The 258,237-nt window shown below is 63.4% G+C and overlaps 28 protein-coding genes across 49 annotated transcripts; 12 read left to right on the forward strand and 16 right to left on the reverse strand.

The window, feature by feature from the left end:
- The first annotated feature begins 9,957 nt into the window (after nucleotides 1-9,957).
- On the forward strand, nucleotides 9,958-11,683 carry ANKRD34C (ankyrin repeat domain 34C). The gene has a single exon (XM_075100867.1). It carries the CDS (start codon nucleotides 10,003-10,005, stop codon nucleotides 11,590-11,592), a length of 1,590 nt encoding a protein of 529 aa, XP_074956968.1. The 5' UTR covers nucleotides 9,958-10,002; the 3' UTR covers nucleotides 11,593-11,683.
- Nucleotides 11,684-14,214: 2,531 nt separating this feature from the next.
- TMED3 (transmembrane p24 trafficking protein 3) lies at nucleotides 14,215-17,100 on the forward strand. Its single transcript, XM_075100868.1, has 3 exons — nucleotides 14,215-14,419; nucleotides 14,925-15,173; nucleotides 15,752-17,100. The coding sequence occupies exons 1-3, from the start codon at nucleotides 14,249-14,251 to the stop codon at nucleotides 15,986-15,988; spliced, it is 657 nt and encodes a 218-aa protein (XP_074956969.1). The 5' UTR covers nucleotides 14,215-14,248; the 3' UTR covers nucleotides 15,989-17,100.
- Nucleotides 17,101-18,363: 1,263 nt separating this feature from the next.
- Nucleotides 18,364-20,939, reverse strand: LOC142060587 (gonadotropin-releasing hormone receptor-like). Its single transcript, XM_075100959.1, has 4 exons — nucleotides 20,892-20,939; nucleotides 19,894-20,478; nucleotides 19,256-19,460; nucleotides 18,364-19,063 (listed from the first exon to the last, which is right to left on the reverse strand). Exons 1-4 carry the CDS (start codon nucleotides 20,937-20,939, stop codon nucleotides 18,609-18,611), a joined length of 1,293 nt encoding a protein of 430 aa, XP_074957060.1. The 3' UTR covers nucleotides 18,364-18,608.
- Nucleotides 20,940-22,762: 1,823 nt separating this feature from the next.
- Nucleotides 22,763-24,090, reverse strand: LOC142059548 (uncharacterized). Its single transcript, XM_075098356.1, has 3 exons — nucleotides 23,914-24,090; nucleotides 23,257-23,877; nucleotides 22,763-22,825 (listed from the first exon to the last, which is right to left on the reverse strand). Exons 1-3 carry the CDS (start codon nucleotides 24,088-24,090, stop codon nucleotides 22,763-22,765), a joined length of 861 nt encoding a protein of 286 aa, XP_074954457.1.
- A 3,456-nt stretch (nucleotides 24,091-27,546) lies between these two features.
- Nucleotides 27,547-29,773, forward strand: LOC142060588 (uncharacterized). The gene is made up of 2 exons (XM_075100960.1): nucleotides 27,547-28,437; nucleotides 29,747-29,773. The coding sequence occupies exons 1-2, from the start codon at nucleotides 27,547-27,549 to the stop codon at nucleotides 29,771-29,773; spliced, it is 918 nt and encodes a 305-aa protein (XP_074957061.1).
- On the reverse strand, nucleotides 29,577-35,715 carry ANPEP (alanyl aminopeptidase, membrane). Its single transcript, XM_075100869.1, is given in 21 exon segments — nucleotides 29,577-30,166; nucleotides 30,417-30,498; nucleotides 30,690-30,830; nucleotides 30,905-31,072; nucleotides 31,164-31,274; nucleotides 31,454-31,545; nucleotides 31,710-31,857; nucleotides 31,976-32,031; nucleotides 32,144-32,215; nucleotides 32,217-32,278; nucleotides 32,445-32,521; nucleotides 32,611-32,783; nucleotides 32,988-33,053; nucleotides 33,178-33,243; nucleotides 33,356-33,499; nucleotides 33,638-33,751; nucleotides 33,826-33,980; nucleotides 34,095-34,221; nucleotides 34,305-34,441; nucleotides 34,528-34,673; nucleotides 34,931-35,715. Coding segments are annotated over 21 exon segments (2,934 nt in total). The 5' UTR covers nucleotides 35,572-35,715; the 3' UTR covers nucleotides 29,577-30,010.
- Nucleotides 35,716-40,561: 4,846 nt separating this feature from the next.
- Nucleotides 40,562-48,606, reverse strand: AP3S2 (adaptor related protein complex 3 subunit sigma 2). The gene is made up of 6 exons (XM_075100870.1): nucleotides 48,127-48,606; nucleotides 47,736-47,827; nucleotides 47,509-47,620; nucleotides 45,862-45,933; nucleotides 42,092-42,199; nucleotides 40,562-41,479 (listed from the first exon to the last, which is right to left on the reverse strand). The coding sequence occupies exons 1-6, from the start codon at nucleotides 48,193-48,195 to the stop codon at nucleotides 41,351-41,353; spliced, it is 582 nt and encodes a 193-aa protein (XP_074956971.1). The 5' UTR covers nucleotides 48,196-48,606; the 3' UTR covers nucleotides 40,562-41,350.
- Nucleotides 48,607-52,855: 4,249 nt separating this feature from the next.
- On the forward strand, nucleotides 52,856-87,841 carry ZNF710 (zinc finger protein 710). Of its 4 annotated transcripts, XM_075100879.1 has the most exons (6): nucleotides 53,047-53,214; nucleotides 80,795-81,986; nucleotides 82,083-82,250; nucleotides 83,369-83,560; nucleotides 84,065-84,239; nucleotides 85,361-87,841. In XM_075100879.1, exons 1-6 carry the CDS (start codon nucleotides 53,090-53,092, stop codon nucleotides 85,531-85,533), a joined length of 2,025 nt encoding a protein of 674 aa, XP_074956980.1. In that variant the 5' UTR covers nucleotides 53,047-53,089; the 3' UTR covers nucleotides 85,534-87,841. The 4 variants fall into 4 exon arrangements, with proteins under 4 accessions (XP_074956981.1, XP_074956980.1, XP_074956979.1 ...); XM_075100880.1 differs by lacking the exon at nucleotides 53,047-53,214 and adding an exon at nucleotides 52,856-52,938 and having other exon boundaries at nucleotides 80,795-82,250; XM_075100878.1 differs by having other exon boundaries at nucleotides 53,048-53,214; nucleotides 80,795-82,250.
- IDH2 (isocitrate dehydrogenase (NADP(+)) 2) lies at nucleotides 87,826-92,413 on the reverse strand. The gene is made up of 11 exons (XM_075100883.1): nucleotides 92,256-92,413; nucleotides 90,898-90,989; nucleotides 90,369-90,534; nucleotides 89,754-89,914; nucleotides 89,521-89,664; nucleotides 89,261-89,397; nucleotides 88,948-89,099; nucleotides 88,742-88,854; nucleotides 88,553-88,650; nucleotides 88,300-88,392; nucleotides 87,826-88,037 (listed from the first exon to the last, which is right to left on the reverse strand). The coding sequence occupies exons 1-11, from the start codon at nucleotides 92,344-92,346 to the stop codon at nucleotides 87,950-87,952; spliced, it is 1,335 nt and encodes a 444-aa protein (XP_074956984.1). The 5' UTR covers nucleotides 92,347-92,413; the 3' UTR covers nucleotides 87,826-87,949.
- A 3,223-nt stretch (nucleotides 92,414-95,636) lies between these two features.
- On the forward strand, nucleotides 95,637-108,663 carry SEMA4B (semaphorin 4B). 4 transcript variants are annotated; one of them, XM_075100889.1, is made up of 15 exons: nucleotides 95,637-95,804; nucleotides 100,534-100,692; nucleotides 103,399-103,559; nucleotides 103,890-103,952; nucleotides 104,063-104,161; nucleotides 104,307-104,418; nucleotides 104,573-104,689; nucleotides 104,806-104,963; nucleotides 105,440-105,621; nucleotides 105,786-105,936; nucleotides 106,077-106,287; nucleotides 106,374-106,489; nucleotides 106,678-106,841; nucleotides 106,936-107,030; nucleotides 107,199-108,663. In XM_075100889.1, exons 2-15 carry the CDS (start codon nucleotides 100,590-100,592, stop codon nucleotides 107,972-107,974), a joined length of 2,508 nt encoding a protein of 835 aa, XP_074956990.1. In that variant the 5' UTR covers nucleotides 95,637-95,804; nucleotides 100,534-100,589; the 3' UTR covers nucleotides 107,975-108,663. The 4 variants fall into 4 exon arrangements, with proteins under 4 accessions (XP_074956990.1, XP_074956987.1, XP_074956988.1 ...); XM_075100886.1 differs by lacking the exon at nucleotides 95,637-95,804 and adding an exon at nucleotides 96,261-96,451; XM_075100887.1 differs by lacking the exon at nucleotides 95,637-95,804 and adding an exon at nucleotides 98,986-99,064.
- Nucleotides 108,664-110,149: 1,486 nt separating this feature from the next.
- On the reverse strand, nucleotides 110,150-113,261 carry CIB1 (calcium and integrin binding 1). The gene is made up of 7 exons (XM_075100901.1): nucleotides 113,122-113,261; nucleotides 113,008-113,042; nucleotides 112,365-112,467; nucleotides 111,801-111,954; nucleotides 111,388-111,506; nucleotides 111,218-111,306; nucleotides 110,150-110,933 (listed from the first exon to the last, which is right to left on the reverse strand). The coding sequence occupies exons 1-7, from the start codon at nucleotides 113,170-113,172 to the stop codon at nucleotides 110,912-110,914; spliced, it is 573 nt and encodes a 190-aa protein (XP_074957002.1). The 5' UTR covers nucleotides 113,173-113,261; the 3' UTR covers nucleotides 110,150-110,911.
- Nucleotides 113,262-113,305: 44 nt separating this feature from the next.
- Nucleotides 113,306-114,646, forward strand: GDPGP1 (GDP-D-glucose phosphorylase 1). The gene has a single exon (XM_075100899.1). It carries the CDS (start codon nucleotides 113,411-113,413, stop codon nucleotides 114,503-114,505), a length of 1,095 nt encoding a protein of 364 aa, XP_074957000.1. The 5' UTR covers nucleotides 113,306-113,410; the 3' UTR covers nucleotides 114,506-114,646.
- A 1,887-nt stretch (nucleotides 114,647-116,533) lies between these two features.
- On the forward strand, nucleotides 116,534-127,877 carry TTLL13 (tubulin tyrosine ligase like 13). Its single transcript, XM_075100891.1, has 14 exons — nucleotides 116,534-116,655; nucleotides 117,202-117,332; nucleotides 119,039-119,195; nucleotides 119,477-119,620; nucleotides 120,736-120,821; nucleotides 120,963-121,188; nucleotides 121,708-121,892; nucleotides 122,819-123,007; nucleotides 123,469-123,652; nucleotides 123,976-124,173; nucleotides 125,829-126,198; nucleotides 126,657-126,854; nucleotides 127,422-127,523; nucleotides 127,608-127,877. The coding sequence occupies exons 1-13, from the start codon at nucleotides 116,635-116,637 to the stop codon at nucleotides 127,496-127,498; spliced, it is 2,166 nt and encodes a 721-aa protein (XP_074956992.1). The 5' UTR covers nucleotides 116,534-116,634; the 3' UTR covers nucleotides 127,499-127,523; nucleotides 127,608-127,877.
- Nucleotides 127,787-129,542, forward strand: HDDC3 (HD domain containing 3). Its single transcript, XM_075100902.1, has 4 exons — nucleotides 127,787-128,023; nucleotides 128,569-128,624; nucleotides 128,707-128,947; nucleotides 129,334-129,542. Exons 1-4 carry the CDS (start codon nucleotides 127,912-127,914, stop codon nucleotides 129,462-129,464), a joined length of 540 nt encoding a protein of 179 aa, XP_074957003.1. The 5' UTR covers nucleotides 127,787-127,911; the 3' UTR covers nucleotides 129,465-129,542.
- Nucleotides 129,543-129,568: 26 nt separating this feature from the next.
- Nucleotides 129,569-137,469, forward strand: VPS33B (VPS33B late endosome and lysosome associated). Of its 2 annotated transcripts, none has more exons than XM_075100898.1 (23): nucleotides 129,569-129,772; nucleotides 129,968-130,048; nucleotides 130,125-130,186; nucleotides 130,467-130,516; nucleotides 130,865-130,932; nucleotides 131,139-131,184; nucleotides 131,546-131,640; nucleotides 132,071-132,175; nucleotides 132,666-132,762; nucleotides 132,982-133,059; nucleotides 133,360-133,433; nucleotides 133,855-133,941; nucleotides 134,027-134,117; nucleotides 134,358-134,432; nucleotides 134,754-134,818; nucleotides 134,919-134,973; nucleotides 135,060-135,106; nucleotides 135,394-135,526; nucleotides 135,841-135,914; nucleotides 136,485-136,586; nucleotides 136,790-136,865; nucleotides 136,937-137,053; nucleotides 137,307-137,469. In XM_075100898.1, exons 1-23 carry the CDS (start codon nucleotides 129,677-129,679, stop codon nucleotides 137,384-137,386), a joined length of 1,854 nt encoding a protein of 617 aa, XP_074956999.1. In that variant the 5' UTR covers nucleotides 129,569-129,676; the 3' UTR covers nucleotides 137,387-137,469. The 2 variants fall into 2 exon arrangements, with proteins under 2 accessions (XP_074956999.1, XP_074956997.1); XM_075100896.1 differs by having other exon boundaries at nucleotides 129,603-129,772; nucleotides 130,125-130,201.
- Nucleotides 137,470-138,015: 546 nt separating this feature from the next.
- PRC1 (protein regulator of cytokinesis 1) lies at nucleotides 138,016-145,660 on the forward strand. 4 transcript variants are annotated; one of them, XM_075100892.1, is made up of 14 exons: nucleotides 138,016-138,105; nucleotides 138,241-138,373; nucleotides 138,730-138,852; nucleotides 139,222-139,455; nucleotides 139,538-139,708; nucleotides 139,967-140,116; nucleotides 140,383-140,530; nucleotides 140,680-140,816; nucleotides 141,107-141,202; nucleotides 141,364-141,510; nucleotides 141,903-142,013; nucleotides 142,309-142,419; nucleotides 142,846-143,031; nucleotides 144,422-145,660. In XM_075100892.1, exons 1-14 carry the CDS (start codon nucleotides 138,095-138,097, stop codon nucleotides 144,497-144,499), a joined length of 1,836 nt encoding a protein of 611 aa, XP_074956993.1. In that variant the 5' UTR covers nucleotides 138,016-138,094; the 3' UTR covers nucleotides 144,500-145,660. The 4 variants fall into 4 exon arrangements, with proteins under 4 accessions (XP_074956993.1, XP_074956995.1, XP_074956994.1 ...); XM_075100894.1 differs by having other exon boundaries at nucleotides 142,846-142,954; XM_075100893.1 differs by having other exon boundaries at nucleotides 141,903-142,004.
- A 145-nt stretch (nucleotides 145,661-145,805) lies between these two features.
- On the reverse strand, nucleotides 145,806-153,229 carry RCCD1 (RCC1 domain containing 1). Its single transcript, XM_075100900.1, has 7 exons — nucleotides 152,962-153,229; nucleotides 151,942-152,296; nucleotides 147,275-147,396; nucleotides 146,921-147,025; nucleotides 146,650-146,802; nucleotides 146,465-146,494; nucleotides 145,806-146,189 (listed from the first exon to the last, which is right to left on the reverse strand). The coding sequence occupies exons 1-7, from the start codon at nucleotides 153,116-153,118 to the stop codon at nucleotides 146,047-146,049; spliced, it is 1,065 nt and encodes a 354-aa protein (XP_074957001.1). The 5' UTR covers nucleotides 153,119-153,229; the 3' UTR covers nucleotides 145,806-146,046.
- On the reverse strand, nucleotides 153,200-160,548 carry UNC45A (unc-45 myosin chaperone A). Its single transcript, XM_075100890.1, has 20 exons — nucleotides 160,470-160,548; nucleotides 160,019-160,177; nucleotides 159,356-159,392; nucleotides 159,076-159,251; nucleotides 158,876-158,968; nucleotides 158,434-158,601; nucleotides 157,994-158,162; nucleotides 157,559-157,729; nucleotides 157,257-157,428; nucleotides 156,754-157,054; nucleotides 156,485-156,579; nucleotides 156,271-156,412; nucleotides 155,939-156,079; nucleotides 155,625-155,752; nucleotides 155,339-155,405; nucleotides 155,036-155,149; nucleotides 154,411-154,526; nucleotides 154,191-154,308; nucleotides 153,955-154,110; nucleotides 153,200-153,748 (listed from the first exon to the last, which is right to left on the reverse strand). The coding sequence occupies exons 1-20, from the start codon at nucleotides 160,479-160,481 to the stop codon at nucleotides 153,488-153,490; spliced, it is 2,796 nt and encodes a 931-aa protein (XP_074956991.1). The 5' UTR covers nucleotides 160,482-160,548; the 3' UTR covers nucleotides 153,200-153,487.
- A 206-nt stretch (nucleotides 160,549-160,754) lies between these two features.
- Nucleotides 160,755-162,187, reverse strand: LOC142060589 (protein shisa-like-1a). Its single transcript, XM_075100962.1, has 3 exons — nucleotides 162,121-162,187; nucleotides 161,215-161,458; nucleotides 160,755-161,013 (listed from the first exon to the last, which is right to left on the reverse strand). The coding sequence occupies exons 1-3, from the start codon at nucleotides 162,185-162,187 to the stop codon at nucleotides 160,755-160,757; spliced, it is 570 nt and encodes a 189-aa protein (XP_074957063.1).
- Nucleotides 162,188-163,821: 1,634 nt separating this feature from the next.
- Nucleotides 163,822-173,689, reverse strand: MAN2A2 (mannosidase alpha class 2A member 2). Of its 2 annotated transcripts, none has more exons than XM_075100903.1 (23): nucleotides 173,576-173,689; nucleotides 172,829-172,983; nucleotides 172,382-172,636; nucleotides 172,086-172,230; nucleotides 171,793-171,964; nucleotides 170,889-171,016; nucleotides 170,562-170,735; nucleotides 170,044-170,230; nucleotides 169,785-169,962; nucleotides 169,402-169,604; nucleotides 168,879-169,061; nucleotides 168,572-168,686; nucleotides 168,292-168,359; nucleotides 167,949-168,114; nucleotides 167,442-167,678; nucleotides 167,213-167,335; nucleotides 167,000-167,114; nucleotides 166,780-166,913; nucleotides 166,524-166,665; nucleotides 166,151-166,284; nucleotides 165,201-165,389; nucleotides 164,974-165,084; nucleotides 163,822-164,525 (listed from the first exon to the last, which is right to left on the reverse strand). In XM_075100903.1, the coding sequence occupies exons 2-23, from the start codon at nucleotides 172,958-172,960 to the stop codon at nucleotides 164,373-164,375; spliced, it is 3,444 nt and encodes a 1,147-aa protein (XP_074957004.1). In that variant the 5' UTR covers nucleotides 172,961-172,983; nucleotides 173,576-173,689; the 3' UTR covers nucleotides 163,822-164,372. The 2 variants fall into 2 exon arrangements, with proteins under 2 accessions (XP_074957004.1, XP_074957005.1); XM_075100904.1 differs by lacking the exon at nucleotides 173,576-173,689 and adding an exon at nucleotides 173,154-173,243.
- Nucleotides 173,690-174,036: 347 nt separating this feature from the next.
- FES (FES proto-oncogene, tyrosine kinase) lies at nucleotides 174,037-180,866 on the reverse strand. Of its 9 annotated transcripts, none has more exons than XM_075100913.1 (19): nucleotides 180,734-180,866; nucleotides 179,675-179,839; nucleotides 179,404-179,577; nucleotides 179,233-179,329; nucleotides 178,582-178,765; nucleotides 178,115-178,252; nucleotides 177,884-178,003; nucleotides 177,679-177,801; nucleotides 177,423-177,609; nucleotides 177,266-177,343; nucleotides 176,803-177,012; nucleotides 176,337-176,459; nucleotides 176,021-176,074; nucleotides 175,761-175,879; nucleotides 175,454-175,548; nucleotides 175,226-175,349; nucleotides 174,934-175,091; nucleotides 174,598-174,720; nucleotides 174,037-174,431 (listed from the first exon to the last, which is right to left on the reverse strand). In XM_075100913.1, exons 1-19 carry the CDS (start codon nucleotides 180,854-180,856, stop codon nucleotides 174,289-174,291), a joined length of 2,538 nt encoding a protein of 845 aa, XP_074957014.1. In that variant the 5' UTR covers nucleotides 180,857-180,866; the 3' UTR covers nucleotides 174,037-174,288. The 9 variants fall into 9 exon arrangements, 8 of the variants coding, with proteins under 8 accessions (XP_074957014.1, XP_074957012.1, XP_074957011.1 ...); XM_075100911.1 differs by having other exon boundaries at nucleotides 174,039-174,431; nucleotides 177,426-177,609; nucleotides 179,675-179,926; nucleotides 180,730-180,866; XM_075100910.1 differs by having other exon boundaries at nucleotides 174,039-174,431; nucleotides 179,675-179,926; nucleotides 180,730-180,866.
- A 3,256-nt stretch (nucleotides 180,867-184,122) lies between these two features.
- FURIN (furin, paired basic amino acid cleaving enzyme) lies at nucleotides 184,123-201,567 on the reverse strand. Of its 2 annotated transcripts, none has more exons than XM_075100914.1 (16): nucleotides 201,252-201,567; nucleotides 198,572-198,939; nucleotides 193,048-193,146; nucleotides 192,194-192,289; nucleotides 191,484-191,612; nucleotides 191,147-191,223; nucleotides 190,691-190,779; nucleotides 190,276-190,448; nucleotides 189,060-189,272; nucleotides 188,647-188,747; nucleotides 188,410-188,513; nucleotides 188,122-188,239; nucleotides 186,912-187,091; nucleotides 186,684-186,808; nucleotides 186,112-186,228; nucleotides 184,123-186,033 (listed from the first exon to the last, which is right to left on the reverse strand). In XM_075100914.1, exons 2-16 carry the CDS (start codon nucleotides 198,749-198,751, stop codon nucleotides 185,465-185,467), a joined length of 2,370 nt encoding a protein of 789 aa, XP_074957015.1. In that variant the 5' UTR covers nucleotides 198,752-198,939; nucleotides 201,252-201,567; the 3' UTR covers nucleotides 184,123-185,464. The 2 variants fall into 2 exon arrangements, with proteins under 2 accessions (XP_074957015.1, XP_074957016.1); XM_075100915.1 differs by lacking the exon at nucleotides 201,252-201,567 and adding an exon at nucleotides 200,351-200,525.
- Nucleotides 201,568-212,615: 11,048 nt separating this feature from the next.
- MFAP1 (microfibril associated protein 1) lies at nucleotides 212,616-217,227 on the forward strand. The gene is made up of 9 exons (XM_075100916.1): nucleotides 212,616-212,797; nucleotides 212,893-213,112; nucleotides 213,798-213,927; nucleotides 214,235-214,422; nucleotides 214,858-214,966; nucleotides 215,043-215,203; nucleotides 215,471-215,630; nucleotides 216,259-216,348; nucleotides 216,508-217,227. The coding sequence occupies exons 1-9, from the start codon at nucleotides 212,719-212,721 to the stop codon at nucleotides 216,688-216,690; spliced, it is 1,320 nt and encodes a 439-aa protein (XP_074957017.1). The 5' UTR covers nucleotides 212,616-212,718; the 3' UTR covers nucleotides 216,691-217,227.
- Nucleotides 217,228-217,588: 361 nt separating this feature from the next.
- On the reverse strand, nucleotides 217,589-218,643 carry HYPK (huntingtin interacting protein K). The gene is made up of 4 exons (XM_075100917.1): nucleotides 218,414-218,643; nucleotides 218,200-218,255; nucleotides 217,939-217,990; nucleotides 217,589-217,776 (listed from the first exon to the last, which is right to left on the reverse strand). The coding sequence occupies exons 1-4, from the start codon at nucleotides 218,597-218,599 to the stop codon at nucleotides 217,681-217,683; spliced, it is 390 nt and encodes a 129-aa protein (XP_074957018.1). The 5' UTR covers nucleotides 218,600-218,643; the 3' UTR covers nucleotides 217,589-217,680.
- A 1,543-nt stretch (nucleotides 218,644-220,186) lies between these two features.
- Nucleotides 220,187-225,683, forward strand: SERINC4 (serine incorporator 4). The gene is made up of 12 exons (XM_075098357.1): nucleotides 220,187-221,547; nucleotides 221,666-221,812; nucleotides 222,184-222,362; nucleotides 222,463-222,542; nucleotides 222,626-222,719; nucleotides 222,783-222,994; nucleotides 223,305-223,400; nucleotides 223,476-223,602; nucleotides 223,916-223,988; nucleotides 224,292-224,343; nucleotides 224,454-224,610; nucleotides 225,094-225,683. The coding sequence occupies exons 1-12, from the start codon at nucleotides 221,497-221,499 to the stop codon at nucleotides 225,308-225,310; spliced, it is 1,485 nt and encodes a 494-aa protein (XP_074954458.1). The 5' UTR covers nucleotides 220,187-221,496; the 3' UTR covers nucleotides 225,311-225,683.
- Nucleotides 225,684-230,969: 5,286 nt separating this feature from the next.
- SERF2 (small EDRK-rich factor 2) lies at nucleotides 230,970-231,677 on the reverse strand. 2 transcript variants are annotated; one of them, XM_075100921.1, is made up of 3 exons: nucleotides 231,595-231,677; nucleotides 231,301-231,409; nucleotides 230,970-231,191 (listed from the first exon to the last, which is right to left on the reverse strand). In XM_075100921.1, exons 1-3 carry the CDS (start codon nucleotides 231,599-231,601, stop codon nucleotides 231,128-231,130), a joined length of 180 nt encoding a protein of 59 aa, XP_074957022.1. In that variant the 5' UTR covers nucleotides 231,602-231,677; the 3' UTR covers nucleotides 230,970-231,127. The 2 variants fall into 2 exon arrangements, with proteins under 2 accessions (XP_074957022.1, XP_074957023.1); XM_075100922.1 differs by lacking the exon at nucleotides 231,595-231,677 and adding an exon at nucleotides 231,491-231,534 and having other exon boundaries at nucleotides 231,301-231,408.
- Nucleotides 231,678-231,790: 113 nt separating this feature from the next.
- Nucleotides 231,791-233,908, reverse strand: LOC142060567 (peptidyl-prolyl cis-trans isomerase FKBP8-like). Its single transcript, XM_075100920.1, is given in 8 exon segments — nucleotides 231,791-232,114; nucleotides 232,236-232,339; nucleotides 232,557-232,634; nucleotides 232,707-232,879; nucleotides 232,952-233,169; nucleotides 233,261-233,355; nucleotides 233,358-233,599; nucleotides 233,674-233,908. Coding segments are annotated over 8 exon segments (1,182 nt in total). The 3' UTR covers nucleotides 231,791-232,077.
- A 4,605-nt stretch (nucleotides 233,909-238,513) lies between these two features.
- On the reverse strand, nucleotides 238,514-247,003 carry PDIA3 (protein disulfide isomerase family A member 3). The gene is made up of 13 exons (XM_075100923.1): nucleotides 246,740-247,003; nucleotides 246,523-246,601; nucleotides 245,459-245,576; nucleotides 244,909-245,016; nucleotides 243,847-243,976; nucleotides 243,255-243,371; nucleotides 242,987-243,112; nucleotides 242,254-242,436; nucleotides 241,605-241,713; nucleotides 240,599-240,727; nucleotides 239,814-239,893; nucleotides 239,222-239,279; nucleotides 238,514-238,926 (listed from the first exon to the last, which is right to left on the reverse strand). Exons 1-13 carry the CDS (start codon nucleotides 246,898-246,900, stop codon nucleotides 238,807-238,809), a joined length of 1,518 nt encoding a protein of 505 aa, XP_074957024.1. The 5' UTR covers nucleotides 246,901-247,003; the 3' UTR covers nucleotides 238,514-238,806.
- Between the last annotated feature and the right edge of the window lie 11,234 nt (nucleotides 247,004-258,237).

A 258,237-nucleotide genomic window follows, 5' to 3' on the forward strand; every position in this document is an offset into this window, starting at 1 on the left:
GAGGATTTCCATGTGTGGTCCCCATCTCTGCAGCAGGGAGTGATGCCGTGAAGCTGCCAGCCCCCCGCTGGGCTGTCCTCACGGCACGTGGAGGAGGCCACCAATGCCCTGAGGTCCCCGAGTCTTGGAGCGATCCCTTGCAGAGGATGCTGCACCCAGTTGCCCAGCCCTGGCCCCACTGAGCATCGCTCCCGCTGCAGCACGGAGCTGAGCCGCTGATGGGATGGTCACAGCCCCAGAACATGCAGCAGCACGTGGCAGGGCCTGAGCCTTTCCTGTGTCCCCCATCCCTGGGGAGCAGCCCACAGAGGGTCCCCAAGGCACGGGGAAGCAGCAGAGCAGAACCCTGCCTGAGGACAGCCCTGCCTCTGTCACTACAGCAGTACTGCGGGGATGGCAGCAAAGCCCCAGTGCTCCTGTGACACACCACACACACACACACACCCCCCAAATCACTGGGCATGACAAATGGCCCCCCGGACCTGCCCCAAACCTGGGGTGAGCCTAGGTGGGCTTTGGCGCAGCTGGAGATCCCCGTCTGTGACAGAGTTGAGCACCTAAACCGCCCCCGAGGACCCACAGGCTGGGCCCAAAAATCAATGCCCCCCAAGGGCCTCCGGTGGGATTTAGGCTTCGGTGTTCACCTGATGCTGGAGCTCTGAAAGCCTCCAGCCTCTGCACGGCTGGGCGGCAAACGTCATCGCCCAGAGCCCAGAGGGGTCCGAGCTGCAGCCCCTGCCTGGGGTACGCAGCTGAGAGCTGGGGCACAGCTGTCTGCAGAACCAGGGCAGCCCCAGGCACGGGGAGGGGGACACAAGGCGCAGCCACCCGTGAGGCCCACGGTGGCGATGCAGCTGCAGAGCTGCCGATCGAACACGGGACGGCAGCAGCAACAGCGCACGTGTGCTCCGCGCACAGCTGGCTCAGCACAGCAAATCCTTCACGCGTGTTCACCTACGAGACCCCGTAGCGCGCAAACGCCATCACCGTGCCTTCGGCCAGGAGCCAGGACTAGGAGAGCCTGGGCGCTGTGGGGCCGAGGGGACAGGCAACGGGTTGGTGCAGGAGCAGCCTGGGGCTCTGCACCATCAGGCTCCCGGACCGGGGCAGGAGGCACGGCCTGAGCCCCACAGCTCCCTCTTCCCCTCAGCTGCTGGTGCCTTGGAGCAGCCCTGGCATGGGCAGCAGCTCCCAGCAGCACAGTGAACCCCTGCTCCCCCAAGCTCCACATCCCAGGAGCTCTCCCTGACAGCTCCGAAATGCTCCGGCACTATTTTTACCCCGTGGTTGCTATAGAGACATCAGACCCACTCACCATGATGCAGCCTCTTTCGGAAGCGCTGCATCACCGGCTGCCTCCTGCCTCCAACAACGCAGGGGGCAGGAGACCACTATTTTGGGCAGAGCCCCACCACAGCTGGCAATAACCCAGCCCTGCAGGACAGCCTGGCCTGGGAAGACCAAAGGGTCCAGTAGAGAGAGGGAGGTGTGGATGGGGGGAGGACAGGAGCATTTCAGAGCCCCAGGAGCCTGACCCTGCAGCCCATCATCCTGCCCTCCCCATCCAGCCCTGCTGCTCTCTATGCCCTGGGCTGGACAGGCTTCGACCTGGGCTGCTCTTAAAAGCAAGAAAGGGAATGCTGAGGTTGTCTGACACAGGGTACGTCAGAAAGGGTTTGGGGCCCAGGAGGTCACAGAGCTGGAAATGAAAGGGCACACGTGCGCAATTCATCCCTTCTGCCAGGCTGTGTCTGGCCCTGCAATACCCACAACATCCAGACCAGAAATAAAGGGGAAGCAGCTTTCTGAAGATGCAAGAAGGGCTCAGTTACAGCTGTGCTGGAGACGTGGGGCTGCGGGTCCCCCTGTCACCCCCTCCAGCCCTGGAGAGCTTTGCCAGCTGCCCCTGCCCTGCCGAGGGGTGATGCCGCAGGACGCGGGAGCAAGCAGCCGCCAGCTCCACCACTCCTGGTGCCCCCCGGCCAAGGGCGAGCTGCTGCCTTCCCCCAGCCTGGGCGAGGTGCACCAGTGTCCTAGTGACATCCCTGTGCCGGGGCTGAACTTCCCAGTGGCTCCCTGGCACCACAGCCAGCCCAACTCTCTGGCCAAAGCCAGGGACAGGAGAGGACATGGCTATACATAGCACGGGCACAGCACTGCCTGGCCACACAAGGCATTAGGGGCCAGGCTGTCACTAGCAGAAGCCATCACAGATATCAGCTAATTAATCTCCATTACACCACGGGAAGCTGCTAGTTGCTTTCTTAATTTTTCCAGCAGAAGAAATCAGGGTCAAAATTAAAGCAGATACAAACTTGCACCACGCTTAGGCCCTGCTCAGGTCTGCGGGGAGATCGTCCAGATGCTGCGGGAATGGCCAGTGCCCTCACCTGTGAAAACCCCTGCGAGGAACACAGCTGGACCTGAACGCATGGATGTGGCACTGCAGGGACCTGCTGGCCCGGAGGCTGCAACCCCTGGGGAGCGCAGGCAGGGCTGAGGGCCCAACCCTGAACTTTATAAGCCCATCATCAGTCCTAAGGACTAACATGCACCTGCGGCATCCTCCTGGAGCAGCGGAGCATGGGACAAGCCCACCGCGAGGCCGAAGCACAGACTGCTGCGAGTTATGAGCATGCTGAAGGGCTAGGACCCCCCCAAGCCCAGGGCAGCCCCAGCCCCTGTGCCCTGGGTGCAGGGCAGCAGCAGCATTCCCGGCAGAGCTGGTGGTCCCCTCCAAAATGCCAGCGCTGAAAGCCCCCCATCACCTGCACTCATCCCTCTGGGGAAGCATGTTTATAAAAAGAGGCTGTGCGTGGATGAGCTGGCAGAAATAGCTGCGCGCAGCCCTCTCCGCACGGTGTAAGAGATCATCACCAGCTGTTCTGCAAAACACCCAAAATAGAACCAGCGCCAGCACCACGCGGCCCCCGGGGAGACGGTCCCCATTTAGAGAAGGCAGCCAGAGCTGCGAGGCTGTGCTCACGTCCCACCTGCGCCTGTGGCCCCCCGCTGCCGGGGCAGCCGCTGCTCCCAGGGGAGTCTCAAGGCAGCGGTGCTTTGGGAGAAGCGCCTTCCCCAGGAGACAGAGCAGGCTCTGACAAGCCACGGGCTGATTTGCTGCAGCTCCTCCTGGGGCTTTAGGAGTGCACAGAGCCATGAATGCCCCTTGCCATCCTGTCCCCGAGCCAGCGCCCACAGCCTCAGCCTCCCGAAGCATCGCTACAGCCCCTGCTTGAATGCCCCTGGGGATCAGAGCTTGCACCACACACAAACCAGACAGGCCCATTACGGTCCCAGCATGCAGCTGAAAGCAGCTCCCCCCTCCTCTGGGCTGGGCCAGGCTAATTACGACTTTAGAAAGCTGTAATAAACAGATGAGAGCTGCCCAACAGCTTGCCTGTGGCGAGGGATTGCTGGAGCAGCCCAGTGCAGCACTCAACATCTCTGCAATTCTCTTTGGTGTCACAGTTTATCACCCCTGCCTCTCCCTGCCCAGAAGGAAGGCTCCTCCTCCGGAGCCCCTCTGCCAGGGTAAGGGTTCGGGGTACCAGTATCTCCCCTGCTGCTGCCCCACACACGCCGGCAGCACCTCCAGGTCAGTGCCCAGCCTCCGCAGCCTGCCAGAGCTGTTCGGACAGATCCAAGCAGGGCCCAGAGCATGTGCGGGGTGGCACCCCAGGCACCCACAAAACCACCTCCCTCTCAGCCTTGCCCTGAACTGGCTGGGTCTGGACAGCATCTGGGCACTGCTGCAGCACTGAGGATCGAAGCGAGGGCTCAGGGGCCTTCACCAGAGCTGCAGCTTCTCCTCCCGCAGCCGTCTCTGCTGGCCCCGTTGCCATGGCATCCTCAGGGATGGCACAGATGCTGGCGAGGAAGATGAGGAGGATGAAGGTAGGTGGACACACTGGCTCTGCATAGCCAGGACAGGGCCAGGGCAGATCCACAGGCTACCCTGCAGCAGGCAGGGGCCATTCCCCTCCCAGAAAGTCCCAGCTCCCCAGGATAACTGGCAGCAAAGGAGAGCCCTTTGCTTGCTGGCCTTACCAGCAGCAGGAAGCCGCACGAGGTGCTGAGCTGGTCTTGACAGCACAGGCATTGCCCTGCCCAGGGCTCCGCTGCTGCCCTCCCTGTCCCTCAGCACGTGGCTGGGAGCGCTTCTGGTAAGTCTGCGGCTCTTAGACAGACATCGGAAGAAATCAGCACCAGCAGACACTTGGCACTGGGTTATAACCAGTAAATGAGCTGAGGGCTGCTGCCCCCAGGTCTGCCCCTGCCTCCCACGCTCTCCTGTCTGATCAGTTTTTTGGTGGTCTCACACCATACTGTTTGCATCTGTGCTAGCAGAGCCACAGCGATGCTGGTCCCACAGTGGAGGTGACGTAGAAATGCTCAGTCCAGAAGGACAGCAGCGGCTAAAGCTGAGATGACACAGATGACACTTCCCAGGCATCTCTGCACATCCCCTGGGTTCAGCCAAGCCCCCCTTCATGTTCACTGCTCCTAGTGAGCCAAGGAAGGAACAGGGATATTCAGCCCAAATCTCCTATTTACCCCATCACCCAATTAAACAAAATCTCCCATTTCTAGGTACATCTCATATTCACAGCAACTGAACTTCATGCTCAGAGCCTGGCAAGCTGGCACTGGGCATGCAGTGCCCAGAGCCGTGGTACCCGGGCAGGGAGCAGGACCGGAGCCTGGTGGGTCATGCAGGAGAGCTGCCTGCACCTCCCTGCCCCAGACCCCAGTGAATCATCAGGGAGTAAACCGCAGCCCAAGGAGCAGCGCAGACATTACTCAGCAAATCATTATGAATAACTAATCGCTCTGAAAAAAAATGCAACCTGTGATCATGTGTGAATAGGAAGGGGGGGGCCTATCTCCATTAATCACTCATTATGAATTATTCAACAAAAAAGGAAGCAGAAGGCGAACACAGCAACCATTTGTGTAGAAAAAGGGTTGGTTATCATCAGCCCCCTCCGCAGTCACCCGAGCCATGGTCCCAGCAGCGCAGCCCTGGCAGGGCTCTCCCCAGCTGGCACAAGGGCAGCCCACATCCAGCCCTGCCTCTGGAGCAAACAGCAGGCAGCCCTGCCATGGCAGTTCCTCTTTGGACAGGCAGCCGATGGGGAGATAGAGCCGGCGTCACCGTGCTCACCCCTCCCTGCTGGGAGCAGAGCTGGGGCATCTCTGGCCCCACAGACACCTGGTGAGTTTGGGCTGGTGGAGCAGGAAAGCAAACTCTCAGGTCTGAACATCTGCAAGGAAGGGTTATTCCTTCTGCCCAGCCAGGACCAGCCCCGGCAGCCCCGCAGCCACCTCGGCAGCGCGTGGGACAGCCCGGCGCTGCGGCAGGGAGCCAGCCTGGGCTCCGGCACAGGGACGATAACTAACAGGAACTGCAAAGTCAGCAGAGGAGGAAGGGTCTCTTGCAGGTGGGGCTCGTGTTGGCTCCCTGTCTCTTGTTGCCGACACTCTCCTAAGTGAGAGGAGAGCTACCAGGAGGGGTCATTAGAGCCTGGAGAAGGTTGTGTGACTCACAGCATCTCAGCAGCCCCCCGCTTCCAGCTACGGCCATCCCTGTGCAGCAGCTCACGCTGCACGCTGGGAACAAGCAACCCACTCATTTTGAAACAGCCCTGCCAAACCTTTCAATGAAGCTGCTGGCAGACCTCCCGGCCTCCAGGACAGAGCCAGCCCAGGCGCTGCAGGGAGAGCCCACAGATGGGAGATGTGGCCCCTCCAGCCCAGGCCCCTGAGCATGGCCAGCCCACCGAGGGGCTGGCTTCGACCCGCTTGGGGTCATTTCTGTCACCTCCGCCTGAACCGAGGCTGCAGCTTTTGTCCCTGATGACCCAACACAAGTCCCAAGGCAAAGGCAGGGCAGCGTGGATAGACTGCATTTTGGTATGGCACAAATTATTTAGAAATTTTCAACCATTTATCTAATCCCACGTTACAAAATATGTTTGGTGAGAAGCCACAGGTAGTGCCGTGAGGCAGGAGCACCAGCTCCACTCCAGAAGTACCTCCGGGGGGCACGAGTGGCCCTGAACACATGACTGTCTAGTCCAGGGACCCACTCCTGACATCTCTGGTGCCCCAGGACCTTCCCTCTTCCCCACTGCTCCCTCCCTCATTGTGGCTGTCCCTTTCATCCCTTGGCTCCCCAGGCCCCGGGGAGGGTGAACCCCCCACCCAGACCGGCCACAAGCACACCCACTTCACGCTGGGTTGGCTTTCTCTGGTGCTGGAGAACAAACCCCCCCATGCTCCCAGTTAGAGCCTGTGCTCATCCTGCCAAGGCAACTTGTCTGGTTCTAAATTTGTTTTTCAAGTAGAGCTTTTCTACAAATAATCTGGTGTGCGTGCGCACATTTGAAAGTGAATGGACGAACGCATACATTTTCAGAGTTTATATGGCAAATTTAGCAAGCTATTGAGAAGTCTCTGCCTTACTGGAGTTAGCAAAGAAGCTGCCGTAAGGTTTTCCTAAATGCTCACTAATGTAGTAATACCTACTTAATTTCTCTGCTAGCTCTGATTATTATTGTTATTATCATCTTTTACCAAAGAAGATTGCAATTTTAGATTATATTTTAGTAATCACAAGAGAAATTTCCCCTAATGTTAATCTAATCTAAGAGAGTGCTATGATAAATACCGTTACAGGCAGTGGTAGTCTGCTAAACGACAGAGCTGTGTGTAACATTGTGTTTATCGTGCATATATGACCATTTCCCCACCTTCCACCCAGTTACCTGTTTCTGCTGGGACTGCTCCTAAAGAGCCAATCTTCTCAGCAGCCTCAGAGTGAAATTGGCTGGGAACTGCAGAAAAGCAGTTTGCTGCCCAAATGAGAGATTTGGGGACTGGAGAGGTCTGCCCAGGGGCAGCAGAGGAGCGCTGGTCCCGGTAACTTCCCAATGACACCGAGGGGGGATCTGTGCCCTGGAGAGGCTCACGTAGGGATGTTGGCTTCCCCCTGCACGGCACAGAGCGCTCTGGTGCCAGAGATGTGCACTCGGGCCACAGGGTCATTAACATTGGAGGGGACCTCAGGGGGGCTCTAGTCCGACCCCCTGCTCCAAGCAGGGTCAGCTGTGGGCTCAGACCAGTTTGCTCACAGCTGGGTCCCACTGGGTCTGGAAACTCACCCCGACAGACAGCACGGCCTCCGTGGAGAGACCACGCCAGTGCTGGATGGTCCTCGCAGCGACGCCTGGGCGGCTAACACCCACGGGGCACAGGGCACCGTGCGGCACGGGCACACCAGCAGCTCACACGTACTGGCACACGACTGCCCTCAGTGCCTGGGCACACACGGGCACCAGGGAACACGCGTGGCACAGCTCCCCACCCCGCATGTGAGCACACAGGCCCACGGGCACCCCCTGCAGGCCCCCCGCACGTGGGCACACACGCAAATACACATGTGCAAGGACATATGGACATGGACACGCACATGGGATGCAGCCCCAAAGGGACACGCACCCACGGCACCCCCACACAGGGACACACCTCACACACGCCCGGGGATACACGCCCCCCCTGCACACGCAATCACACCCAGCCCTCCCCCACAGACACCCACGCACCTCCCACTCCCGCACACATGCACATACCCCACGCTGACGGCCCGGTGCGCACGCGGACGCGCGCCCACACCCCCCCGCCGCTTCCCGCACCCACCCGGGGACGGACGGCCCGGCCCCCCACCCCCCCGCGGGGGCCGGGCAGCAGCGGGCAGGGCCGGGGCCGCAGTACCGGTACCGAGCACTGGCGGCTGGGCACCGGCACCGAGTACGGTGGGCGCCCCCCCGCCCCAGCAGCACCGGGAGAGGGGCCGGCAGCAGCGAGACCCGGGCGGCCCCGGGGTGGGGGGGCGCCGGTCCCGGGCCCCCCGGTGTCCCTGCCCTCCCCCGCCCGCCCCGCGGCCGAGCGTTCCCCGGACCCCGCGACCCCCGGCGAGCAGCGGGACGGGACGAGGCTGCGGCCACGCTGGGACCCCCGGCGGCACCGGGACCGCGACCAGCGAGGAGATGGAGGTGAGACCCCCAAGGGGAGCAACTTTAAAACCAGCCGAGGGGAAGGGGCGTGGGCAGCTCGGGGCTCCGGGGAGGGGGCTGGGGGCCGTGCCCCGGGTGCGAGCACTCGTCCCGGAGGCGCAGGATCCCCGCGTCCTCCGGCACGGGCTGGTGGGGAAGGGCAGAGCAGCCTGCGCGCAGCACGGGGGAGGCTTTCGGAGAGACCTGGCGAGCACAGGGTGCCCGGGGCCCTGGGGGCAGCCGGGCGGGCTCGGGCGGGCTCCTCGCAGGTGGGGATGCTCCGGGAAAGGGCTGGGCATGGCCTGAGGAGGGGAGAGTGCTGCGTACAGCTGGAGAGGCAGCAAAGGGCAATGAAAGCGTGCAGCAGGACCCCCGGACCCACTGGCTGAAGGTCTGTTTCTGTGCCTCTGTGATGTTTCCATGGTGCTGGGCATCCGCTGGTCCCTCCAGCACAGCTCTGAGCTGCTGCCTCTGCCTTGTGCGCAGAGCCCACCAGGTCCCCAAGCTGTGGGAACGGCTGTTATTCCCCAGGGACGCAGGCAGGAGGGCCACGAGGCACTCGGGTTGCATCTCATGGCTGCGGAGTGATGTGCAGGAGCCTTACCTGGCTGAACTCCCTGTAACCAGCCCATGCCAGGGAAGCACTTGCCAGCAGAGATGAAGCCTGTTGATCCTCCTGAGCCAGTCCTGCTGCAGAGATTGCTGTGAGTGGAAGCCTCTCTTACAGCGCTCTCCTGCACAAGGGACTCACACCACCTTTAAGCAGCACAGGGTTACAGACAGCACGACCGCAGCTGTTTCACATTTCCTTCAGCAGTGAGGAAGCAAAGACCATGGCCCCAGCCCAAGAAGCCGTGGGAGATGCTCACGCTGTCTCCAGTGGGCTCTGCGTCACAGCCCAAGACCTAGAAGACACAGCAGAAACTGTCTCTGCATCAGGACCGCTCTGATTTCTCTGGCACTTGGGGCAATCAGCTGCATCCAGGCAGATGCCAGCACGGCCGCAGGGGGAGCGGAGCTGGAAGAGAGCAAGGCAAGATAAACTGAGGTGTATTGCCATGGAACAGCAAGGGCAGAGTTGTTCCACAAAGGAAGATGAGCCGTGAGCTGAGGGTGACCACCGCACAGGCTGGGAGCAAGACCTCATCAGCAGGGCAGGACAAGTCAGCCACAGATCCCATCAACAGCGACCATCAGGCCGAGGCAAGGGGGCAAGCCGGCCCCCAGGCCAACAAGGGAAACCCACTGCAGGTCTGGTCTGACAGAGGTGGCTGGAGCCTCAGGCACCTTCACAGCTCAGCCCAGGACCAGTTGTCTGGGCGAGCATTTACATAGAGCCCCCGCCCAGCAGCGGAGGGAGGGTGAGGGTCCCAGGTGAGGCTCGTCAGGGCAGTTAAGGGCAACTGGTGCACTGAGGGCGCCTGCAGCCAAGTCCTCTGGCATGTCTAGAACAGAGGAAGGATAGAGGCTCCATGGCCAATAGAGAGAAATACAGTGCATCCTAAAGATGAGATTACTGGGCTGGGGGGCAATGCCATAAAGTAAATGCATGGTACAGCTGTGAGAGGGCAGGGCTGAGGCATCCCCCAGATGGCAAAGACTAGCTCTTTCTCCCCAGGAGATCTCTGAGGAGAGCAAGCCTTTCCTCCGTCTGCCGCTCACCTGCCTTGCACCCCGGGCACCCTCACGACCCTGTGTGCATGAGGCTGTGGTGCTGCATGCGGGCAGGGGGTGGCTTTGGGGGGCTCCTAGTGCCACAGGGTGGGGTGGACATGGTCGGAGGGGCAGTGGGGTGTGGAGCGGTGCCAAGAGCATGACACACTCAGGAGGGCAGGGTAGAGGTGAGGGCCAGGGCTGAGGAGCAAGCCTCACCTCTCCTTCATGGTTCCTTCCACAGCTGCCAGCCGATGCTCTCTTTGCCCACCAGTAAGCAGCGACCGGTGCCATGGATGAGGTGACGGAGCTGGAGGTAGGGGGGAACTCTCTCCTGAAGGCAGTGTGGCTCGGCCGGCTCCGGCTGACCCGGCTGCTGCTGGAAGGGGGGGCTTACATCAACGAGAGCAACGAGAAAGGGGAGACTGCCCTGATGGTGGCCTGCATCACCAAGCACGTCGACCAGCAGAGCATTAACAAGGCCAAGATGGTGAAGTACCTGCTGGACAACAGAGCTGACCCCAACATCCAGGACAAGTCTGGGAAAACAGCCCTCATGCACGCCTGCATCCGCGGCGCCGGGGGGGATGTGGTGTCCCTGCTGCTGGAGAACGGGGCAGACCCCAGCCTGGAGGATCACTCAGGAGCGTCAGCTCTGGTCCACGCCATCAACGCCGATGACAAGGATGTGCTCCAGCACCTCCTGAACGCTTGCAAAGCCAAAGGGAAGGAGGTGATCATCATTACCATGGACAAATCGGCCTCTGGCACCAAGACCGCCAAGCAGTACCTGAACATTCCCCCCACGCTGGAGTTCAAGGAGAGGGCCCTCCCCGAGGCGTGCACAGCACCCTCCAGCACCCACCTGAAAACTCCTGTCTCAGCACCTTCCTCCACTGAGAAGGAGAGCTGCATCTTCAGCCCGCACCCGTCGCACCCTGGGGACACCCCTTCTGCCAGGGCTGCCGACGAGCCCCCCTCCCCGGGCCAGAGAGCCGGTGTGTCCAGGAGAGCCCGCCTGCCCCAGCTAAAGCGGCTGCGGTCAGAGCCATGGGGTCTGGTCGCACCCTCGGTGCTGGCAGCCTCCGCACACCGCGACGACACGCGGGTCTGCGCAGACGATGAGGTGATCATGGGCATCAGCGACCTCTCGCTCTCCAGAAAGGTTCCCCTCACCCGGAGCGGCAGCAGCAAGAGCAAGGACCCCTCTCTCTTCCCCCCTGTAGAGGAGCAAGCTCTGAGGACGCCGCCAGCCCCAGGGCCGCTGGCGAGGAAAACAGCGTATGAGAAGAGCCAGGCCACCCACCAGCGCCTGCCCCGAAGGAGCACGGTCCCCGAAGAGCCGGAGAGCGTCGGCTCTGCTGCCACCGTCTCGGCCACGGCGATGGATGCGCTGCACTGGCGGAGGCTGGATGCTGAGCACTACGACTGCGATGCTCAGCTCTCCGGCGTCCCCAGCCTGGCCGAGAAGCTGCCATCGGAGAGGAGGAAGCTCAGTGGGTCCCACCTGGCCTTGCTGGTCGGCTCGCGGGAGTCCCTGGACAGCATCGCCAGCACATCGCCCGGGACCGTCCGGCGCCGACCCCGCGGTTTGCTGGAGAGGCGAGGGTCGGGGACCCTGCTGCTGGACCACATCTCCCACACGAGGCCGGGACATCTGCCCCCATTGAACATGAACCCCAACCCCCTGATCCCCGACATCGGCTCCAACAGCAAAACCTGCTCCTCGCTTGCTGCTGGATTGAAGTCCCTGGTGCCCATCGCTCCCAGCTCACCCAGGCGGGCCGACTTGAGAGGCAAAAGGAAGCTTCTCCGGAGACACTCCATGCAAGCGGAGCAGATGCGGCAGCTCTCCGATTTCGAGGAAATAGTGGCCCAGTAGCCGTGTCACCATTTCTTTCCCAGAAAGGTTACCAAATCAGTGCTCTCCCTGCAGAAACATGACGGCTCCTGCACCAAGCCGACAGCCAGCTCCAGGGAAGCGCTGGCAGCCTTGGGGGTCAGACCTGTGCCCAGGGGCTCAGTCAGGAGGTTCCTGCTCCCACTTGCAGAGCTGTAAGGAGAGCCCGGGCATCCAGCCCAAGCAGCTGAACTCTTCATTCACTTCTGGACTTTTCCCCGGGAGCAACTACCCGAGGGATCTGATCCCAGACCACTTGAGATGGTCAGGCTCTGCACAAAGGCTCCTGCCTGCAGGGCACTCATTCCTTGTTATTTACAATCATTTTTCTTCCATCCCGCTCATTCTGACACAGAAACCTGTCTGGAGCCCCACACCAGGGAACCATGGGACTGGTGTGTTTGTGAAGTGCCTAGCAGGAATGAAAGGAGCTTAATGCTGTTGGAAGAGCAGAAATACCCCTCCCTAGCAATTGAATGTATTGGTACCCTCTCTGTGCTGGAGAGGGAGACAATTCTCCACCTCAGAGATTTCCAAGCACTTTGAAACTCCAGAGGCTGAGCTAACCCTGTTACTGCTGCAACCCAGTGCCTTCAGTGGGCCTGGATGGGGAGTGGGTTTGTCTCTGTCTCTGAAGCAACCAAGCTTCAGGAACATTTCCCACCACACTGAGCAACTCCAAGCACTGAATTCCTGGGCAGGGAGCGCTCCCAGCTTGTCTGCGTGGGAAGCTTCTGCCAGCGATGGGGGAGCAAGGATGCCAGGTTGCCAAGGATGGCACACAGTGAGCGTCAGGGGTTCGTCCCAGCAGGGGAGAGCTGCAGGCACAGCACTGCAGGCAGGACCCTCTCTCCCACTGACCCTGCAGCAACAGTCCTTCGGGGCCGAAGCAGAGGTGAGCGAGGGCAGGTGGCTGCCTGCGGGCCGGAGGAGGGGGCAGCTGCAGGGTGGCTCTGCACCCATGGTGTTGGTGTCTGCACAGCACCGTCCTGATGCCGTGTGACTCTGAGCCAGAAGATGCCTCTGCATGGCTGGGGGTGGGGGTGTGACTGCGACTCCTTCCCGGTGCACAGGGCCCCGGGTGCCCAGCCCTGCAGACAGGACCATGCATCTCCCCACCGCGGGACCGGGCCTGCACCAGCAGCACGTGGCAGCTTTGCAGCATCGGGGCAGCAAGACCATGCACCGCCAGCCCCCTCCCACCCCTACCCGCATGGCCCCAGCCGCAGCCAGGCCCCTCACCCTGCGTGCAGTCGGCGCCACGGGCTGGATGTGTGCCGTAGCTGCCATCAGTCTCAGCCAAACCCACCCCACGGAGCCGGCTGCGAAGAGGAAACAGCCCACGGCCCCGCACCGCTGAGTCGGCGAGCGTTTCGGACCCGCAGCCTACCCCAAACGAACACTGTGCCACTCGTATGAGGCCAAGCAAGAACAACTCCCGTGGGTTTATTCAGTGAAGCCTCCGGTGTCTGGACACCCGCGGCACAGGCAGCGTCGCTTTGACAAGCAAGCGCAGCAGGCTCACCCCGCCAGGGCTGGTGTCGGATTCTGGCCTTCCCTCAACCAGCCCAGCACATGCTTCCATCCGTCCGTCCGTCCCTCCCAAACGGCTGGCGACGAGCTGCTTCCTTGCCCCGGTCATTAGCCGTCCTTCTCCAGGCTATTGCAAATCTTTGCATGGTTCCTGCACAAAGCAGCATCATGGTTTGGTTTTAAGTGCACAGGAATGCTCTCTGAAAATGCATTTTAGTTTTAAATATGCTATTTAGAGAAAGGTGGGGTTATATTTTTACAGCCTTAAAGTTTATACTTTCTGTAGGTCAAGTGTCTTATAGATTGAATTTCAGGCACCGTTTCCCTATAACAGTGACATTTGTCTTATAGAGTGTGGAATTTTAAATCCTGTAGTTCACCTTTTCCATTTGTTTCTAACATACTCTGATAGCTTGCATTTGTCTTTTTTTTAAGCAACATTTGACGCCGTTAGCTTGTGACGGGAGATCAGGTGCCTGCGGAACGTGGGTCACCTGTTAGGAGCGACCTAACGGCTGCTCTGGGAACAAAAGCGGCGCTTCTCTGCCGCAATATTTTAATGCATTTATTTAAATGAGCGCGTGTGCGTGCAGGTGCAAGCAGGCAGGGGCTGGGGGTGATGTCATGTAACAGGAGAGACTTTTTTATATGACTAATAAATAGCTCAGGGTTGGCCGAGGACCCACCGTGCGGGGTCCTGCGGCATGGCCGCCCTCCGCTACAGCTGCCGGGGGGTGCCAGGGGATGCTCGGTGGTACCCGGGGGTGCCCGGCCCCGGGGCGGGGGGAGGCGCTGTGGCCCGGGGGTGCCGGAGGGTGCTCGGGGGTGCCTGGGGGTGCCCAGCTCCAGAGCCGGGGGAGGCGCTGCAGCCAGGGGGGGCTCGGGGTTCTCGGGAGTGCTCTGGGGCGCCCGGCCCCAGAGCGGGGGGAGGCTCCGCAGCCCGGGAGTGCTCAGGGGTGGTTGGGGGTGCCCGGCCCCGGGGCGGGGGGAGGTGCCGCAGCTCGGGGGCCGCGCCCGGGGCCGCCCCCAGCGGAAGCGCCGCCGGTGCCGGTGCCGGGCGGGCGCCACGTCAGGCGGGGCGGGGTTGGAGCGGGGCCGGAGCGGGATGCGGGCCGGGATGCGGGCCGGGGTGCGGGCCGGGGTGCGGGCGCTGGCGGTGCTGCTGTGCGTGCTGCGGGCCGGCGGCACCGAGCTGACCTTCGAGCTGCCCGACAGCGACAAGCAGTGCTTCCACCAGGAGCTGGAGCGCGGCCTCAAGTTCACGCTGGACTACCAGGTACTGCCCTGCCCGCACCCCTGCCCCTGCCCGTGCCCCTCGCCCGCTGCCCGCGCCCCCGGCCCCGCGGCCGTAGCACCCCGCCCGCGCCTTGCCCGAGCCCCGCAGGGCTGCAGCTGCACCCCTCCTGTGCACCCCCCAGCTCCCCTCCGTGCCCCACCAGAGACGTTCCCGGCCCCGGGCCAGTGCCCGGCAGTGCCCACCTCAGGGCCGGCACTGGGATGTGCCCACAGCAGCCACGGGACCCCCGACCCAGCCGTCAGGGCTGTGCCCCTGTCCAGGCACCCCGCCTGAGCTCTGGGCACCCCACCTGAGCTGCAGGCACTGCGGGGCACTGCACCCCCAGCCTGGGTCCCCGTCCCGTGGTAGGCAGCCATGGGCATGGTGCCCGCTCGCCGAGGGCATGGCCGAACCCGCAGGCATGGGGCCAGGCAGAGCTGCTCCCTCTGGGGCCAGAGGCTCTTGCATGTGGCTCGGCAGGTGCTGCCTGTGTCTCCTTGCGCAGGTGATCAGTGGGGGACACTACGATGTGGACTGCTACGTGGAGGACCCCAACGGCAGGACGATCTACAAGGAGACCAAGAAGCAGTATGACAGCTTCCCACACCGCACCGAAGTCAAGGGCGTCTACACCTTCTGCTTCAGCAACGAGTTCTCCACCTTCTCCCACAAAACCGTCTACTTCGACTTCCAGGTGGGCAACGAGCCACCAATCCTGCCCGACATGAGCAACCGCGTCACTGCCCTGACACAGGTGAGTCACTGCACGCTGCCACGGGAGGAAGGTCCTGCCGCAGTTCCCGCTTGCGGCCAAACGGCCCATGGGACGGCAGTTGGGGGCTCATCCACCTTCCCCTCCGCCAAATGCAGAAGTGCCAACCGCCAGCCAACCACCCCGCCATGTGCAGGCCACATCCTCCTCCCAGCGGCGTGGGCAGAGAGGGACGGGGAGGGCTGCTCTGGGTCTGAACCTCCCGCGGCCTGAGCGCCCCGTTTCCATCCTGCACAAGGGAAGTGCAGCAAAGCTTTTCCATCCCTTGGCGTGAGCCCATAAGGATGGCTTCAGTGGGTCCTGCAGACCACTGCCCTTGGCCCCCAGCACCTCGGCAGGTCTCTTGGTTGTGCCCCGGCGCTCACAGCAGGCTCTCTCCACCAGCCGGTCTCCAGCATTGCCCCTTTGAGCAGAACCACTCTGGGGTTGGGGCTGGCAGAGACCCAGCAGCACAGGGGACCGCTGTCTTGCTGTCAGGTGTCCCAGCACCATCCCCAGCCCCCAGCACCGGGCCCAAGCTGTGCTGCGTCAGGAGCAATGGAGCTCACTTGTCTCCCCAGATGGAGTCTGCCTGCGTCACCATCCACGAGGCTCTGAACACCGTGATCGACTCCCAGACTCACTACCGCCTGCGGGAAGCGCAGGACCGGAGCAGAGCCGAAGACCTCAATGGCCGGGTCTCGTACTGGTCGGTTGGGGAAACCCTCATCCTCTTCGTGGTCAGCATTGGGCAAGTGATGCTGCTCAAAAGCTTCTTCACCGAGAAGAGACCCGGCAGCGGCGGGGCCAGCACCTAAAGCCGCAGCCCGTTCTGTGCCCGAACTGCGGGGAGGAGCGGGCTGGCAGTGTTCTCCTGGGTTACGCTTTACCTCTGGTTTTCACAATGGGCGGTCGTGGGGAGATGGCTGGTGGGGAGCAGGGGGCGATGTGACGCTGATGAACCAGGTGGAAAATGGTCACCCAAGCACAGGCATCCCCCGGCCAATCCCTCCAGCATCACCTCCCGCTTTGCCTTCACCTGCCCCACGGCCCCATCCCCTTGCCCAGCCAGTCTGTCCTCGCCCTCCAGCTTCGCTGCAGCAGCAGGTGGGTGTGCTGGGGTTTGGCATCAACGCTTTGGCCCCTTGTCTGACGCCTGGTGCACCTTCACAGCCCTGTGTGACTGCAAGGTGGCAGCACGGCATCCAGCAAGGCCACACGTTGCCTGTGCACACCCAGCAGGCAGGGAGCTCTGCCCAGGCCAGCGAGGGGACAGGGCAGCGCTGACCCACCCAGCACCCACCTCCTGAGCGCTCCTGCACCGAGCCAAGTGCTGCTAGCCCAGAGGAGAGCTGCCCTGTGGGTTGGGGCTCTCTGCCTGCGGGCAGAGGAGGGGTGAGCACAGCTACCCTTTTTTGCCCAGGGCAGGCAGGGTGTCCCCCCACAGCTGGGCCAAAGCTGGCAGCAGCATCACAGCAGCTGCTGGCTCAAAAACAGGGGCAAGCAGCTTTTTGCTTGGTGATGTCCTATGCTTTGCAAGCCCCTATCCTCACAGTGAAGCATCTCCCAGGCTCTTCTCCGCTGCAGGAGCAAGTGGCATGCCCCGTTCAGGATGGCATTTTCATACTTCACGAGTCCATGGCTGGGGCTGTGCCCAGTAGACAGCAGGGGAGAGGGCACAGCTCTGCCCCACCCGTGCCGAGGAAGTCCCATCCCCGCCCCAGCAGCAGCGAGGACACCCCCAACCCTGGGGCTGCGGCCCCATTCCCTGTAGCCCCACAATGCAGAGACCCTCATGAGAGCCCTTGGGAGAGCAGCATGCCAGCCACTGCCGCCAGCCCTTGAGCAGGCGCAGGATCGCTCCTCCGGAGCTGGAGCAGCACCACTGGTGTTTTACTTTGCCACTTCCTAATAAATCCCTGCGACTGTGGCTCGCACTGCCGTTATTGGGCACCGCTCCCGGGATGGACGGCCAGGTACGGCCACTGCCGACCTGTCTGGCCCTGCCTGCAACAGCCCCTGCCTGTTCCTGCCTCAGCGGGCACTCAACCCCCCAGCGCTCTGCAGGCAGGCTCGGCACCCACCAGGGTGATGCCAGCCTCCCCCCGGCCTTCAGCAGGCCCCTGTCCAAGAGCTGTTTTGGTGCAGCTGGTTACTGCAGCCCTCACGTGCTGCCCGCTGCGCACCGGCTGAGCGTGCTCCCGGCACGGGACCAGATGCCACAGCCAGGGAGACCCCCGCAGCAGGAGCGGCTCTCCCAGCCGTGCCCCCGCTGGCATGGCCAGCTTATTCACAAGGCTGCACCGTCAGCGGGGGCTTCCCCAGGGCTATGAGCAAATCCCTAGGTCTGGGTCCCGCCTGGCAGTGGGGACCAAAGGGGACGAGGGAGCCCAGTAACCCACCACAGCAAAGCGGGGAGCCCTGAGCAGATGCTGTCTGGAGTCGGCCTCTTGCTTCAGTCCTGGCTCCAGCAAGCCCCAGCTCTGCTGGTAACCCTTCCCCGAGGCCGGAGGGACGCCAGGGCGGTTCCCATGAGCCATCCCTCACCGACAGCATTGCTCCCTGTGCGCGGGGAGGGCTCAGACCGGCTTCTCCGGGGGGCAGGGGTGAAGTGAAGGGCCCAGGCACTCATAGCCCCTGCTCGAGGCCCGGGGCTGCAGCCCCCTCCCCACCCTCTCCCGGCCCCACCGGCTGTGCCGGCTCCCGTGGCAGCGCTGGCCTTGGGGCAGTTGCCGCGCAGCTGGGAGCAGCCAGGGCCCCGTGCCTCGCAACGACCTTCATCAGGAGCCAAGAGCTCCTGTTTTGAGCAGAGCTGCCAGCAGGTGCAAGGCTGCTGCAGGCAGCGCAGTGCCCTGGGACTGCTCCCAGCTCAGCTCTGCCAGCAGGGACCAGCCCTGCACCCCACCGGGGCCAGGAGCTGCACGGGGACAAACAGCCCCAGCAGCCACTGCAGAGAGGGCAGCACCCAGCCCTGCCCAATGTGCGAAGCCCTCGGAGCTGCCACTCTCTGGGGGCCCTGGGACCACCCCACAGCAGGGACAGGAGCAGCCAGGACCGGCTCTGGACCAACCACCCCCGGGGCCAGAGGGGCTCCCACACAGCCCGTCCCCAGCAGCACTGGCTTTGGGGACCTCAGCCCCGGACCAGCTCATGGCTGGGGACAGAGGCAGCACAGGAGATGGCTGCGGGACTCTTTATTGCTGTGCTGGGCTCTGCTCCAGCAGCTGTGCAGAGCTTGGCAGGTGCAGAGAGGGGAGAGGGGACCGGGAGGCACCCATGCCAGCCCCGCAGCCTGCAGAGATGCTTTGGGGCACAGGAAAAGAGCATCAACGGCCCCATCCTGCCCTTGCCATCCTGCCAGCAGTCCGCTCCTGCCCACAGCCTCAGTGCCTGCTGAGCACCCTGGGGTGCCCCCATGGGCGTGGGGCCATGCGTGGCTCACAGGGAGCTGCTCTGGCAGGAGCTGGCCCCATCAGGCAGCCCCAGGCTGGTGGGCATCCCCCACCCCTGCACCCCCGGGTCACCCCGCTTGGGCGGCAGGGAGGAGGCTGAGCAGCGGAAGGAGCCGGTGGCCGGGGAGGGTGGCTGGGTCTGGGGGCTGTGCCCACAGGGGCAGCCCCAGCCCCTCCGGAAGGGGATGGTGAAGAGCCCATAGGTGATGGGGTCCAGGCATGCGTTGAAGAGGCCAAAGATGAAAAGGATGTGGCTGAGGGCCGGCGAGACCCTCTTCTCCATGGCCCGTGGGCAGAACCAGTACCACAGCCCCAGCAGGTAGTAGGGGGTCCAGCAGAGGATGAAGGAGGAGACAATGACCAGGCTCATCTTCAGCATGCGCAGCCGTGCCCGCGGGATGTTGTTCCTGGAGCACCGCAGCGACACATCCTGGGAGGAGACTGGGGGGGGGAGCACGGCCCGTGAACGGGGGACACTTAGCAGCCTGGCTGGGACAGGGACCTCCCCTGAGGGAGGGCTGGGGGGGTCCCTGCACAAGCCCAGCCAGGGCCCCGCACCGCTCCCTCCCTCCCAGGGTCCCCACAAAGCCCCCCTGGTGCAGGGACATGGCAGCCCGCTGCCCGGGCACTCACAGAGGCTGGAGCCCATGCGCCGGGAGATCTCCAGGAGGATGCGTGCATAGCAGCAGACCATGATGAGCAGCGGCAGCAGGAAGAGGCAGGCGAAGCCGAGCATGTTGTAGAGGAGCTCGTGCCAGGGCTGGGGGAAGCTGCCCCGCGTGGTGCACTGGGTGAAGTTGTGCGGGGGGCGTAGGGTGACCGTGCGGAACACAAAGAGCTGGAGACAGAGCAGAGGTGGGATTGCGGCCCCCTCCCCTGGGCCGCAGGGTGACAGGGGCTCTGTGCCTCCCTAAGGCAGGGCACCAGGGTCCCGAGCCAGGGAGCACTGGAGCCATAGGATCAGACCCTGCCCGCAGGTGTGGGACTCGCAGTCGCCCCTGTGCCAGCTCCACTCCCTACTCCTGGGGGGCCGGGGCACACAGCGGGGAGGGGGGCAGAGCTGGGCAGAGGGGGCATGCTGACACAGCCCCTTCTTCGCTGCCTGGCTCGGCTGCCTCTCATCCAAGCCCTCTCCATCCCCATCCCGCAGGGCTCGTGGCATCTCCAGCCCTGTGAGCAACCCCAGCTGGGCACCGTGGGAGCCAGCACAGGGGCTGGGCAGGTGTCTGCCGCAGGGCATGGGGCCAGAGAGGAGCCCTGGGGACGGGTACCTGCGGCACCGAGAGCCCTGCGCTGAGGAGCCAGGCGACGTAGAGCATGATGCGGTTCCTCCTCCGGGCACGGGCGATGGCCAGCGGGCGCAGGATGGCGTCCTGCCGGTCCAGGCTGATGACGACGGTGACGAAGGCGGAGGCGTACATGGCCAGCAGCCGGAGGTACATGAGGAGGCGGCAGGCCAGGTCGCCGGCCCGCCACTGCAGCGTGATGTTCCAGACGGCGTCCAGCGGCATCACCACCACTGTCACCAGCAGGTCGGCGGCGGCCAGGTGCAGCAGCAGCAGGCGGATGTGGGAGCGCCGGCCGCCCTGCCGGCCCCCCGCCGCCCGCAGCACCGCCAGGTTGCAGCCGGCGGAGAGGGCGAAGAGGGTGAAGGTGACGGCCACGCGGGCCTGGGCAGCGGGGGAGAAGGTGGGCAGCCGCAGGGGCTCCTCGCCGCCCTCGGCCTGGGGGGTCCAGCCACAGCCCCACTCGGGGGGCGGCAGGCTGCTGGGGGGCTCCGTGCTGGCATTCCCCACTGCAGGGTCTGGGTCCAGCCAGCCCCTTCCTGCCACAACAGGCAGACAGGCAGCGGCAGCCTGCCCACAGGGGGCCCTGGGGTGGGGGCTCCGGGGGGCACAGGGCATGCTCAGCATAGGAGGTCTGGTCCCCTGGAGCCCTGCTCCCTGCCCAGGGCCACGGTGCCTGCACCACAACCCCTACCCCACCTCACTGCGTTTCCTTCTTCAGCCGCTGTCTGCATCCCCAGTGCTCCCCCAGGACTCCCAGAGATCCCCCACACCCCATAGCGCTACGGGGGTCCTTGGCACCAAGCAGGGCAGAAGGAGACAGTCTCAGCTGATCCCAACCCACTACCCACCCCAGGCCTTTCCTGCTGCACCTCCATCCCCCACCCCAAAGCATCCCTCATGGTCCTGCACAGGCACAGAGACCCTCCCATCCCAATGTTGGAGCCCCCCAGGGCACCAAGCGCCCTGCTGCTCCCACCCACCTCACCTCCAGCCAGGGCGTCCTGCCCAGCACCACCCAGCCGGGCCATGTCAGGGCCGCTCCTCACACGCTGCTGGGTCTCCGCACCGAGGGCTCCTGCATCCACACCGTGCCCAGCAGCAGCGAGGGGCCAGGGAAAGAGGGGGAGCAGGGCAGGTACCGCTGGTGCCTGCAGCCTCCTCCGCGCCTGCTGCTGGGCCACACTCAGGATGGGATGCCCTTGGTAGCTCAGGTTGCGCCTTGACGTAGCCAGCCCGCTTGGAACGGCTTGGTCCTTCGCCCCGCGCCACCCACACACACACAGACGCGTAAGTGTGCGCAGTGCTCACACACAGGCTCAAATGCACATTCCTGTCGGTGCACACACAGGTGCACGTATGCATACACGTGTGCACACACTGCTTTGCCCTGAGATCCGAGTTCCTCTGCCCACCACCCGCAGGCAGGCAGCTCTGTCCCCCTCTGCCCACTCCAGCTGCACCGGCTCATCCCAAATCCCATCCTAATGGCGAGGGGCTGGCGTGGCCCCTGCTCGGCACCTTGTGCCCGCCTGGGTCAGCCCTGGCCCAGGGCATGGCAGTAGGTGCCCAAGGCAGCAGGGCCAGGGAGCTGGGCAAGGAGCTGGGCAGCGGGAGGTGCCCTGCAGCTGTGGAAGGGAGTCCCCAGCACGGGTGGGCGCTGCAGCCTGCCCTCCCCAGGGCTGGGACTGCTGCTGCCAGGGCCGGACATCAGGGTGCACAAAGCCTCCTCACTTTGGGGTGCATCATTTGGGGGGGTCCAGAGACCCTCAGGGCACTTCTCCCAGACCTGTCTCTTCCAGCTGCTCCCCCAGACCATGGCTGTCCCCATGGCCAGAGCATGTCCCCAAGTCCCTTGAGCCCTGGCTGGGGGGAGCTGCGGCCCGGGGGAGGGCAGGGGGGCTGCTTTGCATCTCAAAGGCTTCACCCCCCTGGCAGAGGGAATTAACATTATTAGCAAGTCATTTCACAGATAAGTGGGGCTCATTAGCCCTGCAGACCCCCTGCCCTAGAGCCCCCGGAGTGGGCGGAGAAGGGTCCCTGGCGCATTAGCACCTGGCTGTCAGGCCCCACAAGGGTCCCTGTAATGGACTCTCCAGACCCCGGCTGGCCACAGGCCCCCGCACCCCACAGGGAGCCGCCAAGGGGGCTGGGGGGCAGAGGGGCCCTATCTGCAGCCCCCCCGCACTCCCCTTGTCCTGCAGGGTCTCCAGCCCATGGGGTCATCCCCAGCCCTACACCTGAGCCCTTCCCCTGCAAATACCCACATTTAACCCAGCACTGTGGGGGCTCTCACAGGTTCCAGTGCGGGGGGCAGGTGATGTTGAGCTCACACAGAGCCCCAGGGATAGATTCAGAGGGTGCTGGTGAACCCCCACCCCTCCCCGGCTGGGGCACAGGCCCTGGGACAGGAGGTGTTTCTCCCAGTACCTCCCTGCAATTGTTTTCCCAGATGCTGTCCAGCCGCCCTGCAGCTGCGCCCTGCAGCCCAGCAAAGCAGCACCGGATCCGTGCCGGAGCCCCTGCCCACGCCAGATGCCCACGGCCAGCCCTGCTGCAGAGCGGGAGTTTCACCAGCTCAGCAACCTCTCCTGGTCCCAAACCCAACCCGGAGACAATGTGGTGGCCCAGGTGACACACAGAGGGGCACAAGGGTTTATTTATGTACAGTCGCAGCCACCCCAGCACATCCCGCACGGCACCAGGCTCACACAAGAGGCAGCTTGTCCCCCCCCACCTCCCAGCTGTCCAAGGGGGGACACGCATCCCCCGAGCCGCAGGCATCCAGGTGGTGCGTTGTGGGGCCGCGTGGCGTCGGGTGCTCCAGCACCAGGGAGCTGGGGGCTCGTCTGGGTCAGTCCTGGGGCTGCGGTGGGAGCAGAGCCTCCAAGAGAGAGAGCAGGTCTGCAGAGAGCTCCTGGGGGGAGCAGAGGGTGGGTGAGATGGTGGCTGGCCAGGGCAGGGGTCCAGGGCAGGGCTGGGGTCTCAGGGCATGCAGGAATAGGGGCTGACAGAGCCCACCCGCCAGGAGTGCTCCTGGTCAGGGACAAGCAGGACCACAGCCTCAGGTCTGTCCCAGCTGATGGGACCCCGGCAAACACCAGGGAGGGTGGCACCAGGGGGATCGGAGCAGGGTGAGGGATGCACACGCACCCGCTGCAGGGGGGGGACACGACACCTCTCCATTCCCAACCCCAGACAAGTGTGTTGTTACCCCCAAAACCAGTCCCCACACTGCCCCAAGCCAAGGGGGCTCTGAGCGCACTGGGGGAGGTAAGTCCTGCCCCATACCAGCCCCATGCATGCTGAGGCCACCTGGGCTCACCCAACCCCTGCCAGCGCACATACCTGGGTGACTGTCCCTGCATCCACGAACTCCGGCAGCATCAGCCCCGCGTCCGGGAGGGGGTCGCCAGCGAGGTCCGGGGGGGCCCCTGTCTCTGTGCAGTGAGGAGGGGACAGCCAGGAGGACACATTGGAGGCGACAGCCCCGTGCAGCTCCGGGGGATGCCCTGTTGCAGGGGTGTAGGGGGGCGACCCCCAGGCCCCCGTCCCCATGCCAGGAACCCCATGCAGCTCCAGGGGGGTCCCCACCATGGGAGGTGACCCCCAGCCAACAGTGCCAGGGGGTGAGGCATCCTGCTGGGCTGGGGCTGGTGGGTGCAGGCAGGGGTCCGGGCTCTGGCAGCACCCCAGGCCCTGGGGGCAGAGGGGGCAGTGCCGGGGGGACGCCCCTCGCCGCCGGGCCAGCGCCTCCTCGCTGAGCCCCAGCAGGGCTGAGAGGTGGGCGATGTAGCGGATGGCGAGGCGCAGGGTCTCGATCTTGGTGAGGCTCTGGCCCGCGGGGGCCAGCGCGGGTGGCAGGTAGTGCCGTAGCCGCAGCAGTGCCTGCGCCAGCCGCCGCATCCGCAGCTTCTCCCGCTCGCTGGCGCTCTGCCGCGGGCCCCCCGGCCCCGGGCCCCGGACCCCCTTCCTGCCCCCAGGGCCACCCCGCAGGCGGGGGGCGGCAGGACCACGGCAGGGTCCCCGGGCAGCGGCGGGAGACGAGAGGCCGCAGGAGTCGGGCGAAGGTGCGGGTGAGCTGCTGCTGTAGCCCTCGGGGTCCGGGGGTCCACGGCAGCCCCAGTCCTGCAGGAGGGCCGTGCTGGGGAGCGGGAGGCCGGGGGCTGCTGAGTGAGCCATGGCTGTGGGGCCGTGTGCTGGTGTCCCCCGGCCGCCCCGGCTTTATGCGGGGCCAGAGGTGTGAAGTGGCACCTTCGTGGCCAGCATCAGCAGCACTTCAAAGGCTGGGGGGGCCGAGGGCAGCCAGCTTTGAACACGCGGGTGACAAATTTTACCCCAGTGGTGTGAGGCTGCTCTGTGCTGCCCACCCCCCCGGCACCCCTCACCTCCCCACACCATCCTCAGGATGGGGCTTGGGCCCCTTGCAGGGGCTGCAGTGGGGACTGTAATGGGTCTGCAGTGGGGTCTGCGACAAGTCTGGCAGTGGTGTTGTGTGGCAGGGGCCTTCACTGGGGTCTGCAGCGGGTCTGCAGCAGGGGCTGCAGTGGGGGTCTGCTGTGGGGGTCTGCAGCGGGGACTGCAGTGGGGGTCTGCAGTGGGGGACTGCAGCAGGGGACTGCACCAGGGTCTGCAATGGGGGTCTGCTGTGGGGTGCGAGCTGCGGCAGTGCCAGCTCTGGGTGCCCACATCACCCGCCACGCAGCGTGGCCCCAGCCGGGCATCCCCGCTGCCCAGCGTGGCTCTGCGGGACACCGACCCCCGCGCCCGGTGCCGGGGGGGCCCGGCCCGGCCCACCCTCCCGCGGCAGCTCCCCTGCAGACCCCGCTAATGGCGTTTCACACGCTGCCCCTAATGAGGCCGGCCGCCCGCTGGGCCCCGGCGCGGAGCCGCGGCCGCCCCCGGGGCCGGTGGGTGCCGCCGAGGGGCGGCCGGGCGCGGTGACCCGGCGGGGGGCGCGGGCGGGGCGGGGCGGGGCTGGGAGGGGCCCCCCCGCCGCGTTCCCAGGCCCCGCAGGTGTCGGTGCCGGCGGGTGCGAAGGTTTCCAGGGAAACCCGGCCCCGCCGCGGGAAGGAAAATCCATCAGGGAGCGAGCGGGGGGGCCGGGGCACCGGCAGCCCCCCGGCACCGGCGCGGCCCCGCGGTGCCTCGGCGTGCAGACCCCCACTGGCAATGTGCACAGCCCCGGGGGTGCGGAGGTGGGCGCGGGACCCCCGTACCGGGTGTGCACAGGACACCCCCCACCCCGCCCAGCACGAGGTGCCAGCCACAGAGCTGGGCACAGGGCACAGGGCACAGGGCCAGCTGTGGGGCGCAGAGCCAGGCATGGGGCACAGTGCCCGCGGTGGGGTGCAGGGCCAGCCCCTCCCCAGGGAAGCACTGGTGACACCACAGGTCAGCCAGCACCTCATTCCTCACGGGCTCATGTTTCCCTGGGGACACGTGAAGCTTGGGCAGTTTTCCTTGGCAATGCCAGAACATGGAGGTGATTAGATAAGTCCTGCTTAACACCCACCACCAGCCGAATACTCCTGCCATCCTCGCTGCACTTGCTGGAGCCAGGCACACTGCTCAGCCCCATGACAGCCCCGGGTGCCCCAGCCCCGAGGGGACCCTGGGCAGGGGCATCGCCAGCATTTCAAAGCTCCGTTGTGCGGGTGTCACAGGGCCCTGGGCATCCAGCTGCTCAGACCCCCATCCACCCCGAGGCATCACCCCCGCAGCCAGGCCCCTGGCCAAGCCCTGCACACTGCCTGCCAGGCACAATGAGGATATCAGCATCTAAATTGGCTGTTATCTCCCCGCAGATACTGCAGACATGGCACAAAAATGTCAGAGTTCATTGCTATTAATACCCTGTGCCCTCCCGCTGGAGGAGGTGCTGTGACGCTGCCCTGCCCAAGGTCCAAGGGCAACGGTACCAACCGGGACCCGCAGCACATCTCTGGGTGCGCAGATGCCTGACACCATCCCAGAGCCTGCCTGTGGGGCTGGGAGCTACAGCAGGGGTCCAGCAGCAGCCTGGCCCCAGGAGCAGGGAAGGGGACTCTGCAGGGTGCTCTGCACCCGATGGCACAGCCTGGGGCACAGCCCCTTCCCCACATGCCCCTCAGCACTGCCCTCGCCCCACTCCCCCCCCATTCCCAGGCCCCCTCCTGGGTCTCATTAGCTGATGAGCTCCTGGGTAATGAGTTTTGCGGCCCTGCTGGGCAACCGCTTCCCACCTCGCTCTGTGTTTAGACAAGTGCTAGAGCATGCCTGGGCCGTGACAGTGCTGGCCATGGGGTCAGAGCCCCCCCGGGGGAGAGCCCACAGCCCCTCACTCCTCAGGGCAGATGGAGTCCCCCCACACCACTCCTGGCCACATTGATGGAAGGTGGGCACAGGGCCGTGGCGTGGATGTGGCAAGGGCACAGGGAGAGTTGCAGGGCCTCCTGATGGTGCTGCCAGCCAAAGCTGGCCGAAGCCCCCCAGATTGTCATGGCCCGGCTCGGGCTCATGCCCCCAGGAGCAGACAGCCCTCCCACTGAGGGGATCCCACTGGGCACTGCTGGGGGACCTCTCCAGGACACCTTGCTGCCCACCTCAGACCCGCCATCCCTGCTCCGGCACCTCCCGGGGGTCAGATGTCTCCATGGCTCCCAGCCCTGGCTGTGCACTCTTGTACCTCCAGCCAGGACAGGGACAGCTGGCAGGGATGGTGCCCGGAGGCTGTGCCCAGCCCAGGGGAGACAGGGCAAACAGACCTCTGCAGCCAGGAGCACTGCCCACCCCTGCTCCTGCTGTGTCCCCCAGCCCAGGCACGCAGGCAGGGTCCCCTGTCCTGGAGCCTCCTGAAGGGCTTAGCACCCCAGCACGGTGCTGCCTTCGGGACCCCAACCCTGGCTCTGGGGTTTGCATCAGCTGGACAAGCAGCACAGGGAGCCTCAGCTCCATGCAGGGCTGCACAGCCAGGTGAGTCCCCACAAACACACAGGCTGTGCCTCAAACTTCTCTAGAGCATGTCCGGAGCTCAGAGAGCCAGGGCTGCATCCCACAGGGTCCGGGAGACCGAAGCAGCACAGCCAGGTGAAGGGACATCACCCGGGAATGGAGCACACTGGTCCCACCACCAGTGCACTGGCCTGGCTGCCACATCCTGCATCCCCCTGCCCCTCAAGGCGGTTGGTTGGAGCTGGGAGCACTCCCAGGACCCCCGGCCCTCGGGCTGGGAACGGTGCAGAGGGCAGGGAGGTGTGGGAACACTGTTGGGTGTCAGGGGTGGCTGCTCAGGGTCCCAGCACTGGAAGGTCAAGTCCCTGCTGCCCCCCGCAGCGCAGCCAGCCTGGCAGAGCTGCCGTGCGGGGTGGTGCGGGCTCTGGCAGGGCTGGTCGGCGCGTTAGCATCTCTCACGGCCGTGTGAATTGGTCCCTGCACACTTCCCAGCACCGGGCAGCAGCAATTAAGGGCCGGAGGAGTCAGAACTGACACCTCTGCAAATGGGCCCAGCATTCCCAGGCTCCCAGCCGGCCCCAGCCCGGCTCTGTAGGTTTTGACACCTCCAGGCGGTCACAAAGGTGTCACCTCGCACCCCAGCCTCGCATAAAGCCGGGGCTGCCCTGGCACCCCCAGATGTGGGCAGCAGAGCGGACCCCAGCCATGGCCAGACCCACAGCCCCACTCCTGCCCCGGGGCTTCCAGCCCCTGGCGGGCCATGACCTGCTCCAGGACCGGGCTGGGGCCCTCGCCAAGGGCACCTCCCCGACGACATCTGCGAATCCCCCCGGCACATCCCCGTGTCCCCCACGGGGCCGGCGACCAGGGGCCGGGTGGCGGCAGGGCAGTGGGGGCGAGCAGGGGCGGTGCGGGGGGCCGGGGGGCCCGCGGCAGAGCGCCAGCGAGCGGGAGAAGCTGCGGATGCGGCGGCTGGCGCAGGCACTGCTGCGGCTACGGCACTACCTGCCACCCGCGCTGGCCCCCGCGGGCCAGAGCCTCACCAAGATCGAGACCCTGCGCCTCGCCATCCGCTACATCGCCCACCTCTCAGCCCTGCTGGGGCTCAGCGAGGAGGCGCTGGCCCGGCGGCGAGGGGCGTCCCCCCGGCACTGCCCCCTCTGCCCCCAGGGCCTGGGGTGCTGCCAGAGCCCGGACCCCTGCCTGCACCCACCAGCCCCAGCCCAGCAGGATGCCTCACCCCCTGGCACTGTTGGCTGGGGGTCACCTCCCATGGTGGGGACCCCCCTGGAGCTGCATGGGGTTCCTGGCATGGGGACGGGGGCCTGGGGGTCGCCCCCCTACACCCCTGCAACAGGGCATCCCCCGGAGCTGCACAGGACCCCTGACACCATCTCAGGGTCCTGGTCATCACCACCGTGCAGCCTCGGGATGGTGACCCCACTGGAGCCCCCCCAGAGGTGTGCCACAGCCACAGGCACTGGGATGCCTTCCTCCAGCTTCTTGGAGCCTACAGTCCCCCCACAGCCTCCTGGGGCAGGAGTGACGGACACAGGACACCCTGGGACCCCCACGCATGGCTCCCAGCTGTGCCAGGTAGGCAAAGCCCGCCCCCAGCCCAGCCCCTGCTCTTGCACCCACCATCCTGAAGGGCAGCGGGGCTGGGGAAGAGCCCAAGGACAGGCGAGAAGGGGACAGGGGGTGGATGGTCCTTGGCGGCGTGCGGGTAGAACTGGACCAGCAAAGCCACCTGCACGCCATGGCTGGGGTGTCTGCATGGGCTGGGGTGCACAGGGTGCGGGGTGTGGGGCATGGTACCACTCCACGGCCGCTCACCTGACATGGCTCTTTCTGCACAGCTTGGTAGCCCACCAGACCCAGCCCAGCTTGTCTCCTCGGCCCCACGTGCATCCCCTGTCCCACCCAGCTGTGCCCCAGCATGGCACTGGGGGTGGTGGAGCTGATCGCACCCCCCAGCCGGAGGGGCAGCGTGGGGGACGGCGGCGTGGCCATACCACAGAGCTGCGTGGGACAGACACCAGGAAAGGGCTCCTCATTAAAGCTGCCGTGCACCGCTGCACCCTGTCTCGTTACTGCAGGACCCTGCTCACTGTGCCCCCGGCCTGGGGCACCCCAGGGGCAGGCACCCCCACAGCCAGGAGCTGCCTCTGGGCCGGGGGCTCAGTGCCCCCTCCCAGCGCAGCCCACAGAGATGTCCCCGGCGCTGGGGTGATGGAGGGACCCACCACCCGGGGGCTTCCCCAACCCCGCTGACCACTGGCAGGGCACCTCCCACTCACCCATCCCTGTGCTCAAACCATCCAGCTCCATCCCTTCAGGGACCTGGGGAGCCCACGGGGGACAGTCCCCGAGAGGCCAGCTGCCACAGCTGCCTCCCGCCCAGACCCCGCAGCGCCCGCCCCGGAGGGGTCTGTGCGGAGGCACCGCGGCCCCGGAGGGAGTGGGCACGCCAGCCCCCTGCCACAGGGTGCGGGCCCAGCAGGAGAGCTCGCACGCAGCCGTCAGACAGAGGGGCTGGGGGGCTGGCGTCGGCAAAGCCCCCAGAGCCACTTAGCACCAGGCTCCTAACCGCCCAGGGGTGCTCTGCATCCCTGGCCCCCACCCCCTGCCCACCGCGGGGTCACAGGCACTTCCTGCCCGGGCCCCGGCGCAGCCCCCCAGGCCGGCCCCGCGCCCCGTGCCCCCCAGCCGCCAGGGCCACCAGTGAAAGCTGACGTGCAACCCAACGTGCGTGTTTTTTATTTACACCTCGCAGGCCTTGCATGAGCCTGCAGAGCCGAGTGCCGCCCCAGGCCGCCAAGGGCAGCGGGGCCCCCCCACCAGCCCAAAGCCCCCCGGTCCCCCCTCTGCTGCTCATCATACAGGTGCCAGGCCCTGTCCGCAGGCAGCGGACCCTGCCCCTTATGAGTAGCGAAGGACCCTGCCGGTCCAGCCTGGGGTGGGACACGGGGGCCGCTGGGAGGGAGCGCTTGGGGCTGGGGGCTGGAGAGGATGGAGTGAGCAGAGCTGGGGAGTGGGTGAGGGTCCGGCCCGGCCACAGGGCGGTTAGGCTCTGGGAGCTTCGGGCTCGGTCCCCGCAGCCCATCCCGCGCCAGCTGGCCGTGCGGCCGGGCCAGGAGCAGGGTGCGCAGCATCCAGGGCTGCGCGGTTAGCTGGAGGTCTCGCGCTGGAACCAGTCCAGCACCGCCTGCTTGTTCTCCTTCACCCATTCGATGTTGGCTTTAGTCCTCTCCAGTGCCTGCTCCAGCGCCCGTGTCCCCGACCCGAAGCCGATGTCCTGGTTGTCTGCCTTGAACTGCTCCAGCTGCCAGGGAGAAGCGGGGCTGGAGCCGCGGTTGGGTACCCCAACAGCACCCTGACAGCCCCCAGTGGCACCCCAGCATCCTGGGATAGGGACCGAAGCTGCCCAGACCCCTGGGCACACGAGGGGCAGGGGCAGGAGCTGGCAAAGGGCGGGTGCAAGGCGCCGGCAGTGCAGAGCCATGCCCCTGCTCCTGCGGGGGCTGGGGTCCTTGGTGCCTGGTCCCACGGACCTTGCCAGGGTCCAGCCTCACCTGATGCAGTTCAAACTCCGTGGAAAACCGCTGCGTCACTGCTAAAATCAGCCGGGAGAAGGAGAAAGAGCCGCCCCCATACCTGGGAAGGCAGAGGGACAGCTGAGCTGGGGGTCCCAGGCAGAGCAGCACGGGGGACCAAGGCTGCCCCGACCCCACACAGCCAGGGAAAGGGATGGTGCCACCCCCCGGCAAGGGGCACAGGCAGACAGGGGATGCTGCCTGCCCCAGCCAGCTCCCACAGCCCCCCGTGGACCCCTGCGTGGTGCTCACTGGGTGAAGAGCATCCTCCAGTTGCCGCGGATGAAGTCCCAGGCCAAGGGCTGCCCCACCACGTTGCTGGCGATGCTGTTGATGGTGGCAGTGGCATCCTGCTTCCGGATCTTGCTGGGGTCGAGGGTGTACTGCAGATACCTGTGGGGGGATGCTGCTGGGTGAGGGGCCGGCAGGGGCAGAGCCACGGTGCCCACCCGGGACCCCACACCCACCGGTTGAGGATCCAGGGATGGGGGCTGCAGGAGAGGGCTGTGCGGAGCCTGTCAGCCTCGGACACGACAGTGGCCTCTTTGAACCTCTGCCAGATGAATTCCCAGGCCTTCTGCCCACCCGTGGCCACAATGCTGCAGTAGATGGAGGAGCGCAGGTTCGGGGGGATCCTGTGGGAGAGAAGATCCATCTCAGCTGGGAGCCCCTTGTCGTGCCCAGCCCGGCCGCCTGCCATGGCACCAGGGCACCCTGGGGACTCACGGGTTCTCTGTGGCATTTTTCTGCCACTGGATGAAGTAGTGGGTGGCCAGGTCCTGGCACTCAGTGATGCCGTAAGAGCAGGCTGTGCTGATGGCATTGATCTCATTGTACCTGGGGAGAGAGGGGCCGCGTGGGGCTGGGGACCAGCATGCAGCAGCCGGGCACCGACAGGCTGCTGCCGGGCTGCAAGTGGGGCCATGCCTTCTCCCCGGCACGCGCTGGCTTGACTGTCCCAGTGCAGTCAGGGAGACCCCAGGGGTCCAGCCCAGCCCTGGAGCCACAGCACTCACTGGTCCATCAGGCCACTGGGGATGCTGGTCCAGTTATCGGTGATGATCTTGTAGTGGTTGAAGAGGGGCATCACCTGTTTCTGTATGTATTTCTGGGGGGCAGGAGGATAGTCAGTGCCCGGCAGCACCGGCATGAGCCCCCCACCCAGCTCTGGGTGCAGACCCAGCCCCTCGCCCCCATTCCCCCGGCGCAGGGCTCTGCCAAGTGGTGGGACCCACTGCGGGGCCGGGGCTGAGCGGCGGTGGCACTGCTCACCGACATCACCCCGAAGACCTCGCTGCGGTCAAACATCAGCTGGAAGTAATGGAGGTTGTTGAGTGCCGCCTCCCAGGGCATGTATGCCGTCTCATTGCTCAGGAACTTCGTGGTCCTCAAGGCCAAGGTCACATCGATGTGCTTGGCCCTGCGAGGGGTGAGGGCAGCGTCAGCTCCCCGACCCGCAGCTGCAGCCCACTTCCAGGGCGCTCACCATGCCATTCCCCCTCGCCGTGGCAGACCCCTGGGGCAGCCGCACCGCTCACCTGGCCAGGTTAAAGGCATCATCGATGATCTGGGCACGGTTGATCATGGGGATGACCTGGGAGAGGGCAGAGTCAGCGTCTCAGGGCAGCCCTGAGTGGGGTGCGTGGGGCGCATGAGGTGGGCGCCCACCCACAGCCTATGCCCCGGTCCCAGCTGGCCCCTTGTACCTCGTGGTTTATGGAGAGCTGCTGAAGGAGCTGGTCCCAGTTCTCCTGATTGTAGTTGACACGGAAGTACCCCGGTGACGTTCAGGTTCAGCAGGAGCCAGCTGGACTTGTTCACCTTGAACTGGTCGTAGATTTCTGGCAGGGGAAGAGGAGGGTCTGCTGGAGCCACCCCCCTGCCCACAATGGGGGCCAGGCTCAGGCGCCCCCCACCAGTGCCCTCCTGGGGGACCCCGACCTCCACCAGGGCAGGGGAGGTGGCAGCAAGACCCCCCACTCCCAGCCTGGGTAGGGCGCGCCATACCTGAGCTTTTGGTCAGCCAGTACCTGTCCCCAGTAGCTTCCTGCGTCATCCAGGTGATGGGAACGATCCAGGTGTAGCTGTGTGGGGACAGGCAGGCAGTGGGACCATGCCTCGCCCCTCCGGCCCCCTGGCCCCCACGCCGCCAACAGCACCCCACCCCACTCACTTGAAGACGGAGGGTCTCTCCACGGCAGAGGCGTTGCCCAGCAGGAAGTGCTCCTGGCTGACGCTGCCGGTGAGGGTGTTGACAGTCACCACGGGGAAGCCCATCTGCAGCGTCCAGTGGTCCATAATGTCACTGATGTTGCTGGGCAGCAAGATATTGTTGTTCGTGACAGCCTGCAGGGAGGACAGCGCCGTGGGTCACCGGTGCCAGGGCATCCGGGTGGGGTGCGGGGCTCGGGCGGTGCTGCACCTCTCACCCAGCCCACAGCAGCTGTGTGGCCGGGACCCCCTTCCACCAGCAGCCCCCCAGACCCGGGACAGGGGCGGGGAAGGGGCTGGGTCAGGGGGAGCAGCCAGGAGCAGCCAGCCCCCTCCTACCTCTTGCAAATGAATCCAGAGGTCCAAGGCGACAGTGTTGTTGTAGGCAAAGGTGTGGAGGTACGACTGCAGGAGAGCACCGGGAAAGTCAGGTGGGCATGGGCAGGTCCAGGGTGCAGGACACCCACAGAGCACCCAGGGAGGCCCCTGCCATGGGGCTCAGTGCCCCCCAGCACTGGCAGAGCCTCACCTGCAGTCCCTCCTTGAACACGTCCTCGGTGAGGAAGTCGGAGAGCATCCGCAGCACCGATGCTCCCTGTGGATACAGTGGGTGAGAGACCTCGGGTGCACAGGGCACCCTGCAGCCCACCCCACCACCCCAGGACCCCCGTGCCCAGTCCCCGTGCACCCGGGACTCACAGACCCACCTTGCTGTAGGCAATGTTGTCAAAGACCTCGCTGATCTGGGCTGGGGTATTGATCTCGTCCTCGCGGAAGGAAAGCGGGTGGGAGGTGGCCAGGGCATCCGTCGCCATCACCACGTACATCTCGTTCAGCACCATCAGGTCTTTCTGCAGGAGTGAGTGCCAGCACCCACCTCAGCCCTGCTTGCACCCTCCTGGCAGCAGGGGCAGCCCCCGGGGGTGCAGGGGTGGAGGGGGTGCCTGCACTCCCTGCCTGCACCCCCTGCCCGCTGGCCCAGCACTCACAATGTTCCAGGAGGGCTCCACTGCATCGGCACCCAGGTACTCCACATAAGAGGCGAAGCCCTCGTTCAACCACAGGTCGTTCCACCACCGCAGCGTCACCAGGTTCCCGAACCACTGCAGAGGGGGCACAGTGCCCTGTCAGCTGGGCCCAGCCAGCCAGCGGGGCGGGCGGGGGGCCCGGTGGGTACCTGGTGGGCCAATTCGTGGGCTATGACGGTCACCACCCGCTCCTTGTTGCCGATGGAGGAGCTGGCATTGTCAAAGAGCAGCGAGTTCTCCCGGTAAGTCACCAGACCCCAGTTCTCCATCGCACCCGCGTTGAAGTCAGGGAGGCCAACCTGGTCTGGGGGATGGAGGGGTCCTGTTGGCACACCACTGCCAGGGTGCCAGACTACCCGCCCACCCCCCATGCAGCTGGTGGCTCCTCCCGGGGACCTGGCCACCCCACGGCACCCACCAGACTTGGGCAGCGGGTACGATGTGTTGTAGTGCCCCTCAAAGAATTTGAGGATGGGGCCAGTCACTTGGAGCGCGTAGTTGCCCTGGCCCTCGGCGATGGCCTTGGGGCGGCCCCAGATGCGGATCTGCAGGGGAGAGACGTAGGGCTCAGCCACTGCCCGGACTCAGACCCCTGGGTGGGCAGGGGATGCCCCCATCTCCAGCCTACCAGCACATCTCCCGAGTCGTTTTGCACGTGGTCGAACTGGCTGACGATGAAGGCCAGCAGGTAGGTGGACATTTTGGGGGTGGTGTGGAACTTGGTGACATTCCAGCTTGTCCCATTTAAATCGTGCTGCCAGGTGCCTGTGGGGAATGGAAGGAGGGGGGGTCACCCTGCAGCCCTGCCGGGCCCCCAGACCCCCTGCCAGGGCTTCCCCCACCCCACTCACTCTTGACAGGCATGTTGGAAAGGGCCTCGTGGTCAGACGGGTGGATCAGTGTCACTGTGAATTTGGCTTTCATGGCTGGCTCGTCAAAGCAGGGGAAGGCTTTCCGTGCATCAGCTGCCTGCATCTGCGTGGTGGCCACCACCTTCCTGCAAGCAACGCCCATCAGCCCCCGGGGGCCTCTGCAGCAGCCGCACGCCCCAGGTCCCTCCACTCACCCCGTGCCCTGCCCGCCCCCCAGGCGCCTCCTTGCTGAGGGGACGTGCAGACACCGGAGGACACAGAGGCTCCCCCACACCCGTCCTGCTGTCCCAGTGAGAGAGGAGCCCCAAAGCCGGCCCATGACCTCCGCTGTCCCCAGGCCAGCCCCACACCACCCCCTCTTGGCCCTTTGCCCTCCACCTACTTTTCACCAAACTCATCCACATATTCGCTGCGGTAGAAGCCAGCCAGGTCGTCAGCCAGCTCCCCCGTGAAGATGGTGAAGAGCTGGTAGCGCTGGCCCTGCTGCAGCATACCGTTCAGCTGCACCACCAGGTACTGGGTGGAGGGCACCAGCCAGGTCTTGGAGATGGATGGTGCGCTGGAGCCGCTCACCGCCTGCAGAGAGGCGTGGAAGGTCCCCTGCATGGTGTATTCCAGCTTGTTGCTGTGGATGAGGATGAGATCGGTGGCTTCCAGGCAGACGAAGACCACAGTGCTGTTGCCCTTGAAGATGTACGTGTTGTTGACGACCGCCTTCAGGAAGGGCTGCAGGGTCACCTCGTAGGACTCTGGCATCAGTGTTGTCGGCAGCCTCCACTGGTCCCAGGGCTCGTTCGAGGCAGCAGTGGTGCTGGGCGTGGTGGTGGTGGAGCTGGTGGTCGTGGTGGCGGTCATGGAGGGGGCAGCAGTCGTGGTGGTAGTGGCAGTGGTGCCAGTATCCATCACCTTGTTCTTCTCCTGGTCATACACCACTGAGAGTGCGATGATGGTGGCCACAGCCCCCAGGCCCAGCACGATGCCCACGATGCCCACGGTCTTGCTGATGAAGAAGCCGGCCGCCATGGTGGGGCTGCGGGAGCGGTGCTCGTGGAGCTGCCCAGCTGGCACAGCTTTTAGCCTCTCGCTCCCACAAGGTTTATCAGTCCAAGTTAATGGGTGAAATATTAAACGACCATGAGGCTCAGGGCGGTGACAGCCCCGAGGATGATCTTTTCACCTGCCTGTCTCTCAGGCTTGCTGGAGCACTAACACCCAGCACCGCTGCAGCGGGGGTTCAAACTGGCAACTCAGGATCGCACCATCAGGGGTGGGCAGCGTGGAAGTGGCAGGGGCTGCGGCCCAGGCCTTCTGGGGTATCTCCTGAGCTCCTGCCTGGCACTGCAAGAGGGGCAGAGTGGGTGGTCACAGCCTGCAGCCATGTCCCCACCTTGCCAAGAATACCTGAGCCCAGCCTCTGGCTCAGTGTCGCCCTGTCTGTCCTTGAGTGATGGGGCCTGTGCCGCCACCGGGGGGTCCCGGCCGCCCGTCTGCCTGCAAGGGAGCTGCTGCTGGGGCTGAAGGCATGGCGGGTGGGGGCCGGCACCTGCACCCTGGCAAGGGCACACCTCACCGGGCTGCCCACACACCAGGGGAAAAGCAGGAGGGTGCACACTGCTGCCCTGGGGAGGCCACAGCGGCATGGCACGGCTGGGGAGGAACCCACTCTACCTGCAGCCCTCCCAAAGTCCAGGGTTTCATCGCCTGTCTCGCACCGTGAGGTCAAACTCCAGGCCCTGCGGACCCAGCCCAAGCACCCCGAGCTGGACCTGCCAGCTGCGGGGTACCCAGCAGCCTGCGCACACCACGGGCAGGGGGTCTCAACCGCCCGACACGCAGCTCAGAGACAGCGGGTCCTGTGGGCATGGCCTCGGCTGCGCCCTACGGCGCAGGTCCCAAGCAAACACGCCAGGGCTCAGGGAGCACATGCTTCTTCATGGGGGCTCTGCCCTGGCAGGGGAGAGCAGCCTGAGCCCCCCAGGCCATGCGGGTTGGCCCCGAGAGCTCTGCCAGAGGCCTCCCCAGGGTTGGGGTGGCAAATCGGGTACAGCAGAAAGCCGCGGAGCGAAGTCCCCATGCAGGGCAGGGTGCGGAGGGGAGGCACTGCATATTGCCCTGGGAATAGAAACTCCTTTTCCCGAGATCTGATCTCCCCGGGGGGGTGACATGGGCAGGTCCTGCCGGGAGCCACAGCTCCAGGGCAAGGGGCACACCTGGCAGAAGGCTGAGTGGTGCCCTCAGGGAGCCATGCCCTGTCCTCGACAGCACCCAGCTGCACCCGCTGGCGTCACCGCGCCTGGCAGAGCAGCCCCAGAATGCTGCGGCGTCCCCGGGCATTCCCTGCATCGCGGAGCTTGGCCGTAGCCACGGCCTGGCCGGCCACCGCTGCGTGCGGGGCTCCAGCACAGGCACACTGTGCCCCAGTCCCTGCCCTCGCTTCGGCCAAAGGCACACAGGGTTTGGGGAATCATGGCTGGGACAGCTCCCCCGGCACTGGGGGCCGCAGCTAGCCAGGAGGGTACTGGGCACCCCGCACGCCCCCCGTACACCCCCCATCCTGCACAGACGGGCATGCCGCACCCCTGCCCGGCGCTGGCTTTCCCCACACAGACCCTGTTGGACACGGCATGCAGGCACTCACCCCGGCTCGCCCCTGCGCTGGCCCCCTCACACACTTTCCCCCATTAACACCAGCCAGCCCCCACGCCCCTCCCTGAGCCCCCTCCCCAGGCTGCCTGCACCACCCCACGCCACATGGTCCCTATCTCCCCCAGCCCCAGCACATGCAGGCTTCTGCTCCCCCCACTGCAAAGCCCCTTCCTCCATGGAGCCCTTGCAGACGGCGCACACACATGTCCCACGTCCCACACGCAGGCACCCGGGGCACAGATTTTGGGCGTCACCCATATGGACTTCCTTGAGGCTCTGGCCCCGCACACCCCATAACCTCACATGCGCACACACCCCAGAGCCCTCCATAACCTCATGCACCCCCAGAGACACCCCCAATGCCTCCCCCCAATCACATACGGGCTCTATAATCCACACACACATGAAGTCTGCAGCCCCAAACATGCAAGCCCACAGCCCCACCGCCTGCCCCACACCCTACACCCCCGTGCCAGGCCCTGCATGCACCCACACAGCCCCTTTCCCCACTCGGCCCAAGCCAACGATCCCCCAGGGTGGGGACCCGCAGGACCCCCTGGCCCGGGGTCTGCCTCCCCACGCAGGTCTGGGCAGCGGCATCGCCCCCCACTCACCCTCCTGCGCTCAGCCGCGGGGAGCGAGAGGCAGCGGGGGTCCCGCCTGCCCCAGCCCCATCGAGGCACCCAGGACTGCGCCCTGCCTGCGCCCGGCTCTCGGGGGTCTCAGCTCTGCTAGCTCAGGCGCCAGCGGGAGGAAAGTTTCCTCCTAAAGCTCCAAGGGAAGTAACCTGAACCTCCTCGCCCCCTTAACCCCATGGCTGCTGGCTGGCCCGGGGCTGGGGGGCGGCCAGGGCAGCGGGGGGCATGGGGTACAGGCTCCTGCACACCCGGCCCAGGGACAGGGCGAGGGGGTCTTTGCTGGGTAAAGCCACCTCCGGCTCCGGACAGAGCAGGAGCCCCTTGGCTGCAGCCCCCCTCCCCGCAGCACCCGGAGCACCCAGGCACACCAGGAATGGTGTGCCTGGTTGGGGGTGCCCCTCACTCAGCCCCCCCAGCCCAGCACCCTGTGCCCCAGCCCCACCTGGCACTCCCTGCGCCAGCAGCCGTGGGTTCAGAGATGTCCCAGTTCCCGTGGGCAACCCGTGGGCTGCAGCTGGGGCACAGACAGGTTTGGCAGGGTGCAGTGCCCAGAGGCAGCCTGCCCCCGCGGCCTCCCGGCTCGGGGAGTGACCCAGCGCAGCCTGGGCACCGGGCCGGGACTCAGGCTCACCCACTGCTTGGCAGGGTGAGGCTAAACTCTTGCTACTGCGTGGCAGGTACCTGCGGAGGGGCTGAGCTGGGGCCAGGCTCCACCGCCTGCTCCCCTCCACCTCACTGCTGGGGAGGGGGGCCTGGAGCTGGGGGACACGCTCCGGCAAGCAAACCCCGGCTGAGCTCAGCAAAATCCAGCGCCCATCGGCGCCAAAGCGCAGCCTGGCTGGGGACGGGCAACGGGGCCACCGGGACCCAGCCGCACCTCCCGTCTCCAGACCACGCCGGCAGCTCGGACAGGAGAGCACTGAGCCCCCGGGCAGCCCCGGCCCTTCACTCCCTGCACATGCTTCGACCCCCCAGACCGGCTGGGGGTGCGGGAGGGGTCTGGTGACCCGGCCACAGGCCCTTAGGGCACACAGGGTCATTGCCAGCGCTGGGCGCCTCACAGCCCAGCACAGGGCAGGAATGCTGCTGCCTGCAGCAGGAGCCAGGTCTCACCTTCAGCGCAGCCTTCTCCCTCTGCTCTGCCAGGTCACTCGGGGCTCCTGTCCCAGGGCAGGACCCCGGGGTCCCTGGGCAGCCAGCAGGCCAGCCCCGAGGAGCCAGGGCTTGCCGGGCTGCCTCTGCCCTGGCCAGGCTGGCACTGCTTCCGCACAACCCCGTGGCTGCCGGGGTCAGGGCTGCAGCTCTCCTGGGTGGGGAAATGGGGGTCCAAGGGTTTGGCCTGGCTCATCCTGGGATGAACCACCCCACCGTCTCTGCCCTCTTCCGCAAGGGCAAGGGGAAAGGGAACAGCCAGCAGCAGCGGGACTCACCCTGCCCCAGCGTGGTCCTCGGTCCTCAGCCTCCTGCAGACCGCCGGGGCCAAGGCTCTGGCAGCGTGTGGGGAGGGGCAGTGAGGCCAAATCTGCTACCGGAGGTGTCTGTGCACAAACATCTCCTCACTGCAGAGGAACTGCACATGGCTGGACGCATCCTGCACCAGGGACTGACGTACCACAGTGCATGGCTGGACACACGCATGTCCCATTACAGCTGGGGCCACCTGCCCCAGCCCGACCCACCCAGGCACCCCCATGTTCCTGGAGCAGAGCGGGACGCAGGCTCCCCACCAAGCTCCTCACCGTGGGGCAAGCTGGAGTTTTCCCCTCCAACTGTCCCAGCGCCTGCTGGACAGCATGTCGCAGCCCCAGGACACAGGCCGGAGCCCTGCTCACCTGCTCCCTCCACCGCGCTGCTCCGGCGGCCGACAGACAGGAATCATGGAATGGTAAGGAGGAACGCTGGCGGAGAAGAGGAAGAAGCAGGTCGCCCAGCTCCTTGACCTCCGCTAGCCGCTGGCAGTGGCTCATGGCCAGCTGGGGAAGGGTTAAGCTACAGGGAGGGGAGACGGCAGGAAAATTCCTTCCAGGGAGAGTCCCAGTTTCCCTGCCAGGGGAAGTGGAGGCAGAGCCCAAGGAGTGCAGCTGGCTCCAGAGGGGAAGAGGAAGAAGGGGCCCTGAGCCAGCCCCGAGGCTGGTGGCCAGATGGAGCTGTGGCAGAGCCAGGGGCGCAGGGCACCCGGCTTGAGGAGCCCTGCTGCTCAGGGAGCTCACTGCCTGGCCTGTCCCCCGCAGCCATGCTCACCCAGAGCCCCAGGACCAGCCCTGCTCCCCCAAGGCCTCAGGCAGGCACTAGCCCCAGCCCCACAGCCTCCACACGCCCTGCCGAGCTGTATGGGGCTCACAGCTGCTCCGAGAGCGGACCAGGGATGCTCTGCAGCAGAGAGAAGGCAGGAAAGCTGGCAGGAGGGCAGCAAGCACTGGCAGGTTGCAGGCTGGAGACCCTGCCTTCCAATGGCCCCACCATGGAGGCCATCACAGTCCCCCCTGCCTGCTCCAAGAGCAGCCAGAGATCCTGCCCCAGAGCTCACGCTGCAGCAACCCAGCCCTCCCCCGCGGAGGGTCCAGGGCCCCACTTCCCACCATCATGCAGCATCCCAGGCACCAGCCAAGAGCTGAGAGCCCCCCAGGGCCACAGCCACCCCCCGAGAGCAGCACAGAGGTCCCCAGCCCCCCAACCCCCTCCTGGTGCTCCCCCAGGGCCAGGCCAGCAGCACCCACAGCAGACGCAGATGCAGATTCACTCGGTGGTTTATTAGGACACAAGGACATGCTCCAGGAGGCCCCAGTCTGGCCAGGTCCCGACCCTGCAGGCCAGCTGCTCTTCCCGGCCGTGGCTTTCCACACAGGCTTGCCCAGCCCAGGCAGAGGCAGCAGGCAGCTCCCTTCCCTCTCGCTGCCGGTGTCTCCCGGTCCGGCAGGTACCAGCCACACCGGACCCAGCTCCAGAGCTCGCAGCAGCTCCGCCGAGCAACCCCGACTGGGCTGGTACCAATCCCAGGCTGGGGTGCCAGACCCAGCGAGCAGAACCAGGGCGGGCAGGGGGATGTCGGGCAGGGGACAGCCCAGTCCAGGGAGGGTGGAGGAGACGACAACCTACAGCTCCTCCAGGAGCCATCAGCTACAGGTGCATTTTTACAACCCAGAATCCCAAGAAGTGCTGGGAGAGGCAGGACGCAGCTCTTCTCCTCACAGCGAGGAGAGGGGCTGTGCATCCACAGGGAGGGAGGAGGAAGGGGAAGAAAGGCCACCCTTGTTGTTGGAAGACCAGAGAGCAGAACGAAGCCCAGGTCCAAGGCGGTTACAGGTGGACAGCACCACCGCGTTCTCACTGAGCCCCATCACTGCTCCCTACCCTCTGCCAGCCAGCCCAGGCGCGCCGGCAGCACACCGGGCCCACCGTGTGCCGCACGGGCAGAGACCCAGAAGGGGCAGGGGGAACCCAGCGGAGCGCAGCTCCTCTCCCCAGCCGGGCCAGGCCACGGGCCGCGTGCGCGGGCAGCCCTCCCCGCCGCGGGATGCTCACATGAACTGCGACAGGCTGGGCACTTTGATGTTGATGTCTCCGATGTTGATGTTGCGAGGGATCTCTGGCAGGTTGATGTTCTTCACAGCCGAGACCGCGCGGGAAGGAGCAGCTGAGAGGCCTCCCTGCCGGCGGGAGGGACCAGTGACCACCGGCCCCTCGCCCCTGCAGCCCCCCTTCGAGGGGCTCCAAGCTGCTCCTGGCTCAGCCCCATGCTTTGCCGCAGGAGCATCCCCAAACTGAGCCCTGCCTCACGCTGCCCTGTCTCCCCTGAGCCCCAGGGCCTGGCCACATCCCCCCCACGCACGGCTCAGCACAGGCGCAGATGGGGAGCAGCCCCCGCACCCGCCTCCCAGCCCGCTGACCGACCTGGTGCTATTAATAGCACAGGATCGGGAGCAGCAGGGGCAGCGCGGTGCTTCCCTGTGACCCGAGCACAGCTGCACCTTTACAATGACAGAGAAAACAGGGGCAATAAACTTTTAACTCCCTCAGATTGATGTACTTTGCGATGGGAACAGCTATTTCCATGCTCGGGCTGCTCCCTGTGCTCCTGAACAGCACGGAGCACAGCTGGGGAGGGATGCCCCCAGCCCTCTCCCCGAAAACTCAGGCAGGCAGAGACTGGGGATCCTGGGGATTCCCCATATGCGCCAGGTCCAGACCCCACAGGCTGCCCCCCCTCGCAGCCTGGAGAACACCAGCCTCCCGCAGGGCAGAGCAGCATCGCCACTCACCTCCGCCTTCTCCAGCTTGCTCTGGGCCTCCACCTGCGCCACGATCTCGTTCATGTTGGTCTCCAGCACCATGCCACCTATCACCACCTCCTGCAAGATGTGGTGAACCTGCAAGGGAAGGGAAAGGAAGGCTGCAAACCCAGTCCAGCTCACAGACCGTGCAGGAGCAGCAGCGGCCACAGTGCCTGCAGGCTGGTGTGGAAATGCATCGGAGGCTGGCATTTCCCCGACAGCCACAAATCCAGCCTCGTCCTCCCCTCGGCCCACACAGCCTCAGCAGCCAGCTGCCCGAGAGCAAGAAGGTGGCCGTGGTCCTCAGCACAGGGAGGGTCCGGCACCCCCTTTTACTGCTTGTACCTCTGCTCTAGAGGATACCTACCACAGAGGCCAGAGCAAACGTTGCCCACCGGACCACCAGGCACAGGGCAGCCCCCAGAGAGGCCAGCTCCGACCCAGCCCGCTGGCACACCCTGGCTGCACCATCTCCGACACCTCATCTGAAGTTCAATCCCTCCCTGGGCCAGGACCCAGGTCACAGCCAGGAACAGCTCACGGCTGAGGTAGCGTGCAGGAGAGGAACCCACAGAGCAGCAGGGACCCCAGGGCCTCCCGGAGCCACCAGGCAGGACACTTCTTCCCAGGACCAGCTCCTTCTACTCAGAAAGCCAGCCCAGAGCCCAACTTTGCTTTCTCTTAGGAAAGATAGGACCATGACACACACATAGAAAAAGCATAAAACTGCTAAGAGAGTCCGCTCCCTTCCCCAGAATCCACCTGGGTCCAGGGATGAAACAGAGCAGTCTCAAGGCAGTGAGCTGCTGCCTCTGGCCAGCCCCTGCCAGGGAGAGCCAGCGATACCCTGCAGCCACGGCAGGAGAAAGGGCCCATCGTGGGCAGCAGCTGGGCCCTGCCAGGCAGCTGCGACGCACCTTCGGAGCCCCACACAGCCCAGCATTCCTTGCTAACTCAGCAGCTCCCAACAATCACTCAGCACAGATAATGAATTTATGGTTACTTAGATGAAATAGGCTATTATTGAAAGATGGTTAAGTCATTATATTGTTTTATGGCTTCACAAGGGCAGGTTCCATGCACGAACGCTGCGTGACAAATACTGCCAGGGCAACGCCTTGAAAACTAAAGCAAGCTAGAGAACTTGCTAGAAGGGGGAAACCCAGCTTTGTGCAGATGGTAACCCTGAAGCCCCGCAGGGCTCCCCACGGGTCCCACCCTGCTCCGACAGCACCAGGAGCAGCAAGGTGTGCGGGATCAGCGCTGCACAGGGCGAGCCATGGGCTATACACCACCTTCCAGGGACACCCGCAGCACAGGAGCCGCTGTCCCGCAGCACAGCATCAGCTCAGCCCAGCCCTGGCAACCACCGCACCGGACGGTGCTAGCAGCTCCCCGCAACAGGAGAGCATCTGGGCTGCAGGAAACGTTGCTCCTTCAAGATCTGGCTTCAGCCCAAGTTGGACCAAAACCAACACGGCAAAATCCCAAGCAAGCTTTGTTTTCCAAACGAAAACACAGCACTTCCTGAACAAACCATGTCCTCCCTGGAACCTCGCAGCTGCTTAGCAAAACTCACGTTCTCCTCCAAGGTAGAAAACATAACCAGGGGCTGGGCAACAGCCTCCTCTGCCCTCCCCACGGCTTTGTGGCTCCAGCCTCCCCTTGCAAAAGCGGGATCCCTGCAGCTCCGAGGTTGCTGCTTCTAAAGCTGACAGCCTAGAAGCCCTGGTGTCACTGGTGCCTGAGAACCACGGACCCAACAGCCCCATCCAGCTGCCTGCTGCAAGAGCAGGGACGCGAAACCCGCAGCAGCTCTCATTCCATGGAGCCTGTGCTGCATGCAGAGTGTAAGGTGTATCTTAAGGCAATAACAGAAAAATCACAGGACCCAGACAAGGCTGCCCAAATCCAAACCAGAGCCTGCTGGGTTGGGGATGTTCACAGCCAAAGTCTCTGCTCGACAAATCAGCGCTTTTCTGTTGACATTGGCCTCATTTCTCCTCTTCTAGTCGGGAACTCACAAACTCTGCAATCCATCTGCCAGAGCAGAGGGAAGCGCTGTGTCCTGCATAGCTCCTGACAAACTGAAGCCCCGAAGGCAGGGCTCCGTGGGAGCGCTGGGGCAGCGTCGCAGCCGCAGAAAACCTTGCCCAGGCATCCAGGGGGCAAGACGTGGGGGACAGCAGAGCACACCTGCGTATTCCCAGCACCCATAACGCCGCCCGTCTGTAACCAGGCTCTTGGAAGCATGGGCACTCAGCACAAACACATCTGAGAAATAAATACATGCCAAATATAGAAAGAGAGATGAGAGGACCAACCGATAGCGGCCAAGGACTGAAGCCAAGGCTGGGAAGCAGCGGGAGCACAGGATAGGAAGTAAACAAGCCTGGCCAGTAAGAGAGCCTCAGGGTGACCGAGGCCAGGGCACCCCCTATCAGAAACCCTTCTGAGTCCTGCCTCCTTCGAACCCTTCGCTTGGCAGGAGTTGAGAGGCATGGCAGTCTCCACTACTGCTGGCAAAACAGACAAGCAACAGGGTAATCTCTTCTGCCTGTGGGCTGCGGATTGAGTGTAAAGCTGCCGGGTCTTGGTCACACCACAAAACAAGTAACTGAGAGCGCATCCTCCCCCTGATGTGGCCAGAGGTGATGTGGGTGGCTGCCATCACTTCTCCCACAGGTACTCCTCCTCCTGACTTCCTCCTTCCTCTCCTTTTGCTTGCTTTGATAAGAGCACTTTTGCTGACAAGATGATCAACCCGGCATCATTTCCGAAAGTTTACAGCCAGGCAAATTATGGAATCAAAGTCTTATTTCACCAGGTGCTAGTACATGGAGTTGTTCCAGACTGCCTTCTAAGATCTGCTAAATCCATCCCTCTGTCAGAGTTCATAAATTGGAATCACCAACAGAAAGGGAACATTTTACAGCCTTATTGATTTGTTTCCACTCCTCTTTTTCATTGGCACGCTTTGTCTTCAACAACACAAGAAAACCTTTATCAACAGACTCCCAAGTCTAGCACATGTCAGCTTAATCTCTCTCTAAGCATAGTCCCAGCTATCTTCAGCCCCATCTCTGAGGTGATCAAAGAGGATAGGTTTCCACCCAGAAACCGTCCAGCTAAAGAGGAAGCATTAAAGGCTGCGGCTCAAAGAAAAGTTTACCAAACACTTTGTATTCCAAACATTCCCATTGTTCCTTATTTTTTTTTCCCTGCAGCTCTAGTTAACAAGGCTCCCAATGGGTCCCACAGTACAGGGGGAAGAGGCAAAACGCCCCTGCACAACGCCAGGGCCTGCCCAGCTCCATCGGTGCCAGCCCGTGCAGGAGACCAAGCGCGAAGCCTCAGCGCAGATCCCTGTCACTTGGCATCACGGTTACTCGACATGGGTGGCAATCACCAGCCCACACTGCTGGGCTGCGGCAGAGCGCACGGCCCCACCGCAGCACGAGCACTGGGAGCCAAAAGCCAGCTTACCCATGGAGGGCTTAGCACAGAGCCCAGCAGCTCGGATCTCTTGGAGGACACAGTGTGAGCAGCATAAGAAGACCCCATGCTGACAACTTCCCTGCCCAGGATTTCGATCTCTCCCCAAAAAGTGACCCCTAACGTACCAACGGCCTCTCCTGTGAGGCTCCAGAGCTCAGGCTGGGCCAGCTCCTGCCCACAGGAGCACAGGCTCTAGGGAGGGCCAGGCTCTGCGGCAGCCAGGCGCTGGCCCGAAGGAGCACACAGAGCCTACAACCCACCTTGTCCATGTGGAAGATGAGGTCCAGCTCACAGACATTCTCAAAGCACTTGTCCAGCGTCTCCACAAACACCTGAGGTGGCAGGAAGGGAAGGTCAGTACAGAAGACCACCACAAGATGCTTCCCACACACAGCCCCAAGACCTGCAGACCAAAAAGCTGCAGCCCCGACCAGAAACTTGTTGCACCCCATGGTTTCACCCTGAGTGGGGACAAAACCCTCTCAACAACCTCATTTCCCTTCCATGGCAGGAAAGTGCCTGTTCCCAGACCAACCACAGGCAGGTGCAGCCCAGGAGCTGACTGGGACCCCCAGTGCCGTGGCAGCAGCCGGAGGTAGCATGGGGTCCGGGGACTGCCACATGGCCACCGGTGCCACTCCTTGCTACACCACAGAAACCAGTTCGAGAAGCCCAGACCTGCCTAGGAGAGAGCTTGTCTTGGCAAGAGGCCCACAGCTGGGACAAGAGCTGGGCCCTGCTGGGCGGGCTGCGGAGCGAGGGCATGGCGTGTCCAACCCAGGCAGCGTGGAGGGCTCCTCCTCCAGCTGCCTGCACACCTGGAACCTCTCATCGCAGGTATGTGACCAAGCCCAGCTCAAGGGGCCAGTGTCGAAACACAGGATTCGGCTGTTCTGGGAGGAATCCCAGGTGCCCATGTCCTGACCCGCTGCAGCGCTGGGACAGTGGCTGGTCACCGTGTCTGGGGCAGGGCTGCAGCTCACCAGAACAGCCTGAAAGGGGCCAGGTTACAGCAACTATGTGACCACAGGGCAGGCGGCCTCCTGCCAACCCCTGTGCCGACACTCTCGCGCATGCCTTTAGCTGGATTTAGCAAGGGTCCCTTTACAAGTCCACAATGTTTGAACAGAGTTTTTAAAATGTACTTGTAGTTTTGGGCCCCTCAGGTCAAGAAGGCCCTTGAGGTGCTGGAGCGTGACCAGAGAAGGGCAGCGGAGCTGGGCAGGGTCTGGAGCACAAGTGTGCTGGGGGGCGGCTGAAGGAGCTGGGGGGGTTTAGCCTGGAGAAGGGGGGGCTGAGGGGAGCCCTTCTCGCTCTCTGCAGCTGCCTGAGAGGGGCTGGAGTGAGGGGGGGGTTGGTCTCTGCTCCCAGGTAACAAGCAATAGGACGAGAGGAAACAGCCTCAAGTTGTGCCAGGGGAGATTTAGATCGGATATTAGGAAAAATTTCTTCACCGAAAGGGTTATCAAGCACTGGAACAGGCTGCCCAGGGCAGTGGTTGAGTCACCATCCTTGGAGGTATTTGAAAGACGTGGCGCTTAGGGACACAATTTAGTTATTGACTTGGCAGTGTTAGGTTTACAGTTGGACTCAATGATCTTAAGGGTCTTTTCCAACCTAAATTATTCTATTTTGTTAAAAAATTCATTCAGATTCACTTCGCCTGCTGCTTCCATGCAGAGGAGCTGTGCATCAGCTAACGTGTGCAGCAACCCCCCCATTGCAGCCCCCTGAACAGCTTCTCAGCTGCTTCCAGAAGGGCAGGCACAGAGATGCCGCAGACACAAAGCGCACCTCGAAGGTGTCGGTGCCAGGCTGCCCAGCAAGGACTTTGCTTTGGGGGAGCCAGCCGGGGCTGAGCAGAGCGGCTGCCCTTGGGCAGCCAACCCGACTGCAGGGAGACCGACCTGGATGAGGTCCAGGATGCCCAGCTCGCTCTCCGAGGAGTCCACGCAGAAGACAAAGTACAGCGTGGCATAGTGGCGGTAGATCAGCTTGTAGTCCGAGCCGCCAAACAGGCTGCAGAGACAGGAGGAGAGATGAAGGGCTTGGGGGCGGACATGCAGGCCAGGCGCTCCCCCGGCCGAGGGGACAGCCCTGCACGGCCCCCCTCGCCCGAGGGGCAGGGGGTTACCTGCTGCACTCCAGGAAGTTGCAGATGTGGTCATCCCGCTTCAGCACCAGGTGGAAAGTCTCTCGGATAATCTGCTGCTGGACCTCCTCTGCCTGCAAGGAGGCGAGGGCAGGCACCCATGGGCCCACGGCATGGGGGACCCACATCCCCTGCTCTCGCCCGTGGCGGGGGGGTATGCCGTGGGCTGGCAGCTCCCGGTCACAGGCAGGTCCCAGCGCCCCACCAGCCCTGGCACCAGCCGTGGGGATACCCCGAGGGCCCAGGCCAGGGTGGGCAGGGCTCCCAACCCCGCAGCCATAGCCCCTGCAACCGGGGCCCCCCGACCCCACACCGGGGGCTCACGTACCCGCTGCCACCCGCCCCCCCCCCCCGGGCCCCCCCGGCTCCTAACCATGTGCTGGTAGAAGCGGACGAGCCGCGGCTTCCCGTGGTTGTTGAACACCAGGATGGCGTTGATCATCCCGGCGGATGGAGGGGCCGGGCCAGGCCGGGCCGGCAGCACAACCGGGGCCGGCCGCCGCCCAACGCGCAGCGACGGGGCTCGGGGAGCGGCCGGTACCGGTGGACCGGGCTTGGGGGGGACACGCTCAGAGCCTCCCTCCGGCGATGCCCGGGCGGGCGGGGGGCGTGGCCGCTCTCCCGCTGCCAAGGCCGGGGGCTCCCCGGGCCCGGAGTGATGGACCGAGGCCTGCCCCGGCCCTCCCGGGACAGAGGCAGCCACCGGGGCAGAGCGGGGAGGGGGCAGCCGTTCCGCGGGGCCCGCAGTGCGGCGGGGCACGGGCCGGTCTCGAACCGGGCTGTCCCGGCCCCGGCCCCGCTGCCCTCCCGCGCCGCCAGGGGGCGCACCAGCCCCACAGCGACGGGAGCCGCGCGGTGCCACGCCGCGGCAGAGAGAGCCGGAGGGCGCGTGGGGGGCGGAGCTCGGCGGCAGACCACGCCCTCTCTTAAAGCGCCAGCGCCCCTGCCTGCCGCGGGGCTGGTGGCGGGGTCAGAGGTCACCCGGCGGGGCCCGGCGGCGGGGCGGGCGGCAGGAGCAGACCCCGGCCTGTCCCTGGCGGGGCTGCTGCCCCCAGCACCCAGCAAGGCCAGCCCACAGCTCTGCCTGCCTCTCCCAGGGGCTCAGCCCCACTGCCTGCTGTCCTGCTATCCCTCTCTCCAGCTGTCCTGCTGTCCCTCTGTCCTGCTGCCTGCTGCCCTGCCAACCCCTGCTCCATCCCAAGCAGGAGCTGCCCAGAGGGGAGACCCCCCCCCAGGCCCAACGTGTGGGGGCAGCTGGGCCAGGACAGGCCCCGCCAGGCTTTACAGGAGGACACTCAGCTGCCCGCTGTTTCGTGCCCTCACCGCAGCCCAACGGCTCCCCCCGAAGCCCCCCAGGACCAGGCCAGCCCCGCCAGCCGTGGTGCTCAGGGTGGTCCGCTCATTGCCCAGGGGGCTGTGGGGGGGCCGCGGCGGCTCCTCTGGGCTCTCCTCTCCCTGGGAAGACCTCCCGCTGCGGCTTCATTGTTCAGCTGGGCCGAGCCGTCGGGGTTGCTCAGGGCACAAGTGTTATTTACAGGGCTGCCAGCCTCGGGCTGCCCTCAAACCACAGCGCGGAGGAGTTCCTTCCAGGTGATCAGCCGCAGCGGTGCAGGGGGTCTCACCCAGAGAGCCCAGGAGCCCCCCCGGAACGCTACCGCTGCCCAGGCACCACCCGCAGACCGACAGTTCTTAGATCTCTAAATAACCTGATCTGCTTAAGAGATATTTTGAAGAGGAAAGGGTGAAGGAATGACATACAACTGCAGTTGTGCCAGGTGTTTTTTAAGGACCAGGAAATCAAAAAGCAAGCAGCAAAGGGCGTATGACCACAGATTAATGTAAAGAAATCGCACGGCCAGGTGGGGTACCATATAAGGACTATGGTGCGACTGAGTTGGGAGCAGCAATGGACATCAAGGGCAAGGGGAAAGGATTCAATGTGCTGGACAGAAGTACTGGAAGGAAGGGGAAAATGAAGACCCGTAACTTAACAGGGAAAGGGAGTAAAATAATCAAGGATACAGAGAAACCCACTTTGCTCCAGCTGTCGTATGAAAAGCTTGGTTGTGAGCAGGAGGTAAGAACATTAACAAAGGGAGGGGGAGAGCGGGGCAATGTGGAGGAGAGCCAGGGAAAGGTCGTCTAGGGGCACCAGGCTTGGAGAAGGGTGATCCCAGTGCCCATTTTTAGAAGACGGAGGGGAATCGTCTCCCCAGCAGTGCTGCCGTCCTGTGCAGGCGCCCACTCCAGGGGCGATGCCGAACACGGCACCAGCCCATCACCACGCACACCCCGGGGCACAGTGCAGTGATAACAAGTGGTCTGTGAGGATGACACCGACACAGCAGGAGCCCTTCCTCTGACAGGGGAGGGATAAATGCCACCTTGATCCCACCGAGGCTCTCCACACACCTCGACGTGAGGCCCCCGTCAGCAAACTATCGAACTGTGCCCCACACGGGAGCACCAGGCGATGGCTAGCTGAGCCCCAGAGGCAGCAGGCGACAGGGCACCGATGGGTAGCGGCCGTGCCAGGGGAGGGCACTTCCACCGGGGCTGCCCTGGTGGAGCCCACGTTCCCCTGAGGACCTGGAGCAGAGCACAGGGTCACCAAAATGGTGTGCGGCATCATGGTGGGAGGGGCCCAAAGTGCTGGGCAGGACGAGCTCTGGGCTCAAAACCGTCCTGACAGGTTAAAGATGTCACCCAAACCTTACAAGCTGGGATTCAGCAGAGACGAGTGTGGGGAGCTGCTCTGTGGGAGGTGCAAAGGGGCGAGCGGCCACTGTGCAGCAGGGCTGCGAAGGACCACCATCCCTGTCCCTGGGAGCAACCGTGGGCACTGCTGCAGGAGGCAGGCACAACCTCACACCCCAAGCGCGGTGGTCACTGGCCTGCTGAGCACGGGGAGGGGGGACCCTGGTTTGGGACCCCACGCTGCAATTAGGGGGTAATTAGGGGGAATCTGGGAGGGAGTGAGAAGAATGAGAAGAAGCCCCAAGAACTTGGCCCGTGAGGAAAGGAGAGGGGAGGTGCTTCAGGTGTCCACAAAAGTTGGCTGAGAGGAAAGGTTATAACGGTCTGCTGCTGCAGGCCGAGAAACCAAGAGATTGGCTTAGACGGCAACAAGGAGATCTTGTAGTTCCGTCTGTCCCAGTCACAGAGCCCACCCGCCCAGTGCAGACCCCTCTCGCTGGGGCCAAAGCCTGCATTACATGAAGGGGTGCCCAGGGTGCCCCGCCCCAGGGACAGAGACCCCCAGTGCTGCCCCACGCAGCCTGGGTCCCAGGCTGGCACGGCCACAAGCAGAGCCCAGCCACAGTGCCCGCCGGGCATGTCCCACTGGGATGGCCTCCGGGAACAGGGGAGGCTCCAGCCTCTGCTGGGGGACACCCATTGGCTGGGCCTCCACTCAGGGGCTCACCCATTGGCTGAGATTCACCTCTACCACCTCTGATTGGCTGAGACCTCCTCAGATGCCTGGTGATCCTCAGCTGCAAGAGGCTGTGGGTGCTTCTGTCCCAGCATGCTGATTGGCTGAGGCAGCCACAGCCTCGTGTCTCCTCACCCTGATTGGCTGAGGCAGCTGCAGCCTCCTATCTCCTCACCCTGATTGGTTGAGGAGGCTGCAGCCTCGTGTCTCCTTGCCCTGATTGGCTGAGGCGGCCACAGGCAGCTCCCCTGTGGGCGCATTGGCGGTGGGCTGCTCCCACCTCTGCCGCCCCCGGTCCCGTCCTGCCCGGCCTGCGCCAGGGCCTCCGCCAGGATTTAGGGGAGCGAATCTCCTTGGGCTGCGGTTCCGACCTGTTAACGTTTGCAAGCATTTGCGCAGGCAAACTCAGCCCTCCGCAAAGCTCGGGGGGCGAGGCAGTACTGCAGACGCGAGGAGAGAAACGTCAGTTTAGGTGAACGCTCGCATCAGCCGAGTCTGGTGTCTGGAGGCGCGCGGGCCCGAGCCGGCCGGACAGCGGCGGGAACGCGCCAGGGGTTGCTTGGCCAACCCACCAACAGGCACCGAGGCCGTAGGAAGCCGTAAGCACAGGCACTGACAGCGTAAAGGGGTTGGCAAGGTCAATTTTCACCCGAGAATACAAAAAAAACCCCACTCAAAAGGAGAAGTGCGTCTGCCAGACAAAGGACTGCGTTTTTAGACAAACTCTTTGCTGTGATTAGTCTGTCCAGCTCCACCTGCTTCCATGGAGATGAGAATCTGCGTCTCCCGATGCACCAGCCAAATCCTGGCTGCTTTCGTGGAGTAGATGAGGAGACCCTCATGCTCCTCGCGATGGGAGCCCAAGCTCCTGTCCCCCGTCCACGGCTGTAGGATGCATCACAGTCACCAACTGCTCCCCTCCCCGTGCCGCCCCGGGCCCGTGTCCCTGCCGTCAGGCACCTGCCACCTCCTGTCGCCGTGGCCCCATCCCACCTCCCCACCGTGGCAGACTTCGGCTTCTCCTTCCACTGCCACCCGCGGCCTCCCCATCACTGTCCCTTCTCCCCAAGACCCTCAGATTCCTGGATCATCCCAAATTCTGCTCATCCCTTTCTTTTTTGGGGTCTCGCCATCGGCTGGTACAACACACCCCCTCCGAGGTCTCTGGGGCGCGGATGACCTTTCCCATTCACCCACCACCACTGTGGAGGGGGGCGATGGCAACAGCCAGCTGGGGAAACAGGGTCCCACCCCCCGTCCCGACAGCCCCCCCCGCGAGCACCCCTCCACGGGGTGCTAAGCCCCCCCAAAACTAAGCGAGACTCATCCCCAGGATAAAATAACCCGCCGGGGTCGGGGGTCCCAGGCGGCCACCACGGAGGAGCTGTCGCACCGGCCCCGCACGGCGTGGGGGGACCCCATCGGACGCCCCCATCCCCGTTACCATCAAACGAGCCGCGCCCCGCAGCTTTGTTCCCCGCAACCGGTACCGAGGGCGGACCCGGCTCCGGGGGACGAGCGGGCTGGGGGGGGAGGGGGGGTCGCGGTGCTCGGGAAACTTGGTGGGGGGGGACACGGGGACGCGGGGGCACGGCGGGGAGATAAAGGGCGGCCGCCGGCGGCCGAGTTAGGAGGAGCTGTTTTGCATCCCTTCACGTCAGCCCTGCCTCATTCCCTCCTTCTTCCTTCCTGCGCACCCAGCGCCGGGCCCGGAGCCGCCGCCGCCCCGCGGAGCCGCCGCGGGAGCGCACGGTGAGTCCCCGCCGCCGCCGAGAGCCCCCCCCCGGGCACCGGCCACCCCCCGCGTCCCTCCGCCGGCACCGCCGGGCCCCCGCCGCCGCCGCCGGTGTGTCGCCGCCTTCTCTTTCACTTCCACCTTCCCCCCGCGACGGAGACGGGAGCGATGGCGGCGGGAGGGACGGGGGGGGACGCGCGGGTGCCCGCTCCGCACGTGGGTCCGCCGCCCCCCCACCCACGACAAGTTTCCCCGTCGCCTCTCGCAAAACTTTCTCCGCGGTCGCGGGGCCGGTAAAGTTACGGGGAGGGGAGGGGGGGCTCCGGGGAGCGGCGGGGAGGGGGAGCCCCCGCAGGTAACGCCGGGGGGGGGGGTGCCAGGAGGGGGAGAGGGCGGGTCGGGGGTCGGGGCGGTCGCCGAGCAGCACCCCGGGGTGCCCCGTCCCGGTGCATCCTCGCCCCGTGGCGAGGGGCAGCGGCTGCCCCTCGAGGGGCGGGGGGCGGGGGGGGCGGCAGGTTCACGGCGCTTCTGGGGGCCGGCACCGGCACCGGGGGGGGCGAAAGCCGAGGGGGTCCCCCACGCCGGCCGCGCCCAAAGTTTGGGGACAGTTTGCAGGTGCTGGGGGCCGGCCCGGCGGCGGCTGGCCCGGGCGTGCCCCCCGCCGTGTGTCCCCACAGCAAGAGAGGGAGCGTACGCGGCGGGGGGGCTGCAATGAGGCGGGCGGGTGACCCCGCGGGGCCCAGGCTGGCCCGTTCCGCACCGGGCAGGTCCCGCTCGCGCCTTCCCTGACGGAGGCACCCCGAGATTTCCCCGTGCCGGGACACCCCGATGGCTCCCCGGGACGGTCTCGGGCGGGGGGCTGCTTTGTCCTCCGCTTCCCTGCTAGGGACAGCGGCTCGTCGGGACTCCCTGTTTGTGCAGCCCTCTGATAGCTCCTGGCTAGTCAACAGGATGCGTGGTTAAATTAGTTATAATTAATTAATTAGTCAATCATTAGTCCTTTCTTTGTAAGCAGCCGGTGTGGGCAGAGGAGGGGGAGTGATGGGAGTGGAAGGCAGCATCCCCAAGCCTGACCTCCCGCCGGCTCCGGACCTGGCAGCGCCGCGGACTCCGCCAGGCTCCCGCGCTCCACGCCACGCTCCCGGCCCCGGCTCGGTGGCTTCTCGCGTCGCTGATTTCAACCAGCCTCAAGAAGCCATATACTCAGTGGCTCCGGCAAACGTGGTTTCAGTCTGATACGTGCGGGTCGGCCGGGCCGGCCACAGCCTTTGTACAAATGCGTCGCGGGTTGGAGGGAGACCCCAGACCCACGGCTTTCACAGGCAGGTCCTGAGAAGTCACAGTGGGGCCACTGGTCTCAGCATCCCCTTCGGACCCCTGGGGTAACCGGCTCCTGGCTGCTGGCTGGGCAGCCGCAGCTGTGGCAGGCAACACCGTTTCAGCAGCAGGATGGCAGGGCTGTGAGCGATCCCCCCAGCTCCCACCCCTGGGTGACAGCTTCCCCACCCGTGGGAGCCATCAGCCACCACTGGCAGAGCCCAGTTAACGACCCGGCAGGGCTGGGCTCCTCTTCTGCGAGTAGGCTTCCATTAATGCCCTCTTTGAACAGCAAGCACATTATATCCCTATAAAATGGTAAATCAGATCACAGTAACTTGAGCTCTGCTACACACCGAGAAACGTTCCCAACCTAAACTTGGGAGGTGACTCGGAGGATCAGGCGTGGATACCTGCGGTGGAGGGAGTGGGAGCATCTTCCAGGTGCCCACGTAGCGTGTCTCCTCCTGTTCCCTTCGACATTGGCAGGGGTCGGTTTAATCACTGAGAAAGTGGTTTTAGTGGGTTTTATTGGACCACAAGGCAAAAAAGAGGTTTTTCATTTATAAACTGGTTTTGGAGACAGCGTAGAGAGGGATGAGCGCCAACGTCATCCTGTTCTACTGTACAGCTGGAAATGTTAAGGAATAGGCAAAACAGTGGGTTTGTACGGCAAAGAACGTGCCAGCATAAAAGCCTGTGAGTGAGAGTGATGCCTACACTCCTTACATTTATTTTACATTTATTCTTTGTTGAGAAGTAGGCTCCAATTCAGCGTCTGCTTGAGCACAGTCTCGTTAATACCAGCTGAGCAGGTCACGTCTGCGGGTGTACCAGGGCAGTGGCGAGGGGAGAGCTGCGAGTGCCGTCCCCAACGGGCTGGGAACTGGGGGGTTCCTGCCGGTTTTGTTGCCGTTGCTCTCCCTTCCCGTCACTGCCCACCGCGGGTTTTGGTTTCCCTGGACCCACTACGTCTCATGTGAAACGGCGAGCGCTGGCAGGCAGGGAGACAACTGCTGTCCTCCGCCTGCAGAGCCTGCCCGACCTGGGCGTGGGTATGCCAGCACGGAGGGCAGTGCATGAGATGTCCCAGATACCTGCTCGGGGCGTGTTTGCTGTGGAGACGGCGCAGGTTGGACTGGCAGAGCGTTGCTGGGTGGCCGAGATGTGCCGGGAACGCCGCGGTCCCGTCCTTTGTGCCCGCCTGCGGCCAGGAGCCTTCGGATGAGTCACGGTCCCTGCTGAGGTCCCTGGCCCTTCCCACAGGGCTTGACCTTGGGGACAGAGGACTGTGATCTGGTGATGAGTGTTTTCCCTTTGTCCCTCTGTCCCACATTTTCCTCCTCCAGCCCTGTGCACAGCTCTTCCTCCGCCGGTCCTCGCAGCACGTCGCAGTGGCATTTGTGTTGGGAGCTGGACCCAGCTCAGCCCGCCTGTCTCCAGACACAGCTTTCCCTAAAAAACCAATTTCCATCAGAAGCGTGGCACAGTGGGGTGAGATGCCTGAAGTCAGTCGGGAATGGTGCTCTTGCTGGAGCGAGCTGGGGTGGGGGGTTCTGTACTGGAAAAACTGGGAGGCTGCCACTCTTCTTTGCCCTGATTTTGATGGGGGAGCGGGGTCCTCTCCCGCTGAGAGGGTGAGCACGTAATGCAGTTTCTTCCCCAAACTTTAAATTAAGGAGTGGGGGAAACATAATTTTACATTTTCCTAATGGTGGTCTTTACTCTCAACTGTCTGCCCGTCATTTGAGTGGCAGTAAAGTATTTCTAACGAAAACAAATCGAAACAACGTGTAAGCATCCTGCCTAAAGATCTCTTTGTAAAGCCCGTAGCTCCCACGGTGCCCCTGTGCTATCACCATCCTCCTGTTTCTCTGGACATTTGTACAATGTTCTCTGCAAAGTATCACAGGTTTTTTAGTAAAGGAGAAGTGACCGAGGAGGGGGAAGGCTTCTTGTTTTTCAGATGCCAGGTCTCTTGGGTCGCTGTGAACATGCTCAAGTGGGAAGAAAAGCCTCATCTCCCACCCTTCCTTCCTTCCTTCCTTTCTTCCTTCTCAGGCCACCTCTAATTTCACAGCAGAGAAACCGAGGGGGCAGGCAGTGTCTGGGTTGCTCTTTTGTGTAGGGCAAGGAAAACTTGTATAAAGTTCCTGTGAAACTTCATAGGGCTTGTTCCTGAGATAAAAAAGAGATAATTTGGTGGTGGGGGAGCACCCGAGGCCATGCAGGGGCAGGATGCTAAATTAGAACAAGGTACATCCTGCAGCCCTGGGGTTTGTCCAGGAGGCTCGAGGGGCATCAAATTTGTACAAACAGATTTAAAAGAAGGATAATGCTTCCTTTTTCATTTGAAATGGACAAAGTCCTCCCCAGTTACGCTGGGTTTGTGCAAGTCTGTGGGAGTGAGATGGGGGATCGGGAGCCAGGGGCCTCGTGCTCGCGGGTGGCAAGTTGGAGGGGCCGGTGGATGTTCGGACCTGCTCCCAGGTCACCGGGGGAGTCCCAGGCTGGCAGGGTCCGGCCGACACGGAGCGCGGTCTCCCTCAACGCGCAGGATCTGTGCGATTTCTTGGTGCGGTAGCGGATGAAGGAGGATCGGGCCATTGCTTGCTTGGGCTGCCAAGGGCTTGAGGAGCTCCTGGAGCAGCGGCCGGTGGGGAGCGGCTCGGCGAGGGGCGGCCGGCTGCCTGCGCAGTGCGGGGCGGCGAGGAGCAGAAGCGTGTGGCCTTGGGCAGCTCAGCAACGCACGGCTGGCGTGGGAAGGGCCGAGCGGGAAAGTAGTGAAATCCCATTGCACCCCCAAAAGTGGTACTTGCTTTCCAGGCGTGGCTCTGAGGAGGGAAAGGGCAGCGTGGTGTGGAGCGTGGTGTCGGCGACATTTCGTGTGGGTAGCTAAGTAGTAACCTACAAGGGAGGAATATATGTTCTTCACTTTCCAAAGTTAAAAATTAAATGAATCAACCACGAATCAGACCTGGGCATTGCTGCCGGCAGCTCAGGTGAAGAGCTTTGGGGCGCAGCTACAACTGGAAGTGCTGACGGGTGGGATGCCGTTCCCTAAATAACGCAGGAGGGACCATGCCCCTGGCAATACCACAAAGTTTTCAGGCGGAGGGTGGTGCAGAGGTGGTCACAGTGTGAGTGACGGGGAAGGGTCTGACAAACCCAGCCTGGAGGTGGCGGCAGTTCAGGGTCATGGTAATGAAAATCCTTGTGATGTACTGAGGGTGTAACACAGGAGCTGTGAAAAACGCTGGCAGGGTCAGACATGCAAGAAGACAAATTTTGGCGAACATTTAATACCAGGAGTCCCTCTGGCTCTGGTACGGCAGCAGTTGCAGGCGGGCGGATGGCGGAGCACGAGCAACGACCCGAGCAGGTCCGGTGTGCGCTGCCCGACCAGGAGCCCTGCCTAAGGTCGGAGCTGCCGAAGAGGAGCTGTGGGCGCTGGCACGAGGCTGGGCTTTCGGCATTTGGAGGTGGCCCCGGTGGGTTGAGGACCCCCCAGCCAAGGCTGGAGTGGGCAGGCAGAGGGGTGAGGAGGGCTGGGGGTGCCTGCCTGGGGCTGGAGGGGGAAGGTGGGGGCAGCACCCAAACCCACCCTCATAGCAGGGGGCTGGAAAGGAGCGGGTTATTGATGCCGAACACACAGCACAGCTCTGGCCCGAAAATGGCCTAAAAATGGCACTGTGCCACAGTCGCTGCTGCTGCAGGTGTGCACGCACACGTGCGTCTGCACCTCGGAAGCGCCCACGGGCCGGGGGTCTCGGTGGTGCGGGCGCTGCCACGGTGCCTGGTGGAGCTGTACCCAGCCGGGCACTGGGGTTGGAGGCTTCAGTACTGCAGTGAGAAAAGCAACTTCCAGCGCAAGCGTGTTTTAAATGGATGCTGTGACACAGAGTGATTGAAAGGAGTGAATTTAGTTAAAATCAAAACTCTATTCTTCATCTGTTTCCCCTTGCTCTTCAGCACATTCTGCGGGCCCGTGCCCTGACAAGCAGCGCGCTTCCCTCTTGCATGCAAAACCATGAGTATCTCCAGTGCAGCCTGCGAATGACAGACACAAAGAGGTTTTGACTAAGAAGGAAATATCAGTCAGTCCTTTAAAGGCTTTATCTCAGCATGTCAGTTTGGGGAAGAATGTGTTTTAACTAGGAAGCAGCACATGGATGTGTTCATTGTTTTACTTCCACGTCTTGTGTATGTGAAACCGTATTTCTGCATCACCATTGTGCGCCCAGATGCGCTTTGCTGGGCTGTGTGGGAGCCGCTGTAGTTAAAAAGGGGAATTTCGTGGGGGTTGCAGGCTGAGGCCAGAAACCGTTGGTGCAGAAATGAGATCTTTAGCGCTTGCTGCCACTGTCCATCTGAAGCCTTCAACACCCTCCCCGACGAGGTGCTGCTCTTTCCCACCGCCGGCACCGCAGCAGGGCTGGGTTTGTTCCCGGGTACGGCCGGGACCGCCGGGCTGGGGGGAGAGTCGGGCTTTGCCGCTGGCAGGCAGAAGCCACACTGGGCTGGAAGCCACACCATGGTCATGGGTGGCCCAGCGAGGGAGAGGAGGGGGAGGAAGGACGGGCAGAGCTGCAGGAGGAAGAGTGCTCGCTGGCTGCCTCTAAATTTATCTTTCCTGTTTCTCAGTAGCAGCGTTGTTTCGTGTCCGTGCTCTGTGGTGCTGGGTCATTCCTCCCCTCTCTGCCCTTTCTCCTGACACCTCGCTCCTCTGTATTCATCTGGGTTTAACGAGCTCTCCATCCTTTCCCTGCTTTTTCTTTCAAATTTATAATTCTTTAAGAGCTCCCTGGTTGGTTTTCCCGTCTTCACCCTCGGTCGGTTCTCACGCACCCCTCCAAGGCCGCTGTTTTGGGGCCCTTTCGGCGGGGTCAGCCCGTGCCTCCTCTTGCTGGGGCAGCCAGGCAGGGCTCCAGAGCAGCCCCCGGCCAGGGGGTGGTAAACTCTGGGTCAGGGGGTGTCTCAGTTCCTGCGGGCTCAGCACTGCCAGGACTGGAAATAAAGGCGCGAGCTGGGGGACGGTGTCGGGATGTTTTCCCCTGGGGAGGCCTTTGTTTAACGCCGTTCTCCCTCCCAGCAAGAGGCGATGGGTGCAGCCCTCCGACCTGCCGCCACATCAGCACTTTCTCTCTCCCCTTGCTGGGTTTCTGTCTGCCACCACACCTTGCCGTCACACTGGCATCACGCCCCCACCCCAGCTCTGCCGCTGCTCCCCCAGCACCGACCACGGCTCCAGTTTTAATGCCTGGGACAGCCTGAGCGTAGATTTCAGCTGTAAGGTGCCCACCGGTGCGGAGCAGAGCCGGAGGAGGAGGCAGGCGGGTGCCCGGCCACGGCAGCTCGGCCGTGCTCACCCTGCGCCTTGCTGGGGAGATGCTGAGCGTGGCTGGGCAGGTCAGAGATGTGCAGGACTGGCCCGGCGGGCGGCTGCTTTCAGCAAGAGTTGCTGTTGCGCGGGCAGGTATTCTGGGGAGCTGGCTCCCGTCCCCAGCCAGGACACGCATCCACGGGGATGGTGAGGCTCTCCTTGCTTGCATAGGACTTTCTGCTCTCGATTGCTGACCCCCTCAGCCATCTGAAATGGGGACATCATAAAAGCCAAGCTTTTATATCCCTCCTTACTCTGTGCCAATTGCATTCTTTGGGGTTTTTTGAGAGTTACCATTTTCAGGCACAGATTGACATGCCCTCCTTGGCTTGCCCCTAGGCTTTGCTCCGGAGATGTTGGTAGATATTCTCCGTGGCTATTTTGCACGCACCGTGCAAGAGGCTCACCCCTTGACCCTCACTCATGAGTCCCCGTGGCTGCCGCGGGCAGACCAGCTCATTGCAGGCTTCTGCCGCTGTTGAGAGGAGCTGCAGACCCGAGGCCTGGGTTTCTAGGCACAGGTGCCCTCCAGAGAAAAATGCCTTTCTAGGAGACAGAACTGTAGGCAGGACCAAAAGAACCTTTTCCATCCATGGTGCCAAGCCCTTTTGCTTAATTTCTTCTCATCCTTCCCGGTTTTATGCCTTGGCTGTTCAGCACGTGCTTGTGAAGCCCATCAGCGTAATTGCAGAACTCGTCTGCAGAGAGCATGCCTTGATTTATGGGGGCTTGAGTGGTTTGGTTTCATTTTATGATTATCAACAAGGGACACATATAAGCAAATTATTTCAACAGCTGAATATTCTTTATATTTATAGGACTTTCTTGCTGTAAGAAGAAAGAGTGCAAAACAGAGCAATTATGCAGATTGTGATGAAAATGGGCACTGGGGTGGTTCCGAGAGACCCAAGTGCGAGCCAGCCTTTGGTGCTGCCAAAGCAAAGGCAAAATGCCTGTAGACAAAACCAGCCTTGTAGATACATTATAAAATATTTATTAAGATGAGTAAAAAGTACAGACATCCCCACCCCCCTCAGTAACGGCCAGTGCCTGTCCGCTGCATCTTCCCTTACACCAGCGGGCGAGCTCTTTCTGAGCCCACCACGCGGGAGGGTGCTCCGTCCCCACCCCGCCCGCAGCTGCTCCCTGCCCACGTTTGCCCGACACCTGCTCCGGTTTCAGGAGTGGAACGGCTGCGAGCTGCTGGGCCCTGGCATCGCACGGGGCAAGCTCTGGGCGTGCGAGGCTGCGTCCGTGCCCGACGGTCCGGTCGGCGTGACGTGCTCCGGGCAGCGGGGCCAAACTCTCTTTTGAACTCCATTTTAAAAAATAAATAAATATGCAGTCTTGTGTAAAATCTCAGCTTCCACTCAGAGTTAGGAGTACTGGATTAACTCTCATGATATAACATACACAAAAGCATAAGTGCAATAAGCAGAAATTTCCATGTAACTGGGCCACGTAAACCCTACAGAAGTATTCAGTCAATGCAACGCTCATCCAGACCAGCAAGAGCCTTTCCTTCCCCCATGGTCCTCTGGCTGCCGTGGTTTTAAAAGACATGTGCCGTGCAGAAAGGCCAATGCTTTTACGGCTTGTAGGCAGCCGGTGGCAAGCGCGTAAATCCAATCGCATGGGCCACGCACACCGTCCTCGGCGAGGACATGCGGGCAGCTGCACCCAGCGCCCACGTACCCGGCTGCGGGGCGCGTCCTCTGGAGCTCCAGGAGAGCAGAGCTGTCGCTGCGGTCCGTGTTCCCTCTGATTGCAGGCGCTCCCATCTGATGCATTTCAGGGCTCAGATTTGAAAACCTAAGTTTCTGCTCCCCTGAAGTCACCAGAAATGTGCAGGACAGCAGATGTGGAGCTCCTTATGCAGCGAGCCTTTCTGCAGAGACCACCCCACAGGTTCCTCACTGAAGCGGAATGAAAAGTAGCTCGGCTTGAAAAAAAACAATTTAAAATCCCCAAACTTCACTCTCTCACAGACTCTCAAATAGTCTGAAATTACATATACAGCCTTTATTTTCTGAAGCACCCATCCTGTAGCTGCCGTACATTCATTATCCTTCGTTAGGGCGGAAGCTGTGCCTCCTGTCTTGAAGAGGCATTTTCCATATCAGTCACACTGACTTCACTGGCTTGAATTTTACCTGTCACTGTTTCAGACTTTTCATCTGTGTCACATTAGGCTCCATGTTGGAGGATTTTTCCCTTTAATGACAGGTTTGGTATTTTGAAACAGGCTCTTTGTGTTCCCGCTGCTCGGGGCTGGGGGGTTCGGGACAGACCGCCGTCCCTGGCCCGCGGCGGGTCGTACAGAGGGTGGGCTGCGGAAGGGGCCAGTGTGCGTGCACCGGTGCTTGGAAACCTGTTTGGGAAAACAAAAGCAATGCGGGGTGTTAGCCGTATTCCCAACTGAACCCCTAACGCACGTAGGTGCAGTCAGGGGCAGGAGCGGTCTCGCTATGGCCGAGGACGCCGTGCTGCCGGGTACCAGCGGGACGGAGCAGGGCATCGCTGGCCACCGTGGCCCTGTTTGCCAGGACGAGGTTTTGGCTACTGAAGCCCTCGATGCTGGCAGCCGGCGGGCAGCCACGCTGTGGCTGTTGTTTGTCACCGCGTCCTCGCTGTCCCCCGCGGGTGGCTGTGCAGTGGCGGGTCCCAGCAGCGGGGATGGAGCTGGGCGCCCCAGGGCTGGGGAAGGATCTCAACCCAAGCCCCATGGCCATCTGTCTCTGACTCCTGGTCACTTCTCGCCCCGAGTTTCCATTTGGGTGTCACTGGAGACCCTCTGCGGTGAGGGACCCCAGAGCCACAGCTGCTGGGTGGGCGCTGAGGCCAGCGGGGTTGGGGGGCAGCACTCTGTGGGTGCCCTTCATCCGTGTAACTCCCCTCTTCCCCCAGGGTTTGCACCCTGCGGAGCAATTCAGAGGAGGATTGGGCAGTCCAGAGAGGCATCTCAGGGACCAGGCAGGGGGAGCAGCACCCACAGCCTGCACGAAGCCCCAGCAAAGGCTCTGGGTTCCTGTGGCTTAGCATCAGGAACAGGGGAGGAGAGCGGAGACAGCTGGCTTTGGTTCATCCCCTAAACCCTGGCGGGGACGAGGCGCCCATGGCTGGAGGGTGCAGACACCCCGCGACACCGGAGCAGGGCACGCTGCCCACACCCTTGCGGCCCACGCCGGGGCCTCTCCCGAGGTGGTACGGGGCAGAGCAGGGAATGCCCTGGAGCTGGGCAGATCAGCCCGTGTGCCCCGGGCTGCATGGCCATTTCCCTGTCCCACAAATCGACCATGTTGCGTATGCCCCATCAGCAGATCCCCCCCAGATGCCTGCGGCTGTCCTTCACCCTGCCTGGCGACCACTGCCGGGGGATAGCGTATTTTCCATATCTGACTTAGCACGATCGCTTCCTTGGGTCAGTCCTGGGCTGAGATTGCATAAACTGCCACCGGCAGGGACCCTTCGTTGGGTGCCCCCTGCTCCATCCATCCTGAGCCACACTTTCCAAACACTCCTCTTTCTGAACTGCTCAGCTGCTCAGAAAAGGATCTGAAACATTTTTCACCTTGTGGATCTGAAAGTAATGTGGTGATTGCAGCTGAGCCGTCGGTTTTGCTCCTAAAAGGGCACAACACGTCCAGTAACGCTGTTATCGGAGAAATCAGAAGTGGGACGTTCCCAGAGGTCCTGGGCCCCCACCCCTTACCGCCCTGCTGCCGAAAAGCTGCGATTCTCCCTCCTCCTTTCACCTGTGGGCTACAGAAAAGTGTACTCAAAGTGTTATTAACATTTCTACCCCACTGTCACCTGTGAGTTCTGCAGGGGAGATTTCGTGTGTTGGTAGGTAATTCCTTGAGACATTGAGCTGGGAGGTCCTGCGTTCCTCCGTGATGTTTTGGCCATACTTTGCCTCGCAAAGGCTTATCGAGGATGTTTTCCCTCCACTGAGATCAGACAGAGTTGTTGGTGGCGTGCTCAGGGACGCCGCGACGGCTGCTGGCTCGTGGGGCCGGCACAGTTGGTAGCAGTTTTCTCCAAAGCAAAGCAGCCTGAAAATCTGAAGTTCACGGAGGAGACCCAGGGTGATGTGTCCCCTCACCAGTAGCTCCTCGGACTCCTCAGAGCAGCCTCTGTGCCGGCAGCAGGACCTGGCTCCGCTCACCAATAACAGTGGGTTTCGGAAGCTCTGACAAGTTTTGCATGTGAAAGATTATTTGGTCGAGTATTAATTAACAAACACCCTCAAATTAGACCCTCTTGGCTATAATTTTCATATTACCTGGCCCAGCAGAGGTGACAGTGATGCGGTGAGCGTCGCCGTAAGAAGCAGCCCCGGCTCCCAGGGGCGCGTGGCGCAGCTGCCGGCGCTGCTGCCCCGCCGGTGTCCATCCTTGTGCCGCAGTTCAGCCGATGCCCGGCCGCAGTGGGCGCAGCGTCCCTGCGGGGAGCGGGCAGCCGCCGGGGCAGGGGAGGAGGCTCCAGCGCTGGCGGGGCTCTGGGACCCCTTGTCTCGAACACCAGGAGTCTGAGAAGCAGAGGAGAGTTTGGCATGACCGCACTGGCCGTTGTGCTGAGGTTCCTGTCCGTGCTGTCCCCGGGGCCGTCGGTCGCCCGCTCCCCCTTCCCCGCACCACAGTGAGGGGGTAATGTCTGCCCAGGCACAGGGGGTCGGGGGAGCGTTTCCTGGCCACTCTTCAGTACCTGTGAAGAGTGAACTTAATAGCAAAATCACGTGCCAGCTGGAGCGTTCACCTTCCTCCTGGCCTTTAGCTCTGGTTGGAGATTTCTGGCTGCCGTGAATGGATCCGAGCAGTGCCTGGGTCCCCATTTCCCCATTCTCACAGCCCAGCGCAGGACGGAGCCCGGGCGGGCAGGGGGCAACCGGGCCCAAGAGCTGCCATCCCGCAGGCGGCACTGCCTGTGTGGGCAAGCTCCACGTGGGGAATATAACATATTAAAATTGTTTCCAAAGATAAGGACAGCAACAATCTCAAAAATGAGACTGTCTTCCTGCTGCAGGGTGTGCCCTCTGTTCCTCTTGGGGTGGCACACAGGTCACGTTTATAACATTTTGGTTGGTTTTCCCTTTTACAGCCGGTCCGCCGGGTTATACACACAGAGGTGCTTGAGCTCCTACTTGCGTGTTAGTTCCTCTGACCTCCAGCCACTTTTATTGCTCTGCTTTGAGGTCCCCGCAGTTTACGATTAACCCCTGGCACCGGGGGATGCTGAGCAGGAGCGATGCTGAGCAGCTGCTGCACAGGCTCCCGCGCAGGGCCGTCGTCCTGCGCCCGCTGTGGACTCTCACCCGCAGCCTGGGTCTGCGTTGCTGCCAGGCAGCGTTGCAGTTCCAGGTCTAGCTTGCTGCCTGCAGGAACCTGGGCTGCCTGTTGCCACTTGCTCGGTTCCCCTCTGTCCCTGGGGGACCCTGCTGTCCTGGTGGGCTCCGTCTTCAGCATTTTCTTCCCCCTGCATTTTTACTCTCCCTTTGTCCCATGTTACAATGCCTCTCTCCTTACTGTGCTTTTTGGTTCATCTTCACATGTGAGGGTCTGTTAACCCCCGACCTCTGCTGAAGATGCTGAACACAACGGGACGGTGCTGGGGTTTGCAGACCTGCAGTAAAAGCCCCGTCAGGCCTCTCCTGGCAGGGGTGTCTGTTGTTGCTTTGCGGAGGGGTTTGGGGTTTGCAGGGCGAGGGGGGCTGCACCGGGCACTGGCCCACCCCTCGCCTCCCCGCTCCCGCAGCGCCTGGCCCAGAGTCAGGCCCCCGCTTTTGCATCTGTCACAAGCATCCCTCATCTTTCTTTGCAAGGTCTGGGGTTTGACCTAAATCTCTGGCGCCCGTTGCTTTTCATGGCCACACTTGTTTCCACAGATTTGTTTTCTCTGGGTGTTTGCTCCGCAGTTTTTCCTGGGGACGGTGTGGTGGCTTTTCATCTAGGAGGCCTGGTGGTGAGGACAGGCCTGCCCAGAGCCACTCGGTGCAGAATTTCTTTTACTTTTTTTACATATCTGCATGTGTGATTACTGGGAGAGGTATTTTTAAAAGTAGCTCGGCATCTCTTTCAGGGAGTTAGCAAGGAGCAGATTTATTTTCTGCTATGCTGAGAATTAACTCCCCTTTCTTCCTCTTCCCTCTGCCCCCGCTGGAAAGAGAGAGAATGCAGAAAAGAAGAAAGGATTTACATTGTGGTGGTGATTGGCACAGGCTGTGAATGAGAGGTCATTTCATCTGGCTGTTTCTTTTCAAGCGCTCTTTTTTTCATGCACACTGTATTCAGGCTGGGAGCATTCTTTCTTTTCAAAGCTTCTCTGTCTGTCTCTCTCTTCCCCCTCCTTTATTTTTCATCCCTTTTCTTTACTTTTGCTGTCTTTTCATTCTGTTTTTCTCCACCCCCTTGGGGCTCCATTTTTTCTTTCCTCTTTCCTCTATTCAGTTCCTTTTTTCTTCTTGCATCTTTTTTGAATAGCTCTTCTATTTTCGGAGAGGAAAGGGAGTATGTCGAAGAGAAGTCGTTGCAGCAAGGAGGAACTTGAAAGTCTTTCTTTCCCTGTTTATTTCACTTAAAAGCAAAAATTGTTTTCCAAGGGAGAGCGAGGTTTCTGTGCAGAGCCTTTGAAGCGAGGCTGGGACGGCAGCAGGGCTGGCCGGGGTGGGATTTCTCCCTGCTCCTCGCCGCGCCACAAACCATCGGTCCCAAACCGCTGACAAACGCCCAGAGCCCCGTAAAGCGTGGGGAGGTCTGTGGGTCGGTGCTGCTTTGGCCGGGGTGTGGGTGCTTATGCCGCGAGAGGGGGTTCAGGCAGGAGCAGCCCTCTCCAGCCAGGCTCGCCCCTGACCACGGCTCACCCCGCACCTACACCACCAATTACTTGTGTTTAATCACTATTTCTGTTGCTGGTGCTCCTGTGTGAGTGATCGGCAGCATTTTAAGACATGAGATGACAACAAGCTCCGAGAGCAAGATCTGAGAGCTCTCTGCTGTGGCGCACGTCCCCACGCCGCGTTGGGGAGGAGGGAGGTGGACGCGGACGGAGAGGCCACGTTTGCGTAATTTGGAAGGGGGAACGTTGTGCTTGCACAAGTAGCCCATGGGAACGCGTGGGACATGCCAGAGCGCTGTGCCGGGGAGCAGTGCCAGGTCCCCGGGGCATGGGGTGGCCATTGGCCATGGAGAGTCGCTGTGCTCCGGTCTGGTGGACGCAGGGCTTCAGGGTGCCGGCGTTCCGTGGGTTAGGGTCCTTCCACAGCAGAAGAGCAGGAGGGGTCTCGTACGTGTCCGTAAGGCCACAGCGATTCCAGTCAGGTCTAAGGGAAACGTCCTCGCTCAGCAGGACAAGGCTGGTCCCCGAGCTGCCGCTCCCCAGACTCAGCTTGGGTGCCACCAGCAGCTCACCATCACAGTGCTCCTGGCAGCTCCATTGTCTTGCTTTGAGAAGGACTGATAAATCAGGCTTAAAGCTTGATCTGTCTGGTCTTCTAAAGAAGAGATGCTGTTGTGCGATGTAGGAAAGCGACAGGAGTTCCTCAAGGAAGGCATCGGGGGGGGGGGGGTGATGTGAATCCCCCTCCCCTGGTGCTCCCAGCCCACGCGCTGATCTGCACGTTGACCATCAGCAGGGTTTGGTGGGGGTTTGGCTGCTCAAGGAACAAAGGTTTCGTGATCCCTTGGCAGAAGCGGAGCGCTGGCTCCAGCGTTTGCTTTGGCTCGGTCTGACTGTGCACAGCAGTTTTCTAAGGAGACTTCCCTGGTGCAGGGAAATGAACCTGCTCCAACGGGCTCCTCACTGCACTGTGTACCACGGATCGGGGTCCCCTGGCAGTGACCCTGTGCTGCCGAGTCAGACCCAGGCCTCCCCCACTCCTTCCTTCCATCCCCCAGACCCCGGCAGAGCCCATCCTCCCCAGGCGGCTCATGTCCATCCATCACCCCTATGGCCAAACCGATTCAGCTGGGACTCTGATTTTCAGAAAGCATCTTTTGCCATTAATTTTAGTCTCCCTTGGTTGCTTTGAAATGAAGTAGAAGTTGAGGGCTGATCCAAGACACAGGAAGAGGCGTTGGACTGGAGGCACCGGCTTTCACATTGGCTGCGTTAGAGAGGGGCTGGAGGATGGGGCTCCAGACCGGCTGGTGAGGCTTCACCCGGTGCCCGCAGCCGGGTCCTGCTGTGGAAGGCGAGGCCAAGAGCGTGGGTGGGTGTCCGGGGCTGCTCCTCTCTGGCTACAACAGCAGTTCTGGGGGAATACTGTGTGCACGGAAAATACAGCGAAGCGGGGACTCCCGGCACCGCCGCCCTGACGGCAAAGCGCGGGCAGGCGAGCCCCGCAGGCAGCGCAGGGGGGCATCTGGTTGCCCGATCCTGCACAGCTTGTCGTGTGAGAGGAAAACTCGGCTCCCCCTTTGTTTGAAGGGCTTTGGAGGAAGGTTGGAAGGGCCTTGCCAAAGCACAGCAACTTTATCGTCCTCTGGCAGAGGGGCACGCTGAGGGCTCAGGCATGGGCAGGGGTCCGGAGCCACGCGGGTGGGCTGCAGGGGGAGTGGGAGTGGAGCTGGTGGCACGGCGGTTAATGAAGTAGATTATTTTTTAAAAGTGAGATTCAAACAATTGTAACCCTGAGATAGAGAAGACATTGGAGGAGATGAAAAGGCAGAGAGAAAGAAAGGAAGCAAAGGACAGAGGTTTGGAATAAAGAGGGAGATTAGGAGATAGATGAAAGAGAAAGGAGAAAGATAAGAGGGAGAGAGGGGACAGATCTCCGGCGCGAGATGGGCGTTGCCAGGGAAACGGGAAGAATGAGGGAGCGATGGAGGGATGGAGGAGCGGAGGATGCTGGGGGCGGGGAGCGACAGAGGGATGGAGGCTGGGTCTCTGGTGGAGGAGGGAAGTGGGTTCTCAGCAGAAAGGGAAGCAGGAGCGGGATGTCCCGGATCGGCGTGGGTGCCTGTCTGCTGGGAAGCCACAACAGCATTTGGGGTCACGGCTCTGCCCCTCCGTGAACGGCTGCAGCATCTGCTGCTGCTCACAGGCTGACCCCTCTCACCCTCCGTTTCCATCAGCTGAAGCATTTCTTGCCCACCGCAGGGAGGCTTTCCTCAGAAACAGGACGCCACACTGCGCCCGTTCCTACTCAGACACGTGGGTCTTCTGGAGGGCCGGCGGGAGGTGGGAGACGATCCGACCTGGGAGGGAGAGCCCTTGCCTGTGCCTTGGCCTCGATATTTATATTCCACTTCCAGAGACAGCTGCTGCATTTCAAAGATAAAAAAAGGCAGTGTGTGACAGTGAGGCCAAGAGGGCAGAGCAGCGACCTGCTCGCAGGGGAGGACGGGCACCGAGGCGCCGTGCACGCTGTGCCGGCGGGGGAGGGCAGTGCCAGAGTGCGGCCAGTGCCGCCTGCACCGCTGCCAGCCCGGCCGCCACGTGTGCCTGCCCGGGGCCGGTGCTCGGTGGGCAGGGGCAGCCGAGCATCCCCCTGCCCGCCGGCGCAGGAGGGTGGCTTCCCAGCGCTGCCACCCTCCTCGCAGCCGCACAGCAGTGGCCGATTTCCATCCCCTGGAGAGAAGGTTCCCTAGCAGAAGTCGAGTGCCGGGTCAGGATGAATCCCGGTGTAATTTATTGCGGTCACGGGCGGCTCCCGCTGCCAGAGCCCTGCGGTAACGGTGGAGTTTCGCTCGTGAGCGGGGCACTGCAAAGCCTTCCATGACATTACGGGTGTCATTTCAAAGCCCAGAGAGAGTTTTGTGCTCAGCGGCTTCGGCTGGTTCCTGGGAAGGTCCCAAAGGCGCCGGCTGCTCCCGCATCCCTGGGCTGGCAATGGGGGGGGACCGGGCGGCTTCGTGCTCTGCACACGTTTATTCTGCAGAAATGGTCATCTCCAGTGATTTGAAAAACATTCCTTTTTCCCTTCCAGATGTTGCCAATAACCTTGTGGCTGCAAACATAAATATTTACTTCTCACCCATTAACATAATGGTTGGGGTCAGAATCAGTAAAAGAAACATCGCCAGAGCTACGGGGTAGGGTTCAGTGTGATCTGACAAAGCGGGTGCCACTCCTTTCCTGAGACACTGTCTGTCGTATGGACCTGAAGCTGTCATTTCCCCCAACTTGTTTTCCCACCTAATCTTACTAAAAAACGTTATCCGTATCATGCTGCAAATTGTAGGTTGTGTCCTTTTCTTTTTTTAAAAATCAAAGCCCCGAAGACGGCAATTCCTCCACCCAGCACCACTTCACGTGATACATATGGTATCATACACGCCCTCCCTTGTCACGAAGCGTATCCGAGGCTGGAAGCAGCAGTTCTGCTTTCTAATCAACTTACGATAAGTAGGTTTTTGCTTTTTTCTAGAGAACTCTTTAACAAAGGTTTTCCTTAAAAAATTGAGTTAGGTAGTACCTAATGTGGAGATGGTGGCTGAACAAACTAAAGAATTGGTTTGATTTCTTTCAAAATGCCGAATTTATTTGGTAGCAGCAGCCCAACACCACGCTTCCTCTTCCCCATATCTCAGAACTTCGCCTCGTTATTTCAAGTCCAGTTTATCTGCATCAGGTGCCGGTTTTGAGGGGAGACGCGGTGTTTTCAGTTCTGCTGCAGGCCGAGCGGGCGGGCTGGGCAGCGGCGGCCGCTCCGTGCCGCAGCCAGGGTCTGGTGCGTGCCCCCCGCCTCCCGCAGCTCTTGGCCTTGGCCGGCCCCGGTGGTGGGGTTTGGGCTGGAACGTGTTTGAGCCCGGCTGCAGCGTGCCCTTCCCGCAGCGTCGGACAGACCGTCCTGCGCTCGTGGCCCCGGCAGAGCGCGGGAGACCCCGCGCATCCTTCCCTCGCTCTGCCCCAGCTCAGCGTTTAGTGAAACCAAGATGAACTCGTAATTCCTCAGGCCTGGAACAGGACAAATGCTCTGGATCAGTTTTATGAATAATTTCAGTCATTTGTTGTGATTTTCAGGGAAAACAATTTTTCTCTTTAGAATTTTTGTGGGTGCTTTGAGCAGCTTTATGTGAAAATCACAAAAAAGATGAAAGACTGATATTTCCTTTATTAAATTTGAATGAAAGCTCCTTTTAAGAAAGGAAGAAAAATAAAATCAAAGGTATTCTCACAAATATTACAGATCTGTGGATCAGCCATTTTCCATTAAAAATTGTTGAAAAGTTTTGACGCCTCCTCCCCCTGCAAGATCACCCCCACGTGCCCGACTTCACCCAGTCACCTTTAGCCCCAATTTACGCTCAGGCTCAACTCCAGCGCCTCGGGAGCTTTGCACGGTGCCTCCACCGCCGTGTCTGTCCCACGCACCGAGAGCGGCGCGGCAGCCTGACACCCCCCTGGGGCACCTGTGGCAGGGGGGTTCTGCAGAGGGGCTCCTGCACAGGGTCCCGCGAAGGGGCTTCTGCAGTGGGGGTCCCGCAAAGGGCTGCTGCAAAAGGGGTCCAGCAGCCGCCCAGGCCTGACGGCGCCTTCCGTGGGCTGGGAGCCCATTGGAGTTGAGGTGCAGGTCCGGAGCTGCGGCGTGCACCCCTCAGGCAGCCAGTGCAGGGACGCCGGGCGGGCTCCCGCAGCCCCCAGGGACTTGCTGCTGCGCAGGTTTAAAGCCGAGGAGCTTTGCGGGAGGTGCTCCCTGCCCCCCTGGAACAGCCTAATTGCATTGCTCAGGTTGCACTGTTGGTTTTCTTTCAGTGGGGAACAAGTCTTAAAGGTCTTCCTGGATTGCTGTTGGGTTTGTCATACAGCCTGTAATGCCAGATATGGGCGTGGAGGTGAGCTAGATGAGATAAGCTGCTGCTGGTACCAGCTGGGCCCTGGCACCCGCTCATGTGCCTGCACTTACCCTCTGATGGAGCAGAGATAACACAGGGCAGCAGCTAATGGTGAGGAGGGCTTCTGTGTCTCTGGCAGAGTGGGGTTGCTGCTCCTCAGGAAGGCTGTGAAAGGTAAATCTCAGAAAGCCTTTGTATTTTGGACAGGCTCCCTTTCCTGCAGGGAGGGCTAGGTGAGGTTTGGTGACTGTGCCTGCTGCCTCTGGGGCTGATGTAAAGAGCAGCAGGGGGAAGGGCATTTGATCAGGAAATGGAGCCTGGCAGAAAACAAGAGCCTTTGCAATAGTTGGTGCCTCAGCAGAGGGTGGAGGCACTGGGCGAGGTAGTCAGGAGCTGCGGCTCCTTGCAGAGCACCTTCAGTGGGACCTCAGCCAGGGTGGCTCTTTGTGGGAGCGGGGATTCCTTTCACTCTTGTGCCCCCCCGTCAATTCAAGGATCTTGCAAGCAGACCTCGTCTGCGTGCACAGGTCAGGCTTTCATGAGCCAGGCATAACTTTTTTAGGCTGCTTGATGCAGGATTACCCCGAGTCCCATTTCCAGAGCTGCTGCGTTGGTGTCTGCTGTGGCTCAGGTGCAGCTGGCGGAGGGGCTGGGTGGGACGGTGGACAGCAAGGTGGTGAAGCTGCCGGGTGAAACCGAGAGAGTTGAAACAGTGAAGGGAAAAGTGTCCAGAGACGGAGGGGTCTTAGTCTGGTGCAGTTGCTGGAAGATCTGGAATCTGGTAAGAAATGTACTGGGGGATGAAGAGGCTGTTGAGCAAAACGCTGCTGCAGGAAGGGACCTGTCTGGTGTAAGAGGCCCCAGGTAAGAGCTGGGTGTTTGGGTGGTTAAAGATGAAGCAAGAGATGTAAACAGAGGTAAAAATCACATAAGGAAGCGAAAGGTATGTTTAAAAAAAAACTATTGTAAGTGCCTAAAGACTGGGAGGTGAGTGAGGAGCTGGTGGAGGCTCTGAGGAGGCAGTGAGTGGGCAGGGGCTGGGGTGGGCAGGAACCGCAGGGATGTGCCAGGGCAGAGCCTGACTCTTCCCAGCTGTGTTGAGAAAGACAGGAGGAGAAGAGACGTTGCACGGAGGCAAAAACCTCCCAGGAGAGGGACAAGAAATGCTGAAAGAAAACCGAATTTCACAACCCCCAGAGGAGCAGGGACAGGAGCCGCCGCTGCCAGCCCCGGTGCGTCCTTCCCACAAGCATCAGAGAAGGGAGAGTGGCGGTGGCGGCCCGGGAGATGCGGGTGAGGGGGACCGGGAGCACGGTACGAGCAGCTTTTGGGGGGGATGCCAACAAGTGAGTTTGTGTAACTCCACGTGTGGGAGAGGTGCGGGTGGGTGTCTCCATCGGCAAACGAGCGCCTAAACCTGAACTAAAGGTTTTAAGCCCAGAGCTGGGCTCAGTTCGCAGCTGTGGTTTGTGGGCAGGGATGGCTGAGTTTGAGTGAAAATCTGCCAGGTACAGGCATGGGAAGGATCTGGAGACTTGAGCTCGGGAGGAGTGGTTCTTTTGTTGCTACTGAGATCAATAGTAAGATGCGTTTAATTCATTTTCTGTTTTTCTGATCTGAGAGGTGGGACAGAGGGATGAGCTGAACGCACCAAACATTAGCTGGAAAAGGGGCTTAAGGGGGTCAGGGTGGAGAGGTGTAAAGGTGACGGATGGAGCAGACAGCTGTGGGAGAGCGGGCCCCCTCCCCAGCACCCAGACCCAGCAGAAGGGCCTGTCCCCTCAGTGGGGGCTGGGAAGGTGCAGAAATGGTGTGATACTGCAAAACCAGGAATATTCAGAAAAAAGCAGTGCCCGCAGCAGAGCTGGGACCCCAGCCCGCAGCACTGCTGTGCCTGTGCCTTTTCACAGTGATACTTGCAGCTCTTCCTCAGAAATGGATCTCGGCATTGGACGTAGCAAAATAGATTCGGACTTTGCCCCCAGAGAACGGGCAGTCGAAGGGCAGGTTGGGAAGGACGGGGCGAGCGGGTGAGCAGAAGAGCACAAAGGCACAAGTGCCTTGCTGGAGCTGCTCCATCACTGCTGGGTGTTGGCAAGGCTCAGGGGGCCTCTAGGAAGAGGTTTGAAGGAATCAGTGTAGTAGCAGATTTTTGCATAGAATTTTTTTCCCTGAGAATTTGTGAGTTTGAAAAATGGGGTGATGGAATTTGCCATTGCTGGTGCAGCTGTTTGCCAGCAACCAAGGAGAGGTGGGATGAGAAAGGGCTTAAAAGGCGAGCAGCTCACGCCTGGTGCAGAGCTGAATGGTGGGAGGGGGAAATAACGGGGTCGCAGTGAGAAGTTGGCAACACAGCTCTGTGTCCTCAGCCCATCCGACGGGAGCAGGGTGCTGCCAGCCAGCACGGCACAGAGCTCTGCACCAAATCAAACTGTGGAATGATTAATAGCTGCTCAAAAGTTCAATTTGTGGGTATGGAAAAGGAAGGCAGACCTTGGATTGCACAAGGAGCTCGAGTGCGGGTGGGGGAGGCCAGTGAAGGAGCGCGTGGGGTGGTGGGCATGAAGGCAGGAGAAGAGGAGCTGCAGGACCGGGGTGAGAACAAGGGGGTGTTCAGCATCGTTTGCTCTTATGGGGTGGATGATAGGGGAGAGTGGGATTTGTCTGGCTCCTCCTCTTGCCCTCAACCTGCCAGCCTGCCTCTTGGGTCGTGTGCCTGTAGCCCACCCTCCCTGCTCGGCCTGCATGTCCCCCTCGGGCAGAGAAACTGGCACATCCCGCTCACTAGCCAGAGTTCCCTTATTTATTAGGGGCATTATCAAGGCAGTGTGGCCTGTTGTAAAGCTCCTGACAGTCCCTTTCTCCACAGGGGGATGGAGTTTACTTGTTAAAGCATCCTTACAGCTCCTGGAGACCCAGCCTGGTGCTCCAGCACTGGAGCAATGCTGGGACTGTTGCTTTGCCAGGACAGACCGGCAGAATCCCCTCCTGTCCATGCCCTGCTGCCCGCAGGTCTTCCCGGCGTGCCTAGTGCTGCAGCCCTGTGCAGTCCCCAGCCTTGGAGGGGTGAGCCTTTGTAACACCTCAGCTGGTGGTATTTTGTCAGCACCTGGAGGAAGGACAATGTATCTGTGCTTATTTTTGCTTCCCCTGCCCCTCCTTGTGCAGCTGAGGGGGGTCGGGGCTGAGCAGGCACTGCTGGGTGAGCTCCCTCTGCCGCGCTGCCCGGGCGCGGGCCATGCGCCCGGCCCTTGGCTCCCCTGGCAGCCTGGTTGCTGCCATGCCGGGGCTGTGGAGGGCTTGGCACTGGGATTGCTCCAGGACCCCTCGGGAGGCTGAGATCCCTGGCTGGGTTTTGGGTTCAGGCATGCAGGTGCTGCACGAGCCTCTGCCCAGCGTCTGGGTGCAATGTGTGCTTCAGCCCCGGGCTTGCATCGCCTTGCTTCACCCAGGAGCGATTGCTTCACATGGGACTGGCTGTGGCAGGTCTGTGCTCAGTCGTGGCGCTGGACCTGAGGAGCCCCGAGGCCGCTGCTTTGGTTTTTTGAGCAATTTTGGAAGTGGTTCCCTGGAGAGCAGAGGTTTAGGCAGTGCTGTGCACCCCAAGGGGTGTCAGGGACTTTCCTGGGAGAGTTGAAGTACGTGACCCAACCTTACTTGCCAGGGTGTTGGGAAACGGCATTTCTAGCCCACTTTGCAAGTCCCGAGAAGGCCGAACAGGGAAGTGAGAGTGAGAAGTGAAACAAAAGCATCTGTCCCATTCCCCGCTTCTCTCCCTGTGGTGTTTGTGCAGCTGCGGCAGCAGCTCTGCGAGCTGTTGTGGCCTCGCTCTCTTGAATAGCAAAGCTCCACTTCTTGTGTACCAGGGCCGTGCAAAGAGTGATTTGTGTAACACAAGGCTTTTATTTTTGTACTGAGGGCCTGGAGGAGCGGAGCTCGTCCCTTTTCTTGGAGTGCCCCAGAGGAGGAATCCACCATTTACTTTCTTCTAAAAGTCTCTGGTTTAGGGTTGTTGTTCTTAGCACATTCCCGAGAGGAGCACTGATACATATGCGAGTGTGTCATTCTTTCAGCTTCCTTGTCTCGTGGTGCTCGTACTCAGGGGGCAGAGACCCAGAGCTGAGCTGGGGGGTCCAGCTGACACCCCCCCACCCCTGCAGTGCTGGAGACCAGTTGGGTCCTCTCCCTTCTCCCCTCTCCCATCCTGGAGGCTGCCAACTGGCTGCGGGGCTGGCCGGGCCGTGTGCTGCCCTTGCACGGCGCTTACTGGCGCCTGCCACGGGGAGCAGGATCCGGCGGTGCCCTCCTGTCCCCGGCTGGGAGCTGGGGTAGCAACGCGCTGCTGTGGGAGGAGGCGTGTGGGTGTTTATTGTCTTGTGTAAGTGGCTGTGGAGAAATCCTTGGGAAAAGCGAGATCGTAACTGGACCGGCAGAAACATCCAGTGTATGTGGCAATAGAAACTGTGCCCCAAAGCAAGGAGGAAAATAAAATGCAAGACCAAATCAGAAGGCCTTCCCTGCTTCCCAGCCTCCTCCGGCCCCCCTTGCCAGGGCAGAGCAGAGGGACCCCAGCTTCCCTGTCTGGGCTGAGACCCCGGGGACCCAGATCTTGATTTCAGCTTCCTCAGTTCCAGCAAGAATTACACTAGCAGATCCCCAAAGGCAGCTGCGCTGCTCACACGCTCCTTCCGGGAAACCACTGCTCACCCGAGCCCCTGGCTGGCATCCGCTGGGGACCCAGCCCACAACACGGGGCTGCTGGGGCAGGGTGGGCGCTCAGCGCCAGCAGAGGGGCACGCCACCGCTTGGGGAGACGGGAGCGGGGAAGTGGGAATGGCTTCAGTCCTGGCAAACTGGCAGGGATGTTTATGCGGGGGTGCGTTGTGTTGGGCTGTTTTCCCTGGCAGCGCCGCTCCCCGCAGGGATGCTCCGTATGGGAGCAGCAAGCCGAGCCTGGGCCGGCACCCCACGGGTGAGGGGCGCCCTGCAGCTGCCCCCGGCCTCACTCCGGCAGGGACCCCCGGGAGGAGGAGGATGACAACAACCCGGGCTATGGGCTGCAGGGTCGGTCAGCCCGGGCCCCCCGGGAAAAGGGGGGTCCTGGGGCTGCTCCATCCCTGCCGGCAGCCGCCTATCCGGCGGCCCCCTCCTTTTCCTCTTCTTCCTCCTCATCCTTCCTCCCACCCCTCCTCCTCCTCCCACTGCCGCCCTCCCCCGCTCCTCGCTTTGTTTCGCTGCCTCTGCGTTCCCCCTTCCCCCTCTCCTCCCCAACCTCCTCCCCCTCCCCCCATCCTCTTCCTCCCCCCCTCCTCCTCCCCATCTCCTCTCCCGATGCCGCAGGGCTGCTCCACCCGGGGGGCTGGAGGTGCGAGGGCCAGAAGCCGCCCCCCTCCCCTCCGTTCCTGGCCCCTGTCTCTGTGCAGCCCGTCTCCCTCCGGGTCCCCGCGGGGATGCTCGGGCGAGGGCCGGGGTCACAGGGTGCTGGAGCTGCTGACGAAGGGCCCAGCCACTGTGCCAAGGCAGAGGCAGCTGGAGCTCGAGGACAGCAGGGTCCCCACAGGCATCAGAACGCATTTCCCCCCACCCAGCATCTCCTTCTCCGTGGCAGTGCTGGCAGGTTGCATGCTCAGTTTTGGGGAGGGTCCCCTCACTGGGTACATCAGACTCTGGGTCGAGGGTCCCCGGTCCTGTGGCCAGGTCCAGCGCAGCGGGGGCTGAGCAGCCGGTGCTGCACACATGGGAGAGATGAAGAACCCAATATCCCGGGTGCTGAGCCTGCAGGCGGCCAACCCATCTCTGGCTCTTCCTGTTTCCACACTGGTTCTTTCCCCGTCCCCGTCGCTTCCCCTTCCCCACCACGGTGTGAGCCCTGCAGCCTGGTGTTTCGGTGGGCGCAGAGCTGCTGTGAGAGGACGTGCAGGCCAGGCTCATGAGGGCCGGTGGGATGTGGTGTGGAGGCTGTGTGGGTGCTGTGGTGAGAACCAGGGGTACGATAGCCTGATAAAAGGGTTTCTCTGCTCGGAGAGGAGAGTCGTTATTTAGCCCAGGATTGCCTCTCATGCTGTGCAGATGCTCCTGGGACTGCGACATAATCTGGTTTAGAGTTTATTCCTGTGTTACCTCCCCCATAGGATTTCTCTTTGTTGTAGCTGCAGAAATAATTATATTTAGGAAAACATTCTTCACCTCAGGAGGAAGCAGCAGTCTCCTTGCTTTCATCTGGTGGCAGCTCTCCAAGCACCTCCCTGCCAGTCCTTGCTGGCCACCCCAGGGCTGCCAGGGGGAAGCTGCTGGGGGCCCTGCACCGCCCCCCATCCATGGGGGTCCTGGGCTGGCTCAGCCATGGGGAAGTTGGGTATCACTGCTGCAGGCTCTGCATCCCCCCAGGACCCTGCCCTGTCCTGTCTTGGGGGGTATGGGGCTGGGGGCTGTCAGGCCCCTGGGCATGAGTAAGCCAAGTGTGGGCACATTGTCAAAGTGTTGTTTTAATCTCGCAAAACAAAATGCATAAAGTACTCTCCTGCTGGAGGGAGTGTTTTGGCAGCCCGTGCGTCTTTCCCCAGCCTACCAGTGGGCTGCTCTGCTGGCAGACCTGCCTGTGCCTTTACACCTCTCCGGCTTCTCATTTCGCTGTTTTGTTTTGCCTCGTGGTCTCCCCTCCCTGTTTCCCAGCCTCAATCGCCAAGGACCCTGCGGCCGGCAGCCGGAGGGATCTGGGGATGGATGGCAAAACAGCCTCCCCAAAGTGCGGTGGTGTCTGCCCCGCTCTCCTTGGTGCAGCAGCTCCTTCGTGCTTTGCTACCCCAGATTCCTGGGTTATTTATGGCAGCAATTCCTCAGATTGCTGGCCGGCTGCCCCTGAGCTCTCGGAAAAGGGCCGGTGCTGGTGGGGTGGGTGCAGGCTCCGTCTGCCTGGTGAGGAAGGCTGGCTCTTTGGAGGGGCCCTGTCCTCCCTTAAGCCATTCCCACACCAGTCACACTATTTCAGTGGGGATGTGCCCTGTGCTCTGTTCTCTAGGCTGGTGGGTTCCTGGAGACCACCAGAGCACAAGGAGCTGCTGGTTTGCCCCAGGCTCAGGAGCAGAGCTACTGACCTGGGGTGCTCCACGCCTGGTGCTGCTGCAGACCCAGCAGCAGTGGCCCGGCAGCCGCTGGGTGAGGCCAGCGGCAACTGCCCGTAGGCATGATGTGAAGGTGGGGGTTTCTGCTCATTTGTCTTTTGACTTTTGCTGCTGAAACTGCAGCCCTGTGAGTTTGCTGTGGTCCCACGTATACCCAGTGGCGATACCATGGTATCGCTGTGATCTCCCGGTGCGCTCCCCTGTGCTTGCTTATCGCTCCTTGCTTCTCCAGCAAAGGTCATTTGTCCTTCTAGTCAAAGCTGCTCGGTGTCTACCTGACCTTTCAAGTCTGTATTTCCCAAACTGGCTGGCACCGTGTGCTGCTCCCACATGAGCTCCACCGTCGCCTTTTCCCCAGTCATCACCAGCGCTGGATGCAGTGAATGGCAGCGCTGTTCGCTCCTCGTGCCGCCTCTCCGGCGGGCTCTGGCACGCTCCTGCAGGTTCCCTACCCGGGTGCTGGAGGCTCCGCAGTGCTTGCAGGTCCAGGCTGCTGCCTCGTGCCCTGCAGCCACCTCTGTGCCCTCGTCCCTCTCCTTTGGTCTTCTTTTCCATCAGATTGACTTGCTCAGGGGATCTCGTGGTGCCAGCGCACCCAGGCGGGCTGTCCCGCCAGTGAGTCCTGTGACAATACGCTCCTCCCCTCGCGAGTCAGCATCACTGTGTGTCATCCACGAGCAGTTATCTGGCCTTCTTCCTGAAAGTGGATGGAATAGTTAAATAGCACAAGGTCAGGACTAGAGTCCTGCTGGATCCTGCTGCGAGTCCCACCAGAGGGCAGTGGGGATGTGTCTCTGGGTCCCAAGGGTCTGGGCAGTGATAAACCAGTGGTGGTCCATTTGCCGTGTGCCCCAGGTGGCATTGGTGTTGGGTCAGTTCCCCTCTGACCCTGTCCATGTCCCCTGCCTCCTCCCTGTGTAACTCGGGCATGTGGTGCCCAATGCCCCAGCGCTGACGTGGGCATGAATGCTTAGGGGGGCACTTGGGGGGGGTCAGTGGGGGAGGGAGAGGACTCTTAAACCTTTGCAGCCTTGGGGGGGACGACATTGGCTGCTGCTTGTCTGCATTTGCACTGGGGCCCTGGAGAACCGTAGCTTTACTGGGATTTTAGATAGACTAGGGTGTAGAATAGAATAGACTATTTCAGTTGGGAGGGACCTACAACAATCATTCAGTCCAACTGCCTGACCAGTTCAGGGCTGGCCAAATTAAAGCATGTTGTTAAGGGCATTGTCCAAATGCCTCTTAAACACTGGCAGGCCTGGAGCATCGACCACCTCTCAAGGAAGATAACTCTAGCCGCCTTCTTACAAGTGACTCCATAACTCCATAAGCAGGCTGTACAGGTCAGTAGTGCTGCAGATAGTGGGAGGCAGGAGGAATGGAAGCCAACCGCTTATAAAACCTGAAGAAATACTGCTGTAACCAGGCGTGCTTATTGCTGGGACAAAACGGTGCTGCTGAAAGGTGTTAATAAAAGCAAAAGCAAAGGCGAGAGGAGGCACTTGCCATGGCAATGAGAGAGGGCTGTTGGACAAGAGGGATGGACCAGGCAGGAAAGGTGAAGTTGGAGCTGGGCTGTTGCAGGGCAGGGGAGGTTGGAGCAGTGAGGGGGCTCCCCAGGCACCAGCACAGCCTGCTTGGGGCCAGCACACCCAGACCCTGAGCTGCCTCCCGCACTGGGGCGATGCTCAGATCTGTGGGTGAGGATGCCAAAGACACCGGCACTGAGCCAAACGGAGCCTCTGCCATGTGCTTGACTTGAGCTTGTGAGCCTGGCAGTTTGGCCGCTTTCTAGAAGTTCCCAGTGAGGAGGGTTTGGGCTTTGGCTCCTTGGGCTCCCTGTGCCCTTCACTGCTGCTTCTTCCTCCTGCTAGGAGCAGCATGTTCAGCTTTCTTGACTGGTCCCCAAATGGCACAGGCGCCTGTCCCCAGGAGTCACTGCCAGGGAGCTCTGGGGCATGCGAGGAGCCAGACCTCAGCCTCGGGGTTCGATAGCCCAGCCTGAAAGGCCAACAGCAGACATGGAGCAGAGCTTCCTTCTGCAGCCTGGGTCCCCAGCCCCCCCCCCCAACAGCTGAGACCCCCAGGCCTGCACCACCCCCATGTCCTGGGGTGCATGGTGCTGGGGACCCACGCTGGCATTGCCCGCATTGGTCTGCTGGGGCCGGTGATCAGGAAAGGGGTGGTGACAGCTGGAATGAGCCCCTCATGGAGTGGCAGCTGTGTGGCAGCAGGGGCACCAGCAGGGCTAACGGCCGTCTCTCTCCCTTCCCAGCCATGACAGCATAGGAACGCAGCGAGAGATGGATCGCTTCACCGAGTGCGGGACCCAGACAGACGCGGTGGTGGTGCTGTCCCTGGCGCAGGCTGCGGTTCTGGGCTTGGTGTCTGAGAATGAGCTTCTCGGGGCCACCGTCAGCCCCGCTGGCTTCTTCCCAGGGCTGGGAGGGGAGCTGCCAGACACCGCCGCGGCAGAGCCCGGGGAGCCGGAGGGCGAGTGCCGGCTGGAGGATGAGGGGCAGGCGCCGGGGGACGGGCAGGAGGATGATGCCTTGGAGGCAGAGTCCTCCCTGGAGAAGCACGCCCGGAGGAGAAAGCGGCCTCCTGTGAGGCTAGTGCCTAAGGTCAAGCGCGAGGAGGCAGAGGATGAGGTGCTGTACGCAGTGTCCGTCCCTGGGGACGAGGAGGGTGAGCAGCAGCGCAGCCGCCCACCCCCCCTCCAGGACCCCAGCCAGGAGCAGACGGTGCAGAGCAGTGCCATGAAGATGATCGACCTCGGCACCTTCAGCAGGAAGCCCCGGCGCCTGCGGCACCTGCGCCGGCGCGCGCGCCAGGAGCTGGAGGGCACCGAGCGCCGCCTCGGGGGCGCCGACCCGGCCGGCGCGGTGGAGGGTGGCACTGCGGGGGCCCTGCGGACCGAGTGCGCCTTCGAGGCGGGCACCCCGTCCCCTGGCGAGGCAGAGGCCCCCGCACCGGTGTCCCCCGAGCAGGTGAAAAGCGAGCAGGGCTTCGCCTGGCAGGAGCCAGGGGAGCTGGAGGCAGAGGCGGCGGGTGCCACCAGCGAGCGCAACAAGAAGGCGCAGCTGGACCGGCTGGACATCAACGTGCAGATCGACGACTCCTACCTGGTGGAGGCGGGCGACCGCCAGAAGCGCTGGCAGTGCCGCATGTGCGAGAAGTCCTACACGTCCAAGTACAACCTGGTGACCCACATCCTGGGCCACAACGGCATCAAGCCCCACTCCTGCCCGCACTGCAACAAGCTCTTCAAGCAGCCCAGCCACCTGCAGACCCACCTGCTGACCCACCAGGGCACGCGGCCCCACAAGTGTGAGGTGTGCAGCAAGGCCTTCACCCAGACCAGCCACCTGAAGCGGCACATGCTGCTGCACACTGACATCAAGCCCTACAGCTGCCGCTTCTGCGGCCGGGGCTTCGCCTACCCCAGCGAGCTGAAGGCGCACGAGGTGAAGCACGAGAGCGGCCGCTGCCACGTCTGCGTGGAGTGCGGGCTGGACTTCTCCACGCTCACCCAGCTGAAGCGGCACCTCTCCACGCACCAGGGCCCCACGCTGTACCAGTGCCTGGAGTGCAGCAAGTCCTTCCACTACCGCAGCCAGCTGCAGAACCACATGCTGAAGCACCAGAACGTCCGGCCCTTTGTCTGCACCGAGTGTGGGATGGAGTTCAGCCAGATCCACCACCTCAAGCAGCACTCCCTCACTCACAAGGTAGGGTCCAAGGTGCATCAGGCACCCTAGGGGTGCTGCCCTTTCCGCGCCTGGAGGAGATGTACTAGCTCTGGATGCGGGTGCTGGGGGAGAGGGGTGTCCCAGTGCCCCAGAGTCCTGCCCAGCCCTGGGAGACGGGTGGTGTGGGTGGGCAGAGGTGCCTGTGGTTGGCATTGGCATGGGGTCACTGATTAGCAGTGAAAGGGCATCGTTACGGGCAGGGGCCCTGGGGCTGCCCAGCCTCTTTCTTCCTGGGGGTTTCCATCCTCAGGGAGGGGGCTCAGACCTACTGCAGCAGGGTGACTTGGGGGACCCTGGCCACAGGCTGCTGCATCCTCTGCTGGTGGGCGGTGAGCAAGGGATTTGCCCTTTTCCAGGGGAGGAGCAATTGGCCTGAGCCAGGGAGCAGAGCTGGGTCTCACAGCTGGGCTTACAGAGCCCATCCAGCCACGCTCCCCGCAGCCCACCTCCCGCACGCTGCTGGGCTCAGGCAGGGCCCTCGAACATACCCGTGCCGGGTCAGCCGCCGTACAGCGGCCGCGCTCCCCAGCCAGCCCCTTCCCGTGGGTGCTGCTTTGCAGAGCTGCTCTCGCTCCAGCAGCACTGACCTGATACTGGGTTTTCCAAGTGCTGCAAATGCATTTCAAGTGCAGGTGAGACGATGGTATCTGGGGGCAAGGCAGGACCCTGCCTCCTGCAGGACCAATGGGAACAACCCCCCAGGGCAGTGTGGGGATGGCCCCAGGCTCTCAGTGGTTCCTGCTCTGCACTTGCAGAAGGGGCAGGGAGAGGGGTGCAGGAGATGCTCTGGGGAAGGTGCAGATGAGCTGATGAAGGTAAATCTTCCCCCCTGCCCAGGTTCCTGTGGTCCAGCCCGCTGACAGTCCCCAAAATTCAGCTTAGCAGAAGGAGCCCATCCCATGCCCCTTGGAGCACAGGCCCCTGCTCTGTGCCATGCCCAGCACCACTCGTGTGCTCCCAGCTCCTACAGGGTCTGTTCAGGGGCCCCCGAGCCGCCCTGGCAGCGCTGTGTGCTGGTCCCCACCACCACTGCCTGCTGCTGCTCGCCCTGGGGCTCGGCTCTGCCCCCTGCCCTCAGCTCCCCGGATCCCTTGCAGGGCGTGAAGGAGTTCAAGTGCGAGGTGTGCGGGCGGGAGTTCACCCTGCAGGCCAACATGAAGCGGCACATGCTGATCCACACCAGCGTCCGTCCCTACCAGTGCCACATCTGCTTCAAGACGTTTGTGCAGAAGCAGACGCTCAAGACCCACATGATTGTGCACTCACCGGTGAAGCCATTCAAATGCAAGGTACCGTCGGGGGTCCAGGGGCGTTAGCATGGGCGCTGGTGTGCTCCGCTCAGGAGAAACCCAGCCAGGCTGGGTTGAGCCCTCAGTCATGGGAAAGCAGTTTTGTGATGCCTCCCTCTGTTCGCTTGGGCAAACAGCTCGTCCTGACGTGTCTGCTGAGAGCTGTGCAGCTGGGAGCAGCTGCTGCGGGCAGCGCACGGGCACCGCGAATGGAGAAGGGCAATTAGTACCTCTCTCTGACCAGCGCTTGATGTGCTGGAGTTCCCAGCAATGCCAGCACAGCATCCCTGAGGCCTCCCACTGCAGGGGAGCGAGGCGAGGGGGGGAGGGAAGTGGCCTCGTTACTCTTAGAAGTTGGTGGGAGCAATGGGGGACCCCAGGAGCGAGATCCGCACACATCCTTGCGGCAGCACCGTCCGTCACGGGCGAGTGCCTGCCGCTGTCCCCCTTGGCCGGGGGCGGCAGCGGGAGGGCCCTCGCTGACCCCAGGAATGCTGCCCGCAGGTCTGCGGGAAGTCCTTCAACCGCATGTACAACCTGCTGGGCCACATGCACCTGCACGCGGGGAGCAAGCCCTTCAAGTGTCCCTACTGCTCCAGCAAGTTCAACCTGAAGGGCAACCTGAGCCGGCACATGAAGGTCAAGCACGGGGTGATGGACATCAGCCTGGACAGCCAAGGTGGGTGCAGGCTGTGGCCAGTCCCTGCGCTGCCTATCGCAGACTGGGCGCTGTGGTTTTCCCTGCTGCGGCTGCTCCTGGGAGCGCCCGGCTCTCGGCTGTTTGCTTTGGGAGCTGGGCTGTGCCGCAGCGGCTCCAGCGAGCACGTGTCCTGTTGCCTGAGGGCTGCCCTCGGCTTGTTCATCCTGCCAGCACTGCGTGGTGACACCCACAGCTCCCCAGCCTTCCCTCTGTCCTCAAGCACCTATCCTCCCACAGGGCCATGGGAAGGTACCGAGTGGGAGCCAAGTAAGCTTAATAAACTTGGTGCAAATACAAATAAAGTTCTTGATAAATAAGTTAAAATAAATAGCTCCCCGAGGAGCCATTGAGGCTTTGGCATCTCTGGACAGAGCGGTGCTGTCTGATACTGACTGTGATTTTGGTCAAAGGGTTTTGCAGAGTGGGGCGTAAATGCCGCTGGTTCTGCCCCAGCTGCCCCCTCTGCACCTGCCCAAAGGCACCTGAGGGGACAGGCGATGCTCCTGCTGCAGGTTTCTGCACCACATTGGTATAGATGCCTCATCAGCAGTCTTGTAGCGGGACCACCCATGTCATACGGACAGAGCTGGAGGGGAGCTCTGGCTGTTTCACCCCCTCAGTCTCCCCAGCAGCTCGATGCCCGCCTTGAGCACAGCCTGGGGGGAACCAGCAGGATCCCACATTCCTGCCCTTTTCTCTTCTTCCCACCTCAGACAGCTCCCACCCCGGCCGAGCCCAGGCTGGTGCCCAGCAGCGCGGCGCAGGCAGGGAATGCAAGCATGGGCATGGTGCTGGTAGGATGCCTTTCCTGGGCTGCTGTCCTTGCCTCACCTCCCCCGGGCCCACTGTGGGGCCGGGTGCTGCAGACCCCCGCCATGTGGCACAGGCACCAGTCAGGGGCTGTTCTGCTGGCAACCCATCCCTGCTGCGGTGCATGGCTGGGGGTCCTCTGAGACCCCCACAAGTGGCCTGGCTCAAGCAGAGCTATAGCTCCTGGGGAGCTTTGGGCTCTAAGCTCGAGCAGCCTGGGGAGGAGGGGGGCTGTTGGCCCTGGACCTTCGTGCAGGTTTGTCATCGGGTGTCCCTGTGCTGAATCCTAGATCCCATGATGGACCTGGCTGGGGCCGACCATGCTGAGCTGGACGGGCAGCAGGAGATGGACGACTTCGAGGAGGAGAACTCTTACGGCTACGGAGGGGTGGGCAACGCTCCAGACGAGCACGCCCTGACTGAGCAGGCCATGAAGGAGATAGCGTACTACAACATGTTGTAGCCAAGGCTGGAGGAGGCTGCCGGGGACCTGTGTGGACTTTGCGTGGTAAGAGCAGCTGCTGCTGGCGGGCTGCGGCACCCAGCCAGACCTGCACCACTGCCCCTGGAGGGGGGGGGCTCCAGCTGAGCTTGGTGAAGGAGAAAACAGGGATGTCCAAAAACCTTTTCTGGGGTGAAGGCAGGAGCAGAAGCTGGAGGTGGTACAGGGCAGCAGTTGCTGCAGCAGCAGCTTCAAGCTGTTGCCAGACCTTTGCAGAGCCTCTGTGGAGCTCTCGCCGTCGCTGGGGTCCTTCCCTCCTTCCCCACCACCCCCAGAGAGGGAGCATGGAGCGGTGCACCGGCTGCCTGCGGCTCTCCTGCCCATCGCTGACCTCCCTTCGCTCTGCTCCTGCCTGCCTGCCCCTCTGGGTGGTGGCAAGCCAGGACCTTGCCTGTCTTCACCCTTGCCTGTACTGCAGTGTCCAGCGTACTTGAAGCTGCAGGCAGGGGAAGGCACGTCCCAGAAGATGATGAGCATTACTAACTATTCTACCTCCTGGGTCCTCCCCCACGGCTGGGGCTGCAGCCTGGCCAGCCCCCTGCTTCCCCCGCAAGCGCCCTGTGGGGCAGAAGCCCCTCTGCCTGCGGGAGGATGTGGGTTTGTGCTTCTTGCTCTTCCCCGTCTCCTGGGCAGGCGAGAGCTGTCCTACTTGCTCTGGCACCGGCTGCGGGCTGGCACAGGGAAAGCTGCGGCGACCTGCGCGAGGCCATGGGGCACATACAAAACAGAATATTTTCTTACAAACTAATGGCAAAGCTTAGCGGAAGCAGCAGCTCTGAGTATAGAGCAGCTGTAGCAAGCGCTGTACTTAAAGGAAGGCAAACCCTGTTCAACTTGAGCAAATGATGGTATTTTGAAAGTAATTTATTTTTTTCAGATGTGCCGCGTGGTTGGATTTATCTTTTCAATGAGTTCAGTTTCCTTCAACCAATGTGCTTTGTAAACCTGTGTAATGTGTGTGGTCTGTGCGCGGGGAGCGGCAGGGGCTGTGTTGGTGTTCGGAGGGGGCTGATGACTGGGGTGGGGGGGTCCTGCCACCCCTGGGGCAGCCAAGCACCAGCAGGGTCACGCTAATGAACCGCAGCCCCAGTCCCTGCACTGCCAGCACCCTTCCTCAGCCCCCCGAGCTGGTCCAGGGCTCAGGAAAAGGCTTTCACTGGGGCGGTGTGCCCTTGGGATGGCTGTTTGCCTCCTCTGCTCCTAGGTGTTGTGGGGGAGAAAGGAGCTGAGGCAGCCTGGGTGTGAGACCACCCTACTGGCTTTCCAGCCTCCCTGCTGTAGGGCAGAGGCCCAGGCAGTGCTGGCAGCATCGCTCCCCCAGCGCTTCCCCCAGCGTGCCCAGGGCCAGGCAGGGTCCCAACAGGCACCAGTATCTCCTGGGAGGCTGCAGCAGGCCCAGGACCTGGGCTCCGGCCAGGGCCCCGGCACAGGGTCTGGGACCCCCGAGCTGACCTCTGCCGCGCACACTGCAGGTGGCTGAGCAAGCAGAGGCACGATTCCCACCACTCTCCCTGGGGCAGGGCACCATCTGCCCCATCCCCAAAAGCCCCAGGCTGCCTCTGGGGCATGGCACCCCTCAGACCCCCCAGGCTCCCAGCCCCCATCAAGGCAGGGTGCCCCCCAGCCTTGCCATCTTCATTCCCTGCTCCAACTTTCTCCAGCCCCCCTCCATGCTCCCAGCCAGCACAGCTCCCCCTGCTTCCCCACACTACCTCAGTCCTAGTACCAAAAAGCCATGGCGCATGTCCCCACGTCCTGGACAAGGGTGGGCTGGCAAGGCCAAGCCGAGGGCGTCTTTGCTGTGCTGGGAAGCAGACCTGGGCGGCTGCGGCACTGAGCTTTGCCCTGTGGGACAAGGCCAGGGTGTCTCGTGCTGGTGGCACAGCAGGCACTGGTGGCCGTGTGGCTCCCTGACATCCCCCCCTCACATACATGGAGCGTTCAGCCACCCCTTGTGCAAAGCCCTACTGTGTTTTGGTTGGTTTTTAGCTCCTTGGTTTGAGGAGTTGTTTAGCAATAATTCCAATAAATGCATTTTCTTTAGCCGCTGGCTGCCTCCTGCGGCTGGCGCCCGCCCCGTGCCCAGGCCGCGAGAGCTGTGCCACCACATGCCGTGGGCCGGTGAGGTGTTTAATGGCTACTGGCACCGTGAGGTGGGAGGGTACATGAATGAATGCAGGACAGGCCCCCCCCCGGACTCCCCCCTGGTCCTACATAGCCCTGCTAGAAAGGCTTTAAAAACACTCGTAAGAAAACTGCTTATAAAAATTATTCAACTGTTCCTGAGCTGTGTTGGTGAGCTGGAGGCGGCGCTGGGTCCCCGTGCATCTGGGTGACAGCGGGGCCAGGGCTGGGTGGCCCCCCCCCCCCCGCACCCCTACTGCTTTCCCAGGGCCTTGTCCAGGTTGTTCTTGATGGCGTCCAGGAAGTCGGTGGTGTTCACAAAGTGCTCGTTCAGCTTCACACTGGGGAGGAGGGCAGAGAGGGGCTGGAGGGGTCCCGCAGCTGGGGAGGGTCCCTCCCCGCCCACTGCCACAGGCAGCAGCCAGCCCGGCTGGGGTCAGCGCCGGGGCCGGCCAGCACAGGCATGGCCTGACCCTACAAGCTGTAAATAGACTCCCCGAGTCCCCAGGGACTGTCTGGAGGCCAGCGGCCACCCCACGCAGCCAGCCTGCCTTCGTGGCAGGCGGCTGCCCCACATCGCTCCGCCCCATGAACCACACGTACTTGGCGAGGCCGTGGATGCAGCCGGCGAGGTCCTTCGTCATCGTCCCGCTCTCTACCGTTTCAACACAAACCTTCTCCAGTGTCTGAGCAAACCTGGGGACGGCGGCATCGCGGGTGGCTCCAGCAAAGCCGGCACCTCACCGGCACCCCTGTGCTGCCGACCCCACCACAGCTGGGACTGGCGTGGTCGGTGCTGGGGGTGGCTGCTGGCAGTGTGCCCCACTCTGGGGTGTCCCCACCCCACCCCGCTCACTTGATCAGGGCCGGGTTACTGTCCAGCTTGCCCCGGTGCTCCAGGCCACGTGTCCAAGCGAAGATGCTGGCAATGGGGTTCGTGCTGGTGGGTCGTCCCTGCATGGAGAGAGCGCTCAGCCGCCTGGCGTGGGCAGCACACCACGGGCAGCCCAGTGCAGGCCCCTCGCCGCGGGCACAGCGCACCCACCTTCTGGTGCTCCCGGTAGTGGCGGGTGACGGTGCCGTGAGCCGCCTCAGCCTCGATGGTCTTCCCATCCGGACAGACCAGGACAGAGGTCATCAGCCCCAGGGAGCCAAAGCCTGCGGTGGGACAGGGGTCAGGGCAACCCCAGGAAGGTGACCATGCACAGTGCACCTGACCCTACCCCACAGCACCCCCTCCCACCACCCCACCTTGGGCCAGGATGTCTGACTGGACGTCCCCGTCGTAGTTCTTGCACGCCCAGACGAAGCCACCGGAGGATTTCAGCACCTGGGCGACCATGTCGTCGATGAGCCGGTGCTCGTACCAGATCTTCAGCTTGTCAAACTCCGTCTTGTAGTGCCTGGGAGCCCAGGGCAGGTGTCAGCCACGCCTGGCCGTGCCCACCGCAGGCTGGGTCCCACCGCCACACCTGGGCAATGCCCCCCCGCCCCCGGAGGGGCAGCCAGCCCCCCTGGCGCAGCTCTCCCCCTACCAGCAGCCCAAGCTCCTCCAAGTCCGTACTTATCAAAAATCTCCTGGAAGATGTCTTTGAAGCGCCCATCATAGGCCTTGAGGATGGTGTTCTTGGTGCTCATGTAGAGAGGCCACTTCTTCTGGATGGCATACTGGAAGCAGCTGTGAGCGAAGCCCGAGATGGACTGCAAGGGAAGCGTACGGAGCCCCGTGGGACCCCTGTTGCCAGCCTGGCCAGGTCCACCACGGATGGCAGGTCATGCCACGCCACAGGGACCCGTCCTGCTGCCCTGGGCCTGCCTCGTTACCTCGTCTGTGTTGTACATGCCCATGCCCACGCCGCCGCCGGGGAAGTTGTACACCTCCCACTCCTTCACCCCACTGCCGTCCTTCGGCGTGAAGACCATCTTGAATGTCCCAGACTTGCCCACCACAAAGTCGGTGGCTTTGTACTGCAAGGGGCAGGGCAGAGCATCGGGCAGGGTCCGGCAGGAGCTGCCAGACACCCCCGCAGCGCAGGCAGCCGCCGCACAGGGCTCACCTGGTCGCCGTGGGCATGCCTGCCGATGGTGATGGGCTTGGTCCAGCCGGGCACCAGGCGGGGGATGTTCTTGCAGATGATGGGCTCCCGGAAGACCGTCCCACCCAGGATGTTTCGGATGGTGCCGTTGGGGCTCTTCCACATCTTCTTCAGCTTGAATTCTGGGGTGTGCAGAGGTGAGGCCCTCCAGGGACCCCCCCACCAGGCACTGCCCCAGCGGTCACCCCAGGCCAGTGCCCGGCCCCTGCCAGCCCCCGCCCCTGCTCCTCCGTGCCATGGGCTGTTGCCAGAGCCCCGCTGTCGGGCCAGCCAAGGAGAGGGACAGCCGGCGCAGGCCTATGACTGACATTGGGCAGAAGCCGGTCTGTCCCCAGCGCCATGCCCTCAGGGTCCCCACAGCACCCCCAGGCACCCCAGGGCCAGGGCAGGGGGCACAGCACTAAGACCATGGCCCCCAGCCCAGGCAGTGGCGCAGTTCCCGACCCACCAGAAACCTGAGCCATCTTGGGGGGGGAGGCACTGGCTGACCCAGAGGGGCCAGGCATACATGGGGGGCTCAGCACCCTGGCACCACCCCCGCTGCAGCAGGAGCTTGGCCCCTCGCCCCCTGCCCACCTTCCACCCTGGCTTCGTCCGGCGTGATGGTGGCACACTTCACGGCCACGCTGTACTTCTGGGTGGCCAGCGCCGAGTCGATGGTGACCTGGTCATCTGTCTTGTCCCGGTGCGGCAGGCCCAGGTCAAAATACTTCAGCTGGACATCCACGTTGGGCAGGATGAGCTGGGGGTCCCAGGAGAGCGTCAGAGCCGGGGGACAGCACCGTGCACCGCAATACAGCCAGCCCCGGCCCCCACCCCAGTCCAGCCACAGCTGCCTGCCTGGGATGGTCCCCCCCCTGCCCAGGAAGGGCCCCCCTCCCCGGCTCAGTCCCCCCACCCCGGGACCTCCTCACTTCCAGATCCTGCCGGAAGCTGCACTGATCTCACCACCTGCTTCCTGCAGACAGACAGACAGAGGACAGACAGGGAGGGCAGTGCGCAGGGACTGCCTGTTCTTTCTACAACAACCACCTGTTGCCCTGTACAGCACCCGCCAGCGCCACTTGTGCGACACCCGCCTGTTCTCCAGGCAGGACCCCGTTACCTTCTCCTTGATGAAGGCCCAGATGATCCGCGTCATCTCATCTCCATCCATCTCCACCACTGGGTTGGCCACCTTGATCCGCTTGTCGGCATCTGGGGAGCGGCGGTGGGGTGTTAGGGGCGCCCGTCGGGCCCCACCGGCCGCGGCCCCACAGCTCTGCACTGCGGCGTGGGGCCAGGAGTCGTCCCACCGGGACGGCAAGCTCCCATCCGGCAGGGTTCGGGTGCCAGCCCTGCTCAGGGCTGGGTGCAGGTCAGGGTGCAAACCCCGCTCAGGTGCAGGTCAGGGCACAAACCCCACTGGGGTCTGGACCGGTTCACGGCACCAGCCCTGGGGCTGGGGTTGCGTGCAGGTCAGGGTGCAAAACCCCACGTGGGAGCGGGACTGGGACCGGGTGCACACCCCTCTCGGGGCGGGACCTGGGTGCAAGCTGGGCTGCAAAGTCCCACGTGAGACCAGGACCAGGACTGGGTACAAACCCCTCCAGGGCCAGACCCAGGTGCAAACCAGAGGGCAAAACCCTGCACAGGACTGGAACCAGGAGCAACTCTCGCTCAGGACTGGACCTGGGTGCAAGCTGGGGTGCAAATCCCTGCATGGGACCTGGACTGGGAGTAAACCCCTCTGGGTGCCAAATCTGGATGTGGGTCAGGCAACAAAATCTGATGCAGGACCAGGATCAGAGGCAAAGCCTTCTGGGGGTTAAGCCTGGCTGCTCATCGGGCTGCAAAACTCCACGCAGGACCGGGACCGGGTGCAAACCCCTCTCAGGGCGGGACCCGGGTGCAAGCCAGGCTTTAAAAGCCCACATGAGACCGGGACCAGGAACAAACGTCTCAGGGGCCAAACCTGGCTGCAGATTGGGCAGCAAAACCCCGTGTGGGACCTGAACCAGGAACAAACTCCTCCAGGGTCAAACCGAGTACAAGCTGGGGTGCAAAACCCTGCCTGGGACCGGGACCAGGAACAAATGCCTCCAGGGTCAAAGCGGGTACAAGCAAAACGCCGCGTGGAACCGGGCCCAGCGGCAAACCCTTCCAGGGGCCAAACCTGGATGCGGGTCGGGCTGCAAAACTCCACGTGGAACCAGGACCGGGAGCAAACTCCCCCGGAACAGGACCCGGCTGCAAAACCCCGCGTGGATCCGTGACCGGTAGCACACCCCGCCCGGGGACGGCTGTAAGCCGGGGTACGGATGCAGTTCCAACCCACCCACCCCCACCCCCAAAAAAAAAAAAAGCGAGCCAGCCCAGCGTGAAAACCCCACTCGGGGCGGGCGCAGCCGCCCTCTCCGTCCCCAAGGACACGAGGGAATCCCACCCCGCCCCCCCACTCACCCCAAGGTCACCCCCACTCACAGTGTCGGCGCTGCCCCACGGAGGCGGCGGGGAGGGGGCAGCGGGCCAGGCGGCTCAGCGCCGGGGCGGCGCGGAGGTAGCGGGCGGCCATGGCGGGGCGCGACGGGGCGGACACGGCGAGGGCGGTGGCGGCGGAGCGGGGACGCGGTTCGCTCCGCCCCGGGGCGGTCCGTGCCCGCGCCCCCCCGCGGGGCCCCGCGCGGGCCTCGGAGGGGCCCGCACGGGGTCCTGCGGCGGCCCCCGGACCATCGCTTCATCCCCCCCATCACGCAGCGCACCCCATCTGCAAAACACCCACGGGGGATGATGCCCTGCCGGGGGGTGCAAAGCAGGAGGGTGCCCCCCCGCCTCGGGGTGGGTGAGGAGGGAGATGCCACTTGCTGGGTGCAACCGGTGCCAAAGCACAAGGTGACCGGCGAGCCCGGGATCAGCTTTCACCGGGGTCCTTGGGACGTGGTGGCAAGGGCGGGCGCACAAGGCATTGCGTGTCCTCCCTCCGCCGTGTGCATCCCACCGCCCTCCGGGCTCTGCTCAGTGTGGGGTGCGAAGAGCAGGAGGGTTTGTGGTGGTCCCCGTTCCTAGCAAAGGAGCGTGCCCCCCCCCACCCCAGGCACAGCTGGGTCGGGGACATGCTGCCTGCCGAGCCAAGGCTTGGAGCCAGCTCAGGTTTTCCCTACATAGAAGCGGGTGATCCTACACATTGCCAGCGCGTGACTCAGGGCAGCTGGACCGAGAAGGACGGGCAGCTGTGGGCAACGGCAGCTGCCGCCATTTCCCCGGGGGAACCTTCACCCCGCCTGACCCCGGCATGGGGCGGAAGGAGGTGGCTCACCCCAGGGGCACCCCGAGATCGTGTGCAGGAGACAGGAGGTGTGCTGGGGTGGCCAGGAGGCTGCCTTGGCCCATGAGGTTTACTGTCCCTCTGCACGGGCCAAGCCAACAGCTTTTTTTAGCTACAGGGAATGGGCAGATCCTGCTCCATGAGGAAAAACAGTCCTGCTGGAGCTGCTGGCCCCAGACGGAGGGGCTGAGGGGAGGCAGGGCCGGGCACACTGATATCTGCCTGGATTTAACATTAATGAGAGCAGAAGCCTGGGGGGCTGTCAGCTGCGGGGGGGCTGGCACCCACTGCTCTGGGGTGCTGGGGCCTTGGGCATCCCCAGTCCTGCTGCTCTGCCCATGGCACCCTGTCACGCAAGCAGCCTGCAGCCACACAGCCAGCACTGCTGGTGCCGCCCAGCAGCGGGGTGGTGGGCAGTGTTACCCCTCAACACGGGGCCCAGGATGGGGGGGGCTGCCCAGCTGCGCCTGGCTGCAGCGCTGCCCCCCCGGCTGCCCTCACTCCGTCCCCGCGGTCAGAGCCGCCCAGTGACCACGGCTCTTGCAGGGACGAGGTCACGCCAGCGCAGCAGCCATCCCCCCGCGGAGCATAGGCTCCACCAGCGCTGACGAGAGCAGCCATGTGGCACTGTCCCAGGGAAGGGCTGCCTTCAAACAAAGGAGTCCGTCCCTGGCCGGAGCCCAGTCCGCACACCCCAGGCTGCTGCCAAACCAGTGTCCCTACCGCAGCTGGCCCTGGGAGGGTCCCTGGGGTCTGGCGGGGCTGGCTGCAGAAGGCTGGGGCCAAGCTCTGGAGGATGACATGTCCCGGGAGGGACCGTACTCCAGCAGGTTGGGGGCCACCGAGGTCCCAGCCAGAGAAGGGGCAAAGGCCTGGAGGGAGGGGGTCTGTCCATGCATGCACTGCTGCCTGCAGGCAGCCCCGCGTCTGCCCGTGGGAGGGGGGCACCAAGGAGGCCGAAGGGAGCTGCATGGCCAGCAAAGCGATGCACCGTGGTTCCTTGTGCAATCGGTGCTGCCCCCAAACATGGGCCTCCCTCACTGGCACATGCAGAGGTTCTGCCGGCCTGCTGGCTGCGGGATGGGGGCTGTACCCCAACTTTGGCAGCAGCCTGCCTCCCCCAAGGGCCGCAGGGCAGCGGTGTGGGCCAGGGATGACACAAACTGTGGGGCAGGGGCATAGCCCCTACCAGCAACCCCACACCACGCTCCCTCCCCACGCTGTCTTCCCCCTGGGCCCAGGGGTGCACAGAGCAGGCAGCTGCCTGCGGCAGAACCTCTGCACGTGCCAGTGGCATGGCCAGGCACTGCCCGTGCTGCATGGGGTGAGGCACATGGCTGCTCTGGGGACACAGTGCGACATCAGGCTGAGCAGCCAGGCTGCAGAGGGGCTCGGTGGCCCAGGCGAGCAGATGGCAGCACTCAGGGACAGAAGGAGGATGGAAACTGCACGCTGCTCAGCTACACTGGAGGTACAGCCCTGGGAAGTGGGGTGCAGGGCCATGACCAGCTGGCCCTGGGACCCCTGCCTATGCCCCGGCCCAGCCCAGCATGGCAGGTTGGTGTCCCCAACACTGGTTCCAGGGGAAGGCTGGCACTGCTGCCACAGCTGTGCTGGCAGCTCTGCTCTGGGCTGGGTGGGCTCTGCCTGCCAGACCCCATGCTGGAGCACAGCTGTGTGTCCTGCCCAGCTCACCCCTGTCACGCCTCTGCAGCGCAACCCCCTGCCCCGCTCAGCCCTCTCGTGCCCAGGGCATGGCTGCCTCCCACCCTGCCCACCGCAGGCTGGAGCACCGACCAGCCCCTGCTGGGGCCATTGACTCCTGGTGCCCGGCTCCCCCCACACCCCAGGAGAGTGGTGCACTTGCCCAGGCTCTCTGCAGACCCTGGCAGCGCTGTGCACCGCTGGCACGTGGCCAGCACCCTCCAGCTCCGAGCATGTCACTGCGGGGATGCCGGGAGCTGTGGGTTACCCCAAAACACCCGGAGGCGTGTGTCACTGTGAGATGCCTGGAGCCATGAGTTACCCCAAAACGCCTGGAGCCGGGTGTCACCATGAGGAGTTCACGGTGACGCCCGGAGCCACGTGCACATGCTCTGGATGTCCCTGCATCCGCTGCGCAGCGCGGGCACCTCTGCTCCTGGGGCCGCCCCGTGGCACCCCGTCCCTACGGGCTCTCACGCAGGAAAGGCCCCCAGCAGGGCACACGCTGCTGCCCCCCAAAGCCATGCTCCCGGCCAGCCCCACGGCGCTGCCAAGCCCCTCGCTGCACGGAGGATGGCAGGGCAGCCGGCGGCCAGCCTTCCTGGGGGGGGGACCAGCGTCCTCCCGTGCGTGGGCCAGCACCAGCCCGGGGTCTGCATCACCCCACGCAGCCCCGATTGGGGGCAGCCCGGCCGGTCCCACGCCGGGACCCTCCCTCCCCTGAGGCTGAGCCAGGCCTCCCCCCAGCTCCCGCACCCCAGAAGGGGCACTAACGCCCTCCCCCGGGGCTCCTGCCCCCCGACCCCCGGCGGGCGGGACGCCCGGAGCGGTGCCGGTGCCGGTGGCGGGGCCGCAGCGGAGGCGGCCGGGCGGGGCGGCCCTTTGTTGCGAGCGGCGGGCGGAGCAGCCGGAGCCTCCCGGAGCCGCCCCGCGCCCCGCCGCGGGCGGGGACCCCGGAGCCGCCCCCGCTGCCGGCGGCTCCCGCCGCACCCGCCGCCGAGCCGGTGAGCAGCGGGCGGGCGCGCCGGGCCGGGCGGGGGGCGCACCGGGCACGGGGAGGGGGGGGCGGTGTGTGTGCGAGGGGGGCGTGGGTGTGTCTGTGTGTGTGTCTGTGTGTCCACGGCTCCTGCGAGGGGTCTTGTGCAGCGTGTCCGGGGGTGCAGGGTGGTGCAAGGGGGTCCGGGGAGGTGCCCGGGGGTGCAGCGGGGTGCAGGGGGCTGCAGCGTGTGCGTGTGCGTGCACAGGGGCTGTGCAAGGGTCTGTGTGTGCACGTGCACGGGGCTCCCCGAGGGACGTGTGTGCGGGGGGAGCGTCTGCACAGGGGGTGCGCGGGGCTAGGGGCGGCGGGGGGCCTGGGGGTGCGTGTGTGTGCGCGTGTATGTACGTGCAGGGTGCCGGCACGTTCGGGGTGGGTGCATGGACAGCGGCCCACCCGCAGCATGGGGCTGTTCCCCCGCGGGGGTGTTTCCAGGTGTGTGTTTGCTGTACAGGGTGTGTACAGCCCGTAAGCCTCCCTGCGTGTGTTTACATGCGTGTCGGGTGCGCGTTACGCACGGTGCTTGGCCGAGGGTACGGAAGTGCAGGCACAGTGCTCTGGATGTGTGTTACGGATTGCTCATAAGGAGGTGTGTGTGCGCACACTCAGCGTCAGGTATGAGGCGTGTGTGTGTGGGGTGTGTGCGGCGTGTCCTGCGTGTGTGGATGTGCCCTGGACGCTAGCAGGCCGCACACGTGGCCCAGGCATGTGGACATTGCACCTGCCTTGGGGACACAGGGAGAATTGGGACCACACGGGCTGGGGGGTCTCCCCACTGGTCCCCAGTGTCTGCTGCAGCTGGTGCTGTGGCTGCTTTTGGGGTCTGGCACCCCCTCCCCTCCCAGGCAGCACTGCGGTGGGGGTGCCACTGTGCTGAGGACGAGCAGGGCTGAGGAGGCCCTCACTGGTTTGGGCTCTGTGGGGCTGGGGATGGCTGGGAAGGGGTCACACATCCCTGAGCCAGGAACCCGCAGTTCGTGCACCCCAGGGTGCAGAAGTGCCTGGGCTCAGAGTCCACCATATCCCTGCCCTCCAAGGGGTGCTTGCCGTCTCCATTTTGCCTGGTGCCTGGGGTGCACGGTGAGCAACGGGGGGGCCCAGGGCAGTGCCCCGTGTGTCCTGCAGCCTCCCGGGCAGGCAGTGTCTGGGTGCAGGCAGCATGTGTCTGGGTGCAGGCAGGCTCTGGCAATGAGAGGTGGAGCTGGTCCATGGGGGTACCCCGTAGTCCTCGGAGCAGAGCCTGATGTCGTGCAGGAGCATGGGGCAGGGGAGCGATGGGATGGGTGCGTTTTGGCAGGCTGGGTCCAGGGGCTCCCACAGCGCACTGTGCCCAGGGTGAGGGAGATGCTGCAGGGCAGTGTGGGGCTGCCCGCATGCCACCCTTGGACAGGCACTGGCATCCTGGCTGAGGGAGTGGGGAGGTCCTGGTGGTGGGGTCAGAGCTGGCTGGGGGCCACAGAGGGGCACGGGGGCAGCCAGGCTTTGTGTGGCTGCTGGAGGGGCAGAGAGCGGAGCTGTGGCAGCCTGGGAGGCCCTCAGCTGAGGCAGGGTGGCACAGCTGGTGCCCATGGGATGGGGAGGATGCCCCGGGGTCCCTGGGCCCTGTGGGGAGCCCTGCAGTGCCCTGCCCAGCTGGCCGTGCCCTGCAGTCCCTGCAGTGGGTAGCAATGGTATTTGTCCTCCTGCGCTGTGGGCTGGAGGCTGCCCCAGCCCCTGCTCCCTCCCCTTGTCCCAAGTGGGGCCTCTCCCCTGGGGCCGCCGGCTGCTGGGGTGCAGCGAAGCAGAGCCGGTGTGCCCGCGCTGCGCTCCTCCCTGCCACACCAACCATGGCTGTGCTGTCAGAGGCAGCCCGGCTCCAGTGGGACGTGCAGCGCTCTCCGGGCTGCTGGCGCTGAGCAGCTGGGTCTGGGAGCATCTGTGCGTGAATCAGCACGGCCTGGGAGCCTGCGCGGCTGCAGGTGTGCGTGCAAGTGCTCGTGCTCTGCGCGTGTGCGCGGCCGAGAGGAGGCCGTGGGTGGGAGGGGAGCTTGGGGGGACTGCCTGGTGTTGTCTGGCAGCCTGCAGGAGAGAGCCGAGCCGGGGGCGTGTGTGCGAGCCCCAGGAGATGTGGATTGGGAGGAAGAGCCTGGGCGCGTAGGCTGTGTGTGTGAGCCGAGTTCAGGTCTCTGAGCTGGGGACGTGGCTGCGCTGCTGCCTGAGCAGGGGCAGGCTGCAGAAGCGATGCGTGAGCGCACAAGAAGCAGCAGCAGGGTGCACACAACCCCAGCCCTGCTCCTCGCAGGCAGCAGCACCCAGCTCTGCAGCTGTCTTCCCAGGCACCCACCACCCGCGGGAACAGGGCAGAGGGCGCTGGCGTGGGAATTTAGTGCAGAAACCACTGCCCCGCCTGCCTGGTGACCCCAGGCCACAGGTTTTGGTGCTGCCCGGGCCTGGCACCCCGAGCAGTTTCCTCGCTGTTGCAGGCGGAGAGCGGGCTGGGATGGCAGCGGGGCTGCCACACTCATGCGTGCAGGTACCTGCAGAGCTGCGCAGGGCACGCACATGCCGGCCCGGCCGGGCGCTGCGCCTGCGCGGGTGCGCAAGCAGGGCAGGGTGCTGCAGGGTGCCCCTGGCGCTGCCCCGCGCTGGCAGGCTGCGTGGGCAGGCGGAGGAGATAAATGGGAGTTTGTCGTAAACAGGCCTGGCTGCCAGCAGCGGTGGGGAGCGCCTCGCAGCCTGCGCTTAAAGGCGCAGGCTCTGGCCTTGCCTCTCTGCTCACTGCCCAGCCTGGGCCAGGGCAGCCTGCCCTCCCTGCCTGCCCTCCCTGCCTGCCCTCCCTGCCTGCCCCAAGAGCAGCTGGCCTCCTTGCGGGGGGTTCCCGTCCCTGCATGCCATCACACCGGGGTGTTGGCACAGCACTCCCACAGCCATGAGCAGGCCATGGCCGGGTCCCCAGAGCCCCCCAGAGCCCCCGGGGTGCCGTGGGGTGGAGGGGGACATGGCTGCGGGGGTGAGTGTCTGCTCCCATCCCACGCAGTGTGACGTGCCTGGCTCTGACGCAGAGCCCTGTCCTGTCTGTGGCAGTTGCCTGGGCAAAGGGTGCTGATAAGGCAGGTGGGGTGGAGCTGGCAGGGCTGTCCCTGGCCCAGGGACATCAGCCACTGGTGAGTGCAGCGGGAGCAGCAGGAAGGGAGCTGAGCCAAGGAGGGAGACCCTGAACCGCTAGCAGCCCCAGCCACTGGGCAACACGTATGGCCTAGGGAGCGAGCGCCGTCCAGCAGTGCCTAGCAGGCAGAGCATGGGAGCATAGGCAGAGCTGTAACGGGAGCGTGGGGGGTGCTTCTTATGGGTGGGGGGCTCGCAGGGGACCCTGCCGGTGGGGTGGCAATGGCCTGGGGCACTGGGGTGGGAGAGCAGGGCGGTGTGGATCTCTGCCCAGCATGGGGAGAGCAGTGGTGGGGAGGCCCCAGCCCCAGGAGAGCTGCCTGCTGTGAGGAGAGACCCTTTCCCCCTGTTGCCATGGCAAAATAAGCAGCTGTCATTAATAATGCGTTGCCTTGGCAACCACTGGACCAGCGGGCAGTTCTCTGGGGTCTGCATGTGCTTCTGCCAGGGGCTGCAAGCTCTCCCCCACACCCTGGCCAGGGTCTCAAGCCCACTGGGGGCTTGAGTAGTGGGCTGGCACTGCCTGCTTGATGGCGTGCCCACGCCACCCTGCCCATGCTGGGGCCCTGCCGGGACCATCCTCATCCCGGATCCCCAGGGACAGGCCATCGGGGTGGGCAGGGGCCATGTCCCGTGCCCCTGGGTGCTGCCCTGTGTGGACACTGGTGCCGGCAAGCTTTGTCCCACGGGGTGGGCTGGCACGGGCTTCCCACTGCTTGGCTGTGCCGTGCCTTGTGGGAGCCCATCGTTCCTCGAGGGAGGGCAGGGAGTGCTGGCCTGTGCTGGGGCAGGGGCCACGGCCCCCATTAGAAATCACAGCCCCTTGCACGCGGGGGGCTGCACAGCCAGGGAAAGCCTCTGCGGAGAGCAAGGCTTGAGCTTGAGGGGCCGTGGGAGCAGCAGCACTCTCCGCACGGTGAGGGGCTCTGGCAGGAGCCTTGGGGCTGAGCTGTCCCCCAGACAGACATCCCTGGGCCAGACAGACGTCCCCAGGCCAGTCTTTCCTGGAACAGACATCCCCGGGATCCCAGGCCAGCCGGTTCTCCCTGGTGCGGGGAGAGGAGCGTGGGTGCGGGGGAGACCCCGGCTGCCGGGGCCCGCGGCTGCTGTTAGTGCGCGGGATGAAGCACCGTCCCCCGGCCCGTGAGCGGCTGCCGGTCGCCGGGACTGAGCGGGGGGCGCGCAGCCGGATGCCACGGGCACGGCACGGCGGGGAAGCTCGCAGCACCGAGTGCCCCGCGGGAGCGGGTCCCGGCGGGGCGGGGCGGGGCGGGGGCGGTCCCGACGGGGAACGGGCCACCCCCTCTTCCGATCAGCCCGCCCCGCCCGGGGCACCGGCACGGCTCGGTACAGCCCGGATCGGTACCGGGCGGCCGGCTCGGCTCGGTACGGCTGGGCTGGGCTCCGCGCCGCGCCGCGCCCCGCCCCGCCCCGCCGCATCCCGCCCCGGTGCCCAAGCGGGCGGGCGGGCAGCCCCGGGGCCGGGGCGGGCGGGGGCGGCGCCGGGCGGGCGGCGGGGCCGGACCGAGCCGCTGAGCCCCTCTCTCCCGCAGGTCTGCAGCGCCCGGGCGGCTTCGCGGGAGGCGGCGGAGGCCCGGCCCGGCCCGGGATGGCGGCGCGGCCGGCGCTGCCCGTCCTGGCGCTCTCGGTGCTGGCGGCGCTGCTGCTCTCGGCGGCGCAGGAGCCCGTCCCGCGGGTCAGCCTGCCCTACGGTGAGTGTCCGCCTGCCCACGGTGAGTGTCCGCTCCGGTGGGTCTCCCCCCCCTCCTCCCGCCGCGGGACGGCTGGGCATCCCGCCCGGCTCCCGAGTCCCCCACCCCACCCCGGGCTCCCCACGCCGCGGGACGGGGCGGCCCCGCCACTCCGCGTGGAAACGCCTTGTGCAGCCTCAGCATTGCCAGCTGTCACAACACTCTCCCAGCCAGCCCGGCAAGCTGGGGCTCGTGTCCCGCCGTGGGGCTGGGGCGGCCACGCTCCCCAGGGCTGCAGGAGGACGTGGGACAGTGGGACCCCCGGGCAGTGGGGTGCAGCAGCCGTGGCCGGGGCCGTGCTGCTTGGACAGGGCAGAACCCCGGGGCTGCTGCGGGACTGCATGCGCGGCAGTCGGGGAGCAAAGAGGCATGCTTCCCTGCATCGGGACCTGCACTGAGGGCGTGAGCGGGTCTGGGGCACCCAGGGGCGCTTGTGTCCCCATATGCAGGGCAACGGTGGCAGCCACATCCTGTGCGAGTGGGGGCCATGGGATCTCTGCCTGCCTGTTCTGTCGTGCAGTTTCATCCTTGCTTGGGCAGCTGAGTGCCTGCAGGCCCCCTCCCCTCTCAGCTGTGTCCCTGGGGCTCTGCACAGCCCCTTGCTATGCTGTGCCTGGCCTCAGGCTGCTCTGGGAATCACTACAGCCTCCCTCAGCAGCATGGCCATGGCAGGGCTTGGGGCTCCACTGGGGCAGGGGCCATGAGAAGGCAGCTGGAAGGCTGCTTGGCCAGGCAGAGCTTCTTGCAGATGGGGAGCCTGACCAGCAGATCCCTCTTGCCCTGCAGAGTTCCCCAGCAGCTGATGTAGGGTGGGTGAGCAGCAGGGCATGCTCCACGGGCAGCTCGGGCTCAACACCGGCAGCTGCTGGGCCCAGCTCCATCGTCCAGCGCTGTGGCTGTGGCGTGGTGGGGGCCGCCCACGTGTGTCTGGGTTGGCCGCGCTGCCAGGAGAAGGTGGCTAAATCCAGCTGCTGCTGGCCAGCGGAGCCAGTCCCGTGCTGGCTGCCGACTGGGCAGCCTGGGAGGGTGCAGTGGTTTGGGCCGGCTTGACTCTGGCAGCGAGGCGCGGGCAGCTGGGAGCACTCCCTGGCTCAGTGTGCTGTGGTTCTTCGGCGTGGACGTGGCCCCGCCACGTGCTCCCATGACTGCCAGCCATGGTTGTGGTGTCACCAGTAGATATGGGACTCGCCAAGCTGGACAGGAGGCCTGGGAGGCAGCAGGACAGCTCATCTTGGCGTCGTGCTGTGCCATGCCACATGGTGTCAAGCTGTGCTGCCCAGCCCTGCCTGCACAGAGAGGTCTGGACATGCTCTGCTCACCTGCAGAGGCTGCAGCTCTCAGGCAGTACCCAGGGGTCCCAACCTGGACCCCCAGCACTGCCAGGGGGAGCTGGGTGGGGGCACGGGCCGGCCGCTTTGCCGGCAGCAGCGTGTGGCTGCATGGGGCTTGTGGTTGGTGGGAGGGAGGAGCTGGTGAGCTGCTCCTCTGGAAGCGCTGGATGTGCCTCCAGCAGGTTTGTCTGGAAGAAGCAGGTCTTGTCCTAACAGGTCCCCTGGCAGCCGGCACAGGCTCCCGCAGCTCCCCAGGGCAGGACAGCTCTGCAGGGTGCAGGGGCCCTGCTGCCCCTCCGCTGCATGCACTGGGCTGTGCTCGCTGCGGGTTGCATCACCCCAGCGCTGGGGTGCAAGACCCCTCGTGGGAGGATGCCATCGGGGGGCCAGCATCCTTCCCCCTGCGCTGCTGCAGGAGAGCAGGGGCAGGTGCTGGGCCAGGGGCCAGCTGAGCCCCTGGGGATGGGGGAGATGCTGCTTCATCCAGCATGAGCTGGGGCTCGTGGAGCAGCAGGGAAAGGGGAGAGGAGCAGGGCCCAGCCCCGCAGCACTGCTGGCATGGCAGTGCCTTGAGCCCTTGCAGTGGCTTGCACCAAGTGGGGGCTCACAGGAGCCCTGGCGGGGATCTGGGAGCAGGCAGGGGGTTGGGAAAGGTCGGGGTGTCCCCGGGGCATGGGGGGTCAGGAGTGAGGGAGTTGGCACCGTGAGTCAGCCCGACGTGTCCTGCTGGCACAGCCAGGCCCATCTGATTCAGAGCGGCTGCAGGAGAGGAAGGGCTTCCGGGGCCAGGCCACCCACGCGGGACGGGAGTGTGGGCGCTCCGTGACTCAGCCGCAGCCTCTGCCCCAGTGTCCGGCACGGGAAGTGGCTGAAATGGGCAGCCAGTCCCAGCACCCATTTCACCCTGCCACAAGCTCAGGGTCCCCGTGGGGCCAGGCTGGGCTGGGCCACCCATGCCACAGGGCTGAGCCCTGGGGCCCGTGTGCGGCCATGTGAGCGCAGACCCGGCTGCGGTACTCGGTGCCGGGCAGGGCTGATGTGGTGTGCCCCAGGGCCGTCCCCAGGGCCGGGACAAGGCGGTGGCTCATGCTGGCGGCGGCGCGGAGGCTGCCCTTGGGTGCTATCGTGGCTGTGTGGTGCTGCGTGTGTCTGACCGTGTGGGGAGAGCCGGATCCGGCCCTGGCAGCCGCACGCAGCAGTGCAGCCAAGGTGCGAGACCGGGGCAGCTGTGCCGAGCAGAGAGCCAGGAGTGAGCTGTGGCACGGGGGCCCCGGGGGGTCGAGTACTGCCCTGTGAGGGCTGTGTGAGGCTGATGCCCGTCGCTCTCCCTCCCCAGACTCAGCCGAGCGGGTCGTGCAGCGGTACGAGGTGCCTGGTGTGTCCAACTACACAGCCCTGCTGCTGAGCCCGGACGGCGGCACCCTCTACCTGGGAGCGCGCGAGCTGCTCATCGCCGTGAACACCAGCCACTTCCAGCCCGGGGTGCCGGCTCGCAGGGTGAGCCCACAGGTGGGGCCGAGCCCCACATGGGACTGCAGAGCCACTGGGGCTGGGCTGCCCTTGGGGAGGGAGGGGGGCACTGAGCCAGTTCTGGTGCAGGGGGTCCCCTCTCCAGCGCTCCCCGGCAGCATCTGGGGTCTGTGGAAGCTGCTGCACACTCGGGAGCGAGTCGGGACAGCACAGAGCAGCTGCCCTGGCCATCCCAGGCAGCGGGGTGCTCAGCCCCAGCCAGCAGCTGCCTTGTCAGTGCAGTTGAGGTGGGGAGGATGTTGGTGCTGGGGCAAGCTGGTGACCGGGGTGCTCCCAGTGACTGCCCTTTCTCCGCAGCTGCCATGGAGTGCGGATGAGGAGAAGAAGAGGCAGTGCGTGTTCAAGGGCAAGGACCTCCAGGTGAGCCCCACTGCCTGCTGGCGTCTGGGGGCTGCGGTGGGAGCGGGCAGTGCCCTGTGCTGGGATGCGGGTGCACAGGAGGGCTAAGTTGGGTCCTCTTACCTCTGCAGAGGGACTGTCACAACTACATCAAGATGCTGCTGCAGCTGAACAGCACCCACCTCTACACCTGCGGGACCTGCGCCTTCAGCCCGGCCTGCGCCTACATCGTGAGCACGGGGAGTGGGGCTGGGGACTGGGAGTCCTGCTGGGGGTGCAGTTTCCCCCTCCGCTGTTGAGGGCCTGCAGCGGGGGTCCCGGGCACTGGGGTGGGCGCTGGTGGTGCTGCCGGCTCACAGCCTGGTCCTGTTGCAGAACGTACAGCACTTCAGCCTGGAGCGGGACACGTCAGGGAAGGTGCTGCTGGAGGATGGGAAGGGACGCTGCCCCTTTGACCCTGAGTACCGGTCCACAGCCGTCATGGTTGGTAAGGCACACTGCCGCGGGACCCTCGCCCTCTCTGCAGTGCCCGGCTGTTCGGCTGGGCTGAACAGGGGCCGGGCCAGCACGGACCCTGGTGGGGGAGCGGGGCTGTGCCACACGGCGTGTGCCGGGTCCCAGCAGGAGCGTCTCTTTGGCAGACGGCGAGCTCTACGCCGGGACTGTCAGCAACTTCCAGGGCAATGAGCCGACCATCTACCGCAGCCAGGAAAGCCGCATCGCCCTCAAGACAGAGAACTCCCTCAACTGGCTGCAGGGTGAGAGCCGGGGCCAGCAGGGTGCGTCGGGGTCTCCATCCCCTGTGATGGGGGAGGCATGGGGATGGGGGCTGGCCCTGGTGGCGGGGAAATGCTGAGGGTGCCTGTGTCCCCAGACCCGGTCTTCGTGGGCTCAGCCTACCTGCGGGAGAGCCTGCCCGCTGGCAACCCCGAGGGCGATGATGACAAGGTCTACTTCTTCTTCAGTGAGACTGGCAAGGAATTTGACTACTTTGAGAACACTATCGTCTCCCGCATCGCACGCGTGTGCAAGGTGGGTGCAGGGCAGCGGGGGTGTGTGGGGGGGGCTGTGCCTAGGATGTCGCTCACCACCAGGGCGGGGGTGGGATGTGGGACCACCCTGCACATCTCCATCCTCCGGTTCCTGGACACCCCGGCACCCACAGAAGACCCCTCCAGGGCAGTTACAGCTCTGTAGTGCCCAGCCCAGCACTGCAGCTTGAGCCTGCTGCTCCTGCCAGCCCTGTTGGTGGCAGCAACCCTTCCCCATCTCCTCTGCTCCCTTGCCAGAGGGGACACAAGCCCCGTCGTCCTCTTGGGTCCTGTTTCCCTTCCCATGTGCACCTCAGATGCTGCTTTGCTTGTGCTTCCCCAACACTGGGGATGCTCCCCTGAGGCCTCAGCGCTGCTGCATGGACAGGCAGACCCTTGCTCCCCTTGCCCAGCCCCATGGGGCTTCCCGCTGCCGGGAGGCTGTGGCATTGCACCCTGACCTGCTGTGTGGCACAGGGGGACCAGGGTGGGGAACGTGTGCTGCAGCGGCGGTGGACAACCTTCCTGAAGGCGCAGCTGCTCTGCTCGCACCCCGAGGATGGCTTCCCCTTCAACGTGCTGCAGGACGTCTTTGTGCTCACCCCAGGGGAGCTGCGCTGGAAGGAGACGCTCTTCTATGGGGTGTTCACCTCGCAGTGGTGAGTGGCTGGCAGGGGACCCTGGAACGCTGCCCGCAGCACTGCGGGGCAGTCGGGGAGGTGGGGGTTGGCTCCGTCCATGCTCAGGTTCCTGGGGTGGCACAGCGGGCTCAGCAGAGCTGTGGTGCCTCATTCTGCCATGGGCTTTGCCTCTCCCCTGCCAGGAACAAGGGGGGCCTGGGCAGCTCGGCCGTGTGTGCCTTCCCCATGCACAGCGTGCAGCAAGCCTTCAGCGGGCTCTACAAGGAGGTGAACCGTGAGACGCAGCAGTGGTACACGGACACTGGCCCTGTGCCAGAGCCTCGGCCGGGCACGGTACGTGCCTCCTTGGTACCTGCCTGGGTGCAGGACATGGGGCAGCCCCTCATGCTCTCCTGGTCCTGGTGGTCTCCTGGCACGGCCACTCGTCTGTGTGCTGCCCTGTGCCCCAGCCAAGCCCCCTCCTCTCTCCCCAGTGTATCACCAGCCACACGCGGCACCTGAAGATCAACTCGTCCCTCCAGATGCCAGACCGGGTGCTGAACTTCATCAAGGACCACTTCCTGATGGACAGCCCTGTGCGCAGCCAGCCGCTGCTGCTGCAGAGCCACCTGCGTTACCAGCAGATAGGCGTCCACCGCACACAGGGCCTCCACGGCACCTATGATGTCCTGTTCCTGGGCACGGGTGGGTGCAGCTGCGGGCTGCCGACGGGGCGGGTGCTGGCACGCCGTGTGCCCCGGCCCCTCTCAGCACGGCCCTTGTGTTTGCAGACGACGGCCGGTTGCACAAGGCTGTGCGCGTGAACCGCAGGGTGCACATCATCGAGGAGATCCGCCTCTTCCCCGCCGGCCAGCCCGTTCTCCAGCTGCTGCTGGACCACAACCAGGCAGGAGCCGGGCACAGGCGCGCCAGGGCTGGGGGAGGAGGGGGATGCTGTGGGCTGAGCCAGCGTGGGCCTGGTCCTGCTAGTGGGCTTGGGGGCCTGGGAGAGCAGGGGTGTGCAAGAGCCGACCCCACTGCACAGCTCCAGGGCTGGGGATGCCTGCTGACCCCACTGTGCCCCCTCTCCTGCAGGGCCTGGTCTATGCAGCCACCTACACAGCGGTGGCTCAGGTGTCCTTCGCCAACTGCAGCCTGTACCGCAGCTGCGGCGAGTGCGTGCTGGCACGGGACCCCTTCTGTGCATGGAGCCGGGGCGCCTGCCGCAGGGTCACCCTGCACCCCTCCACACGCCCCCAGTAAGTGCTGCACCCCCTCTCCATCCCCCTGCATGCCAGGGCACCCTGCAGCATGCTGCAGCACCCTGGTGCCCTGACTCCTCTCTGTCCCCAGGCTCTGGGTGCAGGACATCGAGGATGCTGACACGGAGCGGCTCTGCCAGCTGGCCAATGTCTCCCAGCCCCGTCCCCGTGTCTTCCTGCCCCCAGGTAAGCTCCTGCGGGTTCTGGCCCTGGGGCTGGGGCTGCTGCTGGCCCAGGGTGATCCAGGGGCTCCCATGCACCCCAGGCTCCAGCTCGGCACCCCCTATCACCCTCATGCCCACCATCGAGGTCCCCATGGCCTCACTGACATCCCCGTGGGTTGTCTCCCCTCAGCCTCGGGCTCCCCGTGCCAGCAGATACAGCTGCCACTCAACGCGGTGCGGCCGCTGCCATGCCGGCTGCTCTCCAACCTGGCCTCGCGGCGCTGGCTGCACAACGGGGCACCCGTCAATGCCTCCTACCTGGTGCTGCCCGATGGGGCCCTCATCTTGGTGGGCAGCCCTGAGCGGGCAGGCACCTATGAGTGCTGGTCGCTGGAGGAGGGCTTCCGCAAGCTGATGGCCAGCTACTGCGTGGACGTGCAGGAGCTGGCCCATGGGCCACTGGACCGTGGCAGGAAAGCGGCCACCAGCCGGGATGCCCTGGAGACCGTCAGCACATCCCGGAGCACCTCGGCAGTGGGCAGCGCCGCAGCCCGGCTGGATGGTAAGACCTACTGGACCGAGTTCCTGGTGATGTGCGTGCTCTTCGCCGCTGCTGTCCTTGTGCTGGCCCTCTTCCTCCTGCACCGGCACCGCGATGGCATGAAAGCCTTGCTGGAGCCAAGCGACCCTGGCCGGCACCAGAAGACACCCCGCAAGCCAGTGGAGAGCCTGCCCTTGAATGGCAGCAGCCTGCCCAGCACGGTGCCTGAGCACAAGGGCTACCAGGCCCTGCAGGACAACTACATCGTCAGCACCCCGACGCATGAGCCCCCAGGCCCCCCACGCGCCTTCTCTGAATCGGAGAAGAGGCCCCTCCACATCCGGGACAGCTTCGTGGAGGTGTCTCCCGCCTGCCAAAGACCCCGGGTGCGCCTGGGCTCCGAGATCCAGGACTCGGTGGTGTAACGGGGCCGAGAGTCGAGCCCTCGCCCGTGACCGCCTCTGCTCTGCTGAGCCTCGCTGGGCTGCAGCACCGCGGCTGGGGTCCGTGTTGTCTGTGTGTGCATGCCCAGAGCCCGCGCCCTGCTGTGGCACCCACCCAGCTGGAGGGGCCAGCCCCGTGTCACCTCGTCAGGGCTTGGCTTCCCTGGGAGCTCCCTAGGCATCACCTCTGCTGCTCCAGCCCTGCTCCTCGGGACGGTGCTGGCGGCGAGGGGTGCCGCGTGCCTTCCAGGAACACGCAGGACTTTTCCCCCAGCCCGGTGTCCCCGCCGCAGGGACGGACACGGCGCCTGGCTCAGGGTGCTGGTGTGGCCCTGGCTCTGCTGGCTGCATGGGGCCCCGGCCCCCTCTATGCAGAGGGCAGGAGGGGGTGACCGCAGCCCCCTCACGCCCCGACTCACTGTGACGTCCTGCTGCGGGACCTGGAGCCACGCGTGCAGCGGGGTGGTGCCGGCACAGCGACCCCGCGGCATGTGCTGTGTGTCTGTGCTTGGTTCGTTTTTAATATGTTGAAAATGTGAATTGTGTCCTGGGGAGGGAGCGGGGTACGGTGCTCGCCCCTCGCTGGGCTGAGCAGTGACTCACCCCTGTGTCCCCATGTGCGTGTGCAGAAATGTCTGTGGGTTTTATATAAAGTCCAAGTGTTTCCTTTGGATGCGTGTGTGGTGCTGCAGCAGGGCTGGGCACCTTCCCACAGCTGAGTGGGGCAAGGACCATCCTGGCAGCCCCGCGGGGAGGAACCATAGCTGGTTCTCACTGCGGTCAGGGGAGAACCTGCCTGTGGCTGGTTGCTCATCCCCTGGGCAGGGACGGATGGAGGGGATGGAAGGGTTAGGGTTGTGCTGGCTGTCAGAGCCCCTGCGGTCTGTGAAGTCCCCTTGTGCTTGGCTGAGTGTTGGGCTGGGGCACAACCCCACAGGCCTGCGTGCCCTTGCGGTGAATGCCGCTCAGGGCTGGGGCCAGAGGGTCCCTGCAACCCCCAATGTCAGGGTGTTGTGCATCCACAGCCGTGAGCTCAGGCAGCACTCAGCTGTCCTGGAGCCGTGCATGGAGGTGCGTGCTGCGGCAAGCAGTCTGGCGGGAGCAGAGCAGAGTGGCCCCCGCGGTGGGGTGATGCTGTCCCAGCGCCGCAAGAAGCAGAGGAAGGCAGAGGTGACCAGGAAGAAAAGTGGGTGCTTGGGGCTAGGGGCAAGGCAGCCCCCTTCCCCAGGACCGCAGCTCGTGAACCCTCGTGCCTGGGAAGCGCCGGCAGCACGAGCACGGGGCTGGGGGAAGCGGTGAGCTCCACGCTGAGCTGGCGTGTTGGGGCAGGCTTCCCCCGGGGACCGGCGCTGCCTCGCTCCTGGCTGGACCAGCACACCAAACTTCCTGCCCAGCCTGTTCTGGGACATCAAAACAGCCACCGGAGGCGTTGGCTGGTGCTGTGCCAGCAGACACAGCCCCCGGGGCCGCAGGGGCGCAGGCCACGGCGGCAGATACCACCAGCACCGTGGGGCACTGAGCTGGAAGGGCCAGCACCGCCGAGAGCGAGGAACCGATACGTGAGAAACGGCCACACCAGCGCCCCGAGCCAGCCGTCAGCCACTCCACCCTGGCGCAGGTGCTCCCGCAGGGTGAGCTGGACCCCAGGCACCGCACCTGCCCCGGCATGTGGTGCCGCAGTCCGGCCATCGCGTTGCAGAGCGGCTCTGGCGAGGAGGCTTGCCGGCGCGGTGGGAACGCTGCTGGGGCCGGCCGGGGGCTTGCTGTGAAGCGCAGGCAGGGCCGTTGCCCGCGGCTGGCAGCAGGCCAGGGTAAAGCCTGATGGATGAACAGACACAAAGGGCTCCAGCACTGCCTGCAGCAAAGGTAGCTGCTCGCCTGCCCTGGATTTCCCTTTGTGCCTCTTGCTTGAGAGCCGAGCTCTTTGTGCTGCTGAGAACAATCCCCGGTTTTGGAGGAGGGAGGTGGCCCACGGAAAGGGCTGTCGTGGAGCAGGATGTGGGACCTGTCCCCTGGAGCTGCGGCTGGCGTGCAGGCAGAGCAGCCTGGCAGGAGGCTGTGTCCCCAGCACCCCGCATGGCACTGGTCCCGCAGCACTGCCGGAGCAGCCCCCTCCGCTGTCCCCGTGGCCAGACAAAGGCGACACAGAGCAGAGGGTGAAACCAGAGCCCTTTATTTGTGTCCTCGCAGGAGCAGAGGGAGGAAGAGGCCAGGGCAAGTAGAGCAGCTGCTGAGCTCGAGCCAGAGGAGGGGGGCAGCGAGGAAAAGGAGAGCAGCCCCAAGCATCCCTGGGGCGAGCCTGGCTGTGCTGCCTGGGAGAGGAAGGCATCCTGCACAGCCATGGCAGGACAGCTCTGCTGCCAGGGTGGCACATCTGCAGTGTCTCTTGGGTTATTGCTCAGAGAAACGGCTCCGCGTTTGTGTTATTGCTCAGAGAAACGGCTCCATGCTGCAGCAGGGAGGCCCCTGGGAAGACAGGAGAGCCAGGCAGGGGTTTGGCAGAGAGGGGGGCAGCTCCCTGCCTGCTAGTGGAAGGCACGAATTGGTACTGAGGGCAGAGAGGGGCTGTGCTTGGTGCAGTGTGGCCCCAGCCAGAAGCACCTCTGTGTGCCTCCCCCCACCCATAGAGCTGCCCTTGGTTTGCATAACGAGTTAAAATTTGATCCTGGGAGAGTAGAGTGGCTGCAAGGCAAGGCAGCTTCCCAGGGTCCCACCTCTGCAGGCTGCAGAGATGCCTGCCATCTCGCCTGCGGGCATGAAAGGGGAGCAGGAGGGTGTCCTGCCTAAGGCACTGCATGGCACTGCTGGGCTGGTGAGGAGTGGGGGCCTCTGCCACTCTGCTCGCTGAGAGGAAACATCTGAGACCACAAAGAGCTGCAACAGCCGCAGGAGCAGTTCTGCTGGAGAGCCACACAGCTATCACAGGACGATCTTGAAGGAGCTGCAAGAGATACGACAGGTTCTGCACCTCCTCGCTGGGTCACATGCAAACAGTTTGCGAGTGCCCAAGTGCTACAGGGAGGCAGCGTTACCCTGTGCGGGAGAGGCTCTCTGCAGAACTAGCATAGGGTGCGGTTCCCTCTGCTGTTACGGGAGCCCTCGTACAGGGTAGCCTTGCCTTATTGCCACCAAGAGCTCTGCCCCAACGCCAGCACAGCGACCAGGGTGAGTGAACTCCCCTGACATATCCCCTGGGGCAAGCTGTGCTGCTGGAGACCACCGCACCTGGCAAAGTCCGGGGAGCGGGAGATGACGTGCTGGAACTCGGAGAGGTTGATGGTGCCATCCTTGTCGATGTCAGACTCCTCCAGGATCTGGAGGGGAGGGAAAGGCAAGCAGTGAGGTCTGTGTGGTCAGGCCATGCAGCAGCCCGTGCCCAGCCTGACAGTCCTCACATTTTTGATGAGTTGCTCCATCTCTGCATTGCTCAGCTGGGACTCCTTGCCTTGCCCTGTCAGACAGTTCACCAGTTTCTTCAGATCCTTTTTGTCCAGAATCCCATCGTCATTGAAGTCTTTGAAGAGAGGAAAGTTACATTTTGGCAGGGCTGCAGCGACCCCAGAGTCCCAAGCACTCGCGCTTGGGGAGGAGAGGGCCTGGGTAACCTGACGGACAGCAGTCTCCATGCACCCCCTCTCGGTGCACGTTATCGCACCAAACCACCAGTTCCTACAGGGAGCTCCTAAAGCTGCCACCCCCATGCGTGCTCCAAGGGCACTGCCAGCCCTTGCGAACAAGGATTTGTCCCCACCCCCTCCTCCCCCGATGTGTGGGGACCCCAGGACGCTGCATCCGCCCTCAGTGTTACCAAAGATGCGGAAGGCATAGTGGGATTTGATGTCCAAGGTAGCGGAGTCGCTGAAGACGCTCAGCATATCGAGGAAGTCTTCAAAGGACATGCTGTCATCCCTGTTGTCAGAGGTGGAGAACACCCGGCAGATCCGGTGCTGGAATGGGTTTGCCTGCCAACACAGGAAGGGCTCAGGGCAGGGCTGGGCAGCGCCGGGCCGGCTCCCTCGCGGCAGACCCGGTCCGCAGGCTGGTGCCCACCCGATGCGCTTGAGCAGGTACCCTACTGTGCTGCCAGTCCGTTGCACGCGCTGCGAGCGTGCCTGTTCTGTGCCTCCCTGGGATGGCAGCCCCATGCCACAGGGATCTCCGGGATCCTCTGCCGCACGGCGGGACAAGGAAGCTGTTTGTTGACACAGCTGATGTGCAGTAAGCAAATAGCTTCCCCAGGTGACTGTTGGAGCAGCACGTAGAGGGCAGAGCACTGGCACCGTGAGGGCCGCAGCAGATAAAGAGAGCCCTGCCCAAACACGCCCAGACCCAGGGAGCAGCAGCGAGTCCCGCTGTCTGCCAGGCACCGTACCCGCAGCTCAGGCAACGTCAGGATCTGGCTCTTGGGAACCCGCGCGGAGCAGGCATTCTCCCTCTCCTCCTTTGGCAGCAGTTCACTGAACCTCTTGTAGGCACTTGAAGAGGCAAGAACAAGAGACGCTCTGTGGCGTGAGCGGTGCGGGAGGCAGCCCTCTGGGCACGGGCAGCGCAGGCGGCTCTTCCCAGCGCTGCACAGAGGCGGGCGGCCCGTTTCCCACAGCCCCCTGCCAGCTGTGCGCAGGGCCGGCCCGGGTGGTCCCGGGAAGGCAGCGCCTCCGGGCCTGCTCCCGGGACCCCAGCAGCGGGCAGCGGGGGAGAGGAGCTGGCCCCGATGCCTGCCCACCCGCACGGCTGGGACTTCAGAGGGGGAAAGAACCGCCGTGGGGCCGGCCCCGCAGCCAGCACCCTGCAGCCATGGCCCCGCAGCCAGCACCCCCAAGACCTTTGGCCCGAGGCCTGGCCGGCGGGGAAAGGCCCAGCCTGGGTCGGGCACCTCCCGTCTCCCGCTTGGCGTCAAACGGCTCCTCAGCGGGAGGGAAGCCCCGGGGGCCTCGACGCCCCCACGGCAGAGGCGAAGCCCCTCGTGGGGACCGAGGGGAGCGGGACCAGCACCCCCACCCTGCGGCGGTACTTACAGAAGGATCTCCTGCTTGCTCAGGAACGTCAGCTCCTGCGGGGAGAGCGCAGCTCAGCACCGGGGCACCCCGGATCCCCCCGTGCCCCCCGCCCCCGTGCCGATCCCCCCGCACCTGGTACTCGCTCAGCACCTCCTGCGGCAACAGGCTGGCGGAGCCCCCCATGGCAGCCGGCGCCGCTTCCGCCCTCACACGTCACTCTCTGCCGTTCCCACGGCAACGCCCCGCCCCGGGCGGGCACGCCACGCCCACTCACGCGGCGCCCACCCACCGGCGCCCGCCACGCAGGCTCCGCTCTCGCCCCGCCCACGGCGTGCACCGGGGCCGGGGGGGGGCAGTGGCGAACCAGGGGGCACCGGGGCCGGGGGCTCCGGTCCGTTCCTGCCCCCGCCCGGTACCTGGCATGGCGGCGGCGGGCGAGGAGCCGGGCCACCCGAGCCCCGAGGACTTCGTCTACGGGGAGGAGGACTTCGTCCTGCAGGCAGCCGGCTGGGACGGCGAGCCGGGCTCCGCGCCGTCCCGCTTCGACCGGGCGCTACTGCAGAGCTGGGACGACAGGATGGAGCGGGGCTTGTTCCGGTACCGGCTGGAGCCGCTGCCCACCCGCGTCCTGCCCGGCCCCATGCGCCTGGTGGCCCAGCTCAACGTCCAGCGCGGCACCGAGCGCCGCCCGCCGCAGGCCGTCCGCAGCCTCCGGCAGCCCTTCGACCCCCGGGCCTTCAACTTCACCCGCCTCCGCCCCGGCGAGGTGCTGCTCCGCCTGCGCAGGGCGGGGGGCGCGGGCCCGGCGGCGCCCGCCGCCCGCGACCCGCTGCTGGTGGCCATCAACGCCAGCCCACTGGTGCGGGGGCACGTCCTGCTGCTGGCGGAGCCGGCGCGGCGGCTGCCGCAGGCCCTCACGGCGCCCCTGCTGCGCGCCGGGCTGGAGGCGGCGCTGCTCAGCGCCCACCCGGGCTTCCGCGTCGGCTTCAACGGCCTGGGCGGCTGCGCCTCCGTCAACCACCTCCACCTGCACGGCTTCTACGTGGGCCGGCCGCTGCTGGTGGAGTCGGCGCCCGCCCAGGAGCTCCGCCCGCCGGGCCGCCTCGGCCTGCTGCGGGCCGTGCCGGCGCCCGCCTTCCTCTTCTACGCCGCCGGCCCCGCAGGCCTGGAGGCGCTGGCCCGGGATGTGTGCCGGGCGGCGGAGCGCCTGACCGACGCCGGCCTGGCCTACAACGTCTTCGCCACGCGGGGCGACCCGCCGGAGGGGGCGGCGGGGGACGGCGGGCGGGGGCTGCGGGTGCTGCTGTGGGCGCGCAGGCCCAGCTTCGGCGCCAAGGCGAGCGAGGCCTTTAACGTGGCGCTGTGCGAGCTGGCCGGCTACCTGCCGCTACCGGCGGCGCCGCTCTTCCGGGACATCACCGAGGCCGAGGCCCTGCGCGCCATCCGCGAGCACCTCCTGCCGGAGCCGGAGATGCTGAGCCTCGGCGAGGAGCTGGCGCGGCTGCTGGCGGGCTGAGCGGGGCCGCGCCTCCCGCCGCAGCGGCGGCTGCCGCTCCGCCAGGGGCGCAGCTCGGCGGTGGTGCCATGCTGCGATGCTACCGGGCACGTGACCGCGCGGGGCCGCTCTGGCCTGTCGGCCGCCGGGGTCTCTATGGCTGGGGGGGGGGGTAGCAGCCGTCGCCATGGGAACGTGGCGGCCGCCGGCACCGGGAGCGATGGAGGCGGACGGCGGCGGGGGGGGGGCCGGCCCCCCCAGGCGCGGAGGCTGCTGCCGCGGCGCCCCCGCGCAGGCCCGCTGCCCCCGGCAGCCCCCCGGGCCCCGAGCCGCGGAGGAGGCGGAGGAAGCGCAGGCGAGTGGGGCGGGCGGACATGCCGCTCCCCTCCGGTGTGCCCGCCGTTCCCCGGAGGGTCTGTCCATCCGCGGCGGCGCCCGGAGCTGCCCGGCCCTGCCCCGCCGAGGGGCGATGCTCGGCCGGGCTCCTCCGGCCCCAGCCCCAGAGGGGCTTTCCGGGGTCTTCCCGAACCACAAAATAAAGGCACTTTCCCTTAAATTGTCCCAATAATCCCACGCGTGACGCGCCCAAGGGCGGGCCCGTGGCCGGGACCCCTCTTTGCCCCGTTGCCTCACGGCTTGCTGAGCCCGTTGGCGCCGGGTCAGACTTGCCCATTAGCTCTGTGGGGCGCGGTTGTCCCTCCCTCCCCTGCCCGGGACGGGGCCCGGTTCCACGCTGAGCTCCTGTTCTGTCGTCTCTTTCAATTCCAGCGTGCCCTCCATCAACCTGACCAGCTGCAAGTACGAGAGCGGTAAGTCTGGGGTGCTGCAGGGGGTCCCTGCACATCAGCCCACCGACGCAAGCTGCTTGGGTACCCGCTCAGCCAGGGAGGAGCGCTGGTGCCAAATTTCTACCACCCAGTCACTTTTGGTTTGTGCATTTATTGGTTGCAAGCGACTCGGGCCTCTGCGGAAAGCCTGGAGTTGGTCCCGCTGTGGGCCGAGGTGCCCTCTGGCTTCAAGAGACACAAAATGTGCAACAGCAGTGCCAGCCCTCGTGTTTCCCCCCCGTACGGCTGCATTTGCCGCACATCTGCTGAAACTGGTGAGAAAGGTCTAGTTTGGGGCAGTCACAATGCAAGACTGTGCCTGGGGAAACGAGGCAAGAGCTCTCAACTGTTTAACGTAAAGCTGGTGATGGAACAGGCATATCAGTGCCTGGAACCTCTCCCTTTGCCGTTCATCTCCAGTGACCTGCTCCAGGGAGCTGGGCCACCCTCCTGCCTTGGTGGTCTTTGCTGCCACAAGCTGTATCTTAATAGATTCCTATCATTTGATGGATGTAATTAGCCAATTTGCTAACGACTGTTCTAGCAGCGCAACCGCATTTGCGCTGTTGCAGGTCACAGCCTGGCCAGCTGCGCGAGGAACACTGTTTTTGTGCAGAGGAGCAGGCGCTGCGTGTTTCACCCGGGGCCGTGCTCGGGCAGCGTGGGGACGGGAGGAGGATGGGGAGGTGGTATGGCAGCGCAGGTGCCCTGGGAACCAGGACCGTTTCACAAGGGTTCCTGGCGTGCGCTGGCTTTCATCGCCTCCCCAGCCCTGCGAGAGGCCACATTCAGAACTGGCACTAACACGAACCATCCCAGCAGCGACCTTCTGCCCCAGAGCTTGTGTGTTCTGCTGCCAGGTAGCTTTTCATTCCAAAGATGAAACTCTTCAGAAGATTTTTATGTGCCCATGTGGTGTCAGACCCATGGCAGGTTCAAGCCTGCTGTAGTTCCGGGGGTGCTCTGGGACCCCACGGCATGCAGACTTATGGGGCTGATAGCTCCTACTGCACCTGCAGGCAGCAGCTGGGGTGAGTTTAGCCAGGTAAAGCTTGTGTTTTGGAGGCCTCCTGAAGGGTCCCACCAATACCTTGCATCTCTGAGCGGAACTGCAGCCTGGAGAGCTTTGTCCCATGCTCTGTCCCTGGTTACCTTGGGGATTTAACGGCCCCCGGTACTTAATATCCTCTGCCTGGTGCCTTGTCATCTGCTTGCTTTGGTACAGTGCGGCGGGCGGCACGGTGCTGCGGGCTGAAAGAAGTGGGAGAAAATGAGGAGTGGACAGTGTATTGGACGGACTACTCTGTCTCTCTGGAGCGTGTCATGGAAATGAAGCGGTTTCAGGTAAATACCTGCCGTGTGAAGGCTGCCCAGCAGGAAGAGCTCAGGAGGGAGGGTGAGACGGGGGCTGTTAATGGAACATCGTGTTGCAGAATGAAACAGAAGCGTCTGAACTAGCGCCCGTGCCCCCTCCTCTGCGTCGGTTCCAGAGGGCGCAGGTTCACAAGCCTTTACTTCTGTTGGGTCTCTGGTACAGTGCCATCAGCAACACTGTGGTAGTTAGTAGCATGAATTGGAGAGCTGCCAACCCCTTTCATGTAGGACGAAATAAATGATTCTTGATGACACATGGCTCCCTTCCAGAAGCTGTGATATTCTAGGGAGGGAGAGCTTCAGGGCTGAGATGGAACAAGCAGATAAATCGGACTGGTGAAGTTCAGATAAAGCAGCTGTAGCGTAATCTTGTCCCCCAGCAGCCATTCAAGGCAACCGCAAGCCCAGCTTCCTGTTCTGCATGCCAGTTTCTCTGCCTGTGGGCTTCCCTCGGGTCTCGAGGAAGATCCCTGCTGCTCCTTTGCTGATTCTGGTTTTCGTCTGCACCTCTTTCAGAAAATCAACCATTTTCCAGGCATGATAGAGATCTGCCGTAAGGACTTGTTGGCTCGCAACCTTAACCGCATGCTCAGGCTCTTCCCCAAGGAGTACAATATATTTCCCCGCACTTGGTGCCTGCCAGCTGAGTGAGTGATATGCATTAATGCAGCTGAGAACAGGGGTACGAAATTAGGAAGGGGGAGCTTCTATGCTTGACAGCCAGGGCCAGGATGAAGGGACTTCTCTGAGATCTCCTGTCTCAGTCTGGGCCTTCATAACCTTCCCTGGAACCGAACAGAGTGTTGAGACACGTTTCTAGTCTCACACATATTTAATTCCTATTAGACTGAATTAGCCCGTGGAACGGCGTCTCCTGCGACATGTGCCTTGCTGCTGGGCCGGCTGTGTGCCAAAGGGCTAAATCTGGGGAGAGGGACCCTCCTGGAAAGCCAAAGGGCAGTGGGCAAGTGGGAAGTGTAAATCTGTGTTTTTTGGTGTAAGGTCTCTCTGCAGCTCAGGGTGAACAGGAGGCCGTGGCACAGCAGCATGGCAGGCCCCCTTGTCCCACCGTCTGGGTAGGTGCCCATCGCTCACCCGGGAAGGGCACAGGACAGGGGCACGAGGCGGTTCCACCCCACTGACTGCCACAGCCGTCTCCGCACCCCCTGCACCTCTGCCATCCGCTGCAGTAGAGCACACTGACGGCAGAGGATAGTGGAAGAGTGTGGGTCACTCTGCTAATACATATACAGTTAGATGTAAACCATTGCTGAGTTACTCAAGCTTTGGGGCAGAAGGCCTGGCTTTTCTGATCATATGCAGGCAAGCAATGATAGAAACGTAGCTGGGTGAGACCAAAGAGCGCTCAAAGTTTGGGTGGTTGTAAGGAGACAAGACACACGTTCCTGGATTTTATTCTTACCATTACCTGAAGACCTCAAAGTAGGGCTCCCCTGTAGCTGAACCCTCCTCACGGTTAGAATTATTTTCTTACGATCTGACCTAAAGCATCTTTGCTGAAATATCAGCAAGTAGTACTTCTCCCATTTGCACTGGCCTTGGAGAACAGGGCTTTGCTGCGTTTTGCTAATAGCGTGTCATGTCCAGGAAGGCTACTGCCACATGGCCTCCCAGTCTTCCCATTTCTGGAGAAGACAGACCTAGTTCTCTCATCTTTCTTTCCAGGCTGCATTTCCTGGGCTCAGATGGCTCTTGGCAGTGTCTTTGGGGATTGGTCCTGTTTTCCTCTCTCTTTCTCTAAACGTGGTGCCCACTAGAGAGATGGTCCTTCTCCACCTACAGCAAAATAACTAACTGGCATATGGGCTTGACTCTTCAAAGCACCGTACCCCCACTGGAGCTGCTCTTGATTGCCCATCTAACGTGGCAGGTGCACGCAGCTCGCGAGCCTCTGCGCCCTGCTTACAACAACCTGGCCGTGGCCTCCTGCCTGCTTGCTGATGAGCTGGCTTAGAAGGGGATGTAAAGACTTGTGACCTCCTCCTCCTCCTCCTCCTCTGTAGCCAGGGCTTGTTTCTTTTCTCCTGCTCTCTCTCTGTGGTGGCAGGGCCAAAATCTTACTGGCTCCTGTGTGCACTGTGACCACTTCCCGTGAACCTCCTGGCAGCGGTGGAGATGTGTGCCAGTGACAGGTGGAACCAGGAGAGCTTTGCCAGGTCACACGAGGACCAGTTTGTAACTCATATAGATTGGGAATAGGTGTACTACTCCTCTGCTGCAGAAGTTTGGTCCGTACTGGCCCGCAGCACCATAGCTTGAGTCCCTAACTGTCATGAGAGAGTTCAGAGGCTGGTTTTTTGCAGTTTGTAACAGCCACCCCTTCCTCGCACAGCTATGGAGATTTCCAGGCCTACAGACGGGCGAGGAAAACCAGAATGTTCATCTGCAAACCAGACAGTGGCTGCCAGGGGAGAGGTATCTTCATAACACGTAATCCAGATGAGATCAAACACGGAGAGCATATGATCTGCCAGCAGTATATCTCTAAGGTAACGGGGATGGTCTTGAAATAACAGGTGGAGGATTGCAACCTCCTAGCTCTTCCAGCACCCTGCATCCTCCTTGAGTCCTGCGCCTTGCTGGGCCTGCCAGGGGTACTGGGCTGGCTGCAGCGCAGCAGAGGCACGGCAAAAGCTTGCCTTTCTCCTCGCTGCTGAGCTGCCAAGGAGCGGCACAAGCAGTGCAGATAGAGTAGCCAACCTTGAGGAGTTGGCAGCATGCCTAGCCGTGTTTCCTTATCTCATGCTTGCTCCTGCCTTTTTTCTTGCAGCCTTTCCTGATCGATGGCTTTAAATTCGACATGCGTATCTATGTGCTGGTCACATCTTGTGACCCACTGAGGATTTTTGTCTACAAGGAGGGTCTGGCCCGGTTTGCTACCATGAGGTACATCGATCCCAGCAGCAGAAACCTGGTAAAAAAGGGAAGTTTCAAAAAACCTCATGTAGCATCTGTAGGTGTTAGTCCCTAATTTTTCCTAGGGGCATTCCAGACCTCGAAAAGACAGGGACTGGTGGGTTTCATGGGACCCAGCTTTCTTCTTCCCTGTTCTCCCCTCCCTCTGTACCTCCTCCACCACCTCACAGGAGGCATTTCAGGAGTTTCTGAAGTAGATCTACTCCCAGGCCCCACTTTTGGGCTGTTTGCTGGCATTATCATGGAACCATGGAGTTGTTTCACTTGGAAGGAACCCTGGAAGGCCCCAAATCCTACCTTCTGTGCAAAACTGGGTCAACAATAAATTCAGATCTGGTTTCTTGGGGTTTCACCTAGTCAGATGTTGAAAACCTGCAAGGACAGAGACCCCACAGAGTTTCTGGGCAACACTCCAACAGCTTCTTGCCTTTATGAGTGCTCTCAAGACCACACCATTCCTTGTCTGCCTGAGCTTCAGGCAGAAAAAAGGGATCTGGGGACTCTCTGTTGGTATTGGAACAGCACAGGAGAGACAGGGAGGGGAGCTGGGAAAGCCAGGTGCAGAGTATGGCCGTGCCTGGCTCCAGGCAGGGGTCTGTAACCTGTAAAATCCCATCAGAAGGTGGCCTGTAGCGTTGGATTGCTGTGCTATGGTCACGGGCTGCCCTGAGACACCCTGGGCTTCTGGCTATCGGCCCGCTTGTCCCAGAGCTACACAGGTACCTGCCCTCCCTCATTCTGATACGTGCACGTCTTCTGCTCTGGGTGAACAAAGGAAGAGGAAGAATCTGCAGAAACTTGCTGCAGCTTCTCTCCTGAGGAGTCCCCCGTTTATCGGTGAGGCTGCGGCTGGAATAGCATTTGTGGAGCTGAGCCCTGCCCTCTCCCGCAGAGATAAGGGCAGAGGTGCAGAGAGAGGGTAGAGCTCTATTAGCTTTACCTTCTGGCTAGAGAGGGAATCACCGGCATGATTAACTCCTTGCTGCAAGTCACCGCCACAGAGAAGAGATAGAAGTGGGTGAAGTCGGTGGCTAGATTAGTGCTAATGGGGCTGTTTCTATTTACGCTCTGTGGTTAAGAGTAGATGAAAGTCTTTTGCGGTTCCTCTCTCAGGATGATATCTGCATGCATTTGACCAACTACGCTATCAACAAACATAATGAAAACTTCATCCAGGATGACATGATGGGCAGTAAGAGGTATTGTCTTCTCCAGGTACCGCAGCGCCCTGTGCACATCCTGCAGGAGAGCTGCATTTGGGGCACTGGTTTACTTCCATCTTTCTTGGGGCAAACATGGTATCACATGTCAGCTCTTTTCATCTCCTGTCCTCCACACAGGAAGCTGTCCACCCTGAATGCCTGGATGATGGCTAACAGCTACAACACAACAAAACTCTGGGAAGATATTGAAGATATTATTATAAAGACTCTTATTTCAGCTCACCCTGTTGTGAAGCACAATTACCAAAGCTGCTTTCCAAACCACACTACTGGCTGTGCTTGCTTTGAGATACTGGGTTTTGATATTTTGCTAGACAGAAAGTTGAAGCCTTGGCTGCTAGAGGTGAGGAAGGAGTCTCCTGCCGTGTTGAAGCAACTCTGGAAACAGGAGCGAGCCAAGAGCTGGCTTGTCTGGGGGAGGCCACAGAACAAGGGGTGGTGGGATGAACAGAACTCATTTGATTAAAAAGGGCCACCGTGTTCACAAAATTAAACAGGCCGTGAAGACAAGTAGCCAAGCAACCCACTGCAGGCTAAGCGGGGTCTAAGAGCCTGTTCCTTCTGCACCCTCTCTAACAGCAGGGAGTTTCCTGAACCTTAGGACTCCTTTGCCTGTAACAGCACCCTGAATTTATGATAGCTGCCCCACACCTGTAGTCCTGCGGGGTGTGGGATCTGAATGACCTGCAGTGCGGATGGGCACTATGTTGCAGGACAGAACCAGCCACTGCATGCAGCCTCCTGCTTTCTGTTGCTGTTACAGGGAAGAACACACTTGGAGAGCATGCAGTGGGGCAGACTGGGGCCAGGGAGCGTTTTCTGGGAGGACGTGCCAGGTTAGATTAGCTGCTTCTTTTGGCAGGTGAACCACTCTCCCAGCTTCACCACAGACTCTCGCCTAGACCGTGAGGTGAAGGATGCTCTTCTCTGTGATACCATCAACCTGATAAATGTGCACGCCTGTAACAAAAGGAAGGTGCTGGAGGAAGACAAACAGCGGGCAAAAGAACGGCTCCTCCAGGCCCATCAGACTCTCCGCGCATCCAGGTATTGCCCTTCCCCATAGTGCTGCAGGTCCCCCATGAGAAAAGATGAGGCATGGTGGAGCAGGATAAAAAAACAAGGCTGGCTGTCTCTAAATTAAAGCTCTCAGAGGCCGGGGCACTACATAGCCTCTGAGAAGAGATCTCCCAAGCCACCTTCATCCTGCAAGGAAGAGCCAGGGCTCATCTCTGGGTGCTAGGAGATCTGAGACACCTGTGGCTCTGGGCCCTCTACAGAGTCAACCCATCGAGCTGTGCCTGCTTGTCATGTCCGGCAGTGCCGGCATCCCTGGCCTCACAGCGACGGTCCCAGGACAAGACTGCTTCAGGGACCAAGAGCATCTGGGGACACAGGGCCCTTCTCCAGAGTGGGGTTCCTTTCCCAGGGCTGAAGGTTTCCTCCTGCTTCTCTGTCTGCATGTCCTTTCATGAGGCCATGTTGGATGAGCCTGCTGCCTGGGCTCTTCCTGCCATGCAGGGTGAGGCAGGAACTCCCTCCAGCTCCCATTTCAATTAGGATACCTGAGATAAGTCTGGGCTGGAGACACTGAGCGTGTTAGCTCTGTACTCTGCCTGTCCCTGCAGCCTTGGCTGCCCCAAGCTCCCTGCTAGCAAGGAAGGCTCCCAGCAGCATGCAGGGTGGCAGATATGCCTTGAATAGGCACATTTTAACTGAACTTTTCTTAACTGGGTTAGTTGGGTGAAAAGGCTGAGGGGCAGGGTGTGAGCCTGGGCTGCAGGGGAGAGATCTGGAAATGATTCACCAGTGCTCCACAGGTAGAGGATGAAGAGGTGTGGGCTGTGTTGGTTCCCTGCAGTGCACCTGTGTGAAACATGCTCCCAGATAGGGAAAGCCCTTGTCCTTCAGCCGGCACAGCACCTGGAGCCTCCTGTCGCAGCTCCCTGCCTGTGCTTTCTCCCGCTTTGCAGACGCGAGGAGTTAGAGAGCAGCCAGGCTGCCTGGCTGTCTCAGGCAGAGAAGTACGAGAACTCGCACCTGGGCGGTTACCGGCGCATTTATCCGGCAGGTGGAACAGAGAAGTATGAGCCATTTTTCAAGCAGAGTGGCTCCCTCTTCCAGGAAACAGCGTCGTCCAAAGCACGAGAGGAGTGTGCCAGGTACGCTGCTGCTGTGGAAAACCCGCTCCTCACAGGGGTGGCACAGAGACTGCTTGCTTCTGATCCCTTCTTGGGAGCAACTTTGCTGCTTAACAGATGTGCGTAAGCTGGAAGGGAAGGAGTCTGCGTGTGCTGTGTCACCACAGCAAAGCCACGTCCTTTCACATGTACCCTTGGGAGGCAAATGCAACGTCCCTTTGGCTTTTGGGCTCCAGAGGCACCATGGTGCAAGTGTCTTCTAACCTTCTGGCTGGCACAGCCTAATTCAGGGCATTTCTTACAGCAGTGAGAGTTGCTTTTAAAGGCACTCCTGGCCCATTTCTTGGCACAGTGCTATTATGGTCTATTCACTACAGATCTCCCAACTGCAGTAAAGTGTCCTTGGATTGAAGGCTTCATAATAGCCTCTCGCTGTTATGGCACTCATTGAACTGGTGACTAAGACTACTGTTCTATGGCAGGCAGCAACTGGAGGAAATTCGCCTGAAGAAAGAAAAGTTGGAAGCTGTTACCAGGAAGAAGAAAACAGAGAGGAAAGATGACCTCCATGGAGAGTCAGCTGGGGACAAATCCCAGATCCATAATAAAACCACAGCTCCCACAGCCCACCTCACCTATAGAAGCACCAGGTCGTGGGACAGAAAGGTACCTTGCTCTCATCAGCAGTTGTCATGGGGCTCTCAAAGGGAATAACGTGGCTCTGGGAACAGCGCTGGGCCGTGGTACCCCCTGAGGAACAAAACTACGAGGATGGATTCCCCTGCGTCAAGTCCGGAGAGTTGATGGCTTGTGCTGGGAGGTACTTGCACACATCAGTGTTGTCCCTTCCCTGTTGTGGCTCCCACCAGGATCTTTGTCCCACTCCACCCAAAGTCTGTAATTCTCCTTAGGGCTCGGAGCAGTCTGTGGCTTTGTCTCTCTCACACATTGCTCCAACTCTGCTGTAACTCAGGTCTGTCTTTCCTAAGGTACAGTGCATGCAGTACAACTCTATGCAACCCCAGGATATTGTTGAAGATGAGGAAAAGAAAAGAGTAAATGCTCTTCTGCGGCGTAAGAACCTCATCCGAGGCCTGGGCATCGCAGATCAGCTCTCCCAGCTGCTCCCCACAACCGACAGACCAGCCAACACCCAGAGATCCTGCACCATTATCTCCAAGAGACAGGTAAATGAAGATTGCCCAGATCCATCCTACAACAAGGCTGATGTAGGGGACAGCCATTCACGGGAAGCTCATGAGGAATGGATCACGGGCACTGAGTGTTTCTGGTGTGGCTCAGTTAAATGAGATCCAATGTAGTGCCTGGGTCCGTGGGTTTTCATGCAGTTACTGGCTTTGTCCCTTTCCAAAGGTGTGTGCTCTGTGCAGCCCCTGAGCACCCTCCCCCAGAGGATCCCTTTCCCTGGTATTCCAAAGAACAGACCCCGATGATATTGCCTTTCGGACACTGCTGCCCCCAGCACACAGCTCTGTGTGAGCTGCTGATTCGGGGCAGTAGTGTGATTCTCCCAGCTGAATAAAATCAACTCCTCGGTAGGCTCAGAGCACTAATGTGCTAGGAGCATAGTAAACAAGTGCATACAGCAAAGAGGGACTGGAGGGAAGTGTAGGGATGTCTAAAACAGAAAAAAAAAGTCTTTAGGTGAATTCTGACTGCAAACACCACCTCTCCCTAAGCATCTTGCCTTCTATAGGACACCATTCCCCACACGGGGATGGTGATGACTCCACCACACGCCTTCTGACACTAAGTTCATGCATGTGCCTAAAACCGCATAGGGCTCAGCCCTCGGTGTGGGGCTCCCCCTTCAGAGCCATCCTCACTCTGCAAGAGCACGCCACAGCGTAAACCCTTGACGTTGCTGCTGCCCCATCCCAGACCGTCTCGAGGTGTTCAGCTGAAGAAAGCTGGGCTTTGCAGAGGATTGCGCCAGGGGAACCAGGGTTTGGACCTAGAGCTAGAGATCTGTGAGACTGCATCACGCTGAGTCTTGGCTACCATGCTGATTCCCAAACCAGGCTACCAGTGCTGCTGGTCTAAAACCAGACAAGGACTTAGCCTGCAGTCCATTGCCCGTTGGCTCCATTAGGCTACGGAGGCTGTTCTGGAGCTCTGACGGTGGCTATGCCCAGCTGTGTTGGGGAAGGGCTACTTCTGGACCTGAAACTGGTGGAAACCTGTGCAAGGCCCATTGCCTTCCAGTGGCACCGTCTGCTTCCAGAAAGGCCTCCTACTCCCGGCTGGAAGGGTAGCACACATCAGAAGGATGCTGACAAACTCAAGGCGCCAGAGTTGCAGGAATTACTCAGGACCTAGGTACTAGAAGACTTCTTACAATAAATTGTAAATAGTCCATTTAATTTAACAAAAGAAGCCTAAGATGGGGTTTGATCTGTAAGAACAGATGGTAGTTGCCTTTTCCCCCGCCAGACAAAGCAGAACAGCACCTGAAACTGCAAACTCTGCCTAAAATCTGGATGTTTTCAGCAGTGAAGGATTATCTGGGGGTGGGTCAGATTTTTCATCACTGGAGTCTTCCCAGCCCACTCTGGCATTTCTTTCCACAAACCCTGCTCCAGCTCAGCCCAGTGTTATGGGCAGAGGACGGGAGTCCCAGCCCTGCTGCAGGCAGGGCAGGCAGGCAGCTGCTGCGACCCCTTAGATGATGCGAGCCTGTGGCAGTGACTGTGGTGTGCCTGGGGAGAAAGTGCAGGGTGACGCTTTAGTGAGCTTTAGTAGATGACCAGGGAAGACTTTTCCTTCCTGCCTCTTGCCAAGGCCCCCGGAGCTAAGCTGCGGCTGCTTCCTTTCCTTCCAGCCACAGTTTCTCTGGGATGCGCTCAGGGGCCAGGAGGCCCATCGCTTAGTGACGCTCATCCCCCGCTCGCTCCTGGGAAGCCCACTCCGGCCTTTGGCATGGCAGCTCGTACACAGCCCCAGAGCCAAGGCCGAGCTGCCGGCCGGCCCGGGCTTGGATCCTGCCGCCACGGGCTCCCTCTCGGTTCGAGGCCAGAGCATCCCTTACCATGAGCAGCGCAAGGTGCGGCGGGGCCTCCGGGCACAGGACGTGGGCTGGCTGCGTATCCAGGCAGCAGGGACAGCAGCGCTTCCCCAGCCCTGCACCGAACCCAGGGTGCTGCAGGTGAGAGGTCACCGGCTCCCTGGTGCTGGAAACAAGGCTGAAGGCCGTGAGTATGCATTACCTTCCTTTGGCTCCGTGTGCCTGCATTGTGGAGGCTCAAGTCAGTGAGCTGGAGCCACGGGCAGATGGGTGGGAGCTGTGGATGTTCTGGTCTTGCTGGGGTGGGAGGAGGGGGTGGGCTGGATGGAGTTCAGAGTCCCTGGGTCGCTGAGACCCTGCAGAGGGGGCACTGAGCACTTCTCTGGGAACTGGTGACTGCTGGAGGTCTCTGCCTGAGGCTGGTAGCATCCCATTGGCAGGGGCAAGGAGGAAAGTGGGTGGTTTCCCAGGACCAAGGATTGATGTGCTGGGATGGGGGAGCTTGAGAAGCCCGGGAGTACTTGAGAGCAGGGTGAGAAGGGTGTCACAGGGCAGAGCCCCATCACGGAGGGCAGCAGTGGGCCGCTGACCCCCAGAGCTGCTGGTGTTTGTCTGCTCCCCACATATCTGCCTGTGCTCTTCCAGGGGAAGATGGCAGGCTGTCCTTCTGTGCAAACAGCTATCACCCAGGGTCCCCAGCCAGCGTGGGGAAGGCCACAGGCGATGCCACCTTTGGCCCTGCCGCAGTCCGGGAGCTCCCCGTCACCTCGGCCACCCACGGGCTGCACACGTGTGCCTTGCACCGTGCCAGTGCCTCGCACGCTCACGGCATGAAAAGCACAGGTAATGTGGCGGAGGGGACGCCCACAGCCAGCCTTCTCCCAGTGGGTGCTCGCCGGAGCACCGCAGCTGCTGGGCTGGGGGGGTTGCTGTGCCCCCGAGCGGAGTCTGGGCCCCGGCACGGCTCCCGCGGCACACCCGGGCGGCACCCACGCCCTGCCGCGGTCAGCTTCCCCTCGGCCAGGCCGCGGGTGCCCGGTCCGCACCCCTGCCTGCGACCCCCAGCAGCAGCCGACCCCCCCCCGCTCCACCTGCTCCCCGCCCTGCCACAACCGACCGCCTGCCCGGGAGCCCCCAGGGCGCGGGACCCCGCGCCACCCCCTCCGGTGCCGCCCCGCCGCCGGCCCCGCCCGGTCCCCGGCCCCCCTCTGCCGGTTATGGCGGCGCTGCTGCGGCGCGGGCTGCGGGCGGCGGCGCTCCTCGCCGTGACCCCGCGGCGGGCGGCGGCGGCGTGGCCCGGGGACCCGGAGCCGCCGGACCCGGGTCTGGAGGAGGCCGAGAGGTGCGGGGCGGCCGGTGCGGGCGGCGGGCCAGGGCCGGCACCGGGGCGCTCACGTCTCTCCCCCGCAGGGCGCGGCGGCGGCGGTGGGCGGCGCGGCTGCGGCGGGAGCTGGGCGGGGGGCGCGGCGCCCCCGAGCGCACCCTGACCTGGCAGGCGATGGAGCAGATGCGGTGAGCGGCGGGGCCGGGGCGGCGGGGGCGGGCCGTGCCGCGGTAACCGTGCCCCGGTAACCGTGCCCGTGCCCGTGCCCGCAGGTTTCTACGGCAGGAGCTGCCCGAGGAGTGGCCGCTGGAGCGCCTGGCCCAGGGCTTCGGTGTCAGCGTCGACGTGGTGCGGCGGGTGCTGCGGGGCCGGGGCTGCCCCCCGCCGCGCCGCCGCCAGCGGCAGGACGAGAGGTCGCTGAGCGCCGCACCGAGACCGGCCGCCGGCCGCGAGGTGCGCGCCCCCGACGGCTCGCTGCTGTACCGGCTGCCGGGGGGCCAGGGCGGGCCGGGGCCCGGCGCGCAATAAACGGCTGGAACGGACCCGCCTCCGCCGCGTGCTTCCGCCGCGCCGGCCATGGGCTCCGAGGCGGCGCGGCTGCTGGAGGCGGCCGACTTCGCGGCCAGGAAGCACAAGGAGCAGCGGCGGAAAGACCCCGAGGGCACCCCCTACATCAACCACCCCATCGGTGCGGAGCCCTGCCCCCACCCGCACCCCCGCGGCTCCGCCCCGGGAGAGCCCCGCGTCCCGCTCCCGGGGGATCCCCGGGACCCCCTGGCTGCTCCGGAGCGCCGCTCAGCCCCGGGGGCCCCCCACCCGGGTCCCTGCGGGGAGCCAGCTTCCCTCTGCCGCCACACGTCCCCGCCACCTGCCTCGGGGCTGAGCCCCCGGACCGCTGCCCGCCCCCCTCGGCTCCCCAGCCCCGTGTTTGGGGTGGGTGCTACCCCACGCCGCTGCCCTGCCGCGGGCAGTGCCCACAGGAGCAGCTGCCCCGGGGTTCCTGTCCCCACAGTCACCCCCCTCCCCCCCGTGGGTGGCAGTCCCCCGGGATCCTCCTGCCTGCCCCAGCCCAAGGCTTTCCCCCCTTGGGACGTGCCTGCAGGGTCCCCCCACCCCGGGCACTGGGGTCCCCAGGGGCCCCTCGCTGCCTGGTGCCCACACGTTGCCCTGGCCTGGAGCCGCTGGTTCCCCCCTCCCCACGCCCCCGTCCCACTTCTCTGTTCTGCGACACAGGTGTAGCCAGGATCTTGGCCCACGAGGCTGGCGTGACGGACATTGTCGTGCTGCAGGTAACGCCCTGCCCGCCCCGGCCTGCTCCCCGTACCGCGGGGTCTGGCCCCGGACCCCCGGATGTCCCCTCATCCCCCCCAGGCTGCCCTCCTGCACGACACGGTGGAGGACACGGACACCACCTTCTCCGAGATCGAGGAGTGGTTTGGGGAGGAGGTCAGGCGCGTCGTGGAGGAGGTGACGGATGACAAGACTCTGCCCAAAGCAGAGCGAAAGCGCCTGCAGGTCGAACACGCGCCCGGCAGCAGCCCCCGGGCCAAGCTGGTCAAGCTGGCGGACAAGCTGTACAACCTGCGGGACCTGAACCGCTGCACCCCGCAAGGTACGGCTCGCACCGGGCGCCGCCGGCCGCACCCGGCACCATGGCAAGGGCCCCGGCCGCTCCCAGAGCTGCTTCCCGGTGTGGCAGGGCCGAGGGGACGTTGCTCCACCCGTGAGCGTGGGGCTGGTACCCGCTGCCGGTGCCACAGCCGAGCCCTCGGTACTACCGGCCCAGGCTACTGCAGGCCTGGCCCGGTGTGGGGTGTCACGGGGTGGGTGGGTGTCACGGTGTCGGGACGGGGGAGCGGGAGGGGAAGCCCCGCCTGTGCCGGCCGAGCGGGGCTCTGCTCTCACGGCGGCACCGGGCCCGGGGGACCCGGGGCAGCCGCGCCACCTCCCGGCGCTCCCCACAGCCGGATGTGACGTGCGCCACGCGTGTCCCTGCAGGGTGGTCGTCGCAGCGTGTGGAGGAGTACTTCCGGTGGGCGGCGCGGGTGGTGGCCGGCCTGCGCGGGACGAGCGCGCCGCTGGAGGCGGAGCTGCAGCGGCTCTTCGGGGAGCGCGGCTTAGCCCTGTGACCGTCGGGACCACCGGGGACCGGGAGGGGCGGGCATGGCGGGCGCGGCGGCCAATAAACGTGCGCAGAGCTGAGCGTCTCCCGCCTCACCGTGTTGCCGTGGCGCCGAGCACTTCCGCCGGGGGGGTGGGGGTGTTCCGCCGCGGGGTTCCGGCGGCGCCGCGGCCGCGTTCGGGCGTTCCGGTGCCCCGCGCCGCCCCCCGTCCTTCCGCCATGGCGTTCGCCGGCCGCCGGGACGTGCCTGAGGCGCCCGACTTCGGCATCCTGAAGCGGTTGGCGAGGGACCAGCTCATCTACCTGCTGGAGCAGGTCCGGGCCCGGGCGGCGGGAGGCCGGGCCCCGGTGGGACCCCGCACCGGGGACGGGGGCTGGGGTGGGGGCCGTCCGGGGGCGGCCCAGAAGGGGCCCGGTACCGGCAGGGGAGGTGGATCGGGCCTGGGGCGGCCGGGGTCGGGCCCGAGGGCAGCCGGTGTGGCGGGAGCACCAACCTCTGCCCTCCTGCAGCTCCCCGGGAAGAAGGACCTGTTCATCGAGCCCGACCTGATGAGCCCCCTGGACCGCATCGCCAACGTCTCCATCCTGAAGGTACCCTGGGGCCAGAGCTGCCTGCAGTGCCGGTGCTGCCTGCACTGCCCGCTCACACCTCGGCCTCTCCCTGCAGCAGCACGAGGTGGACAAGCTGTACAAGGTGGAGAGCCGGCCGGCCCCCAGCGCCAGCGACCAGTGAGTCCCGCACCGGTACGGTGGCACTGGGGCTGCCCTGCCTGGCCTGCACTGGCCCCGCGGCCGGCCAGGCAGCATCCGCGCCCGGGCCAGGCCAGCGGGAATGGTGGAGTGGGAGGCAAGAGGCACAGGGCAGGTGCTGCTTCCAGCTGCCAGCTCAGGATTTGGCTCCGTGGGGCTGGACAGGACCCAGGGCAGAGCCGCTGAGGGAGAGGGGCCAGGGAAGGCTGGGCTGGGCACAAGGGGCCTCTCACTTTCCTCCATCGCTCTGTGATGGCAGGTTCTGCTTCCTCGTCCGGCCACGGATCAAGACGATGAGGTACATTGCTGGTGAGTCGAGGGGCCATTGTCCGTTGCCTGCTGTTGACAGGTAAGGTCTCAGCCCTGTGCTGAGGCTTGGGCTGCAGCCGCCTCAGCACACACAGGCACGGGGAGCATCTGATGCCGCATGGGCTGAGGGTCAGTGCTTTAGGCTACCGGTGTCCAGTGGGCTTGAGAAGGACTTTCGCTGAGTCTGCAGCCTTTGCAGATGGGCCCTGTGCCCAAGGTTTTTCTCTCTGCCTGAGATATTTTGGGTCCTGTGAGATGTGGGACCCTGGAGCTTATCAGATAAGAGGAGCTGTGCTGGTTTGGGATGGTGGGAATCCTTTGCAGAGTCCACACATTTTGTGTCTGCAGATATTGTCAATGCTGACAAGATGTCAGGGAGGAGCAGAAAGTACAAGATCATCTTCAGCCCCCAAAAGGTCAGTCTGACCATGCTCTGCTGCCAGTTACCTGTCAGTTTCTGTCTGCCCGGCCTTTGTGCCTTCCACAGACATTTCTAACCCAGAAATGATTAAGTAAAACCAAATGTTGCAATGCCTGGGAATGAGCTGGTCCCCTGCATCGCCAGATCTCTTCTGCGCACTCAGAGCCTGGCTGGACCTGAGGGTCTCTCCTTCTCTTCCAGTTTTATGCTTGCGAGATGGTGCTGGAGGAAGAAGGAGTCTTTGGTGGTGAGTGGGGCTGTGGTGCCTGCCCCTTCCCCTCCCCGAGGGCTGGCTTGCGGTATCTCTGATGCCGCAGGATCACAGTTGAATCCCGGTACTGGGATGCCTGCGCTGGCAGGGACAGAAGCGTGGGCAGGAACCGCAGGTTCCTTCAAGCCTGGCTGCCTGCCTGCAGGCAGGTGTGCGCACATTGCAGCGTTGGCGCCTCTCCTCTGACTTCTGGGAGGAGAGAGGGTCCTGCCGTGAATCCCTGTGGAAAGACCCCATCTCCCTGCTCCCCACTCCCCTGTTGCAGGGCTGCTGTGATTCTTGGGGCAGTTTTGGGTGAGGGCTGGGTAACTCTCACCTTTCCCTGTCCCAAACTCAGATGTCACCTGCGATGAATGGTCCTTTTACCTGCTCCCCCTGGATGAAGACATCATCAGCATGGAGCTGCCTGAGTTCTTTCGCGACTACTTCTTGGTCAGTGGGACAATGCTGCTGAGACACTGCCCAGCAGGATGGTCACCTTCCCCTCGCTCCTCTGTTGGGCTCGGGACAGAAAAGCTTTGCTCAGAGAGCTGATGCATCATGTCCTGCTCAGTCCCCTCAGCCCTTACCGCAGGCCCTTGCCTGCTGTCCTGGGGTGGCTTTTTCCAGGGGTGGCTACTCTGGCAGGCTGTGATGCCTCCCCTCTTCCACACGCAGCCCCCCTGTGGCTGGCCTCTCCTCTGCTGACCCCTGAGCAGTTTCAGGGCATCCCAGCACATTCCTGTGCCCATTCCTCCTGGAGGCACCAAGCCCAGGGCCCGCTCCATCCCCAGCCCATCACCAGCTGAGTCACCCGAAGAGGCAGTCGTTTCCCAGCCAGCCTGCCAGACTTGCTCCCCAACACATCTTGTGGTCCCTGCAGGAGGGAGATCACTGCTGGATCAACTCCATCGCTCGAGCCCTGCAGTTACTGAACTCCCTGTATGGACCTTTCGGCAAGGCCTATGGGATTGGCAGGTGTGCCAAGGTATGGCCTGTGCTTCTGGGCTTGGCTGGCGCGTGAGGAAGCCTCTCTGGTCCCTTTAAGATCGTGGGGAATCAAACCCCATCAGCCATGTGGCACTGCGTCGCTGTGGAGGTGGCACCAAGCTGCTGCCTCTTGCCAGGTGGTTCCGGGGGCTCAGCAAGTGTGCGGGGGGCTCTGCCGTCCTGCTGCGTCTCCCAGCCAGCGCTGCCCGTGCCAAGGCTGGGCAGGGGGAGCCGCAGCAGCGTCCACTGCTTGTTGGAGTGTTGTGAAGCACCCCATGCCCTGGAGGGGGAAGTGCTTGTGCCCAGCACTGATTGGTGAGCCCCAGGCCCACTGCAGCCAGGCGTCCCAGTGGGCTGCCGTGGCCCTGTCCTGGCTGGCACACCGCAGCGGCACGTGAGGGTCTAGTGCTGGTGCTGGAGCAGGCTGCGGCCCTTGGTGGGAGGCCAGGGCTGCTCCCCCAGGCTCTGGCACGCTCTGCCCATCACAGATGAGCTACGAGCTGTGGCGGGACCTGGAGGAGGAGAGTGAGGGCGACGGCCAGGGCAGGAAGCCCGAGATTGGCAATGTCTTCCTCATGGACAGAGGTAGGCTGGAGCGACAGGGACAGAGGGCAAGGCCTGGAAGAGGAGCAGTCTGGGCTAGCAGCTTGCCTGGAGAAGGATCTCCTGGCGAATGGGGCACGGAGATCCTGTGCTGGCTGCAGGGAGCAGGAGGAGCATGGGGTGGCTGGCTGCGGTGGTCGAGGCCGGGCAGGGGAGGCGTGAGGAGCAGAAGGGCAGCCCAGGCATCGGCTCTTGTTGCAGACATGGACTACGTGACGGCGCTGTGCTCCCAGGTGGTGTACGAGGGGCTGGTGGATGACACCTTCCGCATCAAGTGTGGTAGGTCACTGGGGGAGGCAACAGGGCAGCGCGGGGCTCCGTACCCACATAGGGAGAGTCTTGGGTTTGTGCCTGGCATTGTCAGAGCCAGGTCCTGCATGCTGCAGCCAAAGCTGTTCCCTGCAGGGACAGTGCCAGCATGGGGCGCTGCTGGAGGCTGTCCGTGAGGACAGCCCTTGGTCTGACCAAGCAGCTGGGTGGGCATTGCTGGTCTCTGCTGCCTTTTGCAGCAGGGCTGGCCGAAGTGTGCTGGGATGTTGCTAGTGCTGCGGCAAAGCAGGTCTTCATCCTTCTCTGCAGGGAGCGTGGATTTTGGGCCAGATGTCACCTCTTCTGACAAGAGTATTAAGGTGCTGCTCAATGCCCAGGACAAAGTGAGTCCTGCTCACATGCCTTGGGGGAGGAGGGTTCCCGCCATGCTCTGTGCCCAGGTGGCCCCAGGAGGAGGCTGAGAGGGGCGTTTCCTCCCCTAAGCCTGAGCAGGGGGTGGGTGGGTGCTGCTGGGCCTCAGAGCGCAGGCTGGGATGGGTTGGGGTACAGAGACCAGAGAAACGTGGTCCGCAGGCGCAGCTCAGCTACTATAGTTGGCAAAGTCCCTGCGTGCAGGGGTGTGCCGTGCCAGCAGTCGGAGTTCTGGGGCACTGACCTCCCTGGCGGGGATACTGCCTTGTCTTGCTACTGTTCAGGCTGCTGGCAAGCATCCGCTCTGGGTGCTGGGGGCTGTGGCTGGCCGGGCCCCGTGCTGGCACAGGGGAGTGTGGGGCCTGGTGCCAACTGCTGCGGTGCTCTCTGCAGGTCTTCAGCCAGATTCGGAACGAGCATTTCTCCAGTGTGTTCGGCTTCCTGAGCCAGAAGTCACGTAACCTGCAGGCACAGTATGACGTGAGTATCACCCTGGTGTGCGGGACACCCGCGGTGCCGACCCTCTGCAGTCAGGTCACCTCCTCACATGCTCTTTCTTCCACAGCGGCGCCGTGGCATGGACATCAAGCAGATGAAGAACTTTGTCTCCCAGGAACTGAAGGGACTAAAGCAAGAGCATCGCCTGCTGAGCCTGCGTAGGAGCCAGGGCTGGGACAGCAGGGAGGGAGAGGCCCTCAGCTGCTGCAAGCGGGCTCCTGGAGGAAGCAGGGGGGGTTGAAGGGCCCTGCTAGTCCCCAGGAAGGGCAGATGATCTGAGCAGTGGCAGTGTAGCAGAGGCTATTAGGTCGTGTAAATGTTCATGGTGGGGCTGGAGTGACAAGCTATTTGCAGAGCCTGGTACTCCTCCAAAGTGGCCGTCTCTCTTGGCTTTGCAGATATTGGTGCCTGCGAGTCCATCATGAAGAAGAAAACCAAGCAGGACTTCCAGGAGATGATCAAGGCTGAACATTGTGAGACCTGTTCCCCTGTCCCGGTCCTCACTCCCCCACCCTCTGCACTGACCCACTCGTCCCAGGCCTAGGCATCCTGGGTGCACCCTGTGTGACCACAGTCCTTCCAGGGTGTTTGTATTGGGGTGGGTCTTCAGATCCTAAATAGGGTCAAGCCACATCCTCAGAGGGCTGGTGCATGGTGGGGTAGGAGGCCCAGCATCGCAAGCCTGCCCCGTTCTCTGGCACTCAGGGAGGGAGGCTGAGCCCAGACTCCAGCTCGTTTACCTAGTGAGAGCCCTGGGGGTGGGCAAAGTGACACTGCCTCTTCCCCTGCCATAGCTCTGCTGGAGGGCTTTGACATCCGTGAGAGCACCAGCTTCATAGAGGAGCACATTGACCGGCAGGTGAGACTGCGCCGAGCTGGAGGGACAGGCTGCTCTGGCTGCCCCGTCCCGCGGTGGGGACGTGGGGGCTGCAGGCAGCTCACCGCCTGCTCCCATGCAGGTGTCCCCCATTGAGAGCCTGCGCCTGATGTGCCTCCTGTCCATCACGGAGAATGGTGAGGTGTCTGGCTGTGCTGGCAGGGAGGGGCAGTGCCGGGGCGCTCCAGCCTGGGCGCAGAGCTCACCCTGGTGCTCCCCACAGGTCTCATTCCCAAGGACTACCGCTCCCTGAAAACCCAGTACCTGCAGGTGAGTGTGTTTGGGGGCTCACAGCAAAGCAAACATTGCGCTGGACTGGGCTTCCCCTCCCTGCTGCTGCTCGCCATGAGGTGCTGGGCAGCAGCGCTCCTCAGGGATGCTCAGGCTGTCTCTGCAGGACAGCCCCTGCCTCCACAAGCCTTGCGGTCTGGCTGCCCCTGCCCTTTGCCTGCAGGGTTGCTCTAAGCAGCCTGTACCTCCCCATGGAGGTGGCACCCTGCCGCCTTCCCATGCTTACAGCTGGGGCTCTGCAGTGATCTGGTTGCCCCCTTCTCCAGAGCTACGGGCCCGAGCACTTGCTGACCTTCCACAACCTCAAACGCATCGGGCTGCTGACCGAGCAGTCGGCTGGAGAGACCCTGACTGCTGTGGAGAGCAAAGTCAGCAAGCTGGTGACGGACCGTGCTGCAGGTGAGAGCCAGCCCTCTCTGCGCTGCGAGTCCCCTGGAAGCCTGGGAACCCTGAGGGGAGCCCTGGGGCAGAGACCTGCCCCATCGGGAGCTGCTGCCTGGAAGCATGTGGCAAACGCGGACTCTGCAGGTGCAGAGCACACCCCTAGAGGAGGTGCTATGAACAGGGAAGTGGGCTCTGCCTGCGGGAGCAGCAGGGCTGGCAGGGCTGCCAGCTGTCTTCTAGAGCCAGGAGCTCTGCGCATCCCTCTGCCCAGCCTGTGGCTGTGATTAATCTGAAGTCTCTGAGCCGTTTCTCCTCATCTTGTTTTCCAGGAAAGATCACAGATGCCTTTAACTCTTTGGCCAGGAAGAGCAATTTTCGAGCAATAAGCAAGAAGCTGGGGTTGGTATGTCCTCATGGGGCTGCTGGCCTGCCACTCTGCCCACATGAGCACTGGTGCCAGAAGAGCTCTGGTCAGTCTGTGCCGGGTCTGCAGGCTCAGCACCCCCAGAGCCACGCACTGCACGGGGCCAGAGCAGCCGCAGCTGCTCCAGGCAGCAGAGGAGCTTCTCCCCTGGACAGGGAGTCACTGCGGGCTTCCCAGTCGGCCTTGGCTCTGGGCCCTGCCATCGGGTGGAGGGCTGGGTGCTCTGGCCATGCGAGGGCTGGGGCTCACCTTGCCCCCTGCAGATGCCATGGCCCCACTCCAGACTGGTGCTGGCTGCATGCAGCTGCCTGGCGCTGGGGGGCAGCTCTCTGGCCTTCGTCCTGGGCCAGTGGAGATGTGACATTTCTGGCCCTGGCCCTCCGATGCACAGCCTGCCCCAGCCATGTGTTTGCTGGCCCTGGCCCCAGTGTGCTGGGGCAGAGGCTTGCTCTGGGCGTCTGTCCCTCCCCATCTGCCTGCACCTCTGAGGGAGCTGGTGAAGCCCCAGGCAGGCTGGTCCCATACCCAGCGTATCACACGTCTCTGTAGATCCCCCGTGTGGACGGAGAGTATGACCTGAAAATGCCTCGGGACATGGCATACGTTTTCAGCGGTGCCTACATCCCCCTGAGCTGCAAGATCATTGAGCAGGTGAGCCCGACTGCTGCTGGGAGCACTGCGTGCATCCACCCGAGCCCCGGCCTCCTGCCGGGGGGTCCGGCGGGAGTCCCTCTGCCTGGGGTTGGGGCTGGTAGTGTTTGTCTGCTGGTCAGTGCGTCTGTCTTCTGAGCTGTGCCCTGCACCCACTGCCCAGACCCCCAGGGCCTGAGCCTGACCCTCGCCCCATCCCTCAGGTGCTGGAGCGCCGCAGCTGGCTGGGCCTGGAGGAGGTCGTGCGGCTGCTCAACGGCAACGAGTTTTCCGTCTCAGGTAGTGCCAGCGCTGGGCCGGGGGTGGGTGGGCCGGGGATGGTTGGTCCAACAGCACTCTGCCCTGTCCAGACAGCGCCGTGGAAGACAATCCCGCCTGGGAGTCCCAGCGCGTCATCCTCGCCGTCTTCCTGGGGGGCTGCACCTTTTCCGAAATCGCTGCTCTTCGGTTCCTGGGGAAGGAGAGAGGTAGGAGCTGCAGCGGTCAGAGGGATGCCGCCTGCCCAGGGGCAGGGGCTTGGGGAGCTCCTGTGGTCACGGTGTGAAGCCGAGCTGTGGCCGTGCTTGATGTCCGTGGTGGCTAAAGCCCACGTGGAAGGGGGAGGTGAAATCCACAGCCCCCACAGTCGGTGCTCCTGGGGAACACAGGGATCTGGGAATCTGTCTGGGAGCGCCGGCTCTGCCCTGGGCTCGCAGGGCACTGGTGGGGCCTCTACCGCAGGGTGCAAGTTCATCTTCCTGACTACGGCCATCACCAACAGCGCCCGGATGATGGAGGCCATGATCGAGGCCAAGGCGTGAGGCCAGGCTGGGGTGGCTGGGCTGGGGCTGGGGGGGCTCTGCCGCCCTCCACACCCCCAGGCCAATAAACATCTTTCCTGGCACGGCTCCGGCTTAGGCGTGGGTTTGGGCTTAGGCGTGGTTTGGGTTTGGGTTTGGTCTCAGCCCGGCATTGTGGCCTGATAGGCTGGGCGGGGTATCCTGTGGAGGCAGCGCCGGTGTGGCAGGTGGGAGGGGGCTGGCGGTCCTGGCCAGGGCTCTCAGGGGGAGATGTTTGTCTCACGGACAGACAGGCAGACACATCATGCACGCCACCCACCACGGAGTGCGGCACGGCGCATGCGCAGTGATGCTCAGGCACCGCCCGTGGGGGTTCGGGAGTGCGGGACGGAGACTCCCGCGCGAGGTCACGTGGTTGCTGTCAAACACCGAGCGCGCGGCAGATCGCCGTTACGTGTGACAACGCGGCGGTGCCGGTCTGGCTTGTGATTGGTCAGAAACGCCGAAGGCTTTTCGCTGTCATTGGCTGGAGGCCGGCTTGGGGCGGGACCGACCGCGACAGCGGCGGGTAGGAAAGGGACGAGGCCAGAGAGGGCGCGGCCCTGAGCGGCGGTTGTGGGCGGGGCGTATGGTGACGCCGTCGCTGGCGGCAGCCAATGAGCGCGTCCGGGAGGCGATTTTGAATCGTCGGAGCGAGCGGTGGGCGCCGAGCGGAGCGGGGCCGCTGCCATGAGGAAGAGGTGCGGGGGGGCACCCGGGGGGGCACCCGGGGGGGCACCCGGGGGGGCACCCGGGGGGGCACCCGGGGGGGCGGGCGGACCGACCCCGGTGCCGCCCGGCGGCCGCTGATGGCAGTCGGGCCCCGGTACCCTCAGTGAGGTGCTGGCGGCCGAGGCCGTGTCGTGCTTGAACCGAGCCATGGCGGCGCTGCGGGACATCTGGGAGGAGATCGGGATCCCCGAGGAGCAGCGCCTGGAGCGCACCGACGTCGTCAAGAAGCACATCAAGGTGAGGGGCGGGGGGGCAGGGTGTCCCGGTGGCGGGGCCGGGGGGGTCCCCGGGCCCTGCGCTCGCCCGCCGTTGGGCCCGCGGCTGCAGCGGGAGCCCCCGGGGCTGGGGTAGCCGGGTGGCGGCTCGCCCCGAAGCGCTCCCTCGGGGCCCCCGGGCCGGGCTGTGGGCGCGGGGCCAGCCAGGCCTAGCGGGAGCACCCGGGGAGATGGCTGGCACCCTGTGCTGCCTGCGCCGTCGCTTGGCACCAGAGGCAGCTCTAGCTGAGGTCCCGCTGGCCTGCCCGGCCTCCCGGTGCGTTCCCTCCTGGCTCTCCATCCCCGTGGCCTGCCTCTCTGACCACACCCGTGCTGCAGGGTCTCCTGGACATGATGGTCGCAGAGGAGGAGAGCCTGAAGGACCGTCTCTTGAAGAGCATTGCCCTGTGTCGGAAGGAGCTTGACATCCTCTGCAGGGAGCTCCAGCTGGACCCCTTTGAGGTAAGATATTGCTTTTCACTCCTAGGATCCTGCTGGCAATGGTCTTCTGCTGCCTGGCCTCTGCCCAGGTGTCTCAGTGAGGCTGGAGCTACCAAGGCAAGCACCTGTTCAAAACCACTTTTCCTAATGCTTGGCAGAGCCAAAGGCTTTGTGGCTCCTTGCAGGTTAGGTGCTGGGAGATGGTAACGAGGAGGCCAGGTGTCTCACAGCATCTCCTTTTGCATATTGCTGCTGCGTTTGCACCTTCCTGGGGAACATCTTGCTCAGAACTAGGGTTTGTGTCCTAGGTCTTAGTTTAAGAAGCCTTAAATATGTGAGTCAGGTCTGTGAGAGCTGTGGAGAAGAGAACTGACTTCTGGACCCTTCTAGGCAGAGGAAGGGTGTACCATTCTGCAGATGGAGAAGAATTTGCGCACCCGTGTGGAAGTGATGTTAAAGCAGAAAAGGGACAGGAAGCAGGAGCTGAAAACCCTGCAAGAACAAGACCGAGACTTGTGTGACATCCTTTGCACAACCCCGTTCTGCATCGACAGCAATGCCGTGCCCAGCCTGGAGGACCTGGATCGTTACAGGCGCCACTTGGCCTCCCTGACTGCCGAGAAGGTAAGCGGAGACAGGGTGAGGATCTCGCTGAGGGTTGCACGCAAGGCGCTCGCTGGTTTCTAATGCCGATCGTCACCTCCAGGAGCAAAGGCGAGAAGAGTTTGTCAGCAGCAAGCGGCAAATCATCCTCCTCATGGAGGAGCTGGACCACACTCCAGACACAAGCTTTGAGCGGGACGTGGTGTGCGAGGACGAGGAAGCCTTCTGTTTGTCCACAGACAACATTGCTGCCCTCCATAATCTGCTGCAGCAGGTATGTTGGCACACTGAGGCAGTGTTGCTTGCTGTGGAGGCCGTCGGTGGGTCCCGGCAGCAGTTGGCACCACTATGTAAAAAGCGACTACTCGGTTTTCAGCAAGCCTGGGTGTTATAACATGCTTTCGGCAGTTTTTCCAAGGAGATCTTGGAAGATGAGCGAGTGGCTTTACTAGGTGCAGTAGAGCAAATGGCCCTCTTGTGCCCTTCAGGGCCAGGCTGTGCTGGCGCTGACCCTGTGCTCTCCCTCCTGTAGCTGGAAGCCCAGCGATCCGTGAACGAAGCCGTGTGCACAGAGCTGCGCTCCAGAATCCTCGCGCTTTGGGAAAGGCTGCAGGTTCCTCTGGAGGAGAGAGAGTCTTCTGCAGTGCACATGACTGGGTCCAGAGCCAAAACCAGGAAGGCTGTAAGGACTGTCCTGTGCCCTTGGAGGGGGAGGGCTGGGGGGCAGCAGCTCTGGGTTTCACACTCCTGTTTGCTCAGCCAGAGTGAGGAGCTGCTTCCAGCAGTCAGGTGTGAGGTGAGCAGGCCAAATCCTGCCCTCACGGGTGGAGGACCGGGAAACTAGTGCTGGTGACTGGCCTATACCGTGGCTTATACAGAAGATAAATCTTGTCCTGCTTCTCTTCTCATGTTGCCTTCTCTGAGTCTGTGCTCTGATCCTGTTGGCAGCTGCAGTTAGAAGTGGACTGTCTGGAGGAGCTGAAGCTGCAGAACATGAAATCTGTGATTCAGGCCATTCGGGCAGAGCTGGCTGACTACTGGGACAAGTGCTTCTACAGTCAGGAGCAGAGGGAAGGCTTCAGCCCCTATTACGATGGTGGGTGCTGGCTCTTCCTGCTCATTGACTCCCCTGTGGGAGCTGAGGGCTCCCTGCTGGCAGGCTAGCTGCTGAGAAGGGCTGCCCTCATCTAGCAGAGGTGTGGGGATCCCGGGTGCTTCCTGAGCGTGCTGTTGTACTCTCTCCAGAGGACTATACAGAGACCCTGCTCGAGCTCCACGATGCTGAGGTGGGGAAGATGAAGAGCTACTATGAAACACACAAAGATCTGTTTGAGGCTGTCCGGAAATGGGAGGAAAACTGGAATCTGTTCCTGGAGCTGGAGGTATTTTCCGGGCAGGAATGTGCTCTGCCTGGCTCAGTCCTAGGTCACCAGGCAGTGCACGCCTCTACTCCCATGTGCAAAGTGCTGTTGGGAAAGACCAGGGAGGGACTAGGAAACCACAGTGGGATGGTGAGGGGTTGGGGTGCTCTATCTAGAGCACTGGTATGGCTTGTGATGGGGGGCTGCACAGCAGGAGTGGCTTCTCCAGGGTCTATATCCTGTGCGGTGTATGTTGGGCTGTGAGACTGGGTGGTGTGTTTGGTTCTCTCCTGACCTCCCCTCTGTACTAGAGGAAAGCAACTGACCCCAGTCGCTTCGCCAACCGTGGGGGGAATCTGCTGAAAGAAGAGAAGCAGCGAGCAAAGCTGCAGAAGACACTTTCCAAGGTAGGTTCAGCCCTGGAGAAGAAGCTGTAGTCCCACATAGGCCTGCTTAGCACTGACCATGGGGAAGCGCAGCTCTTGGAGTCAGCGAGGGATATCTCTGGGCATGGAGATGCCCACGTTCAGCAGGGCAGCCTCTCAACACTCTCCTGTGTCCTCATCAGCTGCAGGAGGAGCTGGAGAGCAGGGTCCAGGCCTGGGAGCAGGAACATGAGGGGACCTTCCTGGTGAAGGGGCAGCAGTTCATGGAGTATGTGACAGAGCAGTGGCAGCTGTACCGCCTGGAGAAAGAGAAGGAGAAGCAGGAGCGGGTGAGTGTGAAGCTGAGCATGCTGCCTCCTGGCCTGGAGGAGCCTCTGCTGCATTGAACGAGTAGGGGGAGCTGTGCCAGCAGCTGCTGCCCAGCGCTCTGTCTTCTCATGTCTCTGCCTGGAAGTGACTTTGCATGCAGTCACCTGTCTTTGTCAGCGAGACTGGTGTTCATTGCCATCAGCATCTGTACACGCTGAGTCCCTTTCCTGGCCCTAGCTGAGCCAGAGCTGCACCTTGGCTCTGCGTACCTGTATATATCTGTTGAAATGCCAGCTGCTTGGCTGTGCCACAGACTGGCTGCAGGGCACTGCCTGCTGACAGAAGCCTGCCCTTCCCCTGGCTCTGCACTGCTCCTCTTGCTCAGGTTTGTAAGTGCACATCTCTCACACAGCACCTGAAGAAAAGTCGCCAGATTGAGACAGAGATGATGTACGGAAGCACCCCGCGGACACCCATCAAGCGGCGAGTGCTCGGCTCCCACACACCTGGCAAAGTAAGGAAGGTAAACTGTCCGTGCGAAGCAGTGTAGGTGTGCTGGGGCCCTGCCAGGAGCTGGGTGCTGTCACTAGGCTAGAGCCCTGCCTTGTCCTGGGCTGGCCTTGGTCCCACACAGATGCAGGGAGGGTTTGCGGTGCTGCAACAGTGTGATGGAAGCAGTGCAAGGGCCCAGGCCATGGGCACTTCTGTTCTCCCTGGGGACAATGAAGCCTGTTGTACTGTGGTGCTCTGGAGGCAGAAGGCTCCGTGCAGCCACTGGCTTCCTCCCCATGTGATATGTGCTCTGCTTTTCCTCTCAGCTCAATGGCACTTCCATCTCCAGCGCCACACCCAACAGCACCGTTCGTTCAGCTTTTGGGGGAACCATCTACCACTCGCCAACATCTCGGTTACCGCCTTCCGGAGGGAAGGTAAGGAGCTTTCCAGGGAGTCCTGCCTAGCAGGGTGGACTCTGCTGTGTTGCGCTGTGCTTCACTGCCTCCCCTGCCAAGCTCCTGGGGTGCAAAACCCCCTGTTTGCCCATAACCTGCTCTGTTGGGCTGCCACGATCCTGGCAGGATATTTCTGGGACCTGAGGGAGGAGGAGGGTAGTAACAGCATTCACGTAGTCTTCCTCCAGCCCAGATTTCTAGCACAACTCTTCCTTTGTGCTGAGCCTGCAGCTTGGGGGACCTTCAAAATGTGTGTGTGTGCTGTATGTTTCTAGGATCAGAACCAAGAGCTCCTGGAGCTTGAAACTACCCTGGTACCACAGAGTGACAGGCAGTGAAGCTAGGGCAGCTGTCCTAGCTCTGCTTGATTCTTGTGTCCCATCTAATTGTCAGTTCTTCCTGTAGCTTGGCCAGGCTCGGACCCCCAGCCGCGTGGCTGTGAAGCCCCCCCGTCCTGGATACAGGGAGAGGAACAAGGAGAACATGTCCCAGCTGAACGGAACCACCCTGAGCGGTGGGTGCACCCCCACAGTCCCTGCCCAGCGTAACCACAGCGTTAATTCTGTTGCCAGCACCTATTCTGAGTTTGCGGTAATTCACCTCTTCTAAACCCACCTCCCCTTGCTGGGCAGCACAGGGGGTGTGCTCCCCCCATCCCAGAGCATCCCACAGGGCTGCAGCTCTGCACAGCCCTCCTGGTGTCCCTGCACAGAGCGGCTGTTCCTGCCAGTGCCCGTGGCAACAGATCTGTTGGCTCTACATTAAGAACTTAAAATTGCGGTTTGGTGGCTGAGGCCAAGCCCTGCTCATGTCACACAAAGGCTCTCATCAGCCCAGTGGTGAACAGACTCAAACACAAGAGAAACATTGATGTTGGGGGCACCTCCCAGCCCTGTGCAGGGGCAAAGCCATACGTGGCCCAGGCCCCCTGGAACAGCCCTGCTGCAGCGATGCAGCTGCTCTCCCGAGGTGGTCTGTCTCCAGCTGCTGAGGCAAAGTCTCCCCCCAGCCCTGAGCTCCGAGTCACTTGGTGCAGTGTGTCCTGCAGGTGGGGATGCTCCCCAGCCTCTCCAGGGGCTGCAGCGTGGTGGCCTGGGCAGCTGGCAGCAGCAGTGCTCTCGCTGTCCCAACCTGGTCAGTGGGAGAGGGGAGGGAAGGTCTCCTGACCCCCAGGCAGGGGGAGATTTTTCCTGCTGCTTGCACAGAGTCATCCATCGCATGCTCACACAGGCCTTTGCTTGTTGTCCCCCCAGGCTGAGCCTGCGAAGGGACACCAGCACCTGTCCCACCTCTTCCCCTGCTCTCTCTGGCGTGCGGGGTGAGCGAAGGCTGGGGAGATGCCCTGCCTGCTGAAGCAGGTGCTCTCTGGTGGTGGATGGTGCTTTGCCATCTCTGGCCATCCGGAGGTCCCTTAGTGGCCTCTACCCTTCCGTTAGGAAGGGCTGAGCCCAATATTTAACATCATCTGACAGTAGATAGCCACGAGCATCCCTTCCTCGTGGCAGCTAAGGCTGTGTGGAGTGCACTGTGTGCCCCTGGGGATGTGTCTGGTTTGTGATGGTGGCAGATTCCTGCTAGGTGTTCCCTTCCTCCAGCAGCTGGGCACGGCTGTCCCTGTCCTCCTGCTTCCCTTTGCTGAGGGGCAGCCTGTCTGCTTTCCACTGACCTAGCAGAGTGCTTCCTGGGACAGACAGCCTGCCTGCTGCAGGAGGGAGGGGTGTGGTTCCCAGCCTGGGGCTGTTCGGGCAGCAGGTGCTTCTGAGAGGCTCACAGGCTCTGAGTTCTTTCTCAGCTACTCGATGCTAAAGCTTCCCTGCCCTCCTCTGAAGCAAGAGGGAGTGGGGAGCCCAAACAAACAGGAGCAGCGTGGCCAGCCCTCCTTGCTGGCCTGAAGCTGTTCCTGCTTTCCCCCCAGGCAGCAGCTCTCTCCCTGCTGCCCCTCTGCCCCCTCATCACCATCTCCTGCTTCTTGTTTCCACAGCGCGAACTTTCAAAGGCTTCCAGGTCTGACAGTATCTCCCGAGTCCTGAACTCCACCACCACCCATGCCTTCTGCTGAGGCACTGCCTGCCAGGGTCCAGCTGCTCATAGTCGTAGTGAGTCGCGGCTCCAGCAGAGCGTTACGCAGCTCCCCCCCGCCCAAAGCGTCCGTGCTCCAGGGTTAACTTTTACCTGGGTCCCAGGCGTTACTTGGGCCAGCATTGGCCCACTGTGGGTTGGGGGTGGGGGTCCTGCCTGCCAGGGTAGGGTGTGAAAGGGGCACTTTTAAAAACTTGCTTTTTATTTGGGAAATTCTTGCAAATGTTTGTGATTAAAGATTTGAGTATATGGTTGTGTTAGGCTAGTGCAGGGGTGGGTGCTGGCTCCTGCCGCAGCTTGGCTGGCGGGGGCGAGCGTCGGTGAGTGGGGGCTCTGCCTTGCTGAGCATGCTCTGGGACAGACAGAACCTAGTTGAGAGAACTGGCTTCAGTGCCTTTTGTTGCAGGCTTTTCCTCCCTCCATTTCTGTAGCTATTGTACATCAGCATCTTCCTTTCTCAACATCACAGCAGGCTTGTCTTGGGGGGGCTTTAGCTGAGGTTCCCTTAGCAGGCTTTGCCTGACCCCGGAGCACTGGGCTCACCCCTGCTCCAGGCTGGGTGCAGTGCTGAGGGTCTTGGCTTTCCCACAGCGGCTGTGAGGATGGGGTTCTCTGGAGGGGAGCAGCGGGGCTGGGGGTCCCTGGGAGGGAGCAGCAGGGCACTTCACAGGAGGCAAGCCTGACCAGCCATCCTCCTCGGGCCCTGGGAGCTGTACAAGTTGTACCCTGCTGCTTCCTCTGCCCTGTCCCCAAGCCGTGGCAGGGCAGAGCCTATGCATTGCTAGCAAGGAAGCAACCTACACTCGGACAAGGCCTGCTCCCTGCCATCGGCAAGGAGGGCAGCTTGTCCCACCGCCAGGCCCTGCTCCGCACCGTCCAGCACTGCCCTTCCTCCCACTTGGCTCCAGCAGAGGACATCGAGCAGAGTGCTTTGGGGGTATGCCACAGCCCTGGTCCCGGCTCGGGGGACCTGTTTGCACCTTTGTTAACGAAGCTCTGCATGTATGTGTCTGTCCCTGATCATGACTAATTTGCACCTTGTTATCACTACAATCCCCCACTTGCTGTTATTTATTCTCCAGGTTCTGTCTCTTTGCTCTGTACATACTGTTCATGGGAATAATACATATCTTTGTACATAGCTGCTGCTGTGTGTGTGTCTGGGGGGACCAAAGGCTCCCCTGGTGTGGCCTTGCAGCTGGGGAGGGGAGGAGGGGCTGGCTCCAGAGGCGCTTGGGGAAGCTGGGAAGGCCCTTTGTATGTAACGCGAAGAACCACCACAGCCATTATGGAAAAGTAGCTGTAATAAATGTGTAGCGTCCTTCCCTTGGTTGTCCTTAGCACTCCTGAAACTGCAGCCCGGGCAGGGCTGGGCACCAGCCTGCCTCCAGTTCACTGTGGGCTTAACCTGGCCAGGGCCTAGCCTCTGAGGGCAGCGTGGTGCCAGGGCTGGTCGTGGCAGCAGGCGGACAGGAGCAGAGCCCGCCTGTGTCTTCCTCCCTGCAGGCAGCCGGGGCTGTGGGGCCCTCATGGCTCCGGCACACAGACGTAGGTGGTCCAGGGGCCGCACACCACCTCCTCCGCCCGCAGCCCCTTGGCCACCAGGTACTCGACACGGCGTGGCTGGTCAGAGCTGGCATCGTCCCCGTGCCCCAGCTGCCCGTATTTACCTGCAGACACAACAGTTGTGCCACGACATGGCTGTGGCGCCTCGGCCCTTGCAGGCCGACAGCTCCCCGGGCGTTTGTCGGGGAGGGAGGAACTGTAAGGGCACCCCCAGACAAATGGCTCCAGCCAGGACCCGGTGGAAGTGCTCTGCTGTGAAACCTCACAGTCATAAAATAAATCATTATACAAGTAATAGCAGCCAGTGGTAAGGGAGCAGAAAACAAAAGCTGGTCCTGGGTGGGTGTTCTGGCCCCCCCAGAGCAAAGGCGTCACTTACCCCAGCCCCAGGTGTAGAGCTCACCGCCTCCTGCAAACAGGACAGCACCCATCAGCGCCTGTGCAGGGGCTGCCGGGTCCCGGTGAGCCCCAGCCCCCCCCCTCAGCTGCCCCTGCCCCACTCCGGGGCAGCACCGAACGCAGGGCTGCCGCCCGCCGCCCCACTGGCAAGAGCTGGGCACTCACGTGTGACAACGGCCGTGTGCCGGGACCCGCAGCTGACCCTGCTGACCTCCAGGTCCTGGGGCAGGTCCAGCAACGCCGGGAACGCCTGGATGGAAATGAACGCGGCGGCCTCGGCAGCCGGCTGCTCCCGGGAGGGCGTCAGCTCAGCGTGCCCTGGGCAAGAGCCGACCCTCAGCTCCCGGCAGTGACCAGGCCCTGCCAGGCTCAGACCGCTGCCTGCGGCTCTGCTGGGACCCCCCATAGGCCATGACCTGACCAGCAGCACCCTCACCTGCACCCCTGTCCTCGTCCTGTGCCCGCTCTTCGGCCAGCGCCTTGGAGGGCAGGGCCAGCTGGCCTGACTCGTTCCAGCCCCACATGTAGAGGTCTCCGGCCTCTGGTGGGAGGGAGCACATCAGGGGGGTCCTGGCGCAGAGCTCAGCCCTGAATCCCCATCAGCAGCAGTGCCTGGGTGCTCTGGGGCACCAGCACTGACCACACACAGCACAGCCTGTGCACCGGGCTCCCCCCAGGACCAGGGACGGGGAGTAACTGTGACGGGGGGATCAGTCCTGCAGGGGTCTTAGGCTGCTGCTGGCCGCTCCGATCTCCCCCCATGCTCCCCCACACAGCATGGCCCCCTCACCACTAACGCTGGCCGAATGCCACCCGCCGGCTGCCACCGCCTGCATCGGCACACCGGCCAGCGCCTCCACCAGCCGCGGCTGCAGCTCCGACTCCAGGGTCCCATGGCCGAGCTGCCCGTGCCTGTGGGGAGATGCACACGGACAGACAGACACCTCCTGCACCCTGTTTCCCTCCAGCCCTCGCACCTCCCTGTCCCGACCGAGCCGCCTCCTGCCCGTGCTGCTGCCGCTGACCCAGCCCCCCCGCCAGGGCCGTGTCCCAGAGGCAGGGGTGCAGCGGGGGCACAGGGAAGGAGGGTGCCCGCCCGTGTGGGAGCTGGCGGGGGCTCGGTGCCCGTGGTGCCAGCGGGCTGGGAGGGGGTGGGGGGGTTGCAGCATGCAGGGCTGTAATTTGGTAGCGTCTGTGTTGTCGTGCAATCACAGTGCAACAGTGCGGCGAATGACACAACTCTGAATTAATTAATCTGTTTACAAATTAGTTGACTGATCTAATTGAATCCTGAGCTTATTTCGGCCGTGCTGCGCCAACAATCAACAGCGCAGTGCTGGCAATCAGTTTGGCCCCAAGCCTGAAAGTGAAAGTGGGGGCTCTCACGAGGGGACAAGTTTGGGCTCGTCTTGGGAGGGTGGGGTGGGGAGGTGGGGGGGGGGGGTGGGCACCAGCATTTCACATGGCGGGCACACAAAGGTGGGCCCGTGCAGGCTACATGGGGCAGGCCCCAGACCCACAGGCTGAGATGTGTGGGAAAAAACCTCCCTGCGTGGGTGAGCTGTGCCTCCACGGGTGCTGCCAGCAGCACCGAGCCCCAGCCGCCCTGGGGCAGGGCCCAGGTAGTGCCCGCCACAGCCTAGGCAAAGGCGACAAGGTACCCGCAGCTCCTGGCACCGGTCAGAGCCTGAGCTGCTGAAGGAATAACCACAGCGGCGGGGAGGAGCTGACGCCAGCAACTGGGAAAAGCCGAGCACCGGTGGGAGGGTGGTGCCCAGCACAGGGTGTCCCCACACAGGCCTGGTACCCTGACAGCCCAGTTACTGACTGGAGAGGGTTGGTGGTGAGCAAGTGGAACATAATGCACCAGGAGCTTTAACTAGTGCAACTATTGCAAAAGCAGAAAGAGTTGGGGGGGCTGTAAAGGTAAAATAAACAGCTCAACTGCACATAGAAGACAACTGTAGTGTTGGGGCTCGGGAATCATCGACGTGTTGGAACAGCACACACACCCCCACACCAAAAAAAAAAAAACAAAACACCCAAAACCAAAACAACAACAACTACCAAAAAAAAAACCAAACAACCCAACCTGGCTTATGCAACAACACTGGAAAGCCTTTTCGCTTTCCTTCACAGCACTATCTGCAGAAGACCAGGGCAAAGAGACGTACCCAGCAGGGCTGAGCGCGGGGCTGGTTCCCAAGCACAGTGAGCCAACAGGCAGGGAAGGGTTTGCAGCAGCTCGGGAAGGGGCTCCGGGCACTCACTACCTGAGCAGGCAAAGGCGACTACAGCCTGCCGTAATAAAGAGGCTACGAAGGCTGGAGCGGGGCCAGCACCTGGCCATTATACAGAAGAGCTGAAATGCTGTGAAACATGGCATAGCGATGTGTTAGTGGCTTCTCAGCCTCGTCGACTAACCAAAGCTTAACCATGGCATTTAGTCTTTCAAAAAAACCCTAATCCTAAAATACATGTTCAGAAGTGTAGAAACCTTCCCTCTGTAGGGAAATCAAGAAGGACAAGATAATGCAGTGTCTGCAAATGCAACAACTGCTGATTTAAACTGAGTTTTATGATTGCTATGAGGACCAGCTGGCCAAGACCCCAGGCACCAATGCACAGAGAATGGGAAACAAAATGCTCCTGAGCTGATCAGAAACACTGAGGGCGGGCGATGGGCTAGGTGACGCAGCTCTGCTGACTGCGCCCGACAGCCTTTGCTGGCTTTGACTTTGTAAGTCACAAAGGAAGAGGGACACATAAACCCTTCCACCCTATGGGTCTTAAAAACAAATAGTTTCTGTGGTCAGGATCACGCACTGGCAGCCCCACTCAGTGTCCGTGCACATTTGTCTGCAGCACTGGAGACGTACAGCTGCAATCCAACAGATTTACCAAATTCGGCAGGGGGGGAGGAGCAAGTCAGCGTGCGACAAGACCCAGCGATGCCTCAGCTAGGCCCAGAGATGAGCCCTACCGTAACGGGGCTTTAGTGGCCCACGGCTCCCAGCACAGCTCTGTAGCTCTGGGACTGAGAGGCTGCACCGCTGTGTGCCGTGGCCCTGTGGGTGTTTAGCTCTCTGCACTGGAACCGATAGCGCTGGACAGGGCAGGAACGCAGAGCAGCTGCAGCTGCGGGGGCTGCAAGGCTGCGTACAAGTAACGTGGACAGTGGTATGGGTAGGAACTGGCACCTCGTGTTGGCAAATGCATAACTGAACAGCCTTGGAGCAAAGGGCGAAGCAGGAATCCCTTGGCAGTTGCCAGGCAGTAGAAATCAGGCGATCCGGGGAGGGATGGCCTGGCGCTGTGCCCTCAGATATCTTCAAGGAAAATGTTACTCGACATAGGGCAGCATGTGCAAAAGCAACCCCCAAACTAACAGAAAACACCTTTAAGAGCTCAAACTGAGCAATGCCTCTGGCTGGTTATTGCACCCAACTATGGCTGCTGGCAAGTGGAACAGGGAGCTGGGTTAGATCCTTTTCCCAAGGGGTTTACTCCTCTCCCACGGGGCTGTAGCAGAGGGATCTTGTACTGAAATGTTAACAGACAGATGGTACCAACCTCCATCTCAGAAACAAACATATCTTTGATGTCAGGTTTGTGTTTTTGTGGTATGTTACAGAGCAGTGGGAGCAGAGGGAGCTGAACCTTGCACTGATTTGAAGCAGCCGGGTGAAGGATGAGGCAGGGCAGCGCGGTGCCCGGCTGTCACACACCCATGGGAAGGAGAGGTTTGTGCTCAGCTGATGGACCAACAACCTCAGCCAGGGACCGGGCCAGCCTGGTGGAGTGAAACATCCCAGCATCGCCGCAGCACCCAGAGAGAAGCTGAGACCCTGGAAAGCCAACAGCCTAGCGAGTGCGTTAGAGAATAAAGACCTTTTAACTGGAACTGAGAGTGAACAGCCTGTTGTACACCACTGGTGTGAGGAGTTTATGGGACAGTCTCCAAAACGTACAGCTGCGTTACACTTGATACCGCAGCCTGTGGTTGTGCCCACAGCGCTGTGAGGAGAACCAACCTTTATCACCCTGCACGTAGGGTACAGGGTACCACGGGAGCAGCGCTGCGGGACCAGGCGGGAGGCTTACATGTGCCCAGGTATTCTGAAAACTGCAGCAGGCTCAGCCAGAAGGGACCGCGGGGACCTCAGTGGTCACACAGAGACCCAGGTGTCCTCAGAGGCAGCCCTGAAGGGCCCACAAGCCAGAGGTCCCCCAGGAGCTGCGGCCCCAGCACCCATGGAGGAGACGGGGCTGCCTGAGGGGCCAGCGAGGGGGGACCCAGGGGGGATGGGAGCGCAGGCATGGGGGGACACAGTGGGGCTGGCACACCCTGGGAGAAGCCACGAGCCAGGCTGCCTGCGCCAGGGGGATGTGCTGGCGCTCAGCAGAACCTGGCTGGGGCAAGCGACAGATCCCATCAGCGTGGGAGTGAACATGGCACAGTGGGGCAAGGCAGGCCCTCGGCGGGGCGGGGGCTGGGAGTGCCCGTCAGGGAGGGTGCACCAGGTACATCAGCAGTGATGTAGGAGGCCGCAACTGCTTGCTGATAGTGTGAGAAATACCAGGTTTGGGTAGGAGTAACAAAACCAACAGGGAACAGTATTGGGGATGACTCCATCGCACCGCTGACTTGAAGACGGGGTGTGGGAGAGCCAAGCCAAGAGGGGTGGGCTCGCACCCCAGCGCCAAGTGATGTGGGAGGGTATGGAGGGCTGGGCTTGCACCCCAATACCTCCGGCCCTGCTGCACCCCCATACCCTTCCCCACGCCCCCACACCCCCCCATCATAGCACCATGCAGTGTGGCAAGGTAAGGAGGGACCGACTTGCACCCTAACCCCAGGCAGCGCAGGAGGGCGGCAGGAAAGGAGAGGGCTGTAACTCAACAGCAGTCGTACGCAATCAAGATTACTTAAGTTATTTGTTGTAGCTCAATAATTATGTGTAACACCATGAAGAATAACAGGACTGTGAAGCAACGAGCTATGTGTTGACTAGTTAATTAGATTACTGATTGTGTAATTGCTTTATTAGATTATTTTACTGCGTTAACTAATCGGTCGGTGCTACAGAGACTTGAACCAGTTTGTCTTAAGTCTGCAAGCTAATGGGGGGGCAGGCTTAGACCCTGAGGTGATGCCCCCACCCCAACATCCTCTCACCTGCATCCCCCGCAGTCCCTCCCGTACCGCCCACATCCACCCCGGCATCCCTCTTGCACCCCCCCATCGTTCTCTCTGCGTCCCCCGGCACACCCAGCACCCCTCCCTGCATCACCTCCCACCCCGTGTCCTTAACACCCCTCTCCCCACAGCCCTCCCGCTTCCCTCCTAAGCCCCAGCAAACCCCTGCCACCTGCACCCCCTGTGACCCCATATCCCCCCCCGCACCCCCTCCGCGGGGGGTACCCGATGCCTCCGTGCCCCCCAGCCCCGCTCACCTGCCGCCGCCCCAGGCGTAGACCTCCCCCGCGGCGCCCAGCGCCAGGGCGTGCTCCAGGCCCAGGGCCAGCCGCCGGGCCCGCACCCCGCCGGGCAGCGGGGCGAAGAAGGGCGGTCGCGGGGTGGCGAAGCCGCCGGGCAGCAGCGGCAGCGGCGGGGGGCTGCGGGGCGCCGGCGGCAGGGCCCGGCTCCAGGCGGGGGAGCCCCGCAGCGCGCCCCGCAGCGCCGCCGCCCGCGGCCAGGCCTGGGCCCCCGCCGCCCCCCGCAGCACCAGGTGCGTCTCGGAGGGCAGCGCCTCGGCCCAGCCCGGCAGCCGCCGCCGCAGCCCCGCGCTCCGCACCTCCAGCCCCGCGCCTGCCGCAGCGGGGGGATCAGCGCCCTGCCGCGGGGGGGGATCCCGGGGGAACCGGGACCGACGGGGGGGGGGGGGGGGGAGGGGGCATCGAGGGGGGAAGAGGGCGTCCCGGGGGAACCGGGACCGACAGGGGAGAGCATCGGAGGGGGAAGGGGACATCCGGGGGGGACCAGGACCGCCGGCGGGGCGTGGGAGCATCTCGGGACAACCAGCGCGGGGGGGATCACGGGGACATCCCGGCGGTACCGGCGCCGACGAAGAGGGAGGGAGCATCCCTAGCGCCGGGCCGGACGGACGGGCGGACAGCATCCCGGGGAGACCAGGACCGCCGATGGGGGGACCGGGGGGGGACCATCCAGGGGGGCGGAAGGGACGGGGACGTGCCGGAGGACCGGTACCGCGGGGACACCGACACACACATTCCGGAGGACCCGGCGATGGGGCGGGGAGGGGCCCATCCCGAGGATCCGGCGTCGGGGGATGGGGCGGGACGTGACAGACCGGGAAAAACCGGCACCGCGGGGGGCGCGGTGTGTGTGTGTGAATGGGGGCCCGCCGTCCCGGGGCAGCGGGCACGGAGCGCCCCGGCACCTCGGGAGGGAGGGGGGCGCGGGGCACAGGCCCCGGGGGGGGCACCGGGCGGGCCGGGTCCGGGGGCGCTCACCGGTCTCCACGACCACGTAGCTCCAGGCGGGCCACACGCGGCGGATCCCCTCGGGGCCCGACTCGAGCCGCCGCGGGCCCGGGCCCGGGCCCGGTTCCCCCGCCGCCTCCTCGGTGCTGAAGCCGAACACGAGCCAGGCGCGGCGCGGAGCCGCCATGGCGGGGCGGGGCGGGGGGCGGCCCCGGCAGGGAGGGGCGGCCCCGGGACGGGGCGGCCAAGGGAGGGACAGAGGCGGGGCCGTGGTCCAAGAGCAGCTTTAGTGCGGTGTCACCGGGCGGGCCCGCCGCCGTACCGGGCCGAGCCGTGCGGGGCCCCGGCCCCCGGGCCGGCCCTCCCGGTTAAGGCAGACGGTGGCAGAGGCAGTGGCGAGCCCCATCTTCGCCCCGGAGCACCGGGCAGGCGCGGCCGAGCGCAGCCCCGGCCCCACAGCAGCGTGCCAGCCCCCACGGCGGGGGCAGACGTCCCACAGCAGCGAGCGAGTGAGCACCGGCCCCGAGCAGCGTGTGCGGCATCCCCCACCAGGCCCTCACTCCTGGCCAGGGTTGGGCTTGATGAGGCCGTAAGCCACGGCCTGCGCCAGGCTCTCCTTGGCCGCCTGGGCCACGCGCGGCTTGTCCTTGTCCTTCGCGAGCACCGAGAGGATCTCCAGCATCTCGCTGGCGATGAGCTGCTCCGCCACCTCCCGCTCGGCCGCCATCATGTTCATCACCACCACGGCCCCGCGGTGCTGCAGCTCCACGCTGGGGCTCAGCAGCAGGGCCTGCAGGATCTCCAGCCAGTGCACCGTCTGTGGGGGGAACGGGGCTGCACTCAGCACTGCTCCCAGAGAGGGGGCCAGCTCCCCGCAGCCCTGATGGCCCCCTGGCCCCCGCAGGACAGGGCGCTCTGTCTCCTGGAGCCAGCACTGGGATGAAGCTCCAGGACACCAGGGGAGGGAATATGAGACAGTGGGTGCTGCCCCAGGGGGTCCCTGCCCCGCTGCTGGGCACTCACCACCTGGGGGATCCGCTTGCAGATGGGGGGGTGCAGGGCAGTCAGCATGGCCAGGGTCCCCGAGGCTGCCCGCCGCAGCTTCTCATCCTCCTCCCCGCTGTACAGGACCATCAGCTTCAGCCGATCGCTGCCCTCGGCCAGGAACAGCTCCTGCACCTGCAGAGGAAGGGGGCGGGTGGGTGGGTGGGGGTGCAGGGGGCTGGGAGCCCAGTGCAGACGCCCAGCCCAGCCCTCACCTCCTTGCTCATGGCCATGTTGCACATGCACTCCGTCGCAGCCAGCCGGATCAGCTCGTGCTCCTCAAACATGTACCCCTCGATCATGGGCACAGCCTTCTCCTTCAGGATCTTCTGCCTGCAGCAGGGTGTGTGAGTGCTCTTTGCTCAGGGCAGCACACCTCCGGCCCAGACAGGGACGGGCCCCCTCCCTCCCCCGTGCTGGTGCCACCGCCCCTACCGCAGCCTCTCGCTGATGCCAGCCAGGTTGGTTAACGCCATCAGCCCCTCGAAGTTCTCCAGGGCTGTGCGCTGAAGGTGCAGAAGGCTTACCAAGGGCCGGACCACCTCGTAGATCTGTGGAGACAGGGGCGTAGGGCTTGAACCCAGAGCGAGGGGGAGGGACTCTGCACCCTGTGGAGCAGGGGGTGCAGGGAGCTCTGAGCCCAGCCTAAGGGTAGAACTACTGCCATGGTCAGGCCTAGGGCCTTGCCACCTCCTGCTCCCCAGGGAAGGGCAAACCCATGCTGGCAGTTCCTGCGGTGCAGATCCCGCCTCAGATCACCAGTCCTGTGGCCTTTAGCTCCAGGGCTGCCAAGCCCTCTCCCGGTGGATGAGGAGTGGAAGCCCACCCTATCCCAGATGCTGCACACAGGGACAGGGGAAGCTCCTGCCAGGGCAGCCCCTCCTCATGCTGCTCAGCCCGACACCTCCCCAGAGCAGACACAGCAGGCTGCAGCAGGCCCAGTGCACACGACAGGCCAATCCCCTGCTGCAGCCCGTCCCCACGTGAGCCCCTCTGTGGCACCGACTGCCCACGCAGGGCCCCTGCTTGGCAGACCCATCCCCACAGCAGTGACACTCACCCGCTCTCCGGGGAAGGCCATCTCTGGGTTGGAGGTGATGGTGATCTTTGCCAGGGCCTGAGCTGCCTTGGTCTGCCCCACCTCGGTGCCCTCCAGGGAGAGTGGGATGAGAGCCTGCAGATGGAGACACAGCAGCCAGTCCTGCAGCCAGGTCACAGCAGCCCCAGCTTCCCCAAGTCTTGTGTACGAGGGAGTCAGCGTAGTCCCCTGCCAAACCACAGCCAGCCCCCACAGAGCCCCAGCCCTCCCCAGAGCCCCACCGTGTGGCGCAGGCCAGCGGCACAGCGAGGCTCATCCCCTCACCTTGCCTCCTCCCTGTGCAACCACACCACCTCGGTCCTCCGCCTCCTCCACCAGTGCCAGGAACACCCTAGGGACAACGTGGGAGCAGCTGGAGACAGGGACCTGCCACAGCGGGTCCCAACAGCACCCAGACACCTGCAGTGGGCCCAGGCTGTACCACACTCCTGGACATCCCCTTTCTGCTCCTAGGAGCTTGCATTCACCACAGGCACATTAAATTTGCCAGCAGGACACCAGCAGCCTCAGAAACCAGCTCCTTCCCTGTCACCCCTCTGCAGGCCACTACCTGGAGATCAGCTCCCGGCAGGAGTTGGTGAGCGCTGGATTCTCACTCTTCACCATGCAGGCCAGAGCTGACACCACACCAGCCGCCAGCAGCTTCCGCACCCGGCGCTTCACAAAGTCCGGCTTGTCCTGTCCCAGAGGCAGGGTCACCACTTGGCTCTGTGGCATCAGCCTGCTGCCACCCTATGCGAGTCACCTCTCACGGCCCCAGGGACACCCTGTCCCCACTCAGGACCCTGGGCTCTGCCCACCCACACACTCTTCCCCAGGGCCAGGGCTCCTGGCAGCTCCTGAGAACGGCCATGCCCCGCTCACCTTGGGGTGCTGCTCTGGAATGTGCTGCTTGGCATACTTGGCCAGCTCCAGCATCTGGGGGTCCGGCTCCTGGTGGTCATAGCTGTTGGTGCAGTTCACTAGTGTGGAGGCGACCGCATAGAGCACGCTCCTGTCCTCGGACTGCAGCAATAATGGGACACCCATTACACCCACGACAGAGAGGACCGGCCAAGGCTCAAGCCCACCCAGCACCCCGGGCCCTCGCACACATACCAGCCCTGCAGCGTGAGCCCCACAACCCCCTCCGGCACATTTCCCCAGTGCCGGCGTGCCCACCACCCAGGGCCCCCGCCACAGCACTCAGCACGCACCTTGGCCAGGTGGAACATGGCCTGCATCGCTGCCTTGTCCTCCACAAACTCCTCCTTGACATCTGCGTCAAAGGTGAGGTAGGCCAGGCCCTCCACCGCCCAGCGCCGTGTGCCTGCATCGATCGTCTCGTTGCAGAGCCACCTGGGAGATGGGACCCATGAGACCAGGCTGTGGGGCACCCTGCCTGGCTCCCCCACACCCCACGGCGCTCACTTGCGGCACTGCTTGGCCAACTTCATCGTGGAGCCCTCAGCAAACTGCTTCATGCTGAAGTCGGTGCCTCCGGCGGATCCCAGCTTGCAGAGCCCCTGCCACCAGGAGCAGAGAATCAGAGCAGAAATGGCCACCATCACCCCGAAGCGCCTGTGAGAGCCCCCGAGCAGGGAGGGCAGCGCTGTGGACCCACAGGCCCTGCCGCTGCAGCCTGCCCAGCACCACCCAAGGGCTCGGCACAGACACTCCTCCCAGCCTGCTGCACTCACCACCAACGCCCGGATGCGAATGCTGTCCCTCTCACTGTGCTTGTAGATCTCCTTAAGCAGGCTGACGCCGTTGGCGGTGATGAAGGAGGCGCGCTTGGCCTTGTCGGCAGCATGGATCAGTGCCTCCACCGCAACCAGCTGGTGGGCCTCGCAGACGGAGGCGCAGAGGGACAGCACGCTGTCCAGGATCCCCTCCAGCTCCAGCACCCTGTTCCCAGCATCCGAGGGGCCCTGCAGCAGGCATGACACTGTCTGGATGGCCCGCAGCTTCCCAGCCAGCTCGTGCCCCTCGAACCAGCTCCTGCAGGGGAAGACCACCAGGAAGGATAAAGCTGATCCCTTCAGCCACAGGCAGCCCCCACTGCTGAACCCCAACACAGCAGGTCTGCTTTTATCACCAAGAGCCAAAAGGTCTGGCGATAGGGGTGCTGCTACTTCCCCAGGAGGCTGGTGGCCGTATGAGACAGAACCCCCCATCCATCCCCAGGAACCCCAGGGCTCACCTCACGTAGTCCTCGCACAAGTGGTGGAAGTTTTCCCTCTCAGCATCGCATTTCAGGTCATCATAAAGTTTGCTCAGCAGAACCGAAGTGCTCATCCGGCTGTTCTCTGTCACAGGCAGGCTGCCTGGGGTGCCACACACTGTACTTCCCACCTCCAGGATCTTCTTCAGGCCTAGGAGAATGCAAGGTCAGGCGCCCCACTGAGGAGCAAAACAGGGTGCGCAGGCAGAGCAGAGGCATGCAGCACCCCGAGGCAGAGGGGCGCGATGCCCCAGCAGGACAGTGCAGGCTGTTCTGCTCACCCTGGTCGATCACCCAGAGGCTCAGGCTGTTGTTGGTCTCCTTCGGTGACTTCCTGGGCACCACTTTTATGAGCAGGTTGAGGGCGTTGTCACGACCATGCGCAGAGGCCCCTTCCAGCGGCAGCAGCTCCAGGAGGTGCTTGATCAGCAGTTTCAGGTCCTTGGAGGAATCTTGCAGAAGAGATGATGCACAGAAGTCAGCGCCCTGGGCACAGGCCTCAACCCCGTGGCAGTGAGGCTGGCAGGAGACACTGCCATGACCAGGGCCTCCTGCCTCCCAGCTCAACCTCGTATTAACTCCAGATGAGAGCCCTGGCCCTGCACCAGGGAGTGATGATGAGGGGGGGCAGTGGCAGAAGAACCCGCTGCAGCTCAGTGCCTCCCCAGGGCGCTCTCCCCAGCCCACGCCAGCCAGCTGGGGCAGCAGGCACTCACCCAGCACCACTGCATCCTCCTTGCCACGGAAGTCCTTCTGCAGCCCCTCCTTCAGGGACTCGAACATCATGTGCAGAAGGTTGCAGGCAGCCAGGGAAACCTGCTCGTGTTCCACACCCAGCACCGCTGAGAGACGAGGGGCCCCCAGCTCCGCCAGGATGGCCATGGTCTGCAGGGATAAGCACAACTGCCTGCTGGAGGTTTCGGAGAAGCCTTAGCGCTTCCCAGCACCTTATCAGGATGGTTCCCTATCACAAGCCTCTCTGTAACTCTAGCCTGGTGGTTGACAGCTCAGAGCTCCTCTGCTCAGCAGGGCTGCAGCCAGCCGCAAGCAGAGGCTAGTGACATTCCCCTGCCTGTCACCCTTCACAGCCTCCCCAGCATCGATTCCCTGGGCCAGGCCCTGTCACACAGGCAGGCTGGGCTACGGCAGGACCTACCCGTGAGCGGTGCCCGGAGCACAGCCCCACCAAGGTGCGCAGCGCCGCCAGCATCAGGTCAGCCTTGGCCGTGTCGAGCAGCTGCGTCAGCAGCCGCACACCATCGCTTTGGAAGATTTTCTCTGCTCCGGCCTCCTCTCGCGCCAGCACAATCAGGTTCTGCGCAGCCTGGGAAAGGAGAGTCACGCCTCAGTCACCTGTCCATCAGAACACAGCCCACCATGCATGGGGAACCCCCATAGCTGGGCAGCTAGCACAGCCTCAGGCACCTGCCTTCCTCCCCCATCTCCGAGGAGTATGTTCTGATGGCAGGAAGCCCAGCCTTGCCCAGGCAGCACAGTTCAGCACCATTCAGCCAGCAGTGCTGACCTGGGAGTACCATTCCTCCCCTCCCTGCCTTCCAGCCAAGCTGTTTTGCTCCCTGTTCCCTCAGAGTTCAGACCTTTTGCTTCTTGTCCACATCCTTTTCTCCAGGATCCAGCAAGATCTGAAACATCTGCTCTACCTTTGAGTCCGTGCAGGACATGGTCTTCATCTGAGACAAAGCAAAAAAAGCAGCTCAGCCTTCGTCATTACCCTGAGCCCACCACACCCACGGGGGACCACAGCAGCCCCCACACCCCACGCTGCCTCCCCGCTCACCTTCTCATGCATGCTGCTCCCCAGGGCACGCAGGGCCTCCTGGAAGGCCTTGTTCTTGGGCTCCAGGCTCACGCACCGCTGCAGGTCACTGACAGCCTGGTCCAGGCGGCCCAGCTTCTGCAGCGCCTGGCTCCTGCGGAACAGCGCCTTCATATCCCGGCCATCGGCTTCAATGGCTGCAGATGAGCAGGGGATCTATCTATCGCAAAGCCCCTGGGCTGCTCTGGTCTGCCTGGACAGGCAGCGCGCAAAGGCCAGTCCCCGGCCAGCCACCACTGACCTTTAGATGCATCAGCCTCTGCCTTGGCATAGTCCTCCTGCAGAGAAAGAGTCGGCAAGAGGGAAACACTTGACGCGCTGCCTGTACAGGCCTCGCTCAGCCCAGCCTTCTGTGGGCTTTAAAGACAAGAGTTGGGAAAGGAGAGTGGGGTTTGAGGAGGGGAACAGCATTACTGAGGACCGCGAGCCACCCCAGTAGGACATCCTGTCCTTCCCAGAGCACAACCCTTATGGGGCCTCTGAGGAGCCCTAGGGCCCCCTGATGCTTTTCAAGTGCTTCCAGTCTACTCAACCCCTGAGGTGCCTCGTGTTCCCCTTTGCTTCAGACAGTTCCACAGTGAGAGATCGGAAATACTGTGACTGCCTGGGGAACAATCCCAGAGCATACGCACAGCCCAGGTGTGGAGAGGAGTGCCCTGCCCTGGCCCTGACAGCCCACCCGGGAGGCGGGGCAGCACGGGACAGCGGGCAGGGCCACGAGAAAAGGTGAGCGGAGGAAACACCAGACAGCGCCCTGCCCGGGGACCAACCGGACCTCCCAGAGCAGGCGCGCAGCTGGCGAGGCGGGCAGGCCGGGGCAGCCGCCAGCAGCGCAGCCCCAGCAGGCCGGGGCGGCCGGGCAGGTTGCTGCAGGGCCCGCGGTGAGGCACCGCCCCACTCTCACCAGCTTCAGGTAGCAGGCGGCCCGGTTGCGGTGCAGGACGGCTCGCTCTGACTCGGCGTCGCAGAGGCTCAGCGCTTGCGTGTAGGCGGCGAGGGCCGCGGCGTGGTCCCCCGCCTGGAAGAGCGCGTTGCCCCGCTCCCGCAGCTGCCCCGCCGTCACCTGCCGAGGGGCACCGGATGGGTCACGCGTGGCGGGGGGCTGCGCATGGCCCTGACCCCAACACGGGCGGCTGTCACCGGGACAAGGCCCCCGGGACAGGGCACGGCTGTCCCGGGGCGGGCGATGGGCACCGGGCACCGGCCGCCGTCACACCGGGCCCGACGCCGGCAGCCGCCATGCCGTGCCACGCCATGCCGTGCCACGCCATGCTCTGCCCGGCCCTCACCGCCCCGGCCCCGGCCCCGGCCCCGGCCCCGGCCGCGCCGACCCCCGCCCCGGCCCCGGCGCTCACCGCCTCCTCCATCGCGCTTCCCTCGCCGCACCCGTGACGTCACCGCCGAGCGCCCGGGGAACCCGGACGCCACCGCCCGTGTCACGTGACGGGGGCGGGGCGGGGGCTCTAGCGCCGCCCCGCGGCCCGGAGGTGCCAGCAGCGGCCACGTGCGACTTCGTGTGTGTGTGTGTGACCCCGCGTGTGTCCCACCCGCCCCCTCCCCAGCCCCCCCCGCGTCCCGCTGCACCCCCGGGCAGGGACCCCCCTCCCCCCCCCCCCCCGCACCCCCGCCCGCGGCCCCCCTCAGCAGGCCCGGCCCGGGTCCGTCGGGCTGGGGGCACGGTGGGGCGGTGGCAGGAGCCCCCCAGGGGTGTGGGCGCTGTGGGGCAGCCGGGAGCGGGGCTGGCACGCCCCCGGGGGGCCGCAGGGTGGGCAGCGAGCGCAGGGCAGGAGGCGGCCGGGGCGGCAGCGCTGGGTGTGGTAGAAGTGGAAGAGGTCGACGGCCATGAGGAGGAGGACGAGGAGCCCGTAGAGCGCCACGAAGGGCAGGGCCAGCGGGTTCCTGCAGGGGTGGCACCTCAGAAGGGGGCAGCCATGGCACAACCCCCACGGTGTCCCTGTGCCAGGGAGGGGGCCCCAGGGGCAACACCGTGCCAGCCCCCAGGGCCGTGCTGGGAGCCTGGAGCCCCTGCCTCCCCCTCCCAGCTCCCAGGCATTGCAGCCGCTGCCCCGAGCACCATGGCACCGCTGCAGCCCCACTCACCGGAGGAGGCCTGGGCCAGCCAGGCTGGAGAGGTTCACCCTGGTGAGGGTCTCTAGGGCCAGCTGGGAGCAGCAGGACTTGAGGGTGTGAGGGCTGGGGCGGCAGCAGAAGCGGTGGCTGGCTGGGTCGGTCAGCCGCGGGCAGTAGAAGCCGGGGTGGTAGCGGCCATCAGGGCCCATGTAGCCTTCACAGAGGTGCAGGTTCTGCACTGAGACTGTGGCGAGGAACAGATGCTTGGTGAGTGCTGGGGCTCAGCCCCCACCGCAGGGTGCGGCAAAGGCCATAAACGGGGCACATACTGGGCTTTGCCCCTGCATCAACATGAGTCAGTGTGCCAGCAGCTGACACAGTGCCGGTGGGACAGGTTGCCAGCCTCCAGTGAGGTGGCCCTTGGAGGGACCCTGTAGAGCAGAGCCTCCCTCAGCCCCAGCAGGGATGGGCTGGTCTGGGGTGAGCTGGGAGCACCCCAGCCCTGTGGGGCCTTGCCACCACAGCACAGGAGTCCCTGGCTCGCAGCACCACCCAGCACTGCCTGCCAGTGGCCCTGGCCCCATGTGTGCTGTGACCTCCAGCACTCACCATCACCCTGGCAAAGGCAAACACAGGCGAGGAGCATGATGGTGGCGGGGGGAAAGCCCCTGGGCCAGCCCCAATTGCCCCGTGCTGGGCCCCCTCCCCATTCCCCACTGCCCCACAAGGACAGCACTTCTCACCTCACAGATGTGCTGCAGTGGGACCAGCCCCAGCACCACCACGCCTGGGCCTCCATCCCCAGCACGGACCACCACCTCCCAGCACAGACACCCCAGCTTCCATCAGGGGCCATTGGGGAGCAGCCCACAAGGGACAAGGCCCTAGCAGGGATGGGGAAGACAGGTTCAGGGAGCAGGAGGAGCGGGGATGTACCTGTCCCAAGGACGCCAGGGCACAGAGCCGTGGCGAGGAGCAGCTGCAGCAGGCGCCCACCCGGCATCTTCCCAGCCTGGGCAGAGGCAGCTCTGGCTCCTGCAGAGGCAGAAACCACAACCCCTCCTGCTCCCGCCTCCAACACGGCCCATCAAGAGCTGCTTGGAGCCATTAGAGCATCCTGCACTTGCTGCCCGCTCCGCAGGGACCGGGGCGGGAGGCGGGAGCATTGCTAATGAGCTTCTCAGGGTCCAAGTATAGGAGGCACCTTCCCCACCCTGCAGCGGGGCACTGGCCACAGGGTCCATGGGCCCGGGTTGGGCATCTCAGTCCATGTGGGGATGCCGGTGGTGTGGGCGAGGGCCGCAGGCCAGGCTGGGGTATGGGGTGGGTGCCTGCCTCTGGGGCTGTGCCGCAGCCCCTCGGCAGCCCAGCCCTGGTGGGCAGCGGGCCCTGGGCCAGCAGCCTGGCCCCTCGCCAGCCATGCCATTAGCTGGGCTTGGGCAGAGCCGCCAGTGGCACACTGTGCCAGCGCAGGGCTGTGGTCCCCTGCTCCCCAGCACAGCCCTGCTGCGCTGCCCCACGCCATGCTGTCCCTGGGGCAGTGCAAGGGCTGAGCTGCTGGGGCCAGTCCATGTTGGCTCCGTGCACTCTGCCCATCCTCAGGGCCATGGGTGTGTGGAGCTACGGCTGAGCCTGTAGGATGCAGGCTGTGCTGGAGGCTGTGTGAGAAATCAAGACAAAGCTCGGGCAGCACCATCTCTTTGCCTGGCCCTCCCTGAGGCCCTCTCTGCAAGCACCCCTTCGCAGTAATTAGCCCCGGGGGGGCCAGGGGAGTGCAGCAGCCCCTGTGGTCCCCACAGCAACTGGGAGGATGCTCCTAGTGACGTGGCTTCCAGCAGCCCCTGGGGCACCGCACACTGGCCAGCCAGGCTCCTTGGGCACCAGAGCATTGCTGCTGGTTGAGGGCTTTGCATCACTCCTTCTCAGCCTGCTCCAGCCACCTGGGCATGGTCGGCAGTGCCCCGTGGCCCTGTGCACAGGAGCAGGGTGTCTGGCGTTTCAGTGGCTGAGAGCACAGGAGCAGCTCCCCCAGCAGCTGCTCTGAGAGCAGCTGGCACCCACCAGCCCCAGGAGGCAGCTGCACCAGGTGCTCGCCCCGGCAGCGCAGGGGTGCACGTGCAGGTGCTGCAGCAGATGATGTCCCCCCATCCCCTCCCTGCTGGGCCAGGCCCCTTCCTGGGGTGCCAGGGGGTCCCCAGTGACTGTCAGCACCAGCACAGACCAGTCTGTCATGCTCACACTGAAAGGGGACTAAAAGCACTGAATTTTGCAGAGGCCATTCCCGTGCTTAAACCCATGTGTTGCTGCCTGCACAAGAGGCTGCCTAACTTCAGTCTGCACCGTCCCCTTGCTGCCACCAGGCGCATGGCTGGGCCTGGCTGTGCCACTGGCCTCCCACACGTGGCTGGGGCCCTATGCCCAGCTCAGCCCAGGAGCACCAGCAGGGCAGGGACCTCACCCCATGGACTAGAGCATGGCACAGCCCCGGCAGCCCACCCAGCACACCCAGCCTGGCCCTGGCCACAGCTCCAAGTCCGCCTCCCTGCTGCCTCAGGGTTCTGCCCCATCTCCCCATGGAGCACCATTCCCACTCCCCCACACAACCAGTGAGAGAATCACAAACCAGACACAGACTCAGGCCCTTTGAAACAACCTCATGTTTCCTACAAGCTCCAGGTGAGCTCAGTCTCCAGTCCGCAGCACCTCCCCAGCCAGCTGCCCCAACCCCACCAGGCTCCTGGCAGCCCCCATGCTGCCCCACAGGTCGGGGGAGCCCAGCACGGGCCCCTGCCCCAAGATGCTGGGGTGGGCACCCTCCCAGGTAGCCATGCAAATGCAGGATTGGCACAGCTGCCCTGCTGCTGGCAGCGGCAGAGCCCGGCCCGCTGCCCCTGCCAGCCATGCTCTGCTCAGAGCAGTACCCAGCCCGTAGCCTCTATGCCCAGGCAGCATCCGGCAGCCTCTGCACAGCCCTGCCACAGCAGTTCACTTCTGAAATCTATCTGAGAACACAGGACTAATAAATTAGAAGGCAGCAGCCTTTGAAGTCCGGCACCTCCTGCCCAGCGCCCGTCTGCCTGCCGCAGGCCTGCTGGCCCAGACTCTCCCAGGCCATGCTGGTGCTGCTGGGCGCAGTGGCTGCTCCCACGCTGCCCAGCCAGTCTGCTCCTCTCCTGCTCTGGGAGACACTACCCCAAGCGGATGCGGAAAGTGGCAATTTCCATGGGGTCCAGGTGGATGTTGGTGCTGTTGGAGGGCGTGCCCAGCGGGTACATCAAGGTCAGCGAGGTGGCCTGCAGGGAGCCCAGCTCCAGCCCCTGGAACAGGCCCCCCAGGGCCAGCTAGGGAGAGAAGGAAGAAGGGCAGGTGGCCCAGATGAGTGGCACGTGGTGCTTGGCAGCACAGCGCTGTGCATGGGGCAGCCCCACACCCAATGTGCCAGCAGCTAGTTCGCCAGCCCCCCATGGCACCTCGCTGACCCAGCCCAGCCTAGGATCTGCCCCTTCTCGCTGCAGCATGCAGGGCTCATGGAAGGCTCCAGACACACTTCGTGACAAACCAACATCCTCCAGCTTTGCCTGGGCAAGGGGCAGAGCGGGGCTGCATGCTGCCCCGTGGCTTGACCAGCCACCAGCTCTGGGATGCTGGTGCTGGGGGAACCTGGGGGCCCCCTCCAGCCTCCATCCCGGCTTGGCACAAGCACAGGAGTCAGGGTGTGGTGCCAGACATGCTGAGGGCCCCAGCCTGGCTCTGACCCAATGGTGGGTGGAAGCGGCAGCCCAGTCTTACCTTGCCCCGGCTGGTGGTGCAGTTAAACCCCAGGTTCTTTGCCTCCAGGCTGCAGTCAAAGCCTTTGCGGTGCAGAATCAGGGCTGCCTCGGACGAGGGTAGCGAGTCATCCTGCCAGGGAGCCAGGGTGTGAGGTGCAATGCTGGGGACAGCGGGTGTGAGACCCCCCCCAGAGAGTCCTGCTGCCAACAGGCCATGCCCGCCCCAACTCACGGGGTGCCGCTCACCTCTGCCTGCAGCATCCGCAGGTTAAGGATGTGAAAGTCGCAGGGGAGGGTGGTGGAAAGGGGCATGAATGAGCGGAGGGCTGGTGGGGCCACCTTCTCCTGGGCCACGGGCATGACCAGGGCCTCGGCATTCAAGTGCATGGAGGTGATGTGGCTCAGCAGGGAGGGGAAGCTGACTGGGCGGCCGTCCTGCACGAGCCAAAGAGCACACGGGTCAGCGCAGGCCAGGGGAGCAGCACAGCCAGGCAGAGCCTGGACAGGGCCCATAGGGCCTCCCACTCCTTGCAGCCTCTCCAGCAGCGCTTGGAGAAGAGGCACCTGCCAGCACAGGGCACCCAGAGCTGCGCCCACCCAGGTGCGACCCCCTCCCCAGCACCCAAACAGGGACAGTGGCTGCCGGCCAGGCAGACTGCATGGACCCTGGCTAGCCGATGGTCAGACTACAGGCCTGCTACAGGGGCTGGCTAGGCTAGTCACTAGCAGCTAGTGCACAAGACAGGCAGAGACAGTGGGGCCAGGCCAGCTGTTACCTCTGGGCTGCCAGTCCTGGTGCCGGGGAAGCCCAAGGCTTTAAACATGTAGACCAGTTTGGAAAAGAAGCTGGAGCTCTGAATGGGTGACATGGCGCATGCATAGAGAGCAGCAAGGGGATGGGACAAGAACACTGTGATTACGAGAGCGGCATGGCTCTGCACCCCATCTGCGGGACAGACCCCAGTCCATGGTCCCACCCTCCCCACACCCTCTCACTCCAGGCACACTGGTCCCTCTGCAGTGCCAATGTGATGGCCAGGGGCCCATGGGACAGCAGAAGAGGAGACCCTGCACCCGATCACACATGTGGCTTTCTGCGGGTGCCTCCACCCTGCTCTGTCCCAAGGCAGGGCTGGGTGCTCTGGGCAAGCAGCACTGTGCCTGACCACAGTCCTGTGGCCTCACAGCCCATGCACCTTGTTGGCAGTGGCACGGCGCTCCAGGAGGAGGCGGAACCGGTTGCAGGTCCGTTTGTTGTCCTTCAGCCCTTGGCCCAGGCCCCGGTTGTCATCCTGCATGAGGCGCCGGTCCAGGATCACCTCCAGCTGGCCTGCAGAGAGCGGGTCACAGCGCCCGGGCTTTAACACAAGCCAGCCCTTCTGCTGCTACACATTGAAATGCTCGCACAGGACTGCGGGCAGCCAGAGAGCCCCCAGACACAGCAGGACCAGCATCCTGCTGTGCCCACCCTGCAGCACCCTCCTCCCCAGCATCTCCCACCAAAAGCAGCCCCAGTTCTACGGCAGGCCCCCCAAGGCACAGCCCCACGGCCCTGGGGGTCCAACTCACCACTGCCAAGGCTAGAGACCCCCAAGGCCTGGGCTGTGTGCAGTGTCAGGCGGCTCTGCGTGTCCTGGATGTAGGCCATGGCGGGCATGGGGTAGAAGTTTGCCTGCAGCGGCAGCTTCCGCTGGTACCTGCGGGGCTGGATCTGCCAAGGGACAGAGGTCAGCGGCTGGAGGTGGCTCCTACAGTGCCCAGTGCTGGGTGGCAGGGCACTGTCCTGCCAAGGGCAGCTGATGTCCCTCCCCAGGCTGACGGATACCTGGAAACCATTGAGGTCTGTGAAGAAAGCATCATCACTCTCGATGTCAGTGCTGAAGCGAAGGGCCAGCTCCTTGTTGATGTGGTCGCGGATGTCCACCAGGCAAGACACATCCAGGGAGAGGCCCTCCACCCCTGCAGTCAGGCAGTGAGGGGTTGGGCAGCATCACCCAGTGCTCCTGGTCCAGCAGCCTCCCTGGCACAGCCTCATGTTGTCTCACCTGGCACGTGGTAAAGCCGCACCACAGTCTGGACATGCTGGTAGTAGCTGGCGACCTCTGAGAAGAGGGGTCCCTCCGTCACCCGTACTACTGGGGGGTCCTTGGGGGTGTAGGGCTGTGAGGGAAGGAGGGCTGCGCTGAGGCTGCTGCTTGCAGGACTGCCACGTGGCTGCAGGCACGGCTGCCAGCTGGCTCTCAGAGGCAGCCCCATACCTTGGCCTCGCCATCAGGCAGAAAGAGATAGGCTCCACTTTTGTCCTTGGAAGTCCTCGTGCCGTAGATGAGGAACTCAATGCTCACCCTCTGCTCCCGCTCCTCCCCAGCTCGGCGGATGCTCTGCGGGGCACAGGCCAGCACAGCGGTGAGTACACCTGGTACGAGGCAGTGCTGTGTCCCTCTCCCCTCCTTCACCCCACACCACCCGTCAGAGCCCTGCACTTGCCTGCAGCAGGCCTGAGCGTCCCGAGAAGCAGGCCTGCAGGTGCTGGTTCTCCAGGCAGAAGTCATCGGTGGTGGCTGGGAAGATGTGCACAGGGATGGCCTCCTGTTTGCGCACAGGCAAGTCGCGGCCGTGAAGGTACAGGCGCACGGAGGACTTCAGTGCAGCATGGCTGTCAAAGGACTTGTGCAGCTGCAACACACGCAGCCCCAGTGCAGGCAAGCGGGCCAGGACAGACACCTGTGGGCAGCACGGAGACATGAGTGAGCCCCTCTGCAGGAGGGCAGCCGGCACATGGGGACCTGCTAGCTGTCGGCAGTGCAAAGACCCCAGCCCGGCCCTTCTGGGGCCTCTGCGGTGGGGGAATGTTCTTGGTGACCTGGGTGTTTGCAAGCGGTGGGAACTTGTGCTGGGATGTGGGGACACTTGCCACAAAGGAGGGCTTACAGGCATGCACGGGCTGCACAGGCTGAGGATGGGGGCACACAGTGGCACCAGGGCACTCCATACCTGGTAGACATCAGGCACCATGTTGGTAGCAGACTGCCAGTGTGCACTGAGCTGGGAAGGCAGGGGCTGACCCTCCTCGGAAAGCACACGCACGTGCGGGGAGTCCACCAGCACTGGCAAGATGCTCAGGCGCTCCTGCTCCAGCGGGTTGAACACCACCAGAAACCTGTGTATGGGGTGACACAGGGATGGCCACCAGACCCCCACAGTGTCCTGGGTACTCCGTGGCCCACACCACCCACAGGTCCCTTGCACCCACCCACTGCTCCACTGAGTCCCAGGTACGCACATCAGTGCCCCCCATGGCCCCACAAGCCCCAAAAGCAGAGCAGGCAGCTCCTACCGGGGTGAGGCATCCAGTCTGACAACTGTTCTCTCTGGGAGGGAGTCCTGGTTGGGGCGCGTGTCATCCTGGGGAGAAGAGCAATCAGAGACGGGGTGCGCCCACCACCCCTGCCAGCCAGGCCCAGGGGCACAGGCACAGGCTGGGGCACTTTCCCTGGGCCCCCACCCAGCAACAAGCAGGCAGGCAGGGCTGTACTCTCTGGGGGCACGGGCACAGCTGCCCGAGCATGGCCCAGCATGCTGGGGTGCAGGGAGCCACGGGGCAGGGTGCTGCTCACCATGCCAAGGAAGGGTGCAGCAGGGTCGTGGTGGTAGGCGTCCTTGTCCCCCAGCACGAGGTAATGTGCAGCATTGATGATGACACGCTTGAGGTTCGTGAGAGAGTGGAGCAGCCTGAGGCACAGCAGAGTGAGCCACTTGGGACTCTCCCCTTGTCCTGTACCAGCATCCCCACAACACTCCCCACCTCCCCCAGGAGAGGGGCCCCACAGGACCCTCCCACCCAACCACACTCCCAGTCCTGTGCCCACCAGCCCCCATCCAAGACGGGCCCCTCAGGACTGCGCCCCAGCCCCCTGCACGCACCGGACTCCATAGTCAACTGCCACAGCCTCCTTGGAGGTGCCAGTGATGGCGTCGTGGTGCTGGAAGAGGCCCAGGTTGCGGCGGGCGCTGCTCAGCAGGGCGTAGTCGGAGAGCGGGTACCTGCCGTCGGCGCCAGCATGGCGGGCGTGGGCAAGCGCCAGGCTGTACAGGATCTCTGCCCCCCTGCGCAGGGACAGGGTCACCGAGGGTCCCTGCTCTGGTGCCCCAACACTCTGGGCCAAGCAGTGCCAGGAGGGAGGGCAGAGGAGGAGCAGCCAGCCCAGCCTGCCCTCACACCAACGGTGCCCAGCCCGTGCACTCTCCACACACAGCAGTCTGGCCTCAGGGAGGGCAGGTGGGGGGCACATGCTGCCTGAGCTGAGCTGTGCCTAGGCCACCCCCAGCACGTTGCAGCTGGGCACAGACCGGAGGACTGCCGGGGCTCCTGGGTGCTGCCCGGCCAACCCTTGCCTGTGCCCCCTGCACACAACCCCTGCCCCAGGCCCAGCCCGATTCCCCTCACCGGAGGTGGGCCTCCAGCACCCGGTCCAGACTCTTGTAGAAAGGCCGGGAGGTGTAGTAGCCTGTCCAGTAGTGATCCTCCCGGTCCGCGTAGGAGAAGAAATCCCCACTCAGCACCGGGAACCCAGGTGGCTTCATCCCTGGCACGATGCCCACCTTCTTGTACAGAGCATCAAAGTAGTCGGAGAGTGTCCCAAACTGTGCCTGCAGGACAGCACGCATAGCCCTGAGCATGATGGGGAGCTGCCATAGCTCCCACGGCCAGGGGCTCCCACCACCCCTCCCGGCACTGCCTACCCTCTGACTGGGCTCCCCACAGCCTCTGCATCTGTGGCACTGCTCCCCCGCCCCCGTCCCCACTGCCCCAAACCTCCCTGCACGTACCTGGACATGGAGGTTGGGCTGCGAGTTGAGGAAGTCAAAGATGCGCTGGTAGTTGAGGAACTGGGCATCCCACTCCTGTGGCTTGTCATAGCGGAAGTCATCTCCCAGCGGCACCAGCAGCACCTTGCTGCGGTACAGCTTGGACTTCTTGCGGTACTGGTCCAGCAGCAGCTGGGCTCTGCCGTGGAGGGCCAGGCCGTGAGGCTGACGCCCAGACAGGGCCATGGTGCTCAGAGCCGCTTGCCCCTGCCGCACTCACCGCTCCGCCACATTGGCATCGGTGATGGCTCGGGGAGGCACCTTCCATGGGCAGTTGATCCGGCCACCCGGCAGGCGCTTGAAGTCGAACTGGCAACAGATCTTGGGGTCTGGCCCACAGGTGTGGGGCACATCGTAGCTGTAGAAGGGCATCATGTGGCAGAAGATGTCGGTGCTGGCATCTGGGTCTGTGGGACCAAGGACAGATGAGCACCAGCAATGGCTCTCCCTTGCCTATCCCCAAGCAGGGGTGCCCACGTGGGTGTGGGCACGGCTGCTGGGGCAGAGCAGACCTGGCACAGAGGCTCACCCGCTTGGAGCCCAGAGGGCCCAGCAGCCTCCCTGGAGCACTGGACACAGAGGGGTGTCACCCTGGGGCTGTCCCACAGGGCAAAACTGCTGCAGGGCAGAGCCATCCCCATCTCACCATCCACACAGGGAAGTGGCTGGTAGCTGTTCTCTGCTGCCACCCACCCCAAAAGGGCCCCCTCTGCGATAACCTCCCCAGCAGCCCCTCACCCCATGTCTGTCTCCACATGAACTCCAGGTTCTGGGTGGCAGCAAAGTGCTTCTTGATGGCATAGTGCACGCGCTGGATGAGCATGCCTGTCAGGTTGGAGCGCTTCAGCAGGTAGGGCATGGTGGAGCTGTGCCCAAAGGGGTCGACGGCCCAGCCCGACCGGGGCGTCACACCTGGGGGCACAGAGACCCATCAGCCCTGCATCGGGCCTGGCAGCACCTCCCACGAACAGCCTCCTGCCAGGGACGGGGGTGCCTGCTGGTGCATCAAGCAGGCCCCCAGCCATCACCCTGCCCATCCTGCCCAGCATCCCACCCCGTTCTCACCGATGTTCTTCTCCAGCCACTGGTGCCCCTCAATCAGCTGGTCGATCATGGCGAAGTAGTGGGAATTGGCCTCGTCAGGCATCACCCAGCCACCCGTCACCATCTCCAGCTGCCCATTGCCAACCAGCCTGCAAGGGAAACACATGAGATGTGAACAGCCCTGGGCAGAGACCTGTGGCAAGCCATGTGTCCACAGCAGAGCCTTGCTCCATCTTGGAGCCACCTGGATCCCACCCGCAGCCTCCACAACCAACAGCTGCTGCACAGTGCCCACACCGTCCCCACACACAGCCCCACACAGACATCCCTCTGCGGCACCACACTGACCGAGGCCCCAACCAGAGCCCATCCCCGCACAGGCCAGTGCCTTCCACCGTGCCCTACAGTCCATGTTCCCTCTGTCCTCCACCCCCAGCTGTCCCAGGGCAGAGGGGCTGACAAGGCAGCCCGCTCCCACCACACAATCCTACTCTCCAGGTCTTCCACTCCCTGAGGGTGCCTTGGGCCTTGCAAGGTGCTGGCACTGCTCAGGCTCTGCAGCAGTGCTTGGGGTTACAGCAACGCGAGGGAGTTTCCCAGCCGCGCAAGCGCAGGGAGCAGCACAGGGTGAGACCTGCCTCCCCTAGCCCCTCACGCCCCCGCTGCGGAGGCCCCAGTGATGGTAGCACACCGCACACTGCTGTGGTTTTGACATCTTGCGGCACTGAGACGTTGCTGGCAGTGCCAGGGTACCCCACAGTGAGCAGCGCAGAGCCCACGGACGCTGCACTGCAGCCAGAACAGCCTTTGTCTCCCCAGGACCCTTCCCTCATGCACCCTGTGCTCATCGCTAGCGTGCCTCCCACAGCGCCCTGCCTCCGGGCAGGGACACTGCCCGGCACCGGGGCCAGGTGGGTCGCCCTACCTCCGCACCGCAGCCCGCTTCTGGGCACTGATGTTGTCCCACCACTTGGAAAAGAAGGAGATCTCGGACCAGATGAAGCGCCGGCGTGGGTCCTCCTGCATCTTCAGCACCATGCTGTTGAGGATGTGCTGCGTCTGGTCATAGTAGTACTTGTCGAAGGTCTTGATCCAGCCTGCCAGCACACATTGGGGGTCACTGCACAGGGTCCAGCCCTTCCCTGCCAGCAGTGTGTGGTGGCAGAGGCTGGGCTAGCCCTCCCCTTCTCCCCCGCCCCGCACCCACCCGCTGCTCACCTGGGTCGTTGTGGGAATGAGGCACCACAAAGACCTGTAGGGGCTCAGCATCCCACTCATTGGGCTCATAGGTGATATCAAAGCCCTGCTTCCACACGCCGCCGTCCTGGTTGTCAAAGGGCAGCAGGGAATACACGGCCAGCATCTGCCAGGTGGGAGACAGGGCTCAGGGCAGACACCGGATTGAGAGGCCCCCAAAGGAATAAGGCCAGGACCCCATGGGTGCCCTGGTATGGAACCATTTGTGCTAGCAGAGGTGGGCCCTGAGCTGCTGGGCTGAGACACCGGCCCCTCACCTGCAGGTCTGGGCTCTGGCCCTTGCCCCCCAGGGCGTACTGGCAGTCCTGGGGGGAGACAGAGAGGAAGCTCGGGCGACTCTCAGGGGGCAGCACCCAGGAGCCATTGGGTGTGTGGTGGGGCAGCGCCGGCTGCCCCTCCGCATGGGCCGTCAGCTCCAGCACCGAGTCCTTGATGTGGCTGATGATCTCGTGGTTCTCCTCCAGCAGCTGCTCCAGCTGCTCAATGCGGTTCTGCAGCACCGAGATCTGACTCTGGGGACACAGATGCCGCGGTGAAAGCTTCCGGAGCCCTTTGCCAGGCAGGTCCCGTCCCCCACGTGCACCGACACCAGCAGGGAACAAGCCCTGGCCCAGACAACCAAACAGCCTCAGGCTGTGCCAGCTGGCCCCCGCTAGATCTGGCCCGCTTGCCCGCTCTCCCGTCCCCGCAGCCCTGCCGCTCACCCTGGGGAAGTTGCCCCCGCTCTGGTGGCGCGTGGGGTCGTGCTGCACCCGGTCCAGCATCAAGTAGAGGGAGAAGACAGCCACGCAGAAGATGGCAGCTCCACACACTGTCACCTGCTTCTTCAGCTTCATCCCGGAGGGCCGCAGGGACAGACCTGCACCGGGGCAGAGCGGTGCCGCTGTCGCTGCCAGCCCGGGCGTGGGGCCGGGGCCGAGAACGAGACGGGCACAGGGGCAGGACGGGGTGGGACGGGACGGTGCCTCCTGCCCTCGCCCCGGGCTCAGCCCAGCCCGGTGCTCCCTGCCCTACCCACCCCTTGCCTACCTGCCCGCCGCCGCCACCCCCTCCTCCTCGGCCTCCCCGCGTCCTACTTCGCTTAATCCGGCGCCGGGTATTTATAGCCCGGGCTGGAGCGGCGCCGGCGGGCGGTACGGGCCCGGGGCGCCTCGAGCCCGGCCCGCCGCGGGGCTGGGGACGGGACGGGACGGGACGGGACGGGACGGGACGGGACGGGATGGGACGGGACGGGACGGGACGGGACGGGACGGGACGGGACGGGACGGGAGCAGCCGGGACAGGGGCCGGGGCCGGGGCCGGAGCAGGCCGCGGCGGCCCCGCCGAGCCGGGCGGCCCGGGGCCTCTGCGCCGCGGCCGGGCGCAGGGAGGGGAGGAGACTGGGGCCGGGGAGGGCCGGGGCCGCCGCCCACCGCGGGACGGCTCCGGGGTCGCGGCCGCTCCGCTCTTACCCTGGGCGGCTCCGCGGCCCGTCCCGGCTCCTCACATCGCCCGCCCCGGGCCCGCCGGCTGCCGCGGCCGGGATGGGCCAGGCCCCGCCCGGCGCCCCGCCCCGCCCGGCCCCGGGCCCCGCGCCCCGCCCCGGCCCCGCCGGGAGGCGGCTCCGCCTGGCAGCGCAGCGGGGCGGGACCGGACCGGACCGGCCGGGACCCCCCAGCTCCCGGGGCCGAGCTGGCCCCACCATAGCGCGGGGGGCTGCCCCGGCCGAGACCCCCACGGCCCCGGGGACGGGCCCGGCCAGGACCGCCACAGCCCCAGGGCAGGCTTGGCCATCCCCACGCAGCCCCGGGCACGCACCCGGACATACCCCCCACGGTCCAGGGCCCGGCCGAGGTGCAGGTGCACCATCCCGCTGCGTCCCATCCCGGCTCCCACGGGGTCTGCGCCCTCCCGTAGCCCCCACAGACGCGGTGCTGCAGAGCTCGTTTGTTTATTACACAGGATCAAGCCTGGCAGGAGCTGTGGGTGCCACGTCCCCGGGACGTGCGGGAGCCCCCTGCCCTGCGCTGGGGAGGGGACGCGGCTGCGGCCGGCCACCCCGCAGCACCCGCTTCCCAGGCAGGCCCTGCCCGGGGACGGATGGTGCCAGCAGGGTGGATCCGGGGCACACGGTGCTGTCCTGAGTGGGGCCGGCGGGGCACTGCCCTCGACCCGGGGCCCCCCCTCACCGGTGCCTCTTGCGGATGGCGATGAGGTCCTGGTGGATGGTGCTGAAGCTGGGCCGCTTGCGGGGGTCGTACTCCCAGCACCGCTGCATCAGCCGGTACACCTCCTCGGGGCACTGCTCAGGGGGGTCCAGCCGCACGCCTGGGAGCAGCAGGGATGGGGACACGGCAGCCCGAGCCACCAGCCCCTCGCCCCCCACAGCACCATCCTGCCTGTCCCGTGGACAGGGCTCCATGGTGCACCCACAGTGCTGGGCCCATGACCCCGCAGCAGCCCTCGAGAGCTGGACCCCAGCCATGTCCCTTACCCTGCTCCACTGCCTCTCGAGTCTGCTGGTTGCTGAGGTTGGTATAGGGGACAGCACCCAGGCTGAAGGCTTCCCACAGCAGGATCCCAAAGCTCCAGACATCGCTCTCGGAGCTGTATCGGCCTGGGTACATGGAGCAGGATGGATGCTGGTGGCCGGGGACACCCATGGCACCACTCCCCTGGCTGTGCCTGCGCTCACGAGGGCTGGGGTGTCCTGGCTCTCTTTGCCTCCCTCCCCAGGGCCAGGTGCATGGGAGCAGGACGGTGTGCCCCAGACTCCTAGCTCCCAGCTGTGCCGCAGGGCTGCCAGGCTCTGTCCGGCTCCATCCCATACCATAATTGAGTGCTTCAGGGGCAGTCCACTTGACAGGGATCTGCTTCATCCCCGCCGTGGAGGCGTAGACGCCATCCTCCTCCTGCCGCGACATCCCGAAGTCGCTGATCTTCAGGGTGTTCTTCTCTGTTACCAGGCAGTTGCGAGCGGCCAGGTCCCTGGGATGGCCCAGAGCCATCAGCTGCACTCCCGGCCATCCCCAGGGGCCTCTGCCTGGCACGGGACGGGGGCAGCGAGGGCTGCGGGGTTCATCCTGCCCTGCCCAGCACCCTCGCATGCCACTGGAGCCCACCTGTGGATGCAGTGCTTGCTCTCCAGGTACTCCATGCCAGCAGCAGCATTCTCTGTCATCTTGATCAGCTCCTTCACCCGCAGGTGGGGCCCCTCACTGCGCAGGAAGCTCAGGAAGTCCCCCCCTGCACCCAGGATTGTGGAGCTGGCAGACAGCTGGCAAGCTTGGCCACGACTGGCTGTGGCAAGCTTTCAGGGGTTGCAGGGGTTGCAGGACAGGACCACTCACCCTGCACAAGCTCCATGACAATGTAAATGGGCTGCTTCTGGGTGCAGACACCAATGAGCCGGACAATGTTTGGATGGTTGTACTGCTTAAGGATCCTGTGGAGACAAGGAGGGGCACTGTGAGTGCATGGGGGGGCCCAGCTGCCCTGGGCACAGGATACCTCCGTGCCATCCCCAGGACACTCTGCCTGACCAGCCTGGGGGCACAGCCCTCAGCACAAGGATGCTGCAGTCCCAGTGGGGTTTGAACAGCCCCAAGTCTCGAGGACAGACAGATGGACTGGGACAAGGGTGATGGCTGCACAGACCTGGCTTCCTGCAGGAACTTGGCCTTGAGCTCGGGTGGGAGGGTTTCCCGGCAGGATTTCACAGCCACAGGGGTGTTGTCAGCACGCAGGCGGCCGCTGAACACCTCTCCAAAGTTACCCTGCCGAGACACATGGGTGCACCGGCCCAGCTTGCCGCGGCATGGCCCAAGGCAATCCCTGCCACCCCACAGACCCCTTGGGGACAGCCCTGTCCCCCCCACAGACCACACGCAGGCAGGGACCAGAGCACCCCCACTCACCCGGCCAATGCGCTCCCCCAGCAGCACATCCTCGTGGTTGAGCACCCATTTGTCCTGCAGTGAGTGGATACTGAAGGTAGAAAGCCATCCCACAGCCTGCCCCAGGCCCACATCTCCCCTGCCCCAGCAGTTCCCTCTCAAGCAGACCCGGAGCGGTGTCCCCAGTGTCCCACTGGCCCCGCCCAGGGCTGAGTCACCATGACTGGCTGGAGAAGTGTGCTTGGGGCTCCCAGTGCAGCCGTGGGCAAAAGAAGGGGCTGGGCAGGGCTGCCTCATGCACAGGGGACTGATCCCCCGCCCCACTGCCTGCTGTCACCTTGGGCACAGCCCTGGTCAGGATGACCCCACTCTTCCGGGTGATGGGCTTCTGGCTCTGTAGGAGGTACTCGATGAGCAGTGGGATGGTGGGGAAGCCGTCCCCCTCCAGCCGGTACATGTTCTGTGGGGAGGAGAGGCTGAGGGGTTGTGTCTGCGTGTATGCATGGATGTGCTCACAAGGGCTGGAGTGCATGGGTGTGCACGCATGCACACAGCGCGGGACATGCATGCACACTGGGCACAGCAAGCACATGTAAGTGGGAGTTCACATGCATAATGCAGGGCTCACACCTCCATGCTTGGCCTGTGCAAGGATGGGTGAACACAACTTGTACCATACATACACATCCCGTGCACTCATGCCAGGGGCCTCACGGCTGCAGAGGGGCCATGCCCGAGCAGGGTCCCCCGCCTGCCTGCACAGGGCCACCCTCTGCTGTCTCTCCCTGCCTGTGGTCACTCACGTCGGCAGCCTGGATGATGAAGTGCCGGGGCTGCCCGTCCCACAGCACGCTGAGCACGTACTCCTGCTTGCCCTGGCTCTCCCGCACCAGGAAGTCCCCGCTGCAGTTCAGCAGCTCCTGCACCTCCGAGCGCGGGATGGCCCCGTGGTACCAGACCTGCTGGCACAGCGGCTTCTGCACCTCCGGGATGAGGGGCACGGGGGGCGGCAGCTGGATGGAAACAGGGATGAGCCCAGCCGTGCCCCTGGGATCATGACAGAGGTGGGGGCAGCAGCAGTGCCTGGAAGCTGTGCCTGGGGCAGGGTGCAGAAGGCAGGGGCAGTAGAGGCTAGAGGGGCTGGAGCATGGAGGGGAGGGGGCCCTGGGGCCAGAGAGGAGAGGGCAGGGGATGCCAAGGGGCCAGGAGGCTCGGCAAGGCAGCCAGACAGGAAAGCAGGGAGGCTGGAGGTGCCCAGGGACTCACCAAGTACTTTGAGCTGAAGATGCCTGAGATGTGGTTCTTGAGGGTCTCCAGCGCAGTGACCCCGCTCCGCTCCTGCTCCTGGGGGGAGGCATGAGCTGTGCACTGGGCGATCCAAACCCAGTACGCCCCAGCCCTGCAGCTCCTGGGCAGGACTCACCACGGAGCAGACAGACTGCCGGTCATCCTGCAGAGGCAGGGCAGGCAGGGGCTCCCCAGTGCCCAGCTCCGCCAACTTCTCAGCCAGCAGGTCCCGCTGCGCCTGCAGCTTGGCCTGGGTGCAGAGACAGCCCTCGAGCTGCTGCTGCGCCTCCTGCAACCCCTGCCGCTTGCCCAGCAAGTACACCCTGGGGACGAGACAGGGCAGTCAGTTCCTGCCGCCCCCGTCCCCTGGCCTCCCGCCCACCACACCTCACCGCTCCCTGGGGCTCTGGCCCTGCTCCTCGCCCTGGATCTCTGCCTGCAGCTCCTGCACCCACTGCTGCTTGCTGCTCACAGCCTCTGTGGCGGCTACCAGCTCCTCCTTGACCGACGTCAGGCTGCAAGAAACACAGGTGCTGGATGGTGCTGAGCTGCGCTGCTGGCAGTGGCAGCCCCCACGGGTGGCCCAGCCCCACTCACGAGTGCTGGACACTCTCAACGGTCAGTTCATTCAGCTGCAGCTCCCCCGGTGCCAGGTCCTCTGTCTCCTCCAGCAAGCTCTCGTCAAACGACACAGGCGGTGGCACCTCGGAGCCGTACCTGCAGGCACCCAGTGCAGCTCTGCCTCCCATCTGCCCTGTGCCAGCCACTGGCACCCATGACCAGCAGGGCCATGCCCAGCAGAGGGGCTGCAGCTGCACGGAGGTGTACCTGTGGCTCTGGATGAAGTTGCTGTATTCGGTGGCTGGGTCAATGGCCTGGATGGCACTGGCAATTTCCTGGTGCAGGGCCAGTACATCATCCTGCACCAGGCTGCTGATGCTGTAGTACTCCCCAAGGATCTCCTTCCTGTGGGGATGTGGGCGCTGGGGGTTGCTGGGTGCCTGTGCCCCCCAAGCCCAGGGCCCCTGCAGCCAGGCACTGCCACCCCTGCCCCAGCCCTGCTGCCCAGTCTGGCTGGTCCCCGCGTCCCACTGGCTCACACCCTCAGTCCCCACATCTCATGTGGTGCTGCGGGGCATCACCATGAGGGCTGCAGGCAATGGGGCAGGGAAGGTGCACGTGGTTGGCAAGACTCCGGCAGGAGGAGGGAGCATGGCCGGTTCTCAGAGGCTGTGGGGGTGCCCAGGATGGGCAGTGGGGTGTGGGGTGGGCAGCAGGACAGCCAGGGGTCTTACAGGACAAGGACCATCTCCTGCTGCAGGCTGTAGAGGGACTGGTGGAGAGTGGGCAGCACCCGCTGGTAGTGGTGGTGGTGGTGGAGTGTGGCCGCCTGCACGGCCAGCACATACTGGTTGTGCAAGGCGTAGAGCTTCCAGAGGCTGCGCACATACTTCTCCTTTGCTTTGTCTCGCTCCTTGTCTGGGGGGAGAGGCCATGGAAAATGCCCGCTGCCGCTACCTGCCAGTCCCAGTGCTTCAGCGCATCTCCCTGGGCAGCCAGTGAGGTGCATGGCCAGCCGGCTGGGCTGGGGCAGGGGCTGGGGGTAGGGTGATGGGGCTGGGAGGGGGGTCCCAGGGCAGGCAATGGGGCTGGGGCAGTGACACCACACCTCCCTGTGGACAGGGACGCTCCCAACCCACAGCACAGCGACCCGAGGCCCATAACCCACAGGACATTTGCGCGGCTCCCAAGGGGCCAGGCTGGGCTCTCCCCATGCTGCTGCCCCTGGAGCCCCTGCCCGGCCCAGGCTGCGCTGCGGGTCCCACAGGGCTTGGGGTGCTCCGGTCATCCCTGACCCGCTGGGGGCTGAGGCGAGCCGGATGGGGACGCAGGGGAATGGGGACAGGGGAGGTGGGAGCTGGCGTGGGGGCCGAGCTGGCGGGTACCTTTGCTGGCCTCCTGATACTTGCGCTTGGCTTGGGCACTGTCGCGCGCCAGGCTGCGGTACTGCGCCTTCAGCTTCTCCATCTCCTGCTGCGTGGCCTGGAGGGGGGACCGCCATCAGGGGAACAGGGCTGGGCTGGGTCCCCCGCTCCCCCTTGCTGGGACCCACGTACCCGGGTGTACTCCTGGTTCAGCTGCTGCCACTGCTCACTGAAGGCCTTGCGGAGCTGCTGTTTGTCACGGATGAGCAGGCTGAGCTTGGCCAGTGGCCCCGCCGTCAGCTCCTCTGCGTGCTGCCGCAGGATCTGGCTCAGCGTCTCCGTCCGGCTTGCCAGGACCCACCAGGACTGCCGGGATGGGGCATCAGGGATGGCATAAGGATGGCTGCCCTCCGGCACCACACCGGGGTCTGTGGGGTGCGCTTCTGCACCGGGGTGTCCCTACCTCCCCGATCTGGCTGCCGTGGTCACTGCTGCGGAGCTGCCCAGGGCCCTCCTGCTTTTCCAGCTGGGAGAACATGTGGTGCAGCATCCCCGCATACTCCCGGTCGCTCTTGGCGCGCTGTGACATCCACTTCTTCATCAGCTCCAGGAGGCGCAGCTCGTTGTCCTGCAGCCGCAGCAGCGCACTGTGCCCCTGCGGGCACCACAGCTCTGGCCCGAAGCCCATGGCACCACCGTCCTGGGCAGGAGGAGGCTGCAGAGCGGTGGGAGAGCCTCAGCTGCGGCTGCCACCCTGTGCCACACACCGCCCTCACCAATGGCTGGGGCCCTTTGCATCTCGCACCCTCCCACCCCATCGCTCTGTCACCGGGTGCCGGTGCCCAAGCTGGGCAGCGGCAGGGACCAGAGTCCTCCCTGCCCCGTGCAATCTGCCTTGCAAAGTGCATTCAAAGCAGGCGGGAGGGCTGAGTGCGCCCCAAGCCCTGTGGCAGGTGGGGCTCTCCAGGACAGTGCCAGGGAGGAGGAAGTGTGGGGTCAAAAACAGCAGCGTCATCTCTGCCATGCATGCAGGGCTGGTTCCCAAGGGCAGCGCAGCCGTGCCCCATACCCTGGCTGCGGCCCCGGCCCCACGCAGTCTGGCAGCTCCGGCCCTGTCCTGCCTGTCAGCACGGTCACCCCTGTGCCCATGGTGGGGGCAGCTGGACATGCCGGGACGGGGGAGCTCCCAGGGACCAGGTCACACGTGGGGAGCCGGCAGGAGGGGGACAGGGCGCCAAGCCCCAAAGGCAGGTACCAAGTCTGGATGCATCCCAGTACCCGTGACTGCAGCACAGCTGTTGGGAGCCAAACTGGTTCCAGCTGTGGTCCCAGGGTTCCCTGCCCCATGGCAAGGGTGCAACAGGAGCAGGAGGGTGCTGGGGCATGTCTCCACGCAGGGCAGGACATCCCCTGGCACAGCCCTCGACCCAGCAGAGGCCAGGGCCAAGACCCAGACCCAGCCCCTCGAAGTGGTCCCCTGTCTCTGCCAGTGCCCCGCTGGGGCACAACCCCTCCAACCTGCGTGTGCCGCGAGGTCCCCGCCGTGGGGCTGGTGCTGGCGTCCTCCCAGGTCCAGAGCCGGCGCAGTCTGGACCTGGTGCAGCTCCAGCTCCTGGGGAGGAACAGGAAACCCGGTGCTGACCATACAGCCATTGCGAGATTTCCTGTGCTTCCTCCCCTCCCTGCTAGTCCCCGCTCCCAGGGCCTACGCCAGCACACAGCTCCACCATAGCCGGGCAGCCCCCAACCCTGCCGCCCCACACCCAGCTGCCTCGCACCAGGCCCTAGTGCCAGCAGGATCCGGCCCTGCAGAAGCCCAGGCACCTTCATCGCCCTGGCTGTCATCCACTGCCCCTGTGGAGCCTGAACTCAGACCTGGCCCCACAAGGGTTTCACTCAGCAAAGCCCCTTCAGCCATGCCTGGTCCTGCCTCATGCCCAGCCCAACTCCGTGCCCCTGCTTCCCCAAGAAGCTGCAGGGACTGGGGGAGTACCCCGGGGGGTCCCCAGGGATCTGTGCAGCCCTGCTGAAGGGGGGCTATCCTGCCACCATCCCCGAGCCTGGCCCTTGTAACCATGAAAGGCCACAGGACAGAGCAGCCACCGCACAGGCACCAATGGAGCTGTGCCCCAGCCCTCGGTGCCAGCCTGCACCCAGACAGCTGGGACTCCGCTCCCTGTGGCAGCCCCAGGCGCTCCCCACCTCAGAGTGCTTCACTGGTGGCATGGTGGGACCGCTCAGCCCTGGCAGCCACATCGCAGGGGCAGCCCCACCACCTCCGGACAGCACTGCCACACGTGTCCCTGCTGCTGGCACAGCCCAGCTTGGCTCCACTCCGCTCAGTGCAGCCGCCTCCTGGGTGGTTTGTGCTGAGCCCCCTCCCTTGTGCCTGGCAGGGAGGCCCCGGCCCCAGAGGGGTGTCACAGCCACCTGCAGGACACAACTGAGCTGATTCCACTTTTAGAGGAAGCTGGGGGGAAAAGCACATCAGACAGGAGTTTTGCTGGCTCGTCTTCCCACGGCTGATGGATGCCTGGGTGGTCATGCCAAGGCGCAGCACAATGGAACATCATGGCGTGGCACGGCACGTCCAGGGGCTGTGCCCCGGGCCATGACCGCAAGCAGCGCCCCAGCAAGTGCGGGAGGTTTCTCTGCTGGGCGACACAAAATCCCACCCAGAGTCACGACAGCTGCCCTGGGTGAGAGGAGCCCGGTTAATGCACCGTTTGCTGCCTGCCCAGTTGAGCAGGTCAAAAGCTGCCATGTGCTGCCAGGGTGCCCAGTCACCTACCAGCTGGTCACCCTGTAACTGGCCCTGGCGCCACGGGGTCCTGCCTGCTGGGGTCCCTGCCTGCCCATCCCCACAGAGTCCTGCCTGCTGGGGTCCCTGCCTGCCCATCCCCACAGAGTCCTGCCTGCTGGGGTCCCTGCCTGCGCATCCCCACAGAGTCCTGCCTGCTGGGGTCCCTGCCTGCCCATCCCCACAGAGTCCTGCCTGCTGGGGTCCCTGCCTGCCCATCCCCACAGAGTCCTGCCTGCTGGGGTCCCTGCCTGCCCATCCCCACAGAATCCTGCCTGCTGGGGTCCCTGCCTGTGCATCCCCACAGAGTCCTGCCTGCTGGGGGGAAGGCTCCGCTTTCCCTGTCCCCCATTCAGGTGCCTGGAGCACTCTGATGCTGATGCTCCCTGGCACCACCAGTACTAGGCTCCCTGGAAACAGTAATTTTCACAGCACATTTGAGGGGGAGAGCAGCTCCGCTAGCACCAGTGCTGCAGCTGCCCCTATGTGCAGCAGGTACCAGCTGGCCTCAAGCCCCCTCTGCCCCAGCCGCTGAGCCTGCCCAGGAAAATTTTGTTTTCTGCCTGAGCTGCGGGTCCCACCAGCAGCGTCCACAAGCCCCACTGGCTCCATAGACACTTGCAGTGTTGCCACAAGCTTAGCAAATCTTTTGCAAGCCAAGGTGAGGGTCGGCTTATCCCCACCTCCAGCATCCCTCCAGCATCCCTCCAGCACCCCTGGCACCTCCCAAGCAGCACAGGCCCCCTCCCTGCGGGCACTGAGCTGCACCAGGGATGCCAGGCACTTCTGGTGGAAGGCATCCGAGCCTGGGGGCTGCTCCCCCGGCAGTACCAGGCTCAAAAGGACTGTGCTGCAAGGCCCTGAGTGTGATGGCGAATGCAGAAGCTCTCCTTCCCTGGAAGCCCTGACTGCTGTGTGCAGCAGGAAGGTTGCTGTAGGCCACACCACAGCTCTCCCAGTTTCACATCCTCCATCTGCACCCCTGCAGCCTACAGAATCTGGTGGGGCTGTGGCCTCTGCCTGCTCCCCCGTGGGGGTTATTGCTACAGCAACTGATGGCTGCAGCCTGCCCACGGTGCCCAGCTGCCCCCCAGCCCACAAGCTGCCAGCTCGGGCCCGTGTAGACCTCATCCATGGGGTGACAGGGACCTGTCCCCCACCCAGTCTCGTGAGAAAAGGATGAGCCAGATGAGAAGCGTCTGCAGTTGCCTGCAGACCCTGGGGAGCTTGCTCCAGACCACAGGAAGCTGCTGTGGCCACAGGTGGAGCAAGGCGAAGGGGCTCTGCAGAGAGGAGCTGCCTCTGTGAGCAAGTGCATCCCCAACAGACCCTCCTGGGGGGCGGGCCAGGACCCTGCAGGGGGCTCGGTGGGGTTGGTGTGGGCTCTGCCTGGGGCTTGGCCTTGGTGTGAACAGGTCCCGGGTCCAGCCCAACCACCCCTGCCTTGGGGCTGCCCTGTGAGTATCGTGGTCTGGCTGCAGGGCGGTGCTGGACACGGAGGCTGCAGCGTGTGAGCTCAGCTGGTTCCCAGGCTGAGATGGAGGGGTTCAACCCGCCTGCTGTGGGAAAGGGGGGCTAGTCCCCCCAGCCTTTTGCCCCCGCCTCCACTCACCACAGCGGGTTCCCAAATTAGCTCCTCTCTATGTGGGTTCCCAATAAGCAGCTGCTTCCCGTTACTCAGGTGAGGGGGCCAGTCCCTGCCTGGGTGCTGAGTCCCCACACCCAACCTCAAATAGCAGGCCCTGCCCCACACTGGGTCCTGCCTGCAGCCCTAGCAGGGGAGCCCCTGGCTCTGGGGGGGGCTCTATACCTCCCGGGGGGCAGCTCTGTGCTGGCCAAGGAGGACCCGGCCCTACAGGCTCCAGCAGCCACGCTACAGCGGGCAGAGCCGCAGCCAGGGCTCCCTGCCTGCAGAGCAGCCACGCACCCCAGCACGGTGCCAGTGCCCCAGCTGCAGGCAGGGCTGCAGGCAGGGCCCCAAGCCCCCTCCTACAGCCGCAGAGTGGATCCAGGTGCCCTCAGGCCCTGTGCCCTTCCACCCCTGGGGACAGGCTGCCCGTCCCGGCCGAGGCCACCCGCAGTCACAGCACGCAGAGCACAGGCAGTGGAGCTGGTTTGCATAGTTCTGAACATTTAATAACTCAGTCTCTCTAGCGTTATATCCACATCCATTAAATTAAAAACAGGCTCAGGAGGCAGCTCCCGGCTGATTAAATTACAAGAAAAAAATACTGTGCACCAAAAAGTTATTATAGAAAAATAGTCCTGTGGCCCCTGGCCGGCGGCTCCGTCCGCGGCAGCAGGAGCTGGTGCTGGCACGGGGTGGGAGCCCGTGCCACGGCCCCGGTGTGCGACGGTGGACGGTGAAAGGGCTCGCAGCACCGGCCCCCAGCCTGCGGGGAAGGGGCAGCGAGGGCAGGTGGCGCCGGGAGGGGGCTCCAGCAGGGGAGCAGAACGGATTGTCACCAAGTGGGGGCAAGGCACGTCGGGGGGCAGGGGTCGCTGGGGCTGCAGGGACGCCGGGCTCTGCCCAGCACAGGCAGGGTGCAGGCAGAGCCGAGGCAGCGCAGGCGCCAGCACTGCCTGACTGCCCCGGGGCAGCAGTGCGCACAGCCCTGCCCAGGGGCAAAACATGAGGGGGCCAGGGGCAGCCCCGCAGAGCAGGGTCTGTGCGAGAGGGTCCCTGCCCACGCCTTGGGCACAAGGGAAGGCGCTGCCCTGCCCCCTGCTCTCCAGTGCAGGGGGGCTCCTGTCCACACTGCACGCACCCGCAGCCGTGGTGGGACAGGCAGGCAGCAGGCAAGCAGGCAGCAGGGGCTGAGGCCTGGCCATTATTGCTGTTAAAGGGCACGGGTAGAGGCAGACAGGCCCCTCAGGAGGTGGCGGGGAGCCGGGACGCAGGAGGCTGAGCCAGGGATGCAGGCAGAGGCCCGGCAAGTGCCGATGGCAGCAGGGGCAGGGGGATGCCGTGCCGTGGGCTGGGCTCAGCCCTGGTGGGGCAGAGCATGTCTTGGCTCAGAGAAGAGCGGCCCCTGCTCTGACCAGCCCAGCCTGAGCAATGACAACCCAGGGCCCAGAGACCCCACACACTGCCCACCCTGGGAGACTTGCACGACCCCCAGCAGCAGCTGCCCGCCTGGGGCATGGGACACGGCTGCCAGTGCAGGGCCAGTGAGCGGCAGGGGCCCCAGTGCCATCAGACACCCCAGCATAGGGTACAGAATGGACATTGGGCCAAGAGAGATGGTGCAAGACTGGGACGGTGCCGAGCTGGGGACGGTACCGGCAGGGCCGGCCCGGCAGCCTCGGCCAGGGCTGAGGGACGGTGCCGGTGGGGAGCCCCGGGCTGCTGTGGTGCAGGAAGGGAACGGGGGCAGAGTCCAGGGCCCCTCAGCCTCGCCTGCCCCGGCCCTGCGGTGCTGGGCAGGGAGGAGGGAGGGGCAGGAGGGCTCATCAAAGGGCACTTTGGTCTCTGATGAAGGCAGTCCTCTCGTTGTGGGCCTCATACTCCTCACCGTCCGACTCAGAGGGGCCCTCCTCCTGCCAGATGTCAGAGGGAAGCCCCTTGTAGGAGATGATCCCACTGTCCAGGGCATAGACCTTCACACCCCGCAGGCTGAAGCCTGAGCGCGCCTGCAGCACCAAAAAGATGGTGACGAAGATGACGACAATGAAGACACAGCTGAGGCTGGCAATGAGGATGGGCAGGTTGGCTGGAGACGGGGCCTCGGCCAGCCCCTCGCCATCTGTCAGGGCAGGGGACGCGCGGCTGCTCTGCGTCTGGTGGGAGCAGGAGAGGTCCAGGCTGCTGAAGTGGGAGTGCGCAGGGCAGGTCAGGCACTGGTTGGGGCTGGGCCCCACGCAGGTGGCGCAGGAGGGGTGGCAGGGCAGGCAGAGGTGGGGCGCAATGGGCTCCACGCTGTTCTCCAGGTTGTAGTGCGTACTCTGGACGCCGGGCGCAAAGCCGGGAGGGCAGCGCTTCAGGCAGCTCTTCTGGTGCAGGTAGTACCCCTCCTCACAGACTGCAGGAAAGGCAGGGTCAGCGCAGGCAGGGGGAGCACCCTGTACCCCCTTCCCCTCCCTGCCAGCCCCACACTCACCCACACAGGTCTGGCTGGGGGTCAGGGTCTTGCAGCCACTGCTCTCCAGTTGGTTGGAGAGGCTGGGGGAGTCGGTAGCTGTCCCATACAGCACAAGCGTGAACTTGGTCAGCGTGCCTGCAATGACACGGGGTGAGGATGGAGCCGCCGGCCAGGGGCCACAGGCACCAATGTGCCCGCAGGGCCACCGGCACTTGGGACAGGCATGGGGCAGGGCTTGCACTGGTCCCTGCCGCAGGCTGTCAGGGACAGCATGGCTGTGCCCAGCATGTGGAAGAGCACCTGACATGGGACCATGCCCCTTTGCAGGGCTGCCCACAGGGTGGGGTGGGGTGGGGTGGCCAGGCCAGCTGGCACCTGGGGCACCTGCTGCCCTGGAACCCACCGCCCCAGAGCAGCTGCAGCCCCTCCCCACACACCCAGCTCCATCCGGCCTCTCCCCAGCATCTGAGGTGTCACTGGTGCCTCAGCTCATAGGCACTGGGGGAGAGCACTGGGTGCCTGCACTGCTCCCACTCCCACCCTGGGCTCAGAGGGAGGCAGCAGTGGGGGCAAGGCCAGCCCAGCCCTACCATAGTTGTTGGCATCACTGGTGTTCTCGATCTCCAGCACCCATTCCCCAGAGGGGTCTTCGTCCCACGAGTGCGTCGTCATGAAGGCCCAGTCGTTGAAGCCGTCGGCTGAGAAGTCGTGGGGCCTGGGCGAGGCGGGGCAAGAGGTGGGTGCCAGCGTCCCACAAACCCACTTGTGCCAGCCCAGGCCTGGGGCTGCTGCGGGGCACCTGGTAGCCCAGCACCTACCTGGCAGCCAGGAGGGTGGAGCGGGTGCCCATGGGACTGATGAGGTGGATGGCCAAGTCCCCCCGCCGGTTGTAGGACAGCGTCAGCCTGGCCTGCACGTGCTCCAGCCGGCTGATGTAGTTGGCTTTTCCCAGGCAGGCGTCCACCTTCTGCCGCACCTCTAGACGCTTCCCGATGTCCCTGCAAAGGACAGGCAAAAGGGATCTCAGTCCCAGCCCAGGGGCACACAACAGGGCACCCTGGCCCGCACTCCCTGCTGTGGGGCTTCGCGGATACCCCAGGAACTGGGTGCAGTGCCCTGGGGCAGCTGGAGCCTGAGGCAGTCCCGCAGCGTCTGGTGCCTCCTCTCCATCCCCAGACAGGGGAGAGGGAGCAGACGGCCCGGGCAGTGCCCTGCCTTGCCCACATGGGCCTGCCCCAGTTCCCAGGCGCAGGGGGTGTTTGCTCTGCCGAGCTTGCGCTGCCCAGCGCCGCCTCCCCAGCCGCTGCGCTCTGCCAGCCCTGAATGGGCCCTTTCTTCGCCCGCCACAGGGCTGGCTCCACCCTGCATGGCCAGGGACGGGACGGGCACAGCCATCCCCATGCCACTGCTCGTGTGTGGCCGTCCCCCCTGCAGCCGCCCACGGCACCAGCCCTGGTGCCAGCACAGGATGCCAGTCACAAGGAGTGCCTGCTCTGGACAGGCAGGGCTGGGTCCCAGGGGACAGGGGCATGTCGGCAGGCAGAGGCAGGGCCTAGCCCTGGCTTCCTCCATGCCCAGGGATGCCTCCCCCTAAACACCCTGAAAGCCCCCGAGGAGCACCCTGGCCACACATGAGACTCAGCACATACTGCACTGCGGTGGCGGCAGCCAAGTGGGAGTAAAAGGAGCTTCTGTCTGACCCCTGAAAAGCCCCTCTGTCTGGGGATGACTCGTGCTGGCTGCTCCCAAACCGCAGCGCCCCAGCCTGCCCGCACCCCTGCCACACCCAGCCCAGCCCCAGCAGGAGCAGGCAGGCTCAGTGGTCAATGTCAACGCTGGACAGCCGGAGGCGGCTTTCCCACCTCTCCCCAAGCTCTCGCAGGAGGACGGTCCAGGGTCTCAGGGGCAGTTCAGCCCCAGAGATCCTCCCCACTCCCCACCCTGGACCCAGAACGGCCCAGCCTCCTGCACGGGGCTGTGCGCAGGGCGGACGCTGGGCGATGCCCTGCTGGGCTCACCAGCCCTTACTTTGGCTCCGTGAGGACATCGATGACGCACTTCCTCTGAGGTCCCACTGTGGTCCAGTTCTTGGCCAGGCTCACCATGGCCCCAGCATCCAGCAGGCCATAGCCATAGGAGTGGCTGACTGTGGACAGAGAGGGGGTCAGTGCCAATCCCGAGGGTCCCTGGCCATGCTGCATGGCTCACTGGGGCCTCGTGCCTCCTTTGCCCCACAGGGCTGCCGGGGTGCTCTGCCCCAGCACCCCCAGGCTAGCGGTACTTGTGGGAATGGGAAACCCAGGTCCATCCTTGTACCTTTGCGGCCGACACCATTGGTGACCCAGTCGTTGGCGTTGAGGTGAGCTGGCTTTGACGTCTGCACCACCAGGTGCTGCATGTCCCGCCACGTCAGGTTCTTGCTGCGGGGAGACACAGGATTCAAGCACCGGCGCCCAGATCCTCCCAGCCGCAGCCAGGTCCATGCCCGGGTGCTGCTGCCTCACAGGGCTTGTACATCCACCCCAGCCCAGCCCACTCTGTGCTTGCCCTTACTTGGCTTCCAGGGCGAGGGCTATGATGCCAGCAGCCAGGGGCGCTGAGGCTGACGTCCCTGTGTGCGATTCAGTGCATTTCTGTCTGAGGTCAGTCGTCACCTGCAAGGAGGAGTGCCAGGGTAGGAGGTGCTGCACGCACCAGCCAAGTCCAGGAGCTGGCTCGGGGACTTGCGTGGCCACGGGAAGCGGGGCAAAGCCCCTGCTCCTGGAGCAGCTCACAAGCTTCTCTCCAGAAGCCTTTTACTTATGAGGTGGAGCCCTGGGAGCAACCCAGAGGGCAGGAGGGCCAGCCTTGCTCCCAGCACTGCAGCCTGCTTGGCTCCCAGAGGGATGCCCGTGGTGGCTGCAGCTCATGGCACATCCCATCCCCATGAGCCCCCTGGCCTGCAAACACCAACAGCCCTGACTCACGATCTGCTTCTCGTTCTGGTTGCCACTGCTGTAGGTGGTGGCGAGGGTGGAGGAGCAGGCCTCGCTGTACCAGGGCACGTTACCATACTGCGTGGTGCTGCTGATGGACAGCGTGTAGATGCTATTGGTGTAACCGTCACAGTTGCAGCTGTCGTGCTCTCGGCCTCCATTCCCAGATGCCCAGACGAAGATGGAGCCCAGCCCCCCACGGCCCTAGTAACAGAGGCAGGGTGAGGGCCAGCACTGGCATCACCCACGCTGCTGCAGGGCAGGAAGCCCCAGGCTGGAGCCGAGACGAGGGGACAGTGATGGCCCCAGGGCTCTTGCAGCCTGAGCAAGAAAGACTGAGCAGATGCAGGTGGGACACCAGGGGACAGTGGGACGCCCGCCACCAGTCAGCCTCCTGGACTGGGCACCTGGTACCCCCATCCCTCACCACTGCCATGCCTGTGGAGATGCTGAGGCAGCTCTGCAGAGGCTGCCCCAACAGGTAGGCACTGGGCAGCAGGAGGCCCTACTGCCCAGACTCCAAGAACTGATGTCTTTTTCCACTCAGAAATCACCCAGGCTGACTCTGCCTGGGCGGGATTTGCAGCTGCCTAGCCGTGCTGCAGGAGCTCGGCAGAGCAGTCCCTACCAGCTGCTCAGCACCCAAAAGCCACGGCTCAGCTCACAGCCTGTGTGACAGAGCTGGCGTGGCACAGCGGGGCAGGTCTGCCAGCATGCCTTGCATAGCACGCGCATCTCCCTAAGTGGGGAATCCCAGGCGGAACATGGGGCACAGCTGAACCACACAGGCTGTACCACGGCCACGGCAAGGCACAGACTGCACTGACGGCACATGGGGTCAGCAGGGGAAGGACAGACGGAGGAAGCAAGGGCGAGTGGCTGGCATGAAACGAAGCAGGAACCAGCACAGGGGTTTGGAGAGCTGGGAGAGACCATCTCAGCACGGGGCTGTGCAGGAGCCCTTCCAGCAGGGAGGACAGGGATGCTCAGAAAGGTGAGATAAGCACCCTGCATGGGAGGAGCCCTGACTCAGAGCCATCCTGCAGGAAGAACAGGAAAAACCAACAGAGCCTGATCCTTGCAATGGGCTGGAAGACAGCTCATCAAGGGAGGACTGGGACAACAACCAGAGCAGGCAGAGGAAGGGAGACCTGGGGGAAGGGGCAGGAGCTCAGCCGACACTCTCCCAGCAAACTCTCCTGCTCACCTGGCTGACCCCTCGTAAGAAAGCCTCCTCCGCCAGCCGGGCCGGGCCGTCCACAGTCTTGCCATCGTCCTCGGGGCCCCAGCTGGCACTGTAGATGTGGATGTGGTTGGGATTGAGGCCCAGGGAATGGGCCTCCACAGCATCAGTCACCTCCCCATCCAGCATGCGCACGCCTAGGGCCAGAGAGCAGACGTCACAGGCAACTGGACGGGGCAGGGCGGCCACACGCTGCCAGGCAGCGGTGCCACTGGCGAGAGCCCTCCATCCGCTGCTGCCACCCTGTGCCGCGGGCTGTCACAGGGCTACTCTGGCCAGCAGCACCGAGACCCCTGGCACAGCCTGCTCCTCTGGCCGCGAGGCACCCACGGAGCCCAGCACAGGCTTTGCTCTCGGTGCAGGGCAGGGTGGCACCCACCTCCAATCCTGGCATTGTAAGCCACGCCGACACCGCAGATCCCATTGTTTGCCACGGCAGCAACTTCCCCGGCGCAGCGTGTGCCGTGTCTGCAGTCAAAACAGGATCAAGCGTGCTCAGAGGGAGTGCAAGGAGCATGGGGCTGGGCACCAGCCGCAGCTGGTGGGACAGCGCCCAGGCTGCCTCCCATCCCCCCCAAAGTGGGCAGCCAAAGGCCCCACAGGGCACCTCTGTCTACCCTCCTGCTCTGGAGCAGGGGGCATTGAACAGCCTGCACTGGCACTGGGCAGCCCCAAAGGATGCTGCTCACATTAGAAAGGGAAGCAGCGGGTTTCTCCATAGGGTAGAAGCATGCTGTCACCCCTGCACCCTCCAGCAGTCCCTGAGGGCTGGTGCTGCCACCGAGTCTCTGCTGCGGCTGGGCTCTACCGCCCTTGTCTCTGCCTCCTGCCTCACCTGTTGTCGTTCATCTGTGTGTAACGGGGCTGTGGGTCTGGGTCCTGGTCATTGACATCAAAGCTCGCCCCTGGATCCTGGAAGACAGACATGGCAGTTAGAGACTGTCTACCTTGCCCACCAAGGTCCACCCCATGGGGCCATGCTTGTGCTCCACATCCCTGAAGCTGGGCTGAGCAAGGGGCAGTCTCCAGTCCCACCTCCATTGCTTTCCTCCAAGTCCCACTGCAGCATGCACAAGCCCTGAGCCACACAGCTTCAGGACTGCACTGAGCAGACACAGCTGCCTGGACAGGCTCCCATGGCACACCACACTGCAGCATCACCCCACACTTACATAGTTGTTCTCCAGGTCAGGGTGGTTCTTCTCGATGCCATCATCCAGGATGGAAACCACGATGCCCTTGCCCGTGTAGCCCTGCTCCCAGGCCTGACGCACATTCAGGTCCCGCTGGTTCGTGTTATACTGCCGAGAAAAGCCCTGGCAATAGGAGCTGCGCCCAGTTGCTGGCACTGCAGCAGGGGTGTGCCCGGACCCCTCCCAGGCCCGGCTATAAGCACGGGCAAGAGGCAGCCTTCACCCTGCTCTACTGCGTCGTGAGGATGAGGAAGCCACAGGGGACCTGGGCACAGAGGGCTGGGCATGGTTCCGAAAGGAGAGCCCCAGACTGTGCTTGGGCCCCATAAACACAGCTCTGTTTGCAGAGATCAGCCTTTGCCCGAGCTCGATGATGCAGGCGCGGACCCTGTTTGTGGGCCAGGCAACGGGTTGCTCCTGTCTAGTCCAGCCCCAGGCTCTCCCAGCCCTGCCAGCACCCCAGCTGGGAGCTGGAGCTCTGTGAGCACAGCCACTTCCCTGGGGCGTCCCCGGACACACAGCACTGGGCAGCTGCCTCACGCCTTCCACCTCCCTGCCAGCCTGGCTGGCAGCAGCAGCTGCCTGACAGCCGTCCCTCGTGTGCCACGTCTGCATCCCCAGAACTTGCTGTCACAACTGTGTGGCTCCCCTCCTCGCCTGGCAGCGTGCAGCCCCTGCCTGGCACTCACCAAGTACCACTGCTGCGGGAACTTGGGGTCCGTGGGCTCCATGAAAACGTCTCGCTTGGTCCTGCGCTTTGCCACCTGCTGCTCCAGCCACTGCACCTGGGGACAGAGAGGGCGTGGGGCTCCCCTGCTGTCCCTGCCTGCCCCCTCGGCATCTTATGCCCATGCCAGCAGCTCCCTGGGCCCCCTCCTCCCCAGCCAGCAGCCTGCCCAGAGGGGCTCTCCCTGGGGAGCTCGCAGCCAGGCCTGGGCTGGGAGAGCATCTGATGCCACCAGAGCTACTGCAGCACCCAGAGTGTCCCTCCTGGCCTCCCCTGCCCAGCTGTGCCAGGGTGGCAGCGCCGGGCGTCCCACGACAGGCTCCGCTCCAGCGGAGCAGGCAGGTCAGAGCGCAGAGCTCTGCCAAGCAGCAGGCTGCCGAGAGCCTGCCAGCCGCCACGACGCACCGCACGCCCCGCTGCACTGCCAGTGTGCCAGGCGCCTGGGCTGGAGCCAGGGGCCAGAGATCACAGCAGCCCTGTCACACTGCCATGCTGGGATCTGGCACTACTGGCACTGCCCTGCACACCTTGCCCCGCGTACAAGGACGGAAAGCCCTCCAGGGAGCCGAGGCTGCACCGCGCCCTGGGATCACAGCAGCCCACAGGACAGCGACGCTAGCTCTGCCGACCACCTACCCTTGCCAGCCACGTGCTGGGCCCCCACCTGGCTCTGCCATGGGCCTTGATGCCAGGGGATGATTCAAGGCAGCTCAGCCCTGTCCTGTGCCCAGTACTGGCTCACGTGCCAGTGAGAAATGCCCAGGACCAAAGCCAGGACCCCACAGATGGCAGGCAGGGCCCCCCTGCTGAATGTACCTGTGGTTCCCTGGCCAAACGGCTATGCCGGGGCTGGTGGGGCGAGAGGGAACGCTTCACCACGCCTCTGTGCCGAAAGTGGTAATAGTCACCGAAGATCTGTAACAGAGAAAAGAGCAGGATGGACATGAGAGCCCAGGCTCCCTGACTCCTTGTCCCCCCACCTGCAATCCCAAGCCACGGGCAGGCTGGGCCACCCACTCCAGAGCAACTGCTGGTACACGATGCAGGACCTCCTGCAAGAGGTTGCAGCAGCTGCTGACAAGGCAGCAGGGGAAACCCTGGGTCACAGTGACATGGCCTCTGCCCACCTCTCCCTCCCACGGGTCCCTGCATGGCAGTAAGTCCCTAGTTATCCAAAAAAGCTGCTCCCCTGGTAGGGAGGCCCCATACAAGCAGCAGAATAGAGGGACAGGCCTTTCAGAGCCAGCCTGGAAGAGGCACCAATGTCAGGAGACAAAACTGCTGCTCCTCTCCCTGAGCCAACCAGCACCTCCTGCTACTGGTGAGGGGGGAGCAGAGGGGCTCCAGACCCTGCTCCCCAGGTGGCCCCAGCCAGGGCAAGGAGAGTCTGAGCTCTTCCCAACAGTCCCTCAGCTCTTCCCAACAGTCTACTCACAGAGCCCTTCTCCGCAGGCAAGGCAGGCCAGTGCCCCACCGGAGCACCCGCCCAGCACCGGTCTCTGCCTTGGGGCACAGCCAGCTCCAGTGGAGCAAAGCAAGAGGGCATGCAGGCATCTGACCCCCAGGCAGGGACAGCCACCACCTGAGGAGCCGTGCTGCCTGGCTGTGGCTCAGCTCCCACGCATGCGGGGACAGCTCAGCCGGGGCTGGGGCAGGACAGGACTCCACCACAGTCCAGCTGGGCCAGGAGGCCATGCAGCCGTCCAGCTGGTTATTTTTAAACCCCAAACCCTCTCCAGTGCTGTCATTTCCTTATCCCCTCCTGCACGTCCCGGAGGCTGGCCTGGCCGCACTGCGGCAGCCCCACCCCTGCTGCCCAGGGGCTCCCAGCCCAGCAGCCTGCCTGGACTGGGGAGAAGGGGACCGAGCACCCACTCTGCCCCATTGGAAGCTGTGAAGCTTGGGCAGCGGCCGCAGGCAGGATCTGGCTGCCCAGGCTGTGCCATCACCTGTAGGGCTGGGCTGCAAGGGCTCTGGGAACACAAAGGAGAGGATATCTTGTCCTCTGCTGCCCCAGGCTGCGGCAGAACAGTTTGGTTGCAGTTAACAACCCCCCCCCACAAGCTTATCAGAGTTCTGCAGATTGTGCTGCCACACTGACCAGCCACACAGCCAGCCGGAGCTGAGGAGGGGAGGAAAGGTGCACCCAGTTGACCAGCACCCTCAGCCCCAGGGCAGCAAATCTGGGCTGTGGCTTTCCAAGTCATGCACTTCACCACGAAGCCCCTCCATGCTCCTTGGGGTGAGGGATGTGTACCCCGGCCCCTGGAGTCAAGCCTGCACCACCCCGGCTTGGGGGGAACCGTGTGCCGGTAGGCCAAGCCCCCGCCTGCCAACGGGGAATTGCTCTGCTCCACAGGGCTTCCCCCGCAGCACAGACCCCCGTGCACCAGCTGGTTTGTGGGCAGGAAAGGGCATGGACTTGGCTCGTGGCAGCCCAGCACCAGTGGCACAGGACGGCAAAAGCTGAACACTGGTTTCAGGACTTGTGTCCACGGCTCCATCACCAGGGGAGTCATGTGAGTCCCAATGGAAGGGGCTGGCAAAGCCCCTGGCTGACAGCTCAGGACCCTGCTACTCTCTGCATACCTCCCCCAGACCTTGGAGGGGAGCAAGCTTGCAGCAGGGGACAATGCAGTGTGCAAATCAACCCCACGCGGTGCCAGCTGGCTTATCCAGGGAAGCCACAGACTATGCCGGTTCCCTGAGGTGTGGTGCTTGTGACATGGGGCCAGTGGCACCCAGGCACTCCTCCTGCCCTGGGCTGGTGGAGGAAAGGCCAGGACTCAGCCTGCAGCTCTGCACCCTTCCCTGCGGGGTACAGCTGCCTGCAGAGCTGCAGCCCTGTCTGTTAGGGCAGCATCGTGCCTCTAGCACCACCAGAGTCACTGGGGACAGATCCGAGCCTGCTCCCCGCAGCACATGGCGTCCACCCAGTACAGCCTGGGGCGCCCAGGAACCCAGAGCATTTTGGGAGGTGATGAGGTAAAAAGCCTCCACACCAGGCTGGCAGAGGAGAAAGCGAGCTGCAGGCTCACTGCCCTCCCCCAGCACCTCCTCACCCCCTCCAGGGGTAAGGACAGAGCTCCGATTGTTCCTGCGAGCAGATCGCGGCTCTGCCTGGTCATCCGACCGGATTAGGTCTGCACAGACATTGCGGTGGCAGCCAGGAGCCGGCCAGCCCACACACTTCCACCCTAATCCCCACAGTCCCTGTCCTCAGCAAGGGCAGAGCCACCCCCCAGCCCCGTGTGTCCCTGGGCTGGGCAGCGCTGATCCCACAGAGAGCAGTGCCAGCTCACCGCTCCTGCCCCAACCTCCTGCCACAGCACGCGGCCACCTTGGGCAGCCCCAGGGTGAGGGGACTGCCCGCGCTCCCACCTGCATCCCCGGGAGCAGGGTGATATGCCGGACAGCAGCAGGGGCTACTGGGGACCTGCAGCCCACCAGTATGGGAGGTAAGAGCACTCTTCCCTGGGCTGGTGCTGCTGGGGCCGCTCATCCCCGTTGTCCTGCCAGTGCAGCCCAAGGCTGGCACCAGCAGCTGGGACCTTCCCCGGTGCTCCCCATCCCCAGCTGGGGCAGGTAGTGCCTGTGCCCCTCCTCTGCACCAGCCCCAGCAGTGTGAACCACTGCGCTCCTGCCTCACTGCCGCATCCACCCCTCCCCTCTGACCCCCACCTCGCCAGCACCGTCCTTTGGGTCCCCTTCAAGGCCACTGGCACCAGATGCGGCTCCTGGCACCTCTCTGCTGGAGGCATTGCTGGCCCAGGGGACTGCCCGCCCACCCCAGTTCTGCAGGCAGCGGTGGAACAGGGAGTACGCCAGGACAGCACGCCTCCAAGGACAGTGTCCAGACCCCACGCTGAGGCCAGGATCCTCTCAGATAAGGACCCTGGGGGCCTCTCACTGGGGCACTGCCAGAAGCACCCGGTCCCCCCCCTTCCAGGCTGGCTGCTGCATCCTGTCCCAGCGGCACACAACCCCCAGGAACAGCAGCCCTGAAACCTCCCAGGAGGGAAAGCCCAGCTCCTTCCAGCCCTGCTCTTCCCACCAGGTTGCCATGGCCCCTCTGTGGGAACAGGCTACCCAGGCCAGCCAAGCCTCATCCCACAGCACAGACACCAGGATGGGCTCCAGAATGGGAGAAGACATGCCCAGACCAGCAGGTCCTGCTGCAGCCCACGGCTCAGCGGGCTGGGAGAGCTAGAAGGTGCCAGCCTCCAGTCACAGAGCAGTGCAGGGAGAAGGTGGACGCTGCCAGGTAGAGCTGGCACAGAACCTCCGTGGCTCACGGACCCCAAACAGGCCTGGGCTCCCTGCCAAGCTCCGGGACCCTGCACAGCTCTGCGCTGCAGCCCAGGGCCTGATGGGTACCCCCAGCCCAGTGGGGACATGGCCACAGAGCCTGGTGCCCCTCAGCCCCGGCAGCTGGCCCTGGGACCCAGCACCACAGCGTGATGAGAAACGCTGCTGGCAGCAGGCTGATGGCACCTCAGCCAGTCCCCTGGTCCCAGGGGTCTCGGCAGAGACCCGGCCCAGCAGGACATGTCCTGGGCCGCTCCCCTGGTCCCTTCTGCAACAGCAGCAGCCCTGGCCTGACATGGCATTTGCCTTGACATCGGTTCTAAGGCACTTCCATGCAGACAACACCTGACTGAGGCCATCCTACTGTCCCCACAGCACAGACACCCTTGGTGGGCCTGGCCCCAGCCCCCACAGATCTCCCTGCTCTGGCACAAGCCCTGGAGGACTTGGGGCTCCCTGTCCTGAGAGCTCTGCGTACCCACCACCCCACACAAGGCTCCTTTCAGGCAGCAGGACAAGGCACCCGCTGGCTCCAGTGGCAGCCACCTTCCCCGCCCACCCCCAGCAGCTGCTCACAGCAAGGTCCTGACACCACAGCCATGAGTTGTGCAATTTCCTCTGGGATTTTGCCCCTCGCTTCCTTTCTGTGGAGCCAGCCCAGCCAGCAGCAGTGCCCTGCTCCTGGGGCAACAGATCCCCAGCGCACAGGCAGCTCAGTGGGAGCTGGCAGAGCCATGGAGGCTCTGCTCTGCAAGCGCCAGCCTCACCTCACCAGAGCAGGGCCAGTCCAGCTCCCCATGCCTGCACGGGGGCCACAGAGTGTCCTTCTGGGCCAGCCCTGCTGCACCCCCTCCCATGGGATCCCCTTGGCCCCCCCGCCTTGGTCATGGCAGTCATGCTGGCGCCAGCCCCATTGGCAAAGCCCCCACCTGCCGCCAGCCCAGGGGCCAGTACCCTGCCCGTGGCACAAGGCCAAGAACAGCCCCACAGATCAGCCTGTGCCAAGAGTACAGGGCAGCTGGCATCACACTACAACAGCAGCATCGAGAAGCACTGGCCTGCAAGAGGCAGCCTGGCAGCAGAGATGTGTCCTGCCCGTAGCACTGCGCTGGCAAGCAGGAACCCAGCCATTGGCCTAGCTGGCCCCACGGCTCTCGGCCAAGGCCCGGCTTTCTCGCCGATGACTTGGGAGCCAGTCCTGTGAGCACCCTTGCTACAACAAACACCCAGCCCGCAGCCGGCCAGGGAAAGCGGAGCTGGCTGCCTGGGGCCAGGAACACAGGGGAGCTGGGCCCTGCCAGGGCTGCCAGGAGGAGAGCGCCGTGGAGCTCCTCGCACTGGGGACAAGGCTGGGAACAGCTGGGACTGCAGGGAACACAAGGGGCCCTGGTTCCTTCATGGTCCCCCTGCCCTTCTGACTCTGCTGCCAAGGGGGTGACACAGGCGCTGGCCCAGCACAGCCACGTGTGCTGCCCCGTCCCTCCACTGGCTGAGGGCAGAGAAAGCCGAGAGGAGTGGGGACCTGCTGACACACCTTCCATGAAGGGCAACTTAGGGCCAAGGACACATTGCTGCTGTCAGACTGCCTGCTCTGGGGACACCCAGGGGTGCTGCTGCCACCCCAGGTGAGCCGAGGCCGTGCCGTGCTGGGTCAGCTTGCTGTGGGGAGCACCATCAGAAACTGGGAGCCCTCCCCTCCTCCACCAACAACGCACTCCCAATTTTCTCGCACTGGGATGGACTTTTTCTCATTCCCCCTCCAGCAGGCACAGCATGCCATGCCGTACCACGCCATGCCACCAGATTGTCCTGCTGGTGGGGGAGGCCCTGGCTCCATCCAGCTAATTACCACCCTTGAGTCAACACAGCGGATGCTGGAAGGCTGCAGTGAACAGGCACAAACGCAGTGGCCCTGCTGCCAGAAAGAGCAGCCCCCAAGCCAGCTCCGGGGCCAAGCCTGGTGCCCACCTAGACTGCAGCAGAGCTGGCAGAGGACACCGCTTCCGTGGGGAGAGGGAAGCAAGGGACTTACCGGGCCCAGATTGAGGAATCCATGCTTCCTGGCCAGCCTGTCAGCCTCCTGGGGCCCTGTGGGGACAAGTACCGCCCAGGTGTTGGTGTAGATACGCTGGGCCAGCACCTCCTGGACCAGGAGAGGGAGGGCAACCACCAGAGTCCAGAGCAGGAGCAGCGAGCAGGGCCTCAGATCCATCAGAGTATCGGGTTTCCTCTAGCTGGGGAGCAGGAGGGTCCCAGGAGCAGCGGGTCCGGCAGCCTCCCTACGTCAGCACCCCGAGATGCACCGGCCTCTCTGCCCCACTGGCCCCTGCTCAGCCCAAGCAAGCATGGGGACGAGCCTGCAACAGCCAGGCCGGAGGGTGGCAGCAGGAACAGCACGATCTGCAGAGAGACGGAAGAATGATCAGACTCCAGGGCACCTTTCCTCGAATCTGGGGAGGGCAGGCTCTGCCAGACCAAGCCATGGCTCTGGCACCGGGCAAGGGGGCCTCGGCACACAGCACCCACTGTCTGCCATGGCTCACGAACAGCCACACGGGACCTGGGGGCCTGAGGAGCCACGGTGGCGGCTGGCTCCACAGGGTGCCCCAGCACACTTGCCCCAGCCAGAGCCACTGTTTACCTTGCCTATTGCCCAATGTGTACTTATGCTCTGTGCTTACAAACATGGGAGATGAAACGGGGGGGAAAGAAGGGCACTGAAGGAAGGGAGAGGCGAAGCAAGGTAAGGGAAGCCGTGTGTCCTGCCACCATGGCCTGCAGCAGACAGGAGCCCCTTCTCTAGCAAGGATGGGCCTATCTGGGCACGAAGCAGGGAGCAACCAGGATGGGAAGCCTTCCTCTCCGGTCCCAAGGGGAGATCGGAGGAGATGCCCCCAGATGCTGTGTGAGGGACCTCCCTAAATGCAAAACTGGATGGAGGAAAGCCAGGGAGAGAAGAGCCCCAGGCCCCAGCACCTCCACAGCCAGCAATCGACCAGGTAGCTCCTGGTAGCAGTGCCGAGCACTGTGCTGCCTGTCACCGACAGCAGCTCAGCTCTGCCCTTCCTATGGAGCACAACATGGTGACACCGGTGTGACTCATCTCCAAAACAAAAAGGAAACTGGCACAGGGACCGGGAAAAGGGGCACACCGTCGCTTCCAGCCTGCACCTAGGGACCTGCATGCAGGGATGCCTGGGGACAGCTTGCACTATATTGGAGGGCAAACACAAGAAGCTAGGAAGGCAGCTGGGGAGCAGAGCGGGGAGCGACCCACTCAGCGCAAAGGAGCCCACGACACAACAGTGCTGGTGTGAGCTCCATGCACAGAGTCCCACAGGGACCTGAAACATCTGGTCATGTTTCAGAGGCAGCGGGAAAGGTGAGAACCAGCAGTGCCCAGAGGAGCCCCATCCCCCTCCGGCAAGCCACGGCCCCAGCGAGCAGGGAGCCTGCGGCGCTGCCAGGGGAGGAAAGCAGCTCCTGGCAGCCGCCTGAGACCCCGCTGCAGCGTGCAGCGCAGACAGTGCTGTGATTCAGGCATGCTGCGGCTCCCCCTCAGCAACGAGACCTCAGCTGGCTGCAGGCTTGGCCACCCTGCCGAGGCACCCGGAGCCACAAGCACCCACGGGAGGCTGGCCTGGAGCCCCAGGTCTCCCAGATCGTGCCAGGGCCCAAACCACAGTTTCCAGTGGGAAAGGTTCCTGGAGCCCCCAGGGAAGTGAAAAAGCTATTGCGTGAACAGAGAGAGCAGCAAGCACAGCACAAGGGGACACTGTCTGCCACACCAGTCTTCCTGCCAGCACCTCACCCCCTCTCCAGGTCCCTGAGCCGGGCAGTCTCCTCCGCCTTGCTGGTTCCAGAGCCAGCAGCCACCCCGCTCCCTGGCGGTGACCGCTCCACGTGAGACGACGCTGCAACGGGCCCCCTCCACGGGGTGCAGAGCCCGGCCCTCCACAGCCCCAGCACTCCTCGCCTGCTCCCTCAGGACAGCTGGACGGGCTCCCTCCCCGCTAGAACCCGGCAGCCCTGCTGAAGGCCCCGGTCCTGCCTGCAAACCCCTGGCCTTATACCCTGGGAGCAGGAGGAGGAAGGAGAGGCAGAGGGACAGCCGCTGGCTGCTGCAGGCCAGCCGGCACGGCGGGGTGCGAGCGGGGATGCAGGTCCCCGCCAGCTCACAGGCCGTGCTCTCTGCTCCGCACCCACAGCCTCGAATCCGGCACGGGCAGGGCATCGGCCGGCCACGACCCCTCCCGACGCTGCTGGACACCAGCGCCTCCCCGCGAGCCGAGCCCCGCTGCCCCACGGCAACCCCGGGGCCGGAGCCGAGACGCCAGCCCTCCCCGCGCCCGCAGGGCGGCCCCAGCGGCGGAGCCAGGGGCGGCTGCGTGAGCGGCCGGGCTGGACTGGCCCCGTGGGCGCCACGGGAGGAGGCCTGGCTCCCTCCTCGCCCTCGGCTTCCCGCAGCGGCCGCTCCGGCCGCAGCCCCGCGTCTCCGGGAGCCGCCGGGCAGACGGTCTCGGCCCCGGCGCCCGGCAGCGCCCGCCCGGGGGTCGCCGGGCCGCGCACGTCCCCGCCGGCAGCGCCCCGAGCCCGGGGCTGCCCAACGGCCCCGCCGCCGTCCCGGTCCCGCCCGGCCGGGGCCGCCCCAGCTGTCAAACCGCCGGCGCCGGCGGGTCGAGCCCCCGCCGGCCGCGCCCCCGCGCCCTTACCGCGCGGCCTGTGCGCTCCCGTCCCGCCGGCGGCCGGGCCCGTCTGTCGGCGGCGCCGCGTCACGCCGCGGGGCGCCCGGAGCGCCCGCCCCGGAGCCGGGCCCGGCCCAGGCAGGGGCGGCCGGGGCGGCCGGCGGGGCCGCTTGTTTACGCCGAGCAGCTGTCAGCGCCGCCCGCCGCGCCGCCCCGCCCCGCCCCGCCGCGCCCGGCCCCGCACCGACCGACCGGCCCCGCACGGCTGGGCCCGGCCCGGCGCCGCTCGGCTCAGCGCGGCCCTGCCCGGCCCGGCTCGGCTCGGCCCGGCGCAGCCCGGCCCGGCACGGCCGCCGCTCCGCCGGGCGCCGCCGGATGCCGTCACCGCCGCCCGCCCCGCCCGCCCCGCCGCCGCCGAGCGCTCCGCACCCCGCCGCAGCGCCCGGCCCCGGCCCCTCGGCCCCGTGCTGCGCCCGGCTCCCCCCGGGCACCTCTGCAGCCCTGCCCCGGGCTCCGCGAGCACCGGGGCTCCCCGGCCTGGGGAGAGCCGCCCTCCGCCGACACCGGGCAGGGCCCGGGGCACAGCGTGGCCTCTTCCCCATCCCGGCATGTGTCCACCGGGAGCCGACCATACCCTCTCGGGACTGCCCGTGCCCACCGGGGGCCAACCATGCCTACCTGGGACTGCCAGTCCTCATCTGGGACTGCCCGTGCCCACCGGCGGCTGCCTGTGCCAACCCAAGCAGGGGACCTGGATCTGCCCCATGAGAGCCCAGACCCGCCGTGGGCCCCGGGCACCAACCAGGGGTGCGAGGGCACCCACAGGGAAAGGCACCCAGAAGACGCCTCGTCTCGCGTCCCCACACACCCAGTATGGTGGATGGTGGGTAGCTCTGTGAGATGGGGCTTGCGGGACACGAGCCTACCCGGACCAGCCCGTTCCAGCTCCAGCAGCCACCGGAGCAGGGGGCTCCTCAGCCAGGTCGACAGGACCAAGCACTGGCCTTCCCACAAAGTCCGTATCGCAGGGACTGCAGCCCAGGGCCAGCACGCAGCAGCCTGACAGAGAAGCTGTCTGGAAAGCAGCAACACAAGGAAAATCCATCAGCCCAGTTTCAGGTTTCAGGAGAAAGACTTCCACCAAGGAGAAAAGGTGAGAAGTGAATTGCAGCTCATCTCAGCTTCACTCGTTCATAAAAAACAATACACTCTTGTCCCTCACATGCACGGGACCACGTCAATAGCAATGCAAAAGTCAGGTCAAGAGCAAAAAGCAAAAGCAGCAGAACCCAAACTGACCTGAATCCTCTGCACCTCAGCAGGGGTCTGGGCAGCCCTGGGTAGAAGCGGGTCCTACAGCTCTTTACAGAGAAAAGGAAGACACTTGGATATCATGATCGAGATCATCAAGCATTAGCGATCGCACAGGAAACAGTCACCTTGGTAACTGAGATGCTGAGAACAGCCCAGAAAATCTGGCACAGGGCAGGTTTCTCTGTTAAACTGGGTTAGTTTCACAGGGCAGACACCTGGCTGCAGCGTCGCCCAGGGGCAGCAACTCCAGGCTGACCCCGGCATCCAGCCCCAAGAGCCACTGCCGGGGACTGCCCGCCATGGGGGCTGCAGTACCCCAGGTCCACCCTCTGGGGCCACGGTCATGCCAGGTAGGCCAGGGGAGGCCCCGGCACCCCATGGACCTGCAGCACTCACCCCCACACCGTCGCAGCCCTGGCAGGAGCTGGCCCTGGCAGCCCCCAGATGCGCAGCCGAGCTCGGAGTGCCCCGCAGAGATATATGGGGGATAATGCGCTGGGGGCAGGTCCTGAGCCAGACCCCAGCCCAGTGGTGGGAGGGAAGGCAGTAGGCAGGCTTGCCTCCCCCTGCCCCACCCGCGTGCCTTATCCTCAGATGCCTCAATTAGGCGCTGGCGGCCGTGCCCAGGCAGGTGACAAGTAGTTGCACCTGGCCCCTGTGACATCTCACGCTGGAGAGAGGAGCTGACAAAGGGCCCTTGTCACCGCAGTTTATCTCAGTGCCGCAGGCAGGCAGGAAGCAGCTCTCTCTTACATAAACTATTGGCATTGGACCTGCATGCTGACCCCACACCCCTGCCAAAGACAACGCCTGTAACTGGGAGCACCTGGCTGCGGGTCGAAGCCACAGATGTGAACGGGATCTACTTCTCCAGCAGTCCCCCCAGGCCAGGGGACAGCTGCACAGAGCAGAGGGCAGGGCTGCCAGGCCAGACCTGAATGGCTGCTGTTCCCCGCACACCTTACGGGGCTGCTTGGCAACCCTCTCCTCGGCTGCTGCCTACGGGGCAGCAAAAGGGGGTGAAGCATCTACCACAGCCGTGTTTGTAAGGACCACGAACCCTCTTCCTGGACATTTAGTTCACATGGGGGCCATCACCTGGAGGCATTGTCGCGCTCCAGGACATGGCCAGGAGCAGGCTGCTCTGCACAGCGACTCCCAGTGCACCATCACACCACCAGCGCACTACTATGAGCCAGCCAGCAGCTCCCCGTGAGGTCTGCCCTGCCAGGCAATGTCCCGTGGCATCCCCTGGAGCCCACATTGTAGGCACAGGGGCCAATCTGCTCACTGGGATTGGAGGGAGACACCCCCCCCATGCTCCTCCGTACCAAGCACACTATGTGTTGTGGCTCAGCAGCACACAACAATCAACAGAAACCTACTTTCATGGAAAAACCAGGTCAATTTTTGGCTTTCGGGTTGCAGAGATTGCACAAGCTCTGACGGTGATGCAACTGCCATCTACCCGAGCTTTCTGGGAGGCAGAGCAGCGACAGGGCTGCACCCCTGCCCGCAGGCACCCCCAGCCTGCGGGGAGCTTGGGGACACAGCAGGGCAGCAGCAGTGCCGCTCCCCAGCAGCAGCTGTGCTGCGGACGAAGGCAGACCGGTGAGAGGGGAACCAGCGGAGGAAGGACAGAAGGCCCTTGCAAACAGCGGAGAAAACCAAGTAACGGGCAGCAACAGCAGGCAGAGGACATCCAGAGGGACCAAATCAATAACGAAATGTTTACCTAGAGCACAGCAACCCACTCTGGCCCCCATGCCTGTGCTGGCACAGGGCGAGCCCGCAGCCCCTCCACTGTGCTGCAGATGCATTTCCTCAGCCCCCCCTCCCATGCCCTGTCCCAAAGCTCAGACTGCAGTCCCTTTTCACTGGAGTCTCTCCAGCCCCTCTCCTCCCCTGCCCTCCCCCTCCTCTTCCCTCCCTGCAGGACTCTACTGGCAGACTCCTGGGAAGACCGCGGTGCCCCCGGAGCCGGGACTGCCGTGGCCCAGTCGGGAGCTGCGCTCCCTAGGGTTCCACCAGCTCCAGAAGCTCTGTTCATAGCCACGCTCCCAGACACAACATCTCACTGTGGTCACACTCTGGGGACTCAAGGCCCAGCCTGAACACCCTGACCTTGCCCTGCGGTATGGCTGCAGGCACAAACAGCAGTGGTTCTGTAACTTTATCTGTCTCTGACTGTCAACAGCAGCTGTAATGCTGCCAAGGTATCGACCCACAGCACTGCCCCTGCCCTGGGCTGCGCTGCGTCGCACCCTGCCGTTGCCTGTCCCCCTACAACAGCAGCTGTGCAGCTGCAGGGACACCCTTGCCTGGCCCAAGCACTGTAAGGTGCCTGCGGCACTTGGGGAGGCCCACACCAGTGACACGCACAGGAACACAAGTACATGTGTGCAGGAAACACCAGGGCAGAGAGTCCACACGTGGCCCTTCAGTTTCCCTGTGGGATGCGCGCGGGTGCTTACAGATACAGACACACAAAGCTAGCCCAAAGCCTGGCAGGCACAGTGTTTCACCAGCAAGCTGGCAGAGTGCTGAGGAGCAGAGTGGCCTGTGCTGGGTGCTGGCCTCACTCCCACCATCGGCTGCCAGCCTCACACAGCCTTGCACCACCCTGGGAAGAGGTGGCTCAGCCCCACAAAGTGCCCCCTGCCCCTGCCACAGCCCAGCTGCCAACTGCCATACCGCTGCAGGGCCAACACATCAGGAGCTGCGGCGCTGGGGAGAGGGGGCTGGGGCTGCCCTCAGCCACACCAGCTCTTGGCAGCCCATCTGCTGCGTCCCCAGGGGATCTGGTAAGGGCAGCTGCAAAGCCATGACAGCCCCGCACACCCTGCGCCACGATGGGCACCACAGGGCCCTGCCGGGGGCGACCTCAGGGCTGGGTCCCCCATGGCTGTGCTCAGGCAGTGCGGCATTTGGTTTCTTCGGCTTGGCTGTGTCTTTCAAGTGTACACAGGGCAGTGAAGACATGTCGCAGGCTGAGGGCCACTTCTCCAATGCCTGTGGTCACAGAACCGAGCCAGGCTGTCAAAACATTTCCCTGTTTGCCAAGGTCTTTAGTTTTGCTTCACCTGAACGGGACATTACGTGCTTTGTGTGCAACTCCCAAGCTTCCCTTAAATTGGTGTGTCTAATTGTTTTACCAAGTCATATGTTGAAGCTTGCTCCTTGCCATGGTGGCACAGGACTCGTTAGGTGGGAACACACTGTGATAACCCTCAAGATTAATATCTCATCAGATGAACAAATGCAGAGCAGGAGCTCTAATTGTCCTCTGGGCATAAGGGCTAGAAACAGTCGAACAAGCTCGTGCTTATCCCTGGGCAAGGCTGGGGAGGACCATCAGTTGCTATAGGATTATAAAACTACTAATGCCTTGGCTGCAAAGGCAAACCACAAGCTACAGGGCACCAAGGGAGCCCTGCAGCACTGGGGTCCAACCACACACCCCATCCCTCCTCCCTGCCCCACTCTAGCAGGGCTGTCCCAGCTGTTGCAAGGACACACTGAAGGAGGGGGGCCCTGCAGAGAGCCCACAGCTCCGCCTGGGGCTCAGCAGTGGAAGCAGGGTCGTCTGAGAGAGTTCCTAGAGGGTGCTTCAGGGAGAGCCTTCCCCCAGTGCCACAGCAAGAACAGAGCCTGGGATGGCCAGCGACTGCGAGGGGCTGGGTCCACCCACCCCACCATGCCTGGGGCATCCACCGCCCGCCTGCAGCCCGGCAGGATCGCAGTTACCTGACTGGATCTGCCCAGCTCTGTCCTGCAGAGGTGCCAGGGTGAGAGGAGAGTCCCCCAGGAGGGAGCCTGCCTTTGTGCCAGCCTCAGGACCTCTGTGGCCGCCGCTGGAACCCTCCATCCCAGCAGAGCTGGGCCCAGACCAGGTGCAGTACTGCTGCTGAGAATCGGGTCTGCTCTCCCCAAGACCAGTTGAATTAGATCCTCCCAGGAGGACATCTTCCAACCCGAAACCAATGACACTGAAAGGAAAATAATTCCCTGCACTGCCTTTGGGATCATGCTCCAGCACTGACCCACCGACTGGAAAGCACACTTGTTTTGGGATTTCCTGGCTGCCCACCCATGGCACTGGCCTTGTCCGACACGGCCTCCGCTGTGTGGTCACGAGGGCACCTGCCCCGGTAAGGGCCGGGCTGGCACTCAGAAGCGCTGGGTTAAAGCATGGCTCTGGCCTCTCTCCTTCCCAAGTCCCCCTGCCGCAGGGTGCTGCAGGCCGATTCCCGCAAGCAGACTTAGCGGAAGATAAAACCTCTTCCTTTCTTTTGAGAAGGCGGCACAGGATGGCAGACGTGGCTGCGGTGGTTTGTGACATAGTTCTGCCCAACTTCAAGAGAAGTCTTATCTTCTGTGGCTGGATGCCAGAGAAGGGGCAACTTGTGCAAGCCAATCACTCCCAGCTCTGCCCTTGACTTTCCTGTGAAACCTCGTACCCCTCAGGGGCTGCTGACGTGTGTTGATGCGGCCAGCACCTGGCTGCTTACAGAAAACCTCTCACGCCTGCCACAAAGCAGTCATGACCCCCGCCCTTCCTGACACACATGCCACCACCACCATCACCTCACCAGCACCACTGGGAAGCCCAGGAGATCCCCCAGCCCCATGCTGCAGCATGGCAGGAGGGTCCTGCTGCACCAGGAGCAGCCCTGCCTCCTGGCACCGGCCATCCCAAGGGCTGTGGTGGGACACGTGGCTGCGCAGGGGCCACTAGTCCTTGCTCCCTGGGGATGGGGAGCCAGGCGGCAGCACTGGGGCTTGGTGGGGCCAGCTGTCAGTGGGCAGAGCAGGAGGGCTGGGGCTCGGCTCTGGCTGCAGAGGCAGCAGCCATGACTGCCCAGCTCCAGCTCTGCCCCGAGAGCAGCAGCACGGGCAGCGGGAGCAGTGCAGACCTACCAGCAGCTCTGCCACCAGGCACCGCTCCCACACTGAGGGAGCATTGGTTTTCCCAGGCTGTGCTAGGAGGAATTTGGCAACCCTGCCAAATGCAGGACGTGTCCCACAGCCTGGAAAGGCCTGGCAGGAGTTACAGTGATGGTGCCACCAAGACGTTGAGCACTTGCTGTCCAGGTGGCCATACCAGCAGTGGCTGGTTCAGCCTCCAAGGTTTATCACTTCCACCTCAGCCATTTAGGTGGGAAAAGACCCTTAAGATCATCAAGTCCAACTGTGAACCTATCGCTGCCAAGTCCACCACTAAACCATGTCCCTAAGCACCACATCTACACGTCTTTTAAATACATCCAGGGATGGTGACTCAACCACTGCCCTCAGCAGCCTGTTCTGATGCCTGACAACCCTTTTGGTGAAGAAATTTTTCCTAATATCTGATCTAAACCTCCCCTGGCCAATCTGAGGCCATTTTCTCTTGTCCTAACACTTGTTACTTGGGAGAGGAGACCAACCCCCACCTTGCTACAGCCTCCTTTCAGGCAGTTGCAGAGAGTGATAAGTTCTCCCCTCAGCCCCCTCTTCTCCAGGCTAAACCCCACCAGCTCCCCCAGCCGCTCCCCAGCACACTTGTGCTTCAGACCCTGCCCCAGCCCCGCTGCCCTTCTCTGGACACGCTCCAGCCCCTCAAGGCCCTTCTTGTCCCGAGGGGCCCAAACCTGAGCCCAGCATTCGAGGTGGGGCCTCCCCAGGGCCGAGCACAGGGGCCCCATCCCTGCCCGGCTCCTGCTGGCCACCCCAGTGCTGACACAAGCCCGGGGGCTGGTGGCCTCCTTGGCCACCTGGGCACACTGCTGGCTCATGCCCAGCCGGCTGTCAGCCAGCACCCCCGGGGCCTTCTCTGCCAGGCAGCTTTCCAGCCATTCTTCCCCAAGCCTGGAGCGTTGCCTGGGGTTGGTGTGACCCAGGCGCAGGACCCGGCACTTGGCCTTGTTAAACCCCATACAACTGACCTCAGCCCATCGATCCAGTCTGTCCAGATACCTCTGCAGAGCCTTCCTTACCCTCAAGCAGATCAGCACTCCTGCCCACCTCAGTGACACCTGCAAACTTGCTGAGGGCGCGCTCGATACCTTCATCCAGATCATTGATGAAGACATTGAACAGAACTGGCCCCAACACTGAGCCCTGGGGAACCCCGCTTGTGACCAGCTGCCAACTGGATTTAGCTCCATCACCACAACTCTCTGGGCCTGGCCATCCAGCCAGTGTTTTACCCGGCCAAGAGTACACATCTCCAAGCCATGAGCAGCCAGCTTCTCTAGGGAACGCCGTGAGAGACAGTATCAAAAGCTTTACTAAAGTCCAGGGAGATAACATGCACAGCCTTTCCCGCATCCACTAGGCGGGTCACCTGGTCATAGGAGGAGATCAGGTTGGTCAGGCAGGACCTGCTTTTCATCAAGCCATGCTGGCTGGGCCTGATCCCCTGCTTGTCCTGTATGTGCTGTGTGATGGCACGCAGGATAAGCTGCTCCATAGCCTTTCCTGGCACCGAGGTCAGGCTGATAGGCCTGTGGTTCCCTGGATCCTCCTTCCAGCCCTTCTTGTAGATGGGCATCACATTTGCTAATCTCCAGTCAGCTGGGAGCTACCCAGTTAGCCAAGATTGCTGGTAAAGGATGGCAAGTGGCTTGGTGAGCAGTCCCGTCAGCTCCCTCAGTACCCTTGGGTGGATCTCATCTGGCCCCATAGACACGTGTGTCTAGGTGGTGTAGTGGGTTGCTAACCATTTCCCCTTGGATTATGTGGGCTCTGTTTTGCTCCCTGTCTTCCAGCTCAGGATGCCAGGTACGCCAGGAACAACTGGTCTTACTATTAAAGACTGAGGCAAAGGCAGCATTTAGTACCTCAGCCTTTCCTCAGCCGTTGTCACTATGTTTCCCCCTGCTCCCAACAAAGGCTGGAGAGTCTCCTTAGCCCTCCTTTTGCTGCTAACCTATTTCTAGAAGTATTTTTTAATTGTCTTCTATGGCAGTAGCCAGCTTAAGCTCCAGGTGGGCTTTGGCCCTTCTAATTTTCTCCCTGCATAACCTCGCTACACCTTTGTAGTCCTCCTGAGTTGCCTGCCCCTTCTTCCAAAGGTCATAAAGGTCATAAACTCCTTTTTTTTTCTTCTCTTTTTTCCCCCCTGAGTTCCAGCCAAAGCTCCCTGTTCAGCCTGGCCAGTCTTTTTCCCCCGCTGGCTCATCTTTCGGCACATGGGAATGGCCTGCTGTTCCGCCTTTAAGGCTCCCTCCTTGAAGAATGTCCAGCCTTCCTGGACTCCTTTGCCCTTCAGAAGTGCCTCCCAAGGGACTCTGTCGATCAGTCTCCTAAACAGGCCAAAGTGTGCCCTCTGGAAGTCCAAGGTGGCAGTTCTGCTGACCCCCACTCCTTACTTGTCTGAGAATCTAAAACTCTGTCATTTCATGATTGCTAAGCCCAAGATGATCTCCAACATCACCCACAAGTCCTTCTCCATTCATGAACAACAGGCCCAGCGGGGTGCCTTCCTTAGCTGGTCCCCCACCAGCTGTGTCAGGAAGTTATGGTCCGCACACTCCAGAAACCTCCTAGTCTGTTTCCTTTCCACTGTGTTCTATTTCCAGCAGACATCTGGTAAGATTAAGTCCCCCACAAGGACAAGGGCTAGCAATTGCAAGGCTTCTCCCAGCTCCTTATAGAAGATTTTGTCTACCTCTTCATCCTGCTTGGGCAGCCTGTAACAGACTCCTACCATGATATCTGTCTTGTCGGCCTTCCCCGATTCTTACCCATAAACACTCAACCTTATTGTCGCCATCATTAAGCTCTAAACAATCCAAACCCTCCCTAACATACATACGTCTTTGCTGCCACATGGATCTCCATCCCCCAACTCTACTGAGATGGCAGACCGAAGGACCTCACTAGCACACCATCCCTCAAACATCAGTGTGCCACCCCCAGGCTTATCTGTAGCAAGCCTGTTTTTGTCCTTTTCCCCGTTCGAATCTAGTTTAAGGCTCTTTCAATGAGCCCTGATACCTCCTGTGCAAGATCCTTTTCCCCCTTTGAGACAGGTATACCCCGTCTGTCACCAGCAGGCCTGGTGTTGTGTAGACTGACCCATGATCAAAAACCCCAAATTCTGCCAGTGATGGCAGGCTCAGAGCCAGGTATTGATCTGCTGGGTCTTCCTATGTCTTCCCTCATCATACCCTGCAACTGGAAGGATAGAAAAGAACACTGCCTGTGCTCCTGATCCCTTAATGAGCCGTTCCAAGGCCCTGAAGTGTCTCTTGATCGCTCTCAGACTTCTAGCTGCAACTTCATCACTGCCTACCTGAAAAATCAGTAATGGATAATAATCTGAGGGCCGTACCAGGGTAGGGAGTTTTCTCTTCACATCTTTAACCTGGGCACCAGGGAGGCAGCAGACTTCCCTAAGAAGTGGGTCCAGTTGGCATACTGGGCTTTCTCTTCCCTTCAGAAGGGAGTCTCCTATGACAATGACCCATCTTTTTTTCTTTATGGAAGCAGTTTTGATGCAGGGCAAAGGCCAATTTAGCCTTGGCAACACCTCCAACCTAGATGAACCATCATCCTGGCTATTGCTCAGTTCCACTTGCAGAACCTTGTGCCTATTGTACAAGGGCACCCAGGAAGGTGGGGGAGTCACAGAGATGTCCCTGCTGCGCCAGGCAGTGACTTGTCGCCATTTCCCCCTTCCCCTTAAGTCACCGCATTCAGCCAGGCGGGGAGAGGACAGGGGATCCTCCATGTTGTGTCCTGTCTGCCTGTTGGGCCTGTCCCAGGGACAGTAGGGTGTGATTCCAGCAGTCTTTCTCTCACTCCCTAATACTCCTCAACCTCCTCACCTCCTCCCAGAGCTCTGTCACTGAGTGGAGGAGTTCCCCTACCTGGGTGTACCTCCCACCGGTGTGCTCACTGCTGCTGTCCCCTACGGGCTGCACCCTGCAGCCTGGCATCCGGGCAGGGCGGCAGCATGCTCCCACCCAAGCCCTGTCTGGAAAGCTGCGGCAGTCGTGGTGGGCACAGAGCTTAGAGAGGCTACGGCTTTCTGCTGGGTGGATACCTTTGCTCCCTGGTCGAGCTGGCAGATATTCAGCACCCTCTCTGCACACCCTTCCAGCAGGCTGCAGTGCCAGCCCTGCTCACCGGGCCTGTTCGCGGCACTCCCGGTCACCAGCGCTCCCCAGGGGTTTCTCTAGTACATGTGCAGGGCTCTGCTGCCGTTGCTCCTGGCCCTGCCCAGGTCTGCTTGGAACACTGTGGTGGGAGCTGCAGGCTCCTGGCAGGTCCCTCGGCTTCCCCAGTCTGGGAAACCCCTCATTTGGAGGGGAACACTGCCACCAAGGATAAGGAAAAGGCTGAGGAACTTAATGCATTCTTTGCTTCAGTCTTTAACAGTCAGACCAGGTACCCCCAAGGTATTCATCCCCTGGAGCTGGAAGGCAGGGACGGAGAGCAGCACAAACCCCCCCATAATCCAGGAGGAAGCAGTTTACGACCTGCTGCTCCACCTGGACACTCACAAGTCTACGGGGCCGGACGGGATCCACCCGAGAGTGCTGAGGGAGCTGGTGGAGGAGCGCGCCAAGCCACTCTCCAGCACCCGGCCAAGGACGGGGCTCTAAAGCCAGCGCCTCCGGCCGCCGCGGCAGCGGTGAGAGGCGGCCAGAGGCCCCTGGCGCATCGCGGCCCAGGCGGGGGCTGGAGCCGGGCTGCTCCGGCCGGCCAGCAGGAACCCTGCCCCGCTGCTGCCCCGGCCCGGCCCCGCCGCCCGGCGGGACCCAGCGCTGGCCGGCGCCTCGACTCAACGGCGGAAAAACCGCAGCGGTGCGTGTGGGAACGGAACCTCCCCGGGCCGGGGCGGGAGCCCGGAGCGACCGGGCGGCACCGACCCGCACCCCAGACCGGCTGCCTCAGCGCCCAACCGCGGGGCGGACCACCCCCGCCGCCATTCCCGCGCCGGGACCGACCCTCTCCCGCCCCGCCCGCACCGGGCCCCGCCTGGAGCCCCGGAGCTGCCACCGCCCCCGGCACCGCCCCGGAAGTGACCCCACACCGAGCACCACTCGATCACCCGCCGCAGGCCCCTGGCGGGTTCCGCTTCCGGCGGAAGTGGGGGCGCCGTTGCAGTTCCGGGTGAGCGGCTCCGCGGAGTCGTTGTCAGAGGCCTCTGCTCGGTCCCGGTCCCGGTCCCGGTCCCGCCGCCACCATGTCGGTCCCCAGCGCCCTCATGAAACAGCCGCCGATCCAGTCCACGGCGGGCGCCGTGCCCGTCCGCAATGAGAAGGGTGAGTGGGGGGGCAGCGGGCGCGGCCTGCCCAGCCGCGGCGGCGGGGGACCGCGGACCCGGGGTCCCCGGTGACGGCCCGGCGTCCGCCCGCAGGCGAGCTCTCCATGGAGAAGGTGAAGGTGAAGCGGTATGTGTCGGGGAAGCGGCCCGACTACGCGCCCATGGAGTCCTCGGAGGAGGAGGATGAGGAGTTCCAGTTCATCAAGAAGGCGAAGGAGCAGGAGGTGGAGCCCGAGGAGCAGGAGGAGGAGCTCGCTAACGACCCCCGGCTCCGGCGCCTTCAGAACCGCATCGCTGAAGATGTGGAGGAGCGGTGGGTGCTGGGGTCCGCGCGGATCCGTGTCCCTGCCCACCCCAGCCGTGCTCCCCGGCAGGTCTGCCCTTACAGGGGGCCAGGGAGTCCAAACCCCGCTCTGCCATGCCATGGCAAGGGATTGCAGGAGCGCTGGGCAGAGGCTGGGAGCATTCTCCAGGCAGCGTGGGAGAGTGTCTGACGCCTCGTGTCTGTGCAGCCCCATGCCTTGGGCTGCGGCCCCGCCACGAGCAGCCCTTCCAGAAACCAGGAGTCACTGTTTCCCAGGGCACAGCCCCACGTCTGGGTACTGTTGGGTGGGTGCAGGTGAAAACAGGCCCCAAAATAAAAATCAACACAGTGTGCCAAGGCTCAGGGCAGTGGGAAGGGACAGTGTCGCATGAAGTACACTCCCGGCAGGGAGTAACCCAGTTGTGTTTGCCTCCTCCTGTGGAGCTGCTGCCGCTCTTGGTTTCAGTAACGGGGAGGCGTCTCACTGCAAGCTTCATTCCTACTTGGAGCATGGACAGGGAAGAGCTGCCAGTGCCCAGCCACTCTGTCCTCCTGGGAAAGAACATGTGGGGTCTGCCCATGCTCGGCAGCTCCAGCATTTACCATGGCATCGTTAGGATCAATTAATGAATAGTTAACTTCTTGCAGCGTCTTTACATTCAAAATGCCGTCATTTAATTGGGGTCTGTTGCAGGCTGGCAAGACACCGTAAAATCGTGGAGCCTGAAGTGGTTGGAGAAAGCGATTCAGAGGTGGAAGGGGAAGCTTGGCGCCTGGAGAGAGAGGACACCAGTGAAGAGGAAGAGGAAGAGATCGATGATGAGGTGCACTTGCAGAGTCGAATAACAGGCCTAGGGAAGCCCCTGAACAGCACAGGCTGGAACTGCCTTTTGCATGGATGCACAGGCTGTCGGGTGGAGCTGGACAAGTGTCACGGTTGCCTGTGACTTAACTTGTGGGTTACTGTCCTCTCGTGTGGGACGGGATGCTGGGAGAGGCCACTCTGTGTTTGGAGGGGTGGGTGTCTCGTCTCATAACCAACATTCCAGACATTGCACATTTTGGACAGAAGCGTGAGAGGAGGTGGTAGCGGGGCTGGTTTTCTGACTCCTCTGTGTTTGTCTCCGTTAGGAGATCGAGCGTCGGCGCGGAATGATGCGTCAGCGAGCACAGGAGAGGAAAACCGAGGAGATGGAAGTGATGGAGTTGGAAGATGAGGGTCGTTCTGGAGAAGAGTCTGAGTCAGAGTCTGAGTACGAGGAGTACACGGACAGTGAGGATGAAATGGAGCCACGTCTCAAACCTGTCTTCATCCGCAAGTGGGTGACGTGGCCGCGTGGGTCAGCCCTGGGGGAGGACATGGGAGTCGGGAGCTGGGCATCGCTGCTGTGTTATCCTGTTCCTTGCCGTGGGGCGGCGTTTCACCTCCCCAGGGCAGGAGCAAGGGGCCATCCCTGCACTGACAGCCCCTCATCAGCTGTGCCAGTCGCTGCGGGATCAGGCTGTGGGTCAAAGTTGCAGCAGGGTCTGACCGGAGCCCTTGGGCAAGTGCTGTACAATGGCAAAGGGAAGCTGTTGGCAGGCTGTGGCCCACGGCTGATGGCTCGGTCTCCTGTCACTCATGTGCATGCCTGCAGCTGCAGGGGAATGGTGATAGCCCCAGTGTGGGCAGGAGCAGGGAGAAGTCTGTGAGGAGCCAAGTGGCTGCGTAGGCTCATGGAAGGACTGAAGGCTGTTGTGGTTCCTACCTGCAGGAAGGACCGAATCACAGTTCAGGAGCGAGAAGCAGAAGCCTTGAAGCAGAAGGAGCTGGAACAGGAGGCAAAGAGGCTGGCAGAGGAGAGGCGCAAGTACACGCTCAAGGTGCCAAGGGGCGGGCTGGGGGTCACACAGGGGGGCAGCAGTCACCACAGCAAGCTTAGCTTGCTCCTTGCTGCAGATAGTAGAAGAGGAAGCAAAGAAGGAGCTGGAGGAGAACAAGCGCTCCCTGGCAGCACTGGATGCGCTTGATACGGATGATGAGAATGACGAGGAGGAGTACGAGGCCTGGAAAGTACGTGAGCTGAAGCGTATCAAACGGGACCGTGAAGAACGAGAAGCGTAAGTATCACCTCTGTAGACACGAGGCTGAGATCCTGCAGACCCAGGCTCCACAGGCCCGTGGGCAGTTGAGGCGTGTCTTCCTCAGGCTTCCCTTTGGCAGTGGGGTGGTAGCTAGACCAAGCATCCAAAGCCTGTCCTGCCTGTCCTCAGGCTAGCTTTGCCCCCATATAGTCAGTAAATGTATGGGATGGCAGCTGGTGACAGCCGCTGTCCCGGGAGGGTGCTGTGGAGGTGCAGGGTCTCAGGGGTTTCTCTCCTACCCAGCATGGAGAAGGAGAAGGCAGAGATTGAGCGCATGCGGAACCTGACGGAGGAGGAGCGCCGGGCTGAGCTTCGGGCCAACGGCAAGGTCATCACCAACAAGGCGGTGAAGGGCAAATACAAGTTCCTACAGAAGTACTACCACCGTGGCGCCTTCTTCATGGTGAGTGGTGCTACGAGGGCTTGGGCACAGCTGTGCTGGCAGCAGGGGCTGGGCCTGCGCACCGGAGGGGCTGTGTGAGACCACAGGGAAATCTTCCTGTGGGGAGCCTTCACAGTGCCCTTGGATAAGAGCTGGCCCTCAGAGGCAGCACAGGGCTGAAGTGACTGAGGTGACGTGAACTCAGCCCGCTCTTGTGGCAGAGTGCAAGTAGTGATGCCAACGCGGTCAGGAGAACATGAGCTGCCCTTGGAGCCTGAGTGGGACAGGCGTGGAGCCAGCCTGTGCTGCATCACCAGAGCTCATTAGTTTGGGGGTTCCTGAGACAGAGCCAGAGCAGCAGCGCTGTCCCTGTGCTGCTGTTTGGGCTGATGGACCGTGCCAGAACTGAGCCAGCTCCACCTGGGCTCTGGAGAAGTGGCCTGAGGGATGCATGAGGGTGGCTGCCAGGGGCAGCCTTGGGGGACAACATTTGTGTCCCCCACCTTCAGCAGTAGGTTAATGTGACTGCAAGCACCATGGCAGCCCCTGGCAGAGCAGCAATATGGGCTGCTGGTGGCTGGCCCCCATGTCTGCTGGCTGCTGGCTCTTGCTGGAAGTGTGCAGGCTGAGCAGCTGCATCTTTCTGCAGGATGAAGATGAGGAAGTGTACAAGAGGGACTTTAGCGCCCCGACCCTTGAGGACCACTTCAACAAGACCATCCTGCCCAAAGTCATGCAGGTGGGTGTGCTGGCCAGAGGGCACCTGGCCTGCATGCTGCGCTGAGGGGTCACGGTTCCACAGCGGGGGCAGGAGCTCGCGCACTGGGCAGGGAAGGGCCACTGGTTGGGTCCCTCTGTCACTCCTGCATGGTTGCTAATGAGCTCTTCTATTCCCCAGGTCAAGAACTTTGGGCGCTCAGGGCGGACAAAGTACACACACTTGGTGGACCAGGACACCACCTCCTTCGACTCTGCCTGGGGCCAGGAAAGCGCACAGAACACCAAGTTCTTTAAGCAGAAAGCAGCGGGTGTACGAGACGTCTTTGAGAGACCCTCAGCCAAGAAGCGAAAAACCACTTAAGGGAGCGGGCAGGAGGGCACTTCTCTGCCAGCTGCTGGGAGCCTGGGCAGGGACAGAAGGGACACAGTGCTGTGCCAGGACTCATGTAGCGACAAACCCTCCCACTGTGCCCCTGTGCCACGCCTGCCCTGTTGATGCACTGTCCCACTCCTCACGCTGCGGAGACCTGGTGGGCTCCCTGCCTGGGTGCTGTGGAGGATGACAGCCTGTCTGTGCGGGCCAGGCCTGCGGCCATGCTGCCTGACCACTGGCAGCCGCCCTGAGAGCCTCGGCAGCATCTGACAGGACTGTGTGGGAGTACAGCAACATCCCCAGCTCCAGCACACCCACTTTTGGAGGAATTAACAGACTTTTATACCTGCCCAGTCCACAGCATCTCCCTGTTTGTGTACTTCCACTGTTACCAGTTTGGGCCCTTTTTTGGTGTGGAACAGTGGTGACTCCATCTCCTCACCCTGTTTCTGCAGGGCTTGGCTTTTCTACCTATGTGGGGTGGGCAGGGGGGCTGGTTTGATTAAAGCCGTCATTTTGTTAATACGTTCTGGCTGTGTGGAATGCAGCTGTCTTGTTCTGTCTGCTCCTGCAAGCCAGGACGGGCAGGTGCGGCCCACGAGGCACCAGCCTGGGCAGGGTGTGTGAGGGTGGCCGTCACCATGTCTGCTGTAACTGCGTCTGCCGTCACCGCCACTCCCTCACCCTCGTGCCTGGGGCTGCAGCTCCCCCCGGTGCAAGCTATGCTCCCCAAGAACAGGAGACGTGAGGTTACCACCATGGTTAAAAGTGAGAAGAGCAGCAGGTTGCCTTGTCCTACTCTGGGCATGGGGGTGCCACACATCCTACCGCAGGCCGGACCCCACGCATCAGCACTGGGGCTGCGCGGACCACAGTGACAGCCCACTCCCACCAGTGCCTTTATTGGTAAGGTAACACACCGCGTGTCCAGCCAACCCTGTGTCCGGCGAGGGAGCGTCCATCCAGCGGGCCTGGTGCTCAGTTGGTGAGGGTGATGAGTGCCTCCACCACGTTCCCCATGTGCTCCCGCAGGCTGCGCTCCGCTGCTGCCCGCGAGATCTCCATCTCGGTCATCTGCAGGTAAACGGCCGCAGAACCGTGTCGTGGGGGGTCAGCAGTGGGGGCTGCCCAGCCCCGTGCACCGGCCTCTTCCAGTGTGGTTCCGGTGACCGGGCGCTGGCTGCACCCGAGGTCTGGGACATGCTGCCACCCACCCAGCGTCCCGGCCCTACTCACAATCAGCTCCAAGTCCTCCTTCTTGATGGTCACTTTTGCCAGTTCCTTCTCCCTATGGCAAGAGACAGACAAACCTCTGGTGACCGACAGGCCCCGCCGCTCCCTCGGACGCAGAGCTGTACTCCGGGAGGGGGCCGGGCGCCTGCTGCGGCTCCCGGGGAAGGGGCGGGCTGGTGCCCAGTGCCCGGGCCGTGCTCCGAAGGGTGGGACGGGCACGGACCGAGACGCTCCCCAGAGCCCCGAGCGAGCGCGGGCAGTTACCTCTCCTGCTTGGCTTTCTGCTCCCGGGATCTCCGGTCTCCGATCACCGACATGGCCTGCCGGGACGAGCGCAGTCACCGGGTCGGTCAGCGCCGCGCCGCGCGCCGGCGGGACGGGCACCGGGAGCCGGACGCCGCGGCGCGGTGCTCAGGGCCCGCCCCGTCCCCCCCACCCCGTCCCGGTGCCTCCCCGGTCCCGTCCCGCCCCACCGCACCGTCTCCAGGTTGGAGCTCTGGATCTCCTTCTCCTCCGCGTAGTCCGTGACGCGCTCCAGGTCCGCCGCGCCGCTGTCGTGCTTCCGCGGCTTCTCGGCCGCGCGCCCGCCCGCCCCCTCGCCGCCGCCGCCAGAGCCGTTGGGCTCCGTCTCCAGCTCCAGCTCCACGTCGCCCTCCGCCGCCATCCCGCCGCTGCTTGTGCCCCGCTTCCGGTCACGTGCCGCCGCCGGAACCAGCGAGCGGCGCTCGCCGACGGGCCAGAGCGGTGGCGGGGGGCGGCCCCCGCCCCGGCCCCGCCTTCCCCCGGCCGCACTGTCGCCGCCAGCGGGCGCTGCGGACCCCGGCGGGCTGACCGGCTGCCGCGGGGCCTGCGGGGGGCGGGGGCGGGCGCAGGCACCGGGGCTCGGTAGTGGGACTCGGTGCCGGCGGCTCGGTGCCGGCGGCTGGCGGGCGCTGCCGCCGCCGCGCCGGGGAGGGGAGGGCGCAGCCCTGCCCGCCGTCCCCGGGTCGCCCGCCGGCCGGGCAGGCGCTAAGCCGGGTAAGAGGGTTAGGGATCCTGATTTGGCTCCCGCCGCAGTCACACGTGATGGAAGGGCGGGAGCGGCGCCGCTCGCCGCGGCCCTGGCCGAGCTGCCTGCCCCGCAGCGCCGCCCCGGGATCCCTGCGGCCCCGGGATCCCGGCAGCGATGGCGCTTGGCTGCCGCGGGGCGCAGGCCGAGCAGAGCCAGGTCTGCCGCTGCCGCTTCCCTTCCGTGCTGCGCGTCTCCCACCGCTCCCCGGCGGGGTCACGGCGGCCCCTCGGGACAGGCGGCTCCCCAGGCTCCGTGGGGCACCAGGTGGCTCAGGGTGCGGTGGGGCGAGGAGCCCGTCCCACGCAGACACCCACGCTGCTCTGAGCGGCTGCCTCAGCTCCCAGGGCAGGAGCCGAGGGATGGCCGCCCGACGGCAAAAGCACGGGCAGACCCAGGTGCATGGCAGAGGGATATGTCCCTGCTGGGGGCGGCTGTGGAGCGGTTGGTGCTCAGACGGGCCCGGGGGGCCACACAGGTCTACCGGCGCTGGGATTGGTCCCCCCTGCACGGCCGTGCAGCTGCCAGGGCCACCTCAGCAGCCAGCCAGCCCCGGTGCCATCTGGATGCTGCTGGGGGCCCATGGTGCTAGGGGCCAAACCAAGGTGACAGCTCCATGCCTGCTCTGCCCGCTCAGCAGGGCCGGAGCTGTGGGGCCTGCAGACCCTGGGGGAAGTGTCACAGGCACAGCGCTCCTCAGCCGCTGCCCCGATCCGCAGAGCACCCCCATGGGACTGCAGGCACCCCGTCTCCCTGCTGGGCAGAGCGGCCACCCTGGCTCTGTGGCCTCAGCCCTCGCACTGCTTCACCCTTGCAGTGTGCTGAGCCCAGGGAATCTTGACAAGACCCTGGCACTGCTGACCAGGGTGGCACGGTGCACTGCTCTGGCCCCTCTCCACTGACCCCTGAGGACAGCACTGGGCTCTGCCCGTGGCGCTGGCTCCACCGCGCACACGGCTGACCTGGGAGCAGGGCAGGCGACCGCAGGTTGTCTGACGCATTGGCCTTGCCAGGCAGCTGGGGACCGTGCACCGCTTGCCACTTGGCTCTGCCATCGGCCAGCCACACTGCTGGAGGCTGACGCTGCTTCCAGCTCTCCAGGTTGGCACCGGGGCCTCACACCAGCCCCGTGGCACCTCCCGCCCTGTCCTCATGGTACCTGGGGCTGTGTGGGCCATGCCATGCTGGCCTGGCAGACCTGCCACGGAGTCAGAAACCTGCCCCTGAGAGCGGCCCCCTGTGCCAGACTCAGGCTTGTGTCTGTTGGACCCATGCCAGCTCCTCCGCCTCTGGCACCTGCTGCACCACATGCTGCACCCATCTCTGTGACAGCCTCCAGGGCCCTTTCCCCGCCCAGCTCCCAGCCTCTTCTAGTGCAGGGATGTGTGCGTGAAAATGAGCCAGCATGGAATCTCCCTGGGGTCCCAGGGGGCTGTGTTGGGCTGATCCCAGGCAGCAGCTGAGCACCCACACAGCCACTGGCTCCCCCCTGCAGTGGGATGGGGAGAAAATAGGAAGAGGAAAAGCAAAAAAAAACCTGTGAGTTGAGATAAAGACACTTTAACCTGTAAAGGAAAGAGGAAAAAAATAAAAAAAAAAAAGCCCAGACCACAGCACAGTCACTCATCGCCTCCCACCAGCAGCCGGGTGCCCAGCCAGTCTCCAAGCAACAGCCAGGCTGGGAGCCAAAACCCTTCCTCTGCCTCTAGGCTCACTGTGAGGATGATGCTGTATCATGGATACAGCTGCTTTGGCTGCTGGGGTCAGCTGTCCCAGCTCTGCCCCATCGCAGCCTCCTGCCCACCCCAGCCTCCCCACTGTGGGGGAGAGTGGGAAGAAGGGGGAGCCTTGATGCTGGGTGAGCCCTGTGCACTGGCAGCCCAAATACCAGCGTCTTGTCAAGGCTGTTCCAGAACAAAGCCAGAGCAGCTGAGGAAGAGCTGAAGGAGGGTGATGCCAGTCCAGCCAGATACAGCACAGGGCCTCTGGGGCAGCTGGCAGCCACCCCCCTCCCCCCCACATCCCTCCAGCTTGTCCCCAGCTCCTGACCGCTCTGGGAAGATCCCGCTACCCAGTGGGATGTGCTCATTGCCAACCTCCTGCCTGCGCAGCCCCTTACCCCTGCAGGGGCATTCTTGGGTGCCCCTGTGCCCATGAGTGTCATTGCATCTCTCCAGCCCTTTGCCCCCCACCCCCCAGCCACACCACACAGCACCACGGCACCACTCTGGGACCAGCCATCACCACACAGGTGACAGCACCCCACAGACCACACATCCCCTCCCATGCTGGTCCATGCCCAAACTGGCTCCCAGGGCCTCATCCTGCCCAGTGAGGGCCCAGGGTCCCAGGCAGGGGTCCCCATGGCCAGGGGTCACTGGTGGATCCTGGACAGGCTCCCAGCAGAGCGCATCGACGGTGGCAGCAAGCAGATGGTGGGGCGGGCCGAGCCGAGCCGACAATCCCCCTAATCCCATCAGGGCAGCAGAGGCTGAGTGGAGCCAAGCTGGGCCATGGCGGGCACACGGGCGCACGGGCGTCTCCTGCACTCGCTGCTCTGCCAGGTGGGACTGAGGGGCCCATCGCAGCTGGGGAGGGGGGCTGGAACAGGGCAGGGGTGCCAGGCCAGGCTCGGGGCAGCTCTGTTCCAGTGAGGTCCCTGCTGACCATGATCTCCTCCAGCTGTGCTGCGGTTGTGGGGGCAGCTCCTGCTGTGGGCTCCGCGTGTCCACAGGCACCCGGATCCTCTACACGCTCTTGCATGTCCTGGCCTCTGCCGTGTGCTGCCTCATGCTGTCCCGCACTGTGGCCCAGGCTGTCAGGGAGAAGGTGATGGCGGGGAGCTGGGACAGCCAGAGTGCTGGGGGTGCTGGAGGTCCCAGGGGCACCGGGGGTGCTGGGGTGCCAGACATCTTGGGGGCACTTAGGGGTCCCAGGAGCACTGGGGCTCCCAGGAGTACTGGGATGCTAGGGATGCTGGAAGTGCCAAGGTTGCTGGAGGTGCCAAGGGGGGGAAGGGGTACCAAAGATGCAGGGCTTGCCCAGCGCACTGAGGGTGCCAGGGGTGCTGGGGCTTCTAGGGGTACCAGGGATGGAGAAGGTATTGGGAGTGCTGGGGGTGACAGGAGTCCAGGGCTGCCTGGTGCCAAGGAGTGCTAGGCATACCAGAAGCCCTTTCCTGTTGCTCACTGTGCCTGCAGGTGCCCTTCTCAGCGGTGCTGTGCAAACACATGCCTGGGGGCATGGACTGCGAGCGGCTGGTGGGCTCTTCGGCCGTGTACCGGGTCTGCTTTGGCACCTCCTGCTTCCACCTGGCACAGGCTGCCCTGCTCCTCAATGTGCGCTCCAGTGCTGACTGCCGTGCGCAGCTCCACAACGGGTATGGGGATGGGGCGTGGGGGTGGGTCAGGCTGCTGGGGGCTGCCAGGGGCTGGGGGTTGCCGGGGGCCCTGTCTCCCAGATGCTCGGCTACCCCACAGGTTCTGGCTCCTGAAGCTGCTGGTACTGGTGGGGCTCTGTGCTGCCAGCTTCTTCATCCCTGAGGATGGCTTCATCCAAGGTGTGCCCCCTCCCAAGCCAGCACACTGCCTGCAGCTCCTGTGTGCCCCCAGGGCTAGCCTCACCTCTGCCCTCTCCCTCCAGCCTGGCACTACACAGGAGTCTGTGGGGGCTTCGCCTTTATCCTCATCCAGCTGGTGCTCATCACCGCCTTTGCGCACACCTGGAACAAGAATTGGTGAGTGCCAGGGCACCAGGTGGGTGCCTGCATGCTGCCGGCTCTCATCCGCTCTCCCTGCAGGCTGACGGGCGCCTCACAGGACAAGCGCTGGTACCTGGCTGTGCTGCTGGCCACGGCTGCCTTCTACACCCTTGCTTCTGCCGCCTTCTCCTTCCTCTACAAGTACTACACGCACCCAGCCGCCTGCCACCTCAACAAGGCACTGCTCACGTTCAATGGCAGCCTCTGCGGCATCATGTCCTTCATCTCCATCACACCCTGTGTGCGGCTCAGTGAGTACCACACAGCATGGCACAGCACGGCACAGCATGGCATGGCGCTGCAGGGGCTGCTGCATTGTAGGGCTGGCTGTGTCCTGGGGCTGGGTGGGGGGTGGCTGTGGGCTCCCAGCTCAGGGAAAGGACTTGGGTGCCTGGGGAGCACCCAGCTCCCCATGGCTCCTGCTGGCCCCTCCTGTTCCTTGGCACAGGGCATTGGGCAGGAAAGTGGTGGGAGGGGGCTGCCCAGGGCCCACGTGGAGCCCATCCACCAGCTCATGGCGCTCCTGGGGCTCCGGCAACACCTCTGACCCCATCCTTGCAGAGCAGCCACGGTCAGGGCTGCTGCAGTCCTCAATCATCAGCTGCTACGTGATGTACCTCACCTTCTCTGCACTGTCCAGCCGTCCCCCAGAGAGAGGTGGGTGCTCCTGCCTGCTGCCAGCAGCCCCCCCCAGCCGGAGCATGCACCCGTCTCACCTCCGCCTCCCCGCAGTGCTCTACAAGGGGCAGAACCTCACCGTCTGCTTCCCAGGCGTCCGGCAGGACGAGCTGCAGACAGAGGACACCACCGTTGCCGTCCTGGGGGCTGCCATCATGTACGCCTGCGTGCTCTTCGCATGGTGCGTGTGCCCATGGTGCAGAGCGGGCAGGGCACCCACAGCACCGTCCCCTCTGGGCACAGCCAGCCTGACAGGCACCACGCAGGGACCCCGTCCCCAGCCTGTGGCATGGCTGGCAGAGCTGAGGGATGTCCCATGGGATGGCAGGGCCAGAGCAGGCTGGGCAGCTGCTGATGGGCAGGGGCAGCGCAGTGAGCCCAGGCACAGCATGGCAGGTCTCCTGCAGCTGTGTCAGATCCATGGGACAGGCTGGGGGCCTGGTACAGAGCAGTGGGTGCCCGTGTTATGCTTTCTGCCTCTCTCCTGGGCACAGTAATGAAGCCTCCTACCTCGCTGAGGTCTTCGGGCCCCTCTGGATGGTCAAAGTTTACAGCTTTGAGTTTAAAGTGAGTATGGATGCTGTCCCACCCCACCCGTGCCCCATGTCATTCTGCCACAGGCACCCCAGACCTGCTGCCCCAAGCCCTCCTGAGCCCCCGTCCCAGCCCTGGGGCAAAGGCAGGTTCATCCAGTGAAGCACGGGGGAGCTTCCCACGGTGCACCCCCACCTGCGCCAGCTCCTCAGAGGCATGCAGCCCCAGTGCCGGGACGGGCCAGATCCTGCAACAGGGCTCAGCCCAGCTGCGGTGGCCATGGGGCTGGGCTGCCCTGCCCCACTAGCAGTTGCCAGTGCACTGCTTTCTCTGCAGAAACCCTCCTGTTGCTTCTGCTGCCCCGAGAAGATGGAGGAGGAGCTGAGAGGTGGGTGCAGGGTGGCTGCAGTAACACACACCCTCGGGTGCCTCTGTCGTAGCCCAGGGGTGCCAGCAAGGAGGGGATGCAGGAGCTGCCATGCCCCTGTGCTCTCCCAGGCACTGAGCAGACATGTGAGCAAGCAGAGGAGACTGCTGGAGGACAGTGCATCATCCAGGATGAGAGAGACCGGGTGGTCTACAGCTACTCAGCCTTCCACTTTGTCTTCTTCCTCGCCTCTCTCTACGTCATGATGACCCTCACCAACTGGTTCAGGTAGGGTCCCATGCTGCTGCCCAGCCCTCCTTGCTCTAACTCCCCTCTTGGTAGTGCAGCTGCCCGGCTGGGACTGCAGCCCTGCCAGCATTGTCACCCCCCCCCAGCGCTGTTGACCCCCCCAGAGTCATCATCCTGCCAGCTCCAACCCACTCCCTGCACAGGCTCGGGCTGCAACATTGCACTCCTCACTGGCCCTCTCTCTGGGCCGTGCCAGCATCACCAAGCTGGTGCCTGCTGGGGAAGCACACAGCTCTGCACCTGCAGACCCACACCGCTTCAACCAACAGCCCCCACCAACGGCAGCCATGAGCTGCAGCAAGACAGGCTGGGGTCTGCAGGGCTGGGGGTCTCCATGGCAGGTGGGACGTGCCCAGGGACACGCAGCTGCTGGGACATGGGGTGACTTGGCGGCTGCAGCTGGCACCAGGAGCCCCTGTGTTGGTGTCCCTTGGACACCCAACACCTGCCCTCTCCCACCAGCTTCGAGAATGCAGTGCTGGAGACCACCTTCACACATGGCAGCTGGTCGACCTTCTGGGTGAAGGTGTCCTCGTGCTGGGCCTGTGTCCTGCTCTACCTGTGGCTGCTGCTGAGCCCACTCTGCCTCTGCGGCTCTCCCCAGCACCGGCGCAGCAGCCCGGCCCTGCGCATCCTGCGGCGACGGCGCGCCTTGCAGCGCATCAGTGTCTCCACGTAGTCCCTGCTGGGATGGACTGTGCCTGGCCCTGTGTGTGGCAGCAGCCGGTGCTGGGGTCTGCCATGTCCTGTGCCTGTGCTTGGGCCCCACTGGTTCCGCTGGCCTCCCCTGACCCCCTGTCCCAGGAGACAGCAGCATCAGAGAGCCTGAGGGGGACCCAGGAGCTGGGTGCTCCCAGGGACATGGGTCCTGTGCTGAGCAGGGGCCAGCCAGAGCAAGCCCAGGTAGCGGGCGCTCGGCCCCGGCTGGTGCCAGCAGTGGGAGGTGGCTCCTGCTGCACACCGGCTGCCAGCCCAGCTGCCCTGGCCTGGGGCTCGCCAGGGGAGCGGGGCCCTGCCCCAGCTGCCTCTGCGTCTCAGCTCACCTGCAAGCAGGGTGCTCATTGTAAATAACTCCTTGAATACATTTCTACATAAAACTCTGAGCTGAGCTTGTGCTATCTGCCCCCACGAAGGCAGCAGCCATGGGGCTGGGCATGGAGGTGCCTGCAGCACCCCAGCACCGGCCCCGTCCATGCAGCAGTCATGGCCATGGGCGCAGTTCTGCTGGAGAGGGGGAACTAACAGAGGGGTGGCAGAACAGGGAACACTGGCCTGGGGCCTGGGGCTCCAGGAGGGTGCTCAGCTCAAGGCTGGTCCCCCAGCATGCTCCCAGCTGAACCCCTGGAGGAGCCCCTCCCCCCAGGACACAGGGATGGCTCCAGCAGGACATAGTGCGAGTGCTGGGTGTACCAGCCCAAAAGGTGCCAGCAAGCCATAAAGGCACCATGCCCCAGATGATGAGCACCTGCCTGAGCAGCAGGGACTATCCTGACCTGCTTGGCCAAGGACCTGCCCCAGGATGCCAGGGACAATGCCAGGCTATGGGGTCCCGTGGGCACCATGCCCACCCCCAGCTCCAGCTGCTCCTGTCCCATCCTGCCCCACCACAGCAGCTGCCCTTCTCCCTGGGGACTGGTCACAGTGCCCCCAGACCTCCCTCCACCCCCTCACCTCTCTGCAGCTGAGAAAAGCCTGGGGGAAGACAGATGGATGGGTGGACAGATGACAGAGCCCCTGGCACCCACCAGTGCCCATTGCCTCAGCAGGCCTGCTAGGAGGGGAGACGGGGGAGCCAGAGGCACTGAGTGCAGGTACTAGTGCGGGTACCAGAATGACCCGGGGCATCGTGCGGGGTGCAGCTGCCCAGGAGGGCACGGTACTGGCACTGCCGGAGGATCACAGGCTGGCCCTGGCCCCACACTCCACCCGTGCAGCAAAGACTTTGGGGTGCCTCCATGGGGCCCGGCAGCACCATGGGGCCATGGCACCAGCTGCGCCTGGCAGGCCCCACTTGGTGACAGTGGTGGCTGGTGTTGGACAGGGACCAACACGTGCAGCCAGGACCCTGCACCCACCAGCCCACCACAGCCAGCAGGACACAGCCCTGCAGGAGGTGACGGCGGCACTGTGGGGCAGGCGGTGCTGGCATCTGGCCTGATCCTGGTCCTGGTGCAGTCAGCGCAGAGTCCCTGCCTGGAGCAGTGGCTGCACTAGGAGCCACAGGGGTGGGGGTGTGCAGTGCCCAGTGCTGGGCTGACCTGGGAGCTGTGGTTTGCACCTCTCCTCCCCAGGAGATGGAGGGACCCCACATGGGGCTCGGGGAGAAGCGCTGGGCAGCTGCAGCATCAACCTGGGGACATTGCCCAGGTAGGGCCAGGATGGGACTGGCTGGGGTCCCTGCAGCCCTGGGCACCCGAGGGCTCCCTGGTGCACTGGGCTGTTCCCCAGCAGGGACCTGTCTCACCCTGCCCAGGAGAATGATCGGCTGCATTGCACCCTGCGCAAGGCTAAGCATGACATGTCCCAGCGGCAGGTGGAGCTGGACCAACTGCGGGTGGACTTCTCCAAGTGGGCCCAGCAGTGCAAGACAGGCATTTTGGGAGAAGGGGACAGTGGGGCTGGCCCCAGCTCTGCAGGAGACCCTGTCTATGTACAGCCCAGCACCAGCCCCGTGCGCTGCTCCAGCAGCCGAGAAGGCGGCACTGCCACCAGGTGCCACGCTGAACCTGGATGCAAGCAGGGGGGCTCTGGCAGACCCTGGGTGCTCCTGCCTACCCTGCTGCCGCAGGGAGGGCCAGACGCCCGTCACAGAAACACTGCCCTGCTCAGCCCCGCAGTGAGCACAGGCAGCTGGGAAGCCTGCCCAGAGCTGCTGGCACATCCCTCCAGGCCTGTTGTTGGCAGGCCCTGTGACACTAGTTGTCCTTGGGGCTCCCTGGCTGTCCCAGCACCTCCATGGGCACCTCTGCCTCCCTGGGCAGGGGGTGCCTGCTGGGGTGGGGCTGTAAGGCCTGGTGCAGCGCCTGTGCCAGCTGAGGGGGCTGGTGCCCACAGGGGCCCTGCCATGAGGATGCTGCGTCCTTGCAGGGAGCAGCTGGCCCTGCAGGAGATGGCGGAGGAGACCTGGCATTGGTGAGCTGTGTCAGGATGCTGCAGTACGCCTGAGCCTGGCCGGGCAGCGGCAGGGGAGCCACCATGGGGGCAGCCAGGGATGTGCTTCTTCTGGGGGGGGTGCCACTGCTGTGGGTACAGCCCTCCCCTGGGTCGGGCCCTGCTAGCCCTGGACCTCAGGCTGCTCCCCCCTGCCAGGATGATCAACAGGAGCCTCTGTGAGAGCAACAGCAGCCTGAGCTCAGCCCTGCTACTCCGCTCACACGTAGACCTGCCAGCAGCGAGCCCTGCAGCCACTGCACCCACACAGGGAGGGGAGGGGAGTGCCAGGACCAGCACCCACCCAGGCAGCAGGGGAGGGCAGGGATGCTGGCCACCCCGACGGGGCTTGGGGGCAGGCTGGCTCAGCTGCCCTCTCTCTCCCTGCCCGCACGCCTGGCCAAGGGGACACAGCACACAGGCTGCTGCCAGCACTCTGGGACCCACATGAGCCCCTGGAGCTGGAGGCCACAGCTCCCCATGGCCAGGGTACTCCCTCCCACGCACACAGGGTGCCTCCATGATAAACACTTTCTCCCCTGCAGCCCCCTCACTGCCTGCCCAGAGGGCACCCGCAGAAGTGAGCGATGGGGGGCAGTGCCGGCTGTAGACGCCCCTCCCTGAGCACTGCCCTCCGGCACAGAAGCAGGAGAAACAACTGCCTGCAACGCCTGCTCCCTGCTGCGACCTCCTGGGCAGCCAGAGACCTGGGCCACAGCGGTGCCAGCCTCGGGCAGCCGCGGAGCACAGCCTCCAGCACAGGCATAGCCTCCTCGCTCAGCAGCGCAGGTAGCAGCAGCTCAGAGGATGGGCCCTCCCCCAGCCCCTGCTGGGGTACCAAGGTGAGGGACCTGCCCCGGGCCCAGCACCCTGGGCTGGGGAGGGGGGCACAGGTCTGCTTGCCCACAGCTCGTGGCCTCAGGCCCCTCACCATAGCACCCAGCAGGCACCTGGCCCTCCCACAGGCAAGGCAGAGGGACCCCGCTGCTCCGCTGGGCACTTCAGCAAGAGGAAGCTTCCTGCCTTCGCACCGGAGGTAACCGGCAACTCCCCATCCGGTGAAGGGCCAGGCTGGGGGCCAGCCAGAGCACACCCACACGCCATGCCAGCCCCCACTGCCACTTGTCCCACCAGGGGCACACGAGGAGAAAGGAACCTGTGCCCCCCCACCCCACGTACTGGCTGGTGCTGGCAGGGGATGGGAGCACAGGCAAGTCCAGCTTCCTGCTGTGCCTCTGCACGGACGAGTTCAGAGGAAAGATCTCTGGCACCCTCGGTAACACCCCCACAAGTACCCCAGGTGCCTGGGCTGGGGCAGAGGCACAGCAGCAGCACTTGACTGTCTCTCCCAGCAGGGGTAGATTTCCAGATAAAGCAGCTGCTGGTGGATGGAGAGCAAACCACATTACAGATCTGGGACACCGCTGGGCAGGAGAGGTGAGAGCACAGGGGCTGGGGCTCCTGCCTGCCATGCCAGGCTGGCCAGAGCCAGGTCCTGCTCTGGCAGCAGCCCCACAGGCTGGCAGTCACCGCACCAGCAGCAAGCCCAGCCTGACCCCACAGCAGTGACACCCCCGGCCCCAGGTACGAGAGCATCGCCCAGTCCTACTTCCACAAAGCCCACAGCATGCTGCTCTTTGACATCAGCTCCCCAAGCAGCTTCCTCAGCATCTGCCAGTGGATTGATATCAGGGTAGGGGAAGGGTCTGGCAGGTCCCCAGCCCCCACAGAGAGGAGCAGCAACCTTGGGGCTTCCTCAGGGAGAGCTGGGCCATGTCAGCCCAAGGCAGTCCTGGGAGAGCAGGAAGACGACAAGAGCTGGGCTGCTCAGGAAGCAAGGTGCAGGGCCAGCCCCTGGGAGCACAGGGAGTGCTTCCCCCAACTACTCCCTTCTGCTGGTGTTTGTGTCAGGTCTGGAAGCATGCTCTGCTCCCACGTATGGCACAGGTGTGACAGGAGGCAGCTGGTGTGTGCAGCAGAGCTCTGTGGCTCCCAGAGACAGTGGCCACAGCAGCAGCTGCGGCTGGAGGCTGCCAGCCCCACAGAGCCCTGAGACACCTATCCCTCCCAAAGGCCACTGAGAGGCTGTTGCCACTCAAGCTGGTGGGGGACAAGATGGACTCACGGCCCAGCCTGCTGGAGGCAGCGGGGGTTCACACAGCCCACGGGCAGCAGCTGGCCACTGTGAGCAGGTGCACCTCAGGGCAGCAGGGACCCCACTGACACCCACCGCTCCCCCCAGGCCCATGGCTCCCTGTTCTGCAAGACCAGCACCAAGGATGGCACCAATGTGGCAGAGGCTGTGCTGCACCTCACCCAGCAAGGAGTCCTGCCTGCCACAGCACACATCTCCAGGCTGTACAGGGCCTGCGGCAGCTGCCCAGCAACATCCTGCCAGGGTAGTGGGACTTGCTGACACTCTGCTCCTGGCACTGCAGGGAAGTGAAGAGGCCAATGGGCCAGAGCAAAGGCCACAGCACTGGACTGGACCTCAGCATCCCTCTAAGGGCAGCTCCACAGTGCTGCTGGACCTAGTGCAGGAGGTGGCCGGCTGTAGCTTCACATCCTCTCCACGGAGAACCCCCAGCTCCGACTGCACACGCAGAGGTGCTGTGGAGCAGGTAGCTCACCTCACTTCAGCTCCTACAGCTGCTTGTCCCTGCAGCAGCAGGAGCAGCTCAGTCTGTGCACAGGGCCAGCCACCACCTCTCCAGCCCCGGCCCCACGTTGCCTCCCTGCAACCAGCCCCATGCTGTCCTTCCTGCCCTCACTACAACGCGACCCTCCCCAGTGCAATCCATCCCTGGTTTCGTTCCTCTGGGTCTCCAGCAGTCCCGTCAGCCCCAGGGGGTTTACCCCTCGCCTCCCTCTGCCCACAGTGCACCTCCGAAGCTCCTTATTCACCCGCGGCTGTTCTCGGTGTCCTGCTGGCTGCTCTGAGCTCCCAGGCGATGCCCACAGAGACCTCACAGGCCAAGCCCCACCTTTGTTCCTCACCGTGAAGATGTGGCTGCTCCACACCACAGCAGCCGTGCTTGTTCCATCACTCCTCTTCACCAGCACGGAATACGGCCACGAACGCTCCCTCCCGGCCGGGGTGGGACGCGGCGGCGGCGCCCCGGCGCCCCCCCGCTCCCCAGGCAGCCCCAGCCCCCCCGCCCGGGCGCACGGAGGGAGAACACAGGGCCTGCAGGGCTCCACAAGCTACTTTAATAGGAGACGGACCCGAGGCGAGTGCAGGGCGCTGCCGGTGTCCCCGGCGGGGCGGCCCGGCCCCGGGGCTGCACTGGGCATCCTGCCGGCGGGCGGCCCGGCCCCGGGGCGGCGGCGGCGGCCCGGCCGCGGGCTACTTGGCGCCCTCCTTCTTCTCGTCGGCCTTCTTCTGCTTCTGCTGCATGATCTCCGAGTCCCTGCAGGGAAACCGCGTCGCCGGGCTGGCCACAGCACTGGCACCACCCCCGGGATGGGGACGGGGACCGGGGCCGGGGGGGGCGCCGGCGGTGCCGGCCCGACGCTCACCTCTGCTTGCGGGCGGCGGCCGAGAGCCCGTCGTCCCGCCGCTTGCCCTTGCCCGAGTCACTCTGCTTCTTCAGGTTCTTCTGCCGCGCCAGTTCGCGCTGGTTCCCGCCTGCGACGGCGCGGCCGCCTCAGCGCGGCCCGGCCCGAGGCCCAGCCCCAGGGACCAGACCGCGCCCCAGCCCCCCGCTCCCGGGTCATGGCGCCGGCCCCCCCGCCCAGCCCCAGCCCCAGCCCCAGCCCGCAGGGCGGGTCACGGCACCGCTCCCCCCGGCCGCGGTCCCGGCCCGCACTCACGGGTCATGGCGCCGCTCCCTCCCGCCTCCGCTCCGCCGCCACGTCCCGCACTGCCCCCCCTCGCGCCCCGCCCCGCCCCGCTCTTTAAGGGCGCTGCAAGGCCAATCGCCGCGCTGAGCCCGCCCCCGCCGCCCTCCTATTAGCACATCACTCCTGCTAGTCCCCGCCTGATTGGCCGCGGGCTATGGCTGCCATTCTGCCGGCGGGGGCGAAGAAGCCGGAAGCTGCGGCGCAGACGCCAAGAGCCGCGGGGCCGCACCCACGCGCAAGGGGCGGGGCAGGACGGCGGCCCCACGCCGTAATGACGCGCGGGGCGTGGCTGAGAGTGCTACGCGGGGATGGGGCTTGCGGGGGGCCGGGGCGGGCGCTCCCCTCCTCGGTCCGAGGCGCGGAACCGCTGTCGTCCCCGGGCCGGGCCCCGGCGGCCCTGTAGCCTCTCCTGCACCCGGTGGAGCGCCTCTTCCGGGAGCGCTGCGACACTACTCAGGCTGCTCCTTCCGCCGCGGGCGGTGCCGGGGCTCTGCGGAGAGGAACCGCCGTGAGCGCCACCCGCGCCGCCGCGGGCGAGCGGGCCCGGGAGGAGCACCGCCCCCCCGACGGCCCGTGCTCGGGCGGCCCAGTTTACCGGCGCGCCCACGCACCCGGGGCTCGGTGGCGGCGTCGGGCCGTGGTGGGGCTCCTGAGGGGCGGCGCGGGCCGGGGGGCTCCGGTGCTTCACCAGCCGTGAGAGCTCGGTGTGGATCACCTGCGGGAGGCGGGGCGGCTGTGGCAGGCCGGGCTCCCGCGGGACCCCCGACGGTCCCGGTGCCGAGTTCCTGTGGGACCCTGCCCGCCCCAGCGCTCCCCGTGCCCGGCTCCTGCGGGACTCCCGACAGTCCCGGTGCCGGGTTCCCGCGAGACCCGCGCCAGTGTTCCCGGTGCCCGGATCTTGCAGGACCCCCGCCCGCCCCCGCACCCCGGACCTTGCTGGCCGGGTCCAGCTCTAGGGCTCTCTTCAGGACGACCACGGCCTCTGCCTCGCGGCCCTGCTTCGCCAGCAGCTGTGGAGAGAGGAGCGGGCGGTAGCGGGCGGCCGGGCCGGGGTGGGGGCACGAGGAGGGCGCGGGGCTGACCTGTCCCCGCCGGAGCAGCGCCTGGCCGTTGTCCGGGCTGATGCGCAGGGCCGCCTCGCAGGCCGCCAGCGCCTCGCCCACCCGCTGCAGCTTCAGCTCGGCGGCCGCGCAGTTGTTGAAGCACTTGACGCGCTGCTCCCGCAGCTCCTCTTCCTCCTGCGGCCCAGGAGGGGCTGCGGGGCGAGAGCAGCCTCAGCACTCCGGGGCCCCGCAGCCCCGCAGCCCCCTCCCCCGCCCGGTCTCACCGGCGGTGGGGCCGTCGAGGACACGCAGGGCCAGGCGGTAGGAGCGCAGTGCCGCCGCGAAGTCGCCTCGCGCGAAGTGGAAGTTGCCCCGCTCCCTCCGCTGCGCGCCCAGGCGCAGGCGGGCGGGGGGCGGCAGCTGCTGCGGGTCGGGGCCGTCCCGCACCTCCAGCAGCGTCACCTCGAACAGCAGCGGTGCCTCGGGCGGCACGTCGGGCTCCCTGCGGGCACAGCGCCGGCTGCCCCTGCCCCCCCAGCCCTGCCCGGCCCCTGCCCGCCCGGGTCCCCCCTGCCCTTGCCCGCCCGCCCTACCTGCCCGGGCGGCCGTAGCCGTAGGGGAAGGCGGCAAGGAAGAAGGACATCTCCCCGGGCTGCATGGTGGGGACGCCCAGCTCCAGGGCCTGCGGATGCGGGCACGGCGGGGCTGGCCGGGCGTGGCACCGGGCGGCGCTCAGCCCGCACCGCGCCCCTGCCCGGCGCTGACCTGCACGACGTCGCCGTGGCCTGGGACGAAGGTGAGCCGCGGATCCCGCTCCACCAGCCCGCCGTCCTCTAGGGCGCCCAGCACCTTCACCGACACCTCCTGACCCGGCCGCGGCCGTGGCCCGCCCTGCCCGTCCCGCACCACGCGCTTCCGCAGCAGCCGGTCCTCTGCGGGCGGGAGCGGCCCTGAGAGCCGGCACCCTCGGGGCCCGGCACCCCCGGGGCCGCCCGCCGGCACTCACCTGTCAGGTCGCTCCAGCCGTCGGCCGTGAAGAGCGGCCCGTAGCCGCCGGGGCCCGGGACCGCCAGTGCCTCCAGCCGCCGGTAGAACAGCCGCTCCTCCTCGCGCACCGACGGCAGCGCGATAGCGGTGTGGGGCAGGCGGAACCGCACCCGCCTGCCCCGGCCGGGCCCCCGCGGCTGCCCTCCGGTCCCCGCCTCCCCCTCCGGGGAGCTGCCGGGGGAGGGTCCCGGCATGCCCGCCCCCGGCCCGCCTCGCCGCTACCAGCTGGCCTCGGTCCGGGCCCCCCCGGGGCTCGGCGGCGGGCGCCCGCCGTTCCTAGCCCGCACCGGGCGCGTCGCCGCCGGCCCCGTCGCGCCGCGACTGCCCGGGGCCGCCGCCGGGTGCATCACGCCGCGCCGTTACCTAACGCCGGGAAGCCGCTCAGGGGATTAGTACGGGGCCGCGGCAAAAATAGCCGGCTCAGGCCGAGCCTCGCCACGGGGCTCCCGCCGCTGCCCCGGCCCGCCTCTGGCCCCCGGGAGCGGCCCGGGACCGCCCGCCGCCGTCCCGTGCTCAGGGCCTTGCCGCAGCTCCCGGCGGCGGCGCGGGCGGCTCCGGTACCGGGGCCGTGGGCCGAGGCACCGGGTCAGCCGCCTGTACATGCGGCTCCCGGCGGCGGCGCCGCGGGCGCTGCTCGGCTACGGGCGGCGGCAGGTGGGGCCGGGGAAACCGGGCGGAGGCGGGACCCGTCGGTGCCCGCGGTTGTTGGAGAGGGGCCGGGGCCGGTGGTCGCCTTCCAGGGCAGCCGGGGGTGAGTGGGGGAACCGGGAAGCCCGGGCCGGCCACGGCGTGGGGGACCGGGGGTGAGTGCATCGGGGGACCAGGGAGACCAGAGGGCCGGGCCAGGTCCCCGCGGCCGGGCCGGTGAGAGAGGCGGCGGGGGGCGGCGCGTGGTGGATCCGCCGTGCCCCGGGGGACGGGGAGGCTCAGGGCGGCCGCGGCCCTGACGGCCCGTCCCACTCACAGTGCCTGGCGGTGCCGGGAGGCCCCCGGGAACCCCCCGCGGTTCTTCTCCCTATCCCGTGGCAGCCGGGACGAGCCGCAGGGCCGCTTCGAGTGCTCACATCGGGCCGTGCCCCGGTGAGCCTGCCGGCCCCCGCCGGCCCCCCAGTCCCTCTGTGCTCAGGACTGTGCCGGCGGCACCACCTCGGGGTCAGCCCCAGCCCTGCTCCCAGGGTGCTGGCTCTCACCGGTTGGGCTCTCTCCCACTCTCCTTGCCGTCCCTGATGGCCCCAGCTGAGCAGCCTGGTGCTTTGCGGGTCTAAAAGTCCCTGATGCCCTCCCCAAGCTCACGGCATCCTGAGCTTCCGGTCCCCGTAGGGGCATCCAGGGTGCTGGGGCAGCAGCAGCCACGGAGACTGGGCCTTTGGAGAGAGCCTGGGGACTGACTTCCTCCTCCCTCGCTTGCTCGTGGTGCCCACCTTGCAGGGCCTTCTATGGGCATTTCATGGGGCCAGGGGGAGCCAGCTGGGATCAGCTGGCAGGAGGTGTTGACTTCTCCCATGCTAGGCTAGAGCTGGCTGGACAGCCTGGGCAGCATCCGGGAGAAAATCTTGGTCTGTGCCTGGCAGAGCACCTGCCCACCCCTGCAGGAGTGTGTGTCCCCAGCAAAGGAGCCCTGCAGCAGAGCAGTTGTTGAGCCTGATCTGGCTGTGCATTGCTGTGGTTAGCGGGGTGCTGCACATGGCACTGGCCTGAGCAACAGTGGGTGCTGAACCTCCACTCCCTGCCAGGCTGGGGTCTGATGGCTGGGGGGGCCCTGCTGTTCCCCTGGACAACAGTGCTGCCTCCTCCGGGACCAGCTGGCCCCGGGATGCAGCAGCTGCTGCTTGCCATGGCCAGGCGGCAGCTTTGCACATCTGGGAGTCTCAGGCCTCCACCAGTACAGCACTGGGAGAGCTGTACAGTGTTCCTGTCCTGTCAGCTGTGGGGGAGCAGCCATAGCAGGCTGGGGGCACAGCAGGGCTATGTGCTGGCACTGATGGGGGTGGGAGCAGAACCTAGTGTGGTTCTCCCCAGGGGCTGACCATGTTTTGTCCTGATGTGTCCAGAGGCAAAGGTGTCACAGCTCCTGAAAAGGTCGGTGTGGCTGCTCTGCTGGGGAAGGGCTCTGCCTGCCACATCCACTTCCCTGCAACAGCCAGCCCCGGGGCTTCTGTTCAGCCCCAGGCCCTGTGGCCCCGTCACAAACACAAGCTCCTGCAGCAGCTAGAGGGGATGCTGGTGGGCACAGAGGCCAAGGCAAACACGGGGACAGTGTAAGCCTGGGTGAATTGCACAGCCTCGTGGCCTGGGGCCATCTCTGCTGCAGCTGTGTAGCCAAGCAGGGCAGACCCTGCACACCACTGTAGCCTGGGGCTCCCTGAAATGCCCCAGGGAATCTGCCCAGTGGGCCAGGGGCTCTATGCCCAACAGGGCCGTGCAACTGCAAACTCAGCTTTGGAGAAGGGGCCTTCCAACAATCCCATAGGTTCTGGCCAAGGTGCTTCAGAAAAGCTTTAACCCTCATGATCTGCTCAATGCCAGGTCCCAGGCTCACAGCACCTCCTTTGCAGAGATCCCAGATTACTTGTGGTAAGAGAGCTCGGCATTCCCTGCCACAGGGCTCCCTGCTGCTTATTGTAATTTGGCCCAGCCCCACAACATCAGGCAAGCTGAGACGAGCTACCTGCCTCACCTCTGACAGCAGCAGAAAGGGCTGCTAGCCACGCACCGCAGTCACAGCCCTGCACACTCACTGCCCCTCGTGCCAAGGGCCCCAGCAAGAGGACACAGCACTGCCAGCCCCCCACAGCACCACGAGCAAGTGCTCTGCTGCACAGGTCTTGCATGCCCAGGGAGAACAAAGCTTCTCCTGCTCAGAGCAGGAAACACTGTACCATGGGCACAGCAGAGCAGCACAGAGCTTATGAGGCAGCGTTTAGTGCAGACTACGTGAAGTACCACTATCTGCACATTCGCACTGGAACCGTGAGCCAGACGTTCATTCAACTGGGAGCCAAAATGAAGATGTGGAAACAAGGAACAGAGGAATACAAGGCAAGTGGGACACCTGGGGCATGATGGCACGACATGGCCATGCTCGAGTTCTGCTCACCTGCTTCTTGTGCGTTCCAGGCACTTGAAGCTACAATTTTGCATGAGTACAGCCACTCCAAGAAAGTGAGGTTGGATGCAGGGCAAGGACTGGGCTCCCTCCTAGAGCCGATAAATATATATTTTGGTCTTTTCCCCCACAGACTTATCCTAGCTACCAGTACCAGCTAGAAGCAGTGCTGTGAATACCTCACATCAAAAGCCTGATTCTACAAGTCTGAAGGAAGTGGGAGCTCCTAGGCAAACCACCGCTGCAATTCTTTTCTTGCTTATCAGGACCTGTCCCTGAAGTGGTAGAGGACGCAGATCACTGAGGGTGCATTATATTAAGGGCAAGGTTCAGGAACGACCCATAGCCATTGGCACATCCTTCCTCAGATGTCTGTTTCTCCTCAACTGAAGCCACATTAGCTTCAGTTTAATTGTGGCACACAGTAGCAGGTACCTGGGCAGCTACCAGCACTTCCCAGCACAACACTCCCTCACACCCTTTGTCCCTTTCGCCAGAAAGCTTCACTGCTTCGACCAAGCCTGTGCTTACTTCACCCGTTGGTCTGGGCACTGGCACTGATGCTTACTGAGACAGGCTCTGGGCCAAACCCACTGAAGAACATAACCCATGCATAGTGCCCAGCTCCCACCAGGTCTGAAGTCACATACCAGGGAGCAGAGCGAGGGTCAGAAAAGCTTCTCCTGGCTCTCCCGTGACTGATGCAGGCAGTACCCTGGCCATTAGAGAAGCAGTGCCCATTTGGTTTTACAGAAGGTAGTTGTCAGCAGCCAGTAGAGCCTGTAGTATTCCTCTGGTCCTTCCACCAGCACCTGAAGTCTGCACCCAGCTACAGGGGTCCTGCCAGCTTGAGCTGCGAGGACCGCTCTGTCACATGCATGCTCCCTCTGCCCTCTAGGTGCCTTGGTGTCTGTTCTGGGAGACCAAGCACCTGACAGCCAGCCACAGAGTACAGAAGTGGTTCAAGATATGGATGTAGCTGGGCAAGAAATTCTTGTACTGCACAGATGATGTAGACAGGTAACCATGCAGTAAGCATTGTGTGATATATTTTACCTGCAGAATTCCAGAAGCAATAAATAACTGGTACGCAGCCTTTGGAGCTGTGGGGGAGGATTCCACAGAGAAAGCAAGCGCTGGCTCTTACCATGGTAACTGCTGCAATACAGCAGTGCCTTGAGTCTGCTAATCCTCACTTCAATTCACATGCAGCCGAGAAACTCGGAAAGCCAGGGCAACAGCCCATCTCTCTTCACCCACGGTCTCACTCCTGACCTTCCTCGTCAGCACATTCTGGGCTAAAGGTAGGACTGCCTGTACCCCGAGATGGTCGGTCACAGCCCACACCATCTGACAGCAGCATAGGATCCTATTCCTCTCTCTCCTGAAGGGAAAGCCACAGCTACCAACCTGCTTTCTACCAGGAGAAGTAATGATCTTACAATTAACTGGTCTGAACCACATACAAGCCAGACAAGCCTACTGGCTGTGAGAAACACCCTCAGCGCTGGCCCCACCTCTGTTTGGGAGGAGTATGTAGTTAGTAGCACTCCTCCCCTACCACTTCACTACTTTTGCACCAAGAGTCTTCTAAACGCTCACTGAAGGAAACTAGGCTCACAGTAGGAAGTTGCTGCCTACAAAGAGCAGGATTCTGGTGTTAGGTTTGACAGGTCTCCATAAGACAGGGACATTTGGTCTTAAGGGGGTCATTTTATTGTTTCACTTCTCCAAATGTACAAAAAAAAAAATTAGAAAATAACCCTACCCCCCACCCCCTCCCAAACCACAAAACAAACCAGTCTGGGGAGCCCCACAACAGTGCAGCTAAGAGATGGCAGGAAATTAAACAGGACTAGATACAGCAGCTGGGTCCCCTCAGCCCTCATGGTCACTGGCTCTCCACAACCCAGAACTGGCCCCAGTCTGCCCAGTGCTTCCCCAATTCACACAGAGCTCATCCTGACAAGATGGTGAGTGGGTGCTTTACAAATCTTCCTTCACCTTCTTCTTGGATTTCTTGGTTTTATCTTCCTCCTGCAGCACAGGAGTGTTGGTTGCCTCCCGCTTCAAGTAGCTAATGAAGTCACTCACTTCTCTGCCACCCTGCAGAAAGCACATGACAATAAGGCAGTGCCTGTACTCCCTGTGGGATTCCCCTTCACTAGAGGGGGAGTTCAAGTGCCAGGCAGACCACAGTGACTGCAAGCACAGCTCTCCCCCATGGGTCTGCAGGGTGCAGCAGAGCATTTCCAGCAGATGCCACTGGGTGCGTTCCCAGGGTAACAAACGGAACAGAGCACAGAGCTCCACCCCCAACTCCAGAGAGGCTCGGCATTATTTGGACATCTGGATACTACTTCACTTCTTTACAAAGCAGCAAGAACAGCAAAACACTCACCTCATACTTCTTTGGACTCTGCTTCTTGCCAGCTGGAGCAAAATAGATGGTGGGGAAGCTGGGGAGAGGAGAGAGACATCTAAGCTCCTAACATGTTCCATTTTCTTTCAGACCAGCCCTCACTGAAAGGACTCAACACCCTGCATTCCTCTGGTTCAACATGGTAACAGCTTCAGCAGCTCTTAAACCAGCAGGTGTGGCCTCCAAAAGCCTGGCCACGTCCAGAGTTGACTGAGCTCACCTATGTCCAAGTTTGCTAGCTAAACTGTTTTCAGAAAAGCGAGCCCAGCACTGTTTTCACACTGCCAAGAACAGAATCACAGCAGATTCAAAAGCAGAGGAAGGGGTTCCGCAGCACAGGCCTCCAGGCGCAGTCAGGACACCAGAATCCCAGAGAAGCAAGGCAGATGAACATCCCTGGTTTTCACTCTCACTTTCTTCACTCTAAGCAAATGCCTAGCAATCACATGCCAATTGCCCCTGCCCATCCTCCCTGGGAGATTCTTTCAGCTCTTCCATTGTGGTTGCTGGTCAGAGACAGAAGCCTGAACTCATCTACTGACACGGTGGTGTGACAACGGTTAAGACTTACCCTCTGACTTCATATGGAGAAGGCACATCATTGGCTGTAGCATCCATTTTGGCAATGACGATATTGGGGTCTTTACTAAGCTGTTGGTAGAAAGAGCTTATTAGTAACCAATCCAGAGCAGTTAACACCATCAACATCATCTAAGATAGTGATGTCAGAGGACTGCACACAGTATGCTAAAAGGTGAGGCAGAATAAAACTGCTCAGAAGAAATCTGCTCAAGAGGGGCACAAGGAACAACGTCCCTCCTCAGTCAGCTGTATGCAGCACACATCTCCCAGTGGTAACTGCTGCACTGGTCTGGTGTAACTTCTGGAGAACGCTTACCCCAGCGCAGCTGCTTACCTTCAGCCCTAGGAAGGGAACTGTGAGGATAAGCAGTGCTCAAGAAGGGGTGCCTGGCAGCCAAATAGCAAAAGGCTGTTCAGATCTGGGAGAACAATTTATTTACTCCACTTGTAAAAGAGTGCAGGGCAGTGTTATCCTTGACCAGATGGGAGACTATAATCATGCAGAGGTAAAAGACCCAAAAAGGAACTTTGCCATTTGAGGCCAGACATTGAATCAGGGGATATTTATGTGCCACAGCAGAGGGCCTATTGGTGTGGTTGCTACCACACTCCAGATCCTGCTAACGTACTCCTGCGTTCACAGGAGATGCCAAAACTCATAGTCCTCAGGAAAGCACAATTATGCCCTGTTACCATTCCGGCTAGACAGAACCTGCAGGATTGTTTAGTGCTGCAAAATTCTAGTTTGCGTTTGCAACACAGTCCCAGACCTACCTTCTCCCCCAATTCTTTGTATTTGGGCTCCAGATTCTTGCAATGGCCACACCAGGGTGCATAAAACTCTATCAGGACATCTTTGTCTTCTGCATTAACAATTTCATCAAAATTCTCAGCAACCACCACCTGATAATGTTTGATCACACAAGTTAGTTTTAACTCAGTCAAAAGCGAGGCTGTAACACAACATGCTCAATACACTCTGCCCAAGAAAGCCTGGCACTCCCACAGGAAGAGTGACACTGCACCTGCACAGCAAGCAGCAAAATGATCAAACACACAACTCTTCACCAAGCTATAACATCCTCAACTTGCAGGTAAAAATCTGTCATAAGGTACCAGCACTACCTGCAAGTGAGGTTTGCATCTGTTATCCTCATAGGAGGAGGACAAAATAATTCTTTTTAATCCCAGCAAGTTCCAGGCTGAGGAATCAGTTTAGCAAGACTGGCTAAGGCCATCCCCATAGACACACAAATGACCAGTGACTTCCACTGCCTTATAGGCCCTCATCATAAAGCCAGGCCATGGAAAGCTTTCGTTCAAGGCAGAATTTACTGGGAGGGATGAAAGGTAGGAGTTCTACCACCCCCCACAGTGATGAGATGAACATATAACACCTTAAAAATGGTGCAGTCACAACCAACTTGAAAGCCATGCCAGGTGGGAGCGCATGCCAACACCGCAGGCATTCGCATAATCCCAGTAAATTTGGACGATACTGAACTTGTAGAGTGCATCACGAGTGTGTTCAAGCAGCAGTTACTATACTGAGAGAACAAAGTGGAATCAGAGCTGCAAGCTGCACTTATCCCTTGGCTCAAAAAACTGCACTACAACAAGGGAGTGAATTCTTCTTCCACCTATCACACCAGAGGGTTCTTGACATGCCACAATGCAGCACTTGCAGCATGAGACACTGGCCTATGAGTAGAAGCTGCTGCTGAACAGCATTTCTTCATCCACTGGTAGGAGCTGCTGCTACATTTGATACAGCACTCACCTTCACAGGGCCATCGTTGCTTTCAGGTACAGGCTCCGATTTCAGATACTTTTTCAAGTTTCCATCAAAGTAATCTTGCAGGAATCTCTCCAGAGCCTTTCCATCACGGCTGAAAGTGAAGTGACGTTTTAAAGCCATCATCATACATACAAGATGAGAGGGAAAAACTTTCATGGCTCATTTAAGCTCCTTCCACCCACAGAACAGATGCCAAATGCATCTCCCACAGTGCCAGTCTGCGGCTGGCTTAGAAGATCCCAGAACGAGTGCAAAGATGCCCTCAAAAGTTTTGAGAGGAGGCTGGATGCACATCCCATTCTAAGTTTTAGGCCATCCAGCACTGTTTAAGTTTCTTTTTTTCAAGAAGAAAGGTACAACTATGTCCTGTGCTCTTTAATGCATCTTAGTTCCTAACCAGACACTTAAATATCTTGAATTTTATTCTCTACCTTTATATAACAGGAGGGGCTGCAAACTCTCTAGAGGGCAGGAAAACACAGGAGTAGGAGCCATTTTGACCCATCAGTCATTTCTTCTAGCTGGAACATCCAGCCTTCCTGTTTCCTCCAAGCTGACAAAGTATGATCTGGTCAGAGACCCCCAGACCAAAGTCTACCGAGACGCAACTCTGCTAAGTTCAAAAACTTACGAAAATTCTTCCTGCATGACATATTTATCTCCTTTGGCAGTTCTGATGGCAACAACCGGAGCCTCACCCACGCTGCTGTCCAGGCCATACTCTGAAAGCTCGTGGCCAAAGGTTTTCCGACTAGCAACAGCAAAAGACAGTTTGTGGCCAGCGTCTAAGAACTTCTTTGCAATCATCATAACTCTGATGAGAAAACAAAACAAAACACACAAAACATGATTCCTTTGAACATTATCTTCCATGTGACATAGCAACCTTCAAGTTGAAGCACACACTGGACAAGGAATTCAACAGCATGATGTGTTCTGCACAGGCATATCCTGTAGAAATGGTGTGGAGAAGCAGAGGAGTAAGCTCGTGTCTACTGTGAATGAGGCCTGTGCAAATGTCGCGTGCATTCATCCTCCACCCATCAGCATGACCACCAGAGTCTCAAGCACCAGGGAAAAGGATAGAATACCGCACAGCACTAGTAAGGAAGTTTGTGATTAAGGTCTAAGGAATAGGGATCCAAAAGCAAGCCCGTGGGGTTTCAAAGGATACACAGTGCATGCTTTGGGCTCTGCAGGCAGCAGCCACCCCAGTAGTTCTGATTAGAAACTCAGCTGGCAGCTTTCTGGGAGAGAAGAATTCATATATGGACCGTAGAAGAAACTTGGGCAACTGAGCTGTGGCACAGCACGGATGCAGGGAACAAGTGACAGAAGCCGACTGACCCCCCGCCATTGTGTACCTGTTGCGCCAGTAGTTGGAGCCCTTTGCGTTCTTCTCATAGTCCACATCATAGTATGCCACCAACAAGTCCTTCCCCTGTATCAAGTCTTTGTTGTCTTCAGTCATGTGTGGACAGATGCCAAAGCTATCAACGAGACAGATGTTAGCGGCTTCAGTTTCGCCACCGAGAACATGTCACCTCCCAGGAACAGGCTTGATGCAGCACACTCTTGTTTCCCACCCAAGAACATTAAATGCCAGTAATCAATAAGACCTAAGGAACTCACATGTTCTCCTGGATAAATTTCTTGATCTTTCCACTGGTGATTTTGTCTTCTGTATACTTCACAGAGCTGTCCTCGAACTTGTTTGTCAGGCGTGGTGGACGGAATAAGACTATACCCCTGAGGGGAAGCAGGTATTGTGAATTAGTTTAAACCATCCCTGCGTTTCCAAAGATGGCAGCTAGACGAGGTAAGAACCCAATCTCCAGTGACTACCCCCATTCACTGTTCATAGTTTCAACAAGGCTGTCTAGTTTCTTGGTGGCACTACTCTACTAGACCTACCTGTCAGACCCTTCTCCCATATGCAGACAGGCCATGAGAAACAAAAACCCCACCATAACAAGCAACGGGGAAGAAAAACACCTCTGTTGAGATACTTTCCATCCAGAGGCAGACACTAACCCTCCAGAGCCTGCAACCTTTTCTACCTTTCTATCTTGGTTCCAGAGAGATAAAAAGATATGCCACTGGCAGCTGGGGAAGAGACAAGACCTTAAGCTGTGTTCAGAAAGTAAATCCAGTTAACAGCTGAAACCCATGAATTTGTTCCAGGTGTCTTAATAACAAGAAATCCTTGTGTTAAACAACTTACTCTCCATCTTCCTCATACTTCTGCACCAGTTGGTCCTCACTGGTATGTGCAAAACGGTAGTTATCTCTTAGGTTGTTGGCGGCTTTCATGAATTCTGAGTAAGCATCCCCAGATGCATCTCCAAAGAAGCCTGCAGCAGAAAGACAGATGGTGACCCCAAACCGACTCAGCAGCAGTCCCTGTGCAGCCCTCATCATTTATCTCTACATGGCACTGAAAGATCACTTCTGAATTAAGTCCTCCAGTACATGTTCTGGCCTTCCACCTTTGACAGCTTCTCTCCCATTTTTATTGGAATCTTTCTACATTCCCTCACCTCCACGAGCAGAAAGTTACTCAAGAGTCTGCCCAGCTTAGCCATTCGGCCAAAAGGCAGTTGGCCTCTGAGCACCAAGATATCCATTTGCAACCATCTGACACCACTAATGGCAACAGCTGCCAATGGTACTTAACACAAACAAGTTTGGGAATGTTGATCGATACTTGTCCAGTTACACTTGTAAGATGGCACCTGATCTGCACAAAGGAAAGCTGCTATTACTGCTTGTAAACCATGATCCAGTCATACGACACTGACAGCCTACCAGTGTCACAAGACACACCCAAAGGTACTTTCTAGCAATCCAAAGATACCTGTTGTCAGCCAGCCAGAAGAGCAACAAACTTTAAAAAATACACACTATGGTGCCAGCAGGTCTGACAGACAGTCAAAGAATCACAGAAGAGAAAAAAAAAAAAGGGAAAAAAGAAAGGTTGGAAGGAATCCCCAGAGGTCATTGAGTCCAACCTCCTGCTCAAAGCACGATCAGCTTCAAAGGCAGATCAGGTTGCTCAGGGCTTTGTCCAACTCAGTTTTGAAAATCTCCCAGACTGAATGTTTCGAAATCCCTCTGGGCACACGTTCCACTGCTTTATTATGAAAAACTTTTTTGCTCATGTCCATCTGGAATTTCTCTTGCTACAGCTTGTGATACTGCCTCTTATCCTTTCACAATGTGTTCCTCAAGACATCTCCCAGAGCCAAGCATATGATCATTTCAGTGCTGCACTGCATCTACTCACCCACTACAGAAGCATCTTTATCACCGATGAATTTCTCAAAATCAGCCACAGAATTGAGAGCCACCGAAGCAGGTCCTGCCTGTTTCTTGAGATGACTGACAATCCCATCTTAAAAGAAAAGTCAAATGATTAAAGGCATCAATACAGAGTTCCCCAACAGATTTTTCAACCTTCCTAAACCAAAATTTGTTTCTGCAGAATCCGTACACTTCTCCCATACAATAAACACAGTGTGAATTGAAGGAGCACTATCATCAACTTCACAGAGGAATTTTCAAGCATTTTCCAAATACTGCACATTGAGGGTAGTAGGTGTTAAAAGATAACATGGAAACCTTCACCTTCAAAAGACAGCTTTAAGGGATACTGAACATCCAGGGTTCTGCTAACACAAAGAGATCTGGAAAGGGCAAGGAGGGGGTGGGTGTGTGGGTGGAAACCTTCTTTGTATCCCTCAACACGTGTAAAATCCCTGACACAAGTCTATTACACATGGGTCTGCCTTCCAGCATCATTTTGGCAAACCAGGTGCTTGACAACAAGCTCTCACCTGCTGTCCTGGGCCCATCATAGGTTCCTGCCTCTTCTCCATCTCGAAAAATCTTTAGGGTGGGATATCCACTGACTCCATACTTATTACAGGTGTTTGAGTTTGCTGTACAGTCAACCTGAAGGAAGAGGAACATTGCTACTCTGTGACCTAGCCACCCGTATGCACAAAAGAAAATGGCTTTGCCACTGCCCACATTATCACATATAAAGTGTAGAGGGTCTGAAAGCTCTCAGGTGTCTTTAACCAACGCTGGATTCCTTTCACAAAAAGCATAAGGATCTGCAAAGCATCTACAAGACCAAAACTGAAGAGTCAAGACTGAGTAAGGAGGTAGCATAGGTGCAACGGCAGGCCTAGAAAAACATTTGAGGAAATACTGGAAAGATTAAGCACTTGCAAGTTTGGCCAGACTACACACAGAAAAATACTACAAAGGCTAGATTCTTGTAATCAATGACAGGCTTAATGGGAATCAACTGTTCTCAACACCTTATCAGTCCTAAAGTTCCTATAACACCTGAAGAAAACAGGTTCACCTCAAGTGAGGAGGTGGCCATGGTGTCAAGAATCCATGCCACATCCCAGAAAAAAAGAGGGAGACCCTGGTTTGAGAAAACCATACAATTTTTCTGATGAAAAAGAAAGCTCTTGCACAGCAACCCTTACTTCATAAGCCAAGGAACAATACCATGAAGTATCGGGCACAGAACAGCACTACACTATTTCTCAGACTGGACTACACAGCTCACATAAGGCTCTTCCTCCCAGCCGGGGCAAGCCCTCTTTTACACACTAGTACACACCCACTTTATGCTCTGCACACCCTCTGAGTGACAGCAGCCCTCGCACGGTTCACCTTCCAGATAGTTCCCTGGCATCTAAATCTTGAGGAAAACGAAGCCCCTCCGAGCTCTACAGAGCCTCGCCAAGGCCCCAGGCGCACGCCGGCGGGCGTTTTTAGCGGGCTGCAACTGCAAGCCTCTCATTTGGCCAAAGTCTACCCGCAAGCCGCCCCCGGGACAGCACCGCCCCCTGGACGCGCTGCCGCAGCAAACCCTCACCTTCACCAGCGGCACGATCCCCTTCAGCCGGGTCGCCGCCGCCTCGTACTCCGGCGCCAGCCGCTTGCAGTGACCGCACCTGGAAGGACGGGGGAGTCAGGCCGGCCTGGAACACCCCGGCCCGCCCCTGCCCCTTCCCCGGCCCGGCCTCGTCCCGTCCCCCCGTCCCCGCACAGCCCCGCTCCACCACCCCCGCCCGCCGCCGGCGGCCCCTCACCAAGGCGCGAAGAACTCCACAAGCACCAGCCCCGGGCGCTCGGCCAGGCCACTCTCGAAGTCGGCATCGCTGAGCTCCACCACGTCAGAGGCGCGGGCGGTGAGGGCGAGGAGGAGCGGGAGGAGCAGCAGCGCGGCGGGCCGGGGCCGGGGCGCGGACATGGCGGGCTGGGCTGCGCGGCGCGGGCCTCCCTCCTCGGCGGCGGCGGCGGCTGAACAGGCGCCGGGGGCCGCAGGCCGGAAGTCCCGCCTACCCAGCCGGATCTGCCGTGTGGCACATCTCCGTTGGGCGCCGCGACGCGCGTCACGCCCGCCCCGGCCAATGGGCTGCCGACATCCTGCCCCGGCCGCCGTGTCTCGGCGCCCCTCGGGCCGCGGCGGGGCGGGACCGGACCCGACCGGCGGCCCCGGGTCCCGCCCACCGCCCGCCCACCGCCCGCCCACCGCTCGGGGGGCCGCGGCCCCGAGCCACCGTGTCGCCCGGGGCTTCCTCCCTCCCTGCCGGCGCCGTCCCGGCGCTCAGCCCCGGTCCCCGCCGCAGCGGGTAGCCCTGTCCCCCCGGGCCTGGGCGCCGTGGCGGGGGGCGCAGCCGCAGCGGTCGCCGCCCCCCCGGGGACTTCATTTGCGTAATCACTGTCCGTTGTAGAAACCCTGCGGCGGCCGCCGTGCCCGCAGGCGCGCCGCTGGCCGGGACGCAGCAGGAGCCGTGGTGCCGAGGGGGTTGTTCCAGGCCGGCGCGCCCGGGCCGGTGTCCCGCAGAGCTTGCCCAGCACGGGCGCGGGCTGCAGGATGTGCCACAGCTCCGCTCCCGCGCGTCCCGCGTCCGCCGGCCCGCAGCCTCCCGCAAGAGCACCGCTCCTGCCTCACGGAGGAGACCGGCGTTTTCCTGCCTTCCAGCGCTTGCGTGCTCCCGGCCGAACCGGGATCGGGTCTTCCCCGCTTAACCACATCAGTCTGCATTTGCAACTTTCGCTGCGTGGCTGCACGGTCAGAAATACCCACTCCGCCGTTCAGAACACCTGCTGAATTGCTCGATGTCATGGGCCAGCTCTGAGCAGGCGCACCCTGCCTCCATGTCGCTGCCACCGTGCCCTGGTAGCACCACGGTCCTGTGCCGTCCCCGTACGAGGAACACAACCTAAGAGCCGCATGTATCTGCCTCCACAGGCAGCCTGATGACAGCAGGCTTGCGGGAGCATCTGCCATGCACCAGCACCAGCTGTGGGACACAGGCTCCTTCCAGGCGTGGGGGAGGCCAAGCTCTGGGAATGGGGTGGATCAGAATGGATTTCTGCCAGGACACAGGTTTCGTGTACTGGCAGCCTGGACAGTCTTTGTTCAGGGTGGGACGAGCAGGGACTGTAAGAACGAATTAGTGCAGAAAGGCTGAAGCACTGGGGCCCAGGGTCTCCTGGGACTCCTTTCTCAGGTGGGCAGCTGTTCCCTAACAGCTTTTCATGGTGGTCACTTTGCAGCTTCTTCAGTGCTTTAGGTGTCACTTGTCACTCGGCTGTTTCTGGCATTTTTGTCATCAATATTGCACTAAACTGGCTGGTCAGCTTCAGGGGCTGCTGGAAAAACAAGTGGAATGTCTTCAACTTCATCGTCACCTCTGTGGTAAGGGGCCCTGGACAAGCCTCAGGGCAGTGCCGTGAGGGGATGGAGCTGGCACCGGCTGCCTGCCCCAGAGCTGGGGCATGGTGTGGGGGTCACTCCCCACCCTGTGAGTCCCACGGCCAGGCTCTGGCCGCTCTGGTCAGCGATGAGCCTGCTGCATATGCAGGGCTGTTCTGGCTGGCGCTGTGCCCTCCGGCCAGCTTGACTGAGGGCTCTCCTGCCCATCTTCTGCCTCTCTGAGCCCACCTGTCATGGTTTTAGCTGGGATAGAGTTAATTTTCTTCACTGCATCTGGCATAGTGCTGTGATTTGAACATAGTATGAAAACAATGTTGAGATAACACACAGATGTTTTTGTTGTTGCTGGGTAGTGCTTGTCCTAGTCAAGGACTTTTCCAGCTTCCCATGCTCTGCCGGGGGCACAAGGAGCTGGAAGGGGACAGGGCACAGCCAAGAGACTGGATTCACACTGGCCAAAGGGATATTCCATATCATGTAACGTCATGCCCAGTGTGTTACCTGGGAGGGGCTGGCCGGGGGAGGGAGGCAGCAGTCGCGGCTCAGGGACAGGCAGCGTCGGTCGGCGGGTGGTGAGCGGTTGTATTGTTTGTGTTTCTGGGGTTTTTTCCTTTCTTTCCCTTTTCCATTTTATTATATTATCATTATTGTTATTATTATCATAATCATTATTATAATAAATATTATTTTATTGTAATTATTAAACTGTGCTTATCTCAACCCACAAGTTCTTTTGTTCTTCCGATTCTCTCCCCTGTCCCACAGGAGTGGGGGGAGTGAGCAAGCGGCTGCGTGGTGTTTAGTTGCCAGCTGAGGCTGAACCACAACACCACCCCAGTACCCCCCTCAGAGCCACCACTCTGTGAGATGTCCTTTCCCTGGTGCAGGAGGTGGGAGGCTTGGTCCACAGGGCTGGACAGCAGGATGGCCGTGGAGCAGATGCCTGCAGGTCTGCATCTGACACATTGCTGCTGGACAGCTGGTGTGGGCCCTTTGTGCTCAGTGCCCTGGCCAGGGGCTGTGCTTGCAGGCCAGGGCTACTACCTTCCCTGTGCTTCTGCCTTCCCATGTGTGGAATAATCGCTGGAGGTGACTTAGAAATTAAACTTATGTTTTTAGAAAAGGTACAGCATTGAAGAAGTTTTCAGGGTGAAGTGCAGCTGATATGTGAGGAATCCATTCTTTGGAAGTCCCCTAGTAACTTTAGATGTCGGCAATACCAGGAGAACCAGGAGAAGGAGTTCAGAAAGCAAGGGGGTCCCTCTCTGGGGTCTTCTTTGAGGACTACACCCACTTGCACTACACAGATCAAATCTACAAGGATTACTTCAGGTACAGAGCCTCGCATGTGCATCCATGCTGCAGCGTGCCTTTCTGCCTGCTGCTCTCTCCTGCCCAGCAGGAACCCTTGGTGCAACCTGGACCACGATGCTGGTACCAGGCACTGGCACCACCCAGGTGCCACACACTTTGTCCCTCTCCTCCCCAGCAGCGTGTGGGGAGGGAGGGTTGCTGCCGCATCTTGGGCTGCTGGAAACACTGCTCAGAGCCCTCCAGCGCACGCGGGCACCAGCAGGTGCAGGCAGAGCAAGGCTGGGGCAGGGAGAGCAGCTCCGCAGGGCTGAGGGGAAAGTCCCACAGCTTCCTCTGCTGACCTGTGCTCCAGCTTCCACGGGGAGGATGGGCTCCAGCCCCTCCGAGATCAGCCCCCATCAGCCTCCTTCTGCAGAGTGGCCCTGAGAGCTCGCGGGGTGCTTTTTTGCTCAAATGCCAGCAAGGCAGGGCCTGTCCCTGCTCCTCGCAGGGCAGCACCTGGCTTTGGACAGGGGGGTGGGTGCCACACAGAGCTCATCAGTGATGTCCCCCTGGCTGAGGACGGTGAGCCTCATGAGCGGCAGAGCCCTGCGCCCTGCAGAGCCCCCGCGTAACTGGGAGTCAGGCTGGCCCTGCACCGTGTGCTGAGGGAGACCGTGGCCGGGCGAAGCGGCGGCCCATTTGCGGGGCGGGTTGTCCCGCAGCGGGCTGGCAGCGGCACCTCCACGGGGACCCGCAGAACCTGACCGAGAGCCGGGAGGCGGCACGGGCCTGGCCGCGGGGCTCTCCCGCTTCTGCTACCTGGAGCTGCTGGAGCGGCTGCAGCTCAGCCTGGTGGAGCGCCGCGGGCTGCAGGCCCGGGCCGGTGAGTGCGGGGCGGCCCCGCGGGCGGCTGCCCCCGAGTGGGACTCGCCCTGCCCGGCCCTGACAGCCCCGCCGCTCCCCGCAGAGCTGTCGCGGCTGCTGGACCAGCTCGGCACCGGCACCGGGACCATCGCCTAGGAAGAGCTGTAAGACCCGCCGGGAGACCCCGCCCGCCGCCTCCAGTTAAACGGGCACCGCCGGCCCGGCGCATCCCCGCCGCTTGTCCCGTTACCCCGCGCAGCCACCACCGGGCCCGACGCGCCCCGAGGCCGGCAGGGGGCGCCGCCGCCCACTCCGGGTCCGCCGTCGCCGCGGGATGGCGGGGGTCGTCCTGCTCCGGTCAGCGCCGCGGGGCCCGCCGCCTCTATCGGGGAGACCCAGCGCGGGAGCTGCTCCCGCAGCCGTCCCAGCCAGCCAGGCTGCCCCCGGGCGGGACAGTGTTCCGCAAGCCGGGCAGTGCCTCCGGGCCGGACAGCGCCCCGCAGCCTGGGCAGTGTCCCGCAGGCCGGGCAGTGTTCCGCGGCCCGGCTGCCCCCGCCCCCGCCGGGTTCCCGGCATCAATAATGCAAGAGCTCGGCACCGTCTGCGGCGGCGGCCTCGGGTTACAGCCCCGAGCCGAGACCTGCGGGCGTCGGGAGTCGGGAGTGAGCCCCGCCGCGCCAGGCGCTGCCCGCCCCCGTGAGCGGGCTGGGTCCGGGACAGGGTCTGGGGCAGGGTCAGGGGCTGGGGCTGGGGCAGGGGCTGGGGCTGGGTCTGCGCTGGGGCTGGGCAGGGGCTGGAGCAGGGCAGGCAGCGGGGACTGTGGCACAACTCCATCTCAGCGGTCCGTGGGACAGGAGGTCTTTGGGGCTGCCTCTGTTGGAGAAGGGTTGGCAGCCACAGAGGATGCAAGAGTGGCAGGGACTGGAGCCAGGCTACATGGGCACCTGCCGGTGCAGGCCGTGCGGGGCCTCGTCTAGCTTTCCCTCTCACTCACTCTTGCTCCGCAGGACGCGGGAATGGCTACTTACCTTACCGGCTTTGCAATGCTGCTCCTGCTGTTGCTGCGGGACCCCAGCTGCGGTGAGTAAGCACGACCGGGTCCCCGGGACCGCAGACCGTACTGCGATGGAGCCACGCCTGAGGGTCTGTCCCGCTCTCCCACGCCCTGCCCCCTGCGCAGGAGCAGGGCACGGCTCCTGAGGCATAGAGCCTACTCCCAGGGTGTGGGCTGCCCTGCACAGCTGGGTGTCGAGGGCCAGGCTGGTCCCCTGCAATGCTCTGGGAATGTGGGTGGTGGTCTTGGGTGGTGACATGCTGCGGAGCTATGCAGAGAGCGGGGGGGGGGTGTGTCCCACAGAACAGGGGCCACACGTGTGTGCCTGTTGTCTGCCTGCACTGCTGCGCGGAGGGGAGATGCTCGCAGGGCCCCTGAGGGACACGGCTTCTCGCGCAGGGCTGCGGGTGCAGCCGGCCAGGCCGGGGGCGGCTGGTGGGGACCGTGCCCTGGGGCGTGCCAGCCAGCTGGGCCCCGCCCCGCAGGGGCTGCCTGGGGGGGCAGCGGCGCCGCGCCCCGACACCTCGTGCCCGACGGGCCGCGACCGAGCAGCGCCCTCCCGGCTGTCCCGCAAGCCGGAGCGCAGCGGCACGGAGGGACGCCCGGCCCCAGGCAGAGCCCGCCGGAAAGCCTGGACGCCGCGGGGGCCCTACCGGCGAGCAGGGTTGCCTCGACCCGGAGCGGCGCCCGGGACGGAGCGGACGAGCTCTCCAGCCCCCCGCGGGGTCCGGTGCGGCTGCCGCTCCCACTGCGGGGCAGCCGGCGCCGGGCCGCGCTTCTCGGCCTCCCCCGTGGGCTGCGGGGCCGCGCCGGCGGGGGGCCGCCCTCTGCGCCCCAGCCGCGCTGGGAGCCGCCGGCGGGCCGGGCCGGGGCGGAGGAGCGGGGTGCGGGATCTGGGCCGTGCGGGCCCCTCCGGAGCAGAGCGCCGGGGCTGCGGGACGCCCTGCTGCGGGCGGCGGCGCGGGCGCTGGGGGCGCTGCGCACCGACAGCGGCGGGGGCTGCGCAGGTGAGCGGCGCCCCCGGCCCCGCTCCCGCTGCCCGGTGCCGGCGCCCCGCTGCCGGCTGACGGCCGCGCTCTCCCGCAGGGACGCTGCCGCAGCTGCTCCTCTGGTGAGTCGGGCCGCCGCATGGCCCCGCTGCTCCCACCGCACGGTGCGGGGGCTGCCCCGGCCAGCGCCGTCGCTGATCTGGTCTCTGCACTCCAGGGGCTTCCATCACAACCTCAGCTGGGATGCCCGGGGCCTGGGCTTTGCGGCTGGGGTGCTCCCTGCGCCGCCACCCCTCCCCGGCTGCCTCCAGCCTGTCCGCCGGTCAGCAGCTGCCGTGCCCCAGCAGCCCTCGCTCCTGCCGCCAGTGCTGGAGGCTGTGTGCAATGACAGCGTCCCCGGGTTGCCGGGTGTCTCCAACTTCACGGTCTACCTCTACTGCAACCTCTTCAACAGCTCCCGGGGCTCCAGCCGCTCGGGGGACCTGGGGGCTACCTGCTCCAATGCAGCCTGGTACCTCTCTGCGGGTGAGGGGGGCTCTGCCTGGGCCCGGGCCTGCTGGGAGCGCTACCCTGCCCAGTTCAACAGCACTGTCTGCAGCAACACCTCCTTAAGGGAGACCCCTGGGCCCCAGCAAGTTCTGCTGGAGCAACTCTGTGCTGACCCAGCCCGGGGCCTGGCAGGGGCCCGGCCCCCCAGCCGCAGCACCTGCCCACTGGGTGCACACTGGGAAGATGCCTGGAGCTGCTTCCTGGGAAGCCGCATGCTCTGGGGTGCCTGGCTTTGTGGCAGCAGGACCCGTGAGTTGCTACCTGCTGACCTCTGGGACTGGCTCTCCCAGCTGTGTGGTAGTCCCTGGCCCCAGGCACAGATGCCCAGCACGTCAGAGCCTGGGGGCACAGGCCCCTGCTCCTTTGGGGGCCGGAGCCTGTGGACACGGGGGAACGCCGGCCTCTTGGAGCTGTGCAAGACTGCAAGTCCCAGCTGCTTTGAGGAGCTGGTGTGCACCAACACCTCCCTCCTGCAGCTGCTGGGACATCCCCAGCCTGTGGTAGGGGTGCGCTGCCAGGGCATCCTGCCTGGAGGACGCTGCCTGCTGCAGCAGCTCCTGGCACTCCTGCCCTTGCCCTCCAGGCTGGACACTGCAGAGCTCTGCCCGGACCCAGCTGCCTATCTGCTGGGGCTGGCCTTTCAGCTCCTGCAATGTCAGGAAGAGGGTCCAGGCTGGGCTCCCCATGTGAACTACCTCCTGCGCCTGCTTGACCGCAGTCTGGCCCTCTCCGGACAAGAGGAGGCTGGGAAGGCGGCCGGGGAGGAGCTGAGCGAGGCCATCCTCCTCTCCAGCCTCCTGGACAATGCCTCCTTCTGGGGCTTGCTCAGCATGAACGCATCTGCAGGCATCCTGCGAGCTGTGGGCCAGTACCTGGGGTGGGAGCGCAGGGCCTCAGCCAAGAGGGAGCTGCTGAGCTGCTTTAGCGTGAGTTGGGCGGTGCTGGGGCTGTAAGCAAAGGCCTCCCTGGGTGCGGAGCAGCGGTCGGGTTGCCAGACCCAGGGACACCTCCCACTGGCTGCGGGGTTCAGCCAGGATGCGGGCCCCAGTCCCAGGGTCCCTGTCCAGTGCCAGCCGTGGTGGGAGCAGGACCAGTGCATGTGCTCTGCTTGGCCACCAGCGACTGGGAAGAGCCGGTCCTGAATTGGGGTGTCAGGGCTGTGGCTTGGGGCAAAGCCACCCCCCTTGCCCCGGGTCAGCTTCTCTGCTGCAAGGCTGCCCCAGACCTGCTGGGGGGTACTGAGCAAGGAGCTCTGGGGGAAAGTCTGGGCCAGGACTGGGAGTGCAGTTCTACTCCCTCCTGCAGGCTGTGCTCTGGGACCTGCTTCAGGACAACGACGGTGCTCCTGCCTTGGAGATGCTGGTGCAGGTACTGCCCGCCCCGGCAGGGTTGGCTCCTGGCTGATCCAGGATCCCGGGTAGCACAGGGCCTGCCTGCTCCCTGCGCTCCTGTGGCCTGGGTCCCAGCTGCTGGCTGTGCTGAGCTATGACCTCCCTGCAGGAGTATCTGCAGATGCCAGAGGAGAGCTTCCAGGAGCTGCTGCTTGCGGCAGGGCCCGAGGCTGTGCAGCGCTTACTGGCCTTGCTGCACCGCTCCTGGCACCGGTTGCATGGGGAGGTGGTTACGGGCTGGGAGAGGGCAGGGTGTTCAGTCTGTGTGCTGGGGGCGGAAGGGCCCGCAATGTGGGGGGTGCCCAGCTTGTGGGGGGTATGGCCCACACATGGGGTGCAGACCCTGCACAGGGCAGGCGCAGAGCCTGTGCACGGGGTGTGTTTGTGCAGAGCCCTGGCACAGGGGTGCAGAGCCCATGCCAGGGGGCTGCTCTCCAGGCCGTTGCTAGCGGCTGTGTCCTGCCTGAGCTGGGGCTCACACAGCTTTGCAGGTACTATCACCTGTGTCCGGGGAGGAGGCGATGCTGTCGCTGGCCATGCTGCTGCTTCGCAGGTTACCCCATCTCACCCCGCAGCTGTTTGTCAGTCTGTCGCAGTTCATCCCTTTCATGGCCGTGTCTGACATTGCGAGGCTCCCACCAGCCCTCCTGGCCAACGAGAGTGTGTAAGCAGCACTGTGTGCCTCAACTGCCTTCACGCACAGTGTGGCCAGCTCCAGCCCATGCCCTGAATTGCTGTTGCCTGTAAAGCCCTAACCCAAGCAGGCCATGTGATAGCCGTACAGAGGACCTCTGTGTGCCCCAGGGTCCTGGGCTCTGTGAGGCATGTGCTTGGTGATGGCCTCTGGGGTGCCCATTGTGGTGTGTGCAAGCTTGGTGCAGGCCTGGGAGGTCTCTCCACAGCTCTGCTCTGGCGCTCTGTCCCCACAGCCTCACTGCCCTGCGGACTCACAGTGCCCGCCTGACACAGGGGCAGAAGGCCGCCTTTGCCAGGCGCCTGCTGCAAGCCCCCTTCCTCGGGGCTGTGCCCACGTGGCCCCTCAGCTTCCTCCATGCCGTCCTGCCGCTGCTGCCCCACTTGCCGCTGCGCTGCTTCCTGCAGCTCACGCCCCAGCAGGTGGGATGTGAGCTCCGGGCCCCTGGGCAGGCTGCTCTGCCCAGCCAGTGTGCCCTCACCCCACAGCACACGGGGATCCCAACCCTGCATCCAGTGAGCTGGGACCTGTGCACCCCTGGCCTTGCCCATGGCAGGTGGGGATCCTTGCACCCCCAAGCTGGGAATCCCACCCTGCGCAACCCTGCACCCCTGTTCCTGCACCCCCTTGGCCGGGAACCCTTCCTTGGCCCTGCATGCTGAACCCACACCCCTGGCTAGGAGCCCCAGGTCTGGTCAGGAGGCCTGAGCCAAGTCCCCCTTTTGCCTGCCCAGATCTGGGGGCTAGGGGACGGCTGGCAGACGCTGCGGCTGGGACTGGTGCAGGGCCGCCACGTAGCAGGCAGCCTGGCCAACAGGAGCCGTGCAGCTGGCCCTGAGCTGGGGCGCAGGTGAGCGTGACAAGAGCTGCCAGTGCTGGCACAGCCATGCCCCAAGCTGGGCTGGTGCAGGGCCTTGATCCCACTGCGAGGGCCATGGCCTTGCTGGGGAGCAGGGCCAGGGTGGGTGCGGGCAGGGTTGCCCTTGCCTGCTAACAGACGTTTTCTGTACAGGCTGGGGGCTCTTGCCTGCTTCCTGAGCCCTGAGGAGCTGCAGGACCTGGCATGGCTGCAGGACCCTCGGGGGGCAGTGGAGCAGAGCCTGCTGGCGTGTGCGGCCGCAGGGACCCTACGGCAGCATGGGCGGGTAAGCCAGGCCTCCAGGAGGGATGCATGGGCTGGGCCAGACCACCCCCAGGGGCACCCCCAGGCTGGGCACCCTGTGGAGCTCAGCTCCCATCCCCTTGCTCACTGGGGCAGCCTGGCCACAATGTGCCAGCACAAGTAGGGGTGCCAGGGCAGTGGCTCCTGGTCAGGCAGCACATCAGCTCTATTTTTTTCCCCTGCCAGCTCCTCCTGTGACAGGGAGTAGGGCAAGCTGCCCACCAGCCCTGGGCTCACGTCCTCTCCTGCTCTGTGCCGGCAGGTCATGCTCGCCCTGGCAGGATTGCTGCGCTCCACCAGCCTGGCCATGGTGAGCCCTGGGGAGCTGCCAGCATGGAGAGGCATCCTCCCTGAGATGGGAGTGGGCTTCCTAGAGCGCCTGTCAGCTGCCCAACTGAAAGCCCTCCTGCCCAAGCTGCGGCCGACACAGCTGACACGTGCCCAGGTGAGTTCAGCCTGGCTGCACACACCCTGGTCAGGGGGGTCCCCGGGCCCAGGGCACCATCAGAGACTCCAGCACAGTGCAGATGGGCAGCCTGAGAGCCTCACCCCCTGCACCTGCCAGGGTTGTGCTAGCCACACTGACCACCTTGTCCTGCCCCCAGGCATCCTTTCTGCTCGCACGGGCTCTCCAGAAGGACAATGTGAGTGCCTGAGGTGCCTCTGCAGTAAAAGGACGGACTGCGGGTGCTGTGGCTTGGCGCCTGAGTGCAGCCCCAGACCTCACACCGTTGTGCCTGCCTGGGCTGCCAGCCACCCCAGTCCCTCTGCTGTCGTAGGGTCCCTGTGCGAGGTGCAGCCCTGCTGTGGCATGGCTGCCCAAGCAAGGCCAGCACGTTTCTCTGCAGGTGACAGTGGGGGAAGCAGCCAGGCTCTGTCCCCTGCTGCCAGGCCTGGGACCCACATTGCTGGCAGCCATCCTGGCCCTTCTCCGGGCCCAAGGCTGCACATGCCTAGATCCAGCCCTACCCCTGCTCTCGGCCGCGCAGACAGCATCCCTGCTGCAGGGTCTGCAGCCCCTGGACAGCTGGCCCCACTGCCTGCTGCCCCTGCTGCCTCTCCAGCTCCTGCGTCCTGGTGCCCAGGCTCTGCGGGGGGCTCCATGGGACCCAAACCTGCCCTGGTCCCCACAGCAGGTCAGAGGCCAGGCACAGGGTTGCGGGGGAAGGTGTTGCAGTCCCATGCCTCCCAACGCTGCCCCCCTCAACAGGCACAGCTCCTCTGGAGGGAGGTGGGAGCCGGCACTAACCGCAGCCACCGCACTGCTGGGTGAGAGCAGCCCACTTGGGCTGGGAGGGGGGCACCTGGGAGCAGCCTCCAGGGTCCCACAGCAGGTCACAGAGGGAAGGGAGCTGGGAGAGGGCTGGATGCCCTGGGCAGGAGGTGGGTGGGTGGCCTAGGCAGGAGGCAGGAGCACTGGCAGGGTCCTGGGCAGGGCTGAGTGGGTCTCTGTGGGGCTGGGGGCAGTGGAGCCCTGGCAGGGTCTAGTGTTGTTGTTCTGCAGTGCTCTGGGCTCACTGGTGGTGGGAATGAGCTGTGCTGTGCTGCAGGAGCTGGGCCAGGAGGATTTCCTGGGGGCTCTCCAGACCCTCTATGTGCAGCCCCGCTCCCTGCCTGCCAGCCTGGTAAGGAGGAGGCTTCATGGCCCCCGTGGTTTGTGGGTAGCCTGTCCCTGTCCTGCGCTCACAGCATGGTGTCCCCAGAGGCGCTGTGTGCAGGAGGAGGTGCTCAGGCGTCCTGCACTCTCCGAGGAGGAGCTGGCATGGCTGGGACCTCGGTTCCTCATGGAGTTACCGTAGGTGTTGGGAACAGCTGGCCCTGGGATGCAGGGATATGGGCCACCCATTCTGCTGCCACTGCCCCTT

This window comes from Phalacrocorax aristotelis, chromosome 7 (assembly GCF_949628215.1).
Source record: "Phalacrocorax aristotelis chromosome 7, bGulAri2.1, whole genome shotgun sequence".
NCBI lineage: Eukaryota > Metazoa > Chordata > Aves > Suliformes > Phalacrocoracidae > Phalacrocorax > Phalacrocorax aristotelis.

What these genes read in the sequence shown, in the direction of transcription:
- ANKRD34C (XM_075100867.1), top strand. Translation starts at nt 10,003, where the DNA reads ATGGATGAGGTGACGGAGCTGGAGGTAGGGGGGAACTCTCTCCTGAAG.
- TMED3 (XM_075100868.1), top strand. Translation starts at nt 14,249, where the DNA reads ATGCGGGCCGGGATGCGGGCCGGGGTGCGGGCCGGGGTGCGGGCGCTG. An exon ending in AGTTCACGCTGGACTACCAG is followed by an intron (nt 14,420 to 14,924) that starts GTACTGCCCTGC and finishes CTCCTTGCGCAG; the next exon opens with GTGATCAGTGGGGGACACTA. An exon ending in GCGTCACTGCCCTGACACAG is followed by an intron (nt 15,174 to 15,751) that starts GTGAGTCACTGC and finishes TTGTCTCCCCAG; the next exon opens with ATGGAGTCTGCCTGCGTCAC.
- LOC142060587 (XM_075100959.1), bottom strand. Translation starts at nt 20,939, where the DNA reads ATGGCCCGGCTGGGTGGTGCTGGGCAGGACGCCCTGGCTGGAGGTGAG. An exon ending in ACGCCCTGGCTGGAGGTGAG is followed by an intron (nt 20,479 to 20,891) that starts GTGGGTGGGAGC and finishes CCCTGTGGGCAG; the next exon opens with GCTGCCGCTGCCTGTCTGCC. An exon ending in GCGCATGGGCTCCAGCCTCT is followed by an intron (nt 19,064 to 19,255) that starts GTGAGTGCCCGG and finishes TCCCCCCCCCAG; the next exon opens with TCTCCTCCCAGGATGTGTCG.
- LOC142059548 (XM_075098356.1), bottom strand. Translation starts at nt 24,090, where the DNA reads ATGGCTCACTCAGCAGCCCCCGGCCTCCCGCTCCCCAGCACGGCCCTC. An exon ending in GACCCTGCCGTGGTCCTGCC is followed by an intron (nt 23,878 to 23,913) that starts GCCCCCCGCCTG and finishes GGGGGCAGGAAG; the next exon opens with GGGGTCCGGGGCCCGGGGCC. An exon ending in ATGCAGGGACAGTCACCCAG is followed by an intron (nt 22,826 to 23,256) that starts GTATGTGCGCTG and finishes TGCTCCCCCCAG; the next exon opens with GAGCTCTCTGCAGACCTGCT.
- LOC142060588 (XM_075100960.1), top strand. Translation starts at nt 27,547, where the DNA reads ATGGCCAGACCCACAGCCCCACTCCTGCCCCGGGGCTTCCAGCCCCTG. An exon ending in ATGGCTCCCAGCTGTGCCAG is followed by an intron (nt 28,438 to 29,746) that starts GTAGGCAAAGCC and finishes CCCTGTCCGCAG; the next exon opens with GCAGCGGACCCTGCCCCTTA.
- AP3S2 (XM_075100870.1), bottom strand. Translation starts at nt 48,195, where the DNA reads ATGATCAACGCCATCCTGGTGTTCAACAACCACGGGAAGCCGCGGCTC. An exon ending in TCATCTTCCACATGGACAAG is followed by an intron (nt 42,200 to 45,861) that starts GTGGGTTGTAGG and finishes CTTCCCTTGCAG; the next exon opens with GTTCACCACATCTTGCAGGA. An exon ending in GCAAGCTGGAGAAGGCGGAG is followed by an intron (nt 41,480 to 42,091) that starts GTGAGTGGCGAT and finishes TCCCGCCGGCAG; the next exon opens with GGAGGCCTCTCAGCTGCTCC.
- ZNF710 (XM_075100878.1), top strand. Translation starts at nt 53,090, where the DNA reads ATGGCGGCGGGAGGGACGGGGGGGGACGCGCGGGTGCCCGCTCCGCAC. An exon ending in AGCACTCCCTCACTCACAAG is followed by an intron (nt 82,251 to 83,368) that starts GTAGGGTCCAAG and finishes GATCCCTTGCAG; the next exon opens with GGCGTGAAGGAGTTCAAGTG. An exon ending in TGAAGCCATTCAAATGCAAG is followed by an intron (nt 83,561 to 84,064) that starts GTACCGTCGGGG and finishes TGCTGCCCGCAG; the next exon opens with GTCTGCGGGAAGTCCTTCAA.
- IDH2 (XM_075100883.1), bottom strand. Translation starts at nt 92,346, where the DNA reads ATGGCCGCCCGCTACCTCCGCGCCGCCCCGGCGCTGAGCCGCCTGGCC. An exon ending in CGTGGGGCAGCGCCGACACT is followed by an intron (nt 90,990 to 92,255) that starts GTGAGTGGGGGT and finishes GCCGCTCCCCAG; the next exon opens with ATGCCGACAAGCGGATCAAG. An exon ending in GGACGAAGCCAGGGTGGAAG is followed by an intron (nt 89,915 to 90,368) that starts GTGGGCAGGGGG and finishes TGCACACCCCAG; the next exon opens with AATTCAAGCTGAAGAAGATG.
- SEMA4B (XM_075100888.1), top strand. Translation starts at nt 100,102, where the DNA reads ATGAAGCACCGTCCCCCGGCCCGTGAGCGGCTGCCGGTCGCCGGGACT. An exon ending in GCGGGTCAGCCTGCCCTACG is followed by an intron (nt 100,693 to 103,398) that starts GTGAGTGTCCGC and finishes CTCCCTCCCCAG; the next exon opens with ACTCAGCCGAGCGGGTCGTG. An exon ending in CTCCCTCAACTGGCTGCAGG is followed by an intron (nt 104,690 to 104,805) that starts GTGAGAGCCGGG and finishes CTGTGTCCCCAG; the next exon opens with ACCCGGTCTTCGTGGGCTCA.
- CIB1 (XM_075100901.1), bottom strand. Translation starts at nt 113,172, where the DNA reads ATGGGGGGCTCCGCCAGCCTGTTGCCGCAGGAGGTGCTGAGCGAGTAC. An exon ending in CTATGCCTTCCGCATCTTTG is followed by an intron (nt 111,507 to 111,800) that starts GTAACACTGAGG and finishes CTCTCTTCAAAG; the next exon opens with ACTTCAATGACGATGGGATT. An exon ending in CGCTCCCCGGACTTTGCCAG is followed by an intron (nt 110,934 to 111,217) that starts GTGCGGTGGTCT and finishes TATCTCTTGCAG; the next exon opens with CTCCTTCAAGATCGTCCTGT.
- GDPGP1 (XM_075100899.1), top strand. Translation starts at nt 113,411, where the DNA reads ATGGCGGCGGCGGGCGAGGAGCCGGGCCACCCGAGCCCCGAGGACTTC.
- TTLL13 (XM_075100891.1), top strand. Translation starts at nt 116,635, where the DNA reads ATGGAAATGAAGCGGTTTCAG. An exon ending in ACTTGGTGCCTGCCAGCTGA is followed by an intron (nt 117,333 to 119,038) that starts GTGAGTGATATG and finishes TTCCTCGCACAG; the next exon opens with CTATGGAGATTTCCAGGCCT. An exon ending in CAGACTCTCCGCGCATCCAG is followed by an intron (nt 121,893 to 122,818) that starts GTATTGCCCTTC and finishes CCCGCTTTGCAG; the next exon opens with ACGCGAGGAGTTAGAGAGCA.
- HDDC3 (XM_075100902.1), top strand. Translation starts at nt 127,912, where the DNA reads ATGGGCTCCGAGGCGGCGCGGCTGCTGGAGGCGGCCGACTTCGCGGCC. An exon ending in CTACATCAACCACCCCATCG is followed by an intron (nt 128,024 to 128,568) that starts GTGCGGAGCCCT and finishes TCTGCGACACAG; the next exon opens with GTGTAGCCAGGATCTTGGCC. An exon ending in GAACCGCTGCACCCCGCAAG is followed by an intron (nt 128,948 to 129,333) that starts GTACGGCTCGCA and finishes GTGTCCCTGCAG; the next exon opens with GGTGGTCGTCGCAGCGTGTG.
- VPS33B (XM_075100898.1), top strand. Translation starts at nt 129,677, where the DNA reads ATGGCGTTCGCCGGCCGCCGGGACGTGCCTGAGGCGCCCGACTTCGGC. An exon ending in CCAACGTCTCCATCCTGAAG is followed by an intron (nt 130,049 to 130,124) that starts GTACCCTGGGGC and finishes CTCTCCCTGCAG; the next exon opens with CAGCACGAGGTGGACAAGCT. An exon ending in GGATTGGCAGGTGTGCCAAG is followed by an intron (nt 132,176 to 132,665) that starts GTATGGCCTGTG and finishes TGCCCATCACAG; the next exon opens with ATGAGCTACGAGCTGTGGCG.
- PRC1 (XM_075100892.1), top strand. An exon ending in TCGTCAAGAAGCACATCAAG is followed by an intron (nt 138,374 to 138,729) that starts GTGAGGGGCGGG and finishes CCCGTGCTGCAG; the next exon opens with GGTCTCCTGGACATGATGGT. An exon ending in CCTCCCTGACTGCCGAGAAG is followed by an intron (nt 139,456 to 139,537) that starts GTAAGCGGAGAC and finishes CGTCACCTCCAG; the next exon opens with GAGCAAAGGCGAGAAGAGTT.
- RCCD1 (XM_075100900.1), bottom strand. Translation starts at nt 153,118, where the DNA reads ATGGCGGCTCCGCGCCGCGCCTGGCTCGTGTTCGGCTTCAGCACCGAG. An exon ending in GCATTCGGCCAGCGTTAGTG is followed by an intron (nt 147,026 to 147,274) that starts GTGAGGGGGCCA and finishes CCCTCCCACCAG; the next exon opens with AGGCCGGAGACCTCTACATG. An exon ending in GGACGAGGACAGGGGTGCAG is followed by an intron (nt 146,803 to 146,920) that starts GTGAGGGTGCTG and finishes GCTCTTGCCCAG; the next exon opens with GGCACGCTGAGCTGACGCCC.
- UNC45A (XM_075100890.1), bottom strand. An exon ending in TTCCAGAGCAGCACCCCAAG is followed by an intron (nt 155,753 to 155,938) that starts GTGAGCGGGGCA and finishes CCTCTGGGACAG; the next exon opens with GACAAGCCGGACTTTGTGAA. An exon ending in TGGCCTTCCCCGGAGAGCGG is followed by an intron (nt 154,527 to 155,035) that starts GTGAGTGTCACT and finishes CTGTCTCCACAG; the next exon opens with ATCTACGAGGTGGTCCGGCC.
- LOC142060589 (XM_075100962.1), bottom strand. Translation starts at nt 162,187, where the DNA reads ATGCCGGGTGGGCGCCTGCTGCAGCTGCTCCTCGCCACGGCTCTGTGC. An exon ending in CCCTGGCGTCCTTGGGACAG is followed by an intron (nt 161,459 to 162,120) that starts GTACATCCCCGC and finishes GCTGAGCCCCAG; the next exon opens with CACTCACCAAGCATCTGTTC. An exon ending in GCTGGCCCAGGCCTCCTCCG is followed by an intron (nt 161,014 to 161,214) that starts GTGAGTGGGGCT and finishes CCACCCCTGCAG; the next exon opens with GAACCCGCTGGCCCTGCCCT.
- MAN2A2 (XM_075100903.1), bottom strand. Translation starts at nt 172,960, where the DNA reads ATGAAGCTGAAGAAGCAGGTGACAGTGTGTGGAGCTGCCATCTTCTGC. An exon ending in GCCAGAGCCCAGACCTGCAG is followed by an intron (nt 172,231 to 172,381) that starts GTGAGGGGCCGG and finishes CCCACCTGGCAG; the next exon opens with ATGCTGGCCGTGTATTCCCT. An exon ending in TCATTCCCACAACGACCCAG is followed by an intron (nt 171,965 to 172,085) that starts GTGAGCAGCGGG and finishes GTGTGCTGGCAG; the next exon opens with GCTGGATCAAGACCTTCGAC.
- FES (XM_075100906.1), bottom strand. Translation starts at nt 180,864, where the DNA reads ATGGCTGTATGGTCAGCACCGGGTTTCCTGTTCCTCCCCAGGAGCTGG. An exon ending in ACGGCAGCCAGATCGGGGAG is followed by an intron (nt 179,578 to 179,674) that starts GTAGGGACACCC and finishes CCATCCCGGCAG; the next exon opens with TCCTGGTGGGTCCTGGCAAG. An exon ending in AACTTCATCCAGAGCCACAG is followed by an intron (nt 178,004 to 178,114) that starts GTACACCTCCGT and finishes GGGTGCCTGCAG; the next exon opens with GTACGGCTCCGAGGTGCCAC.
- FURIN (XM_075100914.1), bottom strand. Translation starts at nt 198,751, where the DNA reads ATGGATCTGAGGCCCTGCTCGCTGCTCCTGCTCTGGACTCTGGTGGTT. An exon ending in CTGACCTGGAGAACAACTAT is followed by an intron (nt 191,224 to 191,483) that starts GTAAGTGTGGGG and finishes TCTGTCTTCCAG; the next exon opens with GATCCAGGGGCGAGCTTTGA. An exon ending in ACCAGAACGAGAAGCAGATC is followed by an intron (nt 188,748 to 189,059) that starts GTGAGTCAGGGC and finishes TCCTCCTTGCAG; the next exon opens with GTGACGACTGACCTCAGACA.
- MFAP1 (XM_075100916.1), top strand. Translation starts at nt 212,719, where the DNA reads ATGTCGGTCCCCAGCGCCCTCATGAAACAGCCGCCGATCCAGTCCACG. An exon ending in GCCCGTCCGCAATGAGAAGG is followed by an intron (nt 212,798 to 212,892) that starts GTGAGTGGGGGG and finishes GTCCGCCCGCAG; the next exon opens with GCGAGCTCTCCATGGAGAAG. An exon ending in AGGAAGAGATCGATGATGAG is followed by an intron (nt 213,928 to 214,234) that starts GTGCACTTGCAG and finishes TGTCTCCGTTAG; the next exon opens with GAGATCGAGCGTCGGCGCGG.
- HYPK (XM_075100917.1), bottom strand. Translation starts at nt 218,599, where the DNA reads ATGGCGGCGGAGGGCGACGTGGAGCTGGAGCTGGAGACGGAGCCCAAC. An exon ending in AGAGCTCCAACCTGGAGACG is followed by an intron (nt 218,256 to 218,413) that starts GTGCGGTGGGGC and finishes TCGTCCCGGCAG; the next exon opens with GCCATGTCGGTGATCGGAGA. An exon ending in AGGAGGACTTGGAGCTGATT is followed by an intron (nt 217,777 to 217,938) that starts GTGAGTAGGGCC and finishes GTTTACCTGCAG; the next exon opens with ATGACCGAGATGGAGATCTC.
- SERINC4 (XM_075098357.1), top strand. Translation starts at nt 221,497, where the DNA reads ATGGCGGGCACACGGGCGCACGGGCGTCTCCTGCACTCGCTGCTCTGC. An exon ending in CGTGCGCAGCTCCACAACGG is followed by an intron (nt 222,363 to 222,462) that starts GTATGGGGATGG and finishes GCTACCCCACAG; the next exon opens with GTTCTGGCTCCTGAAGCTGC. An exon ending in ACCCTCACCAACTGGTTCAG is followed by an intron (nt 224,611 to 225,093) that starts GTAGGGTCCCAT and finishes CTCTCCCACCAG; the next exon opens with CTTCGAGAATGCAGTGCTGG.
- SERF2 (XM_075100921.1), bottom strand. An exon ending in GCCGCCGCCCGCAAGCAGAG is followed by an intron (nt 231,192 to 231,300) that starts GTGAGCGTCGGG and finishes GTTTCCCTGCAG; the next exon opens with GGACTCGGAGATCATGCAGC.
- PDIA3 (XM_075100923.1), bottom strand. Translation starts at nt 246,900, where the DNA reads ATGTCCGCGCCCCGGCCCCGGCCCGCCGCGCTGCTGCTCCTCCCGCTC. An exon ending in TCCAACTACTGGCGCAACAG is followed by an intron (nt 242,437 to 242,986) that starts GTACACAATGGC and finishes TTTTCTCATCAG; the next exon opens with AGTTATGATGATTGCAAAGA. An exon ending in TCTCCATATGAAGTCAGAGG is followed by an intron (nt 239,280 to 239,813) that starts GTAAGTCTTAAC and finishes TCCTCTCCCCAG; the next exon opens with CTTCCCCACCATCTATTTTG.